Source organism: Crotalus tigris, unplaced genomic scaffold (genome assembly GCF_016545835.1).
Source record: "Crotalus tigris isolate CLP2741 ecotype Arizona unplaced genomic scaffold, ASM1654583v1 scf7180000017550.10884619, whole genome shotgun sequence".
NCBI lineage: Eukaryota > Metazoa > Chordata > Lepidosauria > Squamata > Viperidae > Crotalus > Crotalus tigris.
In genome coordinates this window covers 3388309-3639845 of record NW_024096468.1, presented here as the reverse complement: position 1 = coordinate 3639845, position 251537 = coordinate 3388309, and the positions used below count along the sequence as shown (strand labels likewise).

At 38.3% G+C, this 251537-nt stretch overlaps 3 protein-coding genes across 17 annotated transcripts; 1 reads left to right on the top strand and 2 right to left on the bottom strand.

Annotated features, from left to right (window-relative positions):
* Nucleotides 1–34868: 34868 nt before the first annotated feature.
* SNRPE (small nuclear ribonucleoprotein polypeptide E) lies at nt 34869–38824 on the bottom strand. The gene is made up of 5 exons (XM_039340571.1): nt 38612–38824; nt 38008–38034; nt 37368–37430; nt 36760–36838; nt 34869–35122 (listed from the first exon to the last, which is right to left on the bottom strand). Exons 1-5 carry the CDS (start codon nt 38663–38665, stop codon nt 35067–35069), a joined length of 279 nt encoding a protein of 92 aa, XP_039196505.1. The 5' UTR covers nt 38666–38824; the 3' UTR covers nt 34869–35066.
* An 81-nt stretch (nt 38825–38905) lies between these two features.
* ZC3H11A (zinc finger CCCH-type containing 11A) lies at nt 38906–62717 on the top strand. 9 transcript variants are annotated; one of them, XM_039340538.1, is made up of 19 exons: nt 38906–39416; nt 41324–41387; nt 43346–43726; nt 44405–44606; nt 46021–46140; nt 47083–47206; nt 48305–48496; nt 49979–50101; nt 50251–50331; nt 51252–51341; nt 51826–51888; nt 52687–52782; nt 53292–53357; nt 53869–54366; nt 56182–56255; nt 56886–57195; nt 58001–58173; nt 59158–59222; nt 60881–62717. In XM_039340538.1, the coding sequence occupies exons 4-19, from the start codon at nt 44553–44555 to the stop codon at nt 61125–61127; spliced, it is 2376 nt and encodes a 791-aa protein (XP_039196472.1). In that variant the 5' UTR covers nt 38906–39416; nt 41324–41387; nt 43346–43726; nt 44405–44552; the 3' UTR covers nt 61128–62717. The 9 variants fall into 9 exon arrangements, with proteins under 9 accessions (XP_039196472.1, XP_039196446.1, XP_039196463.1 ...); XM_039340512.1 differs by having other exon boundaries at nt 42107–43726; XM_039340529.1 differs by adding an exon at nt 42107–42199 and having other exon boundaries at nt 38906–41387.
* Nucleotides 62718–70636: 7919 nt separating this feature from the next.
* ATP2B4 (ATPase plasma membrane Ca2+ transporting 4) lies at nt 70637–243016 on the bottom strand. Of its 7 annotated transcripts, none has more exons than XM_039340472.1 (22): nt 242421–243015; nt 150441–151023; nt 128466–128663; nt 119114–119371; nt 117660–117785; nt 116844–116969; nt 113918–113953; nt 111676–111837; nt 110961–111175; nt 108948–109190; nt 106724–106965; nt 105468–105702; nt 101896–102075; nt 100772–100859; nt 100133–100239; nt 99222–99413; nt 98321–98534; nt 92396–92607; nt 90832–90939; nt 89818–90000; nt 87112–87228; nt 70637–75817 (listed from the first exon to the last, which is right to left on the bottom strand). In XM_039340472.1, the coding sequence occupies exons 2-22, from the start codon at nt 150634–150636 to the stop codon at nt 75512–75514; spliced, it is 3744 nt and encodes a 1247-aa protein (XP_039196406.1). In that variant the 5' UTR covers nt 150637–151023; nt 242421–243015; the 3' UTR covers nt 70637–75511. The 7 variants fall into 7 exon arrangements, with proteins under 7 accessions (XP_039196406.1, XP_039196358.1, XP_039196367.1 ...); XM_039340424.1 differs by lacking the exon at nt 87112–87228 and adding an exon at nt 167750–167844 and having other exon boundaries at nt 242421–243013; XM_039340433.1 differs by lacking the exons at nt 87112–87228; nt 242421–243015 and adding exons at nt 167750–167844; nt 172480–172495.
* Nucleotides 243017–251537: the final 8521 nt, after the last annotated feature.

Sequence of the window (251537 nt, the reverse complement as noted above, 5' to 3'; positions counted from 1 at the left end):
TTTGGGATTGCACCCAAGGAGCCTATTACTATTGGTACTACCCTTGCTTGCTTTTGCCACAGTCTTTCTATTTCTATTTGTAGGTCTTTGTATTTTGTTATCTTCTCCAGTTCTTTCTCTTCTATTCTGCTGTCTCCAGGCACTGCCACGTCCACTATCCAGACTTTTTTGTCTTTCTTATCGACAATTGTTAAGTCTGGGGTGTTATGTTGCAGGTGCTTGTCTGTTTGAATTCTGAAGTCCCAGAGCAGTTTAATTTTATCATTTTCTATGACTTTCTCTATTTTATGATCCCACCAGTTTTTGCTTACAGGCAAATGATATTTTTTGCAGATCTTCCAATGCACCATTGTTGCTACTTTGTCATGCCGCTGCTTGTAATCAGTTTGTGCAATCTTCTTGCAACAGCTTACCAAGTGGTCCACTGTTTCTTCAGCTTCTTTGCATAGGCGGCACTTACTGTCTGTTGCTGTCTTCTCAATTTTGACTTTGTATGCATTTGTCCTTAAGGCTTGGTCTTGTGCAGCCAGAATTAGTCCCTCGGTCTCTTTCTTCAATTTTCCTGCTCTTAGCCATTGCCAGGTTTTATTATTATCTGCTTTCCCAGCTATTTTTTTCATGTATTGGCCATGTAGTTCTTTGTCTTCCCATGCCTCTATTCTGTTCTTCATTTGGTCTTTCTTGTAGGCCAGTTTGGTCTCTCCAGTAGTTAGTAAGCCTTCCTGATATACTAATTTCAGTGCATCTTCATCATTGTTCTTCAGATATTCTTCCAAAGCCATTTTTTCTTCTTCAACCATCTGATGTACTTGTAGCATTCCACGCCCACCTATTTGCCTTGGTAGATAAAGTCTATCAATGTCACTGCGTGGATGAAGGGCATGATTCATTGTCATTATTTTTCTGGTCTGCCTATCCATTGCTTTTAGTTCTGCTTGAGTCCAGTCCACTATTCCAGCTGTGTACCTAATGACTGGGATTGCCCAGGTGTTGATTGCCTTTATGGTATTTCCTCCATTGAGTTTGGATTTTAAGATCTTCTTCACTCTCTTGATGTATTCACCTCTAATCTTTTTCTTGACTTCAGTGTGCTTGATGTTGTCAGCTTGAAGGATACCCAAGTATTTGTAGTACTCTTCCTCATCCAGACTCTTAATGTTATTTTCGTGGGGCATCTTGATTCCTTCAGTTTTCACTATTTTTCCTTGTTTGATAGTAAGTGTAGCACATTTGTCCAAGCCAAACTCCATTACAATATCTTGGCTATATATACGGACAGTGTTGAGCAGTGATTCTATTTCAGATGATGTTTTTCCATACAGCTTCAGATCATCCATGTAAAGGAGGTGGGATAGTCTGGCAGATGTTTTTGATGTTTGATAGCCATGTCCTGAGTTATTCATTATTGTTGACAGAGGAAACAGTGCAATAACAAATAGTAATGGTGATAATGAATCTCCTTGAAATATTCCTCTCTTGATATTAACCTCTCCCAGCCTCTCACCATTGATCTGCAACTGTGTCTTCCATTGTGCCATCGATCTTTGCACAAATTTTCTGATGTTTCTACTGACTCCTGTTATTTCTAGGCACTTTATTATCCAATCATGTGGCAGAGAGTCAAATGCCTTTTTGTAGTCAATCCATGCCACATTCAGGTTGGTCTTCCTTCTCTTGCAGTTTTCAAGATCATTTTGTCTATTAGGAGTTGATCTTTTGTTCCTCTGCTATTGGGGCGGTTTCCTTTCTGCTCAGGTGGGAAAGAGATGTTTTCAACTAGATGCTGTTGTCAGTTAGTAATTTGAAAGTTGTTGGTAGCAGGTAAATGGCCTGTAGTTACCTGATGTTGCCCCTTTTGCTGGATTTTTCATTATTAGGTAGGTTTTCCCAGTTGTTAGCCACTTTTCAATTTTCTCCTCCTTGTAGTATATTGTTGAACTGCTTGGCAATGAGTGGGTGTATAACAGTTAGATGTTTCAACCAAAACCCATGCAGTTCATCTTCACCTGGTGCTGACCAATTTTTGATTTTCCTTGCTCTTTTTTCTACCATTTTGTTGTTATTACTAGTTCTTTCATTTCAACTTCTGTTTTATTTGCATCCACCTCTTTTAACCAAGCCGCATCCTTGTTGTATTTCTTTGGGTTATCCCATATCTGCTTCCAGAACTGCTCTGTTTCTTCCTTGTCAGGTACTGACTGATTCCTTGCAGTTTCTCCATTGATGGATTGGTAGAAACGTTTCTGATTGGATTGAAATTGGAGGTTCTGCCTATAGTTTGCAATTCGAGCTTCATATCTACTGATTTTCCTGGCTATAGCTGTTATTTGTTGCTTTATTATTTCCAGTGCTTCCTTGATCTTCCTTGTTTCTAAGTGGTATTTCTTGATTAGGTATTCTTTGGTCTTCTTGTTCTTCAGCTTCTTTTCTTTCATCTGTTCTAGCTTGCTTGCATGTGATCTTAACTTGCTGATCTTATTTTCTAGTCTAACCTTCCATTTTTTCTGGTGCACTGTTTGTTTGTTTTTCTTCTTTGTTGATTTTGCATCCCAGGTATTCTGTTATAACTGCAGCTGTAACAGAATATTATTATTATTATTATTATTGATCATCGCACAGTCAGCCAGATGTTCAGACTGGATTTGGCATTTTGTCTACCTATCGAGTCCTTACCCATGTGGATGTGGATGTTTGATGGTATTACAGATATCGTCGCAGGATGGAAGCAGTTCCTAGTAAGGCCGCTTTTTGCAATTGACTAATAGCGAATTTGTCAATGCCAATGGTGTCCAAGTGGTGCTCCAGTTGTTTTGGGATTGCATCCAAGGAGCCTATTACTATTGGTACTACTCTTGCTTGCTTTTGCCACAGTCTTTCTATTTCTATTTGTAGGTCTTTGTATTTTGTTATCTTCTCCAGTTCTTTCTCGTCTATTTTGCTGTCTCCAGGCACTGCCACGTCCACTATCCAGACTTTTTTGTCTTTCTTATCGACAATTGTTAAGTCTGGGGTGTTATGTTGCAGGTGCTTACTATTATTATTATTATTATTATTATTATTATTATTATTATTATTATTATTATTATTTGAGGTGGGTCAAAAACTTTTAGAAATAAAATACAATACGAAAGGTTTTTTTTCATTATTTGTTATCTTTCATGTAAATGCATTTTGATGCTTTAACTTTGAATATTTATTTATTTCATTGAAATTGGAGTGTGTTTATATGTGCATGTATGCGTACATGTTTCATAACAGTGATACAGCCAAATTGAACAGTGTTTTTGGGCAAGACGCTCCCAGGAGTAGTGCTAAGTTGTCTAAGCTTTGTCCCATTAGTTCCTTCTTTTATGTTTATGCTTAAACTTTTATGCTGTTTTGATCGCTTGTTGGTCCATTATTTGTTGGTTCTAGAAGAGATCCCCCCTCCCCTTTCCCTGTTTTTTAAAACTAAATAAATATTATATGGTGTAATTTCATTGAAGTACATTCAATGCTGGGCTAAGCAGTGAACATATGTGTCTGAGTGGAGCCATCTTGGGAAACATTTTATTAAACTCAGCATCTTTTTTTTTTAAAGAAGAAGAAAAGTTGTGTACTATTGAGAAGAAGAGAGAGTAAATATCAGGAGTATCAGAGCGATATACTTCTTCAGTTAGATTCTAGACTCTTAAAAGAAGCATGCCTTTTTGCATGAACCACAATTATTTTAGAACTCAGTCTTCATATCCTTATTCTAGAATATAATGGTGTTTTTGTTAGATTTCAGTGAGGGCATATTTACTAAGCCAATCAGTCTAGTGCATGAAAAGAATTCCAGTTCAGCCAGGGCTAGAGAGGCAGAAGGTTGTGGATAGAGAAAACAATGCTATTGCTATCATGGGAGATAAAGACAGATTGCTAGCCAGCTAATCTTTTCTATTCCTCAAGACTGGGAATCTAATTTGCTTGCCCCTGTTGTCACTGTAAAACCTGGAAGCATCGCAATATCATATCATCGCAAATACAATGATCTGGCAACTCAGGTTACATTCAGCTGAATCCTGGGAATGATGCACATGATGCATATTTTATGATTGATTAAAGCAGGGCTTTTCAACCTTTTCACCCATTGTATCACTTTTAGGATATGGCAACATCCGAGTACCACCAGTCGCCTAGCAAGGTGTCAAAAACTTGATGACCCCCCCCAAAAAAGGAAAAAAGTGATAAAGTACAGGTAGTCCTCGACTTACAACAATTTGCTTAGTGACCGTTGAAAGTTACAATGGCACTGAAAAAAGTGTCCCTAAGCCAGGGCTTTTCAACCGGTGGTACGTGTACCACAAGTGGTACATTAATGAGTGACAGGTGGTACGTAGTCCTGCCTAGCCAAGTGTAGTGGGGGAGGGAAAGAGCCAGCACAGGCAAGGACTTACAGTGAGAGAGTCCTCTGAGCTGCAAAGGCCCCAGGCTCACTTCTGGCTCACCCTCCCCCATGAGAAAGGAGGAGGGGGTGGAGACAAGAGAGCCTATAAAAGGCAGTTTGGGTAGGAGAGGGATAGAGAAAAAAAGCAGCAGCCTTGGGAGGAGACAGAGTCAGCTGCACTGAAGGGGAAGAAGAAGGAGAGGGAGGGGGAGGGTGGGGGGGAGAGGAGATCAAGCAGGCTGGCCATGAGCAATCTACAACTGCTGTGGCAGCCACCTGTGCTGGCAGCAGCAAACAGGCAAGAAATGCAGTGGGGGAGGGGTCGTCCTCCAAGAGGAATGAAAAAAAGCAGCAATGGCTGGAGGTGAGACACAGAGGAGGGAAGGAGCTGGAGAGTGGAAAGATTCTTATGTGCTTTTGTGACTTTGAAGTTCTGGGATTTGTGCAATGAGGGCTTTGTGTTCTTAAGGAGTGTTCGGCAATTTCTATTTGGCTGATGTCTCGTGTTAGCTTCTATTGCTCTGCTGTTGTTAGATGTAAGTTTTGCTGCAAGGGATTTTGAAGGATTTTTCTCCTGAATGGATTTTGCCTGTAGCATTCCTTTACTTATGAATGGAACCATTTGGGGAGGTTGCCTTAGCCGACAGCCAATACTTACATTTTTTTTCTTCCTTAAGTGCCAGCTATGCTCCTTACTTTCCTTTCTAGCCAGTAACTAATTCTTAAAGGGGAATGTGCCTTTTTAAGCTAGTTCACTCAGCAGCTTGTCTCTTCTGTCTCTGGAGGCCTTTCCTTGTTTGATCAATATATGAAAGAGGGAAAATACAAGGGGGGGTGGTGTTCAAATTCTTCCTTCAGAAGGAGATGGGAATGAGAAAAAGGGAGGCAGGGAAGGGAGGGAGGAAAGGAAATCCCGCCTTAGCACTTAGCCACCAGCAGTTCTGCCATTGACTTTGCTTGTCAAAAGGTTGCAGAAGGGAATCACATGACCCTGGAACACTGTGACCATTATAAATATGAATCAGTTGCCAAGCATCCAAATATAAAACACATGACACTGGGCATGCTGCAATGGTCATAAGTGTGAAAAATGATCATAAGTCATTTCAGTGCATTTGCAACTTTGAACAGGGTTTTTTTTTTTGGTATCAAGTTTTGGACACCTTGCTAGGTGGTACTCGAATATTGCCATATCCTAAAAGTGGTACAATCGGTAAAAAGGTTGAAAAGCCCTGCCTTAAGCCACCGTCGAGCAAGACACCTGCCTGCCCACCCGGTGGCACTCTTTCTTTCCAAGGTTTTCACTGCTGTGAGCATTTCTGTTGAGGATTGGCAGCGGGGGTGGGGTGGGGGATGTTTGGTTTTTATTCCTCCCCTCCGTCTGCTGAGTGGTTGCAGCAGGTTTTGGTCACTTCACATAACCCTGGGACCGTCATAAATATGAATCAGTTGCCAAGCATCTGAATGTAAATGACAAGACCGTGGAGAGGCTGCAACATTCCAGCTGATCGGCACTTCTTCTGGGCTCAGCAGAAGCCTCAGGATCAGTGCTGCTTTCCAGCTGATTGGTGCTTCTTCAGGGCTCAGCAGAAGTACCAGGATCAGCGCCGAGCTCCAGCTGGAGCCTGGCACTGATCCTGGTGCTTCCGCTGAGCCCTGACAGCCCTGCAGCTCCAGCCATCTCTCGCTCAGGCTTGTGCGGTGCTGCCACCAGTTCAGCTCATTCCCCTTCCCTGCTACCACTTTTCTAGGGTGGCCGCGTACCACCTGCCAGGTGCCAATGTACCACTGGTTGAAAAGCCCTGGATTAGAGGGAACAAATGAAGAATAGTCCAGCATTACTTCCTGTGAGAAGGAACCATTTTTTAGCAGTGGGCCTGATTTCTTGCCAGCCAATGGAAGAACCTCTACAGGTAACCCTGGACTTATGACTATAAGTGAGTTCAAAATTTTCATTAATATGAGTTTTGTTGTTAAATGAGTTTTGCTCCATTTTATGACCTTTCTTGTCACCGTTATTAAATGAATCACTGGAGTTGCTAAGACAGTAACATGGTTGTTAAGTTCATCTGGCTTCCCCATTGACTTTGCTTGTTACAAGGTCGCAAAAGGGGATCACATGACTCAAGAACACTGTGACCGTTATAAATATGAGCCTGTTGTCAAGCACCCAAATATTGATCATGAGACCACGGGGATGCTGCAATGGTCATAAGTGTGAAAAACAGAATAAGTCATTTTTTTCCACTGCTGTTGTAACTTCAAACAACCACAAAATGAATGGTTGTAAGTAGAGGACTAGCTATAGCTGTTTGTTTATTTGTTTGTTTGTCTTTAGAGTGCCCAGTTTTGTGAAGAAAGGCAAGATAAATAATAAGAAGGGATGAACGATGACATAGTAGCAACTGTTTTTTTATTTCTTGGATGGTTCTGCTATATATATAATGAACATTATCCTACCTGGGCATACTAAGAAAATTTTAAGAATTTTTTTTGAAGGGGGGGCTGGACTAGAAGACCCCAGGGTCCCTTCCAGCTCTATTCTATTCTATTCTATTCTATTCTATTCTATTCTATTCTATTCTATTCTCAGGCTGAGTTTAAAGAAACAATGAAAGAATCATATATACTGCACAAAACCAACAACAAACAGTAATAAATAATTTGCGGTGTGGACATAGGAAGCAATCTGACCAAAGTCAATCCTTTCTTCTTCACAGCTTTAACTGAAAATTCTAAAGTTGAGTGGAGAATTCTGCACTGTGATATCAAACTATGTTGAACAAACTTCTTATAGAATCTGATAATTGATCAAAGAAAAACAGAAAGATGAGCCATCAGTTAAGCATCATTTAGTTTGTCAACTGTTTATGTAATTTGTGGTTTTGTGTTGTTAATGAAAACTCTTCTGCTGCCTCTTTAGAAACTGCTTATTTTGGGAATGTTGTGTCAATGTTTAAATGCAGTACTTTTAACCATGCAAGAGAAGGAGTAAATGTCCTTTTTCTTTAGGAAAAGATCAGGAAAATAAACACGTACATCCTCCCAGAGCCCCATGGAAATGCCCAGTATGAAACTCTAGCTCCAGCTTCCATGAGCTGAACTATCAGATTGTACCCATTTTCCTTCATAAGAAATGCATCCCCATCCAGAAGGATAGCGGAAACTAACCTGAAATTGGAACACTTCTGTAGAAATACAATACTAGCTGGTTGGGATTCATTTTTTATCCTATACTGGTCATCAGGTTAAGACTTCCATCGCATCTCCTTCCTGATCCAGGTGAAAATATAGAGTTGGATGTCATAAGCATAGAAAATTGAGCCACAAGTACACTATATATGTCACCATCTGGAAGCATCTGCTCATGAAAGAATCATTATAAAATAGTGCCCCAGCTCTTAACAAAGGTGATCCAGAAAGAAATCATGATCACTGATATCAATCATTATCGAGAGAATCAGGAAGACAATGACCCAAGTCATTTCATAGGTTGTCCACAAGAGGACCAGTTGCAGTTTTTTGTCCCCTGAACCCAGAGTAATTGAACCTTCAAGATTGCTTTGCTTTGCTAACATGGTACACAAACTTTCCATCTCTGCTGCAGGACAATACATGTCTTAAGTAAGCAGATTTGTAATAAAACTATGAGCAGTGAAGTATTAGGGGTCAGGATGGTGTATTCCTTGCTAGCCTGGTATCTGGTAGCTTGGTAATTGCTGAAGGAAGCTTTCTATAGGCAATGCTGAAACCAATGCAGTAACTGCCCATCTCAGAGCCAGCTCTATTATTAGGTCACATCGTATCACACTCATGTTGAAACTACCAAGGTGCTTCCAGGTTAAAAGGATTAGCTGGTGACATCACTGTTGCCCGGGAGATGCCCAGTTGGGGGCTCCTTTCATGTCCTTGTTAATGTGCCCACCAAAGTGGTACCTATTATTAGGTATGCAGCCACTTCAAGCGTTAAGTTTGGAATATAATAAAAAGCTAGCAAATTAATAGGCTTTAAATTTGTAATTACTGTATTTAGTTGTTAAGAATAGTGAGAAATGTTTCTGGAAATTTCTGCCTGACATACCAAAAGGAGGAAAATAATTTTGGCTACCATAATCTGGGATGAGAGGCCATTGTCTTTGGTTCGCTCTGTTTTATACAGAGAACAGAAAAGTGTCTTGTTTTTTTCTGTGAAGGAATAAAATTGGTTTACCAAATCAGAGTTGAAAAACTTCAGATGACGTCCAGCTCTACTTTCTGACTATGCAGAGTGAAATGAAAATTGCTATGCATATACAGTAGTCATGCACAATAAACAAATGTATGTAGGATGCTTTTGCTTCCTATATTAATTTACATGATATAACATGCATGCAACTGGGGTTTTTTTTTCTGTTGTCCAAAGCTGCTTCTGTGTCTGCCAATAAGTTTCATTATCTGTTTAAGTTAATATTTACTAGCCACCTTGGTGGGTGATAACCATAAATGCAGAAAAGAGCAACAAAGATGATTAGGGGGCTGGAGGCTAAAACATGTTAAGAAAGGTTGCAGGAATTGATTATGTCTAGTCTAGTGAAAAGAAGGGCTAGCCGTATTTCAATATTTGAGGGGCTGACACAAAGAAGAGAGAGTCAGCCTATTTTCCAAAGTACCAGAAGGCAAGACAAGAAACAATGGATGGAAACTAATCAAGGAGAGAAGCAACCTAGAACTAAGGAGAAATTTCCTAACATTGAGAAAATTAGTCACTGGAACGGCTTGCGTTCAGAAGTTGTGGGTGCTCATCACCGGAGTCTTTTAAGAAGAGACTGGATTGCCACTTATCTGGAATGGTATAGGGCAGTGTTTCCCAAACTTGACAATTTTAAGGCATGTGGACTTCAACTCCCAGAATTCCACAGCCAGCGTTGCTGGCTGTGGAATTCTGGGAGTTGAAGTCCTCGTGCCTTAAAATTGTCAAGTTTGGGAAACACTGGTATAGGGTCTCCTGCTTGAGCAGCAGGTTGGACTAGAAGACTTCCAAGGTCTCTCCCAACTGTGTTATTCTTTTCTAATTAATCCATTTAATTCAGCACAATTACTGTTAGTAACTTGGAGACATCTTTCACATTTTAAAATTTATTTCTTATGTATGCTAATATATGCTAGTTTCAGTACATTTTCAAATATTTTATAGTAACAAAATAATAATATATGACTAATGTTTCCTTTGCAGGCATAATCTACACATGTGTCTCTTGTCAAATTCATGTCAGTAATCACTGTAAAAAGCTAAGGAAACAACCACATTTAGCAACAGGATGTATCTTCTAGATAGCACCATCAAGATCAGAAAAGTGCTATGTCAATCTGAAGGCCTGAACTCATTTGTATGGGTTGGGTTTCTTCTGAGATTGGGACTGTAGGGAACATTTCTAGTGGTTTATATTTTCTTTCCCCATATTTAAACTATAATGAATATGTAACCTGTTTGAAGCATCAATGCATTTCCCTAGGACTGTAAATCAAGGTTTGACAGCAACATGTGCTTCTGAGCATTAGGTCAATTAAAGGAATTGGGGGGCCCAGTGCAACACTAGGTTTAGAGCAGTGGTTCTCAACCTGTGGGTCAGGACCCCATTTGGGGTCGAACGACCATTTCACGGGGTTCGCAAACAAGGCTGTCCACCATTTTTCCCCCCTTTTCTTTGGCCACGTCCCTGGCACCTGGTGATGTATAAGTGATTGGGGGTCACCAGAACATGGGGAACTGTATTATGGAGTCGCGGCATTAGAAAGGTTGAGAACCACTGGTTTAGAGTCTCCTTGCATATATACAATCCTAGCTTAACCTCTGTAGTTCTGTAAAGTTCCCACAAAATAAGATGTTAAGGATTATGCATTCAAAATGGAACACCCACAGACCCAAAACTAAAATTAAAGATGTATTATAAAGAAACCTATCTGATAGAAAACCTAAATATTTTCTATTCTTAGTTTTAAAATTTTAAATTCCTTAGAGAGAGAAAAAAATGTTATTTTTAAAGTGCTCGTTCCCTTGCTTCCTATCCACTACTGTTCTAAAAAATTGCTGCAACAATTGCCTCCATTTCAGCCACACAAAGAAAACAGAACAAAACTCCATCACCAGGAGTATCTTCCCACGTCTAGAAATCTTATTATTAGTCTATTAATTCCTAGCCTCTATTTTCTGTTCTTTACCAATCAGCTATACCAAGGAAAGTTTTTCTCTTAGCCCCCAACCCCTAAGCTTACCCAGGAGTCTTTGGCAAAGGACTGTCAAAAGCTTTTTCAAAGTCCAAATATACAATGCAAGTTCATATTCTCAAATAACACTCTTTTTTTTTCTTTTTTCCCTCCAGGCACAGCAGGTGGCAAATGGAACAGGAGGGGGAATGTGTGGCCTTCTGTTTCTGGGCTCACTAGTAAAACACATTCCCCACAGCCCAGAGCAATGGCACTCTGGGGTGGAGTGGGAGAGCAGAGATGCAAGGTGGCATGTACAGTCTCTTTTCAATCTTAATAGAAAGGCAGGTCTGGCCTGAGAAATGGTATGGCTGGGTATGGGCTGGGCTAGTGGCCTTTATAACCTATATACTACTAAAACTCTCATTGTGTTTATCTGTTTGTTTGTACCCCCAGGCTAACCCAAATAATGGATTATACCACAACCATTTTTGAATCAAGTTATCTAAAATCCACTCATTTAAAGAAAGCCCAAAAATTCCATGACTCCCTTATTCTTATGGAATTGAAATTTCCACAATTATCAGGCCAGTTTTATTCACAAAATTGTGCTCACAGATTCAATGCACCCCTAGTCACATCATCATAATTTTCAACACTCCATGCCAGCTTTCCATAAGCAAAGTCAATGGGGAAGACAGCAGGAAGTTGAAAGTCACTCACCTTCCCACCACATTTTTGTTCACCTGTGTTTATTTTATTTATCTGTTTAGTTAAGTAAATACTGATTTATTATCTGCCATCACAGTTATTTTTCTATTTATGATAAGTACACTTCTTAGATGATCACGGGACTATCTAATACTGGAGTTTAAAAAAATAAATGGTCAGCCTAAAATTTAATGTTCATTCTAGTCATATAACATTGCATTATCCTTTTCTCAAAGAATGATCCAATGGGTCACAGAGTTATCTAATATCCTTTAAAAGGAAGAGAGAGACTCCAAGAAAGAAGAAATTAATAAAAGAGGAAAATATTGATGAAGATTGAAAGTATTTATTTATTCCATTTATATGGCCACTCATCTCATCATGGCGACTCTTAAAAGCAACAGCAAAACAAAACACATAACTGGTAGTCAAGGTTAAAAGAAATCACACAGCAATTAAAACAAAAATCTCATGGACTCCAACTGACAATCTGTCCTCCATAATTAGGGACCTTGCTAAAGGCTGGTAGAATCAGGACCAATCTAATCTCCAGAGGAATGATGTTCCAAAGACGAGCCATCATGACAGAGAAGGTTCATTTCCTAGATCCCACAAGATGATACCTCTTCATTGAAAGGACTTGTAGCATGGATGTGATCAGGAGATGGAATATATATTGTATGTCTAACTAAAAAAAAAAGCCATAAATATTACAGTTAGATATGTGCTCAACAATCATATGTAGACTAGTTTACGTATTTATGCCCTCTCTTGGAATCTTCTAATAGAGAGGTCCCCAACCTTTTGGGCACCAGGGACTGGTTCTGTGGAGAGAGGTTTTTCCATGGACCAGAGGGTGTGTGGTTTTGTGTGCTGCCTGCATCTCGCAGATGGGGCTTTGCTTGTTTGTGTGGCCCGGTTGCTGGCATGCCGCAGCCCGGTACCGGTCTAGGGATCAGGGGTTGGGGACCCCTGTTCTAATAGCTTTCTGTTGTCTAGCGATTTTTTTTAAGCATATCTTGTGCAGCTAATGTCCTCATCAAAGTAAGATAGGGTGAAAAATGCAGGAAGATTATTTTCTCTACTTTTTATTATAAATGTGCATTCTTTTGATCATTTTGAATTAAATAAGCTCTTTCATTTTAGCAGTTTAGATATATTGATGAACAATGCCATTCCTAGCAGAAGTCACCAAAGGTCTGTTACAAAATGTTCTTCCTTTACATTAAATCTAATTAAATCTTTTTCTATAGCAAACATATTTCTGTTTATTTTCTCTTTCTCTCTCTCCACCCACCCCCCCTTCTTCACATACAACCACAACTCTTAGGCTTGATACACTTGCCATAGAAGATGGCAGTATAGTAGTAAGTTGCCCTAGGTACTTGACTTGAGATTTGCTTTAAGAAGTCCTACAATAAGAATTGCATATGTTCAATCTTGAGAAGACTGTTAGGAATTTGGCAGCCCTATTCAAAGACATTAAAGTCAGACCTGATTTCCACCATCGCAAAACTGAAGATTTACTAATTAAGAATGGTTTGACTGTGGATGCATAAATTTAAGAAAAAACTGGACAGCCATTATTGTGAATGTTTTAATTTATATTCCTGCACCAATCAGAAGATTGTGGTTGATGGCTTAGAGCCTTCAACAACTCTACAAATAGCTACTACATATTGTTCTCTATGCACATGGGGACTAGGGTTTTTGACACAGAAGCCACAGGAGCCAAATCTATCAATCACATTTAACCCATCCATCAAAGTAGGAGATAGAAACAATGAAAACTGGAAACATCAAACTCTAAATGACTGATCTTGGACAGGAAGATATCCTTCTCAGGTGAGCTTTTAAAGGCTTTTGTATTTTCTTTCAGGGAAATATTAGAAACATCTTAAGTCTGGCTTAAATCTCAATAAGAATAGCCCTAAGCCAAAGGAAGAGTCGAAGATCTAGGAAAAATACCGCAGACTAGGGAGTAATAGTGTGAATTAGAGTATTTGTTTTATTCTATTGAAAATGATTTTAGCTAAGGTGCTACCGTATTATTATAATTTATTCTGTGTACATATATTTTCTAGCTGAAGGAGTAGTGGCTGTGATAACTCTTTCAGAAGTCACTATTACTTGTTTTCATTGTTCTTTTGTTCATTGTAGAGATTGTGAAGAAAGTGTTTAGGAACTCCTTCATGGGAACCAAAGAGATTGGTTTACCACAACTCAGTTACAGGTAGTCCTATAACGGTCATTTAGTGACCGTTCAAATTTACAGTGGCATTGAAAAAGGTGACTTTTGAACATTTTTCATACTTACGACCATTGTATCATCCCCATGGTCATGTGATCAAAATTCAGATGCTTGGCAACTGACTCATAATGGTTGTAATGATTCGAGTCATGTGATCACCTTTTGCGAACTTCTGACAAGCAAAGTCAATGGGGAAGCCAGATTCACTCAACAACTGTGTTACTAATTAACTGTGATGATTCACTTAACAACTGTGGCAAGAAAGGACATAAAATGAGGCAAAATTCACTTAACAAATGTCTCATTTAACAACAAATTTTGGGCTCAACTGTGATCATAAATCAAGGACTACCTGTATTTGTCTGCTTGTGAAAGTTGTCTTGATACTTAATCTTGTATTTATATTTTATTTATCAACACCTATGCCATACTTACTGAAGTGCCTCTAAGCCAGACATGTCAAACACAAGGCCCAGGGGCCAGATGCGGCCCGCGAAGTGGTTTCATGTGGCCCGCGAAGCCATCCTGGAAACAGTGAGGGAGCAGCCCCCGCTGCCTTGGCCCTGGCCCAGGCCAGCCGGGAGCCAATGTACAATTTTGTGGTGGCCATCTATGCTGAAACGCATTCAGTCTTAGCTCCACAAGGCCGTCCAGAAACAGTGAGGAACCAGCCCCTGCCGCATCGGCCCTGCTCCCTGGGTGCATGCTGGAGAGGTGTCACCCTTTGTGAGGAATGAAGAAATGGACCATGCCTTGGCGCTTGCCCCGGTCCCACCCTCTTCCGCCAGAGATCCTCAGATCTGTCCCACTTCTGCCCAGGCCCCCACAGGCACTCTTGGCGCGAATGATGTAGAGCTGGCCATGCCCACCCAGTAGGCCACACCCACTCCATCCATGCCCACCCAGTAGGCCACACCCACTCTGGCCACACACCCCCAACCCCCCAAGGACAACCGCAATGCTGATGCGGCCCTCAATGAAATTAAGTTTGACACCCCTGCTCTAAGCAGTTTATATTATACTATACAAAATTTGCATTTCGTATCTAGGATGTTTCAAACATTGATTAAATCCAATGTTTAAAAAGAGCTCATTTATTCTGGTTTTCTGTTCATGTCCTTTTGGTGCCTTAATCTTGCTTGATGTTATCCAGTAAAGCTTCTAGTTCGTTTACATTTTTATACTGGGCAGAGTTGCCAGAAAGGCTGATGAAACTACCCTGCCACTATTGAATTAAGGAGAGGTACTGTACTCACATTCCTTCACTAATTAAATGACAGTAATTACCATAAGACATGAAATTTAAATGGTGTACCTAATTTTGAATCACCAGCCTGCCAATAAATCCATATGGGAAATCACCAAATTGGCCAGATCTAAATTATTATCACCATGCATTTAACAAAATTCAAATAATTGGTGACCCCATTTCTCTGCTGTAAATTAGAAGTAGAGGAACAAGATATTACTGAACTGGCCCTGGCCAATATGGCCAATAGTAAAAGATGCTGGGAATTATAATTCAGCAACATCTGGAGTGTCACAAGGTCTCATCTGTTGCTCTGATTAAATCCAACAAACCAGTTAAATCTAACATCTGCATTAATGTAACATACTAAATTTGGTTAATTTTTCTTGTGGCTCAGCTTGTTGTGTGAACCCAGCCCATTAAAAATGTAAAGAAACCTCAGGAAACAACAAATATGAACACAACCACTGAATACAACCCAGAGTCATTACATTTTTAATGTAATTTTTCCTGGCCTTGCTTTGCTTTCTTGCCTTGCTTCTAACCTGGCTACAGTTCCTAGCAAATCAATTTGACAAAAGAACACAGGATTCATTGTGTGCCTTGTGATCCTACTAACAATATCTTAATTTTACTTTGGCATTGGCTCTGGGATTACTTCCCATTTTGATTTGATTGGTTAACTCACTGCCCCATGAGACTTCCCCCCCCCCGGTCTATTTCTGGACTATTGCCATCTAATGCAAGAATTAGGTTTGATTTTGATGCTTGGCAGAACATATTTTCTTTGTGGATTTCTGGCACTAAGATCAATTACCTATAAAGTTCTTCATGGGGCTGAGTAGGCTTTTCTCCCCAATCTGTGAAATCATCAAAAGAAGTGCTCCTCCAGGTCCCAAGCCCTCAAGAAAGGAGGGGAACCAAACTGGGATACAGACTATCTCCAAACTGACCCTAGTGCTTTGAAATATATAGAATAGAATAGAATAGAATAGAATAGAATAGAATAGAATAGAATAGAATAGAGTAGAGTAGAGTAGAGTAGAGTAATGCAGAGCAGAGCAGAGCAGAGCAGAGCAGAACAGAATAGAATAGAATAGAAGGTGGAGCAGCAGTTAGAGTGCAGTACTGCAGGCCACTTTAGCTGACTGTGTTCAGCAGGTCAGCGGTTCAAATCTCACCGGCTCAAGGTTGACTCAGCCTTCCATCCTTCCGGGGTAGGTAAAATGAGGACCCAGATTGTTGGGGGCAATGTAATATATATATATACATTGCTTACTGGTGTACACCGCTTAGAGAGTGCTTGCACTTAAAGTGGTATATAAGTCTCATAAATAAATAAATAATAAATAAATAGAATAGAATAGAATAGAATAGAATAAGAGAATTAGAAAGGACCTTGTAGGTCGTCTAGTCCAACCCTCCGCTCAAGCAGGAGACCTTACACCATTTCTGACAGATGGCTGTCCAGTTTCTTCTTGAAAGCTTCCAGTGATGAAGCTCCCATAACATTTGAAGGCAATGCTTGATTGTTCTCACTGCCAAAAAATGTCTCCTTATTTCTAGGTTGAATCTCTCCTTGATCAGTTTCCATCCTTCAGGTGCTTTGGAAAATAGGTTGAACCTCTCTTCTCTGTGACAGCCCCTCAAATATTGTAACACTGCTATCATGTCTTCCCTCGTCCATTTCTTCACTAGACTAGCCATTCTCTTCACTAGACTTTGCTTACATATACACCTGATGAAATGGCATGGTAGGGCAGGGGTGAAGGGATAGACTGACAAAAGCAGTCTCATAACAAAAGCACCAGAAGAGGTGGAGATTGCAGCACAATGTCACAATACTGTTTTCATTCATCTAATAAAAAAAGAAAATCCTGTGGTTTTCACCAACCTGGATCCCTCATTACTGGCCTTCCACTTAGCAGACAAAAACATTTCATTTAGGAGGAATTTCAAAGAAAAATGATGACTTATGATGCCCTTTACCAGTTTGTCTATTTCATCTCACTATTTTGTTGTATATTTATATAATACATGTATAAAATCTGTAATTATAAATAATTCAGGGTTTTGCAATGGGGTGGCATATAAACAACTGTAATAAATACATATTTAATGGTCAAGTAAGGGACTCGTAATGGACAACATATTCCTCGCAAATACTTAGATAGATTTTTGTTTGTGTGTGTATAATTTTGGGCTCTTCAGGGATCATTAATAATAATGCTCAGTCTCACTATCATCTCTGCTACATTTGCTTTATCAAAAGCCATGTTCTTGTCTTTTTATGGACACATTTCCTGAATTATGTCCTAGCAACTTGAAGGATTTAACCACACAGGCTTAATGATTTTCCCTCTAAAATAGGGCAATAGCATAGGGTTCAACATTCTGCACCTCCCATGACTTTTGTATGGCTCCCGGAATGTGCACTGCATATGATAAAATAAATAAATAAATTTCAAGATGGCAACTATAACAGTGCAAAGCTTATGTGCATTGCATATTAAAAAAAAAAAAACAGTTGGAGTTTTGAGTATACCATTGTGGCCAGCTTCTTTACTTGGTGTGCTGATGGGTGAAGCAGTGTAAAGGCAAATATGTCGACATAGATGAGGCAATTGAACAAGCCCAGGACATTACTATGGCATTGTCTATAACAATATTTCTCTCCTCTTTGCAATTTTAAGGTATGTGGAGCTCAACACCTAGAATTGCTGGCTGGGGAATGCTGGGAGTTGAAGATTATACAGTATATCTTAAAATTGCTAAGATTGAGAAAAACTAATCTGTAATTTCCAAGTCTGATCCAGCTAGTCTCTCAACAGTCTACTAGGAAATGTTCTGTGTATTTAGTACCTGATGAGCCCCTGTCACAGCAGGGCCTTCTCTATCATAGTTGTCAAAAGGTAGGATTGAAAATACTAAAGAACATCAATAGCCATGCACCAGTAGCTTGTTTCTGTTGAGACATCATACCCGAGTAGGGGAGGCCCACATGAGATGATAAGCATATGTGGAATGAAGCCTGCTACCAAGCCTCTGTACCTGGTTATGTTTTGAAATCTCAAAACGCAAGAGCAGCCTATAGAAAAACAAAAACTATGACAAAGAAAGGAAAATTGCTCTCTTTCCTACACCTCCTCGTGAAAGAGATCTACCTGCTTCCAGGAATTAAGGTGATCTCAGAGAAAGGGGAGGGAAACAATCAATCAACCCAGAATTTTTCTCCTTCCATTTTCTCATCTGCAACCATGCAAAGAATCTTGTTCGGCACTGTACAAAGAGTACCCCTGAAAAGAGAAGCCTGGGGGCCGAGGCTGCCAGTGGCTGTGTGAGATAACGTCTACTTGCAAACACTGCTGCCTTTGTATAGCTGTCACTGTCCCTATTGTTTGGGAGCCTCTTGCCTCAGGGATATTGTTCTATATCTTTTGTTTCAGCCTGGCTTCTTTTTGTTTGACTTTACTTACCCTTTCATTCCTCTCCTTTGTGCTCAGGTTTTCTCTCTCTCTCTCTCTCCCTCCCTCTCTCTCTCTCTCTCCCCCCCTTTCTCTGTGGGATTTGTATTTAACACTTCCAAGTCCTTTGATGGGGGTATCCTCTGGGTTGTTCTCAGTTCCTTACTTATTGGAGGGGGGGTATTGAAAAGAGAGGGTAGAGGGAGGTTCCACAGGGCAAAGTGGAAGAGCTGAAGGGGGGGAGGTGAGAGGCTTTAGAAAATACTGTATAAGGGAACTGTGTAAAATACACCTAGCCTTAGCCATATTAGAATCTCCCACAACCTAACTGCTTGTAAACCTAGATGCTTGAGAGTCATGAAATTGAAACAAAGACATTTCTGGATAGTTGATGAAAAATCTGGCCCTTACTGTACTTTATATACTGTACATCACTCTCAAGGTGTATATACCTCTCTGTGCATGTGTGTTTCTCTGTGTGCATATGTATTTGTATTAAAGCTATTCCAAAGGCTTAATATTTGTTGGTGTTCTATCCCTGCACTGAATATAGATGGAAAAATATTCTAGTTCCTGTGTCACAGATAGAAAAACTGAGGCGAATGGCCAAAGAATGCTGAAACTTAAATAAATGTGTGGAATAGCCTGAAAGATCTGGTCTCTGTGTAATAAAAGCAACTGCTTTTGTTACACTTCCAAATGTTTTGGAAAATAAAATTTCTGCACATTTCAATTGATTATTTTTCTTTTGGAAGCTTACATTTCTCTTTCTTGAAAGAAACATTTTATTATGTATTTGAATTGTAAAAGATAAAGTGTTTGAGCTCAACTGCTGGTGACTTCAAGAATACATTAATGTAGTTTTCTTTACAATAGTACAACATGGAAATTGCTCTCACTATACATAAAACACAAGGACAAAGCATGAAGAATGTGCTGATTTATGTGGAGAAACTGGCATTCCATCGTGGTCAGCTATATGTTACTTTAAGCTGAGGAAAAAGAAGTGAAAACTAGAATATTCTTAAAGAATGGCAGCCATAAAAATTGTCATCCAAAGCATCCTTTGTTAAATGAAAAGCATCTATGTTTGTCTCACTACACATCTTTCTTTTTTATTAAAAGGAAGTTTTCTTCTTTAATTTTAAAACCAAAATAATAGCAATCCATCCATGCACATTCTGTTTCTTTGTTTAGGTAGGGAAATATCTCTGAAAGGATGAGGCAATAGCTCAAAGGTTGTCTGGTGTAATAACAGCAATTGTTCTTGTCATATTTCAAAATGTTTCAGAAAATGAAATGATTTACATTTCATTTGATTTTTTTTTTTGGTAAGTTACATTTCTCTCTTCTGAAAGAAATGTTTTATTATGTCTTTGAATTGTAAAGTATGAAGATAAAGAAAAAGTCGTCTCCTTCAGTCTGAGCTAACTGTTGGTGATTTGAGGGATATGTTAGGTCAGCGATAGCGAACCTTTTAGAGAGTGAGTGCCCAAACTGCAACCCAAAACCCACTTATGCATGGTCGAGTGCTGGCTGGGTGTGGCCCATTGGCTGGGTGTGGCCCATTGGCTGGGTGTGGCTGCAGTGGTAACAGCAGACTGGGTGGGACTAAAAAGTTCAATCAATTCCAATTTTGCAGGATCTTTTTTTTTTCCCACGAGAAGTTGAAATTGACTGAATGTTTTTTTTTTTTTTTTTTTGCACACGGCGGCAGAGGCCTAAAGCGAAAAGGTTTTATAAAACCCAGCTGAAGGCCTAGGACTGGGGCGACGGCGCGCATGCCCACAGCGAGGGCTCTGAGTGCCGCCTCTGGCACCGTGCCATAGGTTCGCCACCACTGTGTTAGGTTAATGTAGTTTTCTTGTCAGTAGTGCAATATGGAAATGTATACATGTGCAATGTATACATGAAATAGTTCCCATTAATTATTGGTCAAACCATTTTTAATCAAATGAAAAATGTTGTGAACTTCTCTAGTGTCTAAAATAAACTACAGTACTTTAAGTGACATGTCGTTGCACTTACATTCCAAACTGCAGACAGCAAGTTCAACTCAAGTTTTATAATAGTTGTGCCTCCTTGAGGTAAATGCCATCTTTCAATAGTGGAACACATGCTTTGCAGGCCGAAGCTCCCAAGTTCAGTCCCCAATTAACTCTAGCTAAATAGAAAGGCATCAAACAATTGATCATTCATCAGAAAACTGCTAGTTAGAATAACTATACTGGTCTGAAAGAATAAAAAGCTAATAGGATACTTTTCTGCCGTCATTAATTTGTTAAATTTTAAGAGGCCACAAAACGCTTCACTGGTTTTATTTGCAGGAGATTAATTTTTTTTAGAAATTGCTGGACTTATCTGATTGGAAAAATGGAGTCTCCAAGTCTAATGGTCCATTCACAAAACTGATTTCATTGAAAAATAGTAGAAAGTTTCTTTCAAGTAATACTTGGCTCTTGGTGGTTTCATGAACACATTCAGGTAGTTTCATCACAATGCTATGAGAGTACTTTGCCATTGCCATCTTTTGTAATATTTCTTAAGCTTAGTGGGATAGAACAATGTTGGATGAAATTAGATTGAATGATAATGTCTTGATATTATTGTGTGTTTTGTTACTGATGGATTTTGTACAAATAAATGTAATTATTTTTAAATACTTATTTTTATTTGTTGGGCCATTCTTTAAATTGTGATTCTGGCATATATGGAAGATAACAGGTTGAGGAAGACTCATTTGAAAAAAAAATAAATATAATTTTTATAATTTTGCTATTATGGGTACTATAAACTATAATAAAAATATGTATGCTGCTAGAGCATGCAAAATAACACCTTCACATTTCATTTCTTCCAAAAGCATAAAATAAGCATCAATATTCTCCACAACTGTGAAACACTTGAATTTTGAAACTACCTTTGACAACTCAGTTATCCAACATCAGAAGGATAAGAGGGCCCAAAACACCATTGCTAATATTCATAGGTGTAGCAATGTGTCCTAGATGTGGTGGAAATACAACTCTCAGAATTCTCAGCTGGTATGTCATATGGAGAACACTAACTTGAGAGAGCCTGGATTAATCTTTTCAAAAGATATCTGAAAATAGATCTACTTCCTTCATGTCTTTTCTGTATATGTATTTATATACTTGGTATACTGGGAGAATATATATATATATATATTTCAGGCTTCATTAGTTAAGTTCATAAATGGGAAATCAAAGCCAATTGAGGAGGGATCGCTTCAAGGCTGATGTGAGTTACAGAGCTCTGATACACTGTGGAGTAGCACATTAGAGTAGTACATTAGATAAATATATAAAGGGTCCCAGAACAAAACTGCAAGAGTTGTGTTTCTAGCAGAAAAGAAGACATAAGTAGACACTGGTGGACATATCAGATCTAATTTTCTTTTGCTTTATTTTGATTTACATGTATTCCTTTGATGTCTTCTGCATCTCTATAGGTTCAAAAACAATAGCAGCATCCTCTGTGTATTTGCACATGCAAATTCCTCCTGATCTATCTAGTGCTCACAAATGTAGTAAATTAATAAATCCAATCCAAAAGTAGAGAGATTATGGAAGTTTGAGGAAGGGGACTCACTCTAGCATGCAGTATTACATAAGTGTGTGTGAAGCCATGTTTTCCATATTACAAAACCTAGATTATATTGAAGAATAAATAGAAAAAAAGGCAATCTTTGATTTTTACATTATGTGGAAAGTCATATGAATTAACATCTTTCCTTCCTGTTCACAAGTACATTGACAACATTGACTTCAGAAATACAATATGGTGCAAGTATCATCTTGACAGACAACATAATTAGTGTTTTCCAAAGCTCCCTGCTCATATACCATCTTATCTCATCATATCATCTCATATCATATCTCATCTCATCTCATATCATCATATCATGTCAGTGTGTTTTAATTTTTTTTTCCAAATGAGAAGTGAATGTGCTGCAAAGCAACTTGTTAGTTTCTAGCATTTTATAAGAGCGTTCATAACTAGACTGTAAAAATCCAGATACCTTCAAATGACAACAAACATCTGGAATATTCTGTATCTCTTTGCTAGTGGTTACCTGGATTTTTGAAGCCCAGATATGGTAATCCCAATTTTAAATAATTATGGCTGCACTTCAGCAATTCATACTGAAATAGTGCATGAAGTGTGGTGGCTGGGAATGAACAAGGCTAAGAAATTTTGAGATACAAAAACTGTTATTGTTATAAATTATAAAATTCAGCTATTTTTCATTCACGTTTGCTGAAGTGTTGAGCAATTATTGGAAACTCACCAAACTTTCATCAGAATGTGCTGCATTAATCCATTTTTGATTGTGAGATATAAATTTGATTAATAAATTAAAGTAATAGAAACAAAGGCTCTATATATCACCACATAGTGCTTACTGCAAATGACCTAGCTTAGAAAATCACTGGACTGAATCTTCCTGCTTCCTCCCCCCCCCCTTTCTCTTTTCACCATCTTTTTCAATTTTCCATAATCTAAGGATTGGGACTGGAAAGAAATATGTTGTCTATCGGCATTCCCACCCTCTGAAAACATAAGGCAAAACTCCTTGTAGCCAGAAAAATAAATAAATAAACAATGATCTTCCCAGGAGACAACAGTGCTTCAATTTTTTGCATGGCTTTTCAGTGTTTTCCATTGTGATGCCTGAGAAACCAATTAATAAAGGAATTGAGTGACTAGATGCCATTTCTATTTCCTATTTCACTGAAGGAAGACATCAAACCTGAATAACAGAATAGTGGAGTTTGAAGGGGCTTAGCAAGTCTTCTATTCCAACTCCCTGCTCAAGCAGGAAACCTATATCATGTCATACAAATGGTTGTGCAACCTGGCCAAGATGAGGGATCTTGGTAAACAGGCTGATCTTACATTATGGAAAGTCTATTAGGAATAGAAGAAAGTTCTTAAGAAACACTTGGGATGTCAGGTTATGCTAAGAAATTAATAAAATAAACTAAAGCCTATTTGCTTTATAAAGTACAAAAGTACACATATAGATTGGGTGAAACAAGGCTTAAAAGCAGCAACTGTGAGAGGGATCTTGGAGTCTTAGTACAGAGGTCCCCAACCTTTTGAGCACTAGGGACCGATTATGTGGAGAGAGATTTTTCCACAGACCGGAGGGGGCATGGTTTTGTGTGCTGCCTGCATCCTGTGGATGGGACTTTCCTTGTTTGTGTGGACCGGTTGCTGGCATGCCATGGCCCACTACTGGTCCATGGCTCGGGGGTTGGTACCCCTGTCTTAGTGGACAATCAGTTAAATATGAGCCAACACTGTGCAGCGGCAACCAAGAAAGCCAATGCAATCCTAAATTGCATTAACAGAAGCATTCAATCAAGATAATGTAAGGTACTATTACCATTCTATAAAGCCTTAGTAAGACCACACCTAGAATACTGCAATCAATTTTGGTCTCCACATTATATAAAAGGTGTTGAGACTCTGGAGAGAGTGTAGAGAAGAGCAACAAAGATGATTAGGGGCCTGGTGGATAAAACATATGAAGAACGGTTACAAAAACTGGGCATGGCTAGTCTTTGAAGAGAAGGACCAGGGGAGACATGATAGCAGTGTTCCAATATTTCAGGGGCTGTCACAGAGAGGAGTGGATCGATCTATTTTCCAAGGCATCTGAAGGCCAGACAAGGAATAACGGATGGAAATTGATCAAGGAGAGATTCAACCTGGAAATAAGGAGAAATTTCCTGACAGTGAGAACAATCAACCAATGGAACAGACTGCCTTCAGATGCTGTTGATGCTTTGTCATGGAGGCTTTCAAGAAGAGACTGGACTGCCATCTGTCAGAAATGGTGTAGGGTCTCCTGCTTTGGCAGGGGGTTAGACTAGATGACCTACAAGATCTCTTCCAACTCTGTTATTCTGTTCTGTTCTGTTCTAATTAAGACTTCAAATTGTTCTGTTCAGAGGCAACATACCATTCCTTGAAACAAATAGACATAACTTGAAGGAGAAATCATAAATCATTAGAACTTCTTCCTCCTGACAATGCCATCCTATACCTGTCGATTAGTTACTCCAATATTTGATTTCCTTTTCTCTCATTGCTCACCATTTATTCTATGTGGAAACAAAAGGAACAGGATGAAGAACTAGAAAACACAGCGAGCAGAGGAGGAGGTGAAAAAAGATTGCCCAAGAGGAGGTGAAAAAAGTAGTTGTTCTTATGCCCACAGGAATAGGTGTGAGCCTGATGACTCAGATGCCCATTTCCTCTTTTGCAAAAAGCCCCTATAGTTTATGTGGATAAGAACAAGTGATTAGACTGAAAACATGCATTATATCTTCAAACACATCTTTAAAATCATGTTATTATCTTTGGTAGTTGTTAGGCAATTCAGTGGCAGCAAATGCTGCAGCGAACATTTCAGCTTCAAACCCAATTTCTCAATATTTTGTCATCCTAGGCAGGATCCTTCATTTTTTTTTATTTTTTATTTTTTTGGGTGCTAAGGAATCAAACCAAGAGCAAAAATTCATGTGCTGCAACACCCCCCCCCCACACACACACATACCAAGATTCAGTCATCAGGCCTAGCACTCCCTCTTAAAATCTCCTAAATTGTAAGTTTAAATATGACATAGGAGGGGAAATGGGAAATAAGGGATTAATAGGTCATTCATGTATTGGTCGAGGAGTTACCTTTCTGCCTAACACGATCCCATGTGAAAGCTGCTGCCATTAAAAACTTGCCTTGATCAATCTTTTAGATAATTCTCACTTGATTTTTTTTTTCTCAAGACATGGAAACTGGGCAGATTCAAACAGTGCTCAAGGGTAAGAGTGTGTAAGTGCTGTTAGTTCATGAGTTGCCGAAGGCTTTGTATGGCAAGGAGCACTGCATCCCAAAGGCCAAGATCTGTTTTGGGAAAGAATTTTAGGATATTGAACAGGTGAAACGGCATTTTAAGCATCTGCAAGGCATTCATTCTGCCCTAGGAATCAGAAAATGCCCCCAAATCATGGGCTTCTGGGAGCTGTAAAATGAATGCAGTTGGCTACATGCATGTATGTTTTGCACTCCAGTGAAGATAATAAAAAAGGAGCTTAGTCTGATTATATCATTGGATCCTAGTACAATGTTGAAGAATGGTACAGACAAACTGTCCCTGTAGCCTGATTTTACTTCAACATTTAAGAATAACAGAGTTGGAAGAGACCTTTGGGATCTTCTAGTCCAACCCCCTGCTCAAACAGGAGATGCTATACTATTTCAGACAAATGACTGTCCAATCCAGTGGTGGAGCACCCACAACGTCTGGAGGCAAGTTGTTCCACTGATTAATTGTTCTACCTTTCAGGAAATTTCTCCTTTGTTCTAGGTTCTACTTCATCTACCTAGCACGAAAAGCTTTGTTTTCTAAATGATTATCTAACAGATATCATTAAAAACTCTACAGCAATACAAAAAGAAAGTAGGACTCTTGGGGTATTTAATGGATCATGATTTTGTATCATAACATAGCTGATATTAGTAGGTTCCAAAAAGGCATATTGTGATACAAAGAGGAATTAATTTCACCATGGCTTCAACACATATGTCATTCATCTGGATTTCATATCTTAAAATAGTCATATAAAATCCAGTTACCTAGAACTCTAGGACTACAAGTCTGAGGCACTTATATGAGGATAAAACAGGTGTAGCTCCAGGGGGCTAGATGAGATAGTTCCCTTTGAGTATTTTTTCTGATGCAGCCATTGGCATGGAGATATACATTATTACCTAATATGAATGGAAAGGAAGTGTTATTTGTAGAGGAAAATTGGTCAGATAAATAAGACCCTTCCAAACCCTTCCCATCTGCCAATTCTTCCATGAGTACCCCCAGACCTCTATAATATTTTCCAACAGCTGGGATAGCAACCTTGAAATGAACCTACTTGGAGAGAGGAAGGACCACAAGTGACATATCTGCAGGAGAAAATCAATGCATAGAGCAATAGTTAAGCATTCATTTGTTGATTTCTCCTTTTGAATTCTTCCTCCTTCCTTTGGGAAATGTGGGCTTGAGAACATTGGACATTGCAGGTCTTATAATACAAGTCAGAATTATTAAAATTGATTTGGTTGACTGATAAAAGTGTTGTTAGTCTTTAGATGCAAAATAGACTTTTGGAGACTTCCTTTAAGTCACACAGGAAATCTGACCAAACTGAATCTGTATCAAACAGCAGTTCATGGCCTTAACAGGAAAGCTGTCCACCCACTGATCTGAAACTAGCATTGTTCATTAATACATCTGCACTTTTAGATGGAAAGGAAATCTGATAGTGTGTTCTATTTGGCATGGTAACCTTTGGCATGGTAACCTTTCAATCCCAGACCCCACTCATGAATGTATCCCTGTTGCCTGAAGAAAGGTTACACACAAAATATTCTGTGGACTGTATTTCTTGAGAAGTAGCTAGTTTAAATTATTTGATCACTTAGCATTAGATGGATAGTCCCAACTAGAAAACAGACAGAAAGTTAATTATATAATATATGTCCCTGATTTGTCTTTCACATTGCCTGCTCTTTGTCTTAAGAGATTTTTGATCTGAGGTCACTTCTTTCTCCCTTTCCTCCAAGGCACTTAGATATGGACCACATATTCTTCTACTCTTCTTTTAGTTAAGATGGAGTTAACCACCTCTATAGTGTATTTCTGGCAAATAGATATTTCTGCTACAGTGATAAAACCTTCAGTAATCAATGCTCAAGTTAAATTTCCTCCTCTCATTTTAAATCAGTACTAATTAATTCTTGTTTAAATATTAATTTTAATTTTTCTAAAAATTTTATGCAAGCACAATTAACAAAAATAATTTAATCTAAAACAGCTTTAAAAAATGTTTAGAAAAAAGATAACCCCAAACAAACCAAAAATACAAAATAAGAAAGAAATGAACAAGATTTTTAAAAAAATCTACCTTATATTTACCAACAGAGTCCTGTTCTCAAGAGCTAACCAAATCCACCAGATGGATTTGTAACTAACTGACAAACTGTACTCAATGAGTAGTCCTCAATGGTACTATAGCCACATGGAGAGAAGTAAGCAATGGGATACTACAAGGCTCCGTCTTAGGACTGTACTCTTCATAAATGACTTAGATGAGGGAATAGAAGGGAACTCATCAAACTTGCAGATGACACTAAATTGGCAAGAATATCCAACACCCCAGAAGACGAGCTCAGGATTCAAAAAGATCTTAACAAACTTGAACAATGGGCCCCTATCCAACAAAATGAATTTTAATGTGGAGAAAAGCAAAGTTTTACATTCAGGCAGGAAAAATCTAAGGTATAAGTACAGATTAGGTGAGACCTGGCTCAAAAACAGTAACTGTGTCAGGGACTTTGGAGTCCTAGTGGACAATCACTTTAACCATGAGCCAGCATGTACAGCAGCAGCCAAAAAAGCTAATACAATCCTGGGTTGTATAAACAGAGACATAGAATCAAGATCATGCAAAGTATTAGCACCGCTTTATAAAATCCTAGTAAGACCACACCTGGAATACTGCAACCAATTTTGGTCACCATACTGCAAAAAAGATGTTGAGACTTTGGAAAAAATTCAGAGAAGAACAACTAAGATGATCAAAGGCCTGAAAACTAAAACTTATGAAGAACGGGTGCAGGACTTGGGTTTGGCTAGTCTAAAGAAAAGAAGAAATGGGGATGTCATGATAGCAATATTCCAGTATTTAAGGGCTGCCACAAAAAAGAGGGGGTGAAATTATTCTCCAAAACACCAGAAGGCAGGACAAGAAACAATGGTTGGAAACTGATCAAAGAAAGAAGCAACCTGGAATTAAGGAGAAACTTCCTAACAGTGAGGACAATTAACCAGTGGAACAGCTTGCCTTCAGAAATCATGGGCTCTCCATCACTGGAGATTTTAAGAGACTAGACCAGGGGTCTTCAAACTTGGCCCTTTTATGACTTGTGGACTTCAACTCCCTGGACTAGACAGTCACTTGTCTGAAATGGCATAGGTTCTCCTGCTTGAGCAGGGGTCTGGACTAGAAGACGTCCAAGGTCCCATTCTATTTGATTTGGTTCGATTTGATTCTATTCCACCACATTTCTGTGTATTATAACCAATGTTCCTAGCCATTTTGTTATGCAGTCTTTGTTCCTCTACTGTTATAAATCTTAACAAAGCTTTATACATTTTTGCAATCAAATATAAATCATTTATACATAATTAATTTTCAAATTCTGTCTCATGTTGTTCAGTTCCCATTTATTTATTTATGTAAAAACATCTTGAGCATATAAAAACCATTGAAAACTAATCCCTCAGTGGTCAATTGTTCTCTTGACTTCATCTTAAGATCACCATCCTACCATCTTCTTGTATTACTAGATTTCATCTTTTAACCATTTTCCTTTGCCTTCTGTTTTTTCTTCTTCTATAGAATAGCTTCCTATGCAGAGATCTATAAAGGCATTTGGGGGCACAACCTGGGTTTATATTTATTCCATATTCATAATATGGCACTTCTCACAAAATCTGCATTAACTTTATCATACCATAAATATCCATCCCAATAAAACCCCAGATTATATTCTTTTAAGATTCTTTTCTTTCTCAGAAAAACCTACTCTTTCATCCAACTCACATAGCGGGTTGCAAAATACAATGTAAAATCAGGTAATCTTAATCCTTCTCTTTCTTTTGTCATGTTGTCTGATGTGCACTTGAACTCTTCCCTTCTGAAATTATATTTATGTTATTTTTTAACTGACTGTATGGTTTTAATCCCAATTGTGTATTGGGGAGTTGTATGATACTGAGATTCAGCAGGTTGGAGTGGCCAGGTAATGGATTCTGGTGTCGAATCTGAATGGCATCCATTCTTCATAATAATGTTCTAATCATCTACTCAGTTGTATGTGTTCATAGCATATTCATGACAATGTACTTCTGAGATTCCTGATTGAAACTGGACCAGATAGAGTTAGAAAAATTTTGTCTAAAACTATTGGGATCTGCCTTCCAGGATTAATTCAACATCAATATCACTGAGCAAGAGGAACTAATGACTTCATCTTGTAGAGGGTAATGTGCCATATACTATTAACCCCCACCATAAAGTAATTTGTATTGATAAAAAAATGACGAATTACATCCACAACTTCAAGATGCAGACTGGGATCGACAACTTCTGCAAATATATGGAAACGTGTGAGGATTATGTCATATTGTAAAGGTCCTCTTTTACAGTGATTTCATCCATAATGAATATGGCAATTCTTGCTTAATTGCAGGGAGGAGAGCAACAAAACCGTCCTACACATTATAAAATAATACAACTTACAAAGCAATATGAAACAAAAAGTGAAGCAAATCTGACTTTTGGAGATCATTCTACTGTCTGTTTGCTGGTAAAATAGAAATCTCTCTGAATAAGGGCAAATTAGAAAGAGTCAGGCATGCTCTTTTGCAGTTATATGATTTCGTGCATGTACCTGGTAGACTTTCTCCTCCTTCCAGATTGTTTTGGAGCCTTTAAAGCAGCAGAAAGCGGTGCTGTGGGAACCATATTGGAAGCTGCTGACACAGTACTAGGATCACCTTTCTTGCTTAAGGCAGGTGTGCCCCCTGCTGTCCAAAACAATGACTAGATTTTCTACCAGGCTTTGGAAGCTTTCTTTGCATACTACACAACTCTTCTGACAGAATCAAAGCCTCCTTTCCATTCCATTCTCACAATAGCCAACAAGGTTTAATTTTCTTTAGGAACCTGAGATACATCATCTAAGAAAAAACATGAAGAAAATAACATCACTGAGCAAAATATATGCAATGGAAGCAGAAAGCATGAACTGACAAAACTAAGAAGGAAATACAGTTGCAATGCATGGCTGTGAAAGTTGGACCATAAGAAAGGCTGAGCGCAAAAGAATTGAGGCCTTTGAACTATGGTGCTGGAGAAAACTCCTGCCAGTCCCCTGGACTGCAAGGCGATCAAACCGGTCAGTCCTAGAGGAGATCAACCCTGACTGCTCTTTAGAAGGCCAGATCGGCCACCTAATGAGAAGGAAGGACTCACAGGAGAAGAGCCTAATGCTGGGAAAGATTGAGGGCAATAGAAGAAGGAGATGACAGAGAACGAGGTGGCTAGATGAGTCACTGAAGCAGTAGGCATAAGCTTAAATGGACTCCAGAAGATGGTAGAGAACAGGAAGGCCTGGAGGAACATTGTCCATGGGGTCGCAATGGGTCGGACACGACTTCTCAACTAACAACAACAAGAAGAAGGAAATAGAATAAAATACCATATACTCAGTGTTAGGATTCAAATATGTGAACAACTGGTTCTCTATGTGGATGCCACTTCCAGAAGTCCATTCTGGGCCTGGGCAACAAAAAATTAGCTACTGGTTCTGCTGAAGTGAGGTGAACTGGCTGAATCCCACCACTGCATATGCTGTATTATTTTATCTTGTAACCTTTTTCCATTCAGAAAAGGGTGCTCTATTTGCAATTGAGAGAGTCATTTACAGAGAATCACTTTTGGGAGAGGCAGTCTGATAAACTGTTTACCAAAAAAACAAAACAAAAAACCCCCAAACCACCAGTTAGAAGGGATTTCCAAAATGTTACATCAATTTCCCATTCATATGCTCTAGCACAGTGGTGACGAACCTATGGCACACATGCCAGAGGCAGCACTCAGAGCCCTCTCTGTGAGCATACATGCTATCGCCCCAGCCCCACCTCCCCTGCAGCCCCCTCACCAGCATCCTCCCTGGAGGAGAGTCGCCCCCAGGCACGGATCACGTGGAGCAGCATAGCCAAGCACATGGCAGCCAGGCAGCGGGGACAAGACTCCGCCCTCACGCCCCGACGCACACAGATGATGTATGGAGTGCGGAGGGTGTGGCCACCATGGTGCTGCTGGGCCACCTGGGCGAACTGCAACGGGCAGTGGAGGCGGTGAGTGGCCCTGCGGGTGGGCGGGGGACGGGGCAGGGCAGTTTTGGGGCACTTGGTCTCTAAAAGGTTCGTCATCACTGCTCTAACAGCTGGTAGTCAATTGTCTAATTGCTCCTAATCTTGCAGGTAATATGTGGCCAAGGCTAGAAATACTAATAACCTTATTCTCTACTGATTAGTCTAATTTTCTTTAAAAGCGTTCTAAGGTGAAGGCTGTTGCATTTTCTAGAAATTATTTTCACCATATACTGTATTAAAAAATAACATGCCTATCAATTTTCAGCCACCCATTTATTCCACTTTGCTGAATGACTGCAGAGTTTAATATTACTTTCCTCTATTCTCCTTCTTATATTCCATGCATTACACATTTGACTTACTTGTCCTTTTCCTCACGGTGGATTTAAACTAGTTTGTATTTTGAAATGAGGTGATCAAAATAGTTGTGGTCTGGTTTATTTCAGTCTAGAATTGTACACTTGGAAAATAATAGCAGCAGTTTTATTTTTACTTTATGTTTTTTTCCTAATGAGCAGACAATGTGAAAATTTTGAGTTTCACAGCATAGTGATGCAACTAATTGCTGAATCTAAATGGAATAATTACTTTTGTATACTGTTGCATTTTATGTTTGATGTTTATTGTTTTTTTTCAGACTCTTTTTATATATTCATAGATGTTAGGACTTCTTGATTTTTAATGAAATTACTATTATTTTGTCTTTGCTGTATTTTTTGTATTTTAGGGCCTTTGCTGAAATCTGAAATATTAGCTGTGCTTTGTTAATAGGTCATCCGATTGTTCTTGTAATTGCATTTCAGGGCTACTGAGGACAAAAATATGTTTATAGGTCACTGACAGAGGGTTGAAGAAATGGAGACACACAACTTGTAACCTCTTAACAAAGGTTCAGCCAGAGTCATATTACAGACCAGGCACAGGGATAGTGCTTCTCATGTGACCTCTGCCTCAGTTCCTGGAATTCCAATTATATAAAAGGTGGACCACTATTTACTGAATCATTTTCAGAACTTGGTGGCTGCACCAGATATGCTAGGGCTGCTAAGAATAGCCCAAAGTAGATGTACAGATAGTCCTCAACTTACAATCACAATTGAGTCCCAAATATATCTTGCTAAGTGAGAAATTTGTTAAGTGAGTTTGCCCCATTTTATGACTGTTCATTTGTTAAGTGAATCATTGCAGTTGTTAAATTAGTAACAGTTAAGTGAATCTGGTTTCTACATTGACTTTGTCAAGTTGCAAAAATATGATCACATGATCCCAAGAGAATGCAACTGTTATAAATGTGAGTCAGTTGTCAAGCATCCAATATAAATCATGCAACAATGGGGATGCTGCAACGGTCATAAGTGTGAAAAATGGTCATAAGTCACTTTTTTCAGTGCCATTGTAACTTTGAGGTTCCTTCCCAGAGCTTTAATGTCTTGTCATGCAGTTGTGCTTTTTCTTCATAATACAGAATTGTTCCCCATGTAGCTGAGTAGGAAGGTTATTAGTCTGATTTGTGAATCCTGACAATTGCATGCATCTATGCTCCCAAAATATAACACATTTCATAAGCCAACATACTGTATATTGATTTGATTTCATGTAGTATGGAATCATGAAGTCCTTTTTTAGATATAGCAAATAGAAGTTTCATTCCCTTTGGTTTTCCAGAGGCTTTTAAATCCGGAGTATCTTTAATGTCTTACTTCAGATTGTAATTTCTGTCCATTGATTTCAAGCTTCAACAGGAATGGCCATACATATTCCACAAATTCAATCTTAAATTCAACATTAGAAGCTTCACAAACACGATTGAGAAGATAAGTTGCTTTATTACAAGCAAGTAGTTATATGAATATATGCTTGGTGAACAATATAGGAATCAAGATACAGCTAGTTCTCAACTAGCATCAATTCATTTAGCAGCCGAAGTTACACTAGCCCAGAAAAAAGTGGCTTACAAGCAGTCCTTGCTCTTAAAAGATCTGGTCATGTTGATCAAAATTCAGACACTTGTCAAACAACATGTATTTCCAATGGTTACTGTGTCCCAGTCATGTTATCACCATAGGCAACCTTCCCAGTCAGCTTCGGTCATGCAGCTAATGAAGAAAGCTGGATTTCCTTAACTACAATTCACTTAACAACTGCAGTGATTCACTTAACTGTGCAAAAAAGGGCATAAAACTGGGCACAACTCAACAGCCTGTTACTTGACAACAGAAATTCTGATCCCAATTGTGGCTGTAAGTCAAGGACTACCTGTATATATACACATGTATGTTACACCAGGGTTTAGGCCTTGTTTTCCCACCCTTTCAAGTCAATGGATTTGGGGCCATTCTTTTTCCAGCTTTGGATCATCTCTTCCATGTTTACAAAATGGTACAAAATGGCCCAAGAATCATTTATCACTTTATCAGCTTCAGCATATAAACTGGATTTGCTCTTTTCTTTGTTTCTTGTAGAGATACTTCCTGTTAAGTTCCTATTGCAGTTCATTTGTTTGGTCAAATAAATGGTTGCACTTGCTATATGTCAGATAATTTTCAAGTAGGAACAGAAACATACTATGTGTACTGTAAATCTCAAATATAGCAATAAGTGTTCATCTCTACTTCTGTTTCTCAAGGTGTCACATATAGAAAAGCTTTTATTTCCTCTTGTTCCCTTTCAACCAAGTTTGTACTATTGACCTAAGGTTTGTTAAGGATTCTGAGCTTTGTTACCAAATTCTTGTTAGCAATTGTGTTCATTCAGTGATTGAATTGTCATTCCATGTTTACTCAGTGCATTCACTCCTAGAAATTGGTTGCCCTTTATTTTTAAAACTTTCTTGAGCAACCTCTGTTCTCACAAGGAAGTAGTCCCTTTATCTATTCTAGAGAATGAAGAGTTCTCTGAACATATCACATGCAAAGAGCAGCAATTAAGAAGATAAATTTTTCAGCTAAAAAGCAAGGAAGTCCATATTACCATGTTAACCTTGCTTGTCAGGCTGCTCTTTTGATGTCTTTTGTAGAATAGTATCCTCCAATAAATAACAAAAGCAAAGCAGGGCAGCCAATATATTAACATAAGGATGTGTGATTACATTTTTTCTCAAAAAAGAACTTTGAATTTTAACACAAACATAATTTAAATTAGCATCCAATACATAACCTTAATAAGGCAAGCTCAAGAACCCAAATATTATGAAAATAATATTTCTAAAATAGGACAAATTGGTTATGTCTGATCCAGTCAGAAGTTTGTAGGTTCAGTCATAAAATGTATGCCTTACATAAAATGTAAGAAACTATTAGTCATATATTCCTCAAGGAAATATTTATAGGGCATTGTACATTGTTATGGAATATTTCTAAAGGTTTTAGTCTCACACTATTGATCAATTTTTTTGTTCAGAGAGCATCATACTCCTTCACAGTATCTCATAAACTAGATCTAATCTCTTCAACTATAAATATGACTAGTACTTTCTTTACACAATTGCATCTTCTAATACAACTATTTATTGCCGGTATACTTACAATCCGTATTGAAAAAATTCTTTCCAAATAGTAATAAAGAAGGTAAATATATTAACAAAAAACATTTATTTGTAAAGAAATAGTTACACACCAGTGTAAAAAAGTTATTGAAAATTACAGAAGCATGAACTAAGTTGCTGTCTTCATTCTTGCCTCAGATACCAAATCAGAAATGATAGCATTAAGCTAACAATTTTTTTAAAAAGATTAAACGTTAATATTACAACAGGAACACTAGGTATTTTCTAGATGGAAACACTTTGCAGAAGAGTAATATTGTCTCCTTTTAACATGATTCTACCTGCAAAGGCAAAAAGTATGATTAAAAATGTAATACATTAAAGTGTATGTGCATTTGTTCTAATAATATTCTATCTGTAGCTTCTCAAATAACAAGCTAGTGTTACAATTTCTTGCTGAATAGATTAACATTTTCTTACTTTAAATATCCCATTGCCCAATTCTGGCAGAAATTTCTCACTTAAAAGACTATTCCAATAATACTTCAGAATAGGATATGCTACACAAGCAAATATAATTACAGCAGAAAAAAATACACAGTTCTTATTAATCATGGTGTAGAAATATTGTATTATTTTAATACATTTTCAGATATATAGGTTATAGATGCTTTTAGTAAAGATTCTGAGGAAGAGAATCACACTACTCTAGATAAGCTATCAAGGTGCCTGCTATTGTCTTGTGTCGTGCTGATTTAATTTTTTAACTGTGCTAGATATGGATAGATTCTGTATTGAGTTACATTTGTTTTCAAAATATAAAGAACATGATAGAAGATACATGTACCCCACTGATAACAAAAAAGTTGGGAATTTCTATATTGTAGCTCACTGGCTTAATGAGAAATCATTAATAGCAGGTGGTGAATGATGTCTATAGCTAGTTCTATCCATGAAGGATACTATCTAATCAAGGGATTCTCAAAAGCTTTGTGGTACTATTCTTAAAATGATAAAATTCTTTCCCCTAGAACAATACTAATGATTTCATTCAGGCTATGGCTGGGCAAGAAATAAATACTATATTTACTTTTATTAATAAAAGTACATCTATACATAACTAAAAGCCTAAATTTTGAGATACAAAGCTGCCTGGTGTGGACATTATCCCTGCTTTACTTGTGCAGGCTTGATGAGATTGTATTCAGAAGAAGCTGTGCATATAAATTAGTGGCCTCTTTTTTAGTAGATGTGAGTAAACCAACTACAATTTTTTCTTGGATTAAGCTTGAGCCTTTCTAAACACACGCACAGCGTCTTGTGTTCAGGCATCTGTACTTTAGTGATTATGTTGGGTTGAACACTAACACATTTTACACACTAAATATACTTTAATATGAAAACATTAGCAGGTTTAAAGGATTTATTATCTGCTACATATCGAAACTGAAATTAGAAAATCAGTTCCAAAGCCATTATTCTAAGTACCGAACTCAATTCTTTTAAATTTCAAAAGGACAACATTTGGACTTTTATTATATATTAGATTATAGGACTAGCAATATAATTCATTTGGATTTCTTCAGTTGTGATTAATTAAACAATGAATACTATTACAATGTAATGGGGAAAAAAATCCCACATTCAGTCCTGGCCTAGTTTTACAGGAAAATTGTATTATTTTTCTTAATGGATAATATTTGGCAAGAAAGAGGAATGCAGTATTCACCTTTTGACTACCCCTGAGCCTTCAGCAGTTTTTGGTGCTATTCATCAGAAGTAATGTGCCAATTAAATATATGGAACTGTGAACTGTGAAATGGCAGCTCCAAGCCTACTTGGATGCTTGTTCATTTACATTCAAATGCAAAATAGAAATTCCTATTATTAATTTTCACAAAATTAAATAAGCATTTCTTTTTTTACTAGTAACAAAAAAAGGATGTCTGATATATACTACCAAAAAGTTTACACTTACCCAGCTGTTTTCTTGATTTTGTTTTAGAGTGAATTTCCTCAGCATCGTCCAGAACCAAATTCATATATTCATCAAAACCCTGTGAACCAGAACACACAAATACGACAATACATTTAATGGAAGGAAGTTAACATCAGGGATGGTAGTAAAGATGCAAGAATGGATTTAGTTAGGTTCATCTAATGGAGATTACTTTGATTATATCTAAAATATCTTCATCCTGTTCTTTTAAACTATCAAAATTCCTAAAATAGAATGATGTATCATAAATGAAATAGCATGAAGCAACAATCAAAAAAATAATTTAACTAAACATTCAGAAAAAGAAAATACTTAACAGCTGGGCCAGTTTTAAACATCCCTGAAAATATATTGATGCAGGCTTTCACAATCTGTGTTAATCCAACAACAAGTGCCCAGATAATACTAAAATGAGTGATTTTTCATAATTAACTCTAAATGATGACGTTCAAGAAAAATATATTTACATTACTGATAGTTTTCATTTAGGCTGAGATAAGAAACTAAGAACAAAATGATTTCTTTTTGCAATCATATTTAAGTTATATTTTTCTTTACATGTATGTGAAAGTAATTACAATACTTACAATGATACAGCCTTCTATCCGCATGTTTACTTGTTCATATAGCCAAACCTGAATCCGGGACCTCTGCAAAGCAAAGAAACTTATTTATCACATTGTGGAATTCTGTATAGGCTTACAATCTTATTTGCATGGCCCAAGTTCTTGTGGCTCTCTAGAAATTGCAAAGGGAAACTCCCTCCCCCCCCCCAAAACCTAGCTGGTTCAATTTTTTCAGTGAAAGTGAAACCCTTATTAAAATGCAGTTATTTACTCAAGGTGTAATAAGATCTTAATTTAAAACCATTTATAACACCAAATAATTTTATTAGAAGTATTCTGAAAGAAACTGAAAGAATAAGCTTAAACTCACTATTACTGCTTTTAACTTTTTGAGGTTCTTATATTTTTTGTTACTTATAATGATAAATACTTTTAACATTTCTGAAATGCACACTAATGTATTTACTGTAGCTTTCTACAAAAATTGCTTCAATCACATTAATTGGTCACTTCCCTATTAAAGCTAAGGAGGGAGGGGTTGTATTATATATACAAAGAGAACAAATCTTCTCATTGTATAGCACAAATGGGGGTGCCGTAAATATCAGTAATTATGCAAGCACACTGTTAAATTTGAAAAAAATACATTATGTATACTTACATTCTGTAGGTACCGAAAAATGAGGTTCTATCACAAATACATTTAGGAAAAAATATATATAAAGGATTACCCCCATTGATTGTTTCTGACAGAAATTCAACATTTCTTCTTCCAACTGTCGAAGTTAACAGGATAGGGAACACACCGTAGGTTTCTTACACACAAGAACTCACACAAAATGAAAGCATATTGATGGCTGAGGCACCGTAGAATTAAGCTTACTTAAACCGTTTCTTTTCTGAATCGACTTTAATGCTACTCCCAACCGGATTAATTATATTTAGGAACTCAATCTTGTATCCCAGATGTTCAAGGCGGTTTTCTCAGCCAACCTATTTTAGTCTCACAATAACTAACCTGAGCATCCGAGTCACCAAGAGAATAATAAAGCTTAACAAGATCTTCCCGCCCCTACAAAAAGTGTTTCCAAAAAACAAATAAAACCGAGGAACATGCCCATTTCTCAGCCTAAAGCCTCCCGCTCTCTTCCTTTGCCTCCCTCCCCCCCAACCAGAGACCCGGGTGTTTGAGGCAGTCCTCACTGGCCTTTCCCCTCCCTCTGCCCAATAGAGCCCGCTTCCTCTCCCTTGCCACAGAAGGATACGATAGGCTGCACCATTACTTTCTGCACCTTCTGGCCTTGCCCGCGGTACGCCATGGCCGAGATTCGGGATAGGAAAACCAGTAAGTTTAAAGAACAGCGCTGAGAAGCTTTTTTTTTTTTTTTTAGAAAAAGAAAAAAAGGGGAAAAAACCCGTCCTCCGTTTCCCGCACACACGCAGCTCGCGACCCGCCGACGTACTGAAGAGGTTCCGGTATAGACCGGACGTGACGTGTATCTAGTTTCGTTCATAATGGTGAGAGCGAAGGATCACGGGTCACGTAAGTGGAACTGCTTCTTTATTTTTAGCCATGTTCCTTCCGGGCGTCAGTGAGAGGTGCCATCTTAGAGGAGGGCAGCGGCGGCGTTAACGGCGACGACGGGAGTTTGATCTTCGCCTCGCAGAGAAGCGGTGGAAGTGCGGTGCTGCGGAACCCGAGAGTTTGGTGTCGTCGTTCGGTAAAGTCCCTGCGCATGGGTGACAAAAGACCTGGGTCTCCTCCCCCTGTCTCCGATGTACGGCCAGCGGCTTCCTTGCGTTTAATTTATTGATTTCTTTTTCGTCAGGAACGCCTTCCTCTAGGCCCGGAGCCTGGGACTCGGCCTGTGTCTATTTCCCCGTTCCGGCTTTTCCTGAGGCCTGCTCTGCTTACGTTCTCGCCTTACCGTTTAACGGAAATTAATTCCCAATTTCTGCAAACGGTGTTTTGATTATTTATTTATTTAGAATCTCTTCTCCCGCTCCCCATCCCCCAGCCCAGCCCGCCTGGGAAAGAAATGCCTTCTCTTTTTTTTTTAACCTTTTTAGGTAAGTGGTACAGCATTACCGCTGTATTCCTAGACCAGCCTCTTTCATTTAATCCCTCTTTGGTTAAGTAATTGTTTTCACCCCATTCCTTAGTTCCTTAAAGGTTGGGGGGGGGGGGAAACAAGTAGCAAACATTGTAAATAATCACCTGATTATTTACAGACAGTGCTTATTTGTTTGATAATCATATTTTTTAAATAGAACAGTGCTTATGATAGAGACATTATAAATTCGCTAGGATATGAAGGATAATTTATATTCCCACAAGATACCATTTTAGGAAATGGTGTCCTTTGATTGCAAGATATTTTGCATCTAGAAAATGATTATTATACCTACTAGTTTTTTAAAAATAGTTTTTTTTTGATACATGAATTATAGTGGATTAGAAAATGCAGCTCTTTCTAGAATGCAGGCTGGCACAGAGACCTAAAACAATTTATTAATCTAATAGGAAGTAATTTATTTGTATTTGCTGTAGATTAACAGATTTATTTCTTGTATTTTTTTTTTAAAAAAAACTTGTAACACAAATATACATATACATAAGCAGAGTAGTGCACTTTATCTGAGCTTTCTTCCTCAATGTGAGTTTAATGCCTGGTAGCTACAGGAACAGATCCATGCAGGTTTTTGGCAACTGTATGAAAGTGTTTTGTCATTGCCTTCTGTAGCAGCGTAACTGCAGCAAACTGTAGAGCTGTTATAAAAGAAAGCTGTGCCTAAATATACTAAACTGGGACTTTTGTTGTAGATAAGTCCTTGTTTGGGCCATGTCTGGAAGAGTTTTTTTTTTTTTTTATAAGGAGTAATATGGTAAAACCATATTGCTGGAATTGCTTGTTTTTTAAATTAAGATTCCATGCTTTATATTTAGTGAGCAAGTGCACAGTGGCATTAGATACAGGGTATATAAAAAGAAAAGGCTGGCTATGAGTAGACAGTCTATGTCTAAACAAAACAGCTGTGACAAAACTAAAGCAAAATGGGTATTCCTGAGGATGATGGCTAATCTATTTTGCCTGCTTTCCTGGCATATAGAACATATCACCAACAGGAAATGCATTCTAGAAGGGCAGTGTGCTGTAACACTGACAGATTCTATAGAATTTTAAAAGCTATCTAATATGTAACATTAAGCACTTTTGTGAGCCAGAGTGGGCTTTACTTGTATTGGTGGTGATAGTAAAATTTGTATTGGTAGTAATTAAAGAACCCCCTAATGTAGTTATAGGGCAAAGAACATTCATTTTATTCTGAATTTACATTCTATTTTCTGTATTATATTGAAAACTTAGTGTGAAAACATGCCTATTTTTATAGGCTGTTTCTGACAGTAGAGTACGAAAGGAATTTATAAGTGATTAGTGCTATCCTTGCATATGAGCCTTGTTCACTCCTTTGAGATGGTTGGATATTTCTGATAAGTCTATTGCTCTTCCCCTTTAAAACATGCAAAAAAGGCTTTCATAACAAGCACACCACTTTTGGCTTATGGATGGAAATGGATGCAAATTTAAGTGTTTTTTGGCTACCTAGATTCTTGTTTCAAGGAATAACTTCTGTAGGCTCCTGTGCAAATCTATGAATATCTATTTAGAGATCAGCTGAGTTGAAAGGAACCTACTCCAAGGTACATATAGAGTTAAAATTCTCAAATATGGATGCTATAAATAATTTTTAGAGGTAGTCTGATATATGAAAACATTGTAATCAAATCTCCGCCATCAGAAGGCTGTTAAGATTTGCTGCCCTTGGCAAGTGTTGTAATTGAGGAAAGGTTTAATTAGTTGCAATAATTATCAAATTATTGATTATCAAAGTATAAAAAACAGTTTTAATTATCAAAGTATAAAAAACAGTTTTAGGCAACTTAAATTGATAAATACTGTCCTATATATTGGTAGGGATAGCTGAGAAATTGGATACCAGTGCTTTCAAGACAACAAATCTCTCCATTCAAGAAACAAGGTCAGATCATATTTTTCAGTTTTGATTAGGTAGATTTTACTTAGAGCTTTGAAAGTTATGTAAATTGGTGCTGTGAAATGGCAAGTTAATTAGCAGAATGATAGCTCTAATTTTGGCTGTTTTAAACAGTTTAAAATGTAGCTGAAAATATTCCCTAGCCAGTATTTAAGTGTTAGGCGCAAAGGATCAGGAGCATATGTCAAGCCTATAGGCTCAAGCCTATACACAATCTAATCAACTAAAGTTCAGTATTAAATTAACACCAGATAATAGTAAATGGAATTCAAGAGGGATTGGACTTTGACTGTTGGTGGCTAGGTAATAATTGTAAGCTTATGATGTACTTAATTCTGCCCCTCGGCTCTGTGTGTTCTTCTACATTTATAGCTTCAAAGAATCTTGTAAACATACAAACATCCTGTGTTATCTGGATATGCTAATTGTCAGTGTTTCATAGTCAAGTGGAGCAAGTTGAAATGAGCAGAAAAATTAGAATCTGAGAGCTTCTGTCTTTAGATGATTCACTTTATATTGTTAGAAATAGTTCCCCTCCAAAAGGCTAATGGCCCTCTTTAGGACTTTGTACCAACTGAATTCAATTACAAGGCTTTATAAAAATGCCCTTTAAGTACAGAAATTGAGTTTCCTGCTGTTAGAGATATAAATTATTTTTGCACTAAAAGATGGAAAAATAATCTTTTTCACATTCTTTAAAACAGTTGGGGTTTTAATGCAGCAGTGGAACAGTTCAATAGTTCTGGCTTAATCCACAGGGTAACTAACAGTCATCTGTTACCCAAGTTAGAAAGATGGTATGTTCTTAAATTACTTACAACAGACATGTGCAAAATGCTTGGGATATGTACTCAGTGGATAGGTACCATAATACTGTTCCCCAAATTATCCAGTGTATATGAAAATGAAATGCTCCTAAAAATTATTTTAATTTTTCTTCTTATGACATGTACCTAAAGGACAACTTTTTTTACCATTTAAAGATGGTTCATGACTATTATTTTTTTTAAATATACATATTTTGTTTAAAGTAGAATGATTACGCAAATAATAATATGTATTTGACAGAAACCTTTTTCCTTCATTCAGATTTTTCCATCTGGAGTACTAGTATCATTTTGTGCCAGCAAGACAAGTTTATGCATAAAAAAAGAAATGCAAATAAAAAACAATTTTACAGATGACATTTTTTAAATTCCTATTGTTGAAATTCAACACAGACAATAATTTATTTTTAAAAATCCCTCTACTCTTTTAGAGTTGGGGAAATATACTATAAATATCCAAAGGCAAATTATTTTGTCTGGAGTAAAACTTTCAAACTTACTTTTTTACATTTATTAAAAATTACATATGCAAGATGATGTTTGAAAGAATAAATTTTGTTCTGATTTTCAGCACATTATTTGCTTGTGACTGTAAGAACATTAATTGTTAGGATGTTAGATCAGTGACATCCTTTCAATCTTATCGCTGACAAGCAACAACATCTTTTTTTTTTTTTTTAGGAAAATGTTGCACTGACAATGAGAGAACAAAATTTAGATTAGTTTTTTTTTTAAAAAAAAACTTGAATAGACTGGAAGTAAAATGCTTTATTAATATTATGCTGCCAAATATATTGCACTTGCAATTGCAAATACTATACAAAAGATTTGTCCATTTAATCTAAAAATACTTCTTACAAGGCACACATGTGTAAAGTCTGACACGCAGTATGAATATACCTATTTGTACTGTATGATTATTCATCTAAAAAATTATATGGAAGATTGATTTGTTGAAATACAGCTTATTAATACTGCCCTTGAGTATACATTTTTACATGTATAAACACATAATATGCAGCTTTATGTGTATATACATGTCTGACCTTATAGCTACTATATTTTTACTATGCAGTTAATAAAGACCGGGGAAGATTTTTTTCTTTTTTTCAATAGGTGAAGAGATCTTGAAGACCAGAAATTGAAATACTCTTTTAATTAAAAAAAAAAAAAAGTAAAATCCTTGGCTGTGGAAGACGGATCTTCTTTGCAGCCGGTTTGAAACAGAAGTTCCTCTTTGAATGAACTATTTATTTTGAAGAGGCAGTTAACCACTGTTTCCAGCTTTCCTGGCTATTCAAATGGACTTACTTTCTCCAGTAGTTGTAATTCACCCTTTATCTGAATTTTGAATGAGGATGAGATTTGTGTCCTTGACAATGTGAGGAAGAAAAATCTTTCTATCCCGTTGCTATTTTATGGATTGAGTGTTGATTCGACCTACAGGAGAAAAATAACTGGAAGTTTTTGAAGATAGTATCTGCTGATCATACCAAGGTATTTCAGTCTGTATTATTGGATTAAATCTGTGTTTTAATAACATTTTGCTTAACTATATTTTAAAATATTTTATTATATAGATTTATGTCTACAAGTTGACACGATTGGGCTGCAAACAATCAATAAAATAGCTTCAATAATATTAAAGACAAGTTGAAAACATGCACACATGGAGCTAAGTTCAAATAACAACAACAACAACAATAGCAGCAGCAACAGCAGCAGCATTAAATTCATTATTCACAAGAGGCCTACTGTTGGAAGAGCCAGGTCCTCAGTGCCTTATAGAAGGCTAGCAAGATTGATGTTCCATAGAGTAGGTGTTACAACAAAAGGTTTTAGATGTTATTGTTTAATGAAAGGGACCCGGAGAATGCTCATCCTGCTGGACTTCATGAAACAAGCAGACACAATAAGGTCATCCCACAAGCAAGCCAAACCTATCCCATGACAGGTTTTACAGATAGCCTTTGACCTTAATGGCTCCTTCATATCTTCCTCAAGATAAGCTCTTCCTCAAGATAAACTTTATGTGCACCTATAAATGCATGTAATAACTTGACTCCTTTTTTAAAAACAATACATATTAAGAGTTAAATGTTTATGGAAATGGGATGTTTCTAGCAAATGTAACATTTTCAATGATATTTAAATCTCTTATTCATTTGTTTTTAGGATTATATTTTAAAGAAGATATTGATAATCCTGTATAGAAGATTGTGTCATTTTAAACATCAGTGTGATTAACCATCACTGAAAAATAACAAAATTGTATTCAGCCATTTGTTTCTACACCTTAAGCTTGAAGGAAATTAATTTGAATATGTCTAACCAAGGAGATGATTGTTATTTCTATTTCTACTCTACTTGTACCAAGGTATTTTTCATAGCATTTGAATCTTCTAAGCATATTTGTGTTATTTCATCTGTAACTCAATAACTGCACCATTAATTTTAGTGAATTTCTTGATGTAGTTATGGAAAATGGGTAGTATGCTTATATATAGGAAATACAAAAATAAGTTAATGGAACTTAATTACATTAGGCAAATATATAATTGACATGTCTCATTTATTATATTTTGGGTATAGTTATTCACATAATGCCAGTAAAGAGGTTATACAACAATCAGCTTTTTTGTATTTGTTATACTCATATAAGTATTATGTTATTTTCTAAACCTATTATATATTCATATATCCAAAGTACGGATATATAGAAAGTTTCTTAAGTGCTGTTTCATTGAGTTCTTTTTTTAGTTTGTCATTCCAAAAATGACGAAGGGGCATCAGAAGACATTAACCCTGCTTCTGGAGCAAGTGAAGGGAAGATACCCACTTTCATAGCACATGTTTTCATTATATAAAATGGGTATTTATAGTAAATTCAGTAAACTATTCTCCCATAAAAATGAATGAATGACTGCTATTCATTGCAGCATTGAAGACTGGAGTTCCTTTTCACATTTTGTATCATCACTCTTAGGATGTGAAATGTGAAAAGGAACTTCAGTCTTCAATGCTGCAATGAATAGCAGTCATTCATTCATTTTTATGGGAGAATAGTTTACTGAATTTACTATAAATACCCATTTTATACAATGAAAACGTGATATGAAAGTGGGTATCTTCCCTTCACTTGCTCCAGAAGCAGGGTTAATGTCTTTTGATGCCACTTCCTCATATTTCCATCCATCTTATTATTGTAGCTATCTTTATGCTACAAAGAATATTTTTCTTAAATCTACCTTTTTGTATATTTGATTGCTCAGTGGGATAGCTTTGATTTGATTTAACTTGATTATTTAAATCATAATTCATTTACTAGTCAGGAAAATTCTATACTTATCATTTAGAATAATTTGTTTTTTCTTGTTTTATATAACCTATAATTTTTTTCCTAGGTTTTTCATTTTTATAAGTACATAGCATGTACTCACACATGTGTGCGCGGACGCACACACACACAAATACACGCACACACAGAGAGGTAGGTTTGTATATATGGATGGGTATTTGGCCTCCGTATACCACCACACTGAATTTGAAATGAAAGACTTAAGATGTAAGCAAAGTGATGTTTTGTTAAGTTTGTGAAGTATTTGTCAAACTCCTTGAATTAAAGCTGACATTCTTCATTTTACTCACATCTTGAGTGTATTATTTCAAATTCAGTGTGGGTCCTGCAGGGAGATCGGCTGAGGGAAAGGTGCTATGTATATAAGTCTACTTGCATGGTATTGGATTTCACACATAGATCTTAATCATTCACTCTTTACCATTTTTCATAGGGGGATAATTGCCCTTTTCGTCACTGTGAAGCTGCCCTTGGAAATGAAACTGTGTGTGTGCTCTGGCAGGAAGGTCGATGCTTCAGGAGTATCTGCCGCTTTAGACACATGGAGATTGATGTAAGTGTTTATATAACAGCATAATAAAGCAGTACATTTAGTCTGACAAGGTGAGCATTTGGGAGGAAAGCATGCATTGTTGAAATTAAGTAGATTATAGTACTTTAGTTATGGCCTTGTTTCAACTTTCATAGGAGGCGTTCACAGACCATCAGTACAAATAATAATACAGTTGTACATGTAATATTGCAGTTCACCAAGGATCAGAACTGTAAACATCTTTCTAGATGTTGTTATAGAAAAACCCAATGAAAAAGGCAGACAGCAACACAAAACAATTCTTACTTTAAGTTTCAGAGGTTTATTTTGCTAATAATTTGGAACATAGCAAACATAATAACACAACATCACTTACATTAATAACCCATTGCAATGAGGTCCAATGACATAGCAGTTCCAATAAGGACAGCTATAGGCCAGTATAGCAAATCAATCAGGTCCAGTCCCAACTCTTTATACCCTTTTCCATCCTAAGACTGTAGACAGGTGGTCAGCAATCTTACACTTTCTGCTGACTTTTTGCTGAACATAACTTTCTACATACTCATGTACATTGGAACCCGCATCCATCAGCTACTTTCAGTTCCCTATGTCTTACTGTTCCAGTCCTTATGTTCTAAATATATTTGAAACAAGCAAGCTTAGCAAAATCAAATTAAATAAAGTACAATTGCAAACTGCAAAATTAAGCATAGCACAGACTTTGGTTCAATACTTTTTCCATGAGGCCTGATTTAGTTCACCTGGGCCTAAACCTTGCAGAGAAGAACAATAGCCAATATTTTCATTTTCGACAACAACAAGCATTGTGCCTTCTGGTAAACCATATTATTTATGTTGGGGCTTTTTGTATCATCTAACTGCATTACATGCACTGCTATCTTAAGACTGTGAACTTGCAGGTCTTCTGTCTGTAATTAATAACTTGTGGTTTGTCTTCAGAAAAAGCGCAGTGAAATACCATGCTATTGGGAGAATCAGCCATTGGGCTGTCAGAAATTGAACTGTGCTTTCCACCACAACAAGGGACGTTTTGTGGATGGGCTTTTCTTACCTCCAAGCAAGAGTAAGTTAAATTTTCGTCCTTGGAAAATTGTGGTAACTTAATCTAAATACAAACTTTCTTGAGTTCTATTGTCTGGGTGTGCATACCTCTGTAGATACAATAACAAAAACTATTCTGGACTCATTAGGACTATAATGCCCCACCAGTTTGACCCAATTTATAATAATTACCAGTTCCACATTAATAAATGGTTTATAATCCAGTGGAAGAGATTCAGACTTTTGTTGCTTATGTGAAAGTAACTTCATCAATTGAACTTTTTGTGTTGAAAGTTTCCCATTTTATTCAGATAACTTCATAGCATATACACAAAGAAAGCTTTATACAACTTTATACAAAGTGCAGTATAAGAATAAGAAGTAATAAGCAGAGTAAGAGGTAAATAGTAAGCAAAATCAATGTGAGTGAGTGGAGAAGAAAATGTCATTGAATCTAGTTTACACTAGTACCATTTTATTTTAATTTTAATTTATTTTTCACGTTTCTGAATCACCCATCTCCCTCAAAGAGGGAACATAAATGTTAAAAATGTAAACAGTATATATAAAAGTTCAAAACTTTAAGAGGAGGCAAGAGTTTAAAATTGGGTAGCTACAGGAATGGAGCTAAAATCCTGAAGTTTTCAGCTCTATTATTGCAGCCCACTGAAAGATTTCAGCTCCCCATCATCCTTTTTGCTTGCAACTATCCCTGCTGGCTTCCCATTGACTTTCTGGGGAAGTTGGCAAAGAAGATTGTAAATGGCAATCACATTATTGTGGGATGCTTGGCAACCTGTTGTGAGCCGGTTGCCAAATGCCGAACTGCAGAAGGATGGCACAGTGTTCTACAACGGCCAGAAGTTCTTTATGGACCATAAACCATCCTTTCTGAGACCATTGTAACTTTGAATAGTTATTAAACAACTGTCATGAGTTGAGGACTCCCTGTATATATTATGCGTAATGGACTGAATACAAGCATTGCTATTCTTTGAGTAAGCTGGCTGAAATCATGGAATTTATGTCAGCTATTACTAAATTCTCATAGATTTTAATGAATTCATTCTGAGTATGACCAAACTAAATGGATTATTTGATTGTTGTTTCACTATTTAAGCTGTTCTTCCAAATGTGCCTGAGTCTCCAGAAGAGGAGATGAAGACTACACAACAAAACAAGCTTTCTGTTCAGTCCAACCCATCACCTCAGTTGCGTGGAGTGATGAAGGTGGAAAACTCTGAAAATGTTCCCAGTCCCACACATCCACCTGTTGTTATTAATGCAGCAGATGATGATGAAGATGATGATGGTGAGCTAAATATGATTCGTTCAACCTAAGATAATTTTAAAATAAAGGGAGAATGAGTATAGCAGATAAAATATAAAAGCAAGTGAAGATGTTGTATTCTTGGATTATTTGCTTGGACCGTTTTTTCCCAAACTCATCAAATCAAACCTTTAATTTAAGAAAGATTTTACCTTTTACAAAGAGGAAATCCAGAGGCTTCAGCTAGAATTCCCAAATGATTTTAATGGTTGCTTCAGTTGAGGCTTCATCTGGACAAGCTGTTGTTTTTGTTTTACTTTTGCCTTCTAGTTCATCATATATGTCCAGTCACTTATGTAATTGAATTGTATTGTTAAAGTTGAGGAGGAGAAAAGATGTGAAGCCCAGATGAGCTCTATAGCACATTTGCAAATGATATCACAGTTACTGCCAGATATCATTGTCTCTGCTTCTGTTGAAAAATACTTTAATAGCTCAGGGATTTGGATCAGTTTAAATCTGGCTGATGAGAGTTCCTTGCAAAGAATTAGGTCCTTCTTTCATTGGTCACTAGGCCATAGATAACAGGATGCAATCTATCTTAAGTGAGATGGGTTTGCATGTAAAGTTAAAACATGAACCTCAGCCACTTGTTTCGTATTTTCATACAAAACCTGGAATCTATTACTATTACAAATAGTAATAATCAGTTAATACATATATATAGATTCAGGCTGGTGACTTTCTTCATGGGATACTGAGTCATACTTAGCTGTTTCCTTTTTTAAATAGAAAATAATGGAAGCTATATAAAGTTCAATAACATTTTCAAAATGGTATTAGATTAGCCTTGCATACCAATTGTGATTTTATATTAATTATATCAAATTACCACTTTAAAACCATTGTCAAAAATTAAGAATTAAGAATTAATTAGAATAAACAATATGAGTTTTCTTGTAAACAGAAAAAGGCTGGTCCTTACAATAAATGAAATAAAATCTGTTATAAAGCTTTCTCCTTTAAAGAAAAAAACCAACCTTTGGATACGGTATAAGCCCATGCACAAAGTTTAAGTCCATTAAATTAAATTCAGTATTAGACTTGTTTTTTAAATATAAAGTTACTTTTGACATTGATACTTACTTTTATAGCATGCCATTCTTCTAAAGGTCTAAATGTATCTTGTACAATTAATCATTTAAAAATTATTCTACATTTTTAAATGCAGTTTGAAATTATACAATTAATAGTAAATTATGGATTCTCATGATTTAGTATGAAACCCGAAGATATAGCTCAATAACTGTCCTAACTGATTATGAATATAGAGAGTAGGCATTAAACATTTTAGTTAGGGTTACATATCATTTCTAATAAGACATTATGGATAGTAAATGAGTAGCAGTCCTAGGCACATTAAGAAGGGCAACCCGGCCCTCTGTTGATTTTTAAGATCAGTAGATCTTGCTTATTTATGTATAAACAGGATTAGAATTAAAGTAACTTTAGTGTTCCTTTCAGATCAATTATCTGAAGAAGGTGATGAATCTAAAATGCCTGCTCAACAACCATCTACAGAAAGTCCAAATGGACTGCGGGTAATTTCTACTCGGAAATCAGTGACTAGTGCAAATCAAGATAAAGGTAAGAACAGAAAGTATGTAATATTAAGATTATATTAATTTCCTCACTTGTCTTAGATTTGAAAATTTTACAATCTTGTCAACTACTGTAAATGTTTGGTTTCTGGAATTATATATGCATTTTTAAATCAGATATCTACATTTTTTCAGATAAAAGTTTGAATTTTGGAATCAGGACTCTTGAAGAAATAAAATCAAAAAAAATGAAAGAAAAATCAAAGCAGCAAAATGGTTTGTTGATTTTCTTTCCTTCATTGTCTCATGTAATGTCCTCTTTGATTATTTCTTAGAGAGTGTGTTTGCGTTGTTGAGAAGAAGTCCATTGCGAAGATTTACTTAATTTTGTTTTAAGCTGTTGCTCCTATATAATCTGTTAAGCTAATATCTTACTTGGCTATTGCTTAAGGCAGGGGTCCCCAACCCCCGGTCTGTGGACCAGTATCAGTCCGTGGCATGCCAGCAACCAGTCTGCACAAACAAACAAAGCCCCATCTGCAAAATGCAGGCAGCACACAAAACCACGCATTCTCTGGTCTGCGGAAAAACTTCTCTCCATGGAACCAGTCCCTGGTGCCCAAAAGGTTGGGGATCTCTGGCTTAAGGAAATGAAGAATGTGACCGTAGTGTTATGTTTTCCTTTAGCTGTAAAGACTTGTAGGTTTAGTGACTAAGAAGAAGGTGAAGTTCCATTTCAGCTGCAAACTGACCTGGTATTTTGTATTTCATGATATATGCAGTATTGAAGAGTAGTTGCAAGGAATGATATGTATGGACTACTAGCGAAATTTGTTCTAAATAAACTTTATTGAATTCAGTTTTTTAGATTTTGTTTATCCCATCTTTATTGTTTTTATAAACAAACCAAGGCAGAGAACATATCTAATACTACTTTCTCCTTCTATTTCCCCCATAACATAACCTACGGGGTGAGTTGGGCTGATAGTGATTGACCCAATGTCACCTGGCTGGCTTTCATGCCCAAGGAGGGACTATAACTCCCAGTTTGCTGGTTTTTAGCCTGGTGCCTTAGCCATTAGACTAAACTGACTCTCGCTTGGGTTGTTTTCTTACAAAGCATGTAAACATAAGGTTGAAATCATAAATAGTGGCTGCTGGGAAAGTTAGCATAGCTTTCTTTTTGCCTTCTTCAGACATTCCTTCTAAAATGATTGCTCAACCAAGCCCAGAGAAAGAAAATGCACGGACTGTGGTCAGAACTGTTACTTTATCTACGAGGCAAGGTAAATTTGTCTCTGCTTTTTTATTTCATTTATTCTATTTTTTATTTATAATAAAAATAAAAATATTTTATTTCTTCTAGCTACAGGGTAACCACAGTTCTGTATTTTGTTGTTGATTAAGATTATATATTTATATAGGAATCTAGGCACGAGGGAACTTTATTTGGCAGTATTTATGATTTGCAACAAGCAACAGGTCTGAAAATCATTAGCTAAAAGGGTCATTTAATAAAAATATGCCACTGCAAAACTACCATGTCGTAATTAACTTTTTTCTTATGAATGACTCCTATGGAGAAAATAACTTGGTTACATTTTATATTTAACACTCTTCTAACTTCACTGTTTAATATACACTGTAGCATTGCCATGAATAAATAAGTTCTGTCTCAGTTCATATTCCATGTATCTGAAGGGGGCAATAGTTGTTTATGCTTATGATAGGAAAACAAATGTTAACTTTTCTGGTATTTCACTGTCCTAGGTGAGGAGCCTCGGATTCGATTAACTGTTTCAGAGAGATTGGGGAAAAGGAAATCTACCATGGGTGAGTAATCACATGAGGGGAAAAAAGGTACTACAGATAGTCTTTGACTTATCATCACAATTGAGCCCAAAATTTCTGTTGCTAAGTGAGACATTTTTAAGTGAATTTTGCCCCATTGTATGACTTTTCTTGACACAATTGTTAAGTTAGTGACATGATTGTTAAGTGAATCTGGCTCCCCTATTGACTTTATTTGTCAGAAGGTCACAAAAGGAAATTACATGACCCCAGGACATTGCAACGGTCATATATATGACTCAGTTGCCAAGCATTTGAATTTTGATCACGTGACTATGGAGATGTTACAGTGGTCATAAGTGTGAAAAATGGTCAGAAGTCATTTTTTTTCAGTGCTGTTGTAACTTTGAATGGTCACTGAATGAACTGTAAGTCAACTACCTGTACTGAAATGTCTGTTCACCACATCATCATTTGTTATGTATCACAGCCATGCTTTTCTTTATGGATGCATAGATATACAAAGTTCAAGAAATGTATTCCTTTCATTTCTAGCACTTACTGAATTACATCTGAATAGAATTAGAAGCACAGTAGATTTTTATTGTATCTTGACAACAAGAAATAGCCAGTTAATATATTTATTTGCATTATAAAATTATGTTTATATAAAAGTGCACTGCCATTCTAGGCACATACTCATTGAAGGCAGATTATAGTATCATTTGAGTAAATAAGGTCTATAATTCCAAGTAGAGACATATGTGTGATACATAAGTAGTAGAAATATTTTGGATTTTTAAAAAATGAAACATACATTTATTCTCTTTTCACCATAAGTCACCGAGACTGGAATTCCATTAAAGCGTAGCCTTGCTGATAGATTGGGGAAAAAAATGGATTCACTTGAAACTGCAGAAAAAACACCAAAAAGAGGTATGGATCTTCCATTAATAAAATTTATTTATTTCAGGTTTAGATAATATTCAGAAACAGATAATATTCAGCTGTAGAAATATTCTTAATATTTGTTTAATTAATATATGTTTAGTGGAGATAGCTTAAATAATAACTGTGATGTCATATTCTCCTAGCTTTTCTTACAATACTCAAATAACTTCAAAAACTTAGAATAAATCTTACATAATGAGAAAGTTTCTTTGACCATTCTTTGTGGATAAAATTTAATGTTTTAATTTTATGGAGAAAATATGTTTCCGTAGTCTTCTGGAAAATAATCACATTTTCTCTAAAACAATTCCAAAGTTGGATATCGTATTTTTTGTAATAGTATGTATATTGGAGATGTATTAGAGTATGGGGTAATAGTTAATGCATCATGCATGTAATGGTGCATATAAATTGCAAGAAGCCATGTGTTTGATTTCAAAAACCTTTTTTAAAATAAAAGTGACTATAGCTGACTTCATCATTCTTAATTTTAGTTCAAGTTCCCAGGTCTCTTAAAGAAAGGCTGGGATTACCATCTGAGCAAAGCAATATGGAAACAGGTATTAATTTTATTTTAATACAATAAAGTTTTCTTTCAACATTTTCAATAGTGAATTTTTGCTCAACTGAATCCTTTGCATGTTTGTTCAGAAAGCATCTTTATGGGACTAAATGTTATACCTTGCTAGTTGAATACTGAACTGTAACATAGACCTTTTAAAAATAGTCAACCAGCATTGTATTTTAAATCCCTTTTTTAAATTTTAGTTCTGTGCTTGCTGGAAAATCTTGTTCATCTATTTTTTATCATATATTTCATATCTATTTTTATTTTGAGATTCTAGGTTATTATATGAAAATCTGGCAAAGATTGAAAAAAATATATTTGTGAAGTACAGCCCATTTAAAGTGAAACATAAAGAATAGCATTAGTTTATGTGTTTTTGTGTTTGTTTTTGTCTCAGAATCATTGGGGAACACAACCTTCTAGTGGGCAAAAAGTGTGAGATCTTAATGAAATTTAAAATATAGTCCTTGTATATGTTTTAATTATTTATTTTGCTGAAACAGAGTCTGCTGCCAAACCAACTGGTGAGATCTATATTAAAACACTTGAAGAAATTCGCTTGGAGAAAGCTAGCCAAAAAAAGGGAGAAATGCACCCCAAACCAAAAGTTGAAGTGGCTTGTATAACAAATCCCAATGCAGTGTCAAAAACTCCTACAGTACGGATCAAAACCTTTTCTGAAGTCTTGGCTGAGAAAAAACAAAGGGAAATGGAAGAGGAGCGAATAAAAACTGAAAAAGAGACCTTTTCCAAACCAAAGCCTGAGTGTGAATCTCAGAAAGAAGGATTTCTGGGAACCGCTGTATCTAAAAAAAGAAAATTGGAAGAGTCTTCTGTCAAAGCCAAAGACTTTAGGGAAGTGCACATCAAAACTCTGGAGGAAATCAAGCAGGAGAAAGCTCACCGCATGCAGCAATGTTTGGAAAGCACATCAAAGACACAGATACAATCTGAACGAACTATAACTGGGAGGAGAATGTTGAATGTTACAAAATTGACAGGTATCAAACTTTCCTTGTTAAAAACGTTGAATTTTTTTAAAGGATTCATTCAGAGTGTATTCCACTCAGTTTCATTTTGAAGCCAATTATTATATAACAAGACAGATACCGGTAAATGTTCTTGGCCTGGATCTTAAAATACAGCAATGCCAGAACTATTATATGCTTAGATGTATTAGTAATGACAAAAATAAAGATGGAGGAAACTAACTCTGACTGTTCCTCAGATCTCTCTCTGTATTTCAGATTTGAGAAGCAAAACAGATTTAACGGCTCTAAGTCTCAACCACTTCTATCTTGTTTTAATTCATTATATTTATTTACTAATCAGAACAGACTGATCATTCGTTGTTTTTTAAAAAGTCATGCTTTTGAGCGTTTAACATATTAGAAAAATGCATTCCTAAGAAACTCACATTTCAGAATTAGTTAATTAATTCAGAACAACTACAAAAATCATTATTTAAATATGAAATAAAAATTTTCTGCCATACAGTCATGAAATTTGTGATCTCTTCAGAATTATAGATAAAATATAGGTAATTCTATAGTAGTGAGAGAATTATCTGTGCTTCATTTTAGTCTTGTTAACAGATTTTGATTAAGCAAACAACATTGACAATAGTCTACTATGGATTATATCAACAAATTCTATAGAATATAAGGATATTTATCCATCTACTAAAGCTTAAATTAATGTATTCCTAAACATACAAGTAAATTTACAATAATCTGAAGCAGAAAAAAAAAAACCCACATCAAAATGGCCAGTTCAAAGCCTGATCTAGTGTTGTGACATGACCAAAGTGAGCAGTTCTGGACAACACTGCCCCAAAATATCCAGTTGAAGCAATTCTGTAGAAAAGAGTGGTTCAAAATACCCCCAAGCTAAGTGTGAGATCGAGCAACAGGTTAAAATAATTCTGCTAAAAGAAGTGGCATCTAATACTTTAGATAGTTTTTCCAATAAAGATAGTACTGGTTCAGTGTGTTCAATTGTGACGCAGTATTCAGTTTTATGTATTTATTGTCTATAAATAGTTAAAGCTCAGATCATCTTTTATATTAGTGTTGTATGACTGGATAATTCCAAAGGGCTACAAACTTTCAACATTCTACACAAAGGTGGATAGAAAAATTCCAAAGTAATATTATTATGCTTTTTGGCTTCAAAACTTGGGAAAGTTAGTCGAAAAGTAAAAGAAATTGCTTGCTCTTCCATAGCAAGTTCTGGGCACTCTGCAAGCACATCTAGCCCTCCTGCCCTCATATCTCATTTGCAGACATTCACAACACTCAGGTGGGAGTGTGGTAGTAAAACAGTACAGTTTTAGCAGTTTAATTTGGGACTTTTTAAACATGGGGATTAATAGTGAAAATAATAACAATTTGCCTCTGAGAAGCCCATATGTCCCATTTGCATAAAAGCCAAAAAAACAACCCAGGCTGAAAACATTGGTCATGCTGCTTTCAGTGACTTTTCCTGTAACCTTCCAGAGGGATGGGGAGGTAAATTGCTGCCCTTGAGCATTCAAGAGCTAGTCACTGCCCTACATCCTAGCTTGGAATGTTTTGTTTATTTATTTATTTTATTTAGAAAAGTTATAGCACTGCCTATTCACAGTGAAATTCTAGGAGGTTTACAAACAATAAAAACACAATATAGAGAAGAAGAAAAACCAATAACCCCACTCCCCACCCACCCCAGTGACAGCACATGATTAAATAAATCATGGTTATTCCAAATAATGTTATAGAAAGCTGGTGCTGGCAATTGTAGTTCTTTTCAGAATTATCCCTGTGATTTATCAACAGCTCCTGAAAAGGAAGAAAAAACTCTGGTATTGAGGTCTTCTCCAAGAATTTCTACAGGAGACATTGCTACAAAGGTGAGCTTCATTGTACTGTAAGAAAATAGCTTTTGTGAATGCACATTCCTTGCATCATGCTTTTATTTTGTATATTTGGAAACTATAATCTAGTATTTTAATTAGGAGTACTTGACATGATAAAAGAGACATCATTCTCACTCTTCTAAGCTTATTTAGATACCATTGTCGTGAATCATAACCAACAATTGATGTTGCAGCATATTACAGGTGGCAGGTCATGCTACCAAATAGACCACTGATTATAAAACATACTCTTAATGAAGATCAGATGTTTAATATGGAATTTTGTTCCATACAATTGTATTCTGTACAGTCTGTTTTAGGAAACAGGGCTTAAGTAGGAAATTATAATCAAGCTGATCTCCACTGCAGTTGCAATGCATTTCTTTCTGACTTTAGGCTTCCACCAAGAAGCAAAACATATGTATGGTTGCCATAGAGTGTGCTTTTAATTTTTTTTTTAAAAAAGAACCTGCATAACATCAAAAATGTTGGTTGAGTGATGCTCTCTGCCCTAAAGGCCATAATAAAGATTTATATTTTATTTGTGTGGAGTGGTAAGGACTTGTAGTGATCGCTTATTGGACATTTGCTTTTTAAAAAAGTATTTCTCTTGCATCTATGCAGCCTTTGAATGATAATGTGAGTAATTCACATTCTAAAGTCTATGTGAAGAGCTTAGAAGAAATAAGGAAGGAGAAGCAACGGTTAAAGCAACAGCAACAACAAGAGGAAAAGCCCCAGGAACTACAAATGAATGTGACACTTGCTGGGGAAGAAATAGAAGCAAAAATGCCAGAAGTGACTACAAACTCTGAATCCCCAGTGACTATGAGGAAAACCCGTCCACTTCCCAAAAGATTGTTGGTGAGATCTCAGGAGGGAACATCAGAAGGCCTGAGACTTTGCCCTCAGAGTGCAGAACCAAGAACTAAGGGTAAGGTTCTCATTCCAGAATAGTTCCTTGTTTTTAAATAGAAAACATTTCTGATCTGCAAGTACTCTAGAATATTTATCAGGTTCTTGAGATAATGGCAAGCTGCATATTTTAATTCCTTTTCTTAATATGTCTTGGACATAAGGAAAAATTAATAATCCTAGTTAGGTGCCAGCAATTGCTTGACTTATGTTAAACCCATGAAAATAAGTACAATATTGTTGAACGTGTTCTAGATTAATAAATCTGGAATTTTTCTATGCGTGGATCCATGTATTCTGATTGCTTCAAAAATAGCATTGATTATAGTGCTGTGGGAAGTAGAACTTCATTATATATTGGATGATATCAATCTTCCATCTTTGCTTCAGATGTATACAAGTCCATATTGGTAGGAAAAGGGTTCAGGCATCTATATTATTAACAGATAAGAGCAGTTCTCAGAAATCATTATTATGTAAATTTTCCCTTTTCAGCATGCAGAAAACTGAGTTCATTTTTCAACTATTATTTCTTCCCATTGAGAAGTTCTGTCTCTATGATGAGATATTTCTAGTCCTACTTTCTCTCCAGGATACTGCTGTTTTTATAACTCCTTTTGTGTGGGAAGCACTGAAGTGTGGGAATAATGCTTAGAATAATATTTTATCATCACTCTAGAAATGTAATTTTAAATATTTCCATACATTAAAATTTAGAATTGATTAAAATAGGTGTCTTCTAAAAAGCGTTTTTCCAAATACCTTGCGCAACATTAACAGAGAGGTTATCACTCCATTCTCACTGAACTGCTTTTATATTTCAGTCAAACCCAAGATGAATGTGAAACCATCTGGAGTGAAACCCATTTCCCCAGCAAAGCAGACACTGAAGCGAAAAACACCAGAGAGTCATCCCTCTATTGTTGCTGCAGTGAAGCCTCTGAGCCCTATCACAAGCACAGAAATGAAAAAGTTTGCTTCTGAAAACACAGTTCTGGTAAGAAAACAGATTAGTGCTATTAGATTGTGCTACTAAAATTCTGAGATGACTGAAGACATTAGATCAGTGTGGTTCTTAATTTGGGCGATATCGCCTCCCAGGGGGTGATTTCGTTTTTCAGGGGGGCGATGGAACAAAAAGGGGCGATGCGGGGCGATGGAGCGAGAAGTTTTGGGGACACTTTTGAGACTTTTTCATACAGTGAATGGCTGTATATCTGTCGTACAAAAACATCAGATCACTCGCTATTAGTGGATTGAATTGTGTTTTCAAATGTTCCTCCAGCTAGCTTAAGTACAGAACGTCGTACATATGTGAATACGCATCGCTTATCTTCATGCGCGTTGCGCAGCAGCCTCTACCCTTTTTATATTTCTTTTTGCTTCTTAAATTTCACTTGTAATTCAATCATTAAATGTTACTGTTTTTCTTTTCGGGCATTTCACTTTCTTGCAATTGAATTTTGTTTTCAGTGGTCATTACATTTAAGTGTCTTGAATAAATAAGGTAATAATGAAATACATGTACCACGAAGTTTGGGAATAAAGTGACGAGTGGCACCAAAATTTTTCACACAATTGAGATATGTGAAAAAGACTGGAAATAATGATGACAATTTTAAAGAAAACAAAACAAGTGTTTGCATAAATTGAAGAATTATTTCCTATGTTGTGATTGAGAGGTTATGTTGGGGGAGGGGGGCGATGACATCTTCCTCATTGGCTCCAGGGGGCGATTCATTCAAAAAGGTTAATGACCACTGCATTAGATTGTTTTATATATACACTTTTCTATCTTATAGGAGTAGCAAAGTAGCAAAGGAGTACTTTTTGATCTAAACCTCTTCAGAGAGGTCTCTATATTCATAGAATATGAATTATTTTGCATAAAAAAGAACAATGGAATGGAAGTCCAGGAATAAAATAACTGGTGATAGTGAACCTCACAGAATGATTTTATTTTTTATATTTTTTCCCTTAGGGAAGCACCCAAGATCATTCAAATGATAGTATAACCACTATGCCTAAGAAGGTGGATTATAACAGGTAATTATTATTTCTTGATAGTCATATTGCACATTATTGGAATTTTCTCATAGAACAGCAGGGCAAAATGGAATGTTTACTTGGCATAAATTGGATCATATGATATTTATGTTCTTTCCCTTCATTTTTATGAGTAGATATTTGGGTAATAACCAATGAAAACAGATTGTGGAAAAATCCTGTGAGAACCTTGAATATACTCAGTCTGAAAAATTCTAAGTACCTGGTTGCTAGCTCTGAAAGTATTTGTCAAAGAAATATCTTTAATAAGTTATAAACAGATTTTTAAAGAAATATAAGTAGCTAGCTAATAAGGTTTTCTTTTAGTGATTTCTAGTCAGTCATTGTGATGAAACAAAAGTGAAATGTTCCTTTAAATCTGGCTATAGATTGGAAAGCATCATGTAGCTACTTCAAATTTCTTAACAGTGAACTCTAACTTGCTAATAGTTTTGAAGAAGCACTGTGAGTTTGCAGGTAACAAAGTTTAAAAGGCAAAATTATTCTAAACCAGTTTGTAACTAATCTTGTAGGATTCCCAAGTCAACAGACCATGTATTTGTTTTTACAGTAATTTGTAGGTTATCTCTGATTTTAAAAAAATGGTAATATTTTGGTAGTTGTATAGTAACAAATAGACATCCTGTGCTATGTTTCATTTGGTATCTCTTTTTGCAGTTTAGCCCTCTGTATTTGATGTAGAGACCTGCTAAAGAAATCTTATAATAAAGTAATTATATTAGACTTTCAAAGTGCTAAAAAGATATGCTGTTTTTATTATATCTGATATGCCCCATAGCAATTTAATTTTTGGTGTGTATTATATACTGCTCAATTTAAATTTACGTACGTTTAAAAGAAAGCAGTAGGCTATGCAGTGGAAAATATCCATAGGAACTGTTTACTGCTAATATTGCAGTAAATATCTAATGGCACTTTGGTAGAATTATAGAGTTAAAAGGTACATTGGAGATCATTTAGTTCAAACCTCTTCAGTGCAGAATTTGGAGAGTATTTCTGACAGATACCATCTAGCCTTTGTTTGAAGACCCAAAGGTGCTTTTTCATGAGGCAACTGGACTTCCTTTTTTCTTTGAAGACGTTTCGCTTCTCTTCCAAGAAGCTTCTTCAGCTCTGAAGAAGCAAAATATCTTCAAAGAGAAAAAAGAAAGTCCAGTTGCCTCGTGAAAAAGCACCTTTGGGACAACCATGACCTGGATGACTGAGAATCTCCATAAACACTCTATTTGAAGACCTCCATCAAAGCAGAATTCACTATCTTATGGGATAGCATGTTCTGTTGGCTGACAGCTAATATGCCAGAAAGTTCTTCCTGATTTCTAGTTTGAATTACCTCCTTGTAGATTTAACACTTTGGCTCTGGGGCAATTGGCAAGTCCAATCTCTTACTACATGCTGTGAAACATAGGCCCTCTTTTTTCCTGCTAGCCTTTATATCCTGGGCTTGTTATATAGCCTAGATACTACCACAACATAATTTGTACTTTACCTACCTCTATTCTGCCTATAGTTAACTTATGTCCAGGGTTCATCCCACACCATTTTAGTTGAACTGAAAATCCTGCAAAGTTTTACACGTGATGTCTGTTTTCTTCTTGGAGATGTATAATTGTTTTGTTTTTTCCCTCTTTGTGAAGCTCTGACCAGGTTGCCTCCACGTTGCAAGCAGAGATAGCAAACCCAAGTTCTTCCCGTGCAGCAGTAACAAAGGCCCGCAGACTGAGCTCAACAGGAACTGGGAAGATTCAGTCTTCAGTTGAAGATGATTTTGATACGCTGATTTGGGAAATCTCAGGAGGCAAACTGGAAGCAGAGATTGATTTAGATCCAGGAAAAGATGAGGATGAGCTCCTGCTTGAACTCTCTGAGATGATTGACAGTTGATTTGCTACACAGCTTCATTTTGACAGAAAATAAAAGCTATATGTTTTGTTGGATTACCCTTTCTAGGAAGGAGATACGACAAGTCTTAAAGTACACTTGAAACTGCTTGAAGAACTTGGCTGCATTAGTTTATTTTGAATTACCCTGCTGGTCAGAGATACGTCCTAACTATTGCGCATTTTAAATATTTTCAGAATGAAACCATGAACATTTCATCTAGAGAAGATCCAAGACCACTCATAGTTCTACACAGCAACTCTTTTTTCATCATTATATTTTCTACTGGATTGTCATACCTGTTTTTCAGCTGTGTGGCTCGTAATTTCTGTGTATGTCAGAGCTTTTTGCTTTTGGGAGTTATTTCTGCAGTTTTGAGTCACTTTTTGGGTTATGTAATTTTTTAAAAAAAGCCTAAAAATGGCAGAACTATTTATAATGCAGAGGAAAGGAAAATAAACTTGGACCAAGCCTACTACATGTGGAACTTCTTATACCATTGAAACCGAAGCAACATTTATATAGAAGATGGAATAGCACATTTTATTTTCATCCCATTCATCTTGTGCCATTTTGACTGGTTTCATCTAGCATATAGAAATTCATGGGGGGAGCGTTAAACATCCTTTTTAATTTATTCATTTGAGAGATAATTAAAAACTTGCCCTAAAAAGATGTGCAAAATTTATTCAAAGATTTCCCTCCCCCCTCTGTATGGAGAATATGATGGCTGTATTGCTGGTGCTGCTGCATGGGTCATTTTAAACCAACCTTGGGACTGTTGCCCTCTGACATCGTAAACAGTCTGAGACATCTCCCAGAGCCTCTGGTTCTTTAGTTGCTCATTTAACGAACTTTTTCATCCACAAATCTACGTATATTCTGAATTTTCTCATGGACTCAGCTATGGCCAAATGAAGATTTAGGAATATTGTGTATCCTGCAATTCTTGTATTTTGTATGACATTTTTTCCATTCTTAATACTATTGTTTCTAATTAGTTTAATTACCCCAATCCTGCCAGTTACAACTTAGGGTTAAGAAATAATGCAGAATGTGTTCTTTGTTTATATTCCTAGCCACGGGGTGGGAGGGGGACAGTTGCTTCTAATATACATTCTAATGTAAATATAGTAAGCTTTACAGACGAGGGGGGAAAAGGCAGTGCTTTGCCAATTCAGTTTGAAGTATTGCCTCTAGGGGAAAAAAGATGCAAAAAGATTTAAATATTGAAAAAAAGGCTATCCTGAATGAACTGTTTGTCTTCATATTGCTCCCAAGAAATTGGAAATAATTCTTCAGCAAACTGAATGGCAATAGAATTTTTGGCTGATTGTAAATGGAAACTAACAGGTGTCTGAGACTATGAAAGAATTTTCCATGTTGTTGCAGGTGTTCTAGTTTGCTTAAATAAAATGTTCTGTTTGAGGTTAGTTTTCTTCCCTTTTCTCTCTTCTGCATAAGAGAATTCCACTGAGTTTTTACATACTCTATTTTTTTCTGTACATATTTCTATTTAAATCATTGTATCTGAATCAGATGTTTAAACAGTTTAACAATTTGTGTTTTAAATAAAGATAATGTAAGAATTTTTTTCAAGCGTTGTTCCTATATGATGGTAGTTGTTAGTTGTGAAGTCATGTCCGATCCATTGCGACCCCATGGACAACATTCCTCCAGACCTTCCTGTCCTCTACCATCTTCTGGAGTCCATTTAGAGAATATAATTTAGTGGATCAAGAGTAGGCTTAACTAGGGTTTGGTAAATCATGGTTCAACGTGATAATACAGGCATTACCATAGCATATTGTATGAACTGGATCATCACTTTAAATCATATGTTTGACTATATTGATATGTGAACATAATTTGTTAACCAGGATATAAGTTTTAATGTCATAGTGGTATAAATCCTAACAATGGGGTTGTAGTGACAGAAAGACCCAAGGGTGTCCTATGATAATTTAATTCCGCAGTTGTTAAACTTTACCATGTATTAACCATCTTGATGATACTCTTTGAGCCTCCTTGTTAACCTATTTTTAATTTTAAAGTGCTTGCTAAATGAAAAAAAAGTATACATTTATATTTACATAACTTTAATATCATAGTTAACCTAATACAAATTTTCTAGCTCTATGATTCTTTCATTCGATGTAGATTTTTAGTCCCTGAGGATACAAGAGAACTTCTAGGCTTAAAACTGAAAATTTCATATAGGGAAAATATAGGAAGAGGAGTAAGAGGCAGGGATAATTAGGACGTAAGTGCAGTTTAAGAGTATATGGTTATACAGTGTTTTTGAGATTTCACCTATTTTCTCCAAAGTGGAAAGGAAATTACAATCTGTTAAAAGGTTATGCCCTCTTCACTTTTTTTGTGGTCATTTTGTAAAGTCAGCTTGCATCACTAACCCTAACCTACAAGACTCTCTCAAGGCCAAAACTTGTCCTACCTTTTATATGTCTCAGATATTCCATAGGTTTTTAGAGTACTTTTTATTTACATTAATCCCAAACAATTCTCACTTCATATTTTTACACTATGTGATTGTAGAAGTCTGGGTGAAGAAACAAAAGACAATGCTAGGATTTCACTAAATATGTATTTAAAATTTAATACTGTTCATGTGAAGTGGCTCTTCAGCATCTTGAGCAACAGAATGAGATTTTGCACCAATGAGTTACAACTTTCACCTATAAACTAATTGCGGAGAAAGATTTAGCATTTCCAGATAATATTCAGACAAATGATGGGATTATTCAAGTAAAAGGTGATAAGAGAAAATAATACATTTATTGCTGATTGAAAGCTTCTAAGGACTTTTTGCATAAAAATGAAAAAAACTTGTGTTTGGACAGGAGAGATTGTAGAAAGACAGTAACGTAACTTTAGAGAGAGGTTAATGTATATTTGTACTTAGAACTCCTGTGAAGAATATTGAATGCCACTTTATACTTTTCTATTTTAGTTTTTCACTTTTTTGCATCTTGCTTTTTTATCACTTTTTCCTTTATTTTCTAGTAGTTTATACTATGTTTACCTTCTGGTTTAAAATATTTTTTTAAAAAAATATACTTAAAAATATTCAAAAAGCAGTAACATCCCTTTACTTGCCATGCTGAACTGTTTATGTAACATTCTTTTTTTAATATAAGTATCTTAATTTTTTTTTCTAGCCACTAGTTAAAACAAATACACTGGGGTAGTTTTGGCAAGCTACTAGACCTTAATTTGGTATGGCTTTAATTTAACTATTAACTAGTCAACAACTTTAGCATCAGGAATGCAAATTTGATTACTCTTCTTACAAACATCTTTCATGTTACATGAGGCTGCTTTCTCAGACACAGTTGAATTTTGCAGCCGGTGACAACTTTTTCAGTATGAGCTTTTGTCCTTTGAAACATTCTACACAGGTTGCAAACGCCTGACTATGCTTCATGTGTTTTATTTCATTTTCTGCTTCATGAATGTCAAATTGAGAATGGTACCAGGCTAGAAACAGAAGACCATAAGTCCCACCTTAGCTGTGAAAGCCAACTAGGTGACTATGGGCCAGTTACTCTCCCAGCCCAACCTACCTCACAGAATTGTTGAGAAAATAGGAGAAAGTAGCATTAGGCATGTTCTCCACCTTGAATTATTTATAAAAATAATAAAGGCAGTGTGTAGATAATTCTATTCCTATATAGCAGAGGCGTGCCTAGCCCCTAAGTGACATGCTTGGAGGACAAGCATTGTAAGAAAAGCAGAATTAAGCTTGTGTATCCAAATGGCAACTCTTTGATACATTTTGTTTTGTGGACACACCTGCATTTTTAAAACCATTTCTTTCAAATAATCTGCATGATTCTAATAACAAAGTGAGGGAAGTGTGGTTCAGAAAAAAGATTTCCCTTGGTAAAATTTGTGTTTTTTAATTTGCTTAACAGTATCATTTGTTGCTTCTTTAAATCTGGTTAACAAGATTTTGAAAGCTAAAAAAACTGCATTTCAACTAGATTAGGACCATTAAATTCAACAAGAAATGAAAATTTAGATGAAGCATTTAGCTTACCTTATTAGCATTTATCACAATAGAAATTGGAAAAAAAGACTGCTTATAGATAATACCAAACAGCAATAGGTTCTACATTTAATAGAATACATCAAGTTGTGTTTAAATTTGGAAACTTCTCTGACAGCTTTTGATTCAGCTTGTTTCTACCTAGGCAAGGAGGCATAAGCCAGGTGGCCCACTATCATAGAGGCTGTGTGATTAACAAAACTGGCTTATTTCTGTGTATTCAATGATCCAAGCCAAAAAGCCTATTCAAATTACCAATCCTTTTTGACTTACAGACCCTAATATTCAATGAAGGGATGTGAGGCACATACAAACACCCAGACATAGAGATGCCTCTTTCACAATTTACAGGGCAGAATAGACAGAAATTGAGCCATGGCACAAGCCAAATTATAGGACATATTTAAAAAAAATGTAAAAGGCTCAGCAGAGTAGATTGCAGGCAATTAATGATTCATTTCAAAATTTCATCTTGCCTAAGTTGAGATCAAAAATATACTAGGCATATTAGACTCACAGCACTTCAGAGACTCCTAGGCACTGAAAACAAGTCAGAAGATAGCTGTGGCCATGCTCCCACTTCTGATGTTGCAAGAGTAAAGTTTTCTTTACTGGGTTTTCAGCCTGTGTGGGACCATCTCCAGCTATATTGATGATCAGAGTTGGTAATGGTCATCTAGGTCATTGTTCAACTCTCATAAGCAGAGTTCTTCCTGGTTTAACTTTAAAGTGTATTCTTACTTGGTAGAGTTCTGTATTAACAGTAGCATTTGAAAGCCCCTTTCTCACATTGTAAGAATATACTGGGAGAATTAAAGTATTTTCTTCCACATTAGGCATTGATATATTCTTCATTTTGTGCTTTTTCACAGTGTATATGTCGACTAAACTTTCCACTGAGTGATTTATGCAAGCCCACCACCTTGTTTCAACTAATCCTTGCATTGTAAAGGAAACATTGAACAGATTTCTAATATATTCCAATATACCTCCACTCCAGCTTTCCCCTGGGCCCCATCCTGATGTGTTGACTTTAATTCTCAAAATTACTGGCCACTATGACCATTGTTTAGAAATTTGGGAGCTGGAGTAATCAGAGCAAGTACCTATGTATTTAGCTTTGGCACTGAAGCTAAATAACTTCCAAAACCATTTGACGCTTGCTCATTTTAAATGCTCTTTTGATAACCCCATTTAGTAAAGAATCTTTTCTTGCTTTTTAGCAGGAAAGATAAACAACAATCCAATATAAAAGGGATTCCTTATGAGCCTATCTGGTAAGTGGAGCCAACTGAAGTCTAATACATCTAAAGAAAACTAGGTTAAGGAAAAAAAATTGTGAAAGGGCACACTAGATACATACAGCACTATCCTGTAATTTGGAATGAGATTCCTCACATCCCAAATTGTGAATCACAGATATGCACATTTTTGGAACAAGAGATTAAGGAGAATTGACCATCAAAGCAGAGGTTGGATACATCCAGAAACCAGGAACATATCAGGAAGTGAGAAAAAAATGGGCTTCATTTTTTGTATCTTTTTATTTACAATATTAAAAAATGCTTGCCCATAAATGGATGGCCTCACAAGTTCAGTCTGGATTTGTCAGTGATACACTGTGCAGGACCAAATGACAATGAAAGACATCAAGGACAGAGGCAGCAAATACTTAGCACTGATATCTATTGAGGCTTTGCTCAATTTCACCTTTATTCGTAATTATTATTCATTCATGTCACAAACTGAGGCAGTCCAATGATACACTTGTTCCATTTTTTGTTTAAAAGTAGGCAAATTAATGGGCTGAACAAGGCATTACAATACCATTTTCTAAAAATTTACACCAGCCAATCAATGAAACAGATTGGGAAGTTGAGTTTAGCTAATGGCAAGGCCCAAAAGCAGCTAACAAATTAGTAAAAAAATAAGAAATGATTTTGTTTTCTCAAAGGACAAGAAATGATTCTGCAACAATGAAAATCCAGAGAAACACTTAGGTCAGTGCAAGATATTGCAGTTTTATTTAATTGGATCTAATTTTAGTTTTGTCTGCTGAAACCAATTAACTCAAAAAACATACACTGATATCTAATGTGATTTGGATATTTTCTTACTATCTCCTCAGATCTCTTCTTTCCCTCCTCCATTTTGCTGTTTTTCAATACCAACTCACAAAGGATTATTTTTTTAAAAAACACATAACCCCCTCCGCATTAATATTAGAGTTTATTTAACCGATTCAAAGGCATGTCTTTTGATGGAAACTAATCAAGGAGTGAACCAACTGAGAAATAAGACATTTCCTGATAGAACAATTAACCATGGAATGGGTTGCCTTCAGAAGTTGCGAATGCTCCATCACTGGAAGTTTTTAAGAAGAGATTAGACAGTCATTTGTCTGAAAGGGTATAAGGTCTCCTATTTGAGCAGGGGTTGGACTAGAAGACCTCTACGGTCCCTTCCAACTCTGTTATTCTGTTATTCTTTTAAAATAGATGTCTATTAGTGAACTGTCTGCATATATTTTATTTTTCAATGGCCCTCTTCAGGCATTTTGGAATACATGGTATCTACCTAAGACAGGATGGGAAGAAAAGCAGTAGTTCTGCTCCTTCCAATCATCAGCCTTCATCTGTTTGACAGAAATTGCTGTGCTAACTCTTGGAGGCTCTTCTTGTAATTTGGAAATCTGATTTTTTTCAGAATAGTAATTCAGAGTGCCTCTGCTGATATAGAAGGCTCTGGTTATTCAGAAAACCTCCATATTTATAGATCAAAATAGAATGATAAAGAGGCAAAATTGTATCTGTAACGCTACCAAATGTGTAAAATTTAAGAGGGCAATTAGTATACATCCATTTATCCATAGAGAGATTGAGAAATCTGAATCCAAATATGGTATATTACTAGGATTGGTTGAGACCTTAATATCTTGATACATTTTTTTAATCCATGCAATTCAAGGAACAGTAATTGCAAATAGCTAGTGTTACCAAATCTGCAGAAGACAGATCAGCATACCTAGGCAGTGGTGGGCTGGTTGGAAGGCACAAAAATGGCAGCTTTCACATCTGATAAAACTATGGCATGTAAAGGAGCACCAGTGGTATAGAAACAAATAACCACAGAACACGTTCACTACAGATAACAGATGATTGTCATGTGAATTTTAATTTGGTTTTGTGTGGTAGCATAGAAAAGAGACCTAGGAATGCAGCCAGTTTGAATAATCATATCATGTTTAAATTTACTTGACGTTTTTGGAAGCAAAGATAACTTTGGTGACATTTATATGCCATGCTGTATTTTAGTAAGGGTGTTTCCTTCAGAGTTTATCAGAAATGGCTATCTTGTAGAAGAAACTTAGGGTCCTCTGGAAATCCCTAGAAAGTTTTGCAATTTCTACAAATACTTTGCCCTATTTAGACTGTTTTGCTGGTTTTAAAGAGAGTAGATTTCTGTATTATGCTATCCGATTCATTTGACTGGTTATGTTTTTAATCATGCTGCTTTGGCTTAAGGAGCAGTCTAGACCAGTGGTGGCACGCATGCTGTTGCACCAGCCCCGCCTCCCCCACGGCCCCCTCCTCACCAACAGCCCCTCTGGAGGAGAGTCGCCCCCAGGCGCAGCCTGTACGGAGCAACGCAGCCAAGGACATAGCCAGGCAGCAGGGACAAGACTACGCCCTCACACTCTATAGCGTGCAGATGATGCTATGGGGTGTGGGCAGAGGGCATGGCTGCCATGACACTGCAGGGTTGCCTGGGTTATCTACTACGGCGGGCCATGGAGATGGTGCGTGGCCCTGCAGGCGGGCGGGGCAGGGGGCAGGCAGGGGTGGAGCAGGCAGGACGGGAGGCAGAGCGGGGGCAGGGGGTGGGTTTTGGGCACTCGGTCTCTAAAAGGTTCGCCATCACTGGCCTGGACCTCTCAAACCAAACCAGCCAAATTGCACAAGATTCTACTGAAAACAGCATATTTAAGCTCATACACCTAAGTATGTGGTTTCAGGAAGCAAATGCTATGCTACATTATTTATCCCAATTTTTCTTTCCAAATGTACAGTGTGGTTGGAGAAAACTTTTCCTTGCGAAAAGAACCTGATTAATCTACCTAGCACAGCTGGCTCAGGAATTCTGGGAGTTGAAGTCCATGAGTCCTAAAAGAGCCAAGGTTGCCTATCCCTGACCCAGGCAAATGTTTTTTCCACACATTTAAATAAATCAGCAAAGAAACTTGGGAGTAAGCACAGACAAGAACCACTAAAGTCTCAGAAAGATTATGGTTTCCCATATTCAGTTCAAAAGCAGTAACTGTTGTTCAATTTTTAAAAGGTCTCAAGTTCCCTTGCTAGGTTGTTATTATGACTATTTGTACTGTTTTTGTCTGTTTTTTTTTAAATCATAACCTGCCCTTTATTTCAATGAAACTTAACAATTTTAACAATAAAAGAAGTTTCTAATGTGCAATCAATGTGGACAAAATGACTGATGGGGATGGGTTAGCTTGCTTGCAACAAGCTCACTGAATCTTAACTTTCTCATATATGCTGCTCCTCCAAATAGAATTTCCCTCTTCTTACATACACTAGATTCTGTCTTTACTCTTTATGTCCTTCCTAATTATTATCTTTTAACATTTTAATTACTTAAATTATGCTTTAAAGCATGGCCTTATATTTAGCTGTTTCTGCTGTAGAACTACACTACTGGACCAGAGTGAATTCTTAATCAACCCTTATCTCCAGTTTTCCTATAACACAGCTTCAAGTCCTTCCCATTAAGGATGCTTGATCAAGGTTTTTTTTTTTTCATTGAATGAGGGCTTTTTCTAAAGACCTTTCTATCCAAAATATGAAGATCTCATATAAACATTATACTTTTAGAAAATATCACACTGAAGCTCTGTCTCAGTATAACCATATTGTGCAACAGGACAATAAAAGCCATGGCAATGTTCACTAAGTATTCTTTTTAATAACCTATACCCACTCTGGATATGATGTTATATATTCATATAATATATTGCCAGATACAAAAACAAGTTCAGCCATTGAAAAAGTTCATGCTAAAAGTATAACATATAAACTGGCAATAGTTTAAATTTAAATTTGGATTTGCAAAGCATTCTGCCTTTTCCACCTTAAAATATTCATTTGAATTTTTGTATGTGTCATTGGCATGGATCTTCAACCTGGGCTACAATTTGTTAGCTTTTTCTGGACCTTACTCAGAGACGGGAAAACTGACACAGAATGTTTTGTGCAATTACCTATTTGAGATATTTTTTAAAAAAATCATGTCAGCTTTTAAAAAGTGTATAATTTTCACACTACAAATTTGATCCAAGCTAATATTTTATAATAATTCATACTATTGCAGCTTCAGTAGATGATCAGTGACTTTATAAACTAATGGGACACATATTGAAGACATCACAATTACATATGGGCACAGTTTATTCTCTCCATGCACTTGTGCATTGATTCTGCTTAACAGCAAAACAAGCTTTATTAGTTCAAAACCCTTTCCCTTTCTTAGCTTAATTTCCTTGCAATGTTTCCAATCAGAGCATTATCTATATTTAAAGTTTCAAATGTTACAGAAAAAGCTTTGTCAATCATGCCAACCCCATTCCTCTCTTTATTCTTTATCAAATAACTAAAAAGAAAAAAAATCCCAAGAACCATATAAATACATGCAAAACATTGTACATAGAGATTAAATAATATCAAAATGCTATTACAGATCAGGTGCACTTTAAGCTGGACTCTAGAATATGGCAAACACACCAGGGTACATATTGCTTTGAAACCACACTTTTTTAAAACCATTTTGTCATGCATACCATATAATATTCAGTCTTTTGTTTTTGTCTTTTTCTTTTTTAATATAAAAATACCATTGCTTATTATACTAGTTATTGAAAAAGGGGAAACTTAAAATTCTTATATGCATGCTTTTGAAGAGATTTAAATAAATATATATGCAGTATTTATGTTAATACTGTATATGTATGTATTTATGGGCAGAAAAAAAACCTGAACAAGTAGTCTTAGCCATGGGTTCAAAGGGCACATGAATCTGTAGACTGGACTCCATTTATTGGTTAACAGGAATATTGCCAGCTACAAAGCACAACAAAAAGTAGAATAGAGTATTAGTGTGCAGCTATATTGATTGTAATATTGAAGCAATTCTATAAGCATCATGGACTGAAGTGAGAGTTCTATTTATTTCCTCTCTTTAGTGGTAGAGCTAGATGTCCAAGAATCCTCCATCAAGAAGACCCTCATAAAGAGTTATAGAGTCTGGTGAAGCTTATTCATAAAAGATTTCCATGACACATCTAGAAGCTGTAATTGCCTTCCTGTACTTTTTAAAGCTGTGCCTGTTCTTAGGGCTATAACCATCCCAACACTGCTGTAATCTCATCAAGAGCTCGGGTGGGTCAGAAAAAAAATGCTGAACTAGGAGTGCTCAGCAAATATTGATTATTAAAAATACTTCTTTAAAAATGCAGTCATTGAATTGGAATTATTGGAGATCTTTAATGGACTTGCTTGCAGCCCCGTTATAATGAGTGTTTGTATTGGTCCTTAGATCAAAAGCTAAATGAACAGTTTTATACTTCTGTTCAAATTATGGTATGAATCTTCATTTAGATTGCCCATGGCTAAAATTACAATTAGATTTCTTTTCCTCTTAAAAATGCCTTTTAAAATAATATTTTCCTAAAACTTATTGCACAAAACTTTAAAAAATTAAATTAGATCCCTGTGCAATGGAATAAAAAGAACCAATTGCACAGTTTTAGCTCCTGAAAATGGATATTTTTCACTGCACATAGCAAATAATGTAATGTCTTTGGTACCAATGTGCCAATTTGTTTAACAAAAACAATATGTTCCTATTAAGAAACAGATGAAAAACTGCTCTAGGGTCCATTTCATTTTTTAATAAATCATCCCAAGCATATACACAAGAGGATACTACCTCATCTTCCATCTGGCATGGCACAATCTTGAATTATTTCTCCCTCCCATTATCATTTACTTCCTGCAAAGGTAGTTTTGTTTCTAACGGCATACTTACTGTTGTAAGAAATTATCATCTAACACCACTCCCATCCAGCAAGGATAGACTACACTTATAAGTGGAGTTGTGTGCAGGAATCATTTTATTTGGATGCTAGCTACATCCAGAAGAATGCTGCATAGGGTAAAAATAAAATAACATAAAATAAAATAAAGCGTGCACTTTATACAGAAGAGCTGATCTTTGCTGAACTGGGTTTACTTGCCTTTTCTCAGATGGCTGATGCAGTCAACTTTGGACAGAATTGTTCAACTATTTTGACCTAAGGAAGGATTTAATTGAAAAAAAAAATCCCTCTTTTTCCCTAGGCAGAGGATCAAAAGTCTTAACGGAATCAGCAAGGTGGCCAGTGGGCGAGTGTGCGCATCCATAAAACTGCAAATGGACTCCTTGCTTTCATCTTAAGTCCTCTCTCGTGGCGGCATATACTACAGGTCTTTAATAACTTCAACCAGTCAACTTCAGCCAATTTTATAACCAAAAGTAAATTGGGAAAAACTCAACTATTTTACATTTAAAAATGTATGCATGGTAATAACACTTATACTTTAAACCATGTTGCCCTATCAACATAATTTATATAAAAAACAGTTTTGTATAACACAACTGACTTTATTACAAAGAGGGCTGTTCAGAGAAAGGAAGCTAACAAGAGTCTGACCAAACATTCATTTTTCCACTGCCAGCCATGTGACTACATTCCACTGCAGTTACGTAACTCACAGCTTTGTTTCTTTTAAACAAAATACATATGGCTGACTTAAAAATATACGTTTCTGATCTAAAGAAAACTATATATTTTTTGCATAATATTTATATAATTATCCCGTCCCCTGAGGAAACTAGACAGAAAAAAGGAAAAAAAATGGATAAAAATGTAGGCCAGATACCTCACTGCAATCTGTCAATTACAGATAGTTGGAGTGAGTTTCTTCTTCTTCCAAAAACTTTTGAATTAAAAAAACCACCCAAACATAAAAATAAAATCAGTATCCCCTCCCCCAAATAATTCACAAATATTCACGCAGGTGCCTAACACCCCCTTTTGTTTTTGCAAGTATTTAAAATAGAAAAATGACCTTAAAGCATTGCAATGTTTTGAACAGAATGAAATGAAATGAAAACGGGAGCCCTTCCTCCTTATCTGATAGTTTGCACAACAAGAAACGGGGCTCTCCTGCCTAAATCTTCCCAATCTATATAGTTCAGATTAAAGGAATGAAGTGATGTATCTGGAAGGAAGGAGAGTGAGAATGACTCAGGGCCTTATTGGCAACTCAGAGGGTGGAACATGGGCAGGCTTTTTTTTTTTCAGATAATGGCAGTTTGCTGAGCCCAGCATACAAGCCCTCTTTATAGCAACCCTGGAAAAGAACAGCTATGGAAAAGGAATCTTCATCAGTCTATCTTGAACTCAGGATGAAATTCAATGACCAATTAATCGGGTAGAAGGTTTTGGGCTTAAAGGGTCGAATCAAGAGACAATTTACTTTCTTTCTTGGTTCGTTTTGTCTTTGCTTAAGGAACACTTATCTCTTGGCAAAGTACTGGAGTAAAATATGACAGGCAGTGCTTTGGGCAGTGCTTAGACAAGGCACAGGAGTTTCTGCTGTGCGTTCTTACAAAGGAAAGGGAAAAGCTATTTAAAAAACCCAATTTCCAGCAAAAATACGCATACATTTGAATGCTGGGAAGATGGCCAGACAATAAAACTTCCAAAAGAAGTAGGAAAAGTTAGATTCTCTTTGTTTCCAGGTAGTCCATTCCAAGAAAAGCACTGTGAACTGACATAAGGGTCCAGATTAGTGCATGTTTGGTTAGATGGCCCACTTTTCTTGCAGAAATTCTATACAAGCAGTTTCAGCAGGACATCCTATTCGCTCCCCATATGGCTATGGTCCGTAAGGGTGAAACAGTGACTCCCCCTAGAACAGCATCTCAATATTGCAACTGTATCAAAATGAGACCAGTAAGTATCCTTTCCGTACAAGATGTAAAAAAGGGAAAACCTATTAACAGGAAACAGGGAGAATCTTATTCTTATCAACTAAGGAAAGTGCTTTGTGCCACAATGCTACACAATTTATCCCAAATATACAGAACTGATTCATTTAGATTTTCCATACACACAAAAACATTCTGTGTATATATTTGTGGCCAAGACATTTCCTATTACTTTTTCATTCTTCAGCATTCAAAATGCAGTAAAAAAAAAACCTGTAAGAACTATCAGATTCTTATTAGAGCTGGCCTTTATACTTTCACTCTCCAAAGAACTAGCTCCTTCTAAGCGTCCAAATAAAAATTGGGCAGAAGTAATAAGCCCATACTTGTTCCATCTTATTTGGAATCAGAGGGTTGAGATGTTCACCTTACTGATGACATATTCACCTAATATTCAGAACGATGAAATTCCCATTAAACAAAAATATGTAATACATAAACATCTTACATATCTCAGGTAATATATAATTCCAAAATATTTTGATCTAAAATCATAAAAAGTAATTTTTCATTAAAAACCAAATCCCTTAACATTTAATTCTCTCAGGATATATGGCACTGTTGTATCTCCTTATGATTAGCTTTATTCCTCTTTAAAAATATATATTTTAAGACTGTCTATATTCCTCCTTATCTTTTGTGACCGACACTATCCTGGAAACAAAGAGATAATAGAAACAAAATAGTAAAAGGATGGATACTAGTTCTTCCCCAGCTTGCTCTGTGGAAGACTAGGTTCACATCTAACTCCTTACTCAGATCACCCCCTCCCCTTTAAAAACATTCCTATGACACTCATTGTCATCTTCCCAAGGACATTTAAAAGCATCTAGGATTCTGATTCCATAAACAAAATTAAGGAAATATCTTGCAACTGTGCCATAGATGCTATACATCAAACTTTTAAAGGGAATCTAGAGCATTTCTATTTAAGCATACAACTTGAGCAAGGAGAAAAATTACTACTACACACATGTGGTACCCAACTTGAGAAGATGATGTTCACACTGGTGATTTCTTTCATGAGGGAGGCACCTCTGCCAAGCAATTTGTTGAAAATACAGTTCTACCCAGGTGATACCATGATTTCTGCAGCCAAGAAATCATAAAGAGGATGGAGAAGAAATTGGCCAAAGTAGCTGCAGCGTATGGTCAGATATTGGTGCCTATGTTGCCTAGAGAAAGGGGAAGCAGGAAGGTCAAAGTTCAGAGATCAAACTGATGTTTCCAAGCTGTGTAAAGGGCTTTCTGGCTCTGGCATGGTGTCCTCAGCTATATTGCTGTCCATTGCATTGTTATTTGTGTTGAGGGGTGAGGACTCCCCTGGGCTCTCTTCACTTTGCTTTTTAAGTTCTTCAGCTTCCAAGTCTTCATCAGTGCCATCGAGGAATGGGGTCTCAGGCTCGTCTTCCTCGAGGGTGAACTCTGGATGAGTCATGAAGTTATGAATGGAGCTTCTGGATTCGGGTTTCTCGAGGCCTTCATACAGGGAGCTACGGAACGCATTCACCACCTTGATCTATGCCATAGGAGGATGAGGGATGAAAATAAAAACAAGCAGATACAAAAGTGAGTGATAGCAAGAGGCAGTCTTTAAGGATTTCAGGGGGAGGAAGAATGCAATAAATATAACAAAAACAACAAAAGCCACAATAATGGTTTTGAACAATATATATATATATATATATATATATATGTGAAAGAGTATCTATGGAGAACCAGGATAACCACAATGGTCAAAAGTCAGGCACCGTACATGTGATGGGGCAACCAACTATGAGGAGGCTTCAGGAGCTGCAAGAAAAGACATGTCACATTTCCAGCAGTAATTTTGAAATGCATGAACATTCAAAGCACAGTTGTTCTTCAACAAAACTATCCATATGGAGCAACTCAAAAGCAATTAAAACATACACATTCTCAAAGTGCAGATTTGCTTCAAGGCAAAATTGGGGTGGCAAAAGATGGTGCTGTTTTTCAATTCCCAAACCTATAAAGATTTAATTGGCTGAAATGTGTTGCACACAAAAATGGTCAAGACTGTGTACTGTAGCAAATCCAAGCAGAATGATCAACATATCAGTGAGCATGCAGTAGTAAGGAGGCTATTAAAGTGAAGTCCAGGCTAGAAGCTCTTGAGGTTGGAAACTGGCCACTCATTTCCAAGAGCAGTTAATAGACCGCTTGTTCAACAGGGATGTCCAGCACTCACTGCTGCTCTGAGAAAGAGCCCATCGCTTCTCTTAGCTTGTGACACTAATGTTTAAAGGTAAGAGTAAGGCAACTAATGCCCATAGGCTACATGTTACCCTACAGAGTTTCCAACAGCTGAAATTTAGGGAAGATGGAAATGAATGAGGTCACAAAATCCCATGCTCTTAATAATTCTTTGGTTATTTGGTAGTGTCTGACTCAGACTTAAGACATTTCTGTCCTTCCATTCATTCTTCTGATCACAGTTTCTTCGGTCACAGAAATAATATAAATCATATATGCATACCAAAAAAGCATTACTAATATTTGGATTCAGACATCTTCCCTCTGCGTGATGAATCATGTTGCTGTGAAAATCATGCTCACTCAAATCAACATATCAAACATGATGATCAAAGCTTGCTATTGTTCATATTAACTATATACATACATTAAATATAGGCAATATTATCAGCATTCCACCGAGACTTGGATGCAAAACATATCCCCAAAGCAAATTAAAATGGTGCCTCTTAATGCAACCCACATTTTATGCACTGATGAGCTAAAACAAACCAAAATGGTGTAATGAATCTCAAATTCAAATAACTGTTCAGGCATATTTATAGGGAAAAAACTATTTTATATCCAATTAATCATAATGACAAATACAGTGGCAGCAACACTTAAAAACCTTCTCCAAAGCCTTCTTCAGTTCTCAGAAGTAGATAGGTGGGTGGGAACAAATGTGCACAACGTTTTCAATCTGTTATGGCAACCCAGCAGTATAACATGCATAATTATATTAATTTATTTAAAAGACTCCACAGTATTTTGAAAATGACATTTTAAAGGAACACAATGGGATTGTTTTCTTTTGCTACATTTACATTTTACTTGGATATCTTATGTAGCCATATATTAGTTGTTAATGCTTCTCTGAAAAACGGTACTGGAAAGCAACTTCCAGTAACACAAGATGGGGTAATGCTGCTGGTGACAGGACAATATTAATGCCCATTCTATCCACTGCTTTCTTTCTGCAGCTCTCTTGCCCACCAGCCAGAGTTAAAGCGCTGTGATTATGACAAAAATTTTGGAGGCAATGTGATTGTAGTGCAGAAAGAAAATAAAAGGGGGAAGGGGAGAGAATTCCTCCAGTAGGGTGCTTCTTTGTTATTTATTTCTTCATTCTTCAGCTTCCTACTGCTCATTTTGAGCATTTGAAACAGCAACTAATAAAATGCAAATTAAAATAAGTAAAAAAAAAGTGGATAAAATAGGCATTTTGAATTCTCTTATAAAGAAAGAGAATAAACACAACTTCCAAGAATGCCTTGTACTGTCTAAGAGCAAGCCAGATGAATAGACCTCTGCCAGCAGAGGCATATTTAGAAGGAACCTCCCTGAACATTTTTATGACAGACAGGTTTGTACTGAAACAGACAGTCTTTCAAATACTCAGGCTTTAAGAATTATACTTTGCAAAGAAGCCAGAAATAGGGTTTCAGTTTCCAAAGTGGCAAAGTTCTGATTTAAACTACATGAAACTATTAAGACGGTTAAAGCATGCTAGAAGTTTCTAACATATTTAATATTAATGGGTATAAAGACATCTCCAAATCTGATATCATTTCAGCTGACTGAATTAAACCATGAATCTAATTAATTAAACACTTTTAGGGCCAAAAATACTTAATGCCCAACATGCAAATCCAACCTTTATGTTAGTTTCATAACATAACATTTTCTCTCAATTTTGTTCATACTGATTAATACAATGTGCTAAGATATATTTGGTTTTATTTTAGTCTCTATGTCTTAGTGTATTGCATGAAACCACCTGTGATTGTATTCTTTAATAAACCTGGTTAAGCAAAACATCATTTAAGTATAATATATGAATCTATTATGTTCATGAAACCAACTCTGATGCCAAACTAAAAAGCAGGAGACTATGAAAGAGAAGCCACCTGGATTACTTTCCCAGTCATGTCTCATCCCAGCCCAGTTCACAGGGTTGTTGTGGGTAAAATAGGAGATGGAAGCATTAAGTATGTATGCTGCCTTAAACTGACATAAAATAAAGCCAGGTTACATCAATCAATCCAAAAAATGTTTTATAACTCAATTCTCTTACTATGCCTTTCTCCCGATTCTTTCTATGCTAAGTGATGATCAACAATAATCAAATGTTTAGGCACACCTAGGCAGATTGTATATTTCAACGAATTCTTTAAAAAAAACCAGCAGCTGATATAGGCTCCACCAGGTATATGGTTCCAAACATTTCTGTAATCAGCTACAGGTATTTTCTATTTCTGTTCTTGCATTCATAACCACCTTTGATTTTAATTTCTTCTCTATCTGTGGGAGATTAGCTTGTAGGGTGCACTGAATTTTAATTAAACCATTCTTCCATCTGCTTGCCAAATATTTCCCATGCCACCTACAGTATTTCCACACCACCCCAAACATAATAGAGGCAACCCATATTTAATATTGGCATGGTGTTTTTTTCTTCAAATATTTCTTCCTTTTTTCTCCAAATTATGTTACGTAATTAAGGTCAAATACTTCAAATTTTGTTCCAACAAACATTGTTCCAAAATGTTTCAGGCATATCAAGGATCTCTTTGGACCATCTTCAGAAAAAGTTCCTGCTGACAATTCTCTCTTATAGATAATTCTAACATAAGCAATCATGTACTGTGGATAAAAAAAATAGTCCTATTCATGCCAAAATTTACAGCAGGTTTTTGCATTGATCTGTAGGTTCTGTTTTGCAGATTTGACCAAACTGGGGACAGTTCTAGCAGAGAATTTTCTGTCTTTCAGTCTCACCCTTACTTTAGCAGTCCATGTAACTTCCATATTTTAACATGCTTCTGACCTTGGCAATTGGTCATGTGTGCATTTAGAGATTTTTTAAAAATAGTCTTTGTAATAGGGAATTAGCTTCATATTCCAATCTCAGGTAGCTCTTAGAGGAACCCATGGTTGTTGAAAGTAGAAAGAACAATTATTACAATCTCAGATATTATAAAAGAGAGTATTTGTTCAGTAACTTTTCTTCCACCTAACTATAGATCTAATAAATCAACCATATTTGGGGACTTATTAACAACTTCACAATAAAAAAACAAAGATTGGATCAACTGAAATACTATTCAAATTTGTAAAAGAATGTAATGTTTACTTTGTATCATGTACAGCTTGTGTCAGCTTCTGTTAGGGATTCAATGAAATATACAATTGGACTAGGGATGCCCCTAAAGCTTTGTATGCAACTTCTGATAATAATAATTTCCTTTCTTCTGTACTCAGGATCCTATAATTAAAAATACAGCTTACTTTAAATATAGAAGATCCATTTAGCTATCATGCCCAAAACCTACTAAAATATTTATCATGAAATTGTTATTTCTTGTAACAATCACAATTCACCCATTTGACTGATCTGTTTATTTATTTATGTCAAATTTGGAAACTGTAATATTACAAATGACTGAGAAAGTATATTCATATTCAGAATAAGTATATAAATTCTCAATTGCCTTAATGGCTATTACTTGCTTATCCTCCAGTTTCTCCTCATGATCTCTTGCTAACCTTCTAAGTTTACTGTCAAGTTTTACTTAGCATGTTGTGCTTTCCTGAAATTTCTAACTTGCTTTCATTTTAATGAAATAACAAACTAGAGTTTCTCATGGATCGGATTTCAAAATAGGTTCCCATTTCTGTCCTACAATGTGGAATTCAAAATCATACTATTTTAAACATGAAATGGGCACCTGGTTTTGCTCTTTTTTTTTCCTACTTAAAAGTAAATGAGGGGTCCCGATTTAGATTGCTATCCTAGTATGGAAAATTCAGGAGCTTCCACCATTTAGCCTTATTGCAATCCTGATCCATATGGTAATTTCTCCATTTGCAATTTGCATTGGGAGAAACAAATTCCATGACTCATCTTCAGTAGAGTTTTTTTTAACGTAATTTGAAAATTCAGCTCTCTCTAATCTGAATTGGGATTACAGGAGGTGGGGGAAAATCATGTAAGCATTTTTCTCCCCATATACACACAAGAGTCTTAAAAGCCAATAAGGTAGGGTAGTTAAAGTATTGAATCTGAACTTGAGCACCACTGGGTGATTTGGGGAACACTCTCTCTGCCCATCCTATCTCAGGTTTCCAGTGAATAATTATTGGGAAATGTCAGATTTATACTGATGCCCATGGAAACATTGCTTTGATTAAATATCTCTGGAGAAGGCCCAGCATTGCCTCCTTAGTGTATTTTTCTGACCTTAGGTAAATACTGCAAGAGACAAGAAAAAAGCATGGCTTTTTAGGAAGAGGCCAACAAATACCGCGAGATTACCGTACCTGATTTGAATCTGAACATATTGCCTACTACCATAACTCTACAATAACTTAAATTGAGATCAGGATCCTTAGTCATCTATAATAGGTTTCCTCCCCCTCCTTCCCCCCCCACATGCTTTCTTTATCTTGATTCCAAACTAGTGAATGGACCAACAGAAAAGCTAAGTGGCTTATAGGTGTTATTTCATATAACAGTTTTGCTTTTAGGTAACAGTTTTTATTCTTAATGAGTCAATTCAATTGCCAAAAGACAGATTGGTTTTGTTTTGTTTTAATTTGGAGAAACCTCTGCAAATAGAATAGAGAGGGGATTAGTTTCAGTAATTCCCCTACTCCTGAATCTCTTCTCAATCCTTCCCAAAATTTATCGCAAAGAGTTGGGAGATCCTTTTGAAAAGCCTGAAAAGTTACAAAAAGAACAAAAGGAATGATGATGAAAGCTCCTATGAAACTCACTTTCAGTAAAATTTAAACCTTCTGAAATACTAAAGAAACTTCCCTAAATGGCAACATATTGTAAACTACCCAGAGTTATTGACTGAAATAGGCGACTTTAGAAATTGATTGATTTCCTGAGACTCTCGAATTTTGATCAATAATATTTCCAATGTTAAAACAAACAACAATGGCGATAAAGGACACCCCTGTCTAGTACCTTTCTCTATTGTGAAAACCTCCGAGAGACCTCCATTAACAATAAGTTGTGCTGTTTGTTTTTGATATATTACCTTAAGGGCTTGTAATATGTTTTCACCAAAATTCATTTCTTCCATTACTCTTAGCATAAAATGCCAATTCAATTGGTCAAATGCTTTTTCAGCATCTAAAAATATGAGCCCTGCAGGAACTTGGTTGTTCTTATCTAAGTATTCTAATAGATTAATAATTTGTCTAACATTGTTTTTCATATACCTTCCTGTTATAAACCCTGATTGATCTTTATGCACAAGATGATGCACCACCCTCATAAGCCTATTTACCAAAATTTTTACAAATATCTTATAATCCACGTTTAAAAGAGATATAGGCCTATAATTTTTTGGTAAAGTAAGATCTTGATCCTCCTTTGGAATCAATGATATAAAGGCACTACGCCATGAAGGAGGAATCTCTAAACCCTGTAAGATACCATTAAAAAGACCATTTAATGGTTGGATCATCTCCTCCATTAAAGCTTTATAATAAACAGCTGTTAACCCATCCGTACCCGGTGCTTTCCCTAGTTTCAATTGTTGAATTGCTGAGGCAATTTCCTCCTTAGTAATTAAGCCATTAATTTCATATTTCTGATCCTCAGTCAATTTAGGAAAACTTGCCTCAGCTAAATATTTATTTATATCTAACAATTGTACATTAGTAGATTTATATAAGTTAAATTAAAGGAATATATGTTAATAAAAAAGAATATAAGTTAAGAGCTTTTGCGGATGACTTGGTTGTTACTTTGTCGCAACCTGATTATTCTGTAGTAAACTTATTACAGTTGATTTATCATTATGGCTTGGTCTCGGGTTTCAAGATTAATGTAAATAAGACCAAAATTTTATCTAAAAATATGTCTAGTCAGGAGAAGCAGATTTTGACTAACCTGACGGGTTTTGAGATTGTTAATAAAGTAAAATATTTGGGGGTGATGTTGTCTGTTTCTAATGTAAAATTATTTAAAAATAATTATGAAAGGTTGTGGGTCAGGGTACAGAAGGACTTGAAGAACTGGGAAAAGTTGCAATTATCCCTCATGGGAAGAATTGCAGTGATAAAAATGAATATTTTACCCAAGTTTCTTTTTCTGTTTCAAATGTTACCAATTTTGAAAAATGAGATTAATTTAAATGAGTGGCAGAAGGGTCTTAATAAATTTATCTGGGCAGGGAAAAAGCCAAGGGTTAAGTTTAAAATTATGCAAGACTTCCGTGAGAGGGGTGGACTTAAGGTACCAAATTTGAAATTATATTATGATGCGGTGGTTTTAACACTAATCAGTGATTGGGTAAATTTGACAAACTCTGAGATACTTTATCTAGAGGGATGGGACTTACTTTATGGGTGGCATGCCTATTTAATATTCAATAAAAAAATGGATTGGGCTTTTAAATCTCATATCTAAAGAATCTCTTTATTTAGGATTTGGAGAAAATATTATAAAAGTGATTTCAAAGTACCATTATGGGCTATACCTTGGCATGCGATAGAAGCAATAAAAAGAGGGGTTAAAATGGATATGGTGTCTTACAGACAGTTACTTAAATGGGATGGACAAAACTGGCAATTAAAATCACGGGAAGAGTTAGCACAAGAAAACTTTATTTATTCTTGGTTCCAATATAGGCAATTATTAGACAGATGGAAGATGGATTGTAAGGTGGGTTTTCTTAGAGAAGATGAAAATCTTATCAAGCAAGTGAAGGATTCAAGACAAACCCACATTAAGAGAATTTATGCGGTTTTAGTTGAATTGGATTCAGAAACGGAACTAATTAAAGATTGTATGATAAGATGGGCGCAGAATTTTGGTGAGCCAGTTTCATTGGACACCTGGGAAAAAATTTGGGTGAGAAATGTCAAATTTACACAAGCACAGAATTTAAGGGAGAATTTTTATAAAATGTTTTATAGATGGCACCTTGATCCACAAAAAATGTCTTATATGTACCCTGACGTGCAACCCAAATGTTGGAGATGTGGTTATAAGGAGGCTTCCTATTATCATATTTGGTGGTCATGCAGAGAGATAAAAGCATTTTGGATCAAAGTATGGTGGAATATCCAGAGAATTTTTAGAAGGAGGGTAAAATTTACTCCGCAATTATTTTTGTTAGGTATTGTTACAGATTGTGATACAAAGGAGGTTGTATTGATGTTAAATTTGATTACAGCCGCTAGGCTGTTAGTAGGACAATATTGGAAGAAGGAATCCTTGCCTACATTGCAGGAATGGTTTCTTAAAGTAGCTTATCTGGCGGAAATGGCAAAGATCTCGGCTTTCTTAAAGCAACAAACGCAAGAGAAGTTTCTTGCTGTTTGGGATAAATGGATAAAATTTATACAATTTAGATTGGGTATACAAAAATATTATATAGTTTTTTCATAAGTTTTACTTTTATATATATTATAGATAATCTTTTTATATATATAAATATAAAGTTCTTAATTTAATTTTTATTTTTACTTTTTAAGCCTATATTCTGCTCTGGGAAGCTCAGGGGGGGGGAAGGGAGGGGGGGGGGGTTTGGGAGGGGTGGGGTTTTTTTTTTTTTTTTATATATGTATTGTTTAGTTTTATTTTTTTGTATATGTTGTCTCTTGTTTTGTATTCTTTTTTCTTTTTTGTAAAATGTATAAAACTTTTAATAAAAAAAAAAAAAAAAAAGAAATTGATTGATTGATTGAATGAATGAATGAATGAATGAACATATACTTAAACCACTTCTGGGATTCCATGGCAAGTGCAATGGTTATTGGTTATTTTGGGGCAGACTATATGAAAAGGGTCCTATGAAGATAAAGAATATAAAAAATACTATTCAAGGGCATCTGTAGAGCTTTTCTGGTCTCAGTGGAATCTACCCAGAAAGTGCCACTTAGTTATGAGAGAACTCAGGCACTGAGACTTCCCCACCTGAGGTAACTGATGGCAGCAGGAAAGGGGCATACAACCTGTTTTTCTACTGCAGCACTACACCTGACTCCTACAAAGATCTCCCCTTGTGTCATCAGTCATGCAAAGTATCTTTTCCCTTTTCTTCTCCCTATGACACGGATGTCAAACTCGCAACGTCAGGTGACATGTTGTGATGTATTGCGACTTTTTTCCCATTGCCGGCAATGGGTGGGTGTAGTTTTGGCATGATGCATCCGGCCCCTGGCCCTGCCCTATGGGATGAAATTTGAAAGAGTGGGATATGAGTAGGCTACCTACCTTGCTTCAGGTCATAAATGCTATTTTGGGATACTGAATTAGTACACAGTTTCTAGAAATCTACATCATTTCCATCAAGACCAAACATACTACAAGTAAAGAAGAAATAAAACATGTCTTCAATTATTCATAGCCTCAAAAGAGTCTTCCAAATAATAAAGTTTTTGGAAAAGAGACTTGTACTTCTCAACATGTCTGATCCCTCATCAAAAGGGGAAAAAAAGTATTCATTAATTCCACAGCTATCTGCTCATGTCTGTTTCATTAGTAGACAGAAAATGAAAACAGATGAATTTTCCCATTTTCTTTTGAGTGGGATAGGCCACAGGCTATTTAGTTCTCCTCTGAAAATCTAAGGACATTAGTTCCTTCAGAATCTTATCAGAAAACAATCCTTGATTATAAACTGCCATGAGCAAGACATACTGGCGATTGCAATTTACTGTTTTTCTAAATTACCCTTCAAGCAATTGTTTTAAGGAGTGTAGAACTTTCCAAGAGGTGATGGGAAAGAGAGAAGGAAGGAAGGAGGAAGGTAGGAGGGGCAGATAGATGAAGGAGAGACATGGACATGTAGCTTTGTAAGGGTAGCAAAAAAGATCAAGACAGCTGCATAGACAGTGCATAAAGAGAAAAACATAGTATTTTGTATAATTGTTATATGGTGGGAAATTATATTCCCATTTAAGTAAGATTTCTTCATACACAAATTAATGCTTTTATGAGCCACGAAAAATATGTGCAGTTCCTTAAATGTGTGCACAAAATTAAAAAAATGAATATATATTTTTTAATAAATTACTTCTTTCTTTGGAGGCACATTCAGTGAAAAAAATGTCAGGGGTGTGCTCCTCCAGAAATGATATTTGTATATAAATGAAAAATAGCAATATTAGTTAATGCATGATATAAATCATTTTCAATTTTTCCCTTGAATTCTGAAGAAAGATGAGATAAACAAATGAATGCATGTTGCATAAAAACACATACTGAAAAAGAATTTTTTTTAAAAAAAACAAAACAGTGGAAAAACGTATGACCATAGATGCAAAACTTGTTTTTAAACCAAATTTTCTGGAGAAAAGTTTGTTGAATAGCATTACACAACTACTGGTTGCCAGTTCCATGAAGATGTACAAAGCAGCACTTAATTAAAATGGGAAAAAATAGTAAGTTTCTTTTGCAAGTATTATTTTGCAAGACTTGTTGTAGGCCTCCCATCTTCATGGAAGAATAATTACTGCTTCAATAAACATAAAAATTAATTTCTGAACAATTGAACTGCTTAATTATATAGAAGCACAACACAAAATTTAGGAATTAATCATATGGCTGTGTCAAGAGGGAACTTAAAACTAGAAACCAAATGTAAAATTGTGATCTTGAGATTGGTATGCAGAAAGTTTTATAAATAATCGATACACTCCAACTAGAAAGCTGAAAAGATTTTAAATGGCATTTCATAATTCATTTGATAAATTCAGTGTTATAGCTAAGTCAATTTGTTTAAAAAAATCTAAACAAAAAGTATAGCTAGGTTTATCTGCTTTGTGGCATATACTTTTTTCCCCCCTCCACCTAGTTATGGTTGAGATGCTTGCCTGGGAGTTTAAGGTGCAAGGAGTGTCCAATGACTTTTAAGGGTCTAGGATAAAGCTTTCAGAAAATGTTATGTTGCAAGTTTATTCAGAAAAAAAATCCAAAAGTTCAGAAACGGTAAATGTTAAGTTAGTAAAACATACAGGAGACTGCTTGTTCAGGATCAAACTTACTTCCCATTATGGAATAATATGAATACCAAAAAAAGCTAGTCCTGCTATTGTACACCTTTATTTTCATATTTTCAAATCTATGATGGTTATTCCCTTTATTATATGTCCCACCTTTTCCTCTAAGAAAGACATCAGACTTTTTAAAATTCCTACAGGGAATATGGGAATTCTAATTCAGTCCTGCAGGAAGGAAAAGAGTTGCAATAGGGAAGAACAAAAGGCAGAGAAAGAACCAGAAAGAATTTAAAAACAACGTTAAGGATGCAAGATTTTTTTCAAAAAGTTATACACAGAGAAATAGAAAATTGTTTTTTTTTTCCCCGTACTTCCTCCCAATTCTCAAGATAAGAAACCATGAATCCAATTATAGGTTAAAAGAAAAGGGAAAAAGAACAGGTTTGGTTAGCTTTGTGCGAGTGCCTTTGGTGGTTATTAGGAAGTCATGCATTGAATAGACTATCACTCACTGCCCGCAGGAGGAGATGCAGCAGCAGCAGCAGCAGCAGAAGTGGTGGGAGTGGAATTGACGGAGGAAAGAGCTACATGGGTTGGGCTAGAAACATTTTTTACATCGTGGTGTTGGCTCACGATGGAAGGCTGTCTCCTGAGGGCTCCCTGTAAAGAGGAGGCGCCGGTCTGGAATGTGTAAACTACGTCCATCTGCAAAGAATCAGAGAGTGAGATAGCTTTGTCCCACAATCAAAAGAGGAAAAGGAACTAGGACAGTGGAAGGACAGACAAAGGATACACATACATACCATAAGGAACAAAAGTGGAAGGGGAAAATGGAGAAACCCAGTACATCCCCCACAGTTTCAGCAGTTAATCCAAAGGGAAAGCTGTTAAGCAAAGAGATTCCAGCCTTTTTTCTTCAGTTCCCCAATTCAACCTGCTGTCTACCAGAGTTGAGCTGTCTGCATATGTGAATATGAATTTTTTGGGGAGAAAACATTTCTGCTGTGGCTCAGCTTACTTCTGTAAGAAACCCTAGGAATATATTTAGACTTTTAGGAGAATGTAACTGCATACGTGTGGCTACACCTTATTATGCAGAGTGAAGCAGCAGGGCAAAAGAATTTGAAACAATGGTGCTCTGCAAGTGGGATGTGGAGAAAATGTGCATGTAAGCAAAATCCTGTATGGTGCAAAAGTGCAGCATGCACATCTGGAAACATCAGTGGGCTAACACATTTCCAAATGTTTGTTCTAATACAAATGTTCTTAAAAGATACCAATATCAGCCCAAAACACGCAATATAAAAGTGATGTGTGCTAAGTTTATCTCTAAGGGACAAACTCTGAGATTGTAGTGGGACATTTCTTTTTAGCCAATGTTAGGAAATGAGTAATATAGTAACGAAGCAGAATTAATCGCAGCTGACCAAGTCATCCCAAAGCAATAAAGACGTATTAGCATGCAAGGGTTTCATAGTAGAATATTTTTTTTCCACCTTATTATTCCAGATTTTGAAAATGCAGGCATAGAAATGCTGCTGTCTTGATACAACCCCCGGTGTTCTAGGTTACTAGCAAACAGTTTTGTCTCGAATGGAAAGTAAGAAGGGAAAACATGGTGCATTCTGTAGTTCAATCATGTAAGCAGTAAAAAAAGAATCCCAGCTACATTTCTTGGGGAGGATGAGAGAGAAAGAGAGAGATAAATATAGGCTGTTTTGGGAAAACTGCAATTCTGTAAGCTTTAGTTTTCAGATTCAAGGCTGCTTTGCATGCCATATTATTAATAACAATCACCACAACCACCCCTCTAAGATGTGAAACTGTTAGTGTTTGCCATAGCTGGCAGTGTTTTTGTCAGTGGGCATGGAAAGCTCCATCAATGGACTGATCGTTTCACAAAGTAGACATGTTCACCCCTTCTTCCTCCTTATTAGTTTGATAGGGGATTTTTTTCCTATTTTTTAATACCACCATCATAAGAAATTAACTCAGTTTTACAAACTCCAATTTATATCTATTTGTACCTACCATCCACAGATGAATAGAAAGAGGAGGGTATATACTTCTGCATGGTTCTCCTTCCAAAGATTTTGAGCAAATCAGCTTAAAAGTACTAAACCAAGCTATGTGTTCAAGCATTCTGTAGTTCTGATCTTGAAAGCATTTTGTGCACTTCAGGTCTCACAATTACCTCTGTGGGATATCTCAGGCAGAATGTGACATGCAAATGTGACTTTGCCTTGCTAATAAAAGACAGTACCAGAGTTCAGTGAACACATGCACCCTAGCATATTTTCAGTGGATTCATTGCCTTCATCTTTTGCTTTTAATTTGTACCCATAATCATACATTTTGTTTTATTTTAATCATTTATTGTACAAAGACCCATTTTCAAGATGGCATACATTAAAATTCCCAGGCATAAGTAAATTCAAAACAATGTTCCTTCTTTTAGGACCTAGTTTTCTACTCTGGAGATAAACTCCTACAGCAGTGTTTCTCAACTGTGGCAACTTTAAGATGTGTGGACTTCAATTCCCTAGCCAGCCATGGAGAATTCTGAGAGTTGAAGTCCCACGCATCTTAAAATTGCTACGGTTGAGAAACAGTGTCCTATAGTAATGAATGGCATATTCTCTTCAGAATCCTTTGGCGTGGGGCAGCTTTAACAAATCCTAATAATAATAATGACAAACTATAATATTTATCAAGGAGAAGAGAATGCTAATATTAATTTAGCTTTTGGCATTTCACTCACAAAACTCAGTGCTTCTCAATCCTCAAACTGCCCTCTTTTCCCTGCTTCTTATTGCTTATTATACCAGTAATCTCTTCTAGGTAGTGGAACTATGTAGTCCTAGAACATCCTTTGGCAGGGAGCAACAGGAACAAAAGCTTCCTTTCTAAGATTTGAAGGCTGGATAATGGCTGAGCAAAAAAATCTAAGCGGCTTATTGCCTTTATTGTCAGCCTTGCATTAGCATCTCATAAAAACTAGCATGATTGCATACCCTTCTCTCACATTTGCTTATCTCTTAGAATAGATCTGTTGTGAGGCAAGTTTAGGGAGAACTTTCCCCAATGCAAGGATGGAGTCCTAGAAGTACTCCTCAGCTGAATGCATCCAGTTAGCTCCAGCTGCACAAACGCTGCTAGTTTAAACATATGGCTAATTGATCTCAATAGCTTCAGCAACAGGGATGTCATATTCTTCCAATGTATGTCCTTAGACAGGTCTTGCTTAAGCAAAGCAATAGCACTACTACAAGAGAGAACAAATCGGTGCCATACCTGAGTCTGTATTCTGTTCAGACCACGGAACCACAGGATCTGTCCACGTCGAAGCTCCATTTCAGCATGGTCAATTTCATCTAGGCCTTCAGGCAACTCATCTTCTGGAATATCTTCTTTGGTAATCCCATGACCAGCTTCTTTCAGGAACTTCAGTTGATTTGTTGGAACAGTGCTGATCAACTATAGAAATGGAATGCTCAGAATTAATTCTTCTGAATTATTCTGGTTTGATTTATTGCTCAGTAAGCCTGAATATCTAGTCAGGTGCTTATTCCCAACAGTTCTGTGCATTTGAAACATGCCATCCTCAGTTTGATTAGCATTGTTACATTTTTTTATTTACTTTCTAAATCATTTCTAGTCTGCCTTTTGGACTGATTCAGGATTTCCCGTGAAATAGCAAACTGGCTAAAAGCCTGTTCCATATGTATTTGTTTCTGTAAAGAATTTCAGCTTCAAAAGAAAGACAAATGTAAAGGCTTAGAAGAGAAATGAAGGAAGTATTCGGGTGATAAATAAAAGCAAACTATGTTTTCATATTGAGAATCTAATAGCATATGATTTTCCAGAATTACTGGTGAATTTATTCTCAATTGAAAAACTCCACCTTGGGGCTCAATTGGAATATTTGAGGATATGAATCATTTCACATAGTTATACAAAATAACTCCAATTTTATCTTGTAAGTAACAGATAGCTTGGAACAGCTATCCTTCAATTTTTATACAACTTCTAATTCTGTGATACACTTCTCAACTTTAAAAAAAATATGCCACAAAGCATTAAAATTGTATTTCAACATAAAATATGTACAGGAAGTTATGACTAAAATGAAAATGATACTCAGTTACAATCTCACATTGAATTTAGTTATGTTGGCAACTTAATTGATAATATTGTTACTTAAGCAGTTAAAGGAGCATTTGCAGAGAAATGAGATTGGCAACAACTGAATAATATGTGGGAACAAAACTAGTTCTTTAAATAAATGTGGAATGTTCACTTTCTTACCTGTCCCCAAAGTAGCTCTCCTACACCAATGAAAATACACCAAAACCACTGACTCAAGGTAAGTCCAGAGCAACTAAATGGTTTACCACCAAACTCCACAATAATAATCTGAAATATTGGGAGAAAAAGAGAACAATGGGGAAAATATCAATAAAGAGGAATCGGACCAATCAGTTATATCCTGGTACAGTGTATTCTTTATGCAATTTAAAAACAGTACTAGCCTAATCTTTCACAATCCGTTGTCCTTCAGATCTGTTGGAATGTAAACTCCCTATATTCCCAGCCAGTTGACTTTAGAAATAGAAAATTGCAGTGTATCCAGCAAAACCAGGTTGGCTATAAGACTGATGTAGGCAAACTACTGTCCAAAGCAGTAAGCTGAAATGCATATAATGAAATTGAGCCTGTCAATTCTAGTGGGTGAATGGTAGAACCTATTTATAGAAAAGAATTTAAATGAAAGAAAATATCTGCATAAGCCTGTCTGCTGACTCTAAAAATTGCAAGCCTTCAATCAATATTGTTAACTGAAACAGATGAAAACATGGCTACAATCCAGAACTTCAAATGAAGTTATGAGAGGAAAGGGAACATAAATTTACATTCATAGGGATGAGATAATTTTTTGGACTTTATTTGTTGACAGACAGACTCTTCTAATAAATACTACCACTAAGTGGGATGGAGGTTTTCTCAACTGAGTGAGCTCAGAAATAAAATCCTTTTCATGTAAGAAAAAAAATGCAATATATCTAACAGATTAAGTACCGTAATAACAAATACATAAAGAAGCAAAAACTGTTAGAAAATTCAGACATACCAAAGTTATAAATTGGAAGTTCATCTTATAGGAATATTTGCTAGAAATAACATTTAGCTCTTAGGCTGCATTCTAAGAAGCAAAGTTATTAACACTATAACTAATCAATGTGTGGGCAACAGGAGGATTAATGTCCTTCACATCCAGACTAAACCATGAAAGTGGAAGTAGCAGATCTACTCAGGGAATTTATTGTAATGACTTTCAGTAGAGAATGAATTAGCCCAGGTTTGATGAACCAGATGAATTCTATTTCTGATCCAAAGCTACTGTGATTATCTCATACCATAGTCATGAACAACAACAACAACAAAAAACCCAACAAATTTTCATGAAGGATTAGACTTTCTAATACCAAAGGGATGAATCTTCTCAGTCCTGCTGTCACTTGTTTAGAACATGTTAGACTGGCTCCCATCCTGTTTATTTTTCAGAAAGCCACCAAAATGTGGCTTTTCCTAAGACCATACACTGTAAGTCAGTATTTCTCAACTGTGGCAACTTCAAAATGTGTAGACTTCAACTCCAAGAATTCCCAAACCAGCCTTGCTTAAAGTTGTCAAGGTTAAAAATACACTACTCTAAGTGCTACAATTGTAAGGATATTATTAGCCTTGTAAAGGGGCATGGTATTCAGTAAACATTACCATTTGGAGTATCTTTGGTGGGAGAATGACAGACAAATTTTCCATTCCACAATCTCTACTTTCCTGCAATCCCATCCAAGCCCATTTCATTTACCTGAGCAACAAAGGTTCCTAGCACCACTGTACAGAAGATTGGATTCCGGAAGATGGCCTCAAATACATTCCTTTCCCCATGAATTTTGCGGGCATTGATTTCATTGAACAGTTGCATCATGACGAAGGTGTTGAAGACAATTGTGTAATGCTCAGTGGGTGGGGAGTGGAGGGGGACATTCCGGCCACTGTCAATATCAAAAAATATTTCACCTATAGGAAAAGAGTTTGAACAGTACATGAACATATTGTTTCCATCTACAGATATCTTTTACAATAGCATTACACATTAAAATATGGCACATATACACACTGGAACAGAAGTTGTAGCAAGTGTCTTGCACTCCATGACCCTGAAAGGTATAATTTACATCATCAAGCAATTTTTTAAAATATTTTTAAATTAAAGCTTAAAAATACAAAGATTAAAAAACTGATTTTACAAGTTTTTTGCATGGTTGTTAAGCAAATTACCATGGTGATTAAGTGAATCAGCCAGTTGTTAAATGAATCTAGCTTCCCCCATGGGCTTTGCTTGTTGGAAACCAGCTGGGAAAGTCATAAATGGTGAGAAGATAAGATAACTTTATTGTCATTTTTTTACTGTGGGCACAACGGCACACATTGAAAAATGAAATTTAGTTGCCTGTTCTCAAAGTGAAACACATACATGACACACACCTAAACACACTATATACAACATATGAATAGACCCACACCCCTACATATATGTAACAAATAAATATTAAATACTGTCCATCTTGAATATACAGTATAACGGAAGGAGGAAGCTTGAGAGTTCACAAGGTTGATGCTGTATGGAAACAGATCGTGAAGAGGATGTGTAGTGTCCCAGATAATCTTATGGGCCGTGCACAAGCAACACTTCTATGCTATGTCCTGGATGGGAGGGAGGGAACTGCCAATGATCTTTTCAGCCATCCTCACCACTCTCTGCACCGCCTTCCTGTCTGAAGCAGTGATGCTTTCAAACCAAATTGTGATGCTGTATGACAGGATGCTCACGATCATCCCCCTGTAGAAAGTGGTAAGGATAGGAGAAGGAAGATGTGCCTTTCTCATGCGATGGAGAAAATGCAAATGCTGCTTGCCCGCTTCACCAGTGTCTTGCTGTTGAACAACCAAGCCAGCCTACTAAATGGGCCTGGAAAAGACCTCTGGAGCCTGAATCGGGCCACGGGGGGTACGCAAAAGCCTCCCCGGCTTCAGATGTGGGCCGCAGCGGCCTGGAAAAGGCCTCCAGAGCCCAGATTGGGCCGCAGGGGGATCGCGAAAGCCTCTCTCGGTCTCACATCAGGGCCACAGTGGCCTAGAAAAGGCCTCCAGAGCCCAGATCAGCTGCGTGGGATGCGCAGAAGTGTTCCCCTGCCTCAAATCTGGGCAGCAGCAGGAACTATGGCAGAAGGAAGATGGATCTTTTCCAGGTGAGTCCGGCACAGCAGGAAGGGAGGGGAAAACATGTGGTATCTTAGTGGGTTGGGGAGGCCTTAGGGGCCAGTTTCAGCACTAGGGCCTCCATGACCTTCCCCACCCTGAGATACCTCAAGTTCGCTTAACATGCTGTGTGTGTTTTAACGAGAAAGGGAGTGGTCTCATACCTCAAACAAGATTCACTCTATCAGTTTTTGATTTACAAGTGGAATGGGCAGGCTCCATTACACTCGTAACTCAAGGGCTACCTGTATTTCTTTTCGTTTTCTATCTTTTCTCAGCAACTCCTTCATTAGTATAGCACACCTCTTTTGTAAGGCTAATATATGCAAGGTGTCCAAATCACTCTTTTAATGTATTAGTGGTGTATCCTTCTTAATTACTAAGAAATCAGCCAGTTTCATTTGTAGGTCTTGTGTAGCACCTTTTTCCATATCATTCTTGTATTTGTCATTTTTAAATCTGTATCCAAGGCAATCTGGTTCTCGGTTGTTAGTTGTCTTCTAACTCCTCTTTTAAACTCATTGAGAGTAGATAATTTTTAGATAATTTTTTTGAGTGCATTGGTGCCAAATATTCTTGAATTCTTCCAAAGTCAAAATACTTTCCTCCATTCTTTACTAATGTGCCTCTTCTCCTTTAATTATAATCTTTACCAGCTTCTGATTGCCTCTAGTTTCCAGACTTCAAAGTCTCCTCCTATCATGTTTTTCCACAGGAGGATTGCTTACACTTAGGTTCAAAATCTTCATATATTTTTAATAGGATTTTAAACAATCAACAGGAAGGATTCTTATAATTAGTTTCTAAATCTTATTTCCAATCCATCTGGCCCCTTTGTTCATTTAAAACTTTTCAAAATTATTTTACTCATCCTTTTTCTTTTTATTTCAGCATGAAAAAAATGTTTTAAAGTTCTTAAACTTATATAAATCTTCTTTTCCCAAGGACTCACCCAGTGTGATGAAATTTGTCTGTTCTAAAGATTTTTAGTTTTCAAAAAGCAGTTATCAAGCAGTTTCCTGAAGTGATTAAAAGAGGAAGTGACCAAATTCAGTGTTTGCTTGAAGGTTCCAAACTGCATCTTGAACAAAACTGACTTTCCCTCAGCATCTAGAGCACTTAACCATTGAAAGCTGCAATCTTAGTCTCCTCATGGGGGGTGCATCTATGTGAAGCACTTATGAGCGATTCCAGGTTTTCCTCTTTAATTGAGGTGCCAATCTGTTTGCTGGCTCATTGCAAAAAGTGAAGCCATCTTCAGGAGGGGAGGATGCTAGCAATCATGAAGAAGGCACGAGACCTTCCTTTTAAAGAGGCCCTCCTTGGATACAGCAATGTAGGGTGAGTTTAAAAAATTAAAGATTTAAAATTTATTATATTGTCATTTTGCAATTTTGGACAATCCAGATTCGTTTTGCAGTAACCTAAAGACATGTTAACTAACTATTAGATAATTCAAATAATACTCCTTCTTCACCCTGACTTTCAACCCTCCCCACTGAAAAAAAGGGAGATTGGGAAGAGAGTTTGAGAAAAAAAAACTATCAGCAGTTTTCAGACTGGAATTGCTTATTATGTTCTATGTAAGTTTATTAGGTGAGTGAGGGAATAAATTATGCTTGTGTATAATTTCTGAATATGTCTTCAAGAAATGTAAAAAAAATCCCACTGCTAAAAGTAGAGCCAAACTTCAGCTTCATCACATGACTTTCTAATTGTGCCAAAAAGTTTCTTTTACTGGATCACTTGTATTCCAGAAAGAAACTGAAATTGGAAGAAATGTCCAATGATAAAGTTGAAGCAGAAAATCCGAAATCTCCATCATTATACAATAACAATTATTTAGGTTAAAAAAAGACTTAAGAAACTTAAAACTATCCTTCCCCTAAAAATATTCCTAATATATTATCAATTAATACTTTAAGACAACAGTCCTCAACCTTGAGATTTGGTGGCCTGGTTGGGGGGGGAGGGGAACCTGACCATGCGAATGGTGGGCTGGTGTGCATATGCACACAGCTCAACATACACAAGTTGGGCTGCACGTGTGTGCATATGCATGCAACCCGGTTCCAAATAAGCCACAAACCAGGAGTTGGCCTTGGCCCAGGGGTTGGAGACCCCTGCTTTAAGATATTAATATAACACCTGAAAGTAATATATAATGCTTGATGTAATATTCATTTTTAAACATTCATATTTTCCTTAAAGATTAAAAAAAATCTGTGGTACTTTTAATGGTTTTATTTATGGTAATGTCAGTCTGAAATAAATAATAAAATATAATGTATTTATATAATAAAGGAGAATATTTGCAATTCGGGGTTTAAATGAGGGGTCCTCTCTGAGCTGCACTGATGTTACTTAGTTCACATAACAAAATGTCTGCAAGAAAACAATGAAGCTCAAAGAGTACCAAGGACCCCTTATATTTATATCCACAGTGAAGAATGTTTCCTTGATAGTTATTCCCAGATATTTAACATAATCAAAATAATGAGAACCCTAATATTTAGAAATTACCATGGAAATCTTAAGCTTATAGAAAATATATAGTATAGTCCTACTTCAGTTGAATAATATCAGATAATTTATCAGACAGTTGGACAATATTATTCTTTAACATATCTTTAAAAAAAGAAAAGAAACCCCCCCTTTTATTTTTCCACATATTAAAGCAAAATTAAAAAAATAAAATAGACAATTGTTTATAATTTAATGTAATACAGCATAACTAGGCAGCAATTTAGTATAACTAGAAAGTGCTTTTTTGCTATTGCTTGCTCTTCTTTCAAACAAGTCTTTGTTGTGATCCTGTCTTACTCTTAGCCTTCCTGCCAACTTCCTTGTCTTCTGCCAGCCTAGCCTTGCCAAATTTTGAATTCCAAAAAGTCTCAACATCACTAATTAATATATTCAAACTAAATCAGTAAAAAAAAAAGAATACAGTTTATACTGAATTCACTTTCTATGTTCAAATGGCTCCTCATTTAAGCAATGTTAGAATTACCTAAGAGGCTGCTGGAGAAATAGACTGTTCCCTTAATGACAATTCCTTTCTTTATGCTTCAATTAAAGTTTGTAGATAATTATTTGAAAACCTTCATTACCAAAACAAAACAGCTTTTAAAATGGAAATGATGAGCTATAAATATATGTATTTCTCAGCCACAAAACTAAAGAGAACAGACTCTGACTTAGAGTCATAGTGAGATTCTTAAAGACTTCAACAGCAAGCAAACTGCAACTGCAGTTGTTCTTCACGGCAATTTTTTCATACTGCCCACTGAATTTCTGCTGGTTCTGTAGCAGTTGAAAAGCACAAAGCCTCTATCAGGAAAAAAGCAAACAGAGTAATCCAGATGTTTTCCACCTTATGCATCTGGCTTACTGATGAATGGAAGAATTCAGTTTAACAATACAAACATAAATCTTTCTGTTAGGATGAAATATTTTTCACTGGAAGATATTAATGGTTCACAACTGAAACTGTACTGAGTTCTAAAAACACACAATAGGGTATGGAACATCCAGTTTGTGTGGAGTCAAATTTATCAGGAGGAACCTCTTCAGCCTTCTCATTGCCACTAAGTGCAACATAAAACTTGATCCTTCTAAATTTCATTTTGCAGATTCTTTCCATTTACTAACTTGACTATTCCTATCATAAGCATGCTACAATTTAATTTCATTCATACTAATTAAATTGATAACTACTGTTTTACCTGATAATTTAAAGAACTATAAGCTTCTATAGCTGGTGCTGAATATTAATATAAATTCTGTTATTAATCAGGTACAATAAGGAAATAGGCAATAAACTTCATCACGTAAGCAGTACTGGTAATCAAAACATTTTTTCCTTGGCTTGCACTCATGACAATTTAAGGCATAAACATTTTGCGGTATTAAAATGATATATATCATTTATCTTTATACTAGTTATCCAATAACTACTAGTTATCCTTCAAGAACATGAAATCTGTATTCAGCATTATTGAAAGATTAAAATATGTTTAATGAAAGAGGACAGAAGTCAATCAGGTGTACCCACTGGATCTTGAAGTATCTTTATTTCTTGGCATAGATATGGTGGCTATTTCAGAGAGGATGCAATCAAATATGAAAAACCACATGACCTTTTTTTTTGCTTCATTTTCTCAAAAGCACTAGAAGAAGAAACATATTTTAGAAACCTCTCATAAACTGAATTAATCAGCTGAGAGCTATTATGGAGATCTTTTATATAGTTTTTTCACTATCTTGGAAGAACAAACAGATAGAATATAATTCGGGCCACAGATTTGGGTTGCAGAAACAGAACACTGGATGACAGCAGTTTTCTTTCTCTTTTACAGCTGAATGATCATCTGGATTTTTGCAACCCAGTTCTTTTAGCCTTATACAATCCAAGAACAGAAAAATGATCCCAGATTATCTGGCTGTTCTGTACATTGCCCTCTAGTCTCACCTGCAAAAAGTAATGTGAAAATAATGGTGAGCTGGTACACGGCATGTCCCAGAATGTTCTTCATCATGGTTCGGGAAATTAGTGGCTTGTTGCGACCATATGGCCTACGCAGGAGCAAAGACTCTGAAGGGGGTTCTGTGGCAAGAGCTAATGAGGCAAAGGTGTCCATGATCAAGTTCACCCACAACATCTGGACAGCCTTCAGAGGTGAATCCTGCAGAGAAAGAAAAAAATCCTTTCAAAAACTAATATAATGTAAACATAGTCCATGGCTATATTCTTCCCCTTACCCCAGTTCTTTAACTTGGGAGTTGACTGGTGCTGAATTCATACATTTGAGTTACTATGATAATCCAGGAATACTAGTATTTGCAGTCCAATATTACTATTAATACGATGATTAAATATTTTGTTAGGTTAGTGTTACAGTATGTCCAAGATTTGTTGCATCTCTTTTGTGCAGCTTGAACACTCTTCTTCAAGTTGTTCACATTTATAATTTCAACTGAATAAAGAAGAGTAGCAATTCTGTAATTCCGGTACTGTAAAGGTCTTTGGGTAGATTGATGCAAAAAGAACTGTAGTCTTCTGATGAAAATATAAATAGTTTATAACCATTAGCGATAGTAATCCATTATACACTGAATTATTGTCTCCATCAGTTCTATTTGTGACCCGCCTGTGATATCTAATTGGCCACTGTTAGAAAAGCTAAATGAATAGACTTTTGATTTCCTTCTGGAAAGTAAAGTTCTTGTTCATCTAATTCTCTTCTTAGCTTTGAACTTTTTAGCTTTATATGCATCAAAACATTTTGATTGTTGTATTTGAAGACCTCCAATGGAATCTAGATCATCTCATATTCATTAAAAAAAATCCCAACTCTTTTAGCTGTGGTTACCTGTGTGATACAAGCACCCGTGAATGCCACAATCACAGCCACGACATTGACTGTCAGCTGGAACTGCAGGAATTTGGAAATGCTATCATATACATTGCGGCCCCACATCACTGCCTTAACAATGCTTGTAAAATTATCATCTGTCAGGATAATGTCTGAAGCCTCCTTAGCCACATCTGTGCCAGCAATGCCCTGAGAAAATAAAGAGCAAGCGGAGGAAAGACAATTAGTCGGAAAGGAAGCATTACATTTGTTTATGTTCAATTTTAAGACTTGCAGCCACAAAATGGTCAACATCAGTTCATTTCAGATGTAACACTGCAGTGTAAATTATATGAAACATTTCATTATTTTTCTGAAAGATCCAAATGAACAAACACAAGACTCTTTGACAATTAAAATACCTAATCTGTATAATCAGCTTAACTTTTCTTCCTTCCAGTTCAAAAACTCTGAGGAAAAGCTAGACATTGACTCTTTGCTTGGACTTGTTGATGATTAAGGAGGCTGTTAGGCTTATTGCAAAACTCAGTTACAGACGCGTGGTGGCAGTCAGTGACTAGAAAATCTATGCCTGTTAGAATAGGCCAGCAAATCTCAGAAGCATTAAGCAGGTTCCCTGTAGCGACCAATTTTCCCTATTGCTTTCCTGCTGTGTCCTACTGAGCCCAGGGATGGTGAAATTTTGTCTTGGGCTGCAAGATTTCTGCAATTGAAAAAGCTAAAACAGAAAATAGGACCCAGTGAAAAGAACTTTTAACATATATACAATGTTGCAGGGTTTTTTTTTTTTAGCCAGCCAGTGTTATCAGTTATCAGTTATCAGTTCCATCATGCAAAAATACACACCAACAAATAATTATCTGCTCCTTTTTTGTTTACAATGTAGTCCCTAGAATATGAGCTCATACCATAGCAAATCCAACATCTGCTTTCTTCAAGGCTGGGCCATCATTGGTGCCATCTCCAGTTACAGCTACCACCTGCCTCCGCTCCCCAACAGTACTGTCAATAATTCCTGAAAATGAGCCCAAGGTCAGTAGAGGATAAGCACAGAGCCACTAGATTTACTGGCAAAATTCTAGAAACAATTTATATGATTATCATGTAAAACCCTGACCAACCTAGGGCTATGATATCTAAAGGACTGTATAGTTTTTTAAGAGATTAATATCTTGTCCACTAAGACAAATTAATGAGACATCTTTTTAAATATGAGGGATATACAAAGGGCTTTATTTTTTTGTTACCATGCCCAGACTCAGGAATTCCCTGCTTATAAGAAGTTGATATAGCACATTCCCTTGCCAACATTCTGCTATCAAATGTGGATGGAATTATATTGCTCAGACTGGTGTTTAACAAATATTTGTTTTGTTTCTGATTTGCTGCTTGTTTTTAAAAAAAAGCTATTCAATTTTCACTGTGTAGGTTGCCTCAGGTATTGCATTTTGGAACTGGATCATACATGAATACATGTCAATTCAGCAAATCTGGCTTGTAAATGCAATGTATCTGTTCACAAATGCTATCTTTTTGGTTGATCATACCTTTCACAAGGGTGTGTTTGTCAGTTGGTGAAGAACGTGCCAAGACTCGAAGTTTAGGCCAGATTTTATCCAGTTGTTCTTGCTCCACCTGCAGAGCAAAACCCCAATAGAAGAAGCTAGGTTAGCTCTGAAAGGGGCTTTGGAACTAGTCTCTCCTCTCCACTTACAAAAGATTCTGAAAGCATCATCCACTTTCTCAAAAGAATTTCATCTAATGACCAATGATGAATGGCATAACAATTGCAGGTAGTATGGAGAAATCATTCTGTTAACATTAACATGGATCTGACATATTATCAGAGGATTGTAGAGTCAATACCTTAGAAATTAGCAATATATGAGGTCAGCTGCTCCAATATAGCAGGCCTTAGCAGATACTTGCAACTTTAGAGAGATGGGCAAAGAAGCCTTTGTATATCTACACTGCAGCCTTACAATACTATCAGTTTTCCCCCTTTTAATTAAAGATGAAATTAAATGAAATTAAAAACCTACAACCCCAACTGAAAAAAGGATAGTAAACAAATAAAACCTAGATATACAATGGTAATTAAAATAAACTAGACATGACAAAAAATAAAACTATTTAATGCTAAGGAAAAAAGGAAAACCGCTAATTAATAATTATAAACAGCAATGTAAAAATAAATTCAGTCCTTAAGTTTATTATTAAATTTGGAAATACAGAAACATACTGCTTGATCTTTTCATTTTTAAAGACTTGGACGCTCTCCAAAAATAGTTAACAGACTCATATCCAGGATCTATTCTTTAAAATCAATATTTTTTTTAATTACATAAAAATGATCTTCTTTGCCATGCAGTAAAACTCTTCCTAAGATGACAAATTTCCATGTTTTAGGGATGCAGTTTAGAATAAATACATCACTTAAAACAAAACCAGGGATCATATATTAGAAAAAAAAGGGGGGGGGAGTCAGAGTAAACAAAATATTGATTTGTTTTCATTTATATTTAAATGAAATGAAACAAAATAAAATACGGCTAATGAGATTATTCTCCATATTTTAAATATTTTTCCCTCCTGCCCCATTTGGTAACACGTTTTGGAGATCTCAGCTCTGACAGAAACTTGATCAGCTTCAATCCCTCATTCATATTACCTCTCCTTTCTCATTGCGGATCAGCCGATTAAATTCCTTCCCTTCCAAGCACAGGAAGTCCTCTCCAGGCAGCAGGATCCCACACTTAGTTGCAATGGCACGTGCTGTGTTAATGTTGTCGCCTGTAACCATCCTGACAGTGATACCAGCACGCTGGCACTTCTGAATGGCCTCAGGTACCTATTGGCAAGCCATGAAAAACAGAACCTATAAGCAAGGGACCATGAAGCAGGCAAAAAAAAAAAAAAAAAGGATGTCTGAAATAAGAAATAATGGATGGAAACTGTAATATTGTGGCTAGATTCTGCACAGCAGCACTGAGGATTCAGCAGAAACTAAATAAATATTTTAGATCTTTTTAATAATCTTTTATAATTAATTTTATTATGTGTTTTTTATTCAGTATTAGACCATACTCAATGTATTTTTATTGTCAGGTCAGTATGGCTCGGTCTCTCTGAAGGCAGATAGGTTTTGTTATACTGTCTGTAAAACTAGGCAGACTTTGGGCACTCATTGATTACATCATTAATTGTAATGTATTGCTATGCCTTCTTGTGTTCGGTTCTGTTTAGTTCTGGTTTATATAATAATAATAATAATAATAATAATAATAATAATAATAATAATAATAATAATAATAATAAAGTTGGAAGGGATCTTGGAGGTCATCTAGTCCAACCCCCTGCTCAGACAGGAAACCCTATACCATTTCAGACAAATGGCTGTCCAATTTCTTCTTAAAAACTTCCAGTGTTGGAGCATTCACAGCTTCTGGAGGCCGGTTGTTCCACTGATTAATTGTTCTGTCAGAAAATTCTCCTTAGTTCTAGGTTGCTTCTCTCCTTGATTAGTTTCCATCCATTGCTTCTTGTCTTGCCTTCAGGTGCTTTGGATAATAGCTTGACTTCCACTTCTTTGTGGCAACTCCTGAGATATTAGAACACTGCTATCATGTCACCCTTAGTCCTTCTTTTCATTAAACTAGACATACCCAATTCCAGCAACCGTTCTTTATATGTGTTAGCCTCCAGTCCCCTGGTCATCTTTGTTGCTCTTCTCTGTACTCTTTCTAGAGTCTCAAATCTTTTTTACATCGTGGTGACCAAAACTGGATGCAGTATTTCAAGTGTGGCCTTACATCTGAATGTTTTAATTTTATGTATTGGCCTATGGCTATAATAATAAACTGATTGAAACTTATATCGTAATGGCAAATTTATTCTTCAATCATGGATTGTGCCATGGCATCCTAATCTGTTTACAAGGAGGGACAACCAACACGGGTTTTCAGAAACAGAAAACATTTAGGAGAACAATTCAAAGAGCACTAAGGACTGATGTGGAGAAACTGAAAACCAGAGGTGGAGAGAGGAGAGTTCGGGGGCTGACATACCAAGTAAGAGCATCCGATCTACAACACTTGACTATCAATTCCACTTACCTGAACAATTATATCATGAAACCACAAGTCAATGGCATAAATTAGCTAATCAAATGTTGAACAAGAACCAAGGAGATCCAGGTTCTAGTTGCCCCTCGTGGAAATCTTTGGGGGCAACCATTATCTCTTACTAAGTTCAAATTAACTCCACTGGATTCTTAAAGCAGTTAAGATGAAAATGCAAATATGACACGATGTCCAGAAATTTCTTGTTTTTAAAAAGGAAAATATTCTGTATTTACTCAGTGTCTTAATGTAAATCTCATAACAATTTGTGAGAAGAAACCAAGTCTACAATTACTTAAAGGCAGTGTATTTTGTGTTTTGCAAGGATTTTGCAACTTGCAACGGAAGGTCAAACATTTCCATTAAGAAGTGAGAAGAATTACAACCCGAACTACGAACATGATAATCTGCTAAGTGCAGATTATTTTGAATGGCACTATATAGATGCATTAATAGAAAATGCTCAAGCATTAAATTGCTCTATATTTTTTCCTAATGGGCCTGTGAAACATGTTCTCCTGCCCACTACTCTGCCATGCCATAACTAATAATTTCATGATACCTGGGCAACACCCATGTATTTCAGTACATGCGTATACAACACAATATGCATGCTGGAGTGTGAAATGATTTCTAGAACAGACATCCTTCTTGCCTATAAGGATATATATAACTTCTTGCCTTTCTTCAAACATACAATGCTGTTAGGGGTCCATTTCATCCTTCTCTTGTGATGGGATGGCAGTATAGAGACAGATTAATTTCCACCTCTTGACTGCATCAGATCACCACTGCTTAAGTTAATTCATATAGATCAAACCATACAGTGATAGTAGTGCTAAGGACTGACTGAGAAGAGAAACACCATTAAGAAATCTGCAGATTGAATCACTGCCTCCAGACCAGTGCATGCAAGGCATCTGTGAAGCCATTTTCAATCTCAGATATTTCAGCATCTAATTATGGGAACAGTGTGCAGGGGGCCAATTCTGAAATGTAATCAAGTAGCAGTCATAGGATGGTTTATTGTGTTATGTCAGTTGTCTGCTTGTCACCCCATAGAAATTGTGAGAGAAAACAGAGCCTGGGAAGGATGAAGTAAATCAAAGATAATCAATTTCCCTCAGCAAGTATATTTTCTTTGTGGAATATATTTGCTGCTTTAAAGAGGAATTTGTATATTATAGTTGCCATTTTTAGGGCAGGTATATCTGGTGTTCTTTAATAGGTACACAGAATGCATAATTTTTAAGTGAAGCAGTAATCAGTCAAAACTGTTTTTCCTTTTCTAGATGTCTACATGTCTTTTCCTGACAGTTCCCAATACCTGCAACAATTGCAAAACAGGGTGAAATTCAAGGAGAGTAGCTTAGTCTTTGTCCTGCAAATCTTTGAAAGAAAAAGCTGGACCTTTCCACTATCTCCCTGCTAGATACTGTAGGTACCAAAGAGCAAAACCAGAACAGAACTGCAACTCTGCTATTAAACTCACAAGGGCTCTTCCCACAAACAGCAACCTTACTGATAACACAATGTTGTTATCGATGAAGACAAAGTCTCTGTAACTGAGAATTGAGCAATCTTTAACTGCTGGTAGAAAATGAGCAGAAAGTAGGGATGGAAGGGTGTGGAACATCCACTAAAGGCATTCACTGATACACAAACAGGAATAAGGAAAAACTAAAAAGATCAGGTAGTTGAAGAAAAAGAAAATCAAGGTTGCATTAAAAAGTAGATCCAAAGGAAAGCAATGAAAAAACAAATAAAGGACAAAGGAATTCCCTGCAGGAAAGTAAAAGGTAAAGGATAATAATAATAAAAAAGCAGAGCAAGTCAGAGAAGGGACTGGAAAAAATAAGATAACAGGTACACCACCAAAATGGTGACCTAAGAGCACAAAACGGGTGAGCAAAGGAACAAAATTGGAAACAGCAAAAAGAAAAAAAAAGGATGAATATGCATAGAATAAGATTATAATTAGAATAGAATAGCCATTTTATACTGTATGCTTGCTGGACTTCAATCGCTATAATCTTTAGGTAGCTGGAGGGTGCCAGATTGGGAAAGCCAAGTTAATATTCAATATTCTATATGCACATAGGAAAGAAAGTTATCCTGGTACCTCTGGACGAACAGGATCCTCTATGCCAACAACAGTGATGCAAGTAAGGTCACACAAAATCTCATTTTCAGCATCCCAGTCAGGTTCCACACCAGCAGGGAAATCCCGGTAAGCCAGACAAATAGTGCGTAGCCCCTGACAAGCCATTGGTTCAATCACTTTTTTCACCATCTCATCCCGGTCTTTCACTTTAAATAATCGAATTTCCCCATTTTTGTCCAAAATTTTTGTGCACCTTTATTAAGAGGTAAAAAAACAGAAGAATTAAGCACATATTTCAAAAATTATGTTCATACTTTATAAGCAAAGCTTAAGCTACCTGTATATAACCTATATATTAAACACATTACTTTTCAGGTAATTATTGTGTGAATTCTTTAAAAATGGAGGCTCAAGAAGGGTGATCAAAATGGATTTCTACAAACAGAATATGTACATATGGAAATACAAGGGATTTAACCCTTGAACTGCTAACTGAACCCACAAACCTACAAATCTGTAACTTAAATAATACTTCTCACAGATGATTTATAAGGAAGGGAAGACTTTGATTACTCCTTGTCAATGAGTTGGAAAAAGCATTGGAATATCCCAGAGTTCATGGAACTCTACACTGGAACAGCTTTAAAAAAAAAAAACTCTTAATGTTAATGCAAGCTTGAGAAGTTTGGGAAAATAATCCTGGCAGATGAGAAGGGTTGATTCCAAGATATCCTAAATGGAGGTCAAATATATGGCTGCATCTTACATTCTACTCATAATGACTGAATATTATTAAAATATTTTTGAATAAGGTTCAGAAATGGAAGAGAATAGTGCAAACCCTTTTCAAACTAGTCTGTAACTACAAAAGGTTAATGCAATAATAAAGCAAATTAAAGATGTTTCATCAGTTACTTATTGTTTCAACCATTTCTCAATTTACTTAGCTGAAAGTTTTCCTGAGTGAAACATCTGAAGGAATTAGGTGAAGAGTCTGAATTAAGCCTATTAAGCCTTTTGTAGAGAACTAGAAACACACAAGAAAGAAGATATGCTAACAGAATTCTAACTGAAAATAAAATAGAGAAGTTAATATGTTTTCCTTTCTGTCCTACCATAGGTCCTTTCAGATTTTTTATACTAAATATTCATACATTTTGTGAATTTTCCCAATTTAGAAACAGCACTTCTCCACTATCCATCTCATGGATGCTTCTTATTAAAAATAATGTCTCAAGAAGCATGAATAATACCAGCATTGAGAGGAACATTACTTGCGCAGGATGATCTCAGAGGCTCCTTTGCTGTACATGCGAAAACTCCCATCCTGGTTTTTTAGCACTGTACTCATAGATTTCCGTGCAGAATTGAAGGTGTAGACCTTATAGAGCTTTTCTTCAGGCACTTCACTACGAACAGCTTGATAATCCTGCTTCAAGTCCAGAACAAAGCCCAGAAGTCCACACTCTGTCTTATTACCAACTTGACGTGGGAGTCCTCCTTCTTTTTCTGGTGGCTAAAATCCCAAACCAAATATAGCAAGAGAAATATAGTAACTTCTTGGTCCATAGTGACAATTATTTAATCTCTAACAAAAAGATTAAAATTTCTGTGGTAATGAGATAGAAGTTAGACAAAATATCTGATTAAGATAATTAACGTAAGGAAACTTTTGTTGGTTTAGAAGTCTATTTAGCAGGCAACCCAGATTCCAAATGGAGTCTACAAAAGGGCATGGATGCAATGGGTTTCTTCAGTAATACTCCTCAGGAAGATGTTAAGATCCAGAAAAAAACAGAATTTAAGCTCTTTTACTATCCACCCATTCTGGATTTTTCCCGTGAATATTGAAAAATGTTTATGATCGTGAAATATTTATTCATATTTTATTTTAATTGAACAAGTAGTTAGGATATTAAAGATGCCAGTCCATGTTTCAAAGCACACTAACTTACGAAATAGAGTAATGTATGAAGCATAGAGAATCTGGCCACCTAAGTTGAAGAAAAAGCCAACTGTCAGGGATTCTTGAATTCCTACACTGAATAGAGCACTGCATCCAAATATTTTTTTTTCAACTCTAGGATGCGATGATTCTAAACCAATGGCCACGCTATCTTGAGGTAAAAAAAAAAAAAAAAGGACATCTCTCCAAAGTCAAATGAACTACAATGTTGTATTTACATTGTATTTACATCAATTCCAATATAAAAATCTGATTCGGAAGACCATTTCTTCTCAATATTTAAGCAAGGGAGAAGCTAATTTCCCCATTCACTCCTATCACAATCCTAATAAAAAAATAAACTCCGCTGAATGCATTTTTTAAATAAAAGAGGCATTTAGCACCCCACATTGCTTACATCCAATTCCAAATAGTTTTATTAGAAAATAACAAAAATGCAATAGAATTTGTGGCAGGTATTGAGCACTAAGAAATAAAATTTCAAAGAGAAAAATATATTACATTTTAAAAACCAACAGCAAGTTAACAAGATGGCTGCTGATTTTAGGGCTGTGTACTGATATATTATAGAGGACAGAGCCACCTGGGTGTGCATGGGTAAGAACATTACACTTACTTGCACTTTAATAAGTCTTTTCCAGAGATCATGCATGACCAACAAATGCAACAGATGTGCCCATGCACATTCTGAATTACCTTTCTCCCTCTAAATCCATAAAGTTGTTAATACTCAGGGGCATCCTTGCAGGAAAAGCATAGATGATGGAAACACTATTACACTGTAAGCTCTGTCCCTTTTATACATGATGTATTTGTACATATACATACACTAAAGGCATAGAGCTTGTATCACAACACTGGTTTTGTCTTTTTAATGAAATCTTGCAGATACCTCTGATAATTATCTTTTACCTTTCAGAAATTAAAGCCTTCATCTCTAAAAGTTTCATTTTCTATCTGTGAAAACAGAATATTAGAATTTTCTTATCTGATTGATTTGTCCATTGGATTTTTGAAAAGAGTTCATTCACTTGTTTTTCTCTCTCTCTCAGAAATCACTTCCAAATGTTCAGGAGGGAAGTATATTTTATTAATACATGCTGGTTATTGTGAATGTGAGATGAGGAGGAAGAGAAGAATTTTTTATCATTCATACACCCTCACACTCAACTCAAGGCAGTGAACATACCTAATACTCTGGCCTCCTATTTTCCTCACAACAACCAGCTAGGTTAAAAGTGAGTGACTAGCCCAAAGTCCCCCAGCCAGTTTTCATGTGTAAAAGAGGTCTAGAAGGCACACTCTTCTGCTTCTAGGCCAGCAACTTGACCACTACAACAAAGAGGGTCTCCCTAAACATTCATAATTTTGCTCTTCTGTCATATTAAAAAAATGTTTTTTTCAAGGGCTCCAAGAGCAGCATCCAAAGTTTTTAGTGGGCATGTGCAACTAAATGAAACATAACCCTTGTTTGTATACTTCAGATTGGATAAAAGATGTTAAGTGTTGACCCCAAATAAACTGGAACTTACCAAGATTTTAGAAGTATAGGCTGAATTTATTGAAACACCATTGACAATAAGGTCCAGGACCTTGGGCAGAATAGCTTCTGGGTCAGGAATCTGTCGATAGTGGGTGTCTCCCACATAAGCTTGCACCACAGTCATCCGATTCATTGTGAGAGTCCCAGTCTTATCTGAGCAAATAGCAGTGGCATTTCCCATTGTCTCACAAGCATCCAGATGCCGAACCAGATTGTTATCTTTCATCATTTTCTGCATTAGCAAAACATAAAAAAATACTGAAACAGTTTACAGCTACTCAATGACACAGAGAAGATTGGTAATTAAATTAGCATGAAGATGCACTGATCAGAAAAGGAGGAATTAATAAAATAGATTTTTTTAAAAAAATCAAAACAACCCATAATCACAGCTTTCAACAATGTACCTAGAAATTTCCCACCTCCTATTGTATAACATGGTAAAATTAACAAACAGAAGGATATATGGATACAAATATCTGTTTCTAAATCTTTGTATCTAGAAAGGGCAGTAGATTCAGTGAGTGAAGGAAGTAGATGTAACATTTGCACTAACTATCAGGGTTAGTATAGCTGCTGTTAATGTTAACACTTTAACAGTGTTTTTCAAAATCCATCTAGTTATAGAACTAAAGGGATGTCTACTTAGGATACATTATAAATTTAATTTTTGAGAATTCCTTTGCACATTTTTGCTTTTTCAATTTTTAAAAATCACATATTTTAAAATCCACTTCATAAAATCACATTCATAATGCCTCATTTTGTGAGAAAACGTTCAAATATATAGGTAAAAATTTAAATCCATTATCAAGTTGAGTTTGTCTACTGATGACATACACAATCACATGTTCTCAATAACACTATAGAAATGTTTTTCAACCTTTTAACTTCTGAGTCTTATCTATAGACCTGGAATTCCCCTATCCAAATTCTATGTTTTAAATTTTTTAATAGTAATTTTATTAAAAATAACAACTATAACAGTAAAATCTTCAAACTTAAAAAATGAAAAAAGTAGATGCAGGAAAAAAAATAGAAAAAGAAGAAAAAAAATAAGAAAAAAGTAAAGAAAAAGAAAAGAAATATATAAAGAATTTCTTCCCTCTTTATCACAAGTACAAACAATTTTAATAACTTATCATTTTCTCTTAAAATACGACAAATAATCTCTTCTTCCATATCCAAACTATATCCCATATCTTACCTGTAAAAAATCCTTAAAAACATCATCATTTAAGTCATGGTCATCAAAAATCCATTAAGAATTACCAGAGATAACAACCAATCAATCTTAAACTTGATCAATAAATCAGCTATATATTCATTTGTTTTACGTTTAACAATCTGGACTGTTAATCTCTTCAGATAATATTGTAAAACTTGATTTCTTTTTCTTTTTTCTTTCCCTTCTCACAAAACTCATGCAAGCTTTCACAAAGCTCTTTTGTAAATCTAATATAGGAAGATTTTCCATGTCACTCTCTTATATGCAGTGGTGGGATTCAGCCATTTCGCACCACTTTGACAGAACCGGTAGCTAATTTTTTGTTGTCCAGGCCCAGAATGGACTTCTGGAAGCAGCATCCACACAGAGAACCGGTTGTTCACCTATTTGAATCCCATCACTGCTTATAGGTTATCTCTATATTGCTCTTAACAATTAAGACATTAGCCAGATTCTTATTCTAGACAAGCCCAACCTGCTTAGTTTTCAAACCAAGATATTAGGGGCAGTTGTTGCCATCTGCTCAGAAAGATACAAATGTACTTTAAAAAAAATACATCTTAATGAAGAAACAGGACAGAAGAAATTTACAAAGGAACACAAATGTATTCCATTGCATCCTTCTCACAGCCTTTTCACACTCAAACCTTCTCACAGCCTTTTCACAGTAAAAACAAAAGCACAGTAATTTAATAGTGCATCTTAGCCCATCCAATCTTCCTTTCATATCTACATCCAAGAATTTAGAATTTCCTGTAGAGTCCATATTCTCACCTTCACAGAGTAGGCCAAAGAAATAGTGACAGCCAGGGGCAAGCCTTCAGGAACAGCTACTACTAGCACAGTGACACCAATAATGAAGAACTTGACAAAGTACTGGATATAAATGGGGGTACATTCAGCCAGCCATGATTTTCCTTGAATCCCAAAAGTATCAATCACAAAATATAGCACCAAAATAATAACTGTGATTGCTGACATAATCAATCCTGAGGAGGAAGAGAAAAAATATTGTGACTATTTCCAGCAGATTACAGGATTGACTGCATTATGGATATAACTGGAAGCAAGGCAGCAGATCTATTTTATTAATGCAGGAAGCTTCTAGTCTTCCGGATATCGTTGGAAATATCAATTTTGTGTACATACTTTACCACGGTTCATGCCATTCATATAGATATTCTAAGCTTAATATATTACCTGAGAAGGTTGGCAGGCAACAAAACTAGAAAACATTTTCATCAGGGGCCCTGGAGAGTTGTGCCAGATGAACTAAAGCTGAGTCTGATTCATATGCAGTAAGAAATACACTAGAGAAACATTGGTTGGAACAATTCTGAAAAACTGAGCAGAATCTAAGTTCTGTAGTATTTGAACTGAGATTGCAAATTTTACTGATTCATAATTTCTGGTTTTCTAGAATCTTATCATATCGTATCATCTGAGTCTACTTTTAGCAGACAATCGCTAAGCCGTTTGAAGTACTCACCTGCTTTTCCAATCTGAACTGCCAAGCGGGTTAGCTTTCCCTGCAACACTGATTTCTCCTTCTTTGGGACCTTCACCTTTTTCTTCTCCTTCTCCTCATTCTCCACCCCTTCTTGGCTTTTCAGTGGTTGGATCTCCAGGGCCACTCCATCCTGAGTTTTGGCTGAATCCAGGATGAAACAAATATGCAATGCATGAGAAGAACAGTTGTAAAACACTTGATGCAACAGAAAGAACAAGAAAAATGGCAGAGAGTAAGAGAGAAAGAATCCCAGCGCATGGGAACCCCAACAGCACTCACGGGAACTTGGTAATTTGGAAACCTAGAAAATCAGGCAGTTCTGCTCCACATTCCTGTGGAACTGGTGGCTGAAGCAGCTTGTGAAAATCTCCCCTCAATTAACTTTTCTATATCTGGAAGGAAGGGCAGCTTTGATAAGAAGGTTTTGGGGACTAGCTTGCTGACTACCTCAAATCCCTGTGCAAGGCATTCATCAGTACTCATCTCACTGAGATAGTAAAAGTGAAAAACCTAATTAATCTTTTTGCAGCTACAATGTTCGAAATTCTGATGGCATGGCTAAACCTAGGATTTTGTTATTGAATGAAGCCACTATTGTAGCCTTGAGAGGCAACCATAACCAACCAAGCTCATTTAGTACATCTGCCTACATAGATGAGAAAGTGAAAAAGAGCACTTGTCTAGTCTTTATGATGGCTTATGGTTTGAGAAATTAATGCAAAAGAATAGGCTATCCAAATTTCTCCACTCTTAAAAGAGGGGGAGATGTCTTTTTTTTAAAACAAAAAAAGTAAAGTAAATAAGTATAATAATTTTTTTCTCAAAGTTCTGATTTCAAAAGTACATTCTAGAAATGAATTCCAAAAGCTATAAAGATTATTCTCTGATCAGATTCCTCATGCCATATTTTTTAAAACTACTGTATTCAAACTTATGTAGGTATCATATCTTGAAGATGGGAGGAGTAACAGGAGAGGAAGGTTAATTATAAAGAGGTTAGGACTGGATCAGTCAATGAAAAATGAATCAGTTAGTCCATTCAACCTCCCTTTCACCCATCTCTTCTAAGCTCTGTCACTCCATTCTTAATATCTTTAGAATCTCCAAAAATACAGTTGGCAGATCCTCAACTAGTGCATATCAGCATAACTGCAGCAATTTATTTACCTACCAAAATCAGAGATTCAATCCCCAAATCCCCAGAATTAATAAGAGCTTAAAAAAAACTAAAATCAAATGTTGTAGGTTTTTATATTATGCACTTCTTCTTTTAATTATTAATTGCTCATTTGGGTATTTGTATGCACTGAGAATTATATTATGCACAGACTGAAATATAAATTTCTCATCGATAAACAAAGGCAAAATGCCATCAATTCCCAAAGTCATGTGGGTTCAGAAAAATATGGGCAGGACTACTTAATAACTGATTTGCACAGTTAGGATTTATGGACATGATGGGAAAGGGCAAGGAAGAGGAGAATCAATGCCAAAATAATCCAAGATTTCAAGATTAGAAGGAGGGAAAACTCAAAACTGTGGAGAAAAGGAAGAAAAAGAGAAAGGCAAAGTGCAAGAAGGAGAACAGACAGGTACAGAAATGGGCTTCTTCACCATAGCCTGGAAAGAACAGGGGGTGATACATATCAGAAAATAAACACTCACTTTGATTCAAAAGCCCATGAGAAGAACAGAGTGCAATGAACACATATGCTGGACCCACCACAAAGGTCTGATTTTTTTAAAAAAAATAATATCAGTTTTGGGACTGGAGATAGAAAAACCGATCAACATCATCTTGGGAAATAAGTAATTATTCCAATTGTATAGGAACTCACTTCATATCAAATAGTCTTTCATGCATATTTAACTAAGAGATTTCCATAAAGCTTTACTTTTGTGTTTTGTTTTAAAGTTTGTGAGGTATGCATGCAGATATCAAGACATACACCTCAGAGCATCAGCTCAAAAATTCAGCACTCAACTAGATGAAGTTTGTGTGGTACTAGATATGGAATTCTCCCAAGCAAGAATGGCTATACAATGGACAGAAAAAAGAGTGGTGGGTGGTTAGCATTGTGGTAATCATGACACTCTCTTCCAGAACAACAAGGCGAGATTCCCGCCATAGCGACAAAGAGCACAGACTCATGGGAAGAAGGAAGGAGGAATGCTCAGTAGTTAGTGTGGTGCTGGTTCAAAGGATGGAGAGGCTGGTTACCTTTGTTGCGATTTTCAGGGGCTCCGGTTTTTTTACCTGTTTAGACAAAGAGAGAAAGGGTGCAGCACTGAGCGCATGATTCTTGACACTGATGTCCCTGATGGTGAGGGCACCTTTATGTGGGAACTCAGTGCTCTTATGGGCTCGCTGCCAGACATGGAGATGTAAGCTATACTTGACAGAACTGCCATCTGGACTGACAAATGCAAAAAGCCCAGAGAATTCAATATTTCTCCAACTAATTGTCATTATGAATCCCCTCTTTTCAATTCTTGTGCTCACTCTACTGAAAACAAGCAAGTATAGGAACAACCAGTTTGAATCCATGGAATATTTGCTGATCAAAGTGACAGAATATATTGTATTATGACTGGGCTATTAGCACTAAATATTAAGGATTAGTTCTTACGCTGAACTCCTCTAAGTTAAACCTTTTCAACAGTGTGGGGACTACATGTTTTTTTTCTACCACCAGGCTGAAGTGACTTAGCTTTCATTGAAGAGCAGATGACAAATACAAAATAAAATACTTCACTAGAGGTTTTCCTCAGGGGAAAAAATAATCTTTTAAAATACGAGTTTAAAATACCCATAAAACTACTATAGAGGATGAATACAGGACAGGACTGCCAAAAGTAGGTAACAATTATTTGTGTATGCCATAGCCATATAAGTTCATGCACTATTAAAACCCTAAAGTCAGAAAATGGTGCTAGTTTAAGCATAGAAGAAGTACCCCTTCTACCACATAGCATCAGCTGTTTTTTTTTTTTTTTTGAAAGTGTAGAACATCAGTTAGCTAATGATTTAAAAAGCTTAACAGTAGAACATCTATATACTCATATAGTTCCCGGAATCTGATAGGAGTAAGATATACCTAGCTTTGTGGAGCCATGTGGAGAAGGGGAATAGAAAGATAGGGATCTACTCCCTTGAACATCATGCTCCCTGTTGTTATCATGATGAATTCTCTATTTCAATCCACATCAAAAGGAAAGGCAGGGGACTTCAAGAAAATACTCATTTATTATTAATGTTCTGAATGTTCTGCTTGCAGATTTATTCTTTGGCCTCAAGGATAACATATTACCCCTATTTCTGCTGAGCTCTAGGGTAGAGAGTCTTGGATGGCAGCTGTGAATCTTCACCCATCCCAAAAGGAAAAGATAAAGGAGCAGCTACAGCCTAAATATTTTCCATTTCTCTCATTTGTGCATTAAACTAAAAATAGGAAGAAGAAGCAATTGCTACTTACAGGGATAGATAGAATGACCTTATCTGGCTATTAGCAAAACTGCACCACCATCCTTCCTCAATCTTGGCCTCATTAAGTCCTGTCCTTTAACACTGTTTCAGTGGGGTGATGTTGGAGAAGTGAACAGCAGGTCATTTTTTGCACATCCTTGGCTGGCCAAGATGAAATTAAAACTCAGATGCCTCTTATGTTATGAGCCAATCAGACCAGCACACAGGTTTCTGTTTTTATAAACCACATACCAAAGTTCTGGTTTCTTTGTCTTCAGTTGAAAGTGAAAAAGCTTCAAAGCCTTATTTGGAAACTAAAGCTACTGTGCACAATGCTTTGTGAATTAACAGAGGCCAAGTAGTCCAGTATAGGCTGTTAAAATTGTTTGGGTTTAGATTAATTATTTTGTAATAAACACATACACTGATCATATTTACCATCTCCAGTCATTGTTACTCAGCATGAGCTTATTTCACAATATGGAAATATGAACGACACATTTAAGGGGATTGCTCAAAATATGAATATGTTTGTATTAAGTAGAGGTGCAGTAATGATTCCTCTTTTAGCAAAAATATAGTCACATGGGCCATGGAAACCACCCCACACTGGCCAAAATCAATGCTAGTAGGTTGAGGGAAAAAATAATAGAATGTCTCCACAAAATACATCTTCTTAAGTAAAAGTTTCAAGAGACCCAATTTAAACAATAACCTGGAGAAATGTGTACTTATCTTTTGTATGTAGGAAATTTTATCATTCTCATGATACATCAACTTTATTTTTAAAAGTGAAAGTACATAAAAAGAGTTCTATTAAAGATTTACACACCATCAAAAACATGTTACCAGAAACTTCAGGGAAGTCCATCCAAGCAGGAGAGAAAAACAATAGTTCTCTATATCACTGTTTGACCCCAAGTAACTTGATGTGCAGAGCTATAATATGATAATGGTTACATAATCAATTGACCTTATGTATGGTCTTAATATTTCTATTCTGGGATGGGAAACCTATGGTTCATTGGTGTGTCCATAGTGAGCAAGTTACACTTGAAGGGTCACGGATGTTCATCCTCGCTATCTATTAAGAGCAACCCTGTTTCTGCCAAGTGCCTATTTGTAGGTAGACAAAAACATATCAGCGTAAAAGATGTACCAACAGGATTCACAAAACCAGTACATACAAAAAAAAGTACCTTTAAATGGTAGCAGAGAAGTAAACAACCTTATGTCAACTGAATATGCTCACTTGTCATAGAAAGCAGACTCAATGCTAACAAGAAAGAATTTGGGGGGAGGGGAGGAGGCAGGTTGGAAAAGTGCAGGTTGTCGAAATCCCTGTACGTAAGTACTTGACACAACTGTTATTCCCCCTTGCCTTTTTCAAAATTCATGTTTGCTTGATGAAAATGATGACTCAAAAGAGAAAACCTGTAGCTTTTAGATAGCAATCTTCTATTGTCCCCATTTCTTGGCATTACTGAGCTACAGCTGATCTGTCAGCATGATCGTTGACTCTCTAATCTCTGGCATGCACTGTACTGATTACATATTGAGTTTACAATAAGATGCTTGAACCTTCAGGGTTTTGTTTTCCTTATAAAACTCAAAAACTTCCAATGTCAGTCCACTAAGGAACTTCATGCTACCAACATAAAGAATGGCTTATGAATCTTACCTTTCTTGACCTTTTTTTCCTCGTCCCCTTCTCCGGCACCCAGAAGAGTAAAAATTATTCCAGTCTGTGAGTTGACACCCACAGCAGTCACCACCATTCGACCAGAGCCCTCCATTACATGAGTGCCTAATAAGAACAGGTGAAGCATGGGAAAGGAAAAAAAGAGGCACTGGATAAACTATACAATTAATTTCAAAATATAACCTAAAGATGTGAATATATCTGGGAGATGAAATTCAATTTCTAGATGGCTTATTCGAATCAATGTATGGGCATACACGAAGTTCCTGTTTGTGCTAGCTTCAATATTCATAGTGCACATATACATGCAAGAGAGTATATACAATGATATACACTGAATCACTTTCATTTTTTAAAGAAGTATGAAATGCTGAATCTCATTGGTCCATAAGAATTGGATAAGACTAATTTTTTTATTAAAGCATTCTTGAATTCTGTTGTGCTATTTCTCCAGGAAGAAGTAGGAGTTCAGTGATGCTATAGAGAATCAAGTATTCAGTATAGTATACATTATACTACAGCTTCATATTCAAAAAGAATGGACCAGATAAGTGAAGCTTGTGCATGAAGTGGTTCCCCTGTGAAAAACAGAATAAATGTTGAATATTTCCGAAAATAAACATCTGGAAAATCTTCTCTAGCTTATCGTAGAGAATTACAAAACAGCTTCTTTACTACACAACTCCTGGCATTTTCATAAGGGGTAATTAACAGCATATTTGCACCTAGATGCCAAAAGGCTCGGAGACCTGTACTATAAATTAAATTCAACTTCCTGCAACCTGAGACACTAACCAGAAAGCAACATAGGGTCTTTATCCAAAGATTTCTTCACTTGGTCAGATTCCCCAGTCAGAGAGCTCTCATCAATTTTCAAATCATTTCCTTGGATCAAAATGCCATCTGCTGGCAACAGGTCCCCTAAAAAGTCAGAGAAACAACAGGTCACCCAAGTTTTCTCCACCAAATCAAGGCTCAAAAAAATCTATCAAACCAAAGGCAGCTTAACTTCTGTAACTTTTTTTTTTTTTTTTTTTTTTAAACTTAACTGGTGACAAAGATGGGCATGCAGCCATTACTGGAAATGGAATGTATTAGACACCATCAATTTTGCTGAACTCAGCTTAATAGGAACACATTTTTCCTGCCTGTACTCTACTAGTTTGCTTTGGGAAAAAAAATGAAGTTTAATTCCAATTGCACTGAGAAAAAGAGATAAATTGAGTTTCCACAGGCTGTGTTCCTGCTAAGCATTATTTCCTTTGCACATAAAACTTCCATTAGGAATTGAGGGCAATTCATCCACCCCACAGCCGTGGGACATAATTGCAATTCCACAAGCAAATAAGGAAATGCAGATAAGCAAGTATATTATGAAGGCTTTGAAAGAGGGTAATCATCAGGACACATTCATGTAATTAATAAAATCATATTCAATGTTGATTTTTTTCCCCTACAAGTTTCATTTGAACAAGTTCTATAAGATACTCCAAAGTGTAAAGTTTGTACATCTGCTTTCCTGCTTTTATTCTTTCCTATGTGCCAATTCTTCAATATGACGTCTAACCAATCTTTTTTTCACAAGAGACCATACATTCACTAGGCCCAAGAGTATTACTGGTTGACTTTGGTTCGTGTGAACCATTCCTTTTTTTAAAAAAAATTAAAAAATGTTTTTTAAAAATAATTTTTACATCCTAATGTTGAACCCATGTGCCTGTTCCAGGCAATTAAACTCAGCCCTTCTTATATTGCCTGAAAGAAGATTATGCTGGAAGGTTAGCATGCTGCATCTTGGAATAATGGTGTTTTTATTAAGCTGCAGATGAACTACACTGCTGAATTTCTCATCCCATTTTAGTTAAGTGTAGAACAGCAACAGAAAATTGAGGAAATAAGGACTGAAGCTGCCTTTCTGGGCTTAGGAGTGCAGAAGGAAGGAAAGAAAATAGGAGCACAGCAATTTCTTGATGTAGATAACATACATGGTATCTTGACTCACATATGTTGTACAGCATCATCCCTGTCATCATAATACTTCTCCCAGTAGGAAGCAAAGACCTTGGATGAGCATGAGCTATTTCTATGATTGGCAAAGATAATTCACATGGTTTGTGAATGATAACTGACAAACCTAGAAGCAGCATCTATGTCCTAATGTTTGTATGTCCCTTTGGTTTTAATCAGACAGTGATAACTGTAATTTCAATACATGAGAAAAATATTCTGGAAAGTTTATAGTTACTCACCATATTTGATTTGAGCAATGTCTCCAACCACAATCTCAGCTACAGGAATTTGGATCACTTGTCCCTTACGGATGACAGTAAACTTCTGCTCCTGCTCAATGCGACTCTGCAGACCCCGGAATTGTTTCTCTTTGCTCCAGTCATTGAAGGCTGTGACCAATACCACAATAATAACTGAGAAGAGGATGGCTGCTCCCTCAATCCAGCCAGCCTGAGCCTCGCCTTCATCTTCTGCACTGCCCTTTGCTTCTCCACACACTTCCAACAGATAAAAGAGGAAAAGAATGGTTTAGAATACTCCTATATTGAACTGATACTGTGTAAGACCCACTACCATTTACTACTTGATGAATCACAGAATCAATGTTTTAGACAGACTCACGCTTGTTACATTCCATAATGAATTCTATAGACAACATTAAATACAAAAAGGCAACATTTTTGTTTATTTACTGTTTATTTTGTGTATTTATTTTGAATGCAATTTACATTGCATTCAAAACTCAAAATGAAAAAAGGAATACAAATTTTGTAAAGATTCCAGAGATATTTATCTGTGAACAAACTTCACTGGGCATAATAGGCTTCAACTACTGAAGGTAATCATAGAAATATATTCTAAGCTTTACTGCGACAATGATCACAGAATAATTACCTATCAATCTATATCAGCTTCATGATTAAAGGAGAATTAATTCACTGAAATAATAAGCACTCATGAAGTATCAAAGGTATCAAAGTATGTTAATAACATCTTCAGGGGTATCTACGAAACCTAAAAATGTCAAACTGTTGCATTCCAGAGGTTGTCTGACCCTGAAATGATTGTTTTTTTAGAATTACTCCCAAAGCAATTTTCAAATGGAATCATTCAAAAACAAAAATCCAGCAATACAATACAATAAATATAATTACAATTCAAAACCAAACAGTACTGTATTAAAAAATATAAAGTGACTAATAATGAAATGTATATACTTGAACAAATAAGGCTTTTAATTCTTGTCCACATTGTGAACCCATTTGATCTCAATAAAAGAGATCATTTCATACAGCAGGCATCTGAATGGAGAATGGTTCTATGTAGCATGGTAAGGAAGAATATTTCTTCAAAAAATACAAGCTAGGTAGCCAGAAATATAGTCCTACATGGAAGAAAGTGACTCTGGTCCAGGGTAGCTGAAGATCACTACTATGTAAGATGTCTTGGTTAGCAGTGGGTTCTGGGTTCAATTTAAGATGTTCAGAAATAAGCAAAACAGAATCACCCCAAAGTCACGATATTGTCGTAAGCCCTTTGACCAAAAAAGGCACAACTGGAAGAATCTAGTGTTGCAGTGAGCAAGTATAAGAAAGGTTTTTTAAAATTACACTGAAAGAAAGAGAAAGCATCTTAGTTCTAAAATTGGTAATATAGGCTGGTCTGTTTTGCCACCACCTGGAATATTTTAATAACATTTTAAGAATATTTTAAGCTTTACAAAACTCATCTGTCCTTCTCCCTGCTTTAGTGGAGGGCCAATGTTTGGCGTTAAGGAACTACTTGCTCTCCCACAAACCTTATCAACATGCAGAGTCCCTTTCAGGAGGCCTTTCCTCAGTCCTCTGCTTCCTGAATTTTCTAGAGGATCCTGAGGAAATGCTCCTTCTTGCTTGAGGCGTTCAATGTTTGGAAGAGGAGGTTCTCTCAACAGCCAAGTCATCTGTCTTTTAGATGCCAAGAAAAGGAAAGCTTTTGTTTTCCCAGGCACCTAAAAAAAAACCCTACTCTCTGATTCTGCCACTGTGAGGCTCTGCTGTACTTGTAGCATTGTGATTTGTTTCATTACTTTATTATTTTATTCCTGATGCTGATTGCTAGCTTCTTGAGAATACTGTATATCAGTGGCGGCTCTTTTCTTTGTGGTGTAGCCAAAATGTACATGTGGAAAAGCCTAACTGCAATTTTTGACACCCATAACATCTGCAAAAGAATACTTCCTCCAAAGGGAATCACAAATTTAAAATCAGTTTTGCAAAAGTCTTGACTGCAGATAAAGTTTGATGTGCATTTACCAACTGTGAATACGTGAAGCAGCAGGAAATGAAATTGTGGATAACGAAGACCATCTGTACTGTAAGGAATATATATATTAGCTTAAGTTAAAATGATGCCCAGGATTCACATTTTAAAGGAGATATATATAAGAGTTACTGTTTGTGGATTGTTTGGCTGTTTCGTAACATCCTGAGTAGTTGAGGTGCTGGCTGTGTGCCCATTAGTCTTTTGTGTTGTAACGACCTGGGTAATGGGTTGTGTGATGACATCCTGAGATCTCAATCCACAAACAATAACTCATACACAGCCAACCAATCCACCTACAGCAACTAAGCCAGCACTCCACACACACCCCACCAATATATATAGAGAGACACGGCAGCTTCGATCACACTTTGCCCGCACAAGCACGAAGCCGAAGACCCCAGCCTGAAGATGATGAGTGGGACCTCGCTGAAACATCGCCAAGATACTCTCAATCTTACATAGGAAAAGACCCGAATACACCAAGACCTGCATACCTATACCCGTAAAAATCTACAAAAACAAATTATATAATACCTACACCCGTAAAAATCTATGAAAACAAATCATACACACACACACACACATGTATATATATATATATATATATATATACACACACACACATATATACACATACATATACATACACACACACACATACATATATATTTATAAATAAAATAAAATACTCATAATGCTGGCTTTTACAGCAGGAATGTGCTGAAGAATTATTCTAAGAAAAAAATCTATTAAGCTTCTCTAGCAATAAATTAATTACATCAAATAGTTTAAAATGCAGAGAAAATGAAGCACACCATGTTTTCCAACACATCCCCAATTTAAGTATAGAAATGATGACTAAAATCAATTTGGAATTATTGTAATTTATGTGTTTCTTAAAGTCTTATAAGAGAGCCGTTAGAGATAAGAATTTCCTTTCCCTAATGCCAAGGAATTTGTTTTGTTTCTGTTTTTATTCCTGCTGCCTAATACAGTTATTCTTTCAGAATTAATTCAAGGCCATGTTTAAATTTTAAGCATACCTGTTTGATTTTGGAAGGGTTTAAGTTCCTTGTGCTGAGAAATTACTGTTGTATATATGGCTCAATAATAATTATATTCAGACAAAAATGTTTTAATTCTATCAAAATCAACATTTCAATAAGCAATATTTAAAAACAAAGCTATAAGCTAAACAGAGTATGTCAAAAGAAAAAGATAAGATACTAATTTCTTTAAAAAGTGTCTCAAAAATGAAATCACATAATAACTTACTTAGGTAAACTAAATCAGCTAAAATAATCCACAATATTTAATTTCTGTCTCTGTTTATGTATTTAAGATTGTAGAACTGTGTATGCAACTGGAAGACAAAGAGTTATTTCAATTAAAAAAAAGTGAAAACTGAAGTGATTCAGGGAGAATTAACAGACTCTATGTACAGAATGACTTTATACATAAACCATAAAATTTTTTTATAAAACTATACTGAAGATCAAAAGTCAAATTATCTTTTTTGAGAGAACCAAGTTATCTGAAATAAATAATTCCAAGAAAAAGAAATGCATGCAAATCCTTCCGGGAAAGGAGTACAAATCAAATGAAAGAAACACAAATCAAAGGAAGGAAAGAGAAGAAGGCCAGCAGTAAGGTGGATGGATTCAATTGATCTTCACTGGAAGATCTGAAGTTTCAGTTGTGGACGGATCATTCTGAAGGTCTATCTATGTGGTCACTAAGAATTGTCATCAATTAGATGGCACATAATCAGCCAATCAGAAAAACCAATCGAAAATTGCAATAGCTTGGCAATTATTACAGGCTGGCACACATCAAAAAAAAAAATATCTATTTGTGATAAGGTAGGATAGCCTAGGGAATTTTGGTATTCATCTGTGGGATGAGAGTACTGTATCCCAAAACCATTTCATATGTTGACAATATTTATAAACATGCAAACAAATCTGAATATGTAAACAAGTTAGATTTACAGTATTTCAAGAGGGCGAGTTAGATACAAATTAACTCTCCTTTCTGTGAGAGTTACAGCAGTCAACTGTAAAGTAAGAACAACTAGTGAGGTGCCTATTTTGTCACCTGCTTTTCCATTCAAATTGTTTTACAGATAAAATGACTTGCTATTCCAATTAAAAATGTATTCAGGGCATGCCACAATTTATGAAATTAATCTGGCAAAAGAAATGCAATTCTCAAGTTACAAGCAAAAATATTGGAAACATTTAGTATAACAGTCTAAGTTTGAACAGATTTGGTCTTTAAAAAAACTAAATGGCAGGAGCAAAATGTCAAATGAAATTTAATGCAATGAGAGCAAAGTAACGCACAATGCAAAGAGCTATTTAATATAAGTATAGAATGCTGAACTCTGGAAACAGATTTTGGAGTCACTGCATGTTGCTGAAGTAGCCAGTGCATCACAACAGAAAAAAGCAAGCAGAAAGATCAGAAACTCCTAAATGAGAAATGGGAGCTAACAAAAGAAAAGTAGCTAATCAAAGTCAGTGTTGTGCCCACTATTCAACCCCAGAGAGAGAAAGAGAGAAAAGAATGGTTCCTGAGAAAAGAGAACCAAAACCAAATAAACCTGCAGACAAGGACAATTTCAATTGCAAGGAAATGCCTAGTAGTCTGCTAGTGAAGGAATAATACCACAACCCTTTCTTTCCAAAAAGGTGGGGGGGGGGGAGAGATCATCGCAAAGTTGAATTTATTCAGATCTCATGAAACATAAATGAGGCTAAATAGATTCAGAATTGCTCCCAAAGATTCTATTAAAACAGGGGACAATTCCATGAAATGAATTATCAGACGACTTCATAAAAAATGAATTCTACGTAAAATACAACTATTCCACAGAACTATAAATGCTGTAGCAAAGTTGTAAAAGCTACTAGCCTAGATTTTTTTTAAAAAAAGAATACAGGACTACCTTTTTGGAGTGAAACTATTAACTGCTACTGTGACAGTTCTGTGTCAGTATTGGACAGAAACTGACAAATTGCTCTTCTTTTAAATCTTGCCTTTTCTATTATATCCAGCTTTCAGCTCAACCATTTCTAATCGCAAGATGTTGGACTAAATTAATCAAATGAATTTACACAATTTATCTCATCTTAAGTGATCAGTGAGTAAGAAAATGGCCCCTCAAGCAATGTTAAACTAAGGTGCCTCATACATATTACCAGAATAAACATTGAAAACTTATCAGAATGGAGAATGGAATATTTTAAAATAAGTTATACCTCTGAAATACTGAAAAACACAGCTAACATATTTATAGTAATAGCCTAAATTACTGAATGTCTGCCTATCTAATTTCGAATGTAGAAAACTTTCTGTTCTGCCTTTGGTAATGATGGTATTACATCATTAGCTGACTGTGTTCAGCAGTCAGCGGTTCAAATCTCACCGGCTCAAGGTTGACTCAGCCTTCCATCCTTCCGAGGTAGGTAAAATGAGGACCCAGATTGTTGGGGGCAATGTAAATATATATATATATACATTGCTTACTGGTGTACACCGCTTAGAGAGTGCTTGCATTTAAAAGCGGTATATAAGTCTCATAAATAAATAAATAAGCTCTTGTAATTTATTCTTTGAATTTGTAATAACATAGCTATAGTAAGAAGAGCATTAATTAATTTAATAATCTACCAAATCTATGTAAATAAAAGTTAATTAGTTTCATTTCAAGTGTCTGTTTTCTTGTGCAGAAATAGTTTTCAGGATATGTGCTTCAGAACAGTCTTCCAAAACTTGGCATCCTGTAGATATTCTGAAACTACAAAGCCTATAATTTCCAGTCTTTGGCAATGTTGAGGATTCGCGAATTGTAATCTGAACACATTGGAATGGTGTCAGCATGGGGAAGGCTATTCTTGGCAGGAAAAAACTGTAGTGGGAATGGAGTTGTAATACTGAAACAAGTCTTCTAACAAGGAGCAATGATAGTTGCCAAGCACAAGAGCATTATCGGAGCTCTATTTAGACAAAGTTCCTTCCTTTCCTCTTTAGGCTAATATTACACTAGTGAGACCACACCTGGAATACTGCAAAGCAATTTTGGTCATCATATTGCAAAAAAGATGTTAAGACTTTGGAAAACTTTCAGAGAAGAGCAATTAAGATGACCAAAGGCCCGAGACTAAAACATATGAAGAACGGTTGCAGGACTTGGGTTTAGCTAGTCTAAAGAAAAGAAGAAAAAGGGGTGACATGATAGCAGCATTCCAGTATTTGAGGGGCTGCCACAAAGAAGAGGGGGTCAAATTATTCCCCAAAGACCAGAGGGTAAGACAAGAAACAAAGGCTGGAAACTGACCAAAGAGAGAAGCAACCTGGAATTAAGGAGAAACTTGCTAACAGTGAGGACAATTAACAGTGGAACAGCTTGCCTTCAGAAATTGTAGGTGTTCCATCACTGGAGTTTTTTAAAGAAGAGACTAGGCAGTCATTATCTGAAATGGCATAGGTTCTCCTGCTTGAGTAGGGGGCTAGACTAGAAGACCTCCAAGGTTCTCTCCAGCTCTGCTCTATTCTATTGTGTTCTATTCTGTTCTATTCTCAGTTTACAACTCCAAGGATTTACCGCCATCATCTCCATTTAAAAAAGAGTGGGTTGATGGCCGGATTGGGTTACAGCAATGAAATTAGAACTTCCAATGGAAATTTTCCATAGAAAACTGAAGCAAACAAATTTCAGTCACAGCAAAAAGCTCTGCTGGGTTTCTCACCATGTCAAAATCAGCCACAGAGATGCCTTCTCCAAGCAGCAATTAGCCAGTTTCAGTTTTAAAGAAATCCCTAGTTAAAAGTTGATAAAATAGTAAGGGATCTGATCTTCTCAAAGCAAGAAGCTTCTGGATATCTTAAAAATCACTAGACAGGGCATAGCATTTCCTTCTCAGTTGTCTTTCTTTAGTCTCCATGGTCTCAGAAATACACTTTAAGTTTCAACCACCAATTCACAGCAGCAATACCGATATAACCAAGAAAGGAGCAAATATTCCCCCTTCTTTCTTTGCTGAATGGCTTAAAGCAGTGTTTTTCAGACTTTAAGATGTGTGGACCTCAATTCCTAGAATTCCCCAGCCAGAGTTCTGGGAATTCAAGTCCACACATCCCAAACTTGCCAAATTTGAAAATTACATGGCTTACAGAGTTGCCTTGTAAACTCTTATGCATTTTTCTCTTTATACCTTTTACAGTGTCATATCTTACCATTGATCCTCACCTAAATCCAGGTGATTATTTGAATATCAACATGATCATAGTATTTTCAATTGTATGATCAATAGTCACCAGCTAAAAGTCCATCTTCTATTTTATGGCTTTGTATGACTCACATAATACTGAGTAACTCTTTCAGTAGATCAGCACTCAAATATAGTCTTATATATTATTAAAGTTTGATATGCTGCACGTTATAAACTTAAAAATAAAACCTTTAAATTACTGCAAATAATATTGCCTTACTTTTTAATTAACAAAATGGCATTATTTACTACCTGGGACTTGGCTTGTTTAATGCCTTTTAATGGGTGCATCAATATAACTTTAGTTAATGTGGTTTCCAAAAACAATAAAAAGTTAAATGTCTTATATTTCTATTTCTTATGAAAATAAACTTATAAACTTGGCATTTATGATTTTATGCACTCTACAATATAAGCTTATTTCAAATTGAGGGAAACACTGCTTTTTAAGCCATTTTTGGACATGTATACGATCTATTTCAATCAAATGTTAGTAACACAGATGATATGCCAACAAATATACTTTATTCAGAATTGTGAAGGAAGGCAACTCTTCATTTCTTTTATAAAATTCTGAGCAGCAATTCAAAAGTTACTGGCAAAGGCCTCCATGCTGTATGCCAGCACAAGGATGTGTATAAGAAATTAAACAGAAACAGCCTACAGTAGTACTAGATTATAAATTTTATTTCTTTTAATGGGCAATCAGAATATAATTGCAGTCTTCATTTGTAGTTTAAATTTTTCATTGTAAACTTAGAGAAGGAAGTTTAAATAATAAACAACCCAGGATCTTCCCTTTTTATTATAATTTAGCATAAAAAAGCTTCTAGATATTTCAAAACCTTGGTCCCTATTTAAAATTTTGCTTAGTTCAATTAGAAATATTTTCTTCTGTTCTTTCAATTCACTGTAATAAATAAATATAGTTACTGGAATATCTAGTTTATATAAGAAACACAAATTTCAGACAAAACTGTGAAAGCATTCACCATGAAAGAAATCATTAGTATCATAATAAACCTAAGAAGAAAAACTCATTAAGATACATTGGTAATGATGGATGATATTAGTGTTATTTTTTTCTTTTCAAACACCAGAGAAGCTGTGTTCTCTGCAAGAACAGGAATTTTTCAGGTGGATATTGATAACCCTCCTCTTCCTAAAAAAAAAAAAACCCTCTTGTTAATTTAAGACTTAAAGCTTACCCATGTTGGCTAAACCAAAGCTAAGAAAGTGAAGCCACATCATGCAAAATATGCATTTCCTTTATAGAATCAAGTATCAATGACATAGAATATCTTACTTTTATGCATCTTCTAATACTTCAATCATGGGACATGCCTATTAGCATCCAATTTCCTGGGTTTGTGAAGCTTGAGACAATAAAAATCAGTCAAATGAGTACATTCTTGGATCAGGTGTTATGTTACCCTTACCCTGAATTCAGCATTGTACACTAAGCTAAAAGTGCTGCCAGGAACAAATACAACTGGTGGGCAGGGAGAAAGAGACAAAATCTATATTTTAATAGTCATCAAACTGAAAGAACAAAGAATGAAAGAATATTAAACCATTCAGCTAATGAAAACTCAACACAGACAACATTCTCACAGAGGGATCTAGGAAACAGTCAATAGTCTTTCATACTCAAAAATATTGTTTCTATGAAATGTCACAAGGTGAACCATCCATTCCGAAACAGCAAGCCCTTAGGATAAAGAAAGACATATTTTAGCTGGCCAGGGCCCCATTTTTAAGCTGTAGGAGAGATTGGTCTGGCATTCCTTAGCCTTGACCTTCTCTGCCTCCCAATCTGTTCTCCTGTCATCTGTAATTTCAGCACTGAAGTCAGTGAGCAACCTGCTCTAATAATCTGACAGAAATAGTGAACTAGTTGAACACGTTTTTGCTTTTTCAATATATGCAGGGATGTACAACAGCCTTGTTGGATCACAGCAGAGATACCTCTATCTGCCCAATGTTTACTGAGAAAAAGCAGTTCACTTACTTTCATTGTCACCATCAGGCGGATGATAGAAAGAGAGACCCAGAGAAATTATGGCTGCAATTTCCAAGATGATTAATGTGACATCCTGCAATGCTTCCCAAACTAACTGCAGGAAGGTTTTGGCCTTTTTGGGTGGAATGAAGTTCTGGCCAAATGCCTGTCTTCTTTTTTCTAGATCTGCTGGGTTCCCAGACAAGCCTGCAAGCAAGGAAAAGGGAAATTAAACATTACATCAAGAAAATGAATTCCCTTTCATCTCTTTCTCTAAAGCATCTTCCATATTGTCCAATATTTCTACAACTTAATAATTTCCTGCAAGTGAAAACATAGTGTTCTTTGGTACTAAATTCTGCCTGCAAATAAATCTAATGGAAGAATACTGTCTAAAATAAGCTGAAAACCTGGGGAACGGAATGAAAACCAGAACAAAAAGAGGCAAAAACATGCACCATAGCTCTGAAGAACCTAAGTATCTCTGAAATTGAACATTTCTACCTATTGGCAGTTCAGAGCATCTGTTCCAATATTTAGGTCTGTCATGGACAACATCGCTATTACGATATGCTGTGCACCATCTTCTGCTGCATTAGTTTATGATTATACAAATAGAGAATCAGATATTTGCTATGAAAAATGGGCACCCCCAATTTCTGCTGCTGCTATTGTTGTTATTTTGCTCCATTTACTAGAAAAGAAACAGGCATTTTCTTTTCTCACTTTAAATTCCATTTCAGCAAAATAACTCATACAGCATTATTAAAACTATAAACAGGAAGGCTACGTATGTCCCACAGATATTTCAGTGTACAACATTGTTGGAGAACCCAAGCTTGACCTAATTTTTCCTCAGTCTGGGTATCCTTCTGGGATTTCAACACTCAGAATTTCTTAACTAACATGGCCATTGCTGAGAAGTCTGAGAACTGAACTCCACATATCTAGAGGGAATGTTGATTTCTCCTGTAAATTTAATACTAAGATTTAGGAGCAGTTACTACCACTTTCCGCTCACAACAGCCAATTTAAAAGTCGTACCCAATTAAAACCACTATTACACAAAACAAGCTTCAATTCATATGTCTGTGAAGAAAATGCTAGAAAACATGTTTGCAATTTCTCAAGGTCGTGCAGAAATCACAATGGCATCAGCCTGAGAAAATTTCTCATGGTCTGCATTCTAGGAAAACCTCTTTTCATATCCTTCTCAATTTATTTTAACTTTTCTCAATAACTTAGGCCAAAGTCAACTGTACTAAATGACAGCTAAACATATTGATAGTGATCTATGCAGCTGTCTTTTGGGTTTTATGCTGATTTTCACACAGCTGTTTAAAGTATTATCAACCTGTTCTTTTTCCCACTTGTGTGGAAAATATATGATTCTGGAAAACGTGGGACAAAATGTATTAAGACAACAGCATAAAATCAATGGAGAGAAATTCAAATTGCTTTATTTGAATAAGTGATTTCATTTATGGGACTGTTTTGAAATATTAAATAGGTACACCTGCACCTTAAAAATTAAATTCCTACATACATTCATTCAAATGTTGTAAGAATAAGTGAAATAATTCATTCCTATATTTAAACATTGCTTTCTTACATTAAGAGTTTCCCCCGTGAGAATGATATTTTGACTGCTTGAGGGATAGAAATAGCTACCTATAATAGGGCTTACTCTGTATTTTTATTGAATCATATTATCTCAGAGTGTTATCAAAAGCAGCTGTTAAAAGTCATAGAAATACCAACGCAGTCTAATTTAATTCTATTTGTTGTCCAAAGTCACTTATTGAGATGGGCAACCATATAAATTTGATTTAAATAAATGGCTGCTTTCCCTCAAATTATGATCAACAACAACACAGGTCATCAGATCACCATTCTGAATATTCTCACATCACGATAAGCTATAATGGGATGTGCTCATATTTATTTATGGTTTTGTGAGTAGAAAAAATCAAATTGCACAAAAAATGATATATTTAGATGAAAGCATTTATATACAATGTTGAGGGTTGTCTATGTAAGGATTATAAAATCCCCAAAAGGCAAAACTGATTTTTTCAAACCTATATACCTGTGTCAGGAAAGATTTTTCTTTCTTTTATGGCTGCTAGGCCATTTCATCAGAAGAGCAATGCCATCCCAAAAGTTAGCTGACTCCCATAGGCAAATATATTATGGCCTGTTATGGAATATGGGGATGGGGTGAAATGGGGAGAATAAATTGTCAAGTTTGAATGTAAATAGTGACTGGCTTTGCTCGTGTATAAAGTTGGAAGTTCACTCTAGTTTATCAGCGAGGTACAGAGAAAGGTTGACAGAACTGCATGTAAGGTCAGCCAATTTCATGGTCACCAAATAAACATGAAAAACTTTCTTCAGCACAGAATGGAAGAATGGGAACAGCCAAAGGGTGAAACAACTGCTGTCCTTCTTCTCCACTTCAGATTTCATCACCTTATTTGGTCAAGCAATATTATGAACACTTACCACCAACCTATAAATTTTTGAAACTGGACAACCTGCATTTAAGCACTATAGTAAGTTAACATACATTCAAAACTTGCAATTATTTATTTTGCTACATTTATATAACCAGACTGAAAATGGGTCAATTTTGAGGGAAGAGGATTGCACCAGTAGACTGAAAGCAGATGGCAGTGCTGTTGTACTTCCTCGTCTTTAGGAACAAGAATCACAGTGCTATAGAGGGTGTTAGGTAAAACCTAAATATTACAAAGAAAACATCTGTTTTGAGTACTTTATTTTGCTAAATTCAAATCATGTAATGTTAGTATATGCAGTATGCCTGAAGATTTTGTTTTACTGGATTGGAAAAATGGCAGGGAATAAACACCTCAGAGATCTAAAAGAGTTTGTCACTGGGAACTTTAAGAAGTCTAAAAATATTTTTTCCAAACTATTCACTACTCATCTAATCTCTGAAACATTTTATAAATAAACATTACTAAAAGTTAATAGCCTCTGGTTTTCATACTATCCTTTGACTTATTGCTGAAAGCATTTCACGCAGGAAGTTTTTCTCTTTGGTCCTCCTAACACAGTGGTTCTCAACCTTTCTAATGCCGCGACCCCATAATACAGTTCCCCATGTTGTGGTGACCCCCAACCACTTATACATCACCAGGTGCCAGGGGTGTGGCCAAAGAAAAGGGGAAAAAATGGCGGACAGCCTTGTTTGGTGACCCCCGTGAAATGGTCGTTCGACCCCAAATGGGGTCCCGACCCACAGGTTGAGAACCACTGTCCTAATAGAATGTCACCAAAATCAAACCATTTCCCACATGATGCGCAAACACAAAGTGGGGTGGAATGGGAGGAATGAGGTTTAGCTTTGAAGATATCATTGTAATTTTTTTTATAATCAACCCATATTTTGAAGTAATTTCACTACAATGAAATGACAGTTTTAAAGAACTGATTTCTTCTGAGTTTTCTTCAGAATAACATTCCATTTTTTTCCTTTAGTGGTTTACCAGATAAAAATATTTACATATCTCCATTGGTACATTGCCATCCCAAAAATCTAAAAACAAAAAGGGTTTAGTCTTCTTCAGGATGTTGAGCACAGAAATTCATCTGTCCAACAACTTCTTACGATAGGCTAGGTTTTATATTTCCATGATCCTAGCTCAACAAACTAATTGTTATACGGTGGCTTTTATTTATGAAGACCAAGCAAACTAATTTTAATGAATACTCAAATGCCTCTGGGCAGAACTGATATTCCTCAAGAGAGTATATGGACTTGTCCAGGGATAAGAAAACAAAAACCTTGGCAGAAAAAGAAAGTGTGTACATACTATATTCATACTTAGCCACAGCTCTATCAACCAAGCCTCTTACAGCTTAAAGCTGTACAAGTTTCAATTTCTCAAGATCATCGCTGCAACTTTCTGCTGTCAGAGGAACTAAAACTTGGAACTGACCCTTAAAACATTCAAGAATTGGATTCCTGGCAGCTCTCATAATGCCTAGCTCAGTCAGAAAAGGTCAGAATAATGGTTCTGCATAGTAACCACCTGCATGTCAGTTTCTGTGATAGATGGGATGCTCCTCTGGATTCCCAGCAGCCCCACAAATTCAGGAATACTTGTCAAACTTTCCTCAGAGATCCACATTCCTGCCCCCGCAAAATGCATGAAGGGGCAAGTCAAGGAAGAACCTTCTTGAATTACTAAAATCTGCTGGCCTCAACACACACACACACACACACACACACACACACACACACCAGAGAAAAATACATTTTGTTTTTAACCCAGTGGTTCTCAACCTGTGGGTCGGGACCCCATTTGGGGTCGAAAGACCATTTCATGGGGGTCGCCAAACAATGCAGTCCGCCATTTTTTCCCCTTTTCCTTAGCTGTGCTACTCCCTCTTATTGGTGGCCACACCCACTTGGGGGTCACCACAACACGGGGAACTGTATTATGGGGTCACGGCATTAGAAAGGTTGAGAATCACTGTTTTAACCCAAAACAAGCTGTTCTAAAACAGTGCAGCACTTTTAAGGAAAGTTTGAATGTTACCCAGTGTTTCAAGATCCTAAGAGTGAAGCGGGCACAAGAGATGCTGAATTTAAAAAAAAAAGTTACTATGACACTAAACCATCCAAAGACCCGGCCAGGGCCCTGAGGCAGAGTAGCAATCTTCAAAGAAGGTAAACACTCTCATAAAGCATGAAACTATGGAACTGTCTATTACATGGTTTAGGAATAGCCTCTAACTCTGCCAAAAAGAGATTATACAACTTTGCTTATGGATATTATGACACCCATGTATTGGCTCAGCACCAGAGGCAGCAGTAATTATGGAGGCATGTATGGGAAAGTGCTATTGCACTCTTGTCTTCCTGTGAGCTTCTTATGGACATCTGGTTGGCTACCATGGAAACAGAATGCTGGACTTGACAGCAGCGCTCTTCTCTTTCCTTGAAGGCATTTTGTGACAGAGAGATCATTTCTTTTTTTGCACTCTCCATATCCTTAGGTTTATGTGTTATTAATAAGAATCACATCAGGGATTATTTATTATTTTTACTTTCTTTTTCTTATTGGAAAATAATAAATCTAGCAGCATTGGGAAAACAAGGAGGGTTGGATGATGAGAAGATGAGGATGAAACTCCGTACTATCTGGGAGGAAAGACTTGTTTGTAAATTTCTCTGGGGCTATATTTATTTAAACATAAGCAAGGCAAGCACAGTTTTACCATGTCAATCCCTTTTTTTCCTAATAGGTTGAAACATGTTCAGTGAAGTCATATAGTCTCTCAAAGCTCTCTTTTCCTCAAACGTCATCAAACACTGATAAACCAAAAAAATCAAAAACTGTTCCCTATCATCCTTTCTAATTCTCTTAGGCTACTTTCTACCACCCCAGTTTCCTTTTGTATTTTGTCTGAACAGGGGGACAAAGATCCAGCAAAATCACTGATGGTGATAGTTCCTATTATTATTTTTACTAAGATTGACTTCAGAGTAAATACACTGACTACACTACCTTTAAGCTTTTGCAGCATACTGTACTAATTTTCCATTCAATTTTAAAATAAATAAAAAGGGCTTTAAAGACCCAGGTGTTTCATAGAGCTTGGAATTCATCAAGGGAGGTTCTGCATGCACACTGATGATAGTGATCTTCAGGGTGGGAGTCAAACAATACAAAAAATACTACCACCATCCCAAACTGATACCTTTTAGATGTACTGGACTAGTATAATTCTTAGCCAATATGCCAAAATGCTGGCAGGAAGCACAGCCTATGGTGAGGTTAGGTTTGCTAATCACTTTAATTTTTATTATGCTGATGATAAAGTGAATGTACTCATGCATGGCCCCAAAGATTTCAGAAGCATTTACTTCCATTTTAAAATTCACCATGACTTGCAATTGTATTTAAATCTGAGAAAGTGTAATTTAACTATGGATTTCTGATGCAGGTAAATTTGCCTTGTTAAATATATTACAGTTCACTATTGTATGGTTATGTTGAACAGTGATTGTACCATACTTGTACATTGCACACGGCTAGATAAGCACAGCTTCCAAATCACTTGTGAATAGCTTGCAATTGATGCTAATGAAGGCGGTAATATTTCTGATAAGCCAGGTTAACTTTCAACTAGATTTTTCATTTATACTGCAATCTGCAGCAAATAGAAATAGCATATGGTTTGCATTCACATAATGTACCTACAAATCACCGATCGATGGAAACTGCATCTTTCTTGAGTTACTTGTAGCAGGAGCCATTAACTGTGGGGGAACACTCAAACACAACATTTAAACATACTATTGTGAATGTGTTATGAAACCAGCGTCAACTTCAACCAAAGACTAGCCATCATTTAAACTTCTGATTTGTTGCTAAACTGCAGCTAATTAAGAACAGAAGCTTCCTACCTCACTGTGGTTTTGAATAAAGTTTCTCTGGGGGAATGAGGAACTAAAACAACCACCTCATAAAAAATAACCTCTAACAAGAGGTGGGGGGTAGATACAACCAGATTAAGTGGGTAAAATGCCTGGGAAAGGGATATATTTGGTTTTTGTTTAAAAGATACCCTTGTGAAATCAGGCCAGCCTTCTAAGAGGACATTGTAAGAAGAGAACTGTTGTGTCCTGAGCCTGCAAATGCAGGCTTGGGACGTTGCAATGGTCCCGGGCATTGCAGAAGCTGCCCGGGACCAGACTGAGCGGCGCTGGCTTTGCGCACATGTGCAAGGCGTGAAAAGCACCTGTTTTGTTGCCACTGTGTCCAGGGATCTGGTCATATAAAAAGAGGCCTGCGTGCCTTTGTTCGTTGTTGGTGTTTTGGCTGAAAACGAAATAAAGAATGGTTCCTTACAAGATGTGTCTTCATCATTCGCCATTATTAGAAGGACTTAACACTGGCGAAAAAGGTGGGATGGATTTACAAGCTGAAGACAAGAAGCTGTAAAGACTTACCCAGGAAGTCCTGAAAGGGGAAGACGGCATTAAAATCAGCGTTCCAGCGTTGCTGGAGGGTGAGTTCAGCTGAAAGACCTCTTCCCCCAATACAAGTTTCAGAGGAGCGAGTGGTGAAGGTTAGGAATTACAGGATGGCGAAGATTGGTCGTTTATCTGACTTTGATATCTCACACCCAGATAGATGGAATTCCTACATTGCAAGGGTTGAGAGTTACTTCAGAGCAAATCAGATTAGAAAAGATGGCTTGAAGACTGCAACTTTGTTGTGCGTCTGTGGACAGGAAGCATTTGAAATTGCAGAGAATCTGGTGGCCCCTGCATCTATAGAGTCAATAACCTATACTGACTTGAAGAAAATGCTAAAGGAACATTTCCAGCCCAAGTTGTCCGTTATTGCTTGGAGGCATGCATTTGAGCAGAGGGACCAGAGGGCAGGTGAATCCGCTAAGGATTTTATTGCAGCCTTGAGGCGAGCAGCCAGACCGTGTGAGTTCAAAGATCTGGAAGAGAGGCTGCGAGATCATTTTGTATGCAGTTTAAGGAACAGAGACTTACAGCAGAAGATTTTTGCAAAAGAAGATGTCTCTTTCCAAGACGCTCTTCGAGACGTGACGGCTGAGGAAGCAGCGAGCGGGGCTGTGAAGACCCTACGGCCCGCCAGGAGCCCTCCATAAACTGCTACCGTCCACCAAGAGGATATCCAAGAAGGGTCAGATGCGGATCCTGAAGAAGAGGTGAATAGACTTTACCAGCCAGCTGGAAGGAGGCAGAAGGACAAGGACAAAGCATCCCTTCAATGCTTCGGGTGTGGAGGACGCCACAAGCAAACTGAATGCAGGTTCTGTTCCGCCATTTGCAGAGCGTGTGGCAAGCAAGGCCACAATGCAGCCATCTGTTTGGGGCGCCAGAAGGTCCAACCTCATGAAGAATTGCATCTGAAAGGTACCAAGGTCCCCAGCCAAAATAGGGTGGGTTTCTGCGCATCACACAGGAGTATTTTCAGGACAGACACACATAAACCCCTAAAGAAGAAACTATCCCTTAAAGTAAGGTTGCAAGGGGTTCCTTTATCCATGGAGTTGGACACTGGGTCCGCTCTCTCCATTATTTCCCTAAACACATTTAGGAAAATTTGCAGCAGCAGTGGCCTTCGAGCTAAACTCAGACTATCCAATGTAAAACTCACAGACTTTCAGAATTCTAAGGTGTGTGTTAAGGGGGAGGCCACATTTAAGGTACAGTACAAGGATTTTGAAGGTCCCTTAGATGTGTTGGTTGTTGGGGGTGAACGCACGAATCTTATTGGACTCGATTGGTTCGAGGCTCTGGGAATCCAGGTTACTGGGCTGCACAATTTGCAAATGTGGAGCTTGGCAGAAGTCTGCAAGGAGTTTGCAGATGTGTTTAGTTCTGAGCTTGGATCCTACAAGGGGCCTCCAGTTTCATTACGGTTAGACCCAACCATAACGCCCATCAGGGTTTAGCCTAGGAGGGTACCTTTTGCCCTCAAGGGTAAGATTGATGCTGAACTAGACAAATTGCTCCAGTAGGGCATTTTAGAACCTGTAGATTCTAGTCCATGGGAAATCCCCATAGTAACGCCTCTAAAGGCTAATGGGGACATACGTATATGTGCAGACTACAAGTGCACACTAAACAAGGTGCTGCAGCAGCACGCTTATCCAGTACCTGTAGTAGGCCACATCCTGGCTTCCCTAAGGGGGGGGGGAGCATTTTTGCGAAGCTTGACCTGGCACAGGCCTATCAACAGTTGCCTATTGATGAGGCAGCTGCTGAGGCTCAAACCACTGTAAATCATAGAGGAGCTTTCAAAGTAAAGAGATTGCAATTTGGGGTGAATGTAGCCCCTGGCATATTCCAAAGTGTCATGGAGAACACACTTTGGGGTATTCCTGGAGTCTGCCCATATTTTGATGATGTTCTCATTGCTGGGGAATCGTCCCAAAACTTGGCAGAGAGATTAAGGGCTGTCTTGCTTCGTTTTAGAAGAGCAGGCCTTAAGTTAAAGAAGGACAAGTGTAAGATAGGAGTCCATTCTACTGACTTCTTGGGATTCAGGATAGATGCTCAAGGCATTCACCCTTCTAAATCTAAATTGGAAGCTATTCAGCAGGCCCCAAGGGTGAGCTACAAGCCTTCTTGGGACTATTAAACTTTTACCATGCATTTCTGACACATAAAGCTGCAATAGCAAAACCCTTACACAGGCTCTTAGACAAACAAGCCTGTTGGCAATGGACCAAAGTCCATGAAAAAAGTTTCAATGAGGTTAAAGCCTTGCTTACTTCTAATGCAGTGTTAGCTCACTTCAATGAGCAGCTACCTGTTTGCATTGCCTGCGATGCATCTCCATGGGAGCTGTACTTTGCATTGCCTGCGATGCATCTCCATGGGAGCTGTACTTAGCAACCTGAAGGCTGATGGGACACAGGTCCCTGTGGCCTATTATTCCAGGACCCTGTCTTCTGCAGAGCGAAATTACACTCAGATTGACAGGGAGGCTTTAGCAGTTGTGGCTGGCATTAAGAAATTTCATGATTTCTTATATGGCCGCCATTTCACAGTCTATACTGATCATAAGCCCTTGTTGGGGTTGTTTACCACGACCAAACAGACTCCACATATCCTGTCTCCTCGTACGCTGAGATGGTCCATTTTCCTGTCAGCATATGACTACATGTTAATTCATAAGCCTGGAAAGGAAATGGGTCATGCAGATGGCCTGAGTAGATTACCCCTGCCAAACTTGGAGCCTGATCCTCTCCAGCTGTTAATATTCTGTCCATTCAAGAACTGCCTGAGTTTCCCCTCAATGCTAGGGATGTAGCTGCAGAAACTGCCACTGATCACACGCTTACACGCGTGCTGACATGGGTGTTGTCAGGATGGCCTGACAAGTGCCTGATACTGAGTTCCAAAGCTTCTGGCACAAGAGGCATGAGTTATCCACTTTCAAGGGATGCCTGTTATGGGGTAGCAGGGTAGTAATCCCAGCCTCATTGAGGACTAGAATCTTAATCTCTCTACATGAGGGACACCTGGTATAGTCAGGATGAAAGTGCTTGTGCGCAGCCATTTGTGGTGGCCTGGCCTTGATAGAGCTACCGAGGCCCAGGTGCACAGGTGCCAATAGTCCCGGCCTGAAATGCCTCAGGCCCCAGTTCATAGGTGGGAAGAAACTCAAACCCCGTGGTCTAGGGTACATATAGATTATGCTGGGCCCTTTCAGGGGCAATTCTTCCTGGATGTTGTTGATAGCTATTCCAAGTGGCTAGAGGTTGTTCCTGTGTCCTCCATTACTACTGCCAAGACTATTCAGGTGTTGAGAGGAATTTTTGCATCTCATGGCCTTCCAGATGTTCTGGTTTCAGATAACAGTCCTCAATTTACTTCTTCTGAGTTCCGCCATGCAACTTCGGCTCCTTTCCACCCGTCCACCAACGGAATGGCAGAGCGGATGGTGCGCACCACCAAGGATGCCCTCAAGAAACTGACTTACGGTAACTGGCATCACAGGTTAGCAGACTTTCTTCTTGCACATCGCACCACCTTGCACAGCCACAGGGAAGAGCCCTGCTGAACTTCGCTGGGGTCGCCGGCTCATCACTAAGCTGGACAGACTGCACCCTGACTGGGTGGTGTCTCAGGTGTCACAACCGTGGGCACTGAGGAGACTTCAAGTGGGTGATCTGGTCTGGACTCGGAACTACGGGCCTGGTCATCTCTGGGTACCAGCTGTGGTCTGCAAGTTCTCTGGACCTTTGTCCTATGAAGTGACCTTGGAAGACGGCTGCGTTCTTTGACGGCACATAGATCAGCTGCGTGCAAGGCTGGACTCTCACCCTTCTGCTCCTGGCTCTGCTCTGGGGGGGGGGGGGAGGAAGGTTATAATTTGCATTCTGGGGATCAAAGTCATCAGCCTTCACTGGCCGCTGATGAGGCCATGGGTTCCCCATCACAAGGTTCCGCAAGTGCTCAGAACAGGAATTCATGGGGCAGGTGGTCATCCCACACACCCACACTTACTCCAGCCAGGGAGACACACCGGGGGTATCCACATTACTCATACACTACAGATAATGCTCCAGACAGGGAGACTGACTGGGGCTATCCAAACAACTCACATCCTACAAGAGAACTGGCAACACAGCATGGGAGCTGGCCAAATTCCGTAATTGCTCCCAGAAGGAAGTCTGTTGGAATGGGGGCTAACAGAGAGGAAACTCCTGAATCTGGTGCGTCTGGCATGGCCTTGGGGTCCAGTGGGTACGGGGGCCCTGTAGCTACCCCAGAATCTCCATCTGCTGGCCTTGGGTTTGAGGGACAGTGCTCCCAAGAAAGGTCCATTGTGGACCTGGGGAATACCACCCCTGCAAGGGATGCTGGCTTGGCTCAGAGGGTCCAGCCAGCCAGCAGATGGGCAGGACAACCGGGTATGTGGGGCAGCAAAGTCCTGACCTGCTGAACCTGGCAGGTGAGCAGGTAGGTCAGGCAACAGCACCAGGGTCATCTGAGGCATTTGGGCAGCAACGTCTTGGCTCACCCAGTCAGGTGGGCGAGCAGGGGAACCAAGCAAACTTTCCTGGTTCAAGAAGGTCACAAAGGGCCAAGTGCCCACCCAAATACCTTAAAGATTTTGTGAAGTTGCTGTCCAGTTCTAGGGGTAATACTCCTAAAGTCATTGACTAGAAATGTTATTTTGTTTTATTTAATGATTTCGGGTATATCTATTCATCAAAACAATGTAGAGGGAATTTTGGTTGAAGGCAACCTCAGGTACTCCCTTCCATGCTTTTGACTATGAGAACGTATGACACTCTTTCCAAAGAAAAATGTTGAAGGTGTCAGGATTTTTTCAATCTAGGGGGGAGGGGTGTTGTGTCCAGAGCCTGCAAATGCAGGCTCGGGACGTTGCAATGGTCCCGTGCATTGCAGAAGCTGCCCGGGACCAGACTGAGCGGCGTCGGCTTTGCGCACATGTTTTGTTGCCATTGTATCCGGGGATCTGGTCATATAAAAAGAGGCCTGTGTGCCTTTGTTCGTTGTTGGTGTTTTGGCTGAAAACGAAATAAAGAGTGGTTCCTTACAAGATGTGTCTTCATCATTCACCATTATTGGAAGGACTTAACAAGAGCCATATAAGTTTTATGATGGCAAAAAGTCAGAAGGATTCTGGTAGCGCTTTTTCTGAATTACAGAATAAGATTAATTAAAAGGCCTAAGGTTTTGTGAGCTTAGCTCACTTAGGTTGAGGAATGACAAAATATGTTGGTTGGAAAACATGCTATCAGATTTTTCTGAGTTTCTGCTATCTAAGAAGAGCATCCCATAACCATGACACTAGAAATAATATAATATAATATAATATAATATAATATAATATAATATAATATAATATAATATAATATAATATAATATAATAATAAAGTCGGAAGGGACTTTGGAGGTCATTGAGTCCAACCCCCTGCTTAGGCAGGAAACCTTACACCATTTCTGAGCTTGGATGCTCAGAAACCTGGACCTCATTTACATACCAGGATCCAAGTCCCCAAATGTATAGAAGAGAGATTCACTACGAAATTGCTAGGGGATGCAAAGAATGTTCTCCATTAAAAAAAACATTCCCATCAAGGGATAGTACACACAACATGTCTTACAAATGCTGAAATATTAGGGCGATTGAGCTATGCCTACTGCTGCTTTCTTAGATAATGGGGACTAAGCAAAGAGTTCATAGTTCATTTCTATTAGTTAAAGATTAATCAGAATAGAGGTCATCTAGTCCAACCCCCTGCTCAGGCAGGAAACCCTATACCATTTCAGACAAATGGATGTCCCAGTCTCTTCTTAAAAACTTCCAGTGTTGGAGCATTCACCAGTTTCTGGAGGCAGGTTGTTCCACTGGTTAATTGTTCTAACTGTCAGGAAGTTTCTCCTTAGTTCTAGGTTGCTTCTCTATCGTGAGTTGATTTTCATTTACTGGAATCATTTAAATAACTTGTAGTGCTGGTAATAGTTTACTGTTATCTGAAGTGCAGTTGCTTGCAGTCTATCTATCTGGTTGTAGAAACAATCAAAAACCAACATAAAGGGAAGAATAACAACTGGAACAATGACATTAATCCTATTATGAATTGTGTGAAGCAAACATTGCTAGCAACATATTCAGTGACATACACTAAACCCATGGTTTTGGAAGCTAATCCTGCAAGGCATCAACAGAGGAAGCATTAGAGAGATGTTGAGAAAAAGACAGAAATCTATCATCCATCCATCCATCGTTTGTGTGTGTGTGTGTGTGTGTGTGTGTGTGTAGGGTTGTAAACAAACACACACACATGCATGCATACATACACTCATATACATGGATGTTTGTTTTTAAAACGCATACTTAAGTGGCTTATCATGTGCTATGAGCTCTCTTTCATTATCATGCAAAAATGGAATGATATTTTAAAACATAATTTTACTGAAAATTTTAAAAACAAGAGAAAAATTAATACAAAATAAAATAGAGTAGTAAGAAAGAAAGAAAAAGGAGGAAATAAAAGAGAAACCTAAAGGGAAAAAAAGAAAAAAAAAGTAAATTTGTTTTTAAAAAAGCTATAAAAAGTGGTTTCAGAACTTTTTATAGCAGTTAATTGTAAATTGACAATTCTCTAAAGTTACATTGTGACTTCTGTCTATAATCTATCCTAACTAATCCTCAAAAATGTGGTTCATAAATTCATTTTTTTTCTTTTATCCTAAAAGTCCATAAGGAGTTTCAAGTCAGCAATAAATAAAATGTCTTTTCTCTATCCGAACAGGTCAACTTGACCACCTAGCAAGTCTCATCATTTTTACCAACCATACCTCCATTGGGTATTGCCAGATCTTTCCATCATTGTGCATACAATAATCTTGCTGTGGTTATCATATATAAAAACTGAATTTCATGACTTTTCCAAAAGAGTAGAATAATAATGGTCTAAGGAGGAGAGCCCTGGAGATGGAATAGTAGAGGAACTGGGAGGAAGGTATGTTTTGGGGAAAGCAAGACAGCTTCAAAAGAGAAATGGTTAGCAATGTTTTCCCTTGTGAGTTTTAATTTGTTAATGATTTTATCAGTTCCCAAACAACAACATTTTAATTCTATATACAGCTAAACAGATACAAATAATGTCTTTTTGTGATGCATAAAGAAAATTGAAAGCACTGGCTTGGTGGTTATTCTTGCTGTTAGTCTAGAAACTCTTTGTGAATTCTATAAAAAAAACATTCGCTATAATCAAGAAGTTAGAGGCAGAGTATGAACATACTATACAATTCAAGGATATTGTATGGTAACTCACTCTCTCCTTAGATACTATTATCTTAAATATATAAGTTAAAATAACTTTCTGGTTTTAAATTTGAGTTAAGTGAAAAAGATGGAGGAAAGGAGGTTCAACCTGTGGAATTTAAGAAAAAATATTTTTATACTGGACAAGATAGTTCCCCTTCTACTCATATTCCAGAAAATCTGCATTTGGCTGTCAACCAAAACAGAACAGTCAGTAGAAAATTTAGTATTTTTATTATTGGCAATACCATGTTTTTGGCTAAGAGACCCAGGAAATAGAACGCCACCAGAGTTGGCAAGGGTAAAAATTTTGACCATTTTTTTCCTGTTTCCAGAGGGGCTGAGTTACGTTTATTTTTTTCTTAAAAGTATCAGAGGCTTAATCATCTATTTCCTTTAGTTTTCTGCTGAAAATCAGAAAGTGCAAATAATGCAATCTTTGGGAATACCAGTTTCCTATGTTATACAATTTCCACCTGTGGATGAAGGTGGGACGTGACTGAATTTGCTCCTATTCTTCCACAAATACTGCTTGACATGAAAGTTTTTGATATATAGAATTCTTTCCCTCCCATAACAGAACAATCAATTCATGTAACCACTGCTTTCCAGACTGAAATGTCACACAAGTTTAGTCAAGCTTGGTAGTAAATAGCACTCTAATTAGGGACTAGGATATTCAGTGAGGGTTAAGCAGGCCTTAAGAGAGAATCTTAACCTCTTTAAAAGAATTATCACCTCTGCATTAAGAAATTATCCTATATTGCTAATAGGTAAAAGGCAAGTTGACATTTGATAGATGGACCTTCCCTCAGCATGGAGTTATAGGAGTAGATAGAAATGGGGTCAATAAAGCAACGGGGGAGTGGAAGAAGAGTAGCTATTACTGCCAGCAAGTGAATCATGGCTTTATTTGCTGACACTAGCTTCACCCAAGGGAGATGAGAAAGTATTTCATGTCAAATGACTCACGGCAGGTCTTTACTCCATAGAAGCAGACACCTTTGACTTGCCTCCCCCCCTTTTCTATCCCATTTCTCGAAATCAGCCAGGCTCACAAAGAGGAATCTTTCTAAATAATATTAATTCTGTATAAAAGTCAATATCAGGTACTATTCATTATTATTGCTGTTGTAAAAGAATCTTAAACTTCCCTCTTACCTGAAAGTCCAGCATTTCAGATTATTTTGTTTATTTTTATTTAGATACTTTTGCAATTTGATTTAATTGCATTGCAATTATTCAGCTTGTATTTTAAATGCATGGTTTTAAAAATCATTTATAAAATGTAAAAAGATCAATCTATCTTGAGACAAGAGGGTTTTTTTTAACAGAACAAAACAATGTGAGGATAAGGAGATGTGGGGAAAAATGCATGCGCAGCAAACTGCTGTGCTTTCCCCCCCACCATAAACCTCATAACCTTTTGATACCCTTTGTCCCAGTGAAGCAGCCAGAATGTCATACCCTTTTGACTTAATGCCTCACCTACTAAACAGATAATATGCTTAAGTTCCTTCCTATCTCTTCCTGTCTTTTTCAGTTCTTTCTCCTTTTGATCTACCTGCATTTGTTCTTACCTGGTCTTTGACCATGTAATGTGTTACTAGAAAATAGTTGCTTACGTGAAGACATTTTCCAATGAAGAAACCTTTGTCAGCATCTAATGGTTAAGTTGGTGTATGTAACAAGTATATAAGAAGCAATAAACTCAAGAGTTTGTCAAGCTGTGTCCTGCAGCTTCACACCTCTGCTCAAGACATGCCTGTGTCTTTTTCTCTCCTTACAAGGAGAGGCGCCCATGTTCAGCAAGAAACTAAAACCAATGGAAAGGGAAGTTTGAACAAAATGAGGAACTTCGCACTCTCAGATGTTGCTTGGCTCACTAGGCTACCTTATGTGGTATTTCAGATGCTCCACTCATTCTATTCATTTACTGGAGAATATTTCTGAGCTTCTAACAGCTTCTCTCATTCCTCCCCCCCCCACCTCTCTCTTGAAAAGGACATTGGATAGGCGAAAGCATTTACTGAATCACTTACTTATATGTAAACTTCAAGAGCTGGCTGCCTAAACATTTGGCTTCCTTCCCTTTGGAAAAATGTGAGGCATAAAAAAGCCAGCCTCAGGAATTTGGCAAATTAAGAGACTGAAGGCTTTGCTTCTGTTTAAGGTTATAGTGGGCTTAATGCTAAGTAGAGGAGGACAAAAAAAGAAAAACTGGAATAGGTGAGAACTGGGCACTCACATTCTTGGCAATAGAGGCTGCTTGGCTAGGATTCAGCAGTGTAAATTGTCCACAGAGAACTCTTATATTGCAATAGTCTCAGCAGACAGCTTGAATCAGCAAAATGCACTCAATAATTTCCTCATTACTCACAGGAAAGTTTCTGGGGCTTCCCATACAATTCATCTGAGCAGCATCCAAGTCTCCCATTTGGTACACAAGATAGCTAATCTTGAGAGCTCTATCCAGACAGCAATGTCCCCATGGCTGATTTAGTGCTTATTCACAGCTTTGGAGATGAAGTACATGTCAGGGAAGAGGCACAGCTGTGAGAAGCAGTAAATGGCTGCCCCACCAACCAAACTTCACAAACCATAAACCCCAGTGCAGCAGAGTACGCTGGACTGTACTGCAAGTATTGAAGTATGCTTGAAATATTGCTGGACTATAACCTCCATAATAATATCTTATTTAAAGATACCAAATTTAGAAAAATCCTTCATTCCCTGTCCTAGCTGCTTTTTTTAGGCCATATAGTATGTAAAAACCTACAGCAGTAGCAATCGCTTTCTACTAAAAATACAAAAGATAATACAAATAAGTTGCATCTCCAGATAGAATACACACACTCTAAATTATTGGTATGTTTTTTTTCATAAACCAAAACCACTGAAAACTTGGAATTGGATGGCTTTTCGAACAACAACAGAATAATGGCTGAACATATTATCTTTTATCTCTATTTCTAAAACACCTTGAGGGTTGCCTTAGAAAAATCAAATAAAAATAAAAAATAAAAAGCAAGGTATCTAGGGATTCTAGTTTTTCCAAAGGACAAGGGTCAGTTGCTTTTCAACTTAAGGTCAAGGATTCCATTCTGAAGGAATAACCTGCGGGAAACTATATTGTATGCCAATGGTGGATGAAAACATACAGTAGTTGAGCAGAGAGCAAAAATAAGTGGGGACATAATTTTTTCCCTTTTCCTGCCCTCTTCTTTCTCCTGTCTTTTTGACCCTCTTCTTCTTTTATTTTCTTCCACAGAGCAGATTGTTACAGAAAAGGCTTGCCTGAAGTCTGAATCTCTTTCAAAGGACTTTTGAAATTGTCAAAGAGCTATATGAAATTAAAACAAGAGCTGTTATTGCAATGTGATTACAAGTTGCCCACAACTGAACTGACTTGAGGCCCATTTAGTACTTTAACTAATTTTAGTTCATCCCAGATGCTAAGAAGTCTGAAGAGCTGCATGAATAAGACTACAGGCAATGTAAAATGTTTTGCCATGATCACAAATATATATAGGAGACGAACTAATTATCTATAAGGACAGAAATAAGATAGAGGAACTTTGGCTCCTCGCTGTCATTATTCAAATATTGAAAACAAATTTCTGCAGTGAATCAACTTTTAATCCATTTGGAAACTTGGTTTTTATTGTTCTTTTAAGAGGGGGAAAAAACTTTGGGGAGGGGGGGTATCTGTTTCAACTATAAATCCGTTTTCTCTAAAATCAGTATCTTCTCATTCAAGAAATAGCACATTTACAGATAAACATACATTGCTAACATGCTAAACCTATTCTTTTATATAAATTGCTTAATTACTACATTAATAAAGGCATTATTGTTAATTGCAGTATTAAACTACTTATTTACTATTTGTTTACAGCTTTTTAACAAATACCACTCCTGTTAGTATACCATAAAAACTAAAAGGCATAAATAATAAAAACGTTAAGTTATTACATTACTATTTAAAAGGCCAAATTGAAACTATGTATCTTAATTCCTTTGGATGGAGGAGATCATCAGCACCAAAAATGAGAGCAAATCCTTCCTAGAAAGGAAACACAGTCCGCTGTCTGGGAAGGATGCAGGAAGATGTCCTTTCTCTGTGTTAACTGTATGATTTTGTTGAGTAGAGGGGATGTTCTCAGAAATACTTGGGTTTGTTCATCATAAAATAGCCATAAAACCATTTGAAAGGCTTAAATCAGGGGTCTTCAAACTTGGCCCTTTTATGACTTATGGCACGCTAGCTGAGGAATTCTGGAGTTGAAATCCACAAGTCATAAAAGGGCCAAGTTTGAAGACCCCTGGCTTAAATAGATGAATAACATGTACCGAGCCTGGAAGACAACTAAACAATCCAGATCTTTTTTTATATTTTGGAGTGATATGAACTCAATTTCGTGTACCTGTTGTGGTCATGTTTTACACCAATTTGAGAACCAATACAGCTCAGCATCCACATTCTTCAGACAACTGATCCATAAGACTGCTTGCAATCTGAGGTCAGCCCAGAATTAGTTCTCTTGAATTACTATGAAAGAGATCATCAGCACAGTGGCAGCTCTGATAATTTTTCATGAGATAGAAGAAAGGATGCTAAGTTACCAGGAACGCCTGATCATTATTCAACCCCTACTTGGCAATGAGAATTTCATCTAGCAGTTTTCCAATCTGTTCTCCACTCCCAGGCGATTACTGCCTGACCACTTGCATTAGCCAAAAGTGCCATGTGGGTCTAAAGGTGAAATCTCTGAAAGCAGAATGGAGAAGAAAATAAGTCAGGCTTGATGAGACAACCAGGCTGGATCATAGCCCAACCAGTGGTGTACCCCCAGATGTATACGATCACTTGGCACAGGAAACACATGCTTCAATGATCCAGATTTGGCATTTCCACCAGGACAGCCCTCCTTCTCTAATTACACCTTAGGATTGTCTTTCCCTTGCCACTTCCTGTTCCCAATTGCAGCTGTGAAATATGCTAATCTGCTGCTTACACTACAAAACCAGAGAGCTAATAATAACCTGCAAGTTTTCAAAGTGCACACAGAGAAAAGGGCAGAAGTTGGTGTCTCACCGTTTCTAATGCAGCTGCCATTCTACACTGCCATGTCCCTTATATGACTGGATCTGGCCATTTTCTTTATAGTATTAATGCCTTCTCTCCAAAGAACACTTCATCATTCTAATTGAAGGACAAATTATCATTCATTCAATCCTTCATTTTATTTCCCCCCCCCAAAAAAAACATAGGTCAACTGCAATTAGATGTTTTTTTCTTTGAACCAAGTAATGTTAAAAAAATTCTGAACGAGTTAATAATCCATAAAAATAGAGGCAGCTCATACTTTCCCATCCAATAAGTTCTAATTTGGTGAGAAATTCTGAATAATACAAAATCTTATTTCAAACATTTTGTACAATTGTACAATTTCCACTATGCTTTATTCTTAATTACACCTATAATCCATGGATTCTGTGTGGCTATTTATATTTTTTACAAACATGAAAACTTATTTTGTTGGACTTCAGTTCCATGCAAATTATATACATTGATACAAATGACATAAATGATCTAATCTGCATCATATGTCATCACGTATGTGCTATGTACATTCTGGCAATAGTCTTTCCTAAGTAGGACACTCCATCCCCCAATTAGTCCATTAAAATGAGATTTCACAAACTTGTTAAAAGTGCTTCTTCTCATTTATAAGGCTAAAAAGAAAACTAAAACCCTTGACATTGCACTTTGACAAACAAGATTTCAAATCTGGAAAGAGGAAAGGAGAGATAAGGTCTTATACCCCTTCTAGTTTATGTGTAATTTATTTTTATTTAGCTCTGTGTACCTTAGGTCACTGAGGGGAGACATCTCTCTACCCTGTCACTGTTAAAATGTTATGCAGAGAATTCATAATTAAACGGCTATAGAACTGACAGTACCTTCATGCTATGTCTTACTGCTTGTGGACTACAACTAGTTTTAAAGCTGCACAGCCAGACACCGTTATCAAAAGCAGCCATTATTTTTCACAACTTGCTATACAATTTAATTACATTACATACACACACACACACGTGTGTATATGTGCCTCATATGTGTATGTGTGTGTGTGTGTGTGTGTACACACACATACATATACAACAATATAAATATTCAGAAAATTCCTATAAGAAGTTATAATTTCTATGTCCAAATTATTTTGCTTCCATTTTTGAAGCATGCTTACTCTTCCAGAAAATGAATTTCTATTCAAATCAATAATTTCAGTATGATTTCTATACTACCCATGGAAGTCAATTTCACATTGGGGATCCTTAGAAGATAAAAATTAGCATAACTAAAGTACCCATACCCATCTGTACCATAATATATTTAAGAGGCAAAAACATTTATTACATTTTTATGTCTCAGAAATGCACATAGATGGGTTTCTTTGAATGAAGACTTAGACACAATAAAGTTCTTACTTACAAATTTCCTGTTCTGCTTCTAAAGTAGAACAGGACAGCCGGGAATTTTTATATAGAAGCACCTACAGTTTGCCTTGGAGGGCTATATATCCTGTAATTCAGTGTTTTAATATGTGGTGAAGGAAATACATATTCTTCTTCAAACTATGCTGGATTAGATAGCAACCAAAAAATTAACCACTACTCTACCCAGCTTTTTTATTTATTCAACCTATTTTCTCTATTCTTTTCTTTCCATAAATACTGTAAGTAATTTAAAGCAGTAAAGACACCATATTAAAACCCAGAATCAAAAGATGAATCACACTTTTTAAAAAAGTTTCCTAACACCATCAAATTTTTTTATAGTTTTGGAATTTTTGCACGCTAGCTTTAGTGATTGGCTAACAACAACAACAACAACCAAAGAGAGGAATCTTAATATAAAGTACAGAAGTTCTGGAATTTCCTGTTCATTTTTGGAAAAATAGAAATCCTCCCCCCCCCCCCAAAGCTATTCTGGCCTATGGTTGCTCCCTGGTCATTCAAAATTTCTTCATTGTGAGCTACAGGTAGTCCTTGTTTAGCAGCCATTTGAAGGCAATGAAAAAGTAATTTTATCACAAATTCTTGCATGGGGCAGGTGGGGGGAAGAGGGAAGAGATGCAATCAAGTCTTTAGAATCCGTAGAAATACTTGTTTTACCACCAAGGTTGATGACCAGGAGTTAGGGAACAGTATTACTTGTGAATATATACAGATGGCCCCTCTCTCTTTAGTCACTTGCAGAGTCCTGGATGCAGGGTTAGGAAAGGACAGCAAGGATAACACCCAGTGTCCCAACCCATCCAAGAATATACGATATCTTTAACAAACACTCAAATGGGAACGTGTTTAGCTACTTCTGCTTTCTCCCTTCTTATCTACAGTGTGCCAGACTTACTGGGTGCAATCTTTATCTTATGTATATCAGCTTTGCTGGATGGGTTGCTTATGTAATTATACAGAATAATATAAGGATTTCTTGTCATTTGTTGCTCCTCTCATTTAGAGGGGTCCGTCTCTATTCAGCTGAATAAAAACGTAAAGCTTAAAGGCACTTTCTGGTTTCCTATATTTCTTTAGCCAGCAAAACCTCACAACCTGCATATCAAGGTAATAAACTCCTTACCTTCAATTGGTGAGGTCTTCAATCTCTTGCAAATATTATGCACTCCCCCATAGGTATCATTTATTCGGGTCACTGCCTCCGCACTGCGAAGCTCCATAAGATTCCGTAAGTCCATAACGGAGCAGCCAAAGTCCCCTTCATAGCTGCCTTCTGCCACAGAGTTCCCAGGATGATGATCTGCAGAGTTATTCGTCATCTTGACAACAAGGGAACGGGTTCAGTGAGGAAACAGCCCAGAAAAAGTTGTGTGTTCCTTTTCACCTCCGGATCTCTTTCCTTCACTAGAGCAGGCAATGCAACTTTTGGAGCTCCACATGAAATGCAGTCAGTGAAGTGTTTGGAAGGGGATTAGACACAGTTCCTCAGGGAGGAGAAAGGATTTAGTGCAAGATTGTAAGACTGCAGATCCAGCACTTCCTTCTGTTGCTCCCTAGGTGATACTAGTGGAACTAGCTGAGTGCAACTTCTTCCGATGAACGTGTAAACAAGATGCACATGTTACTGTGGAAGCAACCTTAGCAACAACCAGCAGGCATCTCCCAGAGAGAGAAATGGGTTCCCTGGATACCGTCTTCAACCAAAACTGCAAGACAAGGATTTGAAGCAAAAATTATAGTTAATAAGAGGCCCAAGAGGCCAGCTAATGTGCACAGGGGTGCAGCAGATGTAAAAGCAATAGCATAAATATCAGAACAGGGAATGAAATTGCTGGGAAGATAGCAATGTTTAAAGAACAAGCTGGTGGAAAATGCAGGCTTCTAAACTGACCACTTAAAGGGCTTTTATTAAAGTAACCATGGGAGAGACTCCTTAATAGTTAACCCCTGTTTAGTCAATCATTATCTTTTTATCTATATGAAGAGTTGCAACTGCAGTTTTCAGTTTAAAATACAATCCAAAATATTAAATATTCCAACAAAAACTTGTGCCAGTATATATAAAATAAAGTTTCGTACTACATGCAGAAAACCCTTTCATTTTAATTCATTTAATGATGGATTAATCACATTTTAAGTCAAACCATTTAGTCTCTCTCTCTCTCTCCTCTCCCCCCCCAATGATGGATGTGATGTTAAATTCATGCACACCTTTCACACATGATTTTTAAAGAGCATTCACCAAGAAGTTGAGACTATTTGCATTGAAAAGACCCATTTTTGTCAAAGCCAGTTTGCGTCCCAATACAAACAATAGGGAATGATGTCCATTAGGATAATAGTACAACTGGGAAAGGTAAACCACCTCCACTGGCATACCCACCTGTAATTCTCCTGACAGTTATCAAGTACCTATTTGAATTTTAAAAATCTGTATCTTAAATTGTAACTGTGTATTGCTTTCACTAACCTATTTCCCTAAGTTGTGCAATACCACTACTGCCATACAGAAGTTGGATAGAAGTGGGTAAAACAGACTTTCTAACTAATGTTAAATATTTTCTCCCAACAAAGAAGCAATTTTCTTTAGAACTTTTAAAAATAAACCACCCTTTAAGACTAAGTCCAATTTATGGTTAAATTGGCCTGGGCTCTCTGACTCATTTGCTCTGTGCATTATATAATGATTCTGCTTTGCTATCACATGTAAGTCTCTTTCTCTTCTGAATTTTTGTTCCAAACAAAACACTTTATTTATTATAGACAGATTTACATCTGATCCATTGATATGAGGCCTGGTAACATAATTATCCTGATGTTCATTACAGGACTAGACTTCCAGGTCAAGAATGGCAAAGATTGATTTTTCATTATGCTGGCTGCTCATCTAAATTTCCCATGTACCAAGAACAGCCAATATTTTTCAGCCAGGAATCGGCTTTATTTTTTCACAAAAGCATGTTCACAGGTAGAATATCATAACAGCAATAACATTGTTAAGGCCACTTTGGGGGAAACTTTCTGGAAGAGGCTGATAAGTATGGTAAACTTATTCTAGAGCATTTCTGGTTAGAAGATAGCAAGGAAATTGCACCACCGCAAATCAGGGATCTTGCTGCTGGATTTAGATGGCTCCGTGGGCTGTTGAATTGTATTCACTGCTCTCTTCTAACATCCATCTTTTTGAAGTGTGTGTATTTGTGTGGGTAATCTGACTTTCTTCTTTCAAACCTGCCAATTTCCTGAGCTATCTATAAACTACACAACAGCACTTTCCTTGAAACCAAGCAGCATTATGATTCTTAGGAGGAAGTTTGCATTAAACAGAGAATGAAAATGACAACTTCTGAAGCCTTCTGAGTTAAAGAAAAATATACCGTTATCTAGATACAGTCTATTATTTGCTATTTTGAACCAGACAAAGGGACATAGCAGAAGCTAATAATCAGGTTCCATTATGTACCAGAGCATCCAATCATGCAAATGACAATTTGCCTAAGAAAATCGCCAGTTGCAATAGGATAGAAATAGGGAAAGTATGACAGATGGATGTTGGTGGAATCCGGAAGGATAATAAGGAAGTCTTCAAAGGACACCCTGTTTTGCTCCCTAGTCTCATCCTCCTCCAGCCTTGATAACAAGGCAAAGATTGCTAACAACCCTGTTCCTGCATCCAGAATTCTCAGCTTAGTGAAGGTTATGTAACAGTAAAAGCTTCTGAGTCAATGTATCTCATTCACCCCCCCCCCCAGAAAAGGATCCATCCATAACACTCCATCTGTTTGCAGGATTCTGCTCATACTGTTGGGCTACCTATTGGTCAAATCTGAAGTACAGAGGAATACCAGTATTCAATGCAGATGAATAAATATAAATAAATAAGGTCCCCTTGACCACGTGGACACATTAGAACTTAGGAAAATATACAGAAGCTGCTCTTGCAAAATAGAATAGTTTGGCCATTCAGAAACTGGCAATCAGCATGGGGTTGACCAAAAACAATAACTAACTTGAAGGCAAAGAGTTGAGGAATGAGCTCTGTCTCCAGCAAATTGTATTTGTGGGTCATAGATGTATTTATAATTAGAACACTGCATGGAAAGGAATTTAAATTTTCTTTCATTGTATTATTTTGTCGAATGAGAACCCCCCCCCCGTCCTTACATATGGAAAGTAGTTACCCTTCCTCTTGTGTCATGATTCTGGTCTGAGTTGCATTTTTTCCTTCAGACTATTTATTATTGAAAATAATTCCATTAACCATATTTGAATGAACAATTGCTTTAGAATAAGATGTTCTTGGCTCATGGCACCCCTAGCAGTTTCCAAACTATGTACTGTGTGCCCTGTGTTGCCGTTGATGAGTTTGCTGCAGCCCTCTGACATCCTTGCACAGAGTTTGGGAATCATGAGAATAAGAAAATAGTCATAACCAGGAAAAGAAAGATGTAATAAAAAGCATAGAAAGAGGCACAGAAAGAAGCTTGCTTATTTGGGATTCAGGTTCCAGCAACGCTGAATTCCAGTTCTATGGATTCTGTACATCATGATCCTTAGCTAATACCCCCCAGTCTCTAAATCTGGGGTTTAGATCAGTGCCTCTGATGGAGAAGGGGCATTGTCTTACCTGAACGCCTTTTCTCAGCACGGAGATGGAGAATCCACCAATGGGTTAACTCTGCCTTCCTGCCCATTAGACCGAGTCAGCCAATTTGTCATGCCCATCCTAAGGTAGCCACTCCCCAGTTTTGACGAAGGCGAAGGCGATGCTACCATTCGACATGTTGGCTCCCAGTACCCTACTATGAGCTAATTGATTTTAAGGGTGGGAGTGGATTCTCCATCTCCGTGCTGAGAAAAGGCGTTCAGGTAAGACAACACCCCTTCTCCAGCACTGGAGATGGAGAATCCACCAATGGGACATACCAAAGACTCACTGTCCTGATGGGGGTGAAATGGAGAGGCCGAAGCTGTGTCCGCTGAGATTACCTGCTGAAGAACCCTCCTTCCAAAGGAGGCTTCCGTGGAGGCAAAACGGTCTATCTTGTAGTGTTGGATAAATGGGGAGGGCAAAGACCATGTCACCGCCCTGCAAACCTCCTCGATAGGGGCCTGTGTGGCCCACGCTGCGGACGCCGCAGCACTGCGAGTGGAATGTGCTGTGGGCATTCGTCAGGGACGCGAACAAGTCCATGACTGGCCGCCCGAACTTCTGTGCTATTTCCGCAAATAGGTCTGGATGCAGATGCCATTCGGAGTGATCCATGGTCGACCTGCTTAGGAAGGCCACTTGTCTGTTCGCTTCCCCCAAAATGTGTTCGGTCCTGATGGAGGCAAGGTTTGCCTCCACCCAGTGTCCCAGAGCTTGGGCCTCGGTCATGAGGGACCTGGATTGGGTGCCCCCCTGCTAGCTGGAACCTGTTCTATGGCCCTTATCTCTAGGAGGTGTTGGATAGCCTCTTGCATGAGTTTGCTTTTGGCGGGTTCCTTGATTGAGGACAAGGGATGAAGCGTTCTGGGAGGCTGGATACAGGGATAGGCTGTAGCAGATGATTTGGCGAACCCAGGGGTCCATGGTGGTGGCTTCCCACTGGCAGGTAAAGAATGCCAGTCTGCCACCTATGGGGGCGTCCACTCGAGAGTCACTTGAACCTTCTGTAGGGCGCCCTCCTTCCCGAAGGGCCATTTGCTCTGGGTTTGGTGCCTGGGTCTGGGATGGGGCCTGTCCTGTTGGCAGTCTTGCCTAGGAGTGAAGGGCCGGGTGGCTGAGGGGATCCCGTTCCCATCTGAAAGGACTGCCTACAGGAGTATGAGGTTGGACGCCTGTTGGCCCGTCTGCTGGAGTGGGCCAGTACCTTCCTCTTATCCTTATTTTCGGTCAGGTAAGGGTTCAGCGCCTCACCGAATAACTGTCCACCCTGGTATGGGGTCGTAGCTAGGCACCACTTGGCTTTTGGATCAGTTTGCCAGTGTTTGAGCCATAACATCCTACGTGCTGAGACATTGGATGCTATTGCTCTGGATGAAAACCTGGCAGCATGTAGCGTGGCATCAGAGATGTACTCTGATGCTGCAGCAAGCTTGCTCAGGTCCTGTTGTGTATGTACCTCCTCCTGGGGAAATCTGGCTTGTAGTTGACGGATCCAGAGTAGGGAGGTTCTTGCAAAAAAGGATGCACAGATGGCGGTTCTTACTGTCCACGTCGCCGCCTGGTGGGTCCTGCGGAATGTGAGTTCCCATCTCCTGTCATTGGACTTTAATACCTCTGCCATGTCTCCCGACACTGTGGACAGGGAGAACAGGAAACTGAAGGATTTGGCTACCTTAGGAACCTTGAGATCCTGTGACTGTTCTGGTGTTATGCTAAATAACTTCCTGTCTGTTAACCCCCGGTGTTGGGAAGGTGCCCGATGATGTCTATTGTTTCTTGATGGCATTCCGAAAGAATTCCGGGTAAGGGACGTGGTGCTGAGCTACCACGGGTTCTAAAAATAACGGATCTGAAGTGGGCGGTGGTTCTGGCTATGGAATATGATCCAGGCCAATGTTGGCTATGGAGCTGGCTCTGTGAAGCAGTGGTAAGAAGAAGGAAGGGTGAATACCCTTCCTTGAATCTTTGAATAATCCTCCAAATGGGGGGGGGATCTGGAGGATCTTCCTCCCCCCACCATGACATGTCATGTTGGTCATCCTCCGTGGGAGAGAAACCCCTGCTGTGAAAGGACCATGATGGGGAGGAGGGGTCCTGATATCTGGTTTCCCCTGGTTGGAAACTGGGTGGGGGTATGGCAATCACGGATTCGGGTCTCGGCCCATAGTTGTTCCTAGCGGCCAGTATTCTGTGAAGTGCCTGCTCAATTAGAGTTTGGAGGCAATCCTCAGAGGGGAGGACTTCGGGCTCCGCCCCCGAGTCCTGCTGCTGTGGGGGTGAAAGTGGCCTCAGGTATGGGCTGTGTGGCCCGTGGTGGCAGCAGTAGTTGGTGGGTTGCTTGGGCTTGACCCACCTCAGAGACCTGGGGGGACCCTTCCAAAAACCATACTCCTTGGGTAGAGGGTCCCAAAGTAAGATCAAAGGGTGCCTCCTCTGTTTGTTCTGCTTTTGCTCTGGCCTGCTTTTGTGCTTTGGAGAACTCTTTCTCCAGAGCCTGGTGCCTTCTGCTAGCCTGTTTCTCAGCCAACTTGGAAGATTTCCTTCCAGAAATGGTCTTAGCCTTGGCTTTGATCCTGCCTGCCGCCTCCTGCTTGGAGGATTTTTGTCTTTTGTGGCTGGTGGGAGGGGAGGCAATGCTCATGGGTTGAGACACCGTGGGCTCCTCCATCCTAGGTGAGCTATCCCAGTGATACCGAAAAGGAGCTCTGGCAGGCGATCAGTTGGCGAAATGGGCAAAGCAGGTGGAGCAGGAGATGGTCATCCCGCTCTCCTGACCACCAGACTGGTAGAGGAACAGCGGCTGTCCCACCCCTTTGGGGTTCAGTCTTGTCTATGGCTGCTTGTTTGTAGCGGATGGCGCTGAAAGAAGTGGGGTGGTGGTGGTCAGGGTAATGGGTGCACCAGGATTGGGCAAAAAAACTATTATAACGTGATCTCAAATATTTATTTATTTATTTATTATTTCTATCTTTATATCTATGCCGTTTAATTAGTTTAGCAATCTCTGAACAATCGAGGGTGAGAGGAGGGGGGAGACTGCAGCGCGATGTGAGGTAGTTATTGTGTGCTGAACAGCCACGCTGTTCTCCTATTGGGAGTGAGAGAGAGAGTGAGTGAGAGAGAGAGAGAGAGAGAGAGAGAGAGAGAGAGAGAGAGAGCGCCAATGATGTTTCTTCGTTCCCGTGGAGACTTAAGCCTCCACCGGAACTTAATGCCTTGCTGAGCTGCCATGCCTGTTGCCACACCTGTTCCGCTGTCTAAGAAAAAATGGCAGCGATTCTATAATTGGAGGAGAAAGCAGAAGTCTCCCTTTCAGCTTTATGATTGGGCAAGAGGGAGTTTCCGTCCTGCTGGCGGGAGATTTGAGAAGAAGAGGGCAGAAGGTGAAAGTGCCTTCTGCAATCTCCATGTGTCCCAGCGCTCAAGATGGAGAACGGGAAACCTGGCGCGGCAACGAGGCTGGGTGGCTCAGAATGACGCGCGGGGAGAAAAGTCGGCCGGCAGGGTCACAACAAGGTTCGGGGGGGGGGGAGAAATCAGTAGGAAATCCTCCCAGAAACCACGTCCGCCAATCAGCTGGCCTTCGGTTGTGATTGGAACAATCTAAAGAGGCAGTCCCCACCCCCCCTCCGGAGGAGTGGGTGAGCCCCGGCTGCAGCATTAATCCCAACGCTGAGCAGCTGGCTAAGGATTTCCCTTCAAGAGGCATGAAACCTCAGATCCCCGGCTGCAGCATTGCTCCCAACGCTGAGCAGTTGGCTAAGAATTTCTTTTAGGAGGAATTGAAGTCTCCGAACTCCGGCTGCAGCATTGGTCTCAATGCTGAACAGCTGAAAGAGATTTCCCTTAGGGATTGAAGGCTCAGCGCTGGTCCTAGCAGTGTTCAGTTGAAGGGAGGTTGGAGAGGGATTTCTCTCAATGCTAATCCCAGGTTTAGAAGGGAAGAACCCACTTCCCCAAGCCTTTCACAGGCTATTTGAGCAGTGCTGGTCCCAATGCTGTTGAAGTAGCTGTGATGTGAGATGAATAGAATCCACCAGTATTTTAATCTCTATTACCTGCCTTAGACCGGGAGCCAATTTATCATGTCCGTCTGGGCTGAAGACCGAGTCAAAACTGGGGAGTGGCTACCCTAGGATGGGCGTGACAAATTGGCTGACTTGGTCTAATGGGCAGAAATGCAGTGCTAACCCATTGGTGGATTTTCTATCTCCAGTGCTGGAGAAAGAGGAAAGAATGATACAGAAGTGCTATATTGCAAGGGTAGGCTCCTTGGGAATAGCAACATTCCCAAGAGTTGGCACTGACATGGATGCTAATACGTCCAGACTGAATCCAGGAACATAAAAGCATTACACAGTAAGTTAATTTTTTTACTACAATTTTTCTGACAGCTAGACATGTGTTTTGCCCTGCAGCTTTCAACTTCATTTTAGTTATTTGTATTTATTGATTCCTACCTGGGCATTAACCATGCTTTTTGTCCCTTTAGATATACACCTTGATTTACACATTGGACTGGATCATTTTTTAGCCTAATGATCCTTTGGTCAAACTGAATTCTGTTCTCTTAATCTTTGCTATCCAACTATCTCCTCCACCCCCATGAGTCTGCCGGACAGAATGAAAATTTGGAGCACAGATATGAAAATAAGATTTGGGGTTTCCCCCCTTCTGATTATAAATTATGAATAACTTTCTTTCCCTTTGTTTTCCTTTTTCAGGGAACAATTTTGATCCACATATACAATAGGTCTACAACAAGGATGTCAAACTTGATTTCATTGAGGGCCTCATTAGCATTGTGGTTGCCCTGGGTGTCTGGGTGGACAAAGCTGGATGGGCGTGGTTGGGTGGGCATGACCAGCTTGATGTCACTATTGTCAGGGGAGCATCTCTGGGGAGCTGGATGGGGCTATGAGGGGATCCGGGGGTCTCCAGTGGAAGGGGCAGGACTGGGGTGGGTGCCATCCGTCTTGAGCTTCACACGTATCCCCAGGATGGTGACACGGGCCACCCTGGGTGGTGGATGGACACCCGGCCCTGGCCTTGCACCCAAGGTACCAAGACCTGAAACCCAGCCCAGCACAGTACCAAGACCCTGGGGGTAGGTGCCTGGCCAAGCTGGGGCAGGGCGGCAGGAGCTGGTCCCTTGATGTCTCCAGGGTGGTCCTGTGACCAGAACTGGGCCCAACACAGGCTGGATCCCACCTGCGGGCCTTGTGTTTGACATGTCTTGTCTACAAGAGAAGACAGCTGCCAAAAAAGTCAACACAATGCTAGATGGCATTAACAGAGGGATAGAATCAAGATCACGTGAAGTGTTAATACCATTTTTCAATGCCTTGGTAAGGCCACACTTGGAATACTGCATCCAGTTTTGGTCACCACGATGTAAAAAAGATGTTGAGATTCTAGAAAGAGTACAGAGAAGAGCAACAAAGATGATCAGGGGACTGGAGGCTAAAACATATAAAGAACGGTTGCTGGAATTGGGTATGTCTAATTTAATGAAGAGAAGGACTAGGAGCATGATAGCAGTGTTCCAATATCTCAGGGGCTGCCACAAAGAAGAGGGAGTCAAGTTATTCTCCAAAGTGCCTGAAGGCAGGACAAGAAGCAGCTGATGGAAATTAACCAAAGAGAGAAGCAACCTAGAATTAAGGAGAAATTTTCTGACAGTTAGAACAATTAATCAGTGGAACAACCTGCCTCCAGAAGCTGTGAAAGATACTTTTGGCCCGTAAAGTTTCAGAAGTGTATAACCCACATCTGTACAGAAAACATTTTTTATTCATTCCCTGAAGTTATGGTTTGATTGACTATCTGACTTCTCAACCAGTAGGTGGAAGCAAAGAACTGGAAGTTTTGTACAGGTAGTCCTCGACTTACAACAGTTCATTTAATGATTGTTCAAAGTTACTGAAAAAAGTAACTTATGACTGTTTTTCACACTTATGACCGTTGCAGCATCTTCATGGTCACTATTTGCCAACTAGTTCTTATTTCTGACAGATGCAGTGTCCAGGGGTCATGTGATCACCTTTTGCAACCTTCTGACAAGCAAAGTCAATGGGGAAACCAGATTCACTTAACTGTTTTACTAACTCAATAACTGCAGTGATTCACTTAACTGTGGCAAGAAAGGTTGTAAAATGGGGCAAAATTCAATTAAGAAATATCTCACTTAGCAACAGAAATTTGGGGCTTGATTGTCTTTGTAAGTTGAGGACTACTTGTACCTCTTGGCTACTATGTAGTGGTCATCTGATTTATGGAGATGCAGCCAGTGGGTAAGTTTAGCTATGGGTATCTGAACAGAAGCTGCAAACTAGCTTAAGAACATAACATGAGGAGAGGAGAGTAGACAGTAGAGCTTCCAAGGAAGCAACAATCACTGAGGAAGGAAATACCCTGCTTAGTATAATTGATTCCTTTCAATTACGTATGTTAAGCCTGGCACAACCTGATCACTTTACAGGTTTTGCATTCTTTAGGCCAGGCATGTCAAACTCGTGATGTCACATGAGCATGATTTCGGCGTGACGCATCTGGCCCATGGGCCGGCAGTTTGACATGCCTACTTTAGGTCAATCAGTCAATCACCCCTTTAAAAATATGGCTGCAGAAGTTAGAGTTCCTAATTGGGAAATAATTTTCAGAGTGTAGCAACTGAAGCCACCCTTGAAGTGTCTCAGCTGCAGGAGGATGTTGAGATACAGGCAGAAGCAAGCAAGCATGCATTCAAGAAATAGACAGTAGGCTCTTCTCAGATTACATTAAGTTGCCATGAATAGCAATGACTAATTGTACCCATGTATTTACACTAAATATGCAGTAGCTTTTCAATTTCAGTTCAAACCTGACCAAATGGAATGCTAGCAAAGTAGGTGATTATGGATACCTTATGTATAGTTATGCTTAGGATAAACAGAGAATAAGCAAGAATAACAGAATATCAAGGGATAAAGGTGGCAGCTTGGTTCTGAGAATGTGATAAAAAGTCAAGAGATCTTGAAGTTGCAGATATGAAACTGGAGGAGAAAAAAATAACAGGTACTATTCTTCTCTGCCTACAAAATACACTGAAGCCCATTCAGAAAAGCTTTCCTGTCCTGTCCTATGGTAGGAAAATTTAATAGCTGCTTGACAGATAAACTCAACAAATACAATTTTACACTCAAAAAAATGTTGTAATAAGGAAAACTTCACCAGATGAATTGCTGCCTCAGAGCTGGCACTTATTGAATTGCTGCCTCACTGGTGTAGGCATGGAGGAGGAAATTGTAACAGCATACAATATGGCCAAATAAAAGCATCCCTGAACATTATTTCCCCCTATGATGAAAGCGGTAACCAAGAAAGCATGAGCACCAAAAAATTGCTATAGCAATTGAGAATTCTATACTTACAACTGTATTTTTGAGTTATGTCGTTGAAGTGCTCAATTTGTCTTCATCAAATCTCTCCTTCCTGACCTGTCTGTATTACTCTTTCATCTTCAAAAAGGATTCATTCCCTACCAGTAGGACATTCTCTGTTTCCTGATCCAAATCGCTCTTGGACAGGTTCCAAGTATGGAGATGGAGAGCATATGTGTATGGAGTAAGCAAAAAAGGTGAAGAAGCCATGGAACAGATTTTATTTAATACAGGAGCTGGACTAACAGTTGCACTTTTATTTGTCCACTTGATTAATGAGCTGTAGTCCTGAACTATGTCATAGAGGTAGCAAATACCCATCTATGTGCAAAGACATTAAAGCTCTCCATAGTTTGGAAGCTAAGAAGCCAGATCCAATTAAACTAACCACTGTTGTTTAATAGCTTGTTGGGGGCAGCAGTGAGAGATTGTATTTTTTTGTTTGCTATTTTTTCTTTAGTAATAAATAACATCTTCTGAAAAGACTTCAGAGATTAAGGGGAAAAAAGCTAATTAATATTGTGATGGTGGAGTTCATAGTTACCCCCTGAGAAACCTGCAGGGTACCAATCATTAACTTCCCATTCCAAGCAGCAAGTAGAGCTCCAGGGATTCCTGGCCACAGGTTGAAAGAAGAAAGATTAAAAACAAAATCTCTCTAGGGGAGGAAAATGTTATCCACTTCAGTTTGATTTTAGGAATGGTCTTCTAAACTAGTATGCCAATGTTTAAGGTCAGCTGTCAGGAAGGAACCCCGAGAGACAGCAAGGAGGACAGGAAAACTGCAGAACAGTGCTTCCCCCAGAGGACCATGATTTCCATTATTTTTCTATGACCTTATCATCAGGTCACAGAATTTGTCATGTTATCTTTAAACAGAGCCAGAAAGCTTAAAGAAGCAACAGTATTCCTCATCTAAGAATACTTATGTCCCTGAGGGGGCTCTAAGCTCTTGAGAACCTTGTTCTTACATATATCCATTCATTAGAGAAAAGAGATACTGTAGAAAAGCCATACTAGTCTATGGTAACCAATCATCAGAAAGTAGCACCTTTTCAGACATCATGATAAACATCAGATGGTAGTGCCTTTGCAGAGATTATAATACTTATTAGGCATGAGCTTTCTTCGTTCCCCAAATGCATGGTATTGCTAAACTTTTATAGATTTTAAACTGAGATGTGATGAGGAGGAAAGGCAGGGGAAGTCAGAATAGTTATGCAGGTTTCATGTCAGACAGGTTACAAGTACCTTATCAATTAACAATTATACTTGTTGAGATGTCCTGAAATAGCCTGAAACCTCTTGGTGTATACTGTATGTGAGTTCAGCAATGTCTCGCACAATTATGTTGTTGAAGTTTCTTTCTTTCTTTCTTTTTTTTGAAATGAATACTTTGAGATCTGTAATGGAGTGGCCTAAGAGGTTGAAGTGGTACTAAAGACATGTGGGTCCCATCTGCTAAGGCAGAGGTCCCCAACCTTTTGGGCACCAGGGACCGGTTATGTGGAGACAGGTTTTTCCACAGACCGGACGGGGCTTTACTTGTTTGTGCGGCCCAGTTGCTGGCATGCCGTGGCCCGGTACCAGTCCACGGATCAGGGGTTGGGGACCCTATGCTAAGGAATTCCATCTGACAAGCCTTTTCCGATATGACCCCTGCCATTTGGAACATCAAGGTGAGGTTAGCCCCAACCCTTCTGACTTTCTAGAAATCCTTTTAAATGTTTTGGTGACCAAAACACTATCAGATACACACACGACTATTAACATTTAACTTATAATAATAATAATAATAGTAGTAAAGTTGGAAGGGACCTTGGAGGTCATCTAGTCCAACCCCCTGCTCGGGCAGGAAACCCTACACCATTTCGGACAAATGGCTGTCCAGTCTCTTCTTAAAAACTTCCAGTGTTGGAGCATTTACTGCTTCTGGAGGCAAGCTGTTCCACTGATTAATTGTTCTCACTGTCAGGAAGTTTCTCCTTAGTTCTAGGTTGCTTCTCTCCTTGATTAGTTTCCACCCGTTGCTTCTTGTCCTGCCTTCAGGTGCTTTGGAAAATAGCTTAATTCCCTCTTCTTTATGGCAGCCCCTGAGATATTGGAATACTGCTATCATGTCCCCCCTTGTCCTTCTCTTCGTTAAACTAGACATACCCAATTCTAGCAACCGTTCCTTATATGTTTTAGCCTCCAGTCCCCTAATCATCTTTGTTGCTCTTCTCTGTACTCTTTCTAGAGTCTCAACATCTTTTTTACATCGTGGTGACCAAAACTGGATGCAGTATTCCAAGTGTGGCCTTACCAAGGCATTGAAGAGTGGTATTAATACTTCACGTGATCTTGATTCTATCCCTCTGTTAATGCAGCCTAGCACTGTGTTGGCCTTTTTGGCAGCTGCAGCACACTGCTGGCTCATATTTAAGTGATTGTCTACTAGGACTCCGAGGTCCCTCTCACAGTTACTACTATTGAGCATGGTGCCACCTATGCTGTACTTGTGCATTTGGTTTTTCTTGCCTAAATGTAGAACCTTGCTTTTGTCACCATTGAATTTCATTTTGTTAGTTAGTGCCCAGTGTTCAAGTCTGTCCAGATCCTTCTGTATCTTAAGCCTGTCTTCTGGAGTGTTGGCTATTCCTGCCAGTTTGGTGTCGTCTGCAAATTTGATGAGTTCCCCATCTATCCCTTCATCCAAATCGTTGATGAAGATGGTGAAGAGTACTGGGCCCAGAACAGAGCCCTGGGGCACCCCACTACACACTTCCCTCCATATAGATGCAGTTCCATTGAGGACCACTCGCTGAGTACGGCCGGTCAGCCAGCTACGGATCCATCTGGTGGTGGTTCTGTCTACCCCACATTTTTCTATCTTGTCAAGTAGTAGGTTGTGATCTACTTTATCAAATGCCTTACTGAAGTCCAAGTAAATTATGTCCACAGCATTCCTCTGATCCACTAATTTTGTCACTTGGTCAAAGAATGCAATAAGATTTGTCTGGCATGATCTATTTTTGACAAACCCATGTTGGCTTTTAGTAATGACTTTGTTTGGCTTTAGGTGTTCGTTGATTTGTTGTTTATCTTTTCCAGGATCTTCCCAGGTATTGAGGTCAGCTGATAGGTCTGTAATTTCCTGGATCCATTTTTTTTCCTTTTTTGAGGATGGGAACTACATCAGCTCTTTTCCAGTCCTCTGGTAGTTCCCCTGTGTTCCAGGATCTTTGAAAAATATAGTTCAGTGGCTCCGATATCACATCTGCCAGTTCCTTGAGAACTCTGGGGTGTAATCCATCTGGTCCTGGCGATTTGAACTCATCTAGGCTGGACAGGTGCTCCCTAACCATTTTCTTGCCTATCTTAACTTGTGTTTCTGTTTTGTTTTTTATGGCACTATTTTTGATAGGTTGGTCTGTTTTTTCCCTTTGTGTAAAGACAGATGCAAAAATGAGTTAAATAGTTCTGCTTTCTCCCTGTTGCTTGTCACCTTCTTGCCACTTCCACCCACTAATGGACCAATCATTTCCTTCACTTTTTTCTTGTTTTTTACATGTTGAAAGAAGCTTTTTTTGTTATTTTTACTTTGGTCGCAAGCCTTAGTTCATTTTGAGCCTTGGCTTTCTTCACTTCATCTTTTGCAGGCTCGGGCTATTTGCTGATATTCTGACTTAGTTATGTTCCCCTCTTTCCACTTTCTATACTTGTCCTTTTTATCTTTCAATTTGTCAGAGAGTTCTTTATGCAGCCATGCTGGTTTCTTTTGAGAGCTGTTGTTTTTCTCTTTGTTGGTATTGTGCTAGACTGTGCTTTTATTATCTCATTTTTCAAAATTTCCCAAGCTTCTTGAGTTGTTTTCCCCTTGAGGATTCTCATCCATGGAATCCTTCCCAAGCCCTCTCTAAGTTTATTGAAATTAGCTCTCTTGAAGTCCAAGACTCTAGTTTGACTGTGTTGTATTGGTTGTGCTTCTATAATGTTGAATTCTAATATTGCATGATCACTTCCTCCCAGGGTTCCTATGGCTTCAACACCGTCTATCATTTCATCTCTGTTAGTGAGAATTAGATCCAAAATGACTAATCCCCTAGTTCCCTTCTCTACTTTTTGGGAGACAAAGTTGTCTGCTAGGTTTGCCAGGAACCTATTTGATCTTCCACTTGGTGCAGAGTTTGTCTCCCAGTTGATGTCAGGGTAGTTAAAGTCCCCCATTACTATTGTGATGTGCTTCCTACATACCTTAGTTAGCTGACTAGTAAAAAGTTCATCTATTTCCTCTGTTTGGTTGGGTGGTCTGTAGTATACACCTATGGCAATGTCATTTACCCCCCCCCTTTTATATTGACCCAAATGCATTCAAGACAGTTTTTATCATTGTTGTACTCTATTTCTGTGGAGATGTAGTTATTTCTTATATAGAGAGCAACTCCACCTCCTCTTTTATTTGGTCTGTTTCTTTTAAATAATTTAAATCCCTCTAGCTGTGTGTTCCATGTGTGAGTTTCATCCCACCATGTTTCCGTAATGGCAACAATATCGTATCTGCCCTCATTAACCTGAATTTCTAGTTCACCCTGTTTGCTGTTCATACTCTGTGCATTGGTGTATAAACATTTGAGTCCTTTGTGGGTGGCCCTGTGTTTCCTTTCTACATAACCTGTGTGGTGCCTGAGTTCCCCTATTGTCTTACCACCTATTTGGTTAGTGCACTTTATGTGGCACTCGCTATTAGAGGCTTCATTTTGCTTGATAGCAAGGTTGGTATTCTTGTCCACACACACATCTATGCTACATGCACTGATAGCCCTATAGTTTTTAAATTGCCGGGGACAGGGTTGTTCCGTATCAATTAACTCCCTGTCCCCGCTGTTTAGTTTAAATTTCCCTCCAGAAAATCTGTGAATTTATAGCCGAGTAACTCAGTCCCCTTTTTTGATGGATGCAAACTATTTCTGCATAATTTGCATGCAAAGAAGTTTTTTACTTCTTGGAAATCACTTTTTAAAAATCCCAAGTATACATCCTGCATTATATATTTATAGAATATGGTGCAGAAATACACAACACACAAACATCCATACAGAGGGAGACATAACTGCATTTTGGAATGAATCCCTTGTCGTCACAAACCGAGTAGTTTTGAATCCTATAGAAGAAAAACAAAGTTGCAATTGCATTGTGTTGAAATAATATGATTTAAAAGATTAGCACACTCATTCAACATATCAGGCAGAAACACAGGAAACAGGCATTACAATGGAATAAGGAACACACAAGAACAGTAGAACATGAAATTGTGGAATCAGGTGACACAAAAACTAAATCGCCTCAAATAACTAGTTATATTACTATCAGAAAACCTATAAATATTTAGAGACCATTACTTCTTCTGAGTGTCCATGTGCTTCTTCAAATTGCAGGCAAGCACTGTCTTGAAGAAGTCATGTCTTTAAAAAGCAGGAGGCAACGGAGAGAGGAGTGCCCTATAATCTATCTAACAGCAAATTCTTTCCAGTGGAAATTCACCATGATTTCTTCTGTAACAGCTTCTGGGGTCAGTCGTTCAACTCATCCATGTATAGCAGTCGTTCTCAACCTTTTTAATGCCGCGACCCCCAACCGGTCGTAAGTCGAGGACTACTCAACTGGTGCAGCACCGTTTGCAGAATGGGACTGTTGGCAGGCTCAGAAGGGCAGAGACAGCCTGGACAATTCCTATTGGCTTTTGAAAGCCAATAGAATTAGACTCTATTCAAGAGAGTCTATTCTATTGGCTTTCAAAAGCCAATAGAATAAAAGGGAGTAGCACGGCTAAGGAAAAGGGGAAAAAATGGCGGACTGCGTTGTTTAGCAACCCCCGTGAAATGGTCGTTTGACCCCAAATGGGGTCCCGACCCACAGGTTGAGAACCACTGATGTATAGGGAATAAATGATGACATTGCAATTTTAGCTTAAAGGTACAATTTTATATGTTTATTGGTACTATTTTTTGTCCTATATCTTCTATCTTGAGTTTGGTTTTTTTTAACATGTAATTAGGTGTATATACTAAAGTGGAATAAAGGGGAAATTGTTATAGTGAAAGAAGGTTAAGAACATTGGGAAACCTTAAGAGGTAGAGACTACTCTGTAAAGGGAAATTCAATCTTGCAGTCACTCCTTCTGGAACCTGTTTTAACTTGAATCCTCTAAAGGCACCTAGTAGATCTGGACACACACACACACACACACACACACACACACACACACACAATGCATCAGGTTGAGTTTGTGGCACTCTGGTTTCTGAAAACATCAGGTACAGCAGGTGACCCAAAGTCACCCTACTTGAATCTTTGGAAACCATAACTAGCAAAACTTACCCGAAGGTAGGCAATCTTTCTTAATCCTTAGGCACCCTCATACAATCTCAGACAACAGCACACAATATTTCAGCATTCTCATTATGAAGCAAGATCTGAAAACAGAGGAGGAAGATTTTGGTAGGCCTGGAGAAGCCCCTTGGAAGGAAAAGGTGTTCCTGATATCCTGAGGCACTGCACCAGGGCCTTCTGGAGTCAGTTAATATTTGGCAAGATGCACACATTTCAAGTCATTTCAAAGCTAGGAATGTGCAGCTTTCAACATAGTCACCAATCTTCTTTTACAAAAGCAGGTAACTACAGCATGCTTGACACTTCCCCCCCCCCAAAGCAGTCTCTCTGCCAACCAATCACTGCAGCTGTCAGTCTACAGCAATGGAGTGTGTAGCTGAAATCATATCCTTCAGATATTTTGTAAAATTCAGGGTAGACAAGCAGATTTTCAAAGAATGTACTTGGACAGAGCAGGAAATTTGAAGACCAGTGGAGACCAGTTTGCAAAGTGTAAAAATGAAGGCATTGTACTCAAATGGGTTTGCAAAGCGTCAACAGGAGGCATGTGTCTATGAGTATGAATTGCACATGAACATAAAGGAATGGCTGCAGGACTGAAGTGAAAGGAGGCTGCAGTAAGCAAAAACAAAGGCTGGACATGCTTCAAAATCAAAGCTGCAGAAGCATTAACAATTACTATAGCTTTTTGCAGAAGGTTATGGGCTTAACTCAAATGAGAAAAATTGGTGAAGGAAAAACAAAGCGGATGATGCTACATGAAAAGAGAAGGTGCATCAAAGAGGCTTTGAATGGTTCAGATTTCCACAATATTAATATTTCTCCTTATGTACTGATCCCATTTTTCCCCATTTCTTCACCCTAATTCTTCCTTATTTTTACCAAGCCCTATCGTCATAGTGAGGCTAGCAGCCAAGCCTCTCCCCAACTAGTATGTTCACCCACTCACCTCACCCACTCTTCTTACAATTTCAGAGTCTAACCAAGTGAGTAATGGGGGGGATTAGAAAGGGGAGTAGAAGGGAATAAGAACAACTGAGGGGTAAGTAGGAAGGGGAAGAGGAGGAGGAGAGTAAACAGCTGATGAAAAATGATGGTTGATGCAGTGCTGCAGACAAACCTGCCTGGAATAATAAACGGCTGCATTACACCTCTATCCCGCCAGGCAGAGATCATGATTTCAGTGGAAGAGGGAAAGCCCTTCTAACAGCATATGCAAGACAGCCAAAGACAAGCAGCAACAGAAAGGATACTATCTTGGATTTATCACAGGATATGAATGATATGGATGAGACCCAAAGTCTAGGCAATTATGCACAGAATGGACACAATATTGTTTGATTTAGTATAATTTTCCACAAACCTTTTAAAACTGGAAAGTATATGAAAGCTGCTGGGTTTTTCACATTGGTCTCAGTGCAACCTAATCCCGTGTCCACTTATTTGGAAGGAAGATCTATTGTTGGATTGATTTCCAAGTTAATGTTACGTATGTGAAAGGACTAAGAAGAAAACTGGCAGGCTAGGATCCTGCAGAATAGATATTTAACCTTATTTTATCTGCTTTTCTTTCACGATGTGACTCAGCAATAATTAACTCTCCCTTTATTTCTAAACTGAGTATTTTATAAAGGGCACAATCTCTTTGGACAGAAATTAGATCATGCCAGTATTCAAAATGGCATTTTTATTCTCTATGATAGAGAGAGCCTTTCTCTATTACATTCATGCTAACATCAACTCAGGAATGCAAAATAAATTGTGCTAAGCATTCTTCCTCTCCAACATGATCAGGAAACAGGAATATTTTCAAGGAAAACCGCCTTCCATTATTAAATATAACTGGATTACTTTCACAGTAAATCATATTGAAATATTTAAACACAATCAAACTGAAATATACAATTGAAGAGTCATGTATTTATAAGGAGCAACATTTATAAGGAGCAACAATAGGGCTACTCAATTTAATATGATAGCCAAACTGGTTAGGAATGATGGGAGTCGTTATTCCTGATGCTTGGAAGGTATTATTTTAACAAAGCAATTACACATGGTGAAGCATGTACACCTGACCAATGGGGCAGGGAAACTACAAGCTATGTCCAAATAAACAAACATGTAAAATTTGTGAAATTTCCAGAGAAGATTTTTTAACAAGAGTTTTTTCTCAGAATAAAACCTTACTCCTGTTCGAACTCTGAAGAGTTATTATATTCAGCGGGACTTGTTTTAGACATGCCTGCATTGGGCTGTAGTTTTAAATAATCATTTTAACATGGAAAGAGTGCGCACATTTACCAATCCTTGATTTTGCCAGACAGTTTTATATGACAATGCACTGCCTCACTTCCACTGGAAAAGTGAATGCTCTGAATGCTAATTTGTCTTAATTTTTGATTTGTCATCATAACATTTCCCCAACAATAGGAGGGGATTGCAAAACAATAGTGAAGATGGGGCTTTGCAATGTTGATAGTTGCCTCATTTCTTTCCTTTAAAAAAGGTAGCCTAAAACTTGAACTGGAGCTGTTTAAGGCTTGAGACACCATGGAACCCATTCACTTTTTAAAGTATTTGTCTACATGCTTTCAACCAACCATATAATTGTGAAAAGCAGAACTGGTTCTTTTAATAGAAAAAGAAAAGGGAGAGAACCAAGATGAATGTTTGCAGTAAATTCTATTCCTATAAAAGTAATCCTGATGGCCAGTCCTCAAGGTAAAATATTTATTGGTATAATAGTAATTAAGTGGTGATTTAAGTTTGAAAGGAAAATAAGGCCATTCCACATTTCAGGATGTCTAGGAAGGTAAAAGCCAGGTTCTTTAGTTGTCCCTAAGTCAGACATTTGCAGGTCTATCACAAGACGATGAAATGCTGCTGCATACCAAATAACATAACCCCCTAGCTGGATTAAGCAGAAAAAAAGTGCACCTTCTCAAGGACAGAAGTGATTATAGCAGATCTCTTCAAGGAAGCCAAAGCAGCAGAGACTGAAGTGCAGAAGATTATTCTGGGGGGTTTGCAGTGAAAATTTCCTTTGCTTATCCAGCAGTCATGTCTAGTAGTGCCCTTGACATTTGCTTGCCAATAACAGGATCCTTCAAGAGGATCCCTTCCCCTACTAGCCTCTGAAATCCTCACTTATTCTCAGCCATCCTGTCAAGGGACCTGGCTGCCACTTATTGATATACAGAAGCAGGAACTGAACTAGGGCCTGAAAGTTGTTCCAAGAGTTTGGTCTTCTCCTGATCACAACTGCTACTGAAAGCTGCCAAATGAGATTCTTTTCTGTCTTTGATGTATCCAAATTCAACAACTGAGCCAAGGCAATTCACCCAAAAAATGCAAGAATGTCTGAAGGAAGAATCTGGGAGGAAATATTATTAACCCACTCCACATCTCTACCCTTTTGTAGGAGTTACCTTAATTTTAAAAGCAGCAAATTAACTAACTTCTCTTACAACTATTTCTCTATATTAAAAAATTTAGTGCAAACATAAAAGTATGGGGAAAGTAGATTGACTTTTTGTGGACACTAATAGGAACTATTACATTATTGGTGGTGGTGGCAGTTCTCTAATCTTTCCTGGATGCTACGTAAGAAGCAACACTTAAAGACAATGTGATAGTCCCCAGACACTATTGGGAAGCATCTCGATTTTCCACCATTCTCCAAAATGGTGTTATGCCAGAGACACTGTGGGAAATTCTGGCTTCCCAGATCAGACATGATATTGATATGAGTAATGCAGGACTGACATCTGATGCAATTCTGGGATCCCAAGCAGCTGCCTCCTGAGTTTGAGCCTGGGCTGGATTTATAAACAATTGGAATACTATGTGGATAACAATTAAGAATGCAACTGGCATGTGTGTTTTGTTTTGAATATAGTTGCAGCAAGACGCTTCTGCCTACAACTGTCATAAATAACATAATCTACATACAAGTCACTGGAAAATTCCAAGAGGGAAGGGCTTTTCCTGGGAAAATTTCATAACAATTGAAAGCAGCCTTGTGACAATGCACCAGCTAAATACAAATGGGATTTGAGGAACTGCAGAAGCTCCGTTTGAATCTGGCTGCAAGAACTCACACTAAGGCGTCTCGCACATCCAGGCATACTAACAGCTGTGAGAAGCCCGTCACTCATCAATGCATAGCTACAAAGTTTTGTTCCAATGCCTTCTTCTTTCCTTTCCCCCAAAACTAGAACTTTCATACCAGGTTGTAGCATGTTTTCTTTACCTACCTGCAACCTCATACTTTGCTTTCTGTTGCTATGGAAAGCTTAATATAAAGATCTGCAGAAAGGGGATATTAAACACTGCTACTTAAGCTTCTCTCCAGGTCTAGGAAGAAATACACATATGCTCACCAATTAGGCCATGTGATTGCAAATGTGTTTCCAAATGTTCATCTATCCCCAATTCTTTTTGGGAATAGAGAATATGTGTATATGCATTTACTATAGATTAAGGTAAGAAGATTCTGCTGAAATGCTCAATATAGTCAATGGGGAGAAATGCTCAGAGCTATAGTTTAGCACTGAATAGAAATCCCAACATTCCCTAGCTCTGCTGTCAATCCTTATTACAATGATGATAATTATACAGTATTGATGTTACTGACTCCAATTCTTTCCAAGTTATATAATCATTTTGATTATAGGATATATAAACAAACAAATAAAAACATCTCTTGAACAACTTACCCCATTCACATTTCTTCTGATACATTGAGCTACACTTCTTGTAATTCCAGACTGTATATTTACACCAGCAAGCCAACAATGAGAGAAGATGAGGCTACTCTGCAGTATTTGTAGCAAGAATCCTCAGCTTAGGGATCAAAGGTTAATGCATGGTTGCCATTTAGGGCTGATTTTCACCTGTATGCAAAATTCCCCAATATCTCTTCTGATCCAGCTTTAGTGTTGATATAGGCCAAAGTATCCCAACGTAATACAGCACCAACTGAATCTTATATTGCTAAAATTGTTCTCTGTCTGTAATCTCCAACTGGGTGGTATATCATAGGGCAATACTTCTTGAACTAAGGAATTTTAAATGGGCTAACTTACAGAATGTGTTCAAAATCTGGGACTCATTACACTTATGGGATTCAAATTTGACAAAGTTGTTGCTGCTTCAGCATCAATGTGCTGCCATAGTCAGCCATGGCCACATGATAATCATTTCCAATGTTCTCTTCCAGCTTCTCACAAGTCAATAGAGAAAATGACAGGAAGTCTAAGTCAATCATGATTGCCAACACTCCCTGACAGCTTCCCAGAAGCAAAATCAGTGGGAAGGGTATGCAGATGTGTTAGTGGAGGGAGGGTGCATGAGGGTGCAGTGTGGATTGGGGAGGATGCATGAAGGTGAGCGTGGGTTGGATGCACAAATGGTCAATGAGGGGGAGCAAAGAGGCATTGGGGAGATGGGGGAGAGTTACTTGAGCAATTAGTGATGGTTTCCCCATTAACTTTCTCCCTGCAAGCTTCCCACAAGGAAAGTTAGTGGGGAAGTCAATAGGATGTCAGAAATTTCTCTTGCTTCCACTGCTTTTTTGCCCCAGCCATTCTGTCCATCGGTTTGGATAAGTAAAAATCTCTGAAATGACACAATTGAAACAATGATCCAACAGGATATGTGTTGTCTAATTATAAATAATATCCTCTCCCAAATATGAGATAAGATCCTTAATGTGCTTAAACAGAAAGAGGGCTTCAAAAGAATCAAGTTACTGAAAAATAAATTCAATGGTATATGTATTTCGAAAGAATTTGGTAAATGTAAACTTTCCCAACATACATAGTATACATACATACACATATTTTCCTCTTTTCTATCTAAAAACACTTTTTGGTAATGATACTTTCCTCCCCTGTGCAAATCGTGCTGTTTTGTACAGGATGATTACAAGGCTCCCATTACACCTTTTAATTAGCACTCGGCATCAGGGCATATTTGAGTCCCAAGCAAGGTTGACTCACCTCTGCATAAGTTATTTTGTCAGGGAAAAGAGAGAGGGAGAGAATTATGTGAAGTCAAGTGCCAAAGAAACTGCCGAGGGGATGGGGGGGGGGAGAGAAAGAGAAAGCTGAGAGAAAAGATGTGTTAAGTGCTACCTCTGGGGGTTATTTCTGGATACGAGAACACCATGTGGAGATAGCACTGTTGATTCCACTGTTACGGGGGAAAGGCTCTCAGTTCTCACTCTCTTTTTCCCAGGCTATGGTGGAATTTGGTCTTAGCTAAAGAAAGATTTTATATCAATAACTATCCAACTGAAGCACCAATTTAATTGGAAGAACAAAGAGGAGAAGTGGGTCATCCAACAGTTTGGATGTGCTACATCTGGATGTTACTTCTGGAATAAGAAAGAGAGAAAAAGGACAAAGCTGCACCTAGGGTTTTCACCAGAGTTAACTAGCCTAGTAACCTAAATATAAAATCATCCAAAATTGAATGGTATCAAGGATGCTCCAGAAACTTTCTTCCTTCACAAGATAATAAATCTCAGGGTTTGAAGATCTCTGTCAATATCACTTCAGTAGTGAAATTCATGTTAGTTTAATGTCTATTTCACTCCAGAGACTCACTGTCCAAGCTTGTCTTCTCAACAAAACTGACATGACTAATGATGATGACATGAAATTGGCACTCATTTAATTATTTTAAAACAACACTGACAGAAATTTTACAATTCCCATTGGATAAAAACCTAACACTACAGACAAACCCTCAGCTACAAGTAACCACTATCAGCAACCAAAGCACTACTTGACATAAGGCATTAATTAGTCTATGTAATTAACTACTAGCATTAATGATTTTTAAGAAGCACTCAATCAGTAATTGAAGAACAAATATACTGAATAATATTAGCCATGACAAATAAACACAGAACATCCATGCTTAGCAATAGTGTATCTCTAACAGACAGTGGGAGCTACTGAAAATAGAACAGAGACGTAGCTCAAAGATTAAGTACTTGTTTTGCAGAAAAGGCAAATTCAGATTCATTTTTGAGATCTTTAGATAGATTTAGGAAAAATCCCTACCTGAAACCTCAATGCTCTTCCTCAAAATAAGTGAGCTCTACCATTGAATTACATTGCTGCATTTTGTAGTTTAATGCTCTCTTTTCACCGTGCAATGGAAAGATGCTCATATACCTTAGGGGTATTTTTATCAAACCCTTTAACACTTCATTCAGCATGCTTCAAGTGTATAATGCTATGTGAGAATGACCTTGGGAGACAGAGGGAAGAACTGCAGCCAGAGGCTGTGAGCCTCCAGCAAGAATATGGTGTGGCAAACATCTCATAAGAGACCCCTCCCTAGTTTACTGGGTTATAAAGAAGAAGGGGCAGATTTATACTTTCAGACTTTCAAGATTATGTTACTGTGTCCTTACAATACAGTTGAATTAGTTCATCTGGGCATGCTTGCTGTCTGGACTATCTCACAAGGCTGACAAGCTACTTGCGTAAATAAAACACCTATATTATATCTTCCCACCTGCCTAAATAAAAAAAGGATCCCTAGACTTTTAAATAATTTAACTGAGACTGGGAGTGGGATAGAGGGGGAAGGGAGGATCCCTTCCACTAGACCCAACAGGTGGGTCTCACCACACTGCTGTTTCAGGACAGCCTCTCAACATTAAGGTCATCTGTTCTTTTTCATGATCCAGACACTTCATCTGTAAGTGCAGTGGAACACTATCTATTCATCCAACAAAGCAGAGTATATACATCAAATAAAATAGATAAGGAAGATTGGAAGGATTCAACAACCCAATGTGCCTTCAGCTCAGCATTTCCCCCCCCCCCCTCTTACAGCTTATTAAGAAGCTGGTGAAGCCCTGACCTAACCAGTAAGTTTATAAAGCTACATATTAGGTTTGGACAGAAATTTATCTTGGAAGGTTAATTGAAAAAGAGGGAGAAGGACAAGCAATCCTTTCCTAATCTATTCTTCCAGTAATACAGAATTTTGTGGCAACTGTTTCCATGGCCTTGTAGTGATGTGTCCACCATCGAGTCCATCCTGTCTCCAGAGGAAGCTCAGCATCCTCAAAAACAACAACAACAACAAAAAACCACCAAGGAAAAGGGAAACTAATCTCCCCAGGTGAGCTTGGAATCTGAGAGTTTGGAGCAAAAAGAAAGTTTAATTAATCTGAAATTCAAAAACTTTCACTTCATAGAGAAACAGGTCTTTTTCTCATATTCCAACTGCCTACACACATGAGATTACAAAGACATCTCTCCTTAGAGAAGCATGTCATTCCATAGTGTTAAGTACATCTTGTTCCAGTATGCTCAGTCTGTGTACACATGTCAGTAACACTAACCTACAATAAGCCAGATAAGGAACACAAGTAGAGGTCTATGGGCCCAAGGTAGATCTCTCCTATAGAGTCTCTTACCCCAGCATTAGACCTTAGTTAAAGAGTTAAAGGTTATATGTAAGAGAGCAGATAAGTTAAGTCCCTGGAACTTAAGAGAACTACTCTCTAAATAGGCAGTGGTAGCAGCCTCACCCATTTACCAAAGCAGAACAGTGCCAGTAGGTGATTTTAATGTTAGGGTATAAAAATCTGGAGTAATGCTAGATGGCAGCAAATGCTATCTTCCTGATATTTGGTCAGTATGTTGACATTCCCTGCCATTCACTTCTACTTGCACTTTTTTTTCATCTATCATACTGCCATAGGCAAAAGCCTAGGTTCCTCTGAGGGCATGAGTTCACCCTGTGAACTTTAAAAAAAAAAGACTGCTACTGACTAAATGAGTTAATCACCTTCGCCCAGGTAAGATTTGAGAAGGCCATCAAAGCTGTGCCTTGTTTACATCTTATCAAAAGAGGTTAATGAAAGCTAAAGCTCAGATATACAGAACAGAGGCTAATCAAGAGCTGCCTATCTTAGAAGTTACTACTAAGGGTTGTTTCATTATGAACAAGGAAGTGGGGTAAGTTAAGTATTTACACATCCACTTCAAAGGATGTACAGTACCATTTATCTCTATTATCTAACATTTCTATCTAATTAAAGGAAAAAGCAGATATGAGAGAGAGAGAGAGAGAGAGAGAGAGAGAGAGAGAGAGAGAGAGAGAGAGAGAGAGAGAGAGAGAGAGAGAGAGACGATACGAAGCCTTCTGTTGAGAGAATGCAAAGCGATGGCAGAAAGAATTAAAAGTATTTTTCAAATGGACAAGAAATTGATCTGGAATCGATTTCATAACTTAAGGGTGGTTCTGATGCATGAAATTACAACAAATATTGCTCCTGGCTTTTGAAGAAAATGGTTCTCAGAGTCCATGGATAATTTTAGACGGGCAAACCAATTCAGCTGACATTTCTCTGATAAAATTTATCCCCTGCAGTTATGAGCCTTGTTTTCAGAATTTTTACTTTTAACTTGAGATACACCTGCTGAAATTATGATATCTGCAAGGCTACAAATAAAAGGAATACCCAAGATATAAGATTGTGTGGTGGATAAGCTTGTTTGGACCGAACTATGGATAGAAGATGACTGGGATACCAGACCACTCCATTATTCGATACTGAATACAATATCTGCAAGTTACAAGGAAAAGTGCTATACCTGAATTTCCATCCGGGAAGTCCAGGTAAAATCAGGAGTCTGTAGTACTTAGACAACAATCTCGGTGGTTGTATGTACCTTGTATCTCTGTTCATTCTTCCAGTATTTCTTGTTTCGAGTGCCTAGGAAAGTCGCCTAAAGGTTTCTCTTTTTCCTGACTTGTCTGCTGTTGCTTTGGAAAGCATAGCAACCATTGAGTGTGCTTCACACTCCAGCAGAGAAACAGAGAAAAACTATTCTAACTTGCCTTTTCAAACCTGACACCCTCCAGTTATGTTGCGGCTGTCAGCTCTAATCTCTTCTGATTGCATTTTAAGGAAGCCTTTTGTTAACCACGATGAGAATAATTGTTGACCCCTCCTCTCTCACAACAACCATGTAAGGATATCCATTTGAGCACTGTCCACTTTTATATTTCAAATAGCATATTACATGGCAGAGAGAGACTGGATTGCCTATTTTTTTTTAAAAAAAAAAACCTGCTATCAGAAGTACACTTTTGATTATAGCAGCAAAGATGGGCAAGGTTTTCTAACCTTTCTTCTGGGTACGTTTCCAGAAGATAGTACCAACCAGCACCAGGCTGCAGGAATTAGCAAATATGTACACACAGTGCAGGGAGCAAAGTATGCTCTCCCCCTCATGGTTGAATTTAAGTATTAAAAAAAAAGTGGGAAAAACTGTCAGAGGAAGCATTGGCTTGGCTCACTTAATGAATTCATACAAAAACAAATTTTGAATCAGAGGCTTTGTAGGCTCAAGAAAGCAGGAAGTGTTGCAATCTAACCACTGATTATAAAAGAACTTTGCCCTTCTCTTCCTTATTCATACTTACATATTTGACCTTTGACCATTAACTAATAAGAAACAAAAATGCTATTGATTTCTACAGTTAGAAATTTAAGCCCATATTAATTAAGTCCCAACTAGAGTGTTCCACACCTGTTTCCCTTGGTTGGCAGGACCAAAATTTAGTGATCAACATTACGCTGATGCTCATAAAGCACAGCATCAGTAGATACAGACCTTCACATAGGAATGGTTCATATAATACACTAAATTTTGGTCCTGCCAACCAAGGGAAACAGATGGAACACTCTAGGTGGGACTTAACTAATTTGATGGACTTCCATGTCAATTATCTATGCTGCTTAGAGATTATAGAAGTTTAAGTCCAATGTATCTGGAAGACAACAAGTTGGGAAAAGCTGTGCTTGAATCATCTGGATTCTCTGGATCAATTTTCCACAAGGTACAGAAAATCTTTCTTCTCTATTTAGCTAAAGAAGCTGCAGGCCTCATGCAAGTTTCCCCCAACCTTCTTTGATGTGAAGGCACACCAACTGGCCTTTTCATTTTTCTTTATACCCAGCATCTGAGACCTGTCACCACTCTCAACTACCGTCTACAGTAAATGCTGAAAGAGGGAGGAACAAAGGCAGCTAGGAAACAGATCAAATTAAAATCTCCAGCCTCCCACATCACACTGACTCCTACACACCTCCCTGCCAGCCATAAGCTCTTCTGACGAGCTGCAACTTGAGAGGCGGTAATGGGAAGCATAAGCTGTTACCATAGGAAGCACACTTAAATGCAACATTCACTCCTTTTAAGAATGTATTGGTGATGGGAAAGTAGAAAAAAACAATGGTGCAATGTTTCATATGGTTTATCTTGATAATATTTCCACTGCCAGATAATGTTTCCTCAGTAAATCTTTCAGAACTGAATTTGTGAGTTACTAATCCATGAATTACTGTTCCCATGAGGGCATATTGGCATGGGCATAAGTCCTCAGGTAGGAGTGAATTACTATACAAACCAGAGTACCTATTCACTGTAGCTTGTACCAATGAGCAATTGTGCATATTACTGTATAAGACTTGCTCAGTGCTCAAGGTCTGCAGCTAAAATACCCAAATGTGAAGCCATAGGTTTGCATTTCATGAAATGGAGAAGATTCAAGATGACACAATATACTCTGATGAAGCATACACATGATTTCTTATGTGCCATCAAGTTGGGGTTGACTCTTGATGACCACATAGGATTTTGTCTATGGTAAACTGTCCCTAACCTAGTTCTTCCAACACCACACCCATTGCCACTATAACCAAGTCCATCCACTTTACTTCTGGTTGTCCTCTTCTCTTTCCTTCTACTTTTTCTAGCATTAGAACCTTCTCTGGAAAACAAGGACTTTGCATAATGTGTTCAAAGGAAGGTATCTTGTGAGATGACTTGGGCTGAGAGCAAGTGACTGATCCAAGGTCATCTTTCAATATATATATATATATATATATATATATATATATATGTGTGTGTGTGTGTGTGTGTGTGTGTGTGTGTGTGTGTGTGTGTGTGTGTATATGTATATATGTATATATATATATATATATATATATATATGTTTGTGTATATATATATATATGTGTGTGTGTGTGTGTGTGTGTGTGTGTGTATGTGTATACACACACACACACACACACAGAGTCACTGATACTTCCAAAACCATACACAACATTTGTCAGGATAAAATACAAAAGATGCACCGTGCATCTCTGATGAGGACAGAATTGCCAAATTTACACTGAAATATAGATATGCTCCAATTTGTCTATCGTTTGAGTTGTCAGAATGAATCAGATGAAGATCACAAACTATTCAGACCTCATTTTTAAAAAAATAGCAACTAGCCAATCAGCTATAGCAAAATTTTTATAAAGGCAAATGGATTCAAGTTTTAGACAAAGAAAAAGCAAAGACTACTGGAACCATAATGGTTAAAAAAGCTTCTTAAGGAGTACATAGGCATAAAAGGTAATAAACTTATAAGTACATATTTATTTTCCAATTTAAAAAATTCCTACCTCACTTTCATCCTTTAAAAAATAATAAGAGTTCCCTTAAAGAGAATCTATTGGGTATCAGAACAGAATACATATTTGTATTCTGTTTTCTAGAGAGACAAAAACAAATTTATATTCTGCTCTCCATGTATCAAGTTAAAATTATATGGCATTAAGAGGAAAACAATCTACCTCCAACTTTTTTTCCATGGTCATGAAGCATTCTGCAATTACAAAAATTCAGCCAACTTGCTTAATATAGAGAATTCTGTCGGACCAATGCGCATTGGCTATTTTATTCAGGTGTAGACAAATAACTTAGATTATTGTTGTCTGTGACTCAGAGGTGTTTCTAATATCTCTGTCTCAACGTTTTCTCCCCTTAAGACACCACTGTACATTAGACAGAAGGGGGGGGCTAAGGGAGTGGGGAGCCTCCAGGAAGATTGTTAGGGGAAACTTTTCCATCTAAGGCATTGGTATGCTTTTTCAAGCATCTGCAACAAATCATCTGAAGCCTCAGTCTTTAGTACTGCTGCAACTGAAACTGGGGACAGTGGAAATGACACTGCCAGTGAGTGTACGAAATAGGGTGGAGAAGTTAATTTTGTAAACCAAAACCAAATGAGCAATTATTTCCATTCCACCAAGACCTAATGCCAGTTCTGGGTCAAGATTGCTCATAATATCCATCAGACAGATGTAACATGGGCTGAAGAAAAGAGGAAATGGACTGGATGCTGAAGAAGCAGGTTTCATGCTCAGATCTGTTACCCAAGAGAAATCCATTGCTCCATACAAAAACCACTTCCCTTTTTCTTCCTCTGAAGGAACATTTGTCTATAAATTGATGTATCAGACTTAGCCATGATTTCTATAACCACTGTTTGGGTTGTAATTTCCAATGCATACTAAATTCAACCCAACTTTATAGCTTGGAATAATATATGAACTCAGTCCTTGCTTTTTTAAGTCTCTACATTCTCTGAAATAGGAAACCCTCCGTTATATATACAATGAAACAGTTCCAGTGTTTTACATTCTAAGGAAGCATTTGAGTTTCTTGAATGAGTGCGTGCACACACACTGATTAAAGAAGAGCAGGAAATGGAGATATAGACACATACTGAGACCTTGTTATTCATTATAAATTAGTCTCATTTTTGCTATCCTTTCATCCTCCACATATCTCCCTTAGTAGGTAATGTGAGTCTAAAAGCCTAGGATAGCATGAAGTATTTTAAAAAGTGGCCCCTTTTATAAAATATGCTAGTAGCAAAACAGACAAATCCCTAGCAAGGAATCTATTGTGGTGCACCCTGGTTGAAGAATCAGCCTGGTTAAATCCTTTCCAAAGAATGGAACATAGCCTTTATGGAGAAGTGAGGATATTCTCCTTCTTTGTTCATTCTGACCTTGGTTTTGTTGTGGACAGTCTTGAAATCAGTTGGGAAATTAAACAGAGAGGAAACTACAGGGTGTCCTGCAAATACAGGTTATCTTGGACAAATTATTACTATCTCAAATAGCTTCCACCATTTTTTAATGTAGAGATACATACAAACTCTGAAAATACATACTATCATTTTAAATTACTAATGTAAGGAAAAGTTAAAAAATAATGAAAAATGACAATGGCAACTTAATTCCATGCTGTTGCCAAAGACAATGAATGGGTGTATCCATAATGTTACCAGGAATCAAGCTAAATTGAACTTTTACTATAAAGGGAAATTGATTTATTCCCTTTATAAACTGTCAAATCAACTAAAGACTCAGACTTTTAATATGACAATCAACATCAAAACATCTACAGGACATTATCAAAAATTTAAAATGCCCATGTAAAAATGCAGGGGGGAAATAGAACTGAAGGAGTCAATTAACAGTACAAAATACATATTTACATAATAAAATTACTCCTAACAGTAGTAATATAGATGATGAAACACAACCACCAAATATTCTTTGGAAGAATTCCAACACGAGTAGATTCCAGTAAGCTATAATGGAGCAAATCTTAATTCTAAAATAAACTCTTTAAAGTGATCCAGGAGCTGCAATAGAAAAAGAACCCCAGCTGAAAAGAAATCTGCAATTAAATCTTTATATAAGGAATAGTTAACATTTAGCCTACCAGTTGTGTTGGAATTCCAGTTTCTATCAAGAATGGCAAGGCAAAAAGTAATTTCTAATTCATTTGGAGAACCACATGTTAGTCATTCCTGTTGCACCACAACAAGCTTAAAATCAGGCTAAATAATAAACATTAAAACCTGCACTGAGAAAAATTTGAATAAAGGCACACACTCAGGTTATTAGAATTAGGCAATTAGAATTCAAACAATAAGATCATACAGTACACAGTGACCCAGTGTCACTGTGTCATCTATTGTCTTCTCCTCACTGTTCCATCATATGGGAGCACAAACACTCTACTTGTCCAGACAATCTTTCTATCTAAAATTCTATATCTTACATATTTAAGGCACACTGCACAAATTATTTCTCCAAAGAACTGAACCAACAGAGTTTGCAACACAAGTATGAACAGTGAAAGAGTCAGTGCACAAACAAACAATATTTTCAGTTTACAAGCTAAAACAATACAAAGCATCCTCAAAGTTAGCGTCATAAGGTATTACCTGTATTCTCCATAAAAACTGGATGGATAAAGTATGGTGACAATTTTAGAAAACAGAATTTATGTGAAAGCAACCAAACTCAACCTATTATTGTAACAGCAAGCTAAGACGCAGGTGAAAAATATAGAAAAACAGGTTGTGGGAGTTTTCTCCTTAATCAAGTTTAAATTGCTTATGGCTGCCGCTTTCCCTTGCCAAAGAAGCTAGCTTTTAAATTCCGATATTCTCCAAGCATTTGGGGAGTTATATTTCTGACAGGCATCAGGTTGGAAAAAAATGGTCATAAATTGTTGATCTCATGGATTAAAGAAATTAGAATAAAGTACAAAGCCTTTTAGGAATATATGAAACAGCCTTAATCTAATCACTAATGTATACATGATATAGAAAAGTTTACTACTGAATTCAGGTTCTTTCAATTAAAAATAGCTATGCTGAAGTTAATGAGAACTGGTAAAGAAGGGGAAAATTAACTCACTCCCACATCTAACTAACTCACATTTCCCATCTTTTTATGCAGTTGAAATTACCCCTGCATAAAATGTTATTCATCTGACAGACACTTGTATTGTCCCAAAGGACAAATAATACAGAATGTATATAGTTAAGAAAATATAATGGGGGGAAATAAAATTCATTTGGTCTAGCACAGCTGCTCCAATAAAATTTGGAGCCTCCAGAGCTGTTTTTAAAGTGGAAATTAAATAAAAAATCAAATTGATTGTTGATACCGGTCTATGTGATTTATTGCTTCATCTTCAAATAGGCCATTGCTTCATTTAACTTAGTCCTGTTTACTCCAGCCTTCATAAATCTGATACCCTCTAAATGAAGACATCGAATCCAGTGTGGGAAGTAAACTTCCCCAAGCTTTCTACAGAAACCATCTTTCAAGAGATTTGGCTTTTATTCTGGTTCCAGAGCAATAGAGGGATGTATCCACTATTTCTGTCACCTCCAAAATAGGCTAACAGTATTGTCCTTCTTCTCTCCTAGCTCCCCCAATTAAACAACCACTCAAAGACAGAACACAAGTTGCTCAAAACAGAATGAATAAACCTAATAATTATAGTGCTGGGAGAAAAGCTGAAGCGAGCCAAAGAGACTGTCTCAGAACTTAACAAACAGACAAACCTTGACGTACATGTAAGGCTACATTCAGCAGAGGCTAAGGAGGCAGATAGTGTGAACTCCACCCATTTTGCCCATAAAAAAAAAATCAACAACACACCGATGAAAACCCATACCTGGCAGTTTAGCTCCACACCCTTGGCCCCACCTTTAGTGGGTTTATTTTCCAAGCAGTCTTCCTCAAAGGGGAAAAAATGTTTTCAAAAGAGCTACTTGCATTCTGCAAGAGATGATTGTTATAACTGTTTGGCTAGAGGTTCCCTACTTCAACCACAGCCTCGCCTATGATTTAATCTGACATTCTAAACAGGTTTGATGCAAACATGCTTTCTAAAGCAATCATCTAGACTGAATTGTATGGGGTGTTAAGCTCTGTATCTTCTGTTAACAACCCCAGATGAACAATCAAAAGGACTCTAAGCCAGTATTTTACTGGGTGCTCTTCTTCAATTGAGAGCTATCTTCTCTTAGACTAAGTTGTCAGAAGCTACATGTCAGCAATGAACAGAACCAAAGCAAAATGTAGGTTGGCTGATGCCTTCTTCTTACTGCAAACTCAGTCAGCTGCTGGCAGAAAGAAAGATCATTCTTGCCTCAGGCCTTAATCAACCACTTACACAGAGCACTTGAAATTTTACTCAGGGATATAGCAAATAAAGGCAGGGTCTGCATGTGGCTTAGGGTCACAAAAGGTCCATTCCTCCCTTGGTTATTCTTAGTCCCTAATTACAACATGGTGATGGTCAATGAAATATCTCTGCAAAGTTAATATTGAATGACATTTCTTATTTCATTATATGAAAATGATATCATACAGATATCTGGAAACAGAATATTTGTTCCCATGATGTAACATCCTGCAAACTCATACCACTGCCATTTGAGTCTAACAAATTGCTTGTAGCTGTCTCTTAGAATGTTAATGGATGATTGTCATTCATGACACCAAGCAATGCCGTGTAACACAGGATCATGTCAAAAAGTGCCTCATGGATGACAGAGCTTAAGAAGATAGAAAACACACAAAGATCAGGAATGGGAAAAAGTACTACAATTCAAGTATTCTTCACAGTCCATTTAAAGCTAAAGCCAAACCATTTGGCAAAATCTTTATTTTTCTCCAGAGTAATACCCCAGAGTGAGCTGATAAAATTGCTGCTGCGGTATCTTTGAAGAGGTTCCAAAATATTAATCCTTCTTTCATCATTATCCTATACACACCTGTAGAATAGATGCAAGTAAGAAATAACTCAGCTGCAGCCCTGACCATCATATTTTAATTGTAGTAATGTCTGCTTTAAAGTCTCTGTGTCTCTCACAGCTTGGTGCCTGCCAGATGTGCAGGGGCTGCATTCTCAGCTAGATGGCCACTCGCCATGGCACACTAAAGGAGGAGTTGAGAAGTAGTAGTCCCAGCACATCTGGTGGAAGCAGCAGGACAGAGGAATGCTGGTCTGTCATAAAGTGCTTTCCAACCACACATAGGTAGTGAGCCAGGGAAACATACTGCCCTTCCAAACTTAGCCACATGTTCTGTCCTGAAATTATTAACAACCACATGAGTATCAGGATTACTCATCTGTGCAACACTGTAGAGGACAGAAAATAACCAGGAAGAAGAAAAAGACAAAGAGGGAAAAACAGACAGTGAAGTTTTCCACATTTTAGAAGAAATCTGTAACTTTAATACAAAGAAAAAAACTTCAGGAAAAGCCAAACAACTATATTCTATTGTGCAAACTTATTACTTTGATTAAAATAACAGTGGCTATTTTCACTTTTGCAACTTACCTATTTGATTTTGGTTACATGGATTATTTGGTGCTCGGGATCATTCTACGATGGGCATACATTTGAGAACTAGCTACTAGAACTCTCTAAAAGCAGCATCAGTGTCATGGAAAGATTCTGGCAAGCATTGCCTATTTATGCAAGTCTTTTACAAAATCTACATGGCAATTTGCTCTCCAAAGGAAAGTGGATGGAAAATGTAATATGTTGCATAGATGGGTGGAGTAGGACTGAAGCTGTCTTTTAACTCTTAAAACGATTCTTGCTAGCAATACTTTTCTCCCTGTGGGGTTTGGTTCCTCAATTCCTTCAAAAAAAAAGAATGACTTCCATCTGGCTGTAGCAGAAGAAAGAAAGTCCAACTCTGGTTGACATTGGGCCTCCTTCAGTTATTGTTCCATAGCAGCTGTTCCAAAAGGCTACTTCAATATATTTTTTTTTCTTCTCCTTCACCATCATTGTTTCCTTGAATATCATATCTTTTAGTGGTAACCTCAAGAATAGTCAATGCCTCTTCAGAAGTCATTCTGGAACCTCTCTGACTAAAGATCATATTAAAATTATTACAATAAATACATACATAAACATATATTTGGAGGGTAACTACTAGAACAGGGAATTGATCCCAGTTTGTCTGTGCTTTAAAAACTGAGTTCCTCCTCTCTTCACCACTTCGTCAAGCTTCACAAGAATCCCCTTCTTCAGCCCGTCTAGTTTGATTCAAGCAAAATCCTGATGTCCGAGTGTTAACTATGGTCCAAACAGCCACTGCAACAAAGCTGTGATAAAACATCTCCTTTAGCTTCAGGAATGAGCCACTTACTGTATTTATGAGCCAATAAATACAGGTCTGCAAAAACACCCACTGATGGATTTAAATATGGCAAAAGAGCACATTTTGTAACCTTCAGAGCAGACAAGTGCATCCTGATTACAGTCACCAGTAGAATCTGTACAAAAATAGAAAGAGAACACAGACTTTTTTGCTTTTTGCTAGCCTTTACTATCAAGTATCTAAATCCATTTTAAATTTTCGCCACCATACAGTTAAGTGAATTGTTGGGAAACCAGGAAAAACTTGTTATATAATAAATAGTTCTGTGTTCAGTTCTTAGAAAAAAGAAGAGAGACGCTTTTATTTTCAGTATTCATGCTGCTGCTTTTTGCTGAGAGATCCTTGCGAGGTTCAGTAGCCATAATGGGTAGACTATTTAGCCATGACAAAGTCACATTGCCCGAGGATGCACTAGTTTACATGGCATCCCAGGCAACATATATTTGGTATATTCGGTAGCTGAGTAGTGCAGCCTTGTATAGTTAAACAGTACTCATACGAAAGCAGAGGATACCCAACTTAATAAAACTATGAGGCTAATATTAGGAACTATTAAATCTATGCCTTCTGAATGGCTATCGGTACTATCTAATATACCACCCTTACATCTTAAGAAGACAATCAGCCTTAAAAAAGGAGTGGCAAAACTGTGAGGTAAACTGATTATTATCTATACACAGGGATTGTCCTGATCAAATATTCAGACTCAAATCTTGGACAGCCGTGGAAACTTGGACAGCAATTAGAGAAGCTTTTGACTTTGAGATAGCATAGTGTCAAGAGTGGGCAATTTCTAATCCAGATCTGTTTAATTTAGTGTCTGGTTCAGTACAATGCCCCTTCAGCTTTGATCTCCTAAGGAAAATCTGGACAGCATTCAACAGGATCCAAACTAACCAGGTCACCACATTATATTGTTGACTGTAATCAGGATGCACTTGTCTGCTCTGAGGGTTACAAAATGTGCTCTTTTGCCATATTTAAATCCATTAGTGGGTGATTTTGCAGACCTGTATTTGGAAATATAAATGGAGGCTGGTTGATAATCCTAAATGTGACTCTGGGAATGTCCCATAAACTTTACATCATATTGTGACAGAATGCCTCCTCAGAAGGTTTCTTGGATCCCTGCATGAAATACATTATCTCGAGGGCATGGCTGTCTAATGACCAATCTAGATATCTAATGGCCAATCTAGATATCTGCCCATAGGTTCAGCAACCCCAAATTATGTTCATACATAATTTAATTTTACTCATAATTTTATTTGTCAGTCATACTCTGTGTTTTTAAAATAATTCACTGCTCTGATGTTTTATATTTTCATATACATTTTATATGTTTTTGTGAATTGTTATGCATTAGTGCTGTAATTTGTTATTCCAAATGAAACACACATACAATACAATACATATAGCATGTATAAAAGAAATACAGTATATGTGTATTTGGGGTTGGACAGAGTAACATAGGTGTACACCTTATATCTTTTTAAAGTTGGAGGATCATACAGCAGCCTGCAGCAAGCTCAGCAGTTGGATCATTGCTAACAGAATTCCTGGTAAAAGAGCAGACAGGGCCATATGGACATCCCTTCCAATCAAGAAAGCCTTTCAAATGATGAATAATGTCATTATGGAAATGGCCTATTCAGTGTAGAAGGGGCGTTGGTCTTACCTGAACGCCTTTTCTCAGTACGGAGATGGATAATCCACAGATGGGTTTTCTCTGTCTGCCTGCTCTTGAGACCAAGTAGCCAAAGCTTGACACGCCCCCACTTCCTGTGGAGTCCATTCTTAACGAGGGCGAATTGGCTGATGATTGACGAGGTATTGGCTCTCAGCTCCCTACTAGCGGCCTGCTGGCCTTGGGGTGGGTGTGGATTATCCATCTCCGTACTGAGAAAAGGCGTTCAGGTAAGACCAACGCCCCTTCTCCAGTACAGGAGATGGATAATCCACGGATGGGACGTACCAAAGCCTCACTGTCCCAAGGGGTGGGAAACAGATAAGGCCGGTAGATTGATCTCTGAGACAACTTGCTGGAGGACCCTCCTACCAAAGGAGGCATCCGCCGATGCAAAGCGGTCTATCTTGTAGTGTCGTATAAACGGGGAAGGCGAGGATCATGTCGCGGCCCTGCAAACTTCCTCGATTGACGCCTGGGTAGCCCATGCCGCCGAAGTTGCAGCGCTTCGGGTGGAATGGGCTGTGAGATGACTTGGGGGCGGCAGGGATGATACATTGTAAGCTTCTGCGATACAGCTTCGGATCCACCTTCCAATGGTGCCCGCGGAAACTTTCCGCCCCAAGGTGCCCGCTTGGAAGGACACAAATAGGGCCTCCGATTTGTGGAAGGGTTCTGTACGCTTTATATAACGCCGCAAGGCTCTGCGGACGTCCAATGTATGCCACTGCCGCTCCCGGTCATGTGTTGGATTTGGACAGAAGTTTGGGAGAATTACTTCCTGTGTCCTGTGAAAGAGTGAATTCACCTTCGGTATGAAGGCAGGATCTAACCTAAGGACCACCCTGTCCTTGTGGAAAATGCATAGGTCGTTTCTGACTGACAGTGCGGCCAGTTCCGAAATTCGTCTGGCCGATGTGATGGCAATCAGGAACGCCACCTTTAGCGACAGGTGGCGCAAGGAAACGGTCGCCAATGGTTCAAATGGTGACCGAGTGAGTGCGTGAAGGACTCGCGGTAGTTCCCAGGACGGGTACCTGTGAATTACTGGAGGTCTGGTGTTATAGGCGCCCTTGATAAAGGCGCGGATCCTGGGGTGGTGAGCTAAGGGAATCGAATCCGTGCAGGTGAGGAGGGTGGACAAGGCCGCCACTTGCCTGCGGATGGTCGCGGGGGCGAGGCCTCTGTCTAGTCCCTCCAAGAGGTAATCTACTATCTGAGGGATGTAGAGTTTGTGTAAGTCAAACTGCCGTTCCCTGCACCAAAGGCAAAAATTTTTCCAAGTGGAGTCATAAATGCGGTTTGTTGCCGGACGGCGTGAAGCTTGAATTATGGTAATGGCCCCGGGAGAGAATAGTTCCTGTGCCATTATCTGGCGCTCAAGTGCCAGGCGGTCAGTTGTAACCATTGGGGTTCCGGGTGACTGATGGTTCCCTGGTGTAGGGACACTTGATGAGGGGGAATGTTCCATGGGGGCGACTGAGACAGGTTCATCAGGTCGGCGAACCACGGTCTCTGTGGCCAATATGGTGCTACTAGGATCACTTCTGCCCGCTCCTGAATCAGCTTTCGGATGACCGCCGGTATGAGTGGTAGTGGGGGAAAGGCATAAAGCAGACCCTGAGGCCACTGAGTTCTCAGAGCGTCCGTCCCCTCTGCTCGCGGGTTGAAGTAACGAGAGTAAAATCTGGGGAGCTGGGCATTGTCTGATGATGCGAACAGATCGAGGATCGGGTACCCGAACTTGCGGGAGATGTCTAGGAACAAGTTCGGGTGTAGCCCCCACTCCGAAGGGTCCACTGTGGTGCGGCTTAGGAAGTCCGCTTGCTGGTTGTTGACCCCCGATATGTGTTCCGCTTTTAGTGACTTCAGATTGGGCTCTACCCAGCTGAATAGGAGTCGTGACTCTGTCATCAGGGTTTTTGATCTGGTCCCCCCCTGCTGATTGATGTGCGCCTTGGCTGCTACGTTGTCTGTTAGGACTAGAACGTGGTGGCCTCTGATTCTGTCTTTGAATTGTTGCAAGGCTAGGTGGATAGCCCTGAGTTCTAGCCAGTTGATGTTGTTTCTCAGATCCGTGGCGGACCAACGTCCCTGTACAAACCGGGAGTCCAGATGGGCTCCCCAACCATACAGACTGGCGTCTGTAGTGATGGTAACTCTGACTGGTTCCTTGAAGGGTGACCCCTTGGTCACGGCCCGAGAGCACCACCAGCGTAGCGCCCTGCGGATTTGTGCCGTGACCCTGACTAGGTGGTTGGATGCGCTGGTGTTCTGCCGTTGGTACGGGAGCAGAAACCACTGTAGTTCCCGTAGGTGGAGCCTGGCCCAGGGTACAATGGCTATGGCCGATACCATCTTGCCCAATAATTGGGAAAGTGTTAGTATCGGAACTGAACGTTGCCTGTGAACCCAGCGAGCCAGTTCCCTGATGCCGGCCACCCGGTCTTGGGAGAGATAGACCATACAGTTGGTTGTGTCTATCATGGCCCCCAGATGCAGCAGCCTGGACGAGGGAACTGTCTGGCTCTTCTGAAAGTTTACTGAGAATCCGTGTAATTGGAGGACGCGAATGACGGTCCTTACGTCCGCCTGAGCTGTCTGTAGGGATGTTGCTTGGATTAGTATGTCGTCTAGGTAACATTGGACGCGTATTGGGATTTTTCTCAGTTTGGCGGCTACCGCTGCTAGTATCTTGGTAAATACCCTGGGTGCCGAAGATAGACCGAAGGGGAGAGCTCTGTATTGGAAGTGTTTTCCCCCGTAACAGAAACGTAGGAACCGGTGGTGGTTTGGGTGGATGGGGATGTGAAGGTAGGCTTCCGTGAGGTCTATCGATGCCAGGAAGTCTCCTTCTCTGATGCTTCCCAGGATGGACTGAAGGGATTGCATCTTGAATTTTTTGTATGTGATGTAGCGGTTGAGGTTTTTTAGGTCCAGGATTGCCCTCCATCCTCCTGAAGTCTTTGGAACCACGAAGAGGATGGAGTAAAATCCTCTGCCTCTGTATTCCGCTGGGACCGGTTCTATGGCTTGAATGTCCAACAGGTGTTGGATGGCCTCCTGCATGAGTTTGCGTTTGGTGGGGTTCCTGGAGACCGAGCAGTTGATGAGTCGGTCTGGGGGTGTGACCAGGAACTCCAGGGACAGCCCGGACTGGATGGTTTGTAGTACCCAGTTGTCCGTGGAGGTCTGCTCCCACTGGTGGAAGAAGTGAGCTAGTCTTCCTCCAATGGGTAGGTCTATGTAGGAGTCATTTTGTCTTCCGGTACGGACGACCCGTTCCACGAAAGGGTCGTCTCGACTGGTTTTGTTGTCTGGGCTGGAACCCCGGTCTGTCGTAGGGGCGGCCGTACGGTTTGTTCTGCCTGGGAGTGAATGGCTTGGGTGCCTGACTGATAGGCGTGGTTGTCGGTTGACGAAAGGACTGCCTACGAAAGTAAGGTGTGGTACGTTTGTCTGACCTTTTGTTCAAGTGTGCCATGACCTTCCGCTTGTCTTTGTTCTCTACAAGATAGGGGTCCAAGGCCTCCCCAAACAGACCGTTGCTTGAGTAAGGGGCGGTCGCTAGCCGCCACTTAGCCTTGGTGTCAGCTTGCCAGTGTTTTAGCCATAGCATTCTCCTGGCAATTATGTTGGATGCTATGGATCTGGATGAAAAAATGGCCGATTGGAACGTTGCGTCTGCAGCGTATTCCGTGGCTGCTACCATCTTAGCCAGGTCCTGGTGTGTTCGTATGTCCTCCATAGGAACTATGGTTTGTAGTTGTTGCAACCAGATGAGGGTGGCCCGGACAAAAAAGGAGGCCGAGGTGGCTGCTTTGATGGCCCATGCCGCTGTCTGGTGGGTTTTGCGAAAGGCTTGTTCCCACTTTTTGTCATCTGCCTTAAGGGCCTCCACTAGGTCCCCAGCCATGGCTGTCTGGGAGACCAAGGGGGTCCAGGCTTCATCTACTTTAGGAATTTCTAAGGCCTCATTGAGGTCTGTGGCAGTGCTGTATAATTTTTTGTCCGTACCACTCACTGATGGGAAGGAAGCGGGAGAGTCCCATGGCTTCTTGATCCCTTTCAGGAAAATGGCGGGGCAAGGTATATGGTGTTGCGTTGTCACCTTTTCTACGAATACGGGTCTGGATGTGGTGGCCGGTGCCGCTTGCGGCTGAGAAAACTGATCCGTCCCCATGTCCGCAATGGCTGTGGCCTTGCGTAGTATCGTGAGGAAGCGGTTGGGATTAAATAATCCCCCTGAGGGGGGCTCAGGGGGAAGTTCCTCATCCTCTGACATAGAGATCCCAGGTTGATCCTCCTCTTGTGGTGAAGAATAACCACTCATGGAGGACTGGGCCGGGGAGACGGGTTCCTGAATGCCTGAGGACTCTGAGGGGAGTTCCGAGTGTGGCATGGCTGAGATGGAGGGCCCCTGGTCGTGGTGGGCGGAGCGCTGTGCTAGGGCTCGGTCCACCACTTTGGTTAATAGGGCCTCTAGCCGTCCATCTGCCCAGATGTCCCCTATGTCATTACCTTTGGGTGTGGTGACCGCAGGTGGAGAGTTGGACTCAGTGGTTGTGCCTGCCGCCGTGGTTGTTTGTTGGGCTGATGTAGATGGCGGATCCAGTGGTTGCGGTGTTCCTGGAATGGACCACGCGCTCTGGGTTGATGTGGATGGACCCAATGGTAATTCCATCTCGGTGGCCGCTATTTGAACCAATTCCAATTGGGCCTGCCTCTGCGCTCTGGAGAACTCCTTCTCCAGGGCCTGGTGCCTACGGCTGGCTTGCTTTTCCGCCAACTTGGAGGGCCTCTTGAGCGAGTGTTTTGTCTTCGCTTTGCACTTGCCTGCCGCCTTCTGGTCAGAAGGTGTGTTGCAGCCGTAATTGGGAGGTGGAGGGGTCGTGCTCATGGATTGAGGCAACGAGGGTCCCTCCATTCCGCTTGAGCAGTCCCAGAAAAACTGAGAAGACGCTCAGGCAGGCAAGTATTGGTGGGAGCGAAATTGGAACAAGTACCAGGACTGTTCCCCTGATCACCCGACCACAACAAAAATATTCTCTCTGGGCTAAGGTCACGGTAGCTGAGGGAGGTACCGAAGGCACGTTTGGAACCACTCTTTGGGTTCCGCCCGGAGGCCTTAGGTGACCAGGCAACGTGCACCAGTAGAAAAAGGAAAAGGGAGGCAAAAAATATCAGTGGCGACCTCAAAAGGGTCTGTAGGCCTGACTTAATACACAGCAGGTATCAAATGGCGGTCACCTAGAGCGGAATTTATTCTTATTAATACTATTACTATTATACTAATAATAGGAACAACAATAATAATAAAATAATAATAATAATAACAACAACAACAATAATTGTGATGATGATAATATTGTGTGTTCTGTCTTTAGGCCTGTTGGCCCTGCAGTCGCTTAATTTTTAGCTTTAAAAAAAATTTTTTTTAATTATTATTATTATTATTATTATTAAAATTTATGTATCTATTTTTATTATTATTATATTTTGTCCTATTATTATATGTGTGTATCGGGGGTGGAGCGCTGGTTGTGTGCTCCTATTCCGCCTCTATCAGTGATTCCAGATATGATGTAGAGCTTCCTTAAGCTCGGTTTGCCTTTCTCTGGCAAGAGATGGCAGCCACAGCTCGTTTCTCCCAGAAAAAGGGCTTTGCAGATCCCAGGAGGGTTCTCTAGCCTCCGTTTCTTGGTTGGCTTACTCCCTTCCTGTGCTTCGTTTCCCTCTGAAGATAAGCTCCGCAGACTCCCAGAAGCTGCTTGTGCCCGGGGATTTAAATTTGGCGCGCTGTGACGTTTTAAGGGAATCCCAGCCAGGGATTGCCTTTGTTGTCTGAAAACGGCAACTAAAATGGCGCCCGCGGTTGCCCTGGGCTGCTAGGGAATCTCCGATGATCCGAATTCAAGTTTGAATCCGGACCTGGAGATTTTATTTTTTCCCCCAATTTGAGGAAAAAATCCCTTGGAAGGTTGGGGAGAAAGGCTCAGCAAGTGGTCTCTGCTGATGCCTTTTTTCCCCCCCTTTTCCACCTCCAGAGCCCTGGGGCTGACTGGGATCCGTGGGGAGTTTTCCCCCCCCACACCCCCTTTTTCAATTTTAATATAGGATCAGGGATGATCCCAAGGAAAACTTAGTGGTTGGGGAAAAGGTTCAGCAAGCAGTCTCTGCTGATGCCTTCTTCCCCCCCTTTTCACCCCCCAGAGCCCTGGGGCTGGCTGATATCTGTGGGGAAATTTCCCTCCCCACCAATCCCCTTTTTAATTTTAGGTTTGAGATCAGGACTGATCCCCAGAAAATTTTGTGGTTAAATTCCTATAGGTGGAAATTTTTTTTTGGGGGGGGGGGGAAGGGGAAGCCAATTATCAAGGGATAATCAATCAATGGATTTCTTGTCTAACCTGATAAGCTGAGAGCCACGCCAAAACGAGTCTTCTCCGAGCAGAGACCAAGTTAAGAATGGACTCCACAGGAAGTGGGGGCGTGTCAAGCTTTGGCTACTTGGTCTCAAGAGCAGGCAGACAGAGAAAACCCATCCGTGGATTATCCATCTCCTGTACTGGAGAATCAGCCATTTCTGTAATGACATAGTTATGGACTCCTAGGAATTCCTCTCCCTCCACAAAAAAAGGGGGGGATCTCTCTCTTTCACCTGTGGCCCTGCAGAATGGAAATCCTAGGATATGAAGTCAAAACACATCTAGAAGGCAGAAGTGTGGAGACAGTTGGTCTGAAAGTCCATGTCTCAACCCTATGTTTAGAATGCACATTGTTGTAGATTTCTGTACTCTAGGCACTGTTGTCTTTCTTTTGGAATGTTTAAAAAAATGCAGCCAAGCAACAAAAATATCTCTACACTACCATACACTGCCTTTAGAAAAATACAGCAATAGTTACACTCAATAAAACTCAAAGGGTATATATAATTGATATATATATGTATCTAGTAATCATTGTCAACAGTTTTGTGCCCCCTCTTTAGTCTCGATTTTTGCATCCTATTGTAAAAAATTAGGAAACAAATACCCCCAAGATACAAAATGCATGTGTATGTTGGCAAATATAATCAAAACAGAGATTGTTCAGATCTTAAACAACCCAATGGGTAAGTTGTGAAAAGTTATATAGCTGTTTCTATTACATAGGTTCCTCCAGCCATATACTGCGTACACAATATTTCTTGCTTTAATTTTCTACCTTGTCCACTGTATTGGACAATTTGAAAGTACCCTAGAGAGCGTTTAAGGAACTGTAACCATTATATCTTCATAGCTTACCTCTTAGTTAGCCTTTTCTTTTGAAATTTCATAGAGAATGTTTGTTGTTCTACTTTCCTCTGAAGATGAAGATGTAAGAGCCAAGCAGAATAAAGAGATTTAATTTAGAAAGCTGGGAAGCTCTTATTCTTTGTAAACTCTTAATTACACAAATGCAGATGTTGTTGATTTTATTTTATCTGTAATTGGGTTTCTATTCTACAGCCTTCATGCTTTATGCCATTAGGATGAACAATGATCAGACTTTTATGAAGCAACACCACAGCAGATGGAATTACGCTTTTCCATGCTGCCCTAACTAGTGAAATCACGTGAGTTGTTTCCAGCAAAGTTATTTTTGTGGTGCAGTCAGGTTCCATTTCAATTATTTGTCTTTTTTTTTTAAGATGCTATAGAATTGATGGGGTGGGAGTGGGGGATTCATAAAAGGAAACCGAACAGGAATCTTGGGGGGTAAAAGAATGAATTATTTCAATTCCATAATTATAATTTGACAACTTGAAATTTGAAGCTTGCCTAAGCTATGACATAGCCAATATCCTCGCAGCTATGTTTGAAACCTTTCATACAACTTTTCAAATTTGTATTTATTAATAAATTTATTTGCCACCCATCCTTCCATTCAAAGAGACTCTGAGCAGCCTACCATTGCATGCCTGGCAGTGATGGGCATGTCTCAATATGCCCATGTAACATCTCTGCTTCATAAGCTATATTGGTTGCCACTTTGCTTCTGGGTGTGATTCAAGGTCCTGGTAGTCACCTATAAAGCCCTGTTTACTTGAGAGGCTGCTTAGAGTATCTGCTTGACAATTTGAGTGACAGGATTGACATACTCTGGGTTCCAACAATTAAACCCCTTCCCTGTACCACTGCTTGTCCTCTGGAATGAGGTCCCCCCTCCCTAGGATTTTGAAGACCCTAAAAGGACCCCAGGCCTTTGGAGAGGATGATCGGTGTCCATTTCTTCCTTTCTGTTCCCCTCTGGCTTTTCATTTTCTTTGCCATTGTTGTTCCTTTGTCTTGTGCTTTTTCGGTGTTTCTGTATTGTTCTATTTTTAAAATGTTTTAACAACTGTTAACCTCCCAGAGTCACTGGGAGTTAGGCATATATAAATTTAATAAATTATCATTATTAGTTATATTCAGGTCAAATTCTAATACTAATTTTACGTTATTTCAACAGCATCTGTCTGGAGAATGTTGCTGAGATTTTATTATTATTTTTATGTTATACTGCAAATATGTTTCATTTACCATGGTAATAGTTATTCTGACTTGGCCTTGTCTAGCTAATACTTTTCATGGGAGAAGCAGAAAGAATAGAATAGAATAGAATAGAATAGAATAGAATAGAATAGAATAGAATAGAATAGAATAGAATAGAATAGAATGCTGGAAAGGACCTGGAGGTCTTCTAGTCCAGCCCCTTACTCAAGCAGGAAAACCTATACCATTTCAGGCAAGTGACTGTCCAGTCTCTTCTTAAAAATCTCCAGTGATGGAGTGCCCACAATTTCTGGAGCAAGCTGTTCTATAGTAATTGTCCTCACTGTTAGGAAATTTCTCCTTAATTCCAGGTTGCTTCTCTCTTTGATCAGTTTCCAACCATTGTTTCTTATCTTGTCCTCTGGTGCTTTGGAGAATAGTTTGACACCCTCTTCTTTGTGGCAGTCCCTCAAATACTAGAATAATGCTATCTTGTCACCCCTATTTCTTCTTTTCTTTAGATTAGCCAAACCCAAGTTCTGCAGCCGTTCTTCATATGTTTTAGTCTCCAGGCCCTTGTTCATTTTAGTTGCCCTTCTCTGAACTTTTTCCAGTCTCAACATCTTTTTTGTAGTGTGGTGACCAAAATTGGTTGCAGTAATCCAGGTGTGGTCTTACTAGTGGTATTAATACTTGGCGTGATCTTGATTCTATGCCTCTGTTTATACAACCCAGGATTGTATTAGCTTTTTTGGCTGCTATTACATCTAGTCTTACACCAAATTATTATACTGCAATGCCAGGAATTACATGGAATTAAAATAATCCTCCAGTGGTTTTCAAATAGAAATTATATTACCTCCAAGTGCATTGACTTGTTATTTGAATCCATGTGAATAACCAGCATAATTCCCTTTATGTGCTGTGTGAACCATTCTTAATGAATTCCTCTTAAGGCAATGCTACTTGAGACTAAGTAAGGATTTCCAAGACATTTTGTTCCATATTCTGTTTGAACAGCAGCAATAACTTAAACACAAAACTGAAAAGAATATACACCACTGCAAAGTAGTAGGAAAAATGACAAACATATGGAATTGCTATTGCCAACCTACAAACACACCAGTTATTTTTGGCTGCAAGTGAAGTGATGCCTATCCCGAATTTCATAGGGCTAAAAAAAAATGATTGTGTCTTTCCCTCTTGCTAATAGTTGTGAGCCAACCATGACTGCAAGTGTTTTAGGAGGCAGCATGACTGGAAGAAGTTTCATCACTTTAAAGCCATCTATAGGATAGTATAAACTGATCAATGGCATTAAAAGTTTTTGGGGAAGGAGATGGGAAGTTATCTGAGTGAAAAAGGGCTTCTGAGAACAATTAAAAAACTAGAGGTGTCAAAAGGCCCCACATAACATCTGTATCTAAAGCTGAATTCATCTTTAATTTCTAATATTCATCATACATAAACGAGCCTCTTATTTTTTTAAGAATTCTCATGTGCATATGCCCAGATAAGCCATTTATATAATTATCTCTGTATTTTGGATAAAGACGGTAAAAATTACCACACACTTAACAATGGCAAAACCATTTTGGACTGAAAACAAAATGATACACAGCCTTTGTGCTCCTTCTGAGTTGTTTACTTACAGGAATAAAAAGCTGCTTGGGAAAATGCAGTTCTCTGCATTTCTCTGAAATGCTTGCATTATCAAAGGTTTCCTTGGCAATAGCTTTGATAAACTTGAAGTGTTTTCCTTTCTTGGAATAATCAATGTCCAATTATCCTTGGAAGCATTATTTTATTGTTAATGAGTTCACCAGTCAAAATCCCACTGGGAGAGACAATAACCTGCTGCTTTTCCTGCATCGCTACTAAACCCTCATGAATAAATAAAGAACTCAAACCCCCTATATCAGGGGTAGGCAACCTTGGCTCTTTTATGACTCATGGACTTCAACTCCCAGAATTCCTGAGCTACCTTAGTCAGCATAGCTGGCTCAGGAATTCTGAGAGTTGAAGTCATACCCCTGCCCTATATTCTACACAATGTATGCTTCTGCAGCTGCCATACCATGTCTAGCTCCAAAATTATATAGATGTACAAAACTGTTCTTTATCTAGTCCCATACTTCCCTACACTCTACAGATTTTATGTCTGCTGGAGAATTTAGAGAAAAAAATATAACATAAAGTGGTCTGGGGATTAACATTCCTGGAAATAGCTTTAAGGTGGTCTCAAATTTTAAATTTCTTTATAGAAAGGCACTATAATAATAATTCAAGAAAAAAGAAAACCTGTACATTCAAGCGAGAGAACTGCACTGCTACATATGTTTCAAATGTATGAATTGGAAACCTGATAGTATAATTGGCTGTTCATGCAATCCTGACATAGAATAGAATGGAATAGAATAACAGAATTGGAAGTCTTATAGTCCAACCCCCTGCTCAGGCAGGAAACCCTATACCATTTCAGACAAATGGTTGTCCAAACTCTTCTTAAAAATGTCCAGTGTTGGAGCATTCACAACGTCTGGAGGCAAGTTCTTCCACTGATTAATTGTTCTCGCTGTCAGAAAATTTCTCCTTAGTTCTAGGTTGCTTCTCTCTTTGGTTAGTTTCTATCCGTTCCTTCTTGTCCTGCCTTCAGGTGCTTTGGAGAATAGCATGATTCCCTCTTCTTTGTGGCAACCCCTGAGATATTGGAACACTGCTATCATGTCACCCCTAGTCCTTCTCTTCATTTAACTAGACATATCCAATTCCATCAACCATTCTTTATATGTTTTATCCTCCAGGCCCTGATCATCTTTGTTGCTCTTCTCTGAACTCTTTCCAGAGTGTCAACATCTTTTTACATTGTGACCAAAACTGGATGCAGTATTCCAAGTGTGGCCTTACCAAGGCATTGTAAAGTAGTATTAATACTTCACATGATCTTGATTCTATCCCTCTGTTAATGCAGCCCAGCACTGTGTTGGCTTTTTTTGGCAGCTGAAGCACACTGCTGGCTCATATTCAAGTGACTGTATGTACTCTGTATTGTAAAGCATTAGAAGGGAACTGTATTGTGTATTTCCTCTCATTCTCCTTGCCTATAATTTAATAAAAACAAGCAGGCCATCTTTTAAAAAATCAGCCAATATATTGGGAACTTTGACAACTAAACTAAGATAGACCCCACCTCTTCCCCATGTGATCTTGCTCACTTTTTTCTATCTCTGTCAATTCTAAACCAGCTTTAATGTTACTTTAATGTTTTATATGGGTGTTTTATTATTGTAAGCTGCCTAGAGTCACCTCTAGGTGAGATGGGCAGCCTATAAGTTAAATAAATAAATAACTAAATATTAGCACCAAGGCCTTTTAATTAAAAACTTGCAAGCTTTTATGGCTTGCTGTAAAGAACCAAATTCTCTGATGGGATTTGCTGCATTATTTATGGACTTAAAGGTGATCATCACACATATAGGAGAATCACTGCTGTGTATGATATAAATAGAATTCCTAATACCTACCGTACCTGAAATTTCTCCAGGATATAATAAACAAAATGCAGAGCATTAAAAAAAACACCCTTAACTTAAACTCCCAGATTTATCATTCTGAAATCCCAGAACTTTGCTCTCCAGATTCCAACATAGTGAAGACTGCTTTGGTTAACAAAACCAAATTTCGGATATTATGTAAACTGAAACAGGAGCTTCTTTAATTCTAATTTGCAATATCTCTTTCTCCAAGGCCAAATCAGCTTAGAAAAAGATTTGCCATCTGAACTTTGTACAGGGGGTTAACAGAATTATAAAGAGCTGGTGCAAAAGAGGGGAAAAAAATAAGGATTCTCTTCTGGAGAAAGCCACCTAGCTTGCTGTTAGTTCCCCTTTCCAGCAAGGCCTGCTCCTGGGAAAGTGTAGGCTATTTTTCCATATATATCTGCAAACTGTTCCATGCAATAAGACAGCTAATTAAAGGGAGGGCAAGAGAAAAAGACATACGCAGAAGACTAAAAAGCAATACTTATAAGAAGAATAATGCCTGGGATGGAAGCTAAATTAGAATCCTAGTGAGCTGTGTTTATGGTAGTCCTGGAAGATCAGTCCAAATCAGGAAGAGAGAGGTAATTCTCAACAATCACAAAAATGCACAGAGTAGCAACACTCAGGCTGAATGCGTTAAAAGCCAATAATCTAAAGAAGAAAATGTTAATTTAGGCGGCTCTGAGTATACTATGTTTCCTGTTATTTACTTCAAAACAGGTATTTTACTCAGTAATTTCTAGTATTATCCTTCAGGTAGATTTTATCTTTGATTTTTAATGAAACATTCCTCTACTATTAATATAGGCTACATCGGTCAGATTGAAAATACTTTATGTTCCTGCTTTTAGTTGAAAAGTTTTAAGTATTGGTTTGAGAAGTTTTATTTTTTTAGTATAATCTAAGAAAACATTTCTTTTGAAAGAGTGAATGATTCACCTATGAAACTATTACATAACCTTACACAGCTTGGGGCTTAAGAAGAGAATCTTTGCCTGGCATATAAGCAGTAATAAACTAGATTCCTGAATGAATCTCCCTGGAATAAGTATACTGCAACTAGGGAATTACCACAGAGTGTCTAGTTTGCCACCTTTATCTCATAGCAAGGGAGAACTTAGGCCAATTGATGACTATTTCAGGAAGGAGAAAGCCACTCTGCATTTATTGAGCTTTGTTGTGTTTTAATAATTTTATCCCTGTGGGGCACCCAATTTGTTTGTTTGTTTGTTTATTGGTGGCAGTTGTGGTGATTAATTTATTCACGTTTAAATGGTTACTTGTAATTAAATGCATCTTGAGTGTGTTTCTTTTCCTGCATGTAGCTTGTATCCTGCATCTCGCTCTTTCGAAGGAAGAGTCAATAGTATGGGGGGTTGTAAGGTGGTCTCTAGATCCAAGTTTTTATGGCATAGTGCAGGCACACTTGTGGTTAAATTGGCCTTTGCTTGCATTTCTTGGCAAGACAGATTGGTACTGCCCTTAGTTTTAACATGAAATGCTGCTACATTTGTAAGTATAGCTACAAATAAGGCTAATATTCTAGACAACACCTTTTTATCTTACTAAAACACATTACAAAAAAGCCTTAATCAAGGAAAACTATGAAGGAGGTGGAGGTTCCATTATCTCTGGTTTATCGGTTCAGTGCCTTTGAGACACATATGGATGTTAGAAAGGAACTTTAGTTAATTTAGAGACAGTATATGATAAAGTGAACAGTCTTGAATTGTGGAATGTTTGATGCAAATATGGAGTTGAAATGTGGTTACAGAATTCAATAAAAGTGACATAACAGGGGAAGTAAAGCATGTATAAAACCGAACATTTAGTGAACATTCTTAGTTTATGCATACTTGGTTATTTATTTATGGATAAATGGAGAGGAATGATTGCGATGCCATCAGAAGTGTGTTGGTTGAGGACTTAAGTGCATATGTAGTTTTGTATGCAGATGATGTTCAGCATATTATTGACTAAGAACCGAGATGATTTCCAGTGAACATTAGATAATGCAGTGTAAGAAAATCAATACACCAAAGACTAAGATGCCTTTGTTTAAGAGGGGAAATGGAATTACAATTTATACATAAATGACAAAAAAATACCCACTAGCAAGTAAACGACTTTGCATGCCTTGGCTGACTACTTACTAAAAGACAGCAAAAGAGAAGGCAAAATTTTAAGGTATGCAAATGTTGTTAGAAAGGTAGTAGAAATTACATGGTCTGTTGAATAAATAAATAACATGGGTTGATAAAAAAGTGAGAGACTCTATGAAAGGAATATTTTGAAGTGGCTTGGTCAGATACAGATAATCATTGACTTATGGCCACTCTTTGAATGATAATTTAAAGTTTTGGTGCCCTTGGAAAAACTGACTTACAACCTGTACTCACCACCTTGTGGTCACATGATCACAACTGGGGCACTTGGCAACTGGCTCACATTTATGACCAGTTGCAGCATCCTGTGGTAATAGGAGGATGATTTGCAACCCTTTTTGCTGATTTCCTGTTGAATGTCTTTAGGCCAGTTATTGACTCTGACAAGACAGTCATTGTGGGGAAAATAAGAGGAGGAAGCATTATACATGCCATCTTAAATTGCAGAAAATAAAAGTAAGATATAAATCAAATAAATATATTAAAATTTGCTGCAGGTCTATCATAAAACTTCTTGATTAATAGAACAGAAAGTATAGTACTGATTTTGTAGTAAAGCACATGAGATTTTAATTTCCTCCTATCCTCCTCTTTTTATTATTTCAATGAGTAATTCTAAAGCATATTGATGTGGTCTTGAGACCATTTCCATACCAAGCAGGATCATCCCCATGAATTGTGTGTTTAGGAAAAACAAAAATCTTACAGCCGTTTATCATTTACCATCAAAAGTAAGACAGAAAAAGCTGTGGTTCAGATGCTCAAGGGGAAGACAGGCAAACGAATCACTCAAGATGAATTAATTTTCCAAGAGAAAGCAAAAGAATAAAAATCAGAGAGTGAAAAGTGATTTTCCTGGAGCATCAATCTTAAAGAAGTGGCCATTCTAGAGGAAGAAAGATGTAAAACATTTAGTGTTCTATACCAATCTCAAGCAGACAGTAAAAAAATAATAATAATGCATTCTTCAGATGAGTTCCCCTATTTCTGCTGATGGAAAGGGCAGAGTATAAGCACAGTCTCCAAGCACAATCAAGACACCAGAACAATGTCTGAACTGCCAGAAGCACAGTTGGAAAAAAAGGGTAACAAGCAGTCACATGCATACTGTGGAAGTTCTGTTCTCAGATATTCCGCAGAAAGGAAGAGCTTGTTCTAGGCAAAACACTGCTGTCTTATCTCTTGAGAAAGAAAACAGCCATTTGGGGTTATCTAACTCAGACTATCCCTCCACAAAACAACAAAATTTCCCACAGATAATTAAAAGATAATATCTTTAATAGTTTCATGGCAGGAATGATTTCTCCCATACTTAAGATATGAATTTCCATAGGACAGGGGGAGGCATAATATCTGATAAGTGTGTGCCATCGAATCAAATCATGACAATTTTCTTAATTTCACACACTCTAAAATGTTGGCAGCTGAAACCTTAGGCTCTCCCAACTGAACCCTAATTTTCAGCAGCAAACCACGTATTCTATGAGACAGATATATCACATAATTGTACAATTAACAATTCTCACACACATAGAGCCTCGAATTGCAGAGAAAACATGTTCGTTTAATTATTTCTGAGAGCTCCTACTGTATTTTAAGAGACCCATTGTTTTTTTATTTGAAGGAGATCAAAAGAAGGAGATAAAGTAGTCCAGATTTGGTCATCCTTTGCTGTTCAAATTTCAGCAAATTGAAAAGAATTTCCTCTCAAAATCATTTGGATCATATGAGGGATTCAAAATCCATTAAATTTGGCTAACTTTTACTTTTTGTTAATGAAGCAAAATTGATGCTTTAATTTCAAAGATTTAAGCCACATTCATTCCTTTAAAAAAAATCTCAGAGCAATTCTTCCTTTTGAGGGCAGGAGTCAAAGAACAACAGTCAAATTTTAGGGTTATTTGCCACATAATCTTTACTGTATAGTCTGTACTGTATTTTACATTGGCGACAAAAAGATTGGCCATTGCTGCTATAGTGGCTAATAAGTGACAAGAACCCAGCATTCAACTTTCAACTGAGTTATGTTATTATCAGTGATTTCTCAATACTTGCCCTAGGTCAGGGGTCCTCAACCTTGGCAACTTTAAGACTTGGCTGAGGAATTCTGGGAGCTGAAGTCCACAAGTCTTAAAGTTGCCAAGGTTGAGGTCCCCTGCCCTAGGTAATCCAGATTATTGAGGTAATCTAGTTTTCTGGAAGGAAAACAATACTCATTTTAAGCCAAAGCTCCCTCACCCCTTCAGAAAAGGAAAACAAAGTAGTTACAGAAAGACACCTAGCTTCCTTTGGTCTCAACTTGGATTGCTAACTCACTGAAACCAATCTTGGGGATTTTTTCCCCTAACAAATGTATGCATGTATTCAGGCTGTGCAGTACATCTGAAAGAAGAGCTTCTCAACAAGCATTAGCACTTATGGAATGACTCTCTTTGAGTCACTAAAACAGTTGCATCTTTTGCAAAACCTACACAGCTCCTTTGAAAGCTATCTGTTGGAATATTCATGAGCAGGAAGAGTCATGTGGTAACTTAGTCAGCCAATGTGAAAAAAGTGCTACTGAGTCTATGCAAAAAGGGTATTGAGTTAGGAGCTGGATTTCCAGTCTCAGATTTGTCTCTGTATCTCTTTGTAAGAAATCTTCATTTGTTAAGGTGACCAACCATCCTCCTTTAGGGAGGACAGTCCTCCTTTTGTAAGTTCTGTCCTCCCTCGAAAAGTGTCCTCCTACATGTCCTCCTTTTTAATATTTGAAGACTAATCTGCAGGGCTTTTTTTTCTCATAGAACGCTCAGAATGGCGTTCCGGCACCTTTGTTTGATGGTTTTTTTTTCAACTTTTGCATGAGCTGTGCTAGTCCCCCTATTGGCTTTTGAAAGCCAATAGGAATTACTGCTGAGCGTGCCAAACACCCAACCGGCAAACTTTGCACATGCAAGTTGTCTGCAGCAAAGGCGAGTTGGCAGGAACTTAGCACCCCTGCCTGCTACCCAACTACACCATCTCCTAGTTAGTTCCGAAGATACCGTGCTGTGGGAAATGCGGGGCCCTCTCTACATGGGGCTGCGCAGGGTGGGCAGTGGTACTGGCGGGGTGGCTGCAGGCGGGGTGTGTTGACGGCGGGCTTCCCCCCAGGGCCGGAGCTGGCACAGCTGGTGCTTTGGGAGCCGCGGGACCCGCTCTACATGGCAGGGCAGCAGTGCTGGCAGGGCAGCTGCGGGCGGGGGCGTGGCAGGCGGTTGACCTTCCATGGGCTGAGCCAGTTTTTACGATATTTTTTTCTTCAATTTATGTATGTCCTCCTTTTCATTGTAAAAAAGTTGGTCACCTTACATTTGTGCTATGTTGCTGTAAAGAAGAATGTATGGTATTGTAAATATTTTGATATGAATATAAAAAAATTTATTCAAATCAGCTAAATGCAGTCAACTGTGAGAGCTTCTGATTTATTTTTCACCAACAGAGAAATTAAAATTCTCTAACACTATCCACAGTGGGACTGGGCATGTGTATGAATATACAGACATTTCCACTCACACCACAGTGAAGCAAAGCTGCTCTTGGCAGTTGTATTTTTTTAAAATAAATTTTTATACGACCACTTTGTTTCACTGTGGTATGAGTGGAACAGTCTATGCATTCATACAGAGTATTACAGATCTTAGAAATATAGAAATAGCCATTTCCACTTATACCATAGTGAAGCAAAATAGTCTTATAAATATATTTTTAAAAACTGCCAAGAGCAGCTTTCAAAGCAGCTGCATGAGTCTTGCAAATATACAGATGTTACTCAGGGCGTTTTTTCTCATAGAATGCCCAGAACGGAGTTCCGGCACCTTTTTTGGATGGAACCTTGTAGGGTAGGCAAGGCAGGTTGTATGACGTGTATTAGTTCCGGCACCTTTTTTTTTTAAGAAAAAAAAGCACTGGTTGTGATGATTTAGAGAGGTGTTCTGTTCATGCTAACCAAGTTTCCAAAGCATCTTTTTCAAATACTTGCACAATCTAGGACAGTCATGTCAAACTCGCTACGTCATATGACGTGCAACGTATTGGGCCGGTTTTGCCATTGCTGGCAATGGAGTGGGCGTGGCTTCCATGTGACACGTCCAGCCCGCGGGTTGGCACTTTGACACCCCTGATCTAGGATATGCCCTGCCTGAATGTGTACAGTATAACTGGTCACTTCATTCCAAACAAAGGGCAAGGCCTGGTCCCAAAACTAAGGGATTAATTCAATTAGTGACAATTACTTCTAAGATAAATTATATCATTTGTAAAATAGACTCCTTCTGCATGCATACACAACTGTTCTCTCTCTCTCTTTCACACACACAAACAAACAAACAAACACACAATGAGGGAAAGTCAGTATAAGGGAGTTTAGGCTTAGTAAGCATAAAACCATGAATGTTTTCTCTGTAGTAAATCTTACTGAGATCAGTCATATTTATTTCAAGCAAGTATGCTGAGATGGATCTGTTTATTCCAGCTAAGTTTGCATAAACTGGATGAAAATATGGGAAGGGATAATTGCAATGTTGAACTGGGTTTTGTCCTTTTCCTTGCCACAAGAAAATAAAATCCTGATAGAAGACTTTTGTGTCGGCCAGGCAGAAAAAAAAAACTCTCCATCTTTAACCTATAGTAAATCTCACTGAATTTCATGGTTCTTACTCCCAAGTAAATATGCTGAGAACTTCTAGTCCCATTCAGTCAGTCTTATTATTTTCTCCTCCATCTGTAAAGGTTGGCTATTTGTCCTGGAAAAATTGACCATTTACTTATTTTGTGTGTTGACAAATGTTATATACGTCCAAATTAGTCACCTCAAAGATTCTTCATAAGTCTTTGCAAGGATGAAGGATCTTAATCTTTCAGACTGAATCTTCCTTACAGTGAGGACTATGACTTTTTTCCTCCTGTTTCAACTGTAGCAGGGGTGTCGGATGCATCATGGTGAAACTGCGCCCACCCATTGCTGGCAATGGAAAAAAAAGTCGTGATATGTTGCGACACATCATGTGACGTATAGTATCTGCTTTCATTATATGCACTTTCTACTCTCTGGGACTGTAAAATACTCTTCTCCCAGTTTCACAGGGAACTACTTGTTGAGAAGAAAAAAAGTCTATCTTTGTTTCAGACAAATAAAACAATGCCTTTATTTGGAAATGATGTCAAAATCGTAAAATTGTGCTGCTAGAAGGCATCAGAACTAGTTCAACCCTTTGCAAGATACAAGAAAACCAATTAAACCATTCTTGAAAGGCAGCTTCTCCTAAAAATGTCAAAATAGACAAGACTACTTCATTATTTTACATCTCTTACCATCAGGAAGTTCTTCCTTATATTTAAACAAAATCTAGGTAGCCATAACATATAGCCATTATTTTGGTTCTATTTTCTGTGACAATGAAATTATTTATATATTTACAAGGTTCATTAGCCACTCCAACTGCAACCAGCCATAAGTAGCATATGATTCCAATCATTGTAAATGTAAATTCAGATGTAAAACAATCAAGTGTGGCACTATCAAAAATAACCATAAAACAGTATGGGGAAAAAAGGGAATAATCACAATCAATGGACCAAATTTTAAAGCATCACTCCTCACTAGAGGAAGCTGTCATATTATTCTGGCTCCTGAACTCTGATGGAACTTCCATCTTTTCAAAGACTATGTTTTTGAAGACAGAAGGAACCATTCTGATGTCAGGGAAGAAGCTATTTCTGACAAAGCACAAGCCACACTGAAAACCCATCTTTTTGAGATACATGACTATCTTCTCTATGTATCCTTTAGCTTATGGACATTGATATTATGTCTTATTTTCTTTTAGTCTTATTTTCTCCAGACTAAATATCCCACATTCTTTCAGTCTGTTTTCACAAGCATATCCTGTGTAATCTTCAACTGATTTCTCTGTTTTTATTCATTCTCATTCCATCTCCTAGCCCAGGGGTCTTCAAACTTGGCCCTTTTATGACTTTTGGACTTCAACTCCCAGAATTCCTCAGTCAGGTACGCTGGCTGAGGAATTCTGGGAGTTGAAATCCACAAGTCATAAAAGGGCCAAGTTTGAAGACCTCTGTTCTAGCCTATTGTGCAGGAAAGGAGATTGACATCACTGCAATCTATATCCAGTCCATATACTAACAGATTCTGCATTGACTATTCCTGAATCCCTGAATACTCAGGGATTAATCAGGGTGCATCTTGGAAAGCAATTCTAGCAAATAGTTAAGTGGGTTGTTTAAAGTAATCAGCAGTTGACAAAGAGAAAACAGAGGCCACCTTGGCAACAGAACATTTATTCCGTTTGTTTGAGTCTGCTTGTTTCCTTTGCTACAGACCCACTGCTTGCTTTCGATTCGACTTTTGAAAACTGTAGGGAATGCTAACAACAGGCACCAAAACCTTACAGCTATTCTACATTCCCATAGCAGCCACAAAGCTGAAACAAAGGAGAGATGTGAGTCACAGGATTTCCTCAAATCCAGCTGCCTTCATCACAACCATAACAGGAAGACAGTGCCAATCATAACAGTTTGATTTCTATGGTAAAACAAGTCTACCATAGAAACATAATCAACAGCTAAAGTTGGATCTTTTCTTTAGTGGGTCCTTACAAAGCCAGCAGACACCCCACTTCTTGAAATTATACTTTATTGCAGAGAAGAATCCTTCTGGGAATCTGTGTGTGCAAAAGACCACAGCATACTGATACATACGGCACTATACACTGCAGCCAATCAGTGCATTCTGCAGAGATTTGATGCATTACACGTTCAACTGCAGCACACTGCAATGACATCAGGACTGCATAGCTGACTGCCCGAGACAGCAGCATAGCCAAAGGAAAATAAAGGGAAGAGGTGTGTGGGTGTGAACAATTTTTCTCAACTCAGTGTTGCTAAATGTGAGTTTTCTGCAGCACAAAGTGACCACACATACTAGCAATATGATCCCAGATGGCAGTCAAAAGAAGCAGCCTTACATCTGGAGATGATGAGCCTGATCAGCTACAGATGGTAGGCCTAGATGAAGGAAGAAATTGTACAGCCAAACACTAGAGAAAAAGAACAAATGTAAATAGATGTAGGCAAGAGGATACACAAAAGAGATTACATCTGCTTTACTTGAAAACTGTTAACAAATGGTCACTACAAGATTGGCCAATCATTCTCAGTCATCGTAGGAAAATACAGCTTCTATTTGTTTAGATTTATATTTGAAATTCATGATTTCAGGAATGCAGCTACAGTTGTTACAGCCAATGCTCTAAGGTAACCTCCATAGCCATGAATGCAATAATTACTTTTTTCAGCATCTAACACTCAACATATGCGGTCTCTGATGGAACCTCTATAATCCTTCATAAGTTTGTAGGTTAAGTATAAGCCACTGTTTGCCAGAATGGCAGGAAGTAGAAAAGAAAGGAAATGCAACATAAAGAGAGAAGAACAGGAGGGGTAAGAAGGCACAAAGCCAAGACTCTTATGGTTATTTACTCAACACTAAACTATCCTTCATCTGAACTTGTGTTGCATTCTTATATGTGAATTCATAGCAAAAAAAAAGAGGCAAACATACTTTTCAGATGCAAGGGTGTTTCTTTTTCTACAGCATCTGAAAAAACAGGCCTTGCTTGACCATGACTAAAGACAGAACTTTGGCAATAATGCCGTGGGTGGAAGCAGAAGTTTGGGCAACAACAATATAGCAGCTGCATTATTTGCCACTTCCTACATCTGCATTTAAGCTTTCATAAATATCATTGCAAAACAAACAAGGGCAAAGAAGCCCAGTAACCGTCTCTAAGCTCAGTAAATCTATAAAACATTTATGACAGGCCTTGAAGTAATAAAAATGTCAAAATACTGACTCTATACAGAACTCAGATATGGAATTTATTTAAGTATTGGATTAAGACCAGGAGATCAGATGCAATTAATACTTATCTATGGAATTCAAGATTTGGGAGACTTGGGTTGGATGCAATATACACACAATGGGGAAGATCCATGTACAAGGGGAGGGGGACACCAGAATATGCATGAACAGGAGCTGTTCTATTCTACTTTTAATTAATACATATTGGGGAAATCAATGGAATCTTGACTGGGCCATATCAAGGCACAAAAGTTCAATCAAGTCTAGGCAGGTTAAATTGACCAGGTAGAATCTAACTGGCATAAGCAAGTCAAATTAAAGAAGAAGTCATATTCTGAGAAAGATGATAGACACTAGAACCCCATGAGTAAGTTTGGATGAACTTTGTTGTTCAAGTTCTTTTGTACTAGAATAGGAAATGGTGTATCAGCAACAGCTAAAGCCTTTTGTAATACAATCTATAGTGTGGTCATTCCATCTCTTTTAGAGGACCTAGCTAGAAATATAAAAGGCCACCACTTAACTGCTAGGGGTTTATCCTGCAACCTAGACAGTGATGACATAGATTGGGGGGACTTTGCATATGAAGCTGATTATGATTTCCTGCGAGAGAAATCTAAGAACTACCCTTTTGTTGCTTTCTGAAAGATCTACTGTATGCAGTTTCAATGGGAGAAAGTATAAATATGAAGAACAAATAAATTATGACTCCTGTGTTCAAAGAGAAATGCTGCAAAAGTCTTTGTGATGTAAAGATTAGATGTCACAGACAAGCATATCATAAAGCTCCATTGTCAGAACACCCACATATAAATTTTCTAACATCATTCATGCAACAGGAGTCCCACCCATATTTGAAGAAGATTTGGTTTGCTTTAAAGGTGGGTTAGAATTACACAAAAAACAGCTTACTAAAGGCAGGTTTTTTTCACTATCAGCTTTCACATAGCACTTTCTAACTTCAGGAAATAAGAAAATCGATTAAAATTAGATCCAACAAAGAACCAAAATGTGAAATACCTTAAGGTGATGGAAGACATCAGTATTTTGTGGATATGCAAATTGTGTTTTATATGACCTTAAAGCTACATGAAAAGATAAACATAAAACTAGTGCTGGTAAATCAGGTGAAGGCTCATCTAGCCACGTCTAGGACAACTCACCAGAATCATCTCACCATGACCAACCCTCAATGGCCAACTCACTGCAATCAACTCATTGTGGACAACTCTCCATGGCCAGCTCACCACGGGACAAGAGTTACACTAATATCAAAGAAATGGTGGAATAGAATCATTAAAGAAAGGATGCCAAAAGAGGGACAACATGAAATGTGAATGACAAAAATTAAAACCTTTTAAAAATTATTTTAAATAATTAAATTGAGTTGTTGAATTGCCCTGCGGTGAGTTGTCCCATGGCCAATTGGCTGTGGCAAGTTATCCCATTCCACCTCTAGCCAGTGTTCTCTTTCACACAACGGCCTTCTATATGCATTTAGAAAGCCCCTAAATCAGAAGTTCTCAACCTGTGGGTCACGACCCCTTTGAGGGTCAAATGACCCTTCCACAGGGGTCACCTAAGACCATCGGAAAACACATATTTCCGATGATCTTAGGAACCGAGACACCACTCCTCTATCCGTCTCCAGGCAGATGTACTTATGCGGACCAGTCACACATGTGTAAAGAGCAGCTACTGTGTAGAAAGCAATGTAGACCCATTTTAGCCTCCCACTAGTCGTCCTCTCTTAGCCACCTGACTTGGTGCTCTCGGACACCATCCTCTTATTTCTACCCTTTCAGTTCTGTCTCCGTTTAGTGCTGAAGTGGCGCCCTCTTTAAATTAGGCGCCCAGGCAGCCACAGCTCCTACACTGAAGCCAAGATGGACACAACCATTGGCAAGCAGGGAAAGGAAGTCGTTGAGAGCAGCTCCTCCCACGTGACATGTGCGGAAGCAAAATGGACGAGTGATTGGAGCTGCTGTCTCTTCAATCCTCGATCATGAGCAAAAAGAATCAGGTTTTGTATGTGAAGCCGGCTGAACCCTCTTTCCTGAGTCGTTTCAAAGAGCGAATCGGCTATCGGGAGGGGCCTCACTGTGGATATCAAGGTAACAGCATCAAACTCCCCCTCTTTTTCCATTCCTTTGACCCATCCTTTCCTTAAAACCCATCCCCGGATCCTTCATTCAGCATGAGGTAGAAAGTGGTAGCCGCCCCACCTATTCCCCACCAGGGCTGCAAGAGAGGGCTGGCAAGACTGGTGTCTGAATTTTCTGAGTATTCTGAAATACTGCATCTAATTTTGGTCATCACACTGCAAAAAAGCTGTTGAGACTTAGTTGCAGAATTTAGGTTTGGCTAGTCTAGAGAAAAGAAAGACTTGTGGGAGACATGATAGCAGTATTCCAGTATTTGGTGGGCTGCCACAGAAGAGAGGGTCAATTTATTTTCCAAAGCAAGGAACATTCCATTTCCAACAACATATCTTTGTGAAACAAGGTTTTCCAGCTTGTTGGTTATCAAGTCTAAATACAGAAGTAGACTTGTTGTGGAAGATGATCTTCGTTGTGCTCTTGCAAAGACTGCCCCAAGAATTTCTGATTTGGTGAGAAAGAAGCAATTTCAATCTTCGCACTAATGTTGGCTTTTTATGCATACTGTCGCAAAATGTAGCAATGTAGTTTACTGTTGTTATATTAAGACTGTTACCCATGCTACACCATGCTTCAAGACGAAGTTTCATTTATTTGTAATTAGAAATAAATATTTCACAATATATAATTACATATGCTTTAATTATGTTCAATTTGTAACAATGAAAATACATCCTGCATATCAGATATTTACATTACGATTCATAACAGTAGCAAAATTACAGTTATGAAGTAGCAACGAAAATAATTTTAGGGTTGGGGGACACCACAACATAAGGAACTGTATTAAAGGGTTGCGGCATTAGGAAGGTTGAGAACCACTGCCCTAAATGAATGGGCCGATCCTCTTCTATTGTTATTCCTGTGTGCCTAGTATGTAGAAGTAAGAGCCTGAATATGTTTAACTCATTTATAAGGAAGTTGAACAGCACAGGGCCAAAAATAGATCCGTACATGACCCCACGTCCTACCTCCCTCACTGTGAAAATTTATCATTTTTATGGTTTGTTCAGCCATAGGATCAACATCCTCTGCAATCCCACAACCATGAAAAACGTCCAATGCAATGGGGGTGAGGGCTCCACAATATAATCTGAAGTTTATCCTTGTCCAATATGAATAGCAATCCATATGTATAATGTTAAGAGAAATTGCCAAATGATTATTCAACTCTAATTCAATAAATTTGGAGAGTCATAACATAGTGTAGTAATTAAGGTATCCTACTAGGACCAGGGAGGCTTAGATCTAAGTCTGTCTTCAGCCGCAAAAGCTCAATAGATGGCTTTAGACTAATTATTCTCTTAGCCCAAACTATCTCCCAGTTAGTTGTTCTGGGGAACAATTGGATGAAAATGTGCTCTTTAAATAAGCATTTACTTTAATAAAGAAACAAGACACCAAAATGAGTAGGGAAAATGGCAAAAAATATTTTATAAGACATATAAAAGCAGCTCAGTTTTTAAACCCAGCATTAAGGCTCGAGCACATGGATTAATATTGATCAGTCTTTCTATTATGTTGATAGCCATTTCATAAGCAGAGAGTAAATGTGTATCTATCCAAGTCTGCAAATATAGTGTGGCACTGCCTTTCCATAGTAAAACTGTAATCTAAATGCACGCTTCCGCATAAATGAATATTGATACGTTTCAGGATCAGTGCTTTGGCATCAACATTTGACTTGAAAATCAGATGCTAGATGCAACTGACAGACTCTTTATCAGCATTCAGAATCAGTTATAGAAGTGTTATAAAGGAAGTTCTTAAATATATTTTCACAAAAGCATCACTATAAAGCTCCAACACTGTGGAAATAAACAACATCAGAGCTGGGAACTTTTCCTATGTAGGTTCATGCAAAACAGAGATGTCATGTACTAAGATACAAACAAGGAATTCCCCATGCTCATACCCTGGAGAGAACATTGGTATTTCAGAAATTATACTAAGCCTAAGTACAAAGCTACTACTGTATTAGGATATTTTCAAAAGAATGTCAATTGTTTTATTGCAACTATTCAACTGCTCTGAATGACATGTGCTAAATTCTATTTGTAATCCAGCAGATGTCCTAGTAACTACAAGTTCTTAGGAGAGCAGGGCTCTGGATTTAAAAACCTGACCTTCAACAAGAAGGTTTTTTGGTTCTCAGATATCCTATGTTCTAGGGAGCATGTCAGACAGTCTGTCCCAAAGGGTGAGTTTAGTTATGGGAGCAGGTCATCAGGTTACTGGCATAGGTTACTACAGAAAGAGAATTACAGTCATAATAGCTGCATAACCTCAGAGCAGGGTTTGGGATTCAATAGCTTATGTAAATGAACAAAGTTAAAACACAAGTACTATAAAAGGTATCCATTGAAATGTTTCATTTCCTGAAATGTAATCTAAACCTTAGGCCTATTTTTCTCAATTCTTACATTCAAAAATGCAGTGGGCAAAATTACATATTGATCAACATGAACTGGTGCTGAGCATCTATTTCATGCTGTTATCCCAGAAACTTTTTAAGCCTGTTTTTTGACAGAAGATTTGGCAAAGCAGAAGAAACAGAGATTTGCTCCCTTCTTCGTAGCAGACTTTATGTGTGCTGAGTCACACACTGCACCTTATTTTGAAAGCAGCAAACAGAGTAACAAGTGGAAACAGGCAACAAGGTAATGGCCAAACATTCCAATTAAAAAAATGTTTACTCATCCTCAATATAGACCTTAAAATATGAGAAAACTCAGCATAACTTCCAAGAAAATAAAACCCCTATTTTTGATAACTATCAACTTAACTAAAAGATATTATGAACATAGGCATGTGTTAAATACTCCGTTTATTTTTTTCCTATGGTTTCCCCTGTTGGAAAATACAAATGAACAGATCAAAACTAATCCCATGCAGCGTTTGTCTTGATTACTGGAAAAAGAGAAAACAATGACTAAATCTGTTCAGTAGAGGAATAGAAGGAAGATGTACAAAATCTTTTTCTATTCCTTTATTTGAATTTCCAGTGAAATAGCAGCCAACTGTAACAGTACTATGTCATACGTTTTAGTAGTTAACGAAGTTAATATAGAACTTCACAAAATTCTTTTAATAGTTGATCAAAACTATATCCTGAACAGTTACTAGTTACTGATGAATGAACAAGTATAAAAAGTAAGACAGCTAGCTCTTAAAATTGACCAGTCCCATTCAATTAGGGGTCCCATCAAACAGCATCAGATATGACTAACAAGAAGGATGGAGCCATTCATTTATAAGGCAGGAGCTTTGCTTCCCACTGCATACTCACATTCTATTTTTATGCAGCAAATGAGTTTTTAGGAAGAAATGCTGTGGAGGGTTTATGGACCTCAGCCTAATGGGAAAGCCATTTTATATGCTCTATATTGTTTAATATAGACCTGTAACAAATTAATGAGGTTTTTTTTCCTTCTCCTTAAACCATGTATTGGGATGAAAAATGAAGAAAAGAAGCTAGTCAGAGAGACAAAGAGATGCCTACTTTTAATGAGGCCCATCTATTACTGACCTATTACCCCTTAAGAGGCTGCAGTTCCTAATAGAAAAAAATCTTACCTTTGAAATACAAATACAGGTAATCCTCGATTTACAATCATTCATTTAGTGAATATATGAAGTTAAGACAGCACTGAAAAAAATAACTTACAATGTTTTTCATACTTACGAATGTTGGACCATCCACATGGACACATGATCAAACTTCAGGTGCTTGACAACTGGCATGTGATCACCACTTGTTACCTTCCCAGCTGGCTTCCGACTAGCAAAATCATTGGGGGAAGCCAGATTCACTTAACAAGTGCAGAATTCACTTAACAACTGTGGCAAAAAAAATTGTAAAAATGGGACACAACTGACTTAACAATTGTGTTGCACAGCAGTGGAAATGTTGGGCTCCATTGTGGTCATAAGTCAAAGACTACTTGTACTTGCAGTATTTGATAGAGGCATCTAACAGGAGCAAAAATAAGGTGACTGACTGAATGTGTATATCATAAACAGGAATGATGTCATCCTTTAACTTTTTTCCTTTGGCTGATCCTAGTGGATCCCAAGAAACCTGTAAAGCAGACATGTCAAACTCGTGACGTCAGGTGATGTCGTGCAATGTATCGGAGCTTTTTTGCCATTGCTGGCAATGGGGTGGGCGCGGCTCCGGTATGATGAAACTGGCCCACGGGCCGGCAGTTTGACACCCCTGCTGTAGAGCATGGATTACTCTGCTCTTTGAGGTCAAACTTCAACAGCCCTTAGTAAAAGTGAAACTGGAATAATACCAAACTATAATATCATGCACAAAATGCATTTAACATCTTTTTGGGATTCCCAGATGCACCAAACAGGATCATAGTGCAAAGTGGGTAGGTCTGTATCATACTATGTGGATAAAAGATAGGGGTTAGCCTTTAAAACCTTTTTTTCCTTACATCAATTTAAAGACTTATACTAATAACATTTTTATATTTCTGGTTCCAGATTCAAAATGGAGAGAAACAGCATCCACGTTATTTGGTAATGACATGCTAAAATTTGGTGGCAAATGGTCATATCTGAAAACTACAATAGAGCCCTCAGGTTGCCTAGGTTTCAAAGATAATATGACATTATAATTGTTCAATAAAGAAATAGAAAAGTTGTTCAGAACTAAATGTTTACACTTATGCTATCAAAAGTATCGTTTTCCGGCAACCAAATGGGTGAGGGTGCATTTTATTCCCTGGAAAGTAGTAAAACATTTGAATGTCAACAATTATATGACCAAAGCTAATCTTACAACCTACAGTAATTAAATTTTAAAAGAGTTGGTAACTTTCTCAAGCTATTTTTAATCAGAAATCTATGTGGTTATATTAAATATCTTTGCTTGTGATAGCATTTTTCATTTTCAGAGATAGCAGAAGCCTGATTCTTGCAAATAACAGATAAACCTGTGGCTACATCTTAATGATTGTGTGTCTTATTAAACTAAAATATGAACAAGCTTTTTACCCCCACACAAAGGACTTTTGCTCTTTTTTCTCTAATGCACAGAAAGAAGTCAGGATATCTCTAATTAACACTTCCTGTTTTATCTGTACCAGGAACTATGAATATCAACTTAAAAGGTCTATGGAGTTTCTCAGTCATCCATGTCATGGTCACCTCAAAAGCTGGAATTTCTGATTTTTCTTTAAGATGTTTCAGTTCTTTTCCAAGAAGCTTCTTCAGCTCAGAACTGAAGAAGATCAGAGAGAGAAAAGTAAAAAACAAACAAACCTTGCAGATCTTTTACCAAAAACCTTTATTTGATCCAGATACTGTATAGTCCCTAAGATGAAGGAATAAGAAAAGATTGCAAAATGTATGTGTGCTAAAAACAATAGCTAGTTAATCAACTGGTTCAGAGGAAAAGGAGCGTTGGCTTACCTGAACGCCTTTTCTCAGCATGATGATGAAGAATCCACCAATGGGTTATTTCAGTCCTCCTGCCCAATCAGACTAAGTTGTCAAGTTGTCATGCCCCTCTTTGTCTGGGACCTCCCAGTTTCATTGACAACAGTTCGACGTGATGACTCTCAAGCAGGTACCCAGAAAAAAACAAGAAGAACAGGCCCCCAACCCGGACCTAACTGACCTCTAGAAGGGAGGGCGTGGATTCTTCATGATCATGCTGAGAAAAGGCATTCAGGTAAGCCCACGCTCCTTCTCCAACATGATGACTGGAGAATCCACCAATGGGACGTACCAAAGCTTCCGGAGTCCCTATGGGTGGGGGTCAGTTGGGGCCGGTCCCCCTGATGGTGTGACTACTTGTTGTAAAATATGCCTACCGAAAGCGGCCTCAGCCAACGCAAATTTGTCCAAACAGTAATGTCTAATGAAGGGGGAAGGCGAAGACCATGTCGCCGCCCTGCAAATGTCCTCAATGGACGCTTGGGTTGCCCACGCCGCAGTTGTGGTAGCACTGCGGGTTGAGTGAACTGTCACATGAGTAGGAATGGGCAGGGCAAGTGAGACGTACAGGCTTGCGATACAGGCCCTGATCCACCTACCTATGGTGGAAGCTGACACTTGTGGCCCATTGAAGAAGGCTGAAAGGAAACAAACAGGGCTTCCGACTTACAGAAAGGCACCATGCGCTTGATGTAACAGCATAAGGCTCTCCTTACGTCAAGTGAGTGCCATTGCCATTCCAAGTCATGCGACGGGCGAGGACAGAAGTCTGGAAGAATGCCCTCTTGTGCTCTATGGAATACTGTGTTTATTTTTGGAATAAATGAAGGGTCTAGCCTAAGGACCACTCTGTCCTCATGAAACGTGCACAGGTCCTTTCTGATCGACAAGGCAGCCAATTCCGATATGCACCTGGCCGAAGTAATTGCAATCAGAAAGGAGACCTTGAGTGACAAGTACCGTAAGGAACAAGTCCTAAGTGGTTCAAAGGGAGATAAGGTTAGTGCCTGAAGAACCCTAGATAAGGACTCTGAGGTAAGTTCCAAGAAGGATACCTCTGAACCACTGGGGGTCTATTAGTGACTCCCTTGAGGAAGGACCGAATGGTAGGGTGCCTAGATAAGGACTCTGAGGATCCCATGAAAGTACAGAGGAAAGTGCCGCTAGCTGTCTGCAGATAGTGTTGGGTGCCAGCCCCTTTTTGATGCCCTCCATTAAATATTCTAGCACCTTGGGAATGGTTACCTGTAACAGACTTACGTGATTACTGTCGCACCAGTGACAGAAGTTCCTCCACGTATGGTCATAAATACGGTTAGTCGCTGGTCTCCTGGCAGTCTGGATCATATCTATCACCTCCGCCGAATATGATTCCCTAGTCAGGGTGCGGTGTTCAAGTGCCAGGCCGTCAATTGAAGCCATTGGGGATCTGGATGCTGAAGGTCCCCCTGCGTCAACCGTACTCAGTTGTTGGGAATCCTCCACGGGACTGAGGCAGAAAGGCTCACCAGGTCTGCGAACCATGGTCTTCTGGGCCAGTGAGGAGCAATAAAGATCACTTCCGCCTGCTCCTCCAGGAACTTCCTGATAACTGCTGGAAGCAGAGGCAGTGGGGGAAAAGCGTACAATAGGCCTTGCGGCCACTGGTTGTGTAGGGCATCCGCCCTCTCCGCTCCCTGAGAGGGGAACCGAGGAAAGAATCTGGGCAGGTGGGTGTTCCCCAGCGAGGCGAACAGGTCCACGATCGGACGACCAAATCTATCCGAGATCTCCCTGAAGATATCTGGATGTAACATCCACTCCGAATGGTCCACTATCGATCTGCTGAGGAAGTCTGCCTGTCGATTTGCCTCTCCCAAGATATGCTCAGCCCTGATGGACAGCAGGTGTTTCTCTGCCCAGGAGCCCAATGTTCGAGCCTCTGTCATGAGGGACTTGGACCTGGTGCCCCCTTGCCGATTCATGTGAGCTTTTGCAGGACCAGCACATGTTGACCCCTGATTACTGTGTGAAATTGTTTGACAGCTAGGTGGATTGCTCTGAGCTCCAACCAATTTATGCTGTGCCTCAGGTCTGTCTGTGACCACTGACCCTGAGCCATCTGGGTTTGGAGGTGTGCCCCCCAACCAAAGAGACTTGCATCCGTGGTCACACTGACGTGACTGGGGTCCTTGAATAGAGTCCCCTTATGAATGGCCAATGAAGTCCACCAGCTGAGAGACATACCTGATGAGAAATGCGCACCAACTGGTTGGATGTACTGGTGTGCTGTCTCTGGTATGAGAGCAGGAACCACTGAAGGGCCCGCGCATGTAGTCGGGCCCACAGCACTATTGCTATGCATGATATTAACTTCCCCAGGAGCTGAGAAAGTGTGGCCAATCACACAGCCCTACTTCTGCGCACCGAGTGCCAGTTCTCTGATGTTCCTGCGCCGCTCCTCTGATAAGTACACATGACAAGAGTCCGTGTCTATCACCGTGCCCAGATGTAGCAGGTGGGTAGAGGGAATCATCTGGGTCTTTTTGAAATTTATCAAAAACCCGTGTTCTGTAAAGTCCTTATTGTGAGGGCCAAATCCGACTGGGCGGCTGAGACTGACATGGACTGGATCAGAATGTCGTCCAGATAACACTGGACCTGTACCAGGACCAACCTTAAATGAGCTGCCAGCACTGGCAGGATCTTGGTAAAGACTCTGGGGGCTGAGGAAGGCCGAATGGTAGAGCCCTGTATTGAAAGTGGTGGTTGAGATAACAGAACCACAGACACCTGCTATGGTCAGGGAGGACAGGAATGTGCAGGTAAGCCTCCTTTAGATCTATTGAAGTCAATAGATCCCCTCGCTGATACTGCTCAAGATAGAATGTAATGTCTGCATTTTGAACCTCCGATATTGAAGGTGGAGGTTCAGCCCCTTGAGGTTGAGGATTGCCCTCCATCCCCCTGAAGATTTTGGGACTTCAAATAGAATGGAGTAATACCCCAGTCCTGCCTAATTCAGGGGGACCTCCTCTATGGCCTTGATGCTGAGTAAGTGTTGGATGGCCTCCTCCATGAGCCCTCGTTTTATTGAGTTTCTCATGGCTGGGCAAGACATAAAATGGATTTGGATTTGAACTCCAGGGACAGGCTTTCTCTTATGGTGTGCAAAACCCAGGAGTCTGTGGTCGTGTTTTCCCATTGGCGGATAAAGAGAGTAAGTCTGCCGCCAATAGGGGGAGTCCCCTCTGAGTCACTTGGTGCGACGGAAGGGAAGACCCCCTCTGCCATGAAAGGAAGGCTTATTTTGGGGCTGTCCCTATAGCTTGCCCTGTCAAAGGAGCGCTCAGTCTTACGGGCTGGGGGTCGGTAGGGTTGTCCAGGATCCATCGTGGCCCCAGTCCGAAAGGACTGATGGTGACTGTAAGGGAGGAAACGTCTGTTAGTTCTCCTTGCCAAATGAGAAATAACTTTTTGTTTTTGTTTGTTTTCAATGAGATATGGAGTTAGGGCCTCCCCAAATAATCTGCCACCCGTGAAGGAGACAGTGGCCCCACGCCACTTATGTTTGCTCTCAGCTCTCCAGTTTTCAAGCCATAAAAGCCTCCAAGCGACTACGCTGGAAGCCATTGCTCAGGCTGAGTGCTTGGCTGAGTAAAGGGAGACATCCACCATATACTCGGATGTAGGTATTAGTTTGGTTAAATCCTGATGGATTCTGACCTTCTCCAACGGAATTCTGTCCTGCAACTGTCTAAGCCAGGTAATGGAAATCCTGGTAAAGAAAGAAGTGGAAGTTGCCACCTTTGCTGCCCATGCAGATGCTAAGTGAACTTTGCGTAAGGCCAGTTCAGATTTTTTTATCTTCCGCCTTAAGGGCGTCCGAGACATCTGCCAGGAGACTGACTGTCGAAAAAAGTGGAGCCAGTGACTCATCCACTTTGGGCACCTCCAATAAATCTGCCAAATTTTTGCCATGCCCACTATTTTGCACTTAGCCACTCCCTGGGTCGGCTGAGCTGCCGGTGATTCCCATTGCCCCTGAATATTCTTTACGAATAATGGGGGACAAGGAATTTGGAGGTGTTTGACTACAGGCTCAGCAAACAGGGGATTAGTGTCCTGATCAGAGGAAGGCTGTGGGGTTGGAGCCGGATGGGAGGAAAGAGCCGAGGTGGTGCAGCAGTTAGAGTGCAGTACTGCAGGCCACTTTAGCTGACTGTGTTCAGCAGGTCAGCGGTTCAAATCTCACCGGCTCAAGGTTGACTCAGCCTTCCATCCTTCCGGGGTAGGTAAAATGAGGACCCAGATTGTTGGGGGCAATGTAAATATATATATACATTGCTTACTGGTGTACACCGCTTAGACAGTGCTTGCACTTAAAGCGGTATATAAGTCAAATAAATAAATAAATAAATAAAGCTTACCCGCTGCACAGGCCCTGCACAGCAAGGAAGGAAATAGCGATGCGTTAAAGACCTCTGCCATGGGCTGAGACTCATAGGTAGGTTCCTCACAATCAGACCAACGGTCCATACCTTCCTCATAATCTGTAACATTGGAAGAGTCGGATTCAGGAGAATGGGATGGGGAAACCATACCTGAGCGATCCAGTGGAGTTCGTGTGGAGGTGGCGGGTGCAGAAGAAGGCCCCGGAATGGGGGATGCCTGATGGTGACTTGATGATGCCATGGCTTGGAACACAGCCTGCGATATCCACACTTGGAGCTGGTCAGAGAAGGACTGCTGTAGCGGAAGCCATACCCCCGCAGCAGTCGGTGTGATGGCAGCGGTGGGTGCCGTTGATGGGCTGGGCAGATCAAGGTCCTCCCCGAACAGAGTGGTCCTCCCTAACCAAAGGCCTAAGTCGAGACCTGCTGATGCACATTCTCAGGTGACCAAGCTCTCGATGTGGACTGTAGATGCGCCCCCGTCTCAGGTGTGGAGATTGGAAGCGTATGGCCATGTTCAGCTGACAAGTGTTGGGCCTGGGAGAATTGCTTCTCCAGGGCTCTGTGTGTTCGGTCAGCCTGCCTATCGCTTGTCTTGCCAGCCTTTCTGACATACTTTGATTTGGCTTTGGCCTTATCTCTAGGCACCTTGGATGCCGGCTCAGCTTGGATGGAGGTGTTGTCTGTGTCCAAAGGCTGTGGCTCAGTGGTTTCTGCCATATCAATCGAGATGCACCCAGAGGCGACTCTGGAACTGACTCGCTCTGCAAGAGACGTCAGTGGCCCTCCTGAAGAGGGACTGACTGCACGTGGATTAACGTGAGCCGGCCCACTGGCTAACCTGGGCTCACACTTGGCGGCCGAAGCACTTGTCAAGGCAATGTAGTGGACCTGAGGCCAAGTTGGTGATGAAATCACACGTGTCTCACAATAGTGGCAATGTTCAGGATCTTGAAGCAACCACTAGATGCAGAGGGGCAGATATAGGCAATGTGGTGAGCAGGGCCTGATTCCACACTTTTGTTGTGATTTGATGTCTTCAACTGAAAAATTAGGTCCTAAAACACTTAAGCTCAATGATAGAGTTAATATAGATCTAATTCAAGATGCGGATATGTATATAAATATATGTAAATATACCAGTTATAACTATGTAGAACAAAATCTACCTGCAGAAAGCTATTTGAGCAAGCTCGCAAAATGGCGTCCTAGCCTGGGTGTTAACTGGGCATTTCCCTGAGGAAATGTGATATCAAATGAAGAAGGGAGGGGGGAGGGAGGAGGGAATGGGAATAAATGGATTCTTACAACAGGAAAAAAGGTAACCTAAAGTCAATAAGACAATATTCAAAGCTTTTCCGGAGTGCCCAAATTCAACTTGGCAAGTTGCGCCCAACCGCTGTTAGGCGCGATCGGCTCACTGCTGGAAAACGAGGTCTCGTTCTCTTCAGCGACAGCCGGAGAAAAAGCAAATAAAGCTTAAGCAAAACCTCCCCGTCGCACATGCCGATCGATCAAGTCAGCTGTTCTTCGGCCGGAGAAAACTTCAGTGAAAAGCTGATTTCCACGGAGTCAAAATGGCGGCCGGTATGGGGAATCGCTAACTGGGCCCAGTTAGAGAAGAAGCCACATGGCCTCAAAATGGCGGCCACTAGCCAGAAAAACACGTCCCTGCCAGGGGAGTGGGAAATGCTTAATCCCCTTTTAGTTGTAACAAAGAGAACACCCCCCCCACTCCTATCTATCAAGGATTTGGAAACAACTCAGCAGACTGCTGAATTTAGGGAAGAGCAACCTCCTCCCCTATCCTGGAGAGGAATTTTACTCTAATCCTTAAGGGAAAGGGAAAAAAAGGGGTTCAGATCTCCCAGAGAAGGGAATAATCACAACTAATTTTCCCAATCTCAGAAAAATCCACCAATGGTTTACCAATATCTAGTCTGACCTGCTATTTAAATGAACTGAGAGTCAGGTTACCACATCCTCATGGGTGAAAGACTAAAATGAAACTGGGAGGTCCTAGACAAAGAGGGGCGTGACAACTTGACAACTTAATCTGATTGGGCAGGAGGACTGAAATAATCCACTGGTGGATTCTTCAGTCATCATGCTGGAGAATGCATTAACCACAGGAATTCATCAGCCAGAGCACCTTCTTTTTTTCTTGCCCTGCAGCCATGCTTAACACTATTTCTACCCGTTGGCAGGGAAGTCCATAGGCTGGCCTGGGAGTCACTCTTGGCTCCTAAGGATAGTTAGCTTATTTTTAGATATGAGAACTGAATGAGTCAGCAAGTATCCCTCACTCTGAACACTTAAAAAGCTGCTATATATTCCCAGTTTGGGCACGGCACAGAAGAAAACATTTTGAATCTGGGATCAGTGCCCTAATAATACGTGAAGACATGAGCAATGCAGTAGTTTGTTTGCCATAACAGAGAGAAAGAGTCATATGATACCTTAAGAAACGGTGACTTCATTATGGGAAAACATAATGAATGGCCTGGTATCTAACCCACAGCAGTTGATGGCATTATAAATATGCTAGTTTTACATTAGCAAAAATTTTAAATTTAAAAATGTATGCAGGGTACAAAAATACAACACAATATGCCTCATGTAAATTGTTGGTGCAGACTTCTCATTTTCTGACTGGAATCCCCATTCCTCTCTGTGCATAGTACAACTATGTAATTAGCAGTCACTCGATTTCAACTGGCAACTAAGAAATATGACCGGGCAGCAAAGATATTTGCCTACCATTTCTGCCAGCCCTTAACTGGTAAAGGAATTGGGAAACTGATGGTGGTAGCAGACCAAGAAGCCACCAACTCTGGAATTTGGATTTTCTTGGTTTGGATTCCTGCATTTTCATTCCACCCCAGGGGCAGGGCCTCCAACCAGACTGGTGATCTTCATGTTATTAGAAACACAAAGCCTTATTAAGCAGCCTCATATAAGAGTCTATCTCAAAATATCTTCACTATTTTCAGTGGAAGACACTACAGCCTAAAAAGAGTCCTTCAGCTCTCTACATTAGCAGCAACAGTAGACTACTATATAGACTCATTCTCTCCATGTTTTTGAAACAACCCTATTATTAACAAGCACAATGGTTAACATTCCTACAAAGCAGGCAGGGCCTGAGAAGTTGTTGACTGAACATACCTACAGGCCTTCCTATCAGGCGAGAGGTAAATTCTGTAAACAAAGTCAGCCAAATCCTTTTGCAAGACAAGCAGGCAATTACCACCAAACTGGTTTCACTAAAGTTATTCTGCCAAAAGATAACTAACCTTGAAGTGGCTAACTATGAAGATGTTGAAAGTCACAAGATAAAAAAGAGGCCAGGTTTCATCATTCACGAGTGCAGTAACCCATTACTTTTAAATACATTTTATAACTGTTTTAAATGCTAAGAAAGGAACTCTGAATACTTGTATTTCTGGGAAGATAGTATAGATTTTTGCTTGGATTTTTATAAAGTTTTTAAAAAGTTTTAAACAAAAAAATCTCCAAGAGTTTATTGGGGCTTTTTTTTCAAAATGTTGCAATTTTAATTTCAATTTAGTTATGACAAGTCTTTAGGAATGGTAGTGGAAGGACTACACTCTCTGAAAACCTTCTTCCCAAGAAATACAGAAACGCAAGCTGATGTCTCAGACATTCAAAATTCAATTTCTGTTCCCTGTAAAATATATAAATATATAAAATATATTCAAGAACCAATCACTTTGCCCATCAACTATTATCAACAATGGTCTACTTTCATAGTCAAAACTTTTTCCTAAAGAGTTAAGGCACAAAAGCCCTCTCACCAAGTTAATTAATACATATATCAACAGCAGTACATTGAGCTTCCTCCAAGTTAGATAATACACATCCCATTCACATTTTATTATTGAGGGACTAGTTCACATCAGCCTGAACTTGGAAAGCAAAGGTACGTTTATACTAGTTGAAAAATCAGTCCCAATGCCTCTCTAAAAGTGCATCTTGTTTTAAAAAGATGGGCAGAGGGAGAAGAAAAAGAATACCAATGGATCTCATGGATTAAGAATTCAAAAAGCTTCTTAGCATTTTTGATATCTGCTATCAGTCAGCCTCCTAATACTCATACTGTGAACGTCACTGCTTTCACAACCAAGTTTCACTGGCAGACAGCAAATTGGCAGGGAGAGGGGGATGAGACAGCAATCATATAGCTGCACAGAAAGATGGATTGATAAGATTTGTAAAGTTAGTAGGCTGCCTGGCCCATACCTACAAGGGTCATTGTATCCGTTCTTTCTCTTTCTCATTCTTTTAATTTAAAAATGATATATTCTCAAATGTTACTTCCAGAAAGAGTCCTGATAACTGAGACTGAGGAAAAAAGTGTGGGTTTTTTAATATGATCATTAGCATTATCACAAAATTTACAAAAAGCTTCTATATGAGGAAAATCACACATGCTTACAGGTATATGTACATATAAGACCAGGTATATGTACATATAAGACGAGGAGACTTCTGCCCAGACAATCTATTTTTAGCTATCAGGAGTCCCTGTATAACTGTTGGATTCTCCTGTTCATAAAATACTGGGTGGGCATGGCCAGTTCTAATCATTCGCGTCAAGGGTGCCTGTGGGGGCCTGGGCAGGAGTGGGACAGATCTGGGGGTCTCTGGCAGAAGGAGTTGGGACTGGGACAAGAGCCAAGGCATGGTCCACCGGGGCAAGTGCCAAGATGGCCACCACAAAATTGTACATTGGCTCCCAGCTGGCCTGGGCCATGGCCAAGGCAGTGGGGGCCATTTCCTCACTGTTTCCAGGATGTCTTTGTGGGCCACATGAAACCACTTTGCAGGCTGCATCCGGCCCCCGGGCCTTGTGTTTGACATGTCTGCTTTAAGAGAAAAACATATATTCCCTAGAATAGTTCCACAATTTTTTCCAAAAATGTTCACAAGTCTGAAATTGTTTACTACCACCACAAATCTGAATTTGTGGGATATCTGTAAAATCTGATGCCAAAAGAATCAGCACAATTGCCAATATAGCAATTGTGGAGGCAAAAAGAAAACAAACCAGATTTAGTAGTATTTGAGGCTGAATTATTCATGCAAAATCATCCTTCTGTTCCATTCTATTTGGAAATTGATACACCTTTGGTTCCCCTACTGTTCTGTCAGTAAGACAGATCTGGACAACAGCAGCACCTTGCTTGCTTTTCTGGGCATGTAAAATGGGAGTCATAATATAGATGCCCACTGTCATACTAATATGTGCCCTGACATCATCATTATTATTATTCTATCAACAGAGTCTTCTTTTCTTCATATTCCATATGAAAATTAAAACATCATTTCTGTCTTTTATCTTTCAGATTTATTTCAAAAGCAACATAAAGAAAGAGTGAGACTGGCATGTATGTGTCTTTTTACACAAAGACATATGTCTTCAAAAAAACGTTCTTCCATTTGCTATTGACGAAGAAGAGGTAATCTTTTATTTTAGGAACTAAGTTTATCATTACTATAGGAGCAGTTTATGGAAAGCAGAGGACATATGTTCTATTGTAATATCGGGTACAATTCCCATCATGTTCAGTAAGAACATTGTCCAGAAATGATGGAACCTGCCACTTAAATCACCAAGAGGAGACTTCTGCTCAGACAATCTATTTTTAGCTATCAGGAGTCCCTGTATAACTGTTGGATTCTCCTGTTCATAAAATACTTCCTTCTGAAGCCAATTCTCTGTATGTAACACTGCCCCTGTGTTTAGAACCTCTAATCTGATGACATCATGTACTTTTCATTCTTCTGAAAACTTTTATCACATTTTAGGATTCCATTTCTCTGAAAATCAGGAGTACGAATACGATTGGTGAACTGTGATCAATAGCTAGAAATACTTGAATGGAAGGGCATATTTTACTTTTGGATTGCTTCTATGAAAAAAAAATTGAGTTGACAAGAAATGTAAGTTCATATCAATCCTGTAATCATGAAATATGTCTTGCAAGTATTTCTCCAAAGGAAGATACAGAAACAATCCAAAGTTTCAATATGCCTCAGAGTACTGAGAGACATTTCTGGCAATGAAATACAGTATTTTTCTTCTTTCAGATCTTCTATGATTTTCCAAAGAAACTACTTTGTTATTGTACAGTATTAACTTCATCCAATATTTGATACTCAGTTTTCAAAAGAAGTACTGTATGGTAGAGCCAAGGATCCTTTAGGCTTTTATCTGTGGTAGATATATTACTTTGCAAATTATCTGAAGTGAATGTAATAGTAATCAGGCAGAGATGTGTTGAGGACTAAACCCCAAGTCATTAAAAAGCAGATGTTAAGAGCTGTGGATATGTCTCAGACATGAGATCAGCAGTTGTGTTTAAAAGAGGGAAAGGTTGATGATTTTACTGGTTCCTCCTGAATGCTCCAGACAATTGCTGACCTGCATGGAATAGCTAAAGAAGTGCCATATGGAAAAAGCAATGACAAAAATCCCATCTACCCACTTCCTTCTACGGAGACTTTCCACAGGATGATGGTTTGCTCTGCAGGAAAAACTCTTCTATTCATAAAAGCAAATCTGGTTCTAACTCTGTTAAAATTAGCCACAACTATCTTTTTTCTATCCCGAATCTCCTTACTTTTGGAGTTTATACCAAGGAAGATCCACAATCCACTTAAGAGACAGCAGCACTTCAGTTCTAGAGCCAGAAGTAATACAACAATGTAAATATTACTGTAACACTCCAGGGACATATCATCCATTAGAGCCCCATCATAGCCAATCAGACAAATGATAGACAGAAGCTGGCACATCTCAGCAGGCAGTGTCATTAGCTGGCAAACTCTGCTGAGATGCACGTAAAGGAAAAAGAGCACAAGGCTTGCAGACTAAGAGTCAAACTATGAATTATATAAGACACTAGATCTCTTGATGACATTTGTGATTTTATTTTAACACACTCACATGAGGGTCTACAGTTGATCACAGCAGTAACCCTGGAAATTCTACTTACATTCAAGAATGTGATGTTGCTATCAGGCCCTTAGGAAAAACAGAAGGACCTACCTCCTTGGGCTGGACTGCACTTGGGCTGGACTGCAACCCTGGCCTCTAGGAATGCACAGTCAACCCAATGAACATAAAATACCACAGTAATTAAAGCAGACTGTTTTAAGTATTACCTCACTGCCACATAAATCAATATAAAAGCCAAAAGGATTCAAACGTCTGTTGACTTTAGTAATGCTGCTTAATTAGCTATCCAGTACAACATTCTTCTGGATGGAGTTGTACTGTATATGACCTGACTAAAAAGGAAGGCAGTATCAGCTAGTGGCCTGGAATTATGCAAATCATGAAGTTTTACCAGTATTGCAAAATACATCATTTGTTTATCTAAAACTGATATGCTATCAACTGCCATTTTGTGACTCTAGGAGCTTAATTTTATTGCAGACTATTGTCCAAATTAAAAGTCACATTTAGTCCTATTTTACACGGGCAAAAAGGAATGAATAATAATAATAATAATAATAATAATAGTAAAGTTGGAAGGGACCTTGGAGGTCATCTAGTCCAACCCCCTGCTCAGGCAGGAAACCCTACACCATTTCGGACAAATGGCTGTCCAGTCTCTTCTGAAAAACTTCCAGTGTTGGAGCATTTACTGCTTCTGGAGGCAGGCTGTTCCACTGATTAATTGTTCTCACTGTCAGGAAGTTTCTCCTTAGTTCTAGTTGCTTCTCTCCTTGATTAGTTTCCACCCGTTGCTTCTTGTCCTGCCTTCAGGTGCTTTGGAAAATAGCTTAATTCCCTCTTCTTTATGGCAGCCCCTGAGATATTGGAATACTGCTATCATGTCCCCCTTGTCCTTCTCTTCGTTAAACTAGACATACCCAATTCTAGCAACCGTTCCTTATATGTTTTAGCCTCCAGTCCCCTAATCATCTTTGTTGCTCTTCTCTGTACTCTTTCTAGAGTCTCAACATCTTTTTTACATCGTGGTGACCAAAACTAGATGCAGTATTCCAAGTGTGGCCTTACCAAGGCATTGTAGAGCGGTATTAATACTTCACGTGATCTTGATTTATTTGATTAAATAAAACAACTTTCAGTTAAACTCAACTATATTTGGGAGAGAAATTGTCTTCCTCTCTATTAACTCCTTAAGCAACAACAACATCAACAACAAATCCCAAAGACAAAGCATTTGTTGAGACAACAGCATTGGGGAGGACACACACACACAGCTCACCCAAATACATAGGCTTCACCTCCCAATATTCCCAATCACCAGGGCCATATTTTGAGGGCTTGCTCATCAGATTGGGAAAGGCTTATCTAGTCTGCTTGTCTTTGAAATGTTTGAATATATTACTGGATACTTGTAGTAATATATCAAGAGTGACTATAACCCCATTATCAAAGTACTAAATTTGAATCAGAAAGATCAAGTTAAATATGAAAGCTTACTTGGCAAATCATATCACTCCCAAACTCAAGTCCCGGAGAACCAAACATGCCTTTAATGCTTCCAAAAGGCAGACATGGTCAGGACTAACCAAATTTCAGGAGGTTGCTGTTCCAATTAGCCTTCCTTTCTTCTTGTTCCAAATAATTCCTATTAATAAGAATTTGAACATGGTATGAGATATATTGCTGAAATTTTAATTGGTGCAATCATTTGTGGCACTTTGAGTCTCAATTTGTGGCTAAGATATACAGTATGTGTGAATGTCCTTTCCTTCACTAAACAACTCTGTCTCAGTTAATATTGAGCCTTTCTCGCTTCCCAGGCTTCAATTAAATCCTAGAGACATCATGAGGGCATGTGAAAGGGCTTCAGAATAACTCTGCCACCCACAATAAAGTAAGCTCTGAAAGAAAATTTAAAACATGTTCACAACCACTCTGAAAATAAGATTAAAAACAAAAAGCCTCCATCACGGAGGAAGAAAACATTGATGAAATTCCAAGGCAAATTTCAGCTAGTTACTTTGAAGGACATTGAAGTTTGTTTTAAATCAGGGGTGTCAAACTCAATTTCATTGAGGGCCACATCAGCATTGCGGTTCCCCTTGGGAAGGCCGGGTGGATGTGGCCAGGGTGGGTATGGCCTACTGGGTGGGCATGGTTGGAGTGGATGTGGCCTACTGGGTGGGCATGGCCAGCTCTACATCATTCGCGTCAAGGGTGCCTGTGGGGGCCTGTGCAGGAGTGGGACAGATCTGAGGGTCTCTGGCAGAAAGGGGTGGGACCAGGGCAGAGCCCATCAAGCCGGATATGTGAAGTAGGCAAGGGCCATTTGCTGGCCACTTCCAGGCGATGGTGCGTTTCTTCATTCCTCACAAAGGATGACACCTCCCCAGCATGCACCCAGGGGGTGGGGCCGACATGGCAGAGGCTGGTTCCTCGCTGTTTCCAGATGGCCTTCTGGAGCTAAGACTGAATGCATTTCAGCATAGATGACCACCACAAAATTGTACATTGGCTCCCAGCAGGCCAGGGACAAGGCAGCGGGGGCCGTTCCCTCACTGTTTCCAGGATGGCTTCACGAGCCACATGAAACCACTTCATGGGCTGCATCCGGCCCCTGGGCCTTGTGTTTGACATGTCTGTTTTAAATGAAACGTTTTAATAAAATGGTGACAGGGAAATATAGAGATATATTTTGCTGGACCTATGTCCCCAGAGTAAAGGAGCAATACATTTCATTGAGCACCTGGAGACAAAATTTCCTCACCTGGAAAATTAGCATTAAGCTTATTTCATTTTCTAGACAGTTATCCCTGTTATTCTGATGCAACTAAAGTAATCAAAGCTTTGGAGGCATTTTTTTAAAAAACGATATTCTCTGCTAAATTTCACAGTTAACATTGTGCCTGAAATGGTCTCAGAATCACTAGGACAACTCAGAAATCAAGCAAATGCCTGTCTTACCTCATCTGTTTCCTGCCACATAAAGTAATTTGCCTAGGGCAAAGTTTTGGTCATGCAGAATTTAATGTTTACTCGTAGTCATAAAAATAAAAGCAACACTATACATTATAGCCCATTCTTTACTCTTCAAAAAATCAGGGTGGAGAGAGTGTCCTTCCTGTCATTAAGTTGCACAAGCAGACTTCAGACAACTTCCACGCTAAGGACTTTTGTGATGATTAGCCATGCTTCCCTCATATGTATTTTAAAGAGGGTCCACAGATCATGCATTTCAATTCTCCTGTGCAGAACATCCTTTTGAGAGAGCTGGAAGAGTAGCACTAACTCCCCAAGCACGATTCCTTCACATTGTTTTTAATGGCCCACTTTTGATCTGGGTAATGACATATTGGAGAAATACATTTATCACAGTCCAGCACACATTTCTTATGTCAGTTAAAAAAGCCCTCCAAAGCCCTCCCCTATTTTTTTACTGCTAGGAAAGTTCAGAGACTAATAAAGCAGAAGGCTGCCTGCTCTTCTGACAGCCTTGATATACACATCAAGAGGGTTTGTCTCCTGCACATCCAACTTAGAAGCGGGGGGGGGGGGATGATGATGATAATAATGGAACACTGTCCTTTTTTTCCCCATTGGATGAGCTTCCTACAATTTAGCTACAAAGAAACAGCCTTCATTTTCCTAAATGGAGAAGGCTGTTGGAGGAAACCAACATCTCTCTTCTGCAAATCTTTCTAATTCGCTTTCTTGAAGTTCCTTATTGCCATTGGTGATCAGTTAGTTGAAATGCTTGCTAGAATAATTAAACATTTTCCTGTTGTATGGTTGGAGGGGTAGGCGGAGCACAATAATACATAAATGAAGAGAAATTATTAGGTTTTTGACATATAAACTCCAAGGTTTTTTCCACCTTCATTTCACCATTTCTTAACTGGAAAATTCTCATCCTACATTCTCAAACTATTTTTAATGAGCAAAGTGCTATGTGCATGAAAGAGTGTTACTGTACAATGTTCTACAATGCTACCAAAAAAATTATTATGTTATAAGATGGAACTCCTCCCTAATTAAACACATCCATTCCACTCTTCCGACTGAAAAAAAGTAACCACTTTTATTTATTTTTTAAAAAATCATTAGTAATGAACAATCTTGCTTAGGTTAATAAACACTTAGTACTAAATAAATTACTTTTTTATTTTGTATAAATTGTACAAAAAATGGAATTCTATTACCTTTTCAAAAAGATACTCAGAGAATGTGGATCTTCTCTCGAAGAATCAGGATCAGAATATATTAAGATCAAAGATTATTCCAATCAAATAGAACAGATTATCATAGTTTGTTGACTGAAGTAACAACCATTTCAATAACTGTCCAAATGCCTAAGATATATACAATGCTGACTGCACTCACAAAAAATATTAGAATATTGAGATCATACATACATTCCCATTTTGTATGCTACATTTTGCAAAGGATAAAATTAGTTAAATATGAGAAAGAGACATATAGGTAAAGCTGGTTTACAAACACATTATAATTCTATATTTCTATTTCTATAGACTTACTTGCAACTACCACATCCAAATGCTGTTTTATACACTGCCTTTTATTCTTTAAGCTTGTCATCTTCCCTTTTCAAGATTTCATTAACTTCATCCAACTTTCTCTGGCTTCCTCTTCCTCAAATAATTCACCCTCATCCTCATACATTTTGGTGATTCAATTTCAGCTGTTCTCTCACTATAACCAAACACTTGCAACATATTTCTTTCTACTGGTTGCTCATTTTTACCTGAATTCATTAGCCATTTATTCTTGACCCTATCTCTTTTTCTACAGCACACAATTAAGAAATCAACTTTCCCACATTCAACTTACTTTTGTGTTTGATACATTCATCTTTAGTTTATATATATCAAAGTGGATAGAAATACACTTTTGCTTCTTTCCACACTCATTCCTTATATCTCAAACAATCCATTACCTTTTAACCAGTATTTGCATATTTTTAAATTTTTACATCCATTTTCTATTGTCAATAAACATTTCAAATCTTCCAAGATACTTACTCTTTTATTATTGGCATAACTTGCAATGATGCACTTGATTTTCCCTGTCAAATATATGTCTTTGTATTTGATTCATCAATTTTGAGGTCTGTATTTCTTGCTATGTTATCCATGAGACATAGAAGGTCTTGGGAATGTATAAGCATGGTTTTGCTTCTTTTGTATTCAACAAGTAACTAGCCTAAATTACAGGTTCATTTCCTCAACCAAAAATCTACATTGTTAGTACAACTGTGTAAATGAAGATCTGAACAGTAGATGATGAACTGTCTTCTAATCCAATTCCCTGCTCAAGCAGGAAACATAGACCTTTTCAGACAGATGGTTGTCCAATCTCTTCTTAAACACCTCCAATATTGGAACACCCATAACTTCAGGAGGTGAGTTGTTCCATTTATTAATTGTTCTGTCAGGAAATTTCTCCTTAGTTCTAGGTTGGTTCTCTCCTTGATTAGCTTCTATCCATTGCTTTGGAGAATAGGTTTATCCTCTCTTTGTGGTAGCCCCTTAGATATTGGAACATTGCTATAGTTCAGTGATATCTGGAAAATCGTTACATTCCCCTTCCATTCTGTGGATCTTACCAGCATTTAGAATTATTACAAACACACATATACAGAAAACAGTTATACAGTGAATTACAGAAAAGAGTTATACAGTTATACAGTGAATTGCTTTGAAAAATGAGGAGGGGGAGAGACTTACATTCCGGTTAAAAAGTTTGTCTCAAATTCTGACCCAGTGCAGCTAGCAGGGTAAAAAACCAATTTGTTACAGTAATGTCTGTAACAAATTTAGTAGCACCAAAATTTATTACACTGACAAAGAGGACAAATCCTCTAATGTGCCTCACAAGTCAACAACAGACTTAATAAGCCAACATAGTAGTGAGGCAGAGAGCATTTCTATAGCTCATCTTACAACTTACAGCTCATCCACGCTGTTGTAGTCCATCTGCCCAGTTCCTGAAATACCAGGCAGGAGAAAGTGGATTCAGTTGCTTTTTGTTTGACAAAACCAAGTCAGTAATAATAATAATGACACCATCTAGTTCAGGGGTTCTCAACCTTGGCAACTTTAAGACTTGTGGACTTCAACTCCCAGCTTTGCTGGCTGAGGAATTCTGGGAATTGAAGTCCATAAGTCTTAAAGTTGCCAAGGTTGAGAACCCCTGATCTAGTTTGTTAATCTTTGAATGATGAGGATGACCAAATCTCGGAACTGTGAACAGACATTTCATTTTTTTTTTATTCTTTGAAATTCTAGTATTTCTCTTCAAGAATTGCTTGTCACAGATGGTTTATCTTATTGCAAAAATCACTAAAATATCACTGAATTTTATAATGTAGTCTTTAGGCAAGTCATTATTTTTCATCCTTTATTTTCTTACAAGAATGCTGTGAGACCAGAGAACTATTGTGAGATTTTGGAGGAAGAATTAAGTGCACATGTAACAAAATAAATGATATTGATGTTCAAGAACTGCATTAGGGACTCCTAAAAATTTTTTTTTAAAAAAATCAAAATAAGCATCAGTAGTCCAAAAGAATAGGAATATAGGCTTTTGGATGATAAAATTGGGCTAGTGATGATAAAACATACAAATAGATTACAGATGCACACATCATGCTGAATTATAATTTAATTGCAGAAGTAAGCCAAAACTTACCTGGCTTACCCCAAAACCGGCTGGGGTCACAAAACAAGCTAAGGCCAATTCAAACAAACTATATTTTGGTAGCACAGTGTATCAAATCAGCCTGTCCTTACTTTTTAATGCAATAATACTATCCAGCTAATTGTTAAGAAAAACAAGCAAACACCAATGGCTAAAGTATTTTTTACACTAGTATAATTATCAGTGTAACCACTAAATCCCTCTTGAGAGATATACCAAATGATGCAAGAAAGACAGATACCTATATTTAATCACAGCATTTGAAGTAAATGGCTAAAAAGGGGATTTAACACTAACTAATAGCATTTGATGTCACTTGGAAGGCTAACAGAAAACTATTCAAAATTGCCAAGAAACAACTCATAGCTTCTTTTTCATCATACCAGTTGATCCAGAAAACAGACCAAAATGAATATATTCCACATGATTACATATATGATATCTTCACTGATGATTTAAATCAGATTTTACTTAAGGACAAGGAACAAAGAATTTGTTTTTAGAAGCTATATAATTTCCAGAGTTCTTCTAATAAAAGAACATTCCTTCCCCCTCAAAAAAAAAAAAAAAAAAAAAAAAAAAGTGGGTATCTGGGTTTGAATTCCAAGTTGTGAGGATGAATTTCTGTGTTCGGATATAAAAATTGACCAAAGCCAATACTGTAATTAATATTTTAAATGTGGGCTACAACTCCAAAGGGCTAAAAGCACGGCTGTATGTTCAGAGATCTACCAGTGATTTAGAAGCTCTGAGCCATTTCAGATATAGCTTTATAGAGTTTTTCATTAAACACAAGTGTTCAAAATTTAAAACTTTGTTGCTAGTTCAAACCTTAACATAACGCCACAATCTAGCACTGTTTAATATTGAGAAACTACTTCTATAAATGCTCAAAATCCTCAGATCCTAGGCATTTATAAGATTGTAACATTCTTCCCCAGACTCAAGTATGTGGATGGCTGTGGCTGATTCATGCTGGTGCCTACTGAGGTGTGATATGCTTCTTCAGATTGACAGGTTGATACAAACTAAAAAAAACTGTGCTAAAAATCCCACTGAGAAGAAAATCAACATTACCACATTCGTAGATCCTGATAACTTCTAAGGCTGCCAACCTACTACTTGCTGCTTGCTGATCCAACATCCCTGGTTGGTCAATTCCTTTTTGGCCAGCCCTTACTGAACTTTCACTGTGGTTTGTTTTACCCTTTTGCAGGCAGACAACTATAACTTTTTACTGCCTTCCATGCCCCAGCTCTGTCTTGTCGCAACTAAGCCAAAGACCTGCTGCCGCTATAACAGTGATGGCGAACCTTTTAGAGACTGAGTGCCCAAACTGCAACCCAAAACCCACTTATGCATCGTCGGACGCTGGGTGGGTGTGGCCTATTGGCTGGGCATGGCTGCGGTGGTAATGGCAGACTGGGTGGGACTAAAAAGTTCAATCAATCAATTCCAACTTTGCAAGATCTTTTTTTTTCCCGCGAAAAGTTGAAATTGACTGATTGAACCTTTTTTTTTTTTGCACACGGCGGTGGAGGCCTAAAGTGAAAAGGTTTTATAAAACCCAGCTGAAGGCCCAGGACTGTGGGGCGATGGCGCGCATGCCCACAGAGAGGGCTCTGAGTGCCGCCTCTGGCACCCGTGCCATAGGTTCGCCACCACTGTGCTATAACTTCAAGTTACCAAACTCCAGATGTATTAGCCTCAACTTCTTAAAATATAATTTATAGATCATTGAGGGCTGACCTTGAGTCTGACACAAAAGCAAATAATAATAATAATAATAATAATAATAATAATAATAATAATAATAATAATAATAATAATAATAATAATAATATTGGAAGGGACCTTGGAAGTCATGTAGTCCAACCCCCTGCTCAGGCAGGAAACCCTATACCATTTCAGACAAATGGCTGTCCAGTCTCTTAAAAACTTCCAGTGTTGGAGCATTCACCGCTTCTGGAGGCAGGTTGTTCCACTGGTTAATTGTTCTAACTGTCAGGAAGTTTCTCCTTAGTTCTAGGTTGTTTCTCTCCTTGGTTAGGTTCCATCTGTTGCTTCTTGTCCCGCCTTCAGGAGCTTTGGAAAATAGCTTGACTCTTTATCCTCAGGGTTGTTTTTAGAAAAGGAACACACAAAGACACAACTAATTTCTGCCCTTTCCCCCCTTCTTGCCCCAGGAGTTGTGATAGATAGGGCTGGGCTGCACCATTTGAAGCAGCTGTTAATAGACTGCAGCTATATCCAGAGAAGCCAAGAGACTCCCACAAATTCCCTTTCCAGCTTTTTAGAGAGAAACATTTTTGATGTTTTCTACTGATGATTCTGATTAAATTCAAGCGGTTAAAGTATTACACCTCTTTTCTTGCTGAAGGAATGCACAACTAAAATGCAGTAGACTCAGCTCAGCTCTATGGACACTGAGCATACAGCAGAGAGAAAGGAGGGGCAACAAATGCCAGGACTGCAGGAGTAGGAAGACCCCCAAAGCAAGTGGGAGGGCAGGAAGCAATTCCACCAACCTAGTCCACTCCCCAGCAGTGATTCACTAACAGATGGGTGCTTCCTCCAAATGAGATTCTGTTTTCCCCTCAGGGGGCTGGCAGGAAGCCAGACAAGATTATCTTGGTGCTAGTGGGGGAAGGCAGGAACTCCAGTAGCCCATCTGCTTTCAAGCCATTTGGCAGCCCAAGTTATCAGATGTGATAGACTGCAGAGATTCTCCACAGCTACCCAAAAGAGTTCCTAGGGTCAACTTCAGGGAGGGAGGGAGGGAGGGGGAAGTAGAAAGTAATGGCATAGGGTGGAAAGTATCTCCTAGAAACAACAGCCCCCATCCAATGTCTAACAGTACAAAAATAAGCCTCATTAAGTTTTATAGGCTGCACTCCAGGCATAGAGGGACCATTTAACATGCAGAGAATTGTTTCTCTAGTCTGTAGTATGTCCTTGAAGCTCCCAAATGTTGTGGGTTTTTTTTTTTTAGTGATGAAATCAAACCTCATCAGTTCACCATACCAGAATGCACATATGTAACAATTAGAAACAAAATTAAAAATTAAAAAACCCAGCTTATAAACCTTAAGCATTTCTAACTCTTTATTACTTCAATCGACTATATTGTCCTTGAATTTTAGGCAGGCATTCTGGATTGGTTAACAGTTTACTTCTTAAATCTGATCGTCATCCTAGTTAAAGAGTAGCTGAATACTGCTGTCACTGCTTTCTTCCCACCCTTGTTCTACAACAAGAATTTGTAATTTGGACAAGGTTTATATAGAGGAGATACAAATGCATGTACCTTAGCAAAGTGGAGCAATTTTTTTTTTAAAGAATGGATCAGGACAAGGTAGGGTGTGGAAGAGATAGTCCCTTCAAATTATGGAAGCTTATTAGCAGGAGAACAAGTTACACAGGTTCACTCTTCTTCTTTACTCTTCACATTTATGAAGGCATAGCCCCAAGTTGCTTCCACCATGGGTCTGCCTCCTGCAGTCGTTTTTTTGAGTAGATAGGCCCTTAAGATCATGAAATCTTCTCCTTCCCCCTTCCAACAAAAAAAAATCTCTCTCTCTCCCACCCCCCCCCCCAGTCTATTTCCTGGAATGACTGCAGAAAATGATGCTGTTGTGCCTGAGCTCACAAAGAGAATCAAGAGCAGCATCTGGAACTGTGAGTTTGTTGGTGCCAATGGAAATTGTTTCCCTAAACTGAGAGAGATGACAGAGTAACTGGGAAAGAACTAGGTGCTTTAGAACTACATAGAACTATATGCAATACAGCAGGGGTCCTCAACCCCCGGTCCATGGACTGGTACCGGGTTGCAGCATGCCGGTCCGCAGAAACAAGCAAAGCCCCATCTACAGGAGGCAGACAGCACACAAAACCACGCCCCTCGGGTCCACAGAAAAACCTCTCTCCAGGTAACCCCTCCCTGATGCCCAAAAGGTTGGGGACCCCTGCAATACAGTATGGTTCCACAATAGCACTGGTTGTCCTGTACCATATCCTGTACCCTGTGCTTTGGTAAGAAAAACTCTTACATGCCCATCTCTTGGCAAACTCCTTTGTCTAGTTCTTGTTCCATCCAAGCCCCTATCCTTTTTGAATTCCAAAACATCTTGTCCTTTTCTTGGTCCTGGTTTCCCTGGCTTCATTTTCCTTTCTTTCCATATTTTCCAGACTTTATTTCTTTTTCCACCACTTGCTCCTATATTTTGAACCTTTCCCATCATATTCTTTTATTCTGACTTCAATGTACTAATGTTAATCAATGATAAGTGGATGGAATCCAAAGAGGGAATGGGAGGTGGTTTCTAATTTGCTGTTGGCTTTTTTTCTGGACTAGTATTCTGCCAAATTTTTGAAATTCCATTTCTAATGCAAAACTTCATAGTGAAAGAGAGGAGTAATGGCTCATCAAAAACAAAACAAAACTTCCAGCTATTATCTTCCTGTTTTTCACACCTGCTCAAAGCTGTAGTAAATTAATTATAAATTGAAGAGGAATCTTCTTTGGGAAGATCTGGGGATGAGGAGCTGATTAATTTAGTAATTGGCTATAGTTGGGATAATTTAGAAAGGTAATTGGATGCCTTTACCTTCTAAGGAGTTAATTAAACCCAGCCATTACTTCAAAATTTTGCAGACAGAAATTAGCATATGCATTTTTCTTTTTTAAAAAAACAAAAAACTAGACGTCCTAATCCGCAATCTTTCTTTAGGTAACTAATACCACTTCGGCTCCACACCCCCGTTTTATAACAAATCTCCCTTCTTGGGGCTGCTGACCGCGGCTAGGACCCTTACGGCGAAAAGGGAGGGGTCGTCTCTGCGTCCCGCCGCGCCCCTCGGAGGCGACTGATCAACTGGCATTTCTACGCTTCCTCTTTATTCCCTCTCTTCCCCCGCATCCGCCTCCCCTCTTTCTGCATCTGTCCGTCTGGGCAGCCAGTCCATTTGTCAGCGCAGAATAGGAGACGCAGCCCGCCGCCAAAGAGGGCGGGCGAAATAATCGCGCCCTTTCCTTTCCAATTGAACATCTAAACGGTCTTTGACACACAGACCCAGCACTGTGCTCCCCACCGGTAAATAATCAGGTCACTGTGCTAAAGACCAGGAGGCTGAACGCAGCGCGCTACCTACGCTGGAACTGCACAGCCCCTCCAGTTGCCTTTCTTTTCGTCTTTGGAGCTGAACATAACCCTGAGGCTCAAAAGCGGAACGGGGGGGGGTCTCTTCCCTTGGACGAGGTGCGGTCCCCACAGCTCCGCACGTTTTGCAACTAAGCCGCGCGGGCAGATTCCGTATTTCCTCCTTTCGCCAGCCCCGTCCAGTTTAACGATTTTATTAGCATACCAGCTTAGATGATTTCTTCCCCTCGGGAATTCTCCGCTGCTTTTTCCCCTCCCCTAACCACCTTCGCTAACAGAGAAGTGTTGTAATATTGAGGGTGTAGACTTGTCAGGGTGACTCGGGCAAGCTCAATCTATCAGGAGCAACCATTCTCGCGTCCAGCGGTTCTGCATGCAACGAGGATCAACAGCTAGAACGTTTTTTAAAAAGTTTCGACACGACAGAGATGGGGGGGGGAGGAGAAAGGAAAATCAACACCAGAAAACAAGCTGCCCTCCTCCTGATTTTAATTCACGAGTAAGAGGCACCAACCATTTAATACTCTATGAAACCCTACTTAAAATAGATCGAACTTCAGACACACACGAAAGTCCGAAGATATTTTTCAACAGTTTTTGCATTCCTTATCCTTGCACACATTTTCAGGGGTTCTGTTTTATGTTTCTCTAAACGCAGGGAATACCCTAAATTTTCCACAGCTAATTATAGCCGCAAAACTATGTAGCCTTCTCTCTCTCACTCTCTCTCTCTCTCTCTCTCTCTCTCTCACACACACACACACACACACACACACACACACCGCAAGTAAAACAAAATCCGGGCCGAGGATATTTTGGAGAAAGCCCCTTCAGCCACCTTTAGGTTCGCCGGCAAAAAGGAGCTTCAACGAAATTCCCGTCTACTCCACCCAAATCTGCCTTTCGCTTTTCTCCCGACCCCCCTCCCCCAAGTTTGCTTTCCACCAACAAGCGCCAGAAACAGGCGTGGGTGATAGATAGCGCTTGCAACACTTTGCCGTGCCCTGCTGCCTAATTTCCTCGATCGGAAAAGCAGGGTAGCAAAAAGCCCAGCTCAGCCACTGGGAAAAGGCAAAATACCTGGTTTACGGTGGCCCCGGGAGCGCGAGACGACCAGACGCGAAGGGACTCTCTTGCTAGACAAGCAGACAATCCACCCAGCCGCAGCTTCAAGTTGGCGGCTTCGGGAACAGCGTGCAGCGAGCAAAAGCGACGGGGAGCGACAACGGCTCTTGCCTGATCGGTGGCGACTCACGGGCAGAGACGAGTCCCACCGACTTCCGTCCAGCGCCAGCAATTCTGGCTTCCACAGTCTGGGAAACCCCCCTGGATTTCCATAAGGGGAGGGCGGAAGGGGAGGGGAAACCTTAGAGAGCCGCTCGATTTCCGATTCTGCCGACCTCCTCCTTGAAGTTTAGAACGAAGCCACGAACTGGAGAAGGAGCAAAAAATGACTTGCTTGTCCTACGTAAGGCTCCTCCAGTCGGGCGGGGGATCTTAAAACTCGGCGACGTTTATTCGAAGGAAAGAGAGGGTCTCTCGGAGAGCGCCTCTCGTCTTCTTCTTTTCCCCTGTCTTTTTAAACCCAGCCCTCCGCGCGTTGAGTCCCTCCTGCTCTGAGCCGTGGAAGCTTAAGAAAACGTTCGTCATGGTAACACACCAGTGCCTAGTCCTGCCAGATTCACCCCCAGCCTCCAGAGAAGGAGGAGCTCCGTTAAGGTGGTTTCAAACGCAGCAGGCCCAGCCCTGGGACTGGGCGTTTTTAAGGGGGAGAGAAAAGGGTGCTTGCAGAACAGAGCCGCGGAGGCGGGAGAAAGAGAGAGAGAGAGAGAGATGGGAAAAGAAATTCGGAGTAAAACATGCGAGTAAGGCTCCCCCCATTCGGGTGTGGACGAAGTGGATTAAACACCACTGCTTGGGGAGGTTGGCCCAGAGACAGAGAGAAAGAGAGAGACGTGAAGCTTTCAATACTTTTCTTTTTCCAACCACGATAAATTTTTCCTCGCGGGGTTTCTAACAGCCAGCAGATTCATAAGATGAAAAACCCCTGCAATCAAAGGTGACTCCACCTGATGACTGCATGGGCACGTTCCTGCAGTTTTCTTAGTAACAGCAGCGGCAGCAGCAGTACCAAACGGTATATCTGAGACTTTGGACAGAAAAAGATGTTTTAATATACGCGTCCATATTTGCAGTTGATTTTAATATTTCTGTTTCATTGTTTCTGTCTTCCAGAAATTCTTGCACTATGAAATACACAACATGTGTGACATTTATTCTCTCTGGATCACTAGAGAGAAAACCTATTACTAGGGCATAGACTGACCATATTTTATCCTCTATTTTTTTTTTCAAAACTCTCCCAGCAGGCAAAGAAATATTGTATAGCTTTGGTGTATTTCATAACTGAATCATTGCTAAATTGATTATAAATTGCAAAATTCAAAGTATAACCTTGTGCTTTGAAATGCAATTAAGTTCTCCATTGATCCATATCCACTAATTTAGTACAGATAAAGTATCTCTCAGCTTTTTATATCAGCTACATTGTTGCCTGTTGCAGATACCAAAGGCAGTTGTGCAATCTCAGAAAAGATGCAGCTGCTTTAAAAATTGCAGATAACTGCTACGTAGCTCACCCATATACTCTGAAGCAGTTTTTTTTAGAATAGCTCCAAAGTACATATCCTTATGGGTCTCTCTCTCTTTCTCTCTCTCTCTCTCTCTCTCTCTGTGTGTGTGTGTGTGTTTGTGTGTCTTAAAGGCTCATCATTATCCCCTGGAAAATAGGAAAAAATGCCCTAGAAGAAAGCAGTGGCAAATCTCCCCTTTCAGTTGTTGCCAAGAAAACTACAGGGAGTATTCATGTAGAGTCATCAGGAACTGGGCAAAATCAAGAAGTCTTCATCTTTATTTCTTCTTTTTCTTAAGCTAGTCCAGCCAGCCAGCAGAAGCAGCAATTAACATTAACATAATACCAGCTGTGTAAGACAACACAGTCTGAGAAATATCAGCTTCCTAATAGGAGAATCCCACATTGCCTACCAATAGGGCTAATTCTGCACAAAAATGATTTTGATATTGACAAAGCTATAACTTAACTTTATAATATTATGGATGGCTTATGAAAAGATTCCTTTTTTAATAGCATAAAATAAAACCATAAAACCTTTGGTTGTGCCATGGGCAGGACAGAGATTAAGTCCATGAATTCAATGAGTGAGCATATCAAACCCTGTGCATAGGTTCCTGTACATACGTATTTTAAAAGGTCAGGTTTCTCTGATGAGACAAAGGTAAAATCAACTTTATCATTGATTTCAATGGCAAAGTTAATGGTATGCTTAAGTGCTTCCCAGTGAAATTATCAAAACTTAGACAATTTGCACTGGATCATATTTAGCCTAATTTGTAGTTTGTAGTCTAATCTCTTGCAGCTGAATGTTTAGTGGATTGTACACTTCCTGAAAATTGGATTAATGGGGTAAATTTAATTGGTTATAGTAACTTATAAACAGTGCTTATGTTTAGCCAGGCTGCAATTTTTTTATTCTTATTTTCCAAAAAAGACTCATGGAATCCCATGGAAGGAAAACTAGGTAAGAACTGACCACCGAATCAAAGCAGCACCTGAAAAATTCATCCAAACTTAAGGATTCCTTTCCAATGATTACTTGTACTGTAAGCTGTAATTATCGTGGATAGCTGTAATACCATGACCGAGGAAAATGAAAGGAGAAATGTCAAAGAAACAAAGATCCTTTTCAAACGAACAAGCCATATCTGTGCCTGGAAAAAAAGTTCCTTGTAAGATTAAAAAGGGAAGAGAATAAGAGAGAAACGCAAACTTATTGCTTTCTCCTACCCATATATGGAAAGTCTCTAAAGGTTATGTTGGGGCAGCCTTGTGAAGAAGAAGAAGAAAGGCAAGTTATGCTATATGGATGCTGCACTTGTTTTATGTATACACTACATCAGATAAATATATACAATTACATCAGATCAATAACTCCTGAAAGGATTCACAATTTTCCCCCCCTCTAAATCAAGGTAAGCTGTAATGGTGCTAATACAAGGAGAGGTCCATCCAACCCAGAAACTTCAAATGAAACAAGTTTTTTTTTTAATTGGGATTTGGGAAGAAAAATCTTTGGGGGAAGGCTTGTTTTGAACATGGTAACTGCAGTAAGACTATTATATGTTCAAAAATAGAGAAATAGCCACAATGGAAGATTAGATTGTGAATATGGTAGAATTTACAGAAATGGCAAAATTGACCTCTTTGATTAGATACATCAGATCAGAGGATTGGAAACCCTTTATGGACTTTTTGCTAAAAACAAAAAAATGAATGATGATTTCTGGATTTGTGATTTAAAAGGATTAAATATGGAACAGAAAGGAACTACATAATGTAATGTTAAAGAAAGTGGAAAGATATTAACCTAGTTTGTAACTGTTGTTACAAAGAAGATTGAAAGTAATTTTTTTAATTAACTTTTATATCTATACTGTTTTTTGTACTTTTTCCTTTAAAGTTTTCCGCCTTAACTTTTCTTTATATATTTTCATATTTATCTTTTACATATATATAAAAAACATTAATAAAAATTATGTTTACTTTTTGTAACATGGTTCATGCATAATGTGGCTTTGTTTGTGACAATACAGCTTATAAGAGCGTACGAATCATGGTTTATGGCTTAATCTGTGTGACACAGTCAAGTGTGATTTATTTAACAAACTGTGGCTTAGAATTAGAGGTAAATCAGATTTTAATGTATCAACCAAGACCATCTTTTAAAGGAGAAGCTGGCTTGAACTGTGCTTTGGATTATCTGTAATAGGTCAATCAAATTTATGAAATAGAGCCTGAGGTTATCCACTCTTGTCTTGTGACCTCTTTGAACACAATCTTTCCACTTAAGGCCAAAATGGGACTGGATGTCATATGAAAGCATTCACATTTCATATGATTCATTAGAAAGAAAGCACAGTTCTCTGTCCAAGGGCAGATTATATATGATGAATATATGTTAATTCCCAAATTGATGCAAAAATTGATGATGGTAGAAGCAAACTGATACACAGCAAAGCAGATCTGAAACCATGGCTGAGTCCATACCCTATGTGATTTTCTTGTTTGTAACTTCACATATTCTGGAATCCAGTTAGTGAACCTGTGAATCAGGGTTTATAGTTTAATATATTGTATCAACCCAACCAGTTGTAGTTTATTTATTGAACCATAGTTATTTGCTTATGAATTGTTATTTTGTGAAATAGGGGGAAGGAAGGAAGGAAGGAAGGAAGGAAGGAAGGAAGGAAGGAAGGAAGGAAGGAAGGAAGGGGAAGCTCTTATGAGAAATAAAAGATCCTTTGCATTCTTTTGGCTGAGTGAGACCATGTCTACTTTAACTCTAAAAAATTGTATAATTCTAATTACCTTGTATTTTTCTTTTTCTGCTTAGACATGTTATTCTAGCCAGAGCTAGAGTACTGTATAAGGCAGAAATTTAGTCATGCTTCTTTTTTCCTAGAACTCTTGTAGAAATGATTGCAACATTTGAATTTCTGCATGTCAGGAATCTATTAAAAACTAAGCTTGTCTAAAGCCTCCACTAGCAAATGTTGTTGTATAAGGGGAATAAACTTCTAAGGTTTGCTGTTCAGCCTTAATAACAATTGACTCTTCAAAAATGAAGGAAAGATACACATTACAATTCCCCTGTGCCTTTAAATCAGACTGCTGTTAAAAGCATTGGAGCAGGATGCTGGCAAATTTTTTGGCAATTTTAATTGCTTTTGTGTTATATTAGTGATAAGTACTATAGTTTCCTAGAAGAAAAATATTTCAGCAGATAACTTTATAATACTGTAGAATTATGAGAGAAAGAGTATCATCAGGCAAAAGGACTTCCATACCTGCACCTTCCTTGATTCATCATTCTGGTTCTGAGTAACTTTAAGCATCCAGGTTTTTCACATTAATGGATTAATAATTTCATTGCTATGCGCACAAGGCACTGTGGAATCTCTTTGTACTTTATGTTTGCCCCTTTGGCTCTTTCAACTTGATAGTTGTTTCTTTTGTTCAGCTAAGAACAACTCATCTGAATACGTGCACCACACACTGAACTTGAACTTGGACTTGAATTTGAGTACTCTGAACTCTGCCACATTGCAGCAACTATCATACCAGACTGCAGGAACCCTGAGAGTTGGGAAAGCTGCTGTTTGAACAATCATTGAAGAAAATATAGAAAAATTCTATCGATTTGCAGATTTTATATTGTATCATTGCAAAATAGTGCTAGATAAATCTGTCAATTTGAATTTTCCCAGTTTCTCATTTCTTCTTGTTCATGCTGTCTTTTTTTGTAACCTTTCCAGATTTGCTAAAGCAATTCAAAAATCAAATTGTATTTTTATACATTTTACACTATTAATTTTCTGTGTACTATTTGCATCATTTCCTTTAATCAAATACTGTTTTCCTTAATCTGATTTGATTTTGTACAATTTCTCCTAATTTATGTGTTAAATTATTTCTTTCTTATGCATTTTACTTTTTACTTTTTGTAAACTGCAGCATATAATCTGGAAAAGTAAGTATTTGTAAATTTGGTAAGTTTGCATATGTTACTCTATGACCATAACTAGGACAAATTTCAATATGCTGTTTCAGGTTTTCAGATGTTTTCAAACCTAAACAATTATACAATAAAATGAATAAGAATAGAGGTTTATGATTGTGATAGCAATGTATGACTTTTTTTCTCCTTCTGACACTTTCCTTATCAGTTCAGACTTCTGAAAAAAATCTTTGCATAGTAAGTAGTTTTTCTATACAATATGTTTTGCATTTGACCATATTGAGAGGGGTAGTTCCATGTAAATGCTGCAAATATAGTGTATAATTAATATAGAATTTAAAACTATATGAAGACCACCCAAAGCTGAATCACATGAACATTTTCCCAGTTTAAATATTTGAATTATCTTTAGCTATAACATTGTTATTCTTATCCATATGCCAACATGGGAACTTTAGGACAAAATTTCTGGACGACCCTGCTTTAAAGAAGAATAGGTGATCTACTAGGATGCCAAAAGTTGTAAACAAATTATTTGACTAAAGTAATTGTAATTGTGGTAGTCTTAATTTTGGTTCAATCAAAACCTACCTTTTGTCTTGGTATCTGCTTATTGATTGAGACAAAGTAAGACAGACAGGCATAACTCAGGATAGTGATGATAATAACAGATTATTTGCAGTGCATTTTTTTTATTTGCTATGATCAGGTTGGGTAGTGCTAAGAAATATTTTTATGGAAGGGATTTGAGTTCCACACAAACAGCAGTAAGATTCATTCATGCATTTAGTATTCTGTCAGTGTATTGATGTGATATCTCTGATTAAGTCTTCATTTTTTAAGTCTTCATTCATTTAGTGGTCATCAGGGTTTTTGTTTCTTAGGTATGTCAGTCTGGTACAAAACTGACTGATCTGTGACACTTTCTGTCTTCCCTTTGCAGGTTTGTCCCCTGGCTACCTGAGCAATTGGAAAATACATACCTATACAGCTGACAATTCAAAAAGAAAACTTTTGCAAAAGTTTTAAGAGATCACTGTAAAAGTTACTAAGTTTTGTTCTTCTCACTTTCATAATCCATCTCTAATACAGCGCAACTTCTATAATCAGAGCAACTGCTGGGTATAAGGACAGCACATAGATTTTGGATCACCGTGTTTTACAGCTGATCTTTAAAAGAAGCATGTGGGGGGGATAGAAGAAAAGTAAAATCAATTTTCTGGAAGAGTGCATTACCCCTCACATGGAGTATTGATTCAGTGGAGAATTAGAAGGATACTATGGAGAGAGTTAGAGGGTTGAGGAAAAGTTGGTCCTCACCTAACAATGATTGCCATACAGGAAGAATGAACTGTTTGGAGATATCCAGACTTTAGGATCTTACAAATAGCTTTCCTAAAGAAAAGCTGATTTTTTTAAGTACAGCAGAAAAGATTAAGCATTGCTTGAAGCATCTGGTTTGGTCACAATACATTAGACATAAGTGTAGCCTTCAATAATATAGCGAGCAGAAGTAAGTTACAACTCTGGCTAAAACATCAATACCTACTATGAACATTCTGACAGTATTTATTACATCCTTTTCATCAATTCTTTTCTTGGACATTAACAGTATTTTTCAACATAGCATCATTACTATACAGAGCTCTAAAATTTCCTTCCATTGTTTCAGTTCTATTTCATTCAAAATTATTTTCTCACTTTTAATTTAATTCACTCTATTAGAGCTGCTTTATTTATCAGGTGGAATGCCTTTTTTCTTCATCAAAATCATTATGCATTTCACTTTTTAAATATTAATAATTTCTTACTGTGTTTGACTACATCTTTTACAATTATTTTCCCTCTCTACAAATTATGTATTTCTTTGCTCCATTTTTATTTTTTGCAGCAACTATTCTCTTATATGCATTTTTCTCATCCATAGCTGCTTTCACTTCATCATTTCACCAATGGTCCTTTTTAATTACTTTCCATTAGCCTAACTAGCCTAATCATTTCTGTGGCACTTTGTAACATAAATCTTTCCATTCTTTTCCAAGGATATACCCCATCATTTTTCTTTATGGTTCATTTCACTTCTGACTATTAAATGGATTGTTCAGATTATCTATTTCCCTTAGCTTCCCAGACATACAGCTGATCTATTTTTCTATTTTTCAGTTCTTTGATTAATTCATAAACATACTCTTCTTATAGTCCATGTCATGATCTTCTATATGCCATGGGCACTATCAGATGGATGCATAGTCTTCAAAACCTGACTCTTACCCTAGGCACTTACCCAGGGTGTTGTATAACCCTGTTTTTGTAATAATTGAGATTATAATGCTTTTTGCTGTTTTACATTTTTTTTGTTGGCTATTTCTTTAGGGCTGGTGGTGAGTCTGTTTTAATCTTATGTACATCATAAGTTGGTGAATCATAAACACGATATATAAATAAATGGATATTGACTTGTGTTGCCCTTGTGAAAGCAATAGTAGGGAAAATTAATGCTATGAAGACAAATCATCCAATTTAAGCAAAATCTGCTATTTCAATCGGGCCAAAGGTAATCTATCTAAATATAAAAGGAAGACTTCCGGTTCCAGAACACGGCGATGCTGGTCACACCTGGAAACTTCTCTCCAGGCCATCCGGAGTTTCCTTCGCCGGTAGACCCCCTAAGGGGTCAAAAGTCGCCCTGGAGGGGTGACCACCGAGGAGGAGGCCAGCTGGTAGATAGGGGAGGGTGGCAGCTTCCTACAAATCTCCAGCTTCTCCTTAGGGCCAACGGAGCAAAGATTGGCCTGTAAGATGGCCGATCAACCTGCTGCACCAGCCGAAAGTCTCATCGTCATCTAAGCGTTAACGACCCACCGCGGATGATCCGGGTGAGATCCCTTTTGTTCCTCTCCATACCCCTGCTGTTTTTGCCTGTAGAAGCTGTTTGTGCTATCATTTCCCTGTCTGGAGAAAGCGTCTTTAGTGGGAACAAACGCATTTTACAAAAAGAACAGAAAAAACAAATAAATATTCATTTAAAGACTATACTCTATTCCTACTTTCATTGTGCTGTAGAAAAACTGTTTTTTGTGTTTTTTGGAGTGATATTATATCGGCAGAGTATTTCTTTTTCTATTCTCCCTTTAAAAGATAAAAAAAGGGAAAAAAACTGGCATTTGAAGAAGGTTTTTTTTAGCTCACTGAAGACACCTACTGGTCAAAAGTTAATATTGGATTGTTGTTTATTTGGAGATGAGAGAGCTTTGGCCTTCAAACTGTTTTTTTTTTAAAAAAAAAGATAATTTGAGCTAGCTGTATGATCTGTGGGGGTAGATAATATTCAACTATAACCTTCACTAAAAAAGAAAAGGACTCTTCTTCAACTACTGCTAAAATGGAGAAGCCTCAATCACACTTAAACTGTAAACTTATACTGGAAAAGATCTATGAGGCTAAAGAAGAAATATGTACTACAATAAAAGAGGCTACTACAGAACTAAGAGCCAGAATCTCTACTTTAGAACTTAAAACTGACTTCCAGATTACACTTGACTACTCTACAAAACAGATTATACAAGAGGTTTTAACTGAGGATAAGGAGAATCTTATTTTG

Coding starts and splice junctions, on each gene's coding strand:
- ATP2B4 (XM_039340472.1), bottom strand. CDS start 150,636: ATGACGAATAACTCTGCAGATCATCATCCTGGGAACTCTGTGGCAGAA. Junction 99,414..100,132: donor CAGATGTTGGATTTGCTATG/GTATGAGCTCAT, acceptor TTATTTTCTCAG/GGCATTGCTGGCACAGATGT. Junction 87,229..89,817: donor TGAACAGAATACAGACTCAG/GTATGGCACCGA, acceptor GATTCTTTGCAG/ATGGACGTAGTTTACACATT.
- ZC3H11A (XM_039340538.1), top strand. CDS start 44,553: ATGTCTAACCAAGGAGATGATTGTTATTTCTATTTCTACTCTACTTGT. Junction 48,497..49,978: donor TGATGATGAAGATGATGATG/GTGAGCTAAATA, acceptor TGTTCCTTTCAG/ATCAATTATCTGAAGAAGGT. Junction 53,358..53,868: donor GCAAAGCAATATGGAAACAG/GTATTAATTTTA, acceptor TTGCTGAAACAG/AGTCTGCTGCCAAACCAACT.
- SNRPE (XM_039340571.1), bottom strand. CDS start 38,665: ATGGCGTACCGCGGGCAAGGCCAGAAGGTGCAGAAAGTAATGGTGCAG. Junction 36,839..37,367: donor GGATAGAAGGCTGTATCATT/GTAAGTATTGTA, acceptor TCTGGTTCACAG/GGTTTTGATGAATATATGAA. Junction 35,123..36,759: donor AAAATCAAGAAAACAGCTGG/GTAAGTGTAAAC, acceptor TTGCCTTTGCAG/GTAGAATCATGTTAAAAGGA.